At 44.6% G+C, this 260,182-nt stretch overlaps 1 protein-coding gene across 3 annotated transcripts; it reads right to left on the reverse strand.

Annotated features, from left to right (window-relative positions):
- Positions 1-2,764: 2,764 nt before the first annotated feature.
- On the reverse strand, positions 2,765-221,567 carry COL14A1 (collagen type XIV alpha 1 chain). Of its 3 annotated transcripts, none has more exons than XM_075549323.1 (48): positions 221,328-221,567; positions 205,086-205,208; positions 195,478-195,594; positions 191,096-191,239; positions 188,839-188,925; positions 171,042-171,197; positions 170,093-170,212; positions 168,742-168,906; positions 162,939-163,100; positions 160,256-160,407; positions 158,371-158,500; positions 152,209-152,354; positions 147,413-147,542; positions 145,040-145,179; positions 140,831-140,957; positions 139,123-139,262; positions 137,654-137,786; positions 135,782-135,841; positions 134,039-134,181; positions 127,416-127,545; positions 125,254-125,376; positions 122,653-122,802; positions 118,925-119,041; positions 110,634-110,780; positions 105,980-106,036; positions 101,058-101,197; positions 99,569-99,692; positions 99,198-99,341; positions 97,735-97,899; positions 97,118-97,156; positions 96,827-96,965; positions 94,020-94,162; positions 92,436-92,545; positions 88,566-88,724; positions 74,466-74,543; positions 72,906-72,992; positions 62,310-62,363; positions 59,338-59,433; positions 58,108-58,161; positions 57,450-57,503; positions 46,411-46,464; positions 45,928-45,999; positions 36,184-36,219; positions 34,677-34,743; positions 29,405-29,593; positions 10,344-10,421; positions 5,276-5,431; positions 2,765-3,594 (listed from the first exon to the last, which is right to left on the reverse strand). In XM_075549323.1, exons 2-48 carry the CDS (start codon positions 205,171-205,173, stop codon positions 3,515-3,517), a joined length of 5,382 nt encoding a protein of 1,793 aa, XP_075405438.1. In that variant the 5' UTR covers positions 205,174-205,208; positions 221,328-221,567; the 3' UTR covers positions 2,765-3,514. The 3 variants fall into 3 exon arrangements, with proteins under 3 accessions (XP_075405438.1, XP_075405437.1, XP_075405439.1); XM_075549322.1 differs by having other exon boundaries at positions 134,030-134,181; XM_075549324.1 differs by lacking the exon at positions 2,765-3,594 and adding an exon at positions 3,894-4,384 and having other exon boundaries at positions 134,030-134,181.
- Between the last annotated feature and the right edge of the window lie 38,615 nt (positions 221,568-260,182).

Here is a 260,182-nt window from a genome sequence, read left to right on the forward strand (position 1 = left end):
GATATGGGAACACGGGGGATAAAGAATCACCTGGCAAAGATGCCTAACTGGTAACCACTACACTCCCGTAGAACAGAGTTAACCTGTCCCATAAGATTTTCAGGCCACTCATCTTCCTGGACCGAGAGCTCTGGTGGTGTAGTGGTTCTGCATAGGGCTTCTAATCACAAGGTCAGTCGTTTGAAACCATCAACCACCCTGTAGGAGAAAGATGAGGCTTTCTACTACCATACAGAGTGATCGTCTCAGAAAGCTACAGGGGCAGGTCAGTCCTATAGCGTCACTAAAAGTTGGAATGGACACTCTGACCGTCCGTTTGCGTTGGATTTGGAATCTTAGTGGAAGCAGGCTGACACATCTTTCGTGTGTGGAAGAGCTGGTGGATTCGAACAGTCGACCCCTTGTTGTGGTTACAGGCAAGCAGGTAACCACTGCCTGTACCAGGGTCCAAACTAACAGAGAGTCCAAACTAACCAGGGTCCAAACTAACACCTGGCCTAGGACTGCTGCTCAGGGATGGTTTCGAAGCAGATGCCCAGGTGGCTGGCTGGAAAAAAAATTTCATTGACTACATAAAGCCTCCCTCCTGTGCTGAAAATTCCATTATCGCCTCCCACTAATGTGATAATAAAAGAAAAGTCCAAATCACCAACTCGGTGCCTGCCGCCCTGCTGACTTTGTCTCCAACCTTATCTTGGTCCCGCTCCTGCACTCCAGTCATGCTGGCTCACTCTTCATCCCCTGAACCTGACCAACTCCTCCCTGACAAAGGGGCTTTGTCCTGGACAAGCCCTGGCTTGGAATTCTCCACCCATACCTTCTCTTTAAGTCTCAGCTTAAATGCCACCCTCTGGGGCCTCCTCTGGCCACTGATTCCAAAGCACAGGCCCTGTCTGTCACACCCAATGTCGTATTATTGGATCTTGACAATTCCTTTCAGACACAGCCCCATCCGTAATGAATGTGGCTCCCTCCCTCGTCCCCAGACTGCCCCCAGCACTAGAGGGGAAACCCGGTGGGGGCAGGGCCCACTGCCCTCCTCTTGTAGACAGCTTTATCCTCAGCGCTAGCGCAGATCCTGCTACCCAGCGACCCCACCAAACTCCAAACTCCATTGAGTCCAAGGGAGGACACACCCTAAACGAATAAAATGTTCTCAGCTGACATGAATAGTGAGCGCCAGGGTTAGAGATGGGATTCTGCTGTCAACACTGCAACCTCTGTGCACTCGGTTAAAATCCATCTGGGAATGGGCTGTCCTTCTTGGGTTAATGCAGCAGGATGAGTGTATGGTGTGCATTGAGTCCATCGGTTTTGAGATGTGAAAGAGATTAAACAAGCAAGCTAGAAGGCAGAAATGGGGGAGAGAGATGTCGCTACATGAAGATTCCCCAGAATCAGAAGCTCAGAGGACAGCAGGACCTTCCTCCAACACAGAGAGCGAGTGAGCCTTCCCCTAGCGCTGCCATCCGGGGTCTGAACATCTGGTTGCACTGTGAGAAAACGCACTGCACGTTGTTACAATCCCTTACGGGTGGCGTTTCGGTTACAGCACCAGTAGATGATTGAAACACCAAGACCATCCGAGCCAAGTGCATTTGCACAGCCCAGTTACGGTGGGAAAGGATCCGAACCTCATGTGGTTCATGTTTCCTCATTCACAATGAACTTGGAGAGTTGATTCCCAGGCTGGACAGTGTTGGTTGACCTGGTGCCTGTGTGCCTCCTCATCAGACTGCACTCTCCAGATGCTTCAACACAAGAGAATGGCTGTTGGCTGTCCACTAGCTGCCCTCTTTGACCCCTTGCAAAGGACCACCAAACTATTTGGAAAGATAGCTAAAGGCACACAAGTAGACTCTTATTATCTGAATTCTTTAAGCAGAGGGTTTTAAAACCAGATGTATGTGAAAGGGAAGGTCACAGAGTCCTCTGGAGGCCAGTGGACCAGAGGACTTTATGATCAAACACCAGCTGTTTGTTGGCCTGGGAAGAGTCTAGCTTGTTTATAAATGATCTCATCTCTACGTCTTAAAACTAGCTATTACTTGGGAGATGCTGCAGAGGAAAAGAAACCAATGTGTCTGGTCCTCTTTTCTACAAGCAAATAAAAGAACCTAAAACCTTCCCAGATGACAAGAGTTCACCTGTGAGAGCCAAAGACAAATGGCTATGATGGGTTAGAGCCCTTTTATGTAGGCACAGCCTCACTTCTTCTCTGTCTTCTGGAACTGCGTGGGTTTTCTCAGTGGTCGTGATAGGGGAACTCCTTGGCCAGCAAACACTTGTTCTCAACCCCACTCATCTATCGACACTCCCTTTGCTGCCTCGTGGGTCCTAAATGGACGCTGTGGGTAGTGTACATGGAAATGTGCTTGGCTGCTAACTGAAAGGATGGAAGTTCAAGGTCAACCTGAGGCACTGCGGAAGAAAAGTCTGAAAATTCAGCCGCTGAAAACTTGATCTAGGACACAGGATACACTCTGACAAATGTGGGATTGCCAGGAGCCAGAATCAACTCAATGGCAACTGGGTTTGGGGTTAAAAAGAATACGGTTTGGGGGCCGCTTATATATAGGTCAATAGCAACCCCTATAGAGCGCTCTACTCCACTCAGAATGAATGAATACAAGAAGGACTGAATGGCTATTTGGATGTTTGCATTCATGAAGGCCAATGTTGCTTTGCATGCAGCCGCTTAGCTGAAACAAATAAAGTTTAAGGTCATATTATTTAGAAATATAGCAAAAAAGAACCAAAGCCGTTGTTTTGAATTTTTATTTGCATAAACACACAGAAGGGAACAAGGGCAGCAGTAACTTATCTGCATGTACAAAGTCACCCATGTAGATAAGAGGAGACCTGGAGCATACCACAAGATAAATTATCCATCCAGATTGTCATCTCTGCAGTATTAGCTGGCAAAAATTGCTGTCTCACGAGAGCTATTAAAACACTGCAGAAATAAACCTACTTTTTAAAAAATCACCAAATTTTGATATTTCTTCTTGGACCCTAGTGATTCATTTCAATTACCAAGCAGAGTTGAGCGGATCAATTAAGCAAGAGGTAGTTTCTCCAATACTGTCCTGTTCTGATCGGCAAGGTCATTTCCATAAGGGACAGGAGCGAATGGTCAAATCTTGAAATCCTTTTTCCCTCAGGGCCCCTTTCTCCCAACTCTCACTACCTAGCACGCAGCCACATGGGGTCTCGAGAACACTGAGTAGATAAAAGATTCCAGGATTCAAGGTTTTATTTCCAATTGCTCTTCTCTGAAAATACAGACCATCTGGTGTTTTATTAAAAACTTCAAAGGGAAGCAAATTTTGTGGTATGACAACGGGATTTTTTTTTCTCATAGTAAAAATGGTATTAACATTTTTTTAAGGAGGAGACTTGGGTTGCTGAAACGGGCCCCGAATGGTAGCATACAAACCACACAACAACATTCTTCTTGAATTCGATTCCTTCAGCTATCTTGCCGTTGATCCTCAAGTTGCTGCTGCATCCATCAGCTCTCAGGGCCCCACAGTTCCCTGGCTTCCATCTCATCTTGGACAGGAGTGAATTCTGGCTGATCAGGATGGGAAGCTGGAAGGGAAGAGTGGGGGATGGGGACTTGATAGAGCCCAGGTTGATCTTAAGTGGATATTCTCCACTTAAATGGGTCCCGACAGACAGGGATTTGGTCCCTAGACCACAGAGAGATCCTGCTTAGGTAGAGAGCCAATATCTACCGTCCCCACCACGATGCCACCTCCACCTTTCCCACGAAGGTTAGTAACAGGAAGAAGGGACTGATACATGACAGCAGTTGTTAAGAGAGTAGAATCACAGCCAACTGCTTAAATATTACAGCTTTTATTCACAAAAGCAATTTGGAGACTCGCACAATCTGGAAAGAAAAACAAGATTTGAAAACAGATCTCATGTTAGAAGTTCATTATCAGGGGAGTGTGAGGAGGGAGGGGAGAGGGAAAGAAGAGGGGGAGGGAGGGTGGTGAGGGAGCAAGGTGGCCAGTAATTCTGTGGGGGGGGTGGCAAAGATGAGAAGGTGAATTTCAGTAACTTGATTACTGGGGAGTTGGGGATCAATGGTTGATATCTAACTCAGGCTGACATGGAGCAGTGAGTTTCTCTAGAGTTGGCTTCGTTGAATTGGATGAAGACTCGATATTATCACTGCATCATGTTGGCAGCAGAAAGGACAAGAGAGGTGGAGTTGGGCAGGCAGGGAAGCAGGTGGGGCAGGGAAGAGAAGTGCCCGTTGTTAGGGGCAGGGGCTTGGTGGTGGTGGTCAACAGGACAGTTCTGCATCTATAGCCAAATCTGAGTGGAGGATTTCCACTTCAGTGCTGGTAATCATTGTAGGGGATCAGATCTTCATAAGGAACAGAGGGGATTTGAGAGAAGAGGGAGGGAAAAGATGAACAGAGAAAAACACATCAGCAAAACGTTGACTGGTCAACTGAGGCTGAATTTTTCCCGAAGCAGAGACTAAAAATTCAGACACTGATAGTCCATTGCCCCATAGCACTCTTTGTACCTCTCTGGATGCCTGCAAGCGTGGTCATGACAGGAAATGCCCCATGGCCCCGCATGCCAGCCTTGTAACAATAGGCAGAATGTAGATATTTATAGAAAGCATGCTTTTTTCAGACTCTTAGTCTACTTTTCCGACTCAGTTCAGTCATTAGTGATGAGGCAAGGGCGATACGGTCACTTCGGAGTCTTCTTAAAATTATTCCTGGTCACCCACAATGCATGGAGCAGCAGAATGTCACCGAAAGGACTCTAGGGGACCCTGCTTATTCTGAGGGAAGTTCTAGGTTTGAGTTGCCCCGGAATAACTCTGGGATTACAAGAAAACAGTCACGCCACGATCATCACAGAGAACGGGGGCCCATCAGAATGCTCATTTTTGTCCCCCAATGACCAAATACAGAATGGAGGCCTAGTCTATGTGGATCATCCTTTGGGAACATGGAAGCCATGTGGTATTATGGACAATGCCCTCTTAAGGTTACCTCTAGAGTAATTCACACCTGGTGGAAGATACTTTGGATCACGGATGACAATGAGGAACTTAAGTTCAGCTTCCCTCCCACAGCTGGCTGCCTTTCATCTCACCCTTTCCCATTAGTATATATCTCATTAGTATATATCTCATTAGTATATATCTCATTAGTATATGTCTTACCCTTTCCCATTATAGTATTCACCATGGTAAAAAAAAAATCCACTCAAAGCCCCCAAGAAGTTGGGTACTTACCCCCCACGCCATAGGCAGAACATGAAGAGGGGTCACAGTATCCAGGCTGGCCAGAAGGGCCTTGAGGTCCAGGCACCCCCAGGTGTCCTGGTGGCCCCCTTGGTCCCGGAGATCCAGGTCGTCCAGGGTTGCCAGGTCGACTCTCCCCTGAAGGTCCTAAGAAGCACCCACAAATGAAAACAGTTTGGGTTTTGTTCTGAATCACAGACGAGCTTTTAGCCTGACAAGAAATAAACTAGCTCTATAATAAAAATGAGGAAAGTTGAAGTGAACAGAGAAAGTTTAGCATATTGCCAGTGGTTTCACAAGAGTCCTCATGTATTTGTTTATCGATTAAGTCAAATAAAAATAAGACCCCCCAAAAAGTAAACTCGTTCTTACAAGAAGAGCAACCTGAGGCGCCTGACAGCGAGGATATCCCGTGTCTGCCTCCTACGGAGCTCTCTATTCCTGTTCGCATTCACGGGTTGAGAATCGTACTGTCATCTCAGCTTCTCCTCAAAGTCAACGCTCGTAATTAGCCCAGGAATGGGAAACAACACGGATTACTTTTTATTATCTCGTGGACATTGAGGGCCAAGAAACACACTAACCTGTGTGATCTAAGGTCTGGAATGAACAAACTGCAAATCTGAAGGAGGGAATGGTATCAGAGCTTAAATTGTGAACACCCCGTTTGCAGCACGCTATGGCTGATACTAGAAACTCCAAATCCATTTGTGGGGTCCCCATATGAATAAGCCTCCGGTGAAGCCCCTCTGACCACGGTCCAGGGATGTGAATAGCCTCACTATCAGACAGAGAGCATCGTGAAATCAATTATGGCAGACGTAATTAGGCTAAAAGTTATATCAGTGTTTAATATTTTCTGCTTTCTTTTTTTTAATTGAAGTTTTTCTATATTTTCTCCAGTCATTGTTGTTGGGTATTTCTCTTGACGGTTTGCTTCCCGTTTATGTTTTGCATGGACATTAACTGGATGAATAATTCCCTGGGAGAAGGGGAGGAGGGGGGCAGTGGGGAGCTAACAACCATGAGCATGAGGAGAAAATGGTCTCAAATTGATTGTGGTGATGGCTGCACAACCGTCCTTAATCTGATCCATGGATTAAATGTCGTGATATATGAAGTATGTGTCAATAAAATTATTCTAACAGTGAGTCACACGTGCACAAGCACACGCACAGGCACACAGATATGAACACACTCAAACCTCGCCCTCACAATCTAGTTCTCAACCTGTGGGTCCTGACCTCTTTGCGGGTGAGGGGGGAGTCCATCGACCCTTTCACGGGGGTCGCCTGAATCATAACAGTAGCAAAATTACAGTGATGAAGTAGCAACAAAAATAATTTAATAGTTGGGGGGACCTCCACAACATGCGGAACTGTATTCAAGGGTTATGGCATTAAGAAGGTTGAGAACCACTGGTCTAGTTAAAAGAGTCACCTGAATCAGTATTGGCTTGGGATTCCAGCTACTTAAAATAAGTTCGAATGAAACTGCAAGCAATTATGCTGGAGGAAACCAATGCACAGCCTGCATTCGAGCTCAGTAGCCCACTCTGCAGTCTCTGTAGGAGAAGCTGGTCTTCCATCAAGAGACGGGCCAATAAGATGCGAGGCTGAGCAACAACGGGAGGGCCATGGACAAGACCAGTTTGCCAGGCTGGGCATTTTGGGTTGTATGTTTGTTTGTTCTCAGGTCTGACTCCAATCATGTTTACAAGGCACACTTCAACCAGAAAAGCCTTCAACTGGAACGGGATGAAAAAATCTGAGCAAACATCCCTTATATTTAAATAGTTTCATGGCTGTCAGGTACATTCAATTCCATTCCATCCACACCCTCCAAGCACCCACTCTCTGTGAAGCATGGTGTCCCATTAGGCCCTGTGACATTCTAACACATTAGGCAAATACGACTATTTACATTCCAAATGGATCTCTTACATTAGGAATAGTTTTATAGCCAAAAAAATCCCAAAACATCCCAAATCATGATTAGGTTGTAAAGAAAAAATCTGGAAAGCATTTGATCCAGAGTGGTGCAGTCTGTGATGGTAAAGATAGAGTAGGGTCTCACATTTACCATTCTAACCACACGTTTGGCCATCTGGAGACCAGTCCATAAGCACATACCAATGTACCAACACACAAAACGCATTCAGGAAGACTCCCCGTTGTGGTTAATTGTTTCAGGTGCCACCACATCAATTCCAACTCATGGGCCTCTTGTGTGACAGAGGTGAACCGTCAGGCAGCGTTTCCTGGCCTGTGATGTTAAGGAACGTGTGGAGCTTCTAGCAAGTTGGTGGTTCAAACCTGGCTGCTTTGCAGAGACTAAAGAAGAGGAAGTGTGCTTCCATATGGGGCAGTTCTCCTCTGTGCTGTGAACAGGAATTGACTTGCTATCAAACCCTTTTGTTCGTTCTGAAGCCAACACCCACGCATTTCATCTGACATCCCATGTACCAGGGAAGCAGATCAAACCGTTTCTCCTGTGGAGCCACCAGTGGGTTGAAGGATCACCTATTTCCAATCGCAGGCAAGCGCTTAACTCCGGTGCCACCAGGGCACCACAGCAGAAAGACTAGGGGTCACCACCTAGCCACGCTTTTCTCTGGATCTCCCACCCTCCCTTGCAGTTCCAGCCCGTGCAATATACGTGAGCAGGACGTGTGTCAGTCCTGCCGAGGAAAGTAAGAGTCGGCGTGTCTCCTTCACTGATCTCTGGGAGGCTGTCTGTTCCATAAAGGAGGCCACGGGTCCCCAAATGAAGGAGAGCTGTCATACCTACATAAAATATCGCCCGACTACGAAAGAAACCTTGATTCGTAGTGGATCAACACATTACGTATTTGCAATTCATTTGCTGCTACTCGTCGCTTGTCTCTGAAACCCACAGCCGCAGTTCCACCCTGTCCTGTGGGGTCACTCTGTGGCAGAACTGACTCGATGGCAGGGACTTAGCCTCATAGCTTATAGGAGGCCTGTTGGTGCAGTGGATCAAACCTACAGCTGCTCCAGGGAAGAGAACGCAAGCTATTGGCTCCTGTACAGTCAGCCTCAGAGACTCAATAGAAGGTCATTCTGAATCCGAGCCTTGTTGACGTAGTGCGTTACTTGTTGGGCTACGAATGGCATGGTTAGTAGTTCAAAACCACCGTCCTTTCCTCAGGAGGATGAGGATGAAAGAGGAAGCTTTCTACTCCCATAAAGAGTTAAGGTTTTAGAAACCCATAGGCGCAGTCCTACCCCATCCAATAGGACAGATTGCTATGACTTGGCTTTAGCTCGATGCCAGTGAGTTCATCTGATTTGGTATGGACTGGAGTTGATTTAATGACACTCTTTTTGTTGTTGTTGTTTATAGAAGCCCTGGCAAACAATGCTTCATCTCTTGGCTCCTATTTGAAAAGTCAACAGTTCAAAACCACCAGCCCCTTGGGAGAAAGAGGTGGCATAAAGAATTCCATATACATTTAGAGCCTGGGAAACCTACAGAGCAGGTGTGCTCTCTCCAACCGGGTTGCCATGGGTAGGCACTGACTCCACTGGGCTGGGTTTGGTCTTCTTTTGGTTTGTACTCATACTCATACCTAGAACTCATACAACTCCTACCCTACCTGAACTCACACAGATCCTACCCTACCTGAACTCACACAGATCCTACCCTACCTGAACTCACACAGATCCTACCCTACCTGAACTCACACAGATCCTACCCTACCTGAACTCACACAGCTCCTACCCTACCTGAACTCATACAACTCCTACCCTACCTGAACTCACACAGCTCCTACCCTACCTGAACTCATACAACTCCTACCCTACCTGAACTCATACAACTCCTACCCTACCTGAACTCACACAGATCCTACCCTACCTGAACTCACACAGCTCCTACCCTACCTGAACTCATACAACTCCTACCCTACCTGAACTCACACAACTCCTACCCTACCTGAACTCATACAACTCCTACCCTACCTGAACTCATACAACTCCTACCCTACTTGAACTCATACAACTCCTACCCTACCTGAACTCATGCAACTCCTACCCTACCTGAACTCACACAGCTCATCCCCTACCTGAACTCATACAACTCCTACCCTACGTGAACTCACACAACTCCTACCCTACCTGAACTCATACAACTCCTACCCTACCTGAACTCATACAGCTCATCCCCTACCTGAACTCATACAACTCCTACCCTACCTGAACTCATACAACTCCTACCCTACCTGAACTCATACAGCTCATCCCCTACCTGAACTCACACAGCTCATCCCCTACCTGAACTCATACAACTCCTACCCTACCTGAACTCACACAACTCCTACCCTACCTGAACTCATACAACTCCTACCCTACCTGAACTCATACAGCTCATCCCCTATCTGAACTCACACAGCTCATCCCCTACCTGAACTCATACAACTCCTACCCTCCTGAACTCACACAGTTCATCCCCTACCTGAACTCACACAGCTCCTACCCTACCTGAACTCACACAGATCCTACCCTACCTGAACTCACACAGCTCCTACCCTACCTGAACTCATACAACTCCTACCCTACCTGAACTCATACAACTCCTACCCTACCTGAACTCATACAACTCCTACCCTACCTGAACTCATACAGCTCATCCCCTACCTGAACTCATACAACTCCTACCCTACCTGAACTCATACAACTCCTACCCTACCTGAACTCATACAGCTCATCCCCTACCTGAACTCATACAACTCCTACCCTACCTGAACTCATACAACTCCTACCCTACCTGAACTCATGCAACTCCTACCCTACCTGAACTCAGACAGCTCCTCCCCTACCTGAACTCATACAACCAATGAGATCACAGAGTATGCTTTCAAGTTTATATATTGCATTGTTAATAACCAATTAACCTCCCAGTAAAATGATAAACACAGCCATTCTGTTATATGCATCTTAATGTAATATGACCATTTTCTTCACATTGAATGCCAGTATATATTTTTTAAAATAGGACTTATATATCTAACAGCCTCGTGTGATGTAGGTTCAGTTACCTGCTGGCCCAGGGGGGCCTCTGGGACCTTGGGTTCCAATGCCTGGATTTCCTTTTTCTCCTTTGATACCAGTTAGACCTGTTTGAAAACAAAATGAAAACATTCTTCAAATTAAATATGGACAGTTCTATTTTGCTGGGCCTCACAGGGCCTCTCGTCTGAGGACGATGAAAGCTCCAGGTGATGGTTAGCCCTGAGCTTTTTCACTCGATCTGACATGAATTCTGCACAATCACATCTGGAAGGCTGACTCTGTCTGGGAGGGGAGTCTATTTGCTGCAGGTCAGAGTTGTCCTTCTCCTTCCCACTGCAGGGGGGCAGCCTGCCAGAAACCAGGCATGCACGGTGTCTTTGCATGCACCAAGCCATCCGACGTGTGCAGCCCGCAGGGCACAGCAACACAATGGAGATCACAAGTGAGCACATCTAACATTTTCCTTGTGGGTCACCCAGCAATATATCTGCAAAACGCATGAATTCCAATTAGGCAGAAAACTGGAGCGCGTGAGTTTCCATGAAAGTTTTGGAAGCTCTAGGAAAGCCTGTGTTTGATTTGGCTGATTCAGCCCCATAAAAATCAAAACCTATTTCTGTTGCTTTTCCATGGAACTGACCTCTTATTCCAAATAACTTATGGGGCTAGTAACAAACTATAGATTTTCACAGGCTGAAAAACCAAGGCGCACCTCATGGCCAAACAGGTTCACTGACAAGGTTACTTGACAGATAGGAGCATGAGACAAGTCTCCTCACACTGGAGGTGAGGTGGGGGTCGGGGTGGGGGAGGTGGGTGACTGCTGTCTGTTTTCATGTACAAGAATGCTTTGAATGTCTTAGTTTTATACAGCTACTCAGAAGTCATGTATGCATTGGCAACCCCTGGAAAGGAACATGCATCAATAAAAACAACCGATCTGATAGGAGTTCGGCTTGCAAGTAGGGGCTATGGTGGCACCAAAGGTAAGATGTTCGGATATTAACCAGAAGGTCAGTGGTTCAAAGGCACCAGCTGCTCCACAGGAGCAAGACGTATGGAGTAGTTGACTTCCAAAGATTACAGCTTTGGGAACCTTATGGGACAGTTCTACTCTGTCCCTCAAGGCCGCTGTTGTTTGGGGCACCCAAGTGATTTCATTTATTTTTAGATTCCAATTGTTTTTCTTACTATGAAAGTATTCACTTGAAGCAAATGATAAGATCCAATAAGCCAGACTGTCAACATTCTAAGCACATAGCATTGTGGTTTACCGTATAAAAAAGGAAAGAAAATTGCTGATACACATTTTGTTCAGGGAACAGTTGGTGAAGAAAGGACGGATGAGCAAGTAAGCGGGGTTTCTGGTTTTCCTACACTGCCCGTCTGACTGGCTCTGGATCGAAAGTTTCACCATCTGTTCTGCTCCTGAGGGTCACCTCTGGGCTCAGGATACACACGGCACCTCTAACAAGTTAGCGGTCCTCCAAGAGGGTCTGCTCACCACTGGGCTTCTCAAACACAGAGGCCTGTTTAATGCAGCCTTGGTGGTGTCCTTTGAGCTCAGAAAAGAGCAGGTGCGGGGTGTTAAATGTTCAGCCATCTGAAGGGTAATGACTTGTCTCCCTGCCTGGAAGAAAGAGGAGTGATGGAAATTGAGGACACATGGAAACAATGAGTACCTTGGACTAATGGGCCACACCAACATCAGTCTCCAAGGCTCGGAGACCAGAAGAACTAGATGGTGCCCAGCCACCACTCCGGATGCTCTAAAAAGGACCACATTAGAAGGTCCTGGATAGAGTGAGAGGAAAATGTGGACCAGAACTGAAAATCATCAAAGAGACCAGACTGGACTGATGTGTCAGTTAAAGAATGGTACCATCCTGGAGACGATGGCCTGTACATACTCTGCAGGTCTGGATCTGACTCCCTCCCATGGTCCACTGTTCAGAGATATAACAGACAGATCGAATTGACAGAAACGACTGGTGAGCTATGCATATAGACAAAGCAAGCCCTTCAGCTAACACACCCAAGGGCAGTGTTCAAAGGAGATTCGAAAGAGGAGGAATGGAACTAGGAAACACAGGGAGGAAGTAGGATAAGTGGGGATATTGATATTGAGGGGATTGTAATAAATGAGATGAAACAAAACGTCTAGGCACGTAAAGCTTGTGATCTGCTCTGTCCACTTCCCACCATTCACAACAAAACATTTGTGAAGGAAAAGAGAGGGTCAGGGAAAGACCAGGGGCACGAAACGCGCCCCTGCAACCACCGCTTTCCACCCTGGCTCTTCTTCGGTGCTGAGAAGGGGGAGACACTGGCTTCCTGAAGGTGAAAATAGAATCTGCTTTTCCAAGTTCCAGGAGTGCACGAATCACAACGGATGACTACACAATAGAAGTATGAAACGGGAAGCAAATGTTTCTGGACGTGTCTTCCATCTCGGTCTAGCTACTTCTGCAGGCAGTGTTTCCGGCTCTCTAACCCTTCCCTGAGAAGTTCCCCGCTCTGTGAAGTTCCACCATGTCCAAAGAGCAGTGGGCATCCTGGAGGAAAGCAAATGGTGTTTCTTGAAGAGGTTCTTTGAGTGTGGGGAATAAAATGAAGGCTGAAAGGGGCAAGGTGCGGGCTGTGAGTTGTATGGGGAAAGGTACGCCAGCAAAGCTCCTGTAGTACAGCCTGAGTGGGTACGTTGTCACGACAGAGAAACTGTCCTCCATGCCATATTCCTGGCCTGTTTCTCACCAAAGCAAGTTCCGCTTTTCTTAAAACTTCTTCATAACAAATGCCCCCCCACAGTGTGTCCCTCATAAAAATCTATCACAATTAGTATTTTGGAATTAAAAACAAACAAACAAAAAACTGTTGCCATAACCATCCGAGCTAACCTGTCTTCCATGAATTGAACTGGCCCCAGAGATCTCCTTATAAGCCCCTATTTTTATTTTTTTTAAATAATTGTATTCAGGGCTCATACAACTCTTATCACAATCCATACATACATAAATTGTGTAAAGCACATTTGTACATTCATTGCCCTCATCATTCTCAAAACATTTTCTCTCTCCAGTTAAGCCCCTGGCATCAGCTCCTCATTTTCCCCCTCTCTCCCCACTCCCTCCTCCCTCATGAACCCTTGATAATTTATAAATTATTATTTTATCATATCTTACACCTCTCTAATGAAATTAGGAGCCCTGCTAGCATGGTGAGCTGCTTACTAAAAAGTCACAAGTTCGAAACCACCAGCCACTCAATGGGAGAAAGATGAGGCTTTTTACTCCCCCAAAGAGTTATAGCCTTGGAAACCCACAGGGGCAGTTCTACCTGTCCGACTGGGCTGGAAGGACCGAGGGCGACTGCATGGCCGTGAGTTTGAGAATGAACACAGACAAGGCTATTGCGGAGGGACCTGCCTGCAGCTGTCCCGGATTGCTGACAGGCTTGCCTGTGCATGGTTTGGGAGAAACAGGGGGGTGTAAGAACTGGAACCCTAGAAGCTGGACTTTTTGACAGGCCTGAGTACTGAAAGCCAACCTGAGCAAGGCAGTGGGGTAATTAGTACTGTCGCTGCAAGTTTACTTCTCGGCTCTTCACCATTCCCTCACTTACTGACACTGGCGTCACGGGGCGCTTCGGGGAATTTATTGGGAAATGCCTCTTCTGGTAGGTCTGGAGTCACTTTCCCCACAGGGAACCACTAATTTTTAGAGCACAAAATAATATACCCATGACTAACGCCAGGCTGCTGCTGATTAACTGCGAGTCATCACGCACAGGCCCGCACCGCCCCCTCCCCCGCAATCTCAGGGTGCCAAAGGATCCCCGTGGGAAGAAGTATGGCTCCTCACTGCGTGTGGCTTTACAGTAGAGGACGTGGAACGTGGGTGCCACAGGATGCCCAGGGAAAGAGTCTCTGGGATTAGCCTCTGGTAACACATTCGTGGTTCATCTTCTGCTTATCCATAAAGGAGCAGCGTGGCAAAGATGAACGGACAGAACATCTGACCACTTGAATCCTCTAGTTATGTGGGCAAAGGAGTCCCAGGGTGTAGGGGTTAGGCGTTGGGCTGCTTAACTGCAAGATCAGCAGTTCAAAACCACCAGCCACTTCTGAGGGGCTTTCTACTCCCATGAAGAGTTACCGTCTCAGAAACTCACATGGGCAGTGACCCTGTCCAACAGGGTCAATAGAAGTCAAAGTTTGCCCAGTGGCAGTGAATCAGGTTTTTAGGAGGTTAGTAGAAGAAAATAAAAGAAAATACATTACACAACCCTGAAAATGTCTGAGGGAAAAAAAGAAAAATTATAAAGATGCAACGATATATTAATCAGAAATTGTGGATTAAATTATCTTTTAAGTTATTACATGTCCCAACTACACATAGGCTTATGTGCCAATTAATATGTGTCCACAGACTCCCTGATGGTTCTGAGACAGGAAAGGTATGTTCCTAACATCGAACTTTGCCCCTAGTCATCTCTTATTGGACTGGAAAAAAACATGGTGGAAATCTATATTTAAGTATCTCAGAAAGAGGACAGAACTTAAAGGGTGAGCTCAGAGACTTCAGATCTCAAAATAATCAACTTGAATATGGATCGGTGGTTAGATAGATAAAATAGACTGTATGTAAGTATATAATTTTTGATCAACCGTGTCAATCTTCATTAAATGGGATGAGCTTCTTCCTGGAAAAGTCAGCCCGTGGTTTTCCATGAGATGCCTGAGGGCCATGAGACATAGGTACAACGTCGTTCTTTACAGACAAAACCTACTCATCACCCACCTTAGGGGCTTTCCACAACAATCCTTTTCTCAAAGACCCGTCCTGGGGCCCATGGTGGCTAAGGTGAGGCTACCTGAGCAAAGTGTCCTGCCCTCGTCCCAAAGGCAGGGAGACTCCAGAGACTGCCTCTGAGTGCACAGGCAGAGCCAGGACGGCTGCAAGATGGCACGGACGGTCTGTCTCATTCGTGGCTCTGTCCCCTGCTGTTTCCATGGTGTCTTCCACGGAATATGCACTGAACAAATATTTGTTGAGTGAACCCAGGGCGGAAGAGTGCATGCATTCTTTGCTTCCAAAGTGTCGGGGTCTCCTTCGATAGCACTCCTCCCACTGCATGGATGGCTTTGATGTCCATCGAGCTCCAGAACCAGAAGCCTGCTGACTGCAGAGATCATCCTTTATCATTCCAGCCTCAGAGCCAACTCGAGCTGATAGTGGGGGCCCAGTAAGGGCCTGGAGACTGACCGGATTTTAGAGTGCCTAAGTCAACGGACAGCCACACGACAGAAAATGCAAACGTGAACTTTGGAGGACCAATAGACATCGTTTCTTAAGCCAGGGCTCACTTTTACTTCATCACTTCTAGTTTATGTCAACACTGCTTTCCCCCAAGTTCCTGATATAGCAACATCAACACAGAGATCGATATAATTGGTTCTAACTAATTTTAAGGTTCTATAATTTTTTATAAATCAAATATGGAAGAAGAGTTCACTAATGAAAGTGTAAATTAATTAGTTCATTTAAATGCCCTTAATTTTCTTAAGGAGCAGCCAAGAATATTTAGAGTAATTACATAGAAGCTTCTTCTATTATTTGCTTACTCACTCGTTCATTCATTTATGATACAATGGAAGCTAGATGACTTCTTGACACGGAGGTTATAAAGGGAATTCAGACCTGAGAGGTGAATTTAAAAGCCCTCTAAGCCAAGGAGTACATTTCTTAAAAGCCTCCTATGCATTTGATGGAAGGAGCCCTGGAGGTGGAGTGGTTATGTGTTAGGTCATTAATTTCAAGGTCAGCACTTCAAAACCACCAGCTGCTCCTCAGCAGAAAGAGAAGACTTTCTACTCCCATAAAGAGTTACAGTCTTAGAAACCAAGGGGGCATTTCTACTCTATCCTATAGGGTCATTGTGAGTCAGAATCAACCCGATGGCAGAGAGTGAGTGATCTGTTTGACATTGGTTCTATGCTCCATATAGATTCTGTAATGTTTTCCTCATCGTAAAGGTAGCGAGTGTTGCCCCATTTTACAAATGATCAAAGTCAATCCTCATATTCTTTTTTTTCATATTCTATAATAAGAATCAAGTCCAACCCCACGGCTCTGTTCTCCGCTCTCCATTATAACTGTTTAATCGGACGATCTGCAAGCTGCTATGCAGAGGCACGGGAGCAATGCAGAGAGGCCACAGGAGAGAGGAAAGGAAGGCTGAAAAGGAGCCCCGTGCGGGGCGGGCCCGGAATCCAGCCGTGTGCACAATCTGCATTTGCTAGCGAGCCGCCTGCCCCTCTGGGAATCCGCTCAGCATGGACACATATCTAATTAGGCGTTCTATGATGAGCAAGGAGCGAGAACCATTGTCTTAGGAATATATAGGCCCACAAAAGAAATAAGGTGGGTATACAGAGTGAGAACCACCAAATGAACCTTGCACACCCCACAAGAATAGAAGACAACTCGTATGTGCACATGCGTAGCCAGTTAACTCATGGTTTCATAACAGTCCAAGCCGTCTAACTAACTCCAGAGCTAGAACTTGTTGGTTCGTGAAAGAAGACGCTTGCCTATTTTAATTCTTCATTGTATTCCCAGTGCCAGGAAACTCTTGAGCACTAAATAAATATCCATTCAACAAGTGGGTGGGTGGATGGTTGGTTGGATGGATGAATGGATGATGGTTGGATGGACAGATGGATGACAAAAGAAATTAAATGCAGAAATGATAAAAACCCAAAACGTGACTAGGAATATACCGAGATGCCTGCAATCACCTAAGTTTTAAATGCCAGGTGCATTTAAAACACTTTATCATCATGAGAACTGAGGAGACAGACATTACTATGAACCTTAACGAAGGCTGAGATAAAGAGAGGTCAAGTAATTTGTACCACCCCACCCCCCAAAGCTATGCTGAAGTTCTCATTCCTTGTATTTGACCTGTGTGGAAAGAGAGTTTGGGGAAGATGGTGTCAGTTAGATTAACAAAGTCACATTGGAGTAGGGAAGGTCCTACTTCAGTAGGACCAGTGTCCCTAAGAAGAGACAGAGAGGCACAGGGGAAAGCCAGCCAAGTGACAACATGGGCAGGGATTAGAATGAAGCAGTGGCCAATGAGAAACACCAGAACCTGGGAGAGAGGCATGGAACAGACTCTCCCTCAGAGCCCCCAGGGGAAACATAACTTGATTTCAACTCCCGGCCTCCAGGACTGCAAAAGAATAGATCTCTGATGTCTTAAGCCACTGGCTGGCGCTGCTTTGTTATAGCAGATTGGGACACTACAGTGCCTACGCCTAAACACCTAGCCATCCGGTTCCTGGCCTCTCCATCTGAACCTGGACCTGGCTGGAGGCAGGGCTTCCTGTCTTGACTGTTCTCATTCCAGGCTTCCTGACCTACCTGCCACCGGTCAGCTGCACATCCGCCCCTCACACATAGCAGTCCGCGCTGGCTTATCACCTCACTTCCCCACCTCATTCTCTAGGACGTGCATGCTTGCTGTCGGCTCACGAGTAAGATCCGGGGCTTATTTATCCAGTTCACAGCTGACTGCCTATCCAGGCTCTGGGAACTGTCGTCTGTTTCCTATTTTCTTGATTTCCCTCTTGGACTCTTTGTGGAGATTGCTGACCCATTCCATGGCCTCCTGACCACCCTGGACAACGAGCCTCGCATGCTCCTCCACGGAGCCCAGCCTCACTCCTCCTGACCCCAGCCATTCTGAGCCACTCCCAGGACCTATGCCCAGGCACATACACAGCGCCAGGGAAATGCTTTCATTGTAATGGGACCAAGAAGTCACGGAGCCCATGAGGCAAAGCTTCAGCTATGTTGTTATATTGTCTGTTGCCTGGGAAATGTTGGCGACGAACTGGGAATATAGTCTGTTTCTTATTCAAAACATGTTTGATCGCCTGCTAGGTGCAAGGGCCTGGACAGCTTCAAGATAGTAGGTTAAGGGGCCTCGATTCGTTCGTATTTGGGGCCCTCTACCAGGGTGTCGTCTCTGCTAGTTCTATAGGCTGGGCCTGCAGGACAGTGAGACACCGGGAGGTGGCCCAGGTCACAGGTCTGTGATTCAGCTAATCCCTGAAGAGCAAGGAACAGAAATAAGGGGGCAGATGGACCCTGTGGGCAAAGGGGGACCTGGGGAGATTGCACAGGGCATGTCTGCGTTGTTGGTGGTATCAGGATCCATGTTTGCCCACGGTGCCCCCGTCCCATCTGTCAGAGGAGAAGCCTCCCATAGGGTTGGTTCTGTACTCTCCATGGAGGCAGACCACCAGGCCTTTCTCCTACAGATCTCCTGGGTGCTCACCACCCACCTTTTAGATACCAGCCAAGGGCTGAACTGTTAAGCAGCCACAACGTGTTTGGGGCATGCTGGGGGTAGGTGGGTGAGTAGGGGTTATTATAAATGGTTTTCTTTAGACAGCTGCAGTTTTGGGTGGAATGGAATAGGAGGCTAGTCTCAAGTACCCCATAACAAGCTTTGTGTACTATGGAGTTTGGGATTGGTCTGTCACTTACATGAGCTTTTATATACAGTGGTTCTCAACCTTCCTCATGCCATGACCCTTTCATACAGTTCCTCATGTTGTGGTGACCCCCCAACCATAAAATTATTTTCGTTGCTACTTCATAACTATAATTTTGCTACTGTTATGAATCGGGCGATCCCGGCGAAAGGGTCGTTCGACCCCCAAAGGGGTCATCCCACAGGTTGAGAATCGCTGCTCTATAATAAACAATTTCTTAAACCTAATCTTGGATTTGACCTCTTTTTCTTAAAGACTCACTGCCATTGAGTCCCTTCTGACTGGCAGCAACCTTGGAGAGCAGGGCAGAATTGGCCCCTGGGGGGGTTTGAGACTGTAATCGTTTGCAGGTATAGAAGACCTCCTATAGCAGTTGGTGATTTTGAACTGCTGGCTTTGAGGTTGGTCGCCTAGTATGTAACAGGACCCCATTATTTTAAGCTTCAGGCCCCACAAAACCTGTGTCGACCCCTGCTGGGTGCCAAAAAGCAATATAATTCACTGAGGAAGGCTGGCTGGAGTCCCACGATCTCCCAGCAACAGACATGGTGCTAGGAGCAAGCCAGCGGGAAATAAGCTGACTTGTTCATCCAGGTTCTCCAATGGCCAAAGGACGCCACCCTCAGATCACCAGCGAGGCAACCGGATCTTTAGAACTAGAGGTTTTGCAATCAGTGGATTACAGTCACAGCAATAGGGGCCACTGCCGTTTAAATTCAACCCCTTCCGTGGTGGCTGGGAGAGAAAGGAAGTAGAGCAGGAGGAAGGAGGAAGGAAAGAGAGAGGGAAAAGGCTGACGAGGCAGGCCATCCAACCATGCAGTGCCTGCCAGGAAACTCTGGTCCTTCACAGGTTCTGGGCTACCTGCATGCCACCGACAGGAGGGACAAGACACTCAATCTGGTACCTGGAATTCTCATCTTCGATCCACTCAGGTTGGCCATGGATGTGCGTGAGGATCTTCTGGGTAAAAAAGAATATCAGACCAAATGCCAATTGGTCGCTTTCCACTCTCAAATGATGATCGTTTCTCCTGAAATGCCACTGTGCGATTTCAGCACTATTAGGAGAAGTATAAATTATACAAACTTAGCAGAAAAGGGAGCCAACTTTCCTGGCTTCAGCGGGAATGCTTTAGGTTCATCGTTTGCTTGATTATTCAACCAGAGAGCTTGGTCTCCCTTCTTTGCAGAACGGGAAGCGATACGAGACTCCTTCCTCAGAGAACGGAGTTGTGTTAGGGCACTGGGGAAAGGCCAGGGTTACAGAGTTTTAAACAAAATAAACCAGGGGAGCCCATTATTAAGATAGATCCATCTTATACCTGAGTTCCTCGCCATGGTTTTCCAACCCGGTGAAGAAAATACAGAAAAATCTAATTACTTTATTCTATTTATTTAGTGATTCAATGCCAATGCTACATCTAGAATCAATGAAAGTGGGAAAGGTTAATGAATGTATCTTTTCTATTTATGTTCCCACTAGCTAGAAAAGGGCAGATATTTTTTAAGTGACTGCTTTGAAATCCACATTGCAAAATTAGTTGAAAGTCATTTATAATATAAACAGCTAATATAAACTGTTATTATAAACAACTTGAGTCTTATCATATGAACGAGGACATGCTCTACTCCCATTTCACATGTTTATGTTGAAAGCTCAGAAATTTAGAAAAGACCAGGGTACATTCTGATATTCAGCAGAGGAGCTTCGTGTGTGGTGTGTGTGTGCGTGCGTGTGTGTGTGTGTGTGTGTGTGTGTGTGTGTCCTCCCTCGGGATGAAGATGAGACTCTCTACTCCACAAAGAGTTACAGTCTCAGACACACACAAGAGCATTTTGACTTTGTGTTATAAGATTGCTGCGAGTCAGAATTGACTTAATGGTGGCGACTTATTGTTTTTTTCCTTTTAGGTTATATATATGCATAAACATAGTTTACATATAAAATATCTGACTAATATAAATATATACATACACATATGTAAACTCTAAATTAACCCTCACAGTCACTGAGTTGGTGTTGACTCACAGTGACTACATAGGACTGAGTAGAACTGGCCCGGTGAGTTTCTGAGACTGCAACTATTCATGGGAGTAGAAAGCTTTGCCTTTCTCTTGAACAGCAGCTGGTAGTTTCCAACTGCAAACCTTGCAGATCGCAGCCCCAGATGTAACCACGATGCCACCAGCCTCCTAAACGCTATCCAGCAAAACTAAGACTACCACTGAACAACTTCACTTTAGATTTCTGCTTAAGTTTATATGATAGTGACTTGAAAGAAAGATGCTGATACTGTTACCTTGGTGGTAACTGGGTATCAACAGGATGTCTCCGGAGTGACGCACTCTATTAACCATGTGAACTTCTTTGTTTACAGGTCTAGGGCGAGTGAGCAGTGATAGCCAAAAAGCTGGCCAAGAAGTAATTAAAACATATCATTAATGAGTCATGAAGCAACTATTGTAGTTCAGCCATGATGAGGAATAAAAAAGGAAATATGCATGACTCTGGTCTTTGGAGAGGCTGTAACCTCACTGGTAAGAGACGATGGATGGAAGCACAATCATGAAGGCTCAATTCAATACAGCATCTTCTGTGTCTTCTACCTGGTGTCTAACAGCATGTGCCAGATGCTGATGAGGTGAGGATTGGCTCACTTATCACATATTTGTGCAGTTTTGTGGGTGAAGGGGTTCACATCTCAGTTGGAAAGACCGACAAGTCCATCAGTAATTATGCTGTAACAGGGAAACACTGAGACAGGGACACGTGCTTGGGACTGAGGGAGCACACATCAGGGACAGCTGACTCAGCCTTGACTCCATTCAAGTGCCTCCTGGGAATTTTCAGGGTAGAAACTCATGCGCTGACCAAGCAGTCAACCATGATGAGGAAGGGGTGGTGTGGAGCGTGGCTTCCATGATGGGTTTGAACGTTTGAGATTGAAGGAGCCAGAAGAAGAGGAAGAGGAAGCAGGTTCCATTTGGGGAGGCAACCCTATGGGTGACAGAGCAGAGCTGTTCCACAGAGTTTTATTTAGTCGTCGTCAAAAATCTCTACAGAGAGATCCTGGTCATGCCTTAGCTCAAGCACTCGGATGTTAACCAAAAGGTGGGCGGTTGGAAACCACAGAAGGCAGATGTGGCAGTCTTCCGAAAACCTACGGGACAAGACCATCGTGGGTCCACGGACACTCTGAGTCCGAAGCAACCCAACAGCAGTGCCTTTGCTTTTTTGGAACTCTTGATGAAGACAAACCACCAGGCCTTTCCCTGGAGGCACCACTACGCAGGCTGAACTTCCAAACTGTTTTGCATCACCTAGAAACATATGGCAGGAGCTCCAGTGGTGGGTGTAGTGGTTACACTTTGGGCTTTGATCCGCCTGGTTGGCAGTTCAAAACCACCAGCAGCTCCTCGGGAGTAAGACCGGACTTTCTATTCCCGTACACAGTCACAACTCAAAAACACACAGGCGGGAGCTATGAGTCAGCATTGCCTCGATGGTAGTGAGTTAGTCACCTGTAAACACTGGACTGAAATTCAAAGCAATGGTCTGCTAACAGAAACTCTCCAACATAAGATTTTCAAACGTTCTAAGTTTCAGAAACAATGATAATAGCTTCTGTGATAAAAAAAGAACAAAATAACTCATATTCTACTCTTTCCAAAGGATGAGGGCATTGATTTGATTATAATTGTAATTTGCCAGTAATTTTTTTTCTTTTTAATAGCATGTGCTACCTTCGCCGAGAAAATGATCTTAATCCTGGCGATACTTCATTCGAGAGCAGAAACGGACAAGATGTTCGTCTTCTATAAAAACTCATTTTCAGTGGAGCCTACTCTTTTGAGATGCTTAAGACTACGAGAGTATTTCTCTCTACAAAGCTCCATCTGGCTTTGAAATGTTTTTAAAGGAGACACGCGAAGAAACACCCCCATTTAAATGGGGAAACCAGACCGAGCACACGGCGAGCCAGCCCTTCCCAAGGTCCCTCAATTTTCAGTTTCCTAGAATTCTCGCTGCTCAGAATGGTTCTTGGCGAGGCAACATCACCTGGCTGCATTCGGGAGCCAGCCGGCTGCGGTTCCGGCGGGAGGTGTGTGATGGCTTAGAAATATGCTCGCACAGTCTTTGAAACTCCTTTATCTGAAACGTAGCTGCTGATTCTTCTCTAACAGAGCGACGAGTGGACTTCGGGGCTTGATATTAACAAACAGAATATGAGGGGGCTCCACAAACGTTCAGGGGAAAACAAAATCCAAACACCACGGAGTTTTTGAACTCCAAACTTGTTGTTTATGGTGAAAGGAAAAGCTGGTGACTTATGAGACTGAGTGAGGCACTGTGGCCTCTGTTTCCTCTCTGTCTCTCTCTGTCTCTTGGGGGACTCTCTGCGGAAAATGGCTGCCACGTTGTAAGAATACTTGAGCACGTTACGGAAAGGCCGACAGGGTGAGGAGCTGACATTTCTTGCTAGGCACCAGTGAAAATCTGAACTGTTGACCAACCAGCACGTGAGTTAGCTTGGAAAGGAAATCCTCCAGCGGCCGACATACTCTCAGGGGGCAGACGCCCTGGATGCCATCTTGACCACAACCTCTTAAAAGCCAGAGACATGTGTGGCTCTTCTTGGGTGCTGTCCAGTCAGTACCAATTCATAGCAACCGCCACCAGCACCCCCGCCCCCAACAGATCAAAGCACCACGTGGCCCTGAGCCGTCCTCACAATCGGTCCTATGCTGGGGCCCATGTAGTGGACAGCGTCAAGCCATCTGTCCAGGGTTTGCCTCTTTCTCGCTGCCCTCTGACTTCTCCAAGCATGGCGTCCTTTCCAGGGCCGGGTCTCTGGAGCATATCAAGATACGTGAGCTGAACTCTTGACCTCCTCGCTGTGAAGGGGCCTTCGCATTGCGCTTCTTCCATCTTCCTTATTCGGTGTTCATTTTGATGTGTCACAGGGGGTGACTGATACTCCAATCTCCTGACCCACAGCAACTCAGATCCTACGTGCACTGGATGCATTTGAATTGTGGTGCTGGCAGTGTGTGTGTGTGTGTGTGTGTGTGTGTGTGTGTGTGTGTGTGAACATGGGCTGTCACAAGGACAAACAAACAAATCTGTCTTGAAGGATGTACAGCCAGAGGTCCCTAGAGACCAGGTTAGCAAGACTCCATCTCGCACACTTTGGGCGCATTGTCAGGAGGACATCATGCTCGGTAGAGAGGGACAGGGAGATGGAAACAGTGGGCTCAGGCACAGGAGCAATGGTGAGGGTGACGCAGGACCGGGCAGGGTTTCCTTCTGCTGTCCACAGGGTCTCCGTGGTCCGGCACCAACTCGATAATTTTTTTTTTTTTAGTTTTTTTAATTTTTATTTATTTATTTATTTTAAATCTTTTTATTGGGGCTCATTAGTTCAAAACTAATTTTACTTCCATATCTCTACACATAAGTTTTTCTTTGCAGCCATGATCAACATAACAAGTCACTCTACAGTAGGAAAAAAAAGATGATTCATAAAAGAACAAAGAAGAGGTATCCACTGCCAATGCCTTAAGGTTATGAGTGTTTGGAAAACTCTGTCCATCACATCTTTAGAAAAAGATCTTGTTCGAATGGACCCCCAGGGTAAACTGTGTCAACGATGTTTTGGAAAGGTAAAGAGGAACCATTGTTTGTCAGGAGTGAGCCATCTTTCAGGAGACCAGAGATGGGAGAGGGGGATGCAGAGAAGGAAGAAGGCACACACGTGCTTCAGCAGCGTTCCCCCAGCAGTGAACAAGGAGGCCATAGCACTCACGAAATTGAACGTCAACCCCAGTACAGAAATACATGGAAAAGATGTAGATATTTTACTGCTAGTCAGGAAATGATACCCAAAGCTCCACTGGCCCTCTAGCTACAGTCAAGTTGACTTTAAAAATTAACAAGAGGTCATTTTTACAGGAAGAAGCCAGATCACTAAGTGCACTAAAAAATTCAGGAAATGACCATTATTCTGAACGGGTTGATTCTTGGCTTTGCGTTTCTTCAGAATGTAGAACTCCAGTTTTGTGCCGAATTTATCTGCAACTCCACAGTGCTTTTCAACCCCAGAAATACTGTACGCAAGAAGATACTTCTCTCCCACAGCTTTGGGTCCCTCTGGGGCTCAGTCTTCACTCTGAGTTTCTCAGCCCTGCGAATCGACGGTCTAGCAAGTGTCCTGGGCACGTCGGATTAGCCTCAGTGTATGCCAGCATTCCCCTGACCTGGCGGCCATTTCTAAAATCTTTCATTGATTTTTTTCACAGCAGGAAGAAGCAATTGAATGTCAACTCTAGCACAAAGCATACATACATGCACATACGTAGTACAAACTATAGTAGTACAGGAGTTGTCATTGATGGCTATTAGAGATTAGAGCAAGGGCTGACTCCTTCTCTATGGAGCCCTGGTGACATAGTGGGTTAAGCGCCGGGCTGCTGACTGAGAGGCCAGTGGTTCCAGTCTACCCATCACGCTGAGGCAGAAGGTGCACCTTCCACTTCCCTAAAGCTGTGCCATCTTGGGAACCTGACACATCCATTCTGCTCTGTCCTACAGGGATCCTGTTGATCCAAAGATCCCAGCTCCCTTCTCGGCATGGCTTTGCTGGAAGAGCTCAGTCTGGCTCCATCACCCTCATCTATTCCCCCCCCTTTCTCACATTCTGAAACAAACTCCTTTCCTAAGGCAGCCCCAGAACCTGAGGGAAAGGACTCCATATATATATATATATATATATATATATATATATATATATATATATATATATATATATATATATACATATACATATATACACATATATATATATATCTCCAATGTCACTGGGTGGTATGTACAGAACCTGGCAAATTGGTATATGGCTTTGTGCATATTTTCAATAACAACATTTTTTAAAATTTAAAGGTAAAAACCCCACACTGACCAATTCAATGTTCTTCGTGTGTATTATCTAACGAGACCAGTGACAAATATCATATTGCTAAGCACTTGATTTTTAAGTCTTGTCCTTCTTTACAGTTTGTTGTTGGTAGCGGTTGTGGTGTGGGTCTCCGTTTAGGGCATCCCCATGTACCCAGGAATGTGTGCATCCCCATGATCATCCGAGGGAATGTGTGCATCCCCAGGAATGTGTGCATCCCCATGATCATCTGAGGGAATGTGTGCATCCCCAGGAATGTGTGCATCCCCATGAGCATCCGAGGGAAAGACTTCTCTGATCCATTTCCAAAAGAAGATGGCCAAGTTTTTCTTTCTTGACCATCTTAGTCTGGAAGCTCAGCTGAGATCTGCTCACTATCATAGCAACACACAAGCCTCCAATGATAGAGATGTCCTGGTCAGGATTCAAACCTGGGTCTCTGAGATGGGACAGGAAACTTCTACCACCAAACCATGAGTGCCTCATAATTTACACCTTTAAAAATGTCCACAGCCTCGAGTTGATTCTGACTAACAATGACTGCAGGCTCTCCGACGTGGTAAACCTGCACAGGGATACATGGCTTCATCCTCCTCAAGGAGGCAGGTGATGGGTTTGATCTTGTGGACAGTAGTCCAGCACTTGGACAGGGCTGCACAAATGATGACCCCCTTCCTCACCGAGGGCCGTGATGAGATCTTCCTGTCCACCACAACTGCATTGGTTTTCTCTACAAGTCCATGAGCATTCAGTAGCGGCCATCTTGTACAGTCTGTTGCTGATTGCTTCCTTATCCAAACCACATTTTCTATTGTACCTGAATGAGACAGCGTGTGGATAGCACTGCACACCATAATTGGCAGCTCTATTTGGTGCCTAATAAGTGAAAGCCATAAATAATAGTATTATCTCACATACCGCCAAGCCAAAAGTCTTACATAAACCCCGAATTCAGTAAATATTTGCTGATTTATTATACAAAATGAAACAGATATGAATCCCAGCTGTTACAGATATACAACCTACACATAAAAATTACTTGGATGGTTGCTCTGAACCAAAAATTTCTAAGGAATCTTGGGAAAGGAGCTGCCTAAAGATGAAAATCGGGTATCTCTTCTCTTCTTTGTAAGCAAACAAAAGAAACTGAATTTAGTGAACTATTGACCAGCTAACTTGAAGCTGACTGGTTTAATAGATGGCTCAAAAGACCAGTCTGATCAATGAAAATTTAACTAAACAGAACAGGGAAATAAGCAAGTCAGTCATCTGGGACTGTGACCCAGAGAGCAGAATTAGATTTGAATATGTGAGCCAGGATATATAGTGGGAAACACACAGGTCATGATTCAAGGAGGGCTAAGGTTAGAGAAGCCAGCTCGCCATGGTCACGGTTAAAGAAATAAAAGAGAAACAGTGGAGTTTCTTGGGTGCTATACAGTGAACTCTATTCTAGAAAACTCAGAAGGATCCCTGGTGGTACACTCGTCAAGTGCTCTCAGCTGCTAACTTAAAGGTTGGCAACCAACCCAAAAGTTGTAACCAACCCAGAGGCCGGACAGTAGACAGATGAGGTGGCCTGCTTCTGTAAAGATTATGGTCTAGATCACCCCCGGGAGGGATTCTTCTCTGAGCACAGGGTGGCTAGGAGTTGTAATGGCCTCCATGACACCCAGTCACAGCAATGGTAACCCCAAAGCCTCACCGCTCAAGCATGGTCCACTGGAATCACCTTTGCCCAGGCTCAGAAGGCATTTCTCACTCTGTTTTCCTCTGTCTTTGAGAAATCCAGGATTGTACTTGACTAGAATTTCCAAGGCTTGTCCTGGCTAACTTTCCTCTGGCCTAATCACTCAAGAGTCTGGCAAAATAGGATAGGCTCAAGCTGGCAAGAAAAGGATCAGGACCTCCCAAGACAACCAGGATACCTTGTGACTTGTCCACAGTGACTCAGCCGCTGGCTCTGTGCTCCCTGAGTCACAATTTATCCATTACCAACACCATTATAATAAGATGCCCTGCTGGCAGAGGGGGCTACCTCCCTGCCTGGCAGATCACTGGTGAGTTTCAAGGGAACTGCACCCTTCGGACCATCTGCTGCTTTTGCATGCTGGCCCCTTAGAAAAGAACATCAGGACTGGGTCACCATCGAAGCAGTAACTATTGAGTAAGTAATACCAGGTATAAAGCCTCATGCAACGCATTTCAGATCCAGTCCCTCCTCTAGGTAACCCAGTTGTCTCCTAACACATGGCTGGTGTCAACGGGGAGTGGATCCCATCTTCAGGGGGTGGAGGCACGTGTGCCCTGGGTGATCAAGCAGAGGCCTCATGCAGGAGACAGGAGGGAGCCCGGAAGAGGAAGGTGTATGCAAGACAGGGGACACAGAGGGCATTTACAAAGAGGGTAGAGCACTGGGCACGACAGTTCAGAGGCAACACTGGCACGTGACCTGCTGGTATGCACCACGAATGTACGCAAAATGCTACCTTTCTGATCTCTGCTTTACGTCTCCCAGCTCAAGTCTCACCAGCATGGCTCCCAGAGCCACAGGGAACATTTGGGTGGTTTGCAAATCTCCCTTGAGAACTGAGATCGTAGAAAACACTGATCTTACAGCGGTCTCTTTGTTTTGTTTTGTTTTTTTCTTGGCTAATAACGCAAGTCTCACCTTCCCACCTCTCTTTCATCTGTTTCTGGAGCAGGCAATCTGGGTAAATTATTGAAATGGAGTAGAATGTAGTCAAAGGAGGTTTTATATTTGTAGGTGCCCATGTGGAAAAGACACAATCTTGGCTTATGAAACTATTACAGAAGACGGGGCCTCATGTTAATGGAAGATGAGTCACACACCATTTTTCATTTGAAGCTAAGAGTTGGTACAGTCTCCCCAGGCATATGCGAACCATATGTCAACATGCCCCAATACTTTCCCCAGGGTTGTCTGCTGGTTGTTGCCCAGTCTGGGCACTGCACAAGAAGGGCATCAGCTCGAGGGCCTATACTCGGTATCTGCCGAGTTTCAGGAGAGATGCTGAATCTGCCCAGAAGGGGGCATAGACATCTAATTATCCCAGTAGATGGAGAACCTTTTCTTCATTCATTCATTCACCATGGAGGATGAGTATCTTTCATTCATTCAAAGACCACTGATAGGGGAGTTGGGGTAGGGGGCGTAGTCTTAACTCTCCTTGTCATACAAGCAGGTGAAGATCTTGATTAAAAATAAAATCTTTGTAAATCACTCAGTTTTGTCCATCTCTGGGTAAAACTAAATCAAGAGATTGGCTGGAATTGATTTGTGTGTGGCATCCAATCGAATCCCACTCATAAGGCCCTTATAGGGCAGAGCCATCGAATTTCTTGGCTGTCATATTTATAGGAGCAGATCACTGGGTGTTTTCTGCTGAGGAACTGCCGGATGAATTTCCACCCCTGAACTTACCTTTACCAGGGCTTAGCATTCATTTGGATGGGTTCTCATTGGAGAAATGCCATTGCTAGGCCCTGCTTCTCTGTAACTACTTCAGAGAAGTCCCAGTGAATAGAATGACTCGACTTACCTCGTTCTCCTGGGGTCCCAGGCTCGCCTGCATTCCCGGGGAAGCCTGGGGTCCCTGGGGGTCCTTGTTCACCAGGGGTCCCAGGAGTGCCTGGTCTCCCAGGGTCCCCAGGAGGCCCTTGGATGGTCCGGATCGATGAGGAATGGCTGGGGATCTGGTTCAGGATGGTGGTGAACCGAGCCATGTGACCTGAGACACAACAGCACAAAGATAGCATTCAATGCATGCTCACCCCAAGGGAGGAAAGACTGGGGGGCGGGTAGTATTTGTTATTGCTGCTAGCACTCCTGTCAGACCCCACCGAGAGGTAAAGCACCTCCATCTGAAAGGGAGGGCTGCTCAACTTGATGTGTTTTCTTTGACATTGACTTTTGGAGAATGTCTAGATGATATTCAAGTCACATCTCATGTTTGCAATTCCACAGCTCATACTAGCTACTCCGTAAACACCCCTGAACAGAAGCCATATACTTTATCTTCAACTCCACCCCAACGTTTATTGGGCCCCCAAGCCCAGGCCCAGCTGCTTTTTCCTTTAGCAATGTTGTTCCAAGTTACTTGTCTTTTTTTCCCCAACCCACAAAGCCTGCCCCACCTTCTTGGTCACAAATCCCCATTCAAGTGCTCTGTCTCAAGCTGCCTCTTAGCTGCCAAGCCTTGCTGTAATCAACTTGACTTGGACCGCAGCTGCAGAATCTCCTTGTAGCTTTATCCATCTATGTCTATATAACATACGGGACGGGGGGGGGGGGGGGGCGGTGTCAGAAGAAGCTTGTCGAAAATTTTCATTCCATTTACCTCCAAATTTTTGTAGCCCCTTTGTATATTTATCATAGGTGATAGCTACCTCTATTTCATAGAGTATATAGTTATATAGACACACACAGATGCATAAAGTCGGCACTCTCCCACTAATGCCTTACTTTAGTCAAACCTGAAACAAGGCATTGTAACAATGATAGGTACAGACGTAGAAACTTCTTGGTTCCACGCTGTCCCATTATTTTGTAGCAATTTTCTAGAGATTCTCCCTACAGAGTAAATTTTCTAGATGACTGCTATCTATCCCCTTTCCATTACCCAAACCTCAGTGGAAAGCAGTAACCATTTTCAGAGGACTTATTTTAAAACTCTACCGATGCATTCCTTCTTGAAGCAGAACACAGTGGCTGTCATGAGGAAATGCTCCCCAGGCCCCCCAAGACTCTTTATGTCCCTCTACTCTGGTTCACGCACAGTAAAGCATGTCCGCATCTGCCTCTGCGGCTTTGTCCCCAAACCAGGGCGCTGTCCGTTCTTAGCTCTCCAGCTGTCGTCACACATGGGCCTCAGGCAGCACTAGCTTGTCCTAGTCTAGTGCTTCCCATGATCTGGGGCTCACAACAGATGACTGAACTTGTTGGAAATCACACTCAAGCAAAGCAGTCACCTCCCCTCCGGCTCAGATGGATCAGAGTAGAGCACCACACCAGAGGGCTGTCTTTGTTCTGCTTTTTGTGCTCTGTTTCCGTTTGTTTATCTAGTTTGCTGTGCACAGGAGTGCACAAGTCAGTGACATAGTCATATGGCTCATGTGGTGCCATCATCCGTCCCCTCCTTGTTCCTCCCCCGTTGAAATAAAGTGACGGTCCCCTTAGCTTCGTGTCTCATGGTGCAAGTGGCTGTTGTCCGTTGGACCCCATGAAGACAGTTCTTAAAAGAACATAATGCTCAGGACAGACAGCTTCACTAGGTAAGCTAAACTACCTTTGGTTTTATGAAGACTTCAGGGAATATTTTTTGGTTCAAGGCTGAAAGACTATTTCAGGGCAATAGTCTTGAGGGTGCTCATCGGGTTTCCAATGGCTGACATTTCGGAAGTAGATAGCCAAGTTGTTCTCCCAAGGCACTTCAGGGAAGACTCGAACCTACAACCTACAACCTTTGATGAGCAGCTGAGCACAATAAGCATCTGCTGCGCTTGAGGACTGAGACATCACATTCTGAGTGGGAGCACGACAAGGGGCACAAAGGAGCAAGTCTAGGGGCACGTCAAGGTCAACTGACATCATAGAGCCCACAAAGACAATAGTCTATATTCTACTTTGCTATGTAGCAGCTTAGAGTCTTAAAAGTTTGTGAGCAGTCATCTAAGGTGCAACTCTTGGCCTCTCCCTCTCTGGAAGAAAAGAATGAAGAAAATGGAAAGACGTGTGGAAACCATCAGTCGAGTGAAAAAGGGCCATGCGGACATCAGTCTCCATGACCCTGAGACCGGGAGAACTAGATGGTGCCCAGCTACTGCTACCAGCTGCTCTGAAAAGGATCATGAGAAAGTCTTGAACAGAGTGGGAGAAAACTATGTGGAACGAAACTCAGTCATAAAGAAGGCCAGGCATACTGGTTACATTGAAACGATGCCCTTCCTTACCCTTCTGCTCTGGAAATAAGCTCACCCCCAGAACAACAGACAGATCTAGAAGAAGGGAGAGAGGGGGAAGGACACCAGAGGACCCTGACATCGTGTTTGGGAAGGTGATGGAGGTGCCAGAAAGACAGCCTGAGTAGGCTGGGAATTGGTGATGGAGTGACCTACACCAGCCCCTCGTTCTTTCTATTGGCAGACCATGGGCAGGGTTTCTCTGTGTAACATGCTGCAGTCAGCTTTCATCTGGAAGGCCTTCCTGGAACTCATTCACAAGAATTTGAAAATTGCTCCAGGGAAACACTCTCCGTTGAATCCTCAATTTTAGGCATGTTTTTAACTTTTAAAAAATCATTTATTGGGGGCTTTTTATAGCTCTTATCACAATCCATCCATCCATCCATTGGGTCAAGCACCTTTGTACATATGTAGTCATCATCATTTTCAAAACATTTTCTTTCTACTTGAGACCTTGGGATCAACTCATTTTTTCCTCTCCCCCAAGGCATGTTTTTAATAACTGTATATTTATACAAAAATTTTATTCCATCACGGAATAGGACAGCAAAAACTATGAGATCTTCCTCATAGCTGTGGTCAGTGAGTCATATGACCATTCAACCCTTACAGCCTCATCATTCTCCTGTGGAGGAGCTGAGGGAGTTCAAACTGCTGACCTTGAGGGTAGCAGCTTGCCATCAGGGGTCCTACTTAACCCTTAGGCTTACTTAAAAGAAGATAAAATCAATGCAATTTCTTTGTATATTCAAAATGGGAAATCTATCCAATAACCGAAGACACAGGGTAGGGAGCTTGGATGCATCCTGCCTCAAAAGGGTGTGTGTGCAGTTTCCCCTTTATACTTATTCTAGCATTTGGATTTGAACGGTTTATTTAACTGACGAGTTCCTTCTGATTCGCTCTCCCTCTCTCTCTCATACACGCATTCAGTTTGGGGGATATCACACAGAGTTAAGATGTAGGGACTGCGACACCCACGGAGGAGTATTTGTTTGGGGTTCCGTTTGTCCTGAGGTGTTTGTGTTCATGGAAGCCTCTTCTAATGCCTGCATGTCACCACCCCCACTCCCCAGCCCCAGCCCCTTTATGTCTCCCGCACCGTGAGATATGGGTTTGCTTCAGAATCAAAGATGGGATTAGACTCAAAAAACAGAACCTTCTTGGACATTTGCAGAGCTCCTGCTGGCTGAATTTTCGAACTGCTCTGGGTTAAAGGAGGTGAGCTGACCCAGTTATGCTACCCCAGGAGGTGGGGGCTTGACACCAGAGCTTCATCAGACTTGGGTGTGCTGGAGACCAATATTCCAGCTCTACTTGACCTCAGATCTGCTTGGCATTGCACTGGTTTCTGGCAGAGAAAGACCTACATTCGCAACACTATGGGTAGATTATGAAGATCAAGTCTATAGTGAGTGGAGCAGGAAGAACTGTACAACATGAGTGTTTCGAACAATAAACAGGTGGGGACTCAGTCTTCGAAACACTGTGCTATGGAAAAGCCTGTATTTAACTTTTTTTTTAAAGCGAGATAGGTGTCTTACCAAGTGTGTACCTGTAACATTTGGCATGAAGCCCAAGCGTCATCTCAAGCATCACATCAAGCCTCTCCCAATGTGCGCATATGTGCAATTGGCAGAAAGGCTAAAGACTAAAAAGAAAGGCCATCGGCTAACAAAGGGCTAATGCATGTCATATGGATCAGGTTAGAGTGATTCAAACTGAGAGTTCATGGAAATTGGCACCATGAATCATCTCTTTGGTGACAGCTTCTGACGGCATTGTTTGGCAGTTTGCAAAACTGAGAACTTGAGAGAGAGAGAGAGAGAGAGAGAGAGAGAGAGAGAGAGAGAGAGAGAGAGAGAGAGAGAGAGAGAGAGAGAGAAATCTAGCCAGTTGGAGAGATGAGGAAAGAATACTGAATTTGACCTGGGTAACCAAGTTTTATCTTTAAGGGCAAAAAAGACAGTTCAGGGATAAACGACATAGACGAACTTGACCTCAGTGCCACTGATGTCAGGAACCCTGGTGATGTAAGGGTGAAGTGGCCAAAAGGTGGGTGATTGGAATCTATTGAGTGGCTCTGTGGGAGAAAGGACCTGGCAATTTGCTCCCATAAAAATTAGTCCAGGAAGCCCTGTGGGGAATGTCTACTGTGTCCTACAGAGAACCCATGGGTTGCAATCAACATGATGGTCAACAGCAACCACTGGTGTTGAAGGCCAGGATCATCAGAAAGGATCTTACTGATAGATCCAGGGGCCTAACTAGAAAACTCATGGGTGTACAGCAAGACACAGCTGGTGGGGTTTCTGGATCATTGAACTAAAGCAAGGGTGATAGGGTTTTTTTTTACGCCAACATGGCCCCATAGACTCATGTGAGTGGAGTTCAGCCTGTCAATCAGGTTGCAGCTTGATTGGAGAGAGACCGAGATAAATGGCTCTCTAGAGGCCGGCCTCCCTCTCTCTGCTTTCTCCTTCTTGTTGACAAGCCACACTGACACCTTGACACATTGACAAGGCACACTGACACCTGCAAGAGCCCTGGACAGGCTCCCACCCACCACTGGATCCACATGACTCTGCACCCACTGGCCTGTGACCTCCCTGCATTTTGCATCATTGCGTGTGTTGCGTGAGTCTGAAGAGAGATTTATGGATTAGTTTCGCTCTTATGGAGTAGTATGGATTTAAGGACTTGATCTGGGATGTTTCTTGATATCGAATTACTGCTTGATCTAAAGCTCTTTCTTACACCTCTGAGTGTCTCTGGATTTATTTCTTGAGTCAGCCCTGCCTAACACAGGAAGGGAAATGGAAAACAGCATCGCGACTGTGACACACTTACTCTGGATGAGCTGTTCGCACACCTGGCGCGCCACCGCCCTCACCATGGCTTGAGACTGCAGATCTCCCTGGTGAGACAAAGGACAGTCTGGACTCAGCCACACAGCCAGAATCCCCAGGCAGTGTATCCAACGGACCCATCGTTCCTCTCAGGGCTCTTGGGCTCCTCCTAACAGCAGCACTGGCCACCATGGCGCATGCACAGAAGCAGCACTATGTTCCGAGCGCCGAAAAGCTCCGAGAAGCTTTGTTCGATTAAAGCAGCTCAAGTAAAGTGTTTCTGGTCTCAGATTGGAAACAATTTAATCGTTTTGAAAGAAACCCACGTATAGTTAATGCATCATCAATAGCTCTTTGGAGCTTATAAAATACAGCACTTTCTCAAGAAGCAGATGATTTAATCAGAGGAAAGAGGAAAGATGTGAAACCCGTTTGGCAGCTGAGCAGAGAGCAGCAACTTGTCCATGATTCCACAGAGGCGAGCTGAGAGGGGTCTTCAGATGGCAGAGCCACCGTGTTTTCTCCTATAGCTCGTTGACCAATTCCCTTTTTATGGAAGGAGAGAGGGGACCCTCTGAAACTGGACTGATTTAAGTGGTGGGACCGGTTTTTTCCTAATTTTCTGTTTTCCCATCCTGGAGGGGCATCAATATAGATCCACGAACTAAAACACAAGCCTGATTGTACACTTGACATTAGAACTCTAGTTTTGGAAGTGCTTCATACCCATTCCATAGTGCTAGTCCCCAGCTTACGAGGATCCCCTTCAAAGACTCTATCCTACATTGGGTCTGATGTAAACTGAACACCTCATTTTGAATTAACAGCCAATGTTTCTAAAGATATGAAATGCTGGCTTAAATCACACAATAGGCCTGGCCTACACACTGTCTTAACAATGAAACCTAATTAATCGTTGCTGTCAAGCATGTGTGAAGTTCAATCGTCATATGCAGTCAGAGCTGAACGTCGGCCGCATGTTTATCCATTACAACTCATAACATGGACACTACCTTCACCAGACCATAGCCTGCCATGGGTCAATGTTTTGAATAGTAAATCATAAAGCTGAACAACTGCAAGTAAGCACCTGAGAGGGATAATGTTAGCAAACTGCACGCTGCAACTTTGTATACTGTGCATATTATAATGATAAGATGTACAACAAGGACCCGTGAGTCTGTCATCACTCGAACACGTTGGGGACTCCCTGTAGTGTCATCATGTCCACTCTGGCGTTAGATAAGTTTGACTCTTGTGATTTGATTCTTGGAGAAATGGGCTCAGGGTCAACTCGCTGCATGGGGTCAGATCTGTAACTAGAAATGATCTCCTTCCTCTGGTTGAAGAGATGTCCACAGTCACATGAGCTGGGATGAGGAGCCGAGAGAAGGAAGGATGCCAGGGGAATGAATGCCCATGGGATGGCAGGACGTGGTCAACCCGTAGGAGGCTCAGACAAGGTGGAATCAGCTTGAAACCAGGAAATGGAGCTAGAGGATACTTACTCGTTCCCCTCTCTCTCCCTTTAGTCCAGGGACACCCTGTGGAAAGTGAAAAGATGGTTAAATGACTTGTTATATTGCACTGAGCTGGATGTAATGATAATCTATCCCTTTTTAAAATTTAAGCCATTTTAATTAGCCCAGGTAATCCTGTAGCAACACGGGTATACAATATCAGCAACAAAACAAGTAGCGACCCAATAAACAGAAACTCTATTACAGAAACAGCCATTTCAATGTCTTCTCCCTCCAGCCCTCTTGGTGCATGGACACAGCATGTTTGGTACAAAATTGGGATTGTAGAGCAATACTGTTTTATAAGACACATTTTTACTTATTGAGTCATTCACATTTTTCTACATAAAGGGATACATTTACTTATTGGGTTCTACTGAAGACTGACACAGTGATGCAACAACAGGCTCAAAGGTAAGAATAAGTCAGAGGAGGATGCACGACCAGGTGGTGTCGCATTATCTGGTACGTAGGGTTGTACCCTACGTTATGAGTTGAACCCTTGTACGTTATGAGTTGGAACCAACTCCATGATAGTAGCAAGGTCAGCAGTTTGAAACCATCAGCTGTTCCTTAAAGAAAGATGAGGCTTTCTGCCCCTCTAGAGCAGTGGTTCCCAACCTTCCTAATGCTGCGACCCTTTAATACAGTCCACATGCTGTGGTGACAATCTCCCCACCCCAACCATCAAATTATTTTCGTTGCTATTTCATCACTGTAATTTTGCTACTGTTACTAATCAGGTGACCCCCATGAAAGTGTCGTTCAACCCCCAAAGGGGTCGCAACCCACTGGTTGAGAATAACTACTCTAGAGATTTCCATCCCTGGAAACCCAAAGAGGCTATTGGATTCTGTCCTATAGGGTTGGACTTGAACTCAATGATAGGGAATATGTATATTTTATAATTTAACTCACAAATTTATGATGGGCACGTCGTTTCAATATATTAGGACTCCCTCAATGAAAACATCTCCTTCCCAACTTCTCAAGAATTCACAGAAAGGATGAGATTTATGAAGTCCCACAATCACACTGTTTTCCATCCAGCATGATAACACAGGACTCTCCCTGTCAATGACTTTCCTGTCAACACGAGGAGTTCATATTTACATGAATTCTCAACTGAATTATTATTTTGTTAAGTAGTTTAGCTATGCCTTGACTCACAAGGGACTCTACTTTTTGTTGTTGCTGTTAATCATTGAAAAGTTGTTTTCAGCAGTTCTGCAGTGAAGTTATGCTTTTAATGCAAAACATGTGTTTTCAGAAAGGTCTCCTATTTTTGCTTCAACTCAGAGACAATGGAATAAGTTCATTGAACAAGATTTTTACAGTCCCTACGATAAAGATTGTGGATGCCATTTACTGATGGAATTCGTCACGCTGTCAAGCTCTGCTCCTGGCTAGTCCTTCAAGCTCAACACATTCCCAAACCACCTCAGTGTCATCCCCAAACTGGGTTAGCTGTCACCAAACTCAAGGGGACAGAGATGGGTGAAAAATTCAAAGGGGTGGGGGGGATACTTCAATGAGGGTCGAACCAGCCTTGAACCAGATACGAGGTCCTCACAATGCGTGGCATCTCCTGGTATGCGACTTTCATAAGGCAGGTCTGTGTCCGGTCTGTGAGCTGACAAAAAGCCACAGCTCCAGGAACTGTGCCCCCAGGCATCAAAAGGCATCGGTGGTAAATGGACAAATGAGTGATTGAAATTCATTCCAAGCCCCCCAATAAAATGATTTTTAAAAAAGAAAAAGAAATGGAAATAAATAAATAAGAAATTCACTTCAAGTCTGGGTAATAGCACAATTTGCATTTCATTGTGACTGTCTCGATTTTTCAACAAAGAGAAAGAAGACAAATATTTGAAATCTTTTATACTTGGGCGAGGAGCCCTGGGGCACAGTGGGTCAGGCGAGGTGCCAAAAAACACAAGGTTGGTGGTTCGAATCCACCAGATGTTCAGAGGGAGAAAGACCAGACTCTGCTCTTACAAGCCCAATAAATGTGGTAGCTATGAGTCCGAATCGATTAGGTGGCAGTGAGTTTGGCTTTTATTTTTGGTTAGACATAGACCCTAAGCTTCTAGATCATTAAAACAATAGTCAATTCCATTTAGATAAATCCAATTTCCCTATACTCGAGACAGAACAGCCCCACGAGACTGCCAAGGTTATAACTCTGTATGCAGGCCGGCTGCCACATCTGTCTTCTGAGGTGTGGCTAGTGGGTTTGAACCCTCTTCCTTTTGGTTAGCAGGTGATCCCTTTAACCACTTCACCACCCAAGCAGTGTTCTCAGCATTTTCAGCCAAGTCACTTATTTCTCAATTTTATTCCTTACAGCCTTATCAGTTACCGAGTCTAACCCAACTCATGGCGGTCCCATGTGTATCGGAAAGGAACTGGGCTCCACGGGGCTTTCATTGGCTAAATTTTCAGAGTAGAGTACCAGACCTTTCTTCCGAGGCACCTCTGGGTGGGCTCAAACCAGCCAAGTGAGCTCACTGCTTGCACCACCCAGAGCCAACTGCCATTGAGTGAATTGTGACTCACAGTGACCCGAAAGAGCAGAGTGAAACTGCACCCAAGCCTCTTCTTTCTCCCATGAATTGACTGGTGATTTTGAACAGCTAAGCTTGCAGTGAACAGCCCAAGGCATCACCCACCACATCCACAGGGCTCCTTCTGCAAGGCCAAGGCCTCGAACTACAGACCTAGGAGCTAGGATGGCATGATTTCATTGTAAATAAGGAAAGAGATACAGTGAAAGGATAACTAACTTGCCCCAAATAAGGCCGCAAGTATGAGGCAAAAAGCTGGGACTCTACACGGCCCTAGGACATTCTACTGTTCCCTGACAAAGAATGCTGCTTCACAAACCTTCACAGATCAATACCTCCTTTTCCGATGGAGAAAATATATTTTCCTGATTAAAATAAGACAAAGCAAGTAAACATGCATTCCTAACTGAACTCACACTGTGCAGAATTTGGTTTCAATGTAAGTCATTTTTTCAAAATACATTTTGTCTTGCATATTCTTCTTCTGGAGCCATGCACTTTGTGATATTTGAGTAGCTGTCACTTTTTCGGTTGGCCTGATTGAAAAGGTTTGATGTGCAGAGGAAGGAAAGAGAGAAATTCTGACAGGTGCAGTAAGTGTGCAGTCCCAGCTCTTGGGGTCTGGGGGGAGATCATGAGCAGGACGGACATTCTTCCAATGCAGGCTCCGGATACTGCGTTCAGCAGCAGAAGGACCCAGGCAGCCCGTGAAAGATCTATTTAGTGAAAGAACGGCCCTGCAAGAAATTATTTTTGATGCCAGCTTCTCTGACATCATCCCTTTGATTCTTTTGCAAAGTAAAACAAAAACAAAATAAAAATTCCTGAGCAAGTCAAGGCCTATAACTCCACCAAAGGATGAAAGGCCAGAGTCCTTGGAGGTGGAGGCAGGAAAAGGTGGCACATTTTCCCTTCACTCCAGGAACACTTGAAACGTAAAGAAAAGAAAATACAGTGGCTACATTCATCGATTCACAGAGTTTTTACACTGAAAGGAAGAGGAATAAGCTCCCGTTCCAAGGCCCACAGATGAAAGATGTCCATGAAGCTAAATCAGAGCCCAACCTGGCAATGTAGACTTTCCGGGATCTGGCCTCCGATCTCGACAGAAAGCCTATCAGTACCCTGAACACCAGTCTAACTAGAAACCAACCATGCATACATTCACTCATTCTTCCGACAAATGTTTACTAAGTACCCTCTTAAAGGATCCCGGGTGGCATTATGATAAAAGCACCTAGTTTTAACCACGTAATTAAATCACTGAAAGGTCAGAGGTTCAAATCCACCAGCTGCTATGAGGGAAACAAGGTGGTAATTTGCTACTGTAAAATTTCCCAGCCATGGAAACCCTGTAAGGGAGTTCTACTTAGTCCTATAGGATCTCGATGGGTCAACACCAATCCGATGGCCATGGGTTGGGTTAGGATGGCGCCTAGGTAATATGAAAGGTTCATGGTTCTGAGTTGCCATTTGAGAGGTTGGGCATTCAAGTCCACGCTGAGGTGGCTCAGAAGAAAGGCTTTCAGAAAAATCAGCCACTAAGAACCCATGGAGCTCAGCCCTATTCTGACACACACAGGCTTTCAGGAGTTGCATGACTGGCTGGAAGCTAGGGGTCTAGAGTCTAGGAACACAAACATGGCCATAAAAACCCATCCGCTTTCAAAGGGTTCTCAATAGTGGAGATGTAGACAACGATGGCCGAATGAAGCACCTAATGCAGTTTGCAGGTCGAGTGGCTTCCCAGATGGTGCCCGGCTATCAAAAGAGATAGTGTCTGGGATCTTAAAGGCTTGAAGGTGAACAAGCGGCCATCTAGCTCAGAAGCAAAAAAGCCCACATGGAAGAAGCACACCGGCCAGTGCGATCACAAGGTGCCAAGGGACCAGGTATAAGGCATCATGCAAAAAAAAAAAAAAGATATATGTGTGTGTGTATGTATGTGTATATATATGTATGTATATATGTATATATATATATATACCATATTAAATGAAGGGGGAAGTGCAGAGTGGAGACCCAAGGCCCAAGTGTCAGCCAATGGAGATACCCTCATAGAGGCGTTTAGGAGAGGAGATGGGTTAATTAGGGTGCGAGGTAGTACCGATGAAGAACACAGCTTTCCCCCAGATCCTGGATGCTTCCTCCCCCAACTACCATGATCCGAATTTTACCTTACAGGGCTGGATAGGGCAGAGGCTGTACACTGGTACATATGAGGGCTGGAGGCACAGGGAATCCAGGGTGGATGATACCTTCAGGACCAAGGGTGTGAGGGGCAATGCTGGGAGAGTAGAGGGTGAGTGGGTTGGAAAGGGAGAACTGATTACAAGGATCCACATGTGACCTCTTCCCTGGGAGAGGGACAGCAGAGAAGGGGGGGAAGGGAGACTCTGGATAGGGCAAGATATGACAAAATAACGATGTATAAATTACCAAGGGCACATGAGGGAGGGGACAGAGGGGAGGGAGGGGAAAAAAAAGAGGACCTGATGCAAAGGGCTTAAGTGGAGAGCAAATGCTTTGAGAATGATTGGGGCAGGGAATGTATGGATGTGCTTTATACAATTGATGTATGTATATATATGAACTGTGATAAGAGTTGTATGAGCCCCTAATAAATTGTTAAAAAAAAAAAGAGTGGCTTCCCAGAGGCAGGTGCTAGCTTGGAGGGAGTATGGCTAGAAGCTCCTTGGGTGGAGGGAAATGCCAGAGGGAGCTCAGAAAGATTGAGGAGCATCCCCATAGGCAAAATCAGCGGAAACAGGCGGGCATGTCCCTCCGTAGCTTTAAATCACTGTGTGTGCTGCAACACCCTGTGAAGGGATGGTGGGAAGCAAGAGGCCATATCTTGATGGGCTAAGAAGGGTAAACATTTGGGGCCTGTGCTTAGTAAATATTTGGGGAGGAAGTGATGTGATTTAAGCTGGAAATGACACGGCAAGTTATGCTAGCAAGATCTTAAAGCAGCTGGAAAATGAACCCGGGCTAGCCCCAAAGCAGCAAGAGGGTCAGTGAGAGTTTTTGAGATAGGTGAGAACTGAGGAGAGGCTGACAAATAAGATGGGTAGTGGTGATGAAGCCAGAAAAACCATTGAAACCCATTGAGACAGTTAAAGTTTATTGCGCCAACCTAGCTGATAAACCCATGTGGGGTTAATTAAAGGGCAAAGAGATAAATGGCTCAGTGAACCTCGCCTTTCTACTTCTCAGGTCTCTTGCTTTGGGATGGTCAGACCAGGGTGCAGCTGCCTTAGCCAGTTCCCTGCTTCAGCTGGCAAGGCTCACTTCCTGCAAGACATCCCTGAGGAGAATCCGCATGGACCTACCCTGATGCAGCCCTGGGTGCTGGAGCAGCTGTGTGGAAACCCTTGCCAATGCTGAGATGCTTACACACTCACTGATTCAGCTTTCCTCCTGCAGGCGGTGTCATTGCATGTGTTTTGTGAGACGGAGGAGGACTTTGTGGATTGGTGTTGGACATATGGACTAATGTTGGACTTGTGGGCTTGGGCAGCACTGGGTTGGGATGTTTTCTTGATGTGCACTTACTCTTTATAAAACTCTCTCTTATACATATGAGTTTCATGGATTTGTTTCTCCAATGTACCCAGATTAACACACCCATTAAAATGAACCAAGGACAGGGTATGTCTGTCTGTGGCATGTTTTAATACAAAACCAAAAAAACAAACTCATAGCCATTGAGTTGATGATGATGCATAGTGACCCTTGCAGACAAGGTGGAACTGCCCCTGTGAGTTTTCAAGATTGGAACCGTTTAAGGGACCAGAGAGCCCCATCTTTCTCACTCGGAGTGGCTGGTGGTTTCTACTCTGCTAATGTTTTCAAATGAATGAATGAGGACCCCGATGTCCACAGAGGCCTGGGGAGTTGCTAAATGATGGGGCTCACACCATTCGTTAGAGGCAGATTTGCAACCCAGGTGTCCTAACCCCTGGGGCTGCACCCTTTAAATGGTCTCTCAGGGGTCTATCAGCCCTTACGGATTTCAAGCTGAACAGCGGCCTAGTGGTAAATGGCGTCATTCCTATCTGCCTCACTGCACCGTACGTATTCCAGTGCCTACACCCGAGGGAACGAGGCCAGCAGCAGCAGCAGCAGCAGCAGCAGCAGCAGCAGCAGCAGCAGCAGCAGCAGCAGCAGCGATGGCCATTCTACTCTGGGAAGCAGTCAGCTGCAAGCAGAGGGCATGGAAGCATGTGTTTCTGGCATGGACCATGGGAAATGTGTTGCTATTTCCAGTAGGACAGGCTGTCTTTCTTGGTTGCTTTCCCTCCTACCTTCCTAGACAGACCTCTATGGGAAATCAATCAAGGCCTTCATACCATGACAACGGGCCTGCTTTACAGGCCACACCAGCTGGCTGCCAGCAGGCATCCGGGCAGCTTATGGCCTAAAGCCCAGGGCTGGACAGTTCAGAGAACAACTGGCTTGAGACAGGCCTTTGGAGGCATCTGAACCTGTGTCCACGGACTATATGGTTCCTGCCTATGATCAAAGTGTCAACGACTCGGGGCCCTTCATGCCACCACCAAGGGATGGATCCCAACCAAAACCAATATTTTCGACAAGTGTTTTTGTTGTTGTTGTTTTCAGGAGGAAGATGTAGAGCCTAACCCATAGCTACAAAAGGCCAGGTGGGTAAGTAGGGCTGGGTGTAAACTTGGACAGTATAATCCAGGTCTCAATCAGCTCTTCCCCTCCCCCAGCTTCCTCTCCCAAGACCCAAGAGCCAGCTCTTCTTTCTTTCAACCTTTCCCATCCTCTTGGATCAGGACTAACCCTGGGTCTGTTCTTTCTCATCTTGGTTTAAGAGAAACCAATTCTAATAAGGGTAAAAAAATAAAATTAAACCAAAAAGATGACCTCACATACAATACATTTGTTTACTGTCTTACCCATAGTTTTACTTTGTTTTTTTTTTCAGGATACTTCAAAACCTTAAGTGTTCGTTAGCTTTAAGAAACAGGGTGGGTTTGTAGATCCTTTGTAGACCCACTGAACCCAACGGAGCACATTCTGAAACTCTTTTCCCAGAACATCTTTTAGGAAACAGCCTGAGAAGTAGCCCCAGAGTGTGTGTGTTTTCCTGGCTCTTTCCTAGTGCTCCTGGTAATGCAGCAGTTCCAAGGGGCTATTAGCAGGGGGAAACCACGAGCCACTCTGTGGGAGAAAGATGAGGCTTTTTATTCCCTTAAAGCTTTATAGTCTCAGAAACTTAAGGGACATGTCTGCCATGTCCCATAGGGACACCATGAGTCAGAAATGACTCTCCGGCAGTGAGTTGGGGTTTTCTCAGTAAAGACTAGCCTAGAATTGAATGAAGTGTTAAGTTTCCAATGAGAGGACTGTGAGAGGTAAGAGAGACCTAGAGCGAGGACAGACACACACATACCTTTCTTATGCGTGTGCTTGCACATACAGGTGTCACGGTATGTTTCTCTGTGCAGGGTCACACCTGGTTTTCAGATTTTACAACCATCAGATTCTCTTCTGTAAATCCACTACTCATCTTACGCCAAAAGAGGAGGTCTTGAACAATGACAGCACAGCCGAAACCAGGTAAGCTCTTCGTGCAGAGATCACGAAGACACCACTGACTTGGATGAGTGAGATAAGAATGTAGTCACTTAAAATCTGCACATTCTTCGACGCACATCTCTTGTGTGCACCTCTGAACCTGCTGATGTGTCACGAGAAGCACAGACGAGGAAAGGGCTCTGGGGGTGGAAAGCTGGATGGAAGCAGGTTTCCAGAAGAAAGAGTAACGAGATGATGGGGGCAAGCGAGAGGAAGAGAGGTGTCTTTCTGAAGGAAAACCAGTGCGTCTCGTTAGGTTTGCTTCACTGTGGTTGGGCAGCAGAAAAATGCCCATGGCTTACTCCCTAAAATACGAGCGTATACTAACTTCAGTAGCAAGAAAAATCTTTGGGAAAGTGAATTTTTTAGTTAAGATCTTTTGATGGGGAGAGTCTCTAAAATTATCTGGTGGCCTCAGTGGAATTGCATGAGTCCCCAAAAGCCAAGGTCCTTCTCAGCTGTGGTCAGAGGGCATTGTGACGCTTAAAGAATGGCCACAGGTCCCACATTGCTGACTTTGAAGACGGAAGTGAAGTGGACCATGAGCCAGGAAACGGGGAAGGCTCTAGAAGAAAAATACCAGGAAGTGGATTTTCATCTAAAGCCTCCAAAGAGAACTGGGTAACATGTTGATTTTAGGCCAATGAAACTCACATCAGACTTTTGACCTCCAGAAATGCAGAATTTTAAAAACGGCCCTGTTCTGAGTGATGGAGATGATGGCAATATGTTAGAGCAGCTGTCCACGGAAGTCAAATGCATTTGCCCTTCTCACCATGGCCCCTTCAAGGTTACTGCTCCAGGAATTCTTGGCATGTTTTCAGGAGGGTGAATCGTTTCACATTTAAGGTATTTTAGATGATAGATGTAGATCGAGTATATCACAGTAATATCAGAATCCCAACTCACAGTTACGTTGGCAAGCAACAACACGCAAAGACACTGGAGGTGCCAATGCTGCTTCAGAAGCCTCAAGTTTCTCCGTTTTCCCTACCCACTCCCATTAATCACATTTAAACACCAACTGAAGAGATAAGAAGCACAAAGATGATCATTCATTCCACTCATCACACCTACATGTATACCACTAGTCAGTCAGCTCAGTGTGTGTGTGTTTTATCAGGGGAATTCTGGCTTTCTTGTAAAACATAGAAAAGAAAACTCAATTCCCACTCCTGATAAAGATTGAATTCCTCAAGCCTGTGCTGTAGTCTACAGTTGGGAGCTAGACCTGATTTAGACTGATCTATTGCACCCAGTCCTGGCCAGAAAGCAGAGGGTTTACATAGCCAAATACTGAAGAACCAGTCCGAGAGATATAACTAAGCAGAAGCACAACTGATTGTTCCCTGGTGGGAGGATTTATCTCGAGCTACAATACATGCACAGTTTGGTCTTCATCTTGATCCCAGAAGCTTCTCTGGTTTCCTTTAAGGATTCCCACAGATGCTAATACTGAACGAATGATTCTGCCAGGCAGAGATGCGGGTCAATTTAAACACAGGAATATATTTGGTGAGTGGACCCTCGTCCTCCCTGGCTGCTTCTGCATACTTACAGGTGGTCCCAGGGCGCCTTGAGGTCCCACGCTTCCCGAGACTCCGGGGGCTCCAGGAGCTCCGGGAATACCCTGATGGAAAGGCAGACAAATGAACCAAAGGTGAGCATGTGCACATGCTCATCAGTGTCAGCTGTCACTCAAGCAGAAGCAACAAACACGGTGATGGCTTCCCTTTCCCAACGCCCACCTCCACCAGACATCAGGACTCTGTTCTCTGTCCCACTCCCGACTCCCCACCGAGTAGGGAAGACATTACTTTGTTCCATACTCTTGGTCAGGTGCCCAGCGGCTCAGAGACAGAATCATCGAACCACGGGATTGCACAGTATTCTTGCAGGCTGTTTTCGGGAGAGCTCTGTCCTGAGCTGTTTCGCTTAAGCGAAGATGGCAGCCCAGGTAAAGGCCTTCCAAGAAAAATCTCTCCAAAGAAATAAAACACTTCAAACCAAGTGCCTCCCAGTAGTTTCTGGTGATACTTACAATTGGCCCTGGGGGTCCTGGAGGGCCGGAGGATCCTTCCTTTCCGGGAAAGCCCTGGGGAAATAGAACACAGTGTGTCAACCACAGAGGCGTTTGACTGATATGGCTTCCCGAAGAGGTTCCCTTAATCCCTTTGCCATATTCCAGGGGAAGCCCTGCCACGTGCCCTAGACTACCAAGGAGTCACGGCTTTCCAGCCCTTCCTGGGAATTGTTCTTGGCCAGGCGCTCGCATCCCTTGGCTCCGTGACACTGTCCGCTGCACGAACTGTCATTGTGAGGAGTACCACTTACAAGCTCATATGGGAAGCTCCTTCCCATGAAGTGTGTGTATTAGATTCAGCATAACAAATGAGAAAAGGTAGCCACGGTCGGGAGTGAATGACCCGGCAGAAAGACAAATTGGTGTGTTGCATGACCTGGAAGACTCTGGGATAGGGACTCATTGTCCCAGGTGTCCATGTGACAAATTAAGAAGACCACACCATCAGAAACACTGGGATTCTCTAGAGAAGCTTGATGAAGTGGTGCAGGTGTACGGAACCTGTGTCTTCATTACCGGCCTGTGATGGGGATGCGTTTGGCTCCCATTCTGGGTTCGAAGAGTTTGGGGCAGGAAGCCAATCATGGCGTCTCCGAGCATATCTTCAGGTGTGTCTGTGATGTTGCATGTGAGTGTTCAGAACGACTGACACTTCAATGGCTCCCGTGTTTTTCATTCATGGCTGCAGGTCTTTCTAATGCGGTGAAGGACATGAGAGAGGATCTCCGTCTGGAATTTTATAAATAAGTTCACCAAATTTTTCCAAACGTCACCTCCTCTGACATCATGCCGTGAGTCGGCGATGCTTTCCACAAATCTTGCTTATGAAAATCCATCTCCTGAAGCTCCTCTTTCACCTTCTCGCTCCCTCCAGCTCCAGGTAGTACATCAAAGAGAGTAAAGAGGAGGCTGGCCAAAGGAGACGATGTATGAGTGTGAGAGAGGATGCCAGAGGTGCACACAGAGACCAGAAAGCAGAGGAAAGTTTAGGGAAAGCAGAGGGCCAGGACCCCTCACAGTGCCTGTAGGTCGTTAACCAGATGAGGCTGACGTTGCTGGAGCTCCCTGGTACTCGGTGCTTTCTGCTCCTGCCTGGACGCACGACTGTTCAACTACATTTACCAGTCTCCTCATGACTATGCTGGCCAACAGAAAGGGGCTACTTCCAGTTCTGGGTCATAACAATCTCCCATAGTGATCCTCCTCTTTCTTGAGGGACCCTCTGTGGAAGATGACAGTGGTCCAAATGGAAGAAGCCTGAGTATCGAAGTAACGTGTGAAGCAGAGACTAGCTTTCCCTCCTCTCCCACCTTCTCTTGCTGACAGCCCTGGATTGTGACGAAGCAGTAAACTCCTGTTGCACTAAACCACTGGGATTGTGGGGTTGTTCGTGTAGATACACAAATCTATATTATGCTGTTATATGCCGTCAAGTCCATTGCCATTCATAATGATCCTATGGGACGGAGTATAATTGTGCCTTAGGATTTTCAAGGTTGTAAAAGTAATTTGTGTTATTTACGGGGACGTTGGTTTGGCGGGGGGGATTTGTTAGTTTGTTTCACTCACAATCAAGTTTGATGGACGACAAAGTTACACAAATAACTGCCCCACCTTGGCCTGTGCACCTGGGCTCCCATAGCAGTCCCTGAGGGCAGACTGCAGGGAAGCCGGCTGGGGAGGATGGACTTCATCTTTATGTAGGCAAATCACTCCTGCAGAGGCATTGGTGGGCTTAAACGGCTCACAACAGCTTACCATTGTGTCACCAGGGCTTCAACATTATTGACATTATCATTGATATTGGCATCCACTATCAGTGACACAGTGACTGCCACCAGGAGCTCAAGCATAAGAACACTGTGAGCCTGGTGCAGGCCCAGGCAGTGTCCCGTGCCCTAGTACCCGGGGTTGCTATGAGTCTGAACGGGCTCCATAGCACTCAACAACCACTCATCATTCTGAACTTTCCACACTCCAAGTGTTGAGAAGGTGGGCTCTGGTAGCGTTCCCTCCTCTGGGTTTGGATTTTATTATTGGCAATCTTTAGATCAATTGGACTGGTGTGCTTCCTCTGACTCCTCATTTAGATAACTGCTTGTTTTAAGACAAGTCTTTAAGACCCCAGACCCTATTTTTTCTAATAGCCGGGTTCCATCTGATAGCTTTTCAACACTTTGCAATAGCACCGTATTGTCAATGATCTCCTCATGAGGCCACACACTGAGTAGGGCCATGTCACCATAATGAATTGTTCTTATATTAGGACTGCGGTCAAGTGGGAGCTCAAAATCTACTCACATCTCTATGGTTTAGCTATGTCCCTAGTTCACGTTAAAGATATCTTTACTATTTTATTGGAGCACATCATAAGTCATCCCCCTGGGGCATAAGGTAATTCTATTGATGGCATTATTAATTTAGTCAATGGCATAGAATTTAAAACACTGTTGGGGAAAGGGATTGAGTCTCCTATGAATCCCCATTGGCCATCGTCAAGGAATGGGACTTCACGTTAGACAAAGCATTGTAGAGCAGATGTTTGCAGCCATACTTAGTCTGGAATATTCATTTTGTCCTTAGTGCTCTCTTTTGAACCATTTTTAAGTTATTCTGGTTTTCAATTATTTTCAGCCCTGTTTTTTAATTTATTTTTTCTCAGTTTTATTTGGTCATTAATGCTGGATCTTTGGTCTTCCTGTTGTCTTTGTATGCCTTTCTGTACAAGAAAGTCACAATGGGTGAATTTATGAGGACAGTAACTGAATTGATAATTACCTGGGGGCACGGAGGGGGAGGTGGGGGGGATGGAAGTCAATATTAATGAGTACAAGAATGGAAGAAAATGTTCCAAAGTTGATTATGGTAATGAATGTACAACCCAGCAAATATGATTGAATTATTGAATTTTATAATATGCTAACTATATCTCAATAAAACGATTTTTTAAAAAGATGATTGAATTTGTCCATGAACCTTTTGAAGTCCTCTTATATAAACATACCTCACTGAGTATGTCTATATTTACATGCATGGAGGTTTATATGTATTACAGATACATATTAAATATGCACATATATGTGTGTGCATTTTTAGGAACCGGAAGTGATCAGTTAAAATAAACATTTGCTGCCATTGAGTTGATTCCAACTGAGAGCAGCCCTGTAGGACAGAGCAGAATTGCCCTGTAGGATTCCAAGACTGTAAATCTCATCCGAACTAGAAAGCCTTTATCTCTCTCCCAAAGCACTGCTGGCAGTTTAGAATTGCTGACCTTGTGATTAGCAGACCAGGGAGTAACCCAGTACATGACAATGGTTTCTCAAGTCATAACTCAGGTGAATCATAACACCCAGTATCAGCAACATGCCACCAAAGGCATTATTTTCACATACTTGTCTAATAATCCTAACACAACATTGCCAAACATGGCTAATAATCACGAAAATGACATAATGTAGTTTTTTTTAAATCTATAAATTCCTATGCCTTAGACCTTTTGTATCCAAATCTCTAAGGACGAGACCCAAAAGTCTGAATGCTGGAAAACAAAACAAAATCAAACCACCATCAGATCAGCAAACTCAGAAATTGCTGGTTTACAAATATAAGGGTGCTCAGCCTAGCTCTGAAAGACAGCATTTGAATGAGTAAGAAAAGTCGATGTTCGTGTCTGCACCATGTGTGTGCCCTAACAGAAGTATCTTTAAAGCCAGTGAGATCAAAGTGAAAGTCCTTGGAGTTATCCTCTCCTCATTCGTGCCATAATCCAAATAAAGGTATAAAGTATTCCACCGATCTTGGTCTTATGGGCAAAAGATCCATTTCCACTTCTCTAAGCCCTACCAGATTCTTACTGTCCCCACACATTTTGGGGGTGGAATCTGGTTCATCAAACATCATCTCTTGTTACTCAAACCCCACAGCGATCTTGATGGGCATCATTTTGTGGGAAGAAGCGTGCAGTTTGGGAGTGGAGAAAGATGGATTCAACTCAGTCTCCAACACTTTCTAGCTCCGTGTCACTGTTTCAGTTGCTTCCACCTGTACTTTCGGAGCCTTTGTTGTGAACCGAGGTCACTGGGCCGAGTACTTGTGATGACGCTGAGGACAGGAGGACATGGCATTGGGGAAGGACCTGCATGTATTCAAGCATCGTCTGCAGCAGTGGCTGATGTTTTTAGTGATGTAATTTGTCCAATCCTACTGGCATCCATCTCTAGCACAGTCGGTGGCCGGCTGTGAGAAAGTTATCCCGCAAAGTTGTAAACTCATCTAGACCCCCAAAGAAGAAAGCCAAATCCTTCTCACCATTAGCTGTGCGAGGGTATCTTGCATCTTCTCTTCTAGAAGAGAAAGATCCTCAAAGGGGTAATTAGCCTGAATCTTACCATTAAGCAAAATAGTCCTTAGATGACGCGCTCATCACTGCTTGACATTTATGTTAGGAATGAAATCCAGACAATTGACTCAAGTTCAATTTCCAGACTACGGCCTAAGTCCAGCTCACTCTTGATGAAATGGGATATTCACCATAAGTGGGGCCTTTGTACCCGTCCCACCCACACAATGAGGAAGCAGCCTTTAAGCGTTCTTTCGAGATGAAATCCAAGACGCTTTGAAAAGCAACCCTCTCTTTCTGTAGCCTTCATTGTGCTTTTGGAATTCTTGTAAGACATCTCAATGTGTCAAATGCAAGCATGTGTTAAATATTATACTGCCCCCAACTCAGTAGATTAAAAATCATGAATAAATGACAATACCACTTACATTATACTTTTTCATGCCCCTGCTGCTTTCCATGCATTAGTCCCCACAAATCTATGAAGCCAAATACTTTTTTTTTTAACTTGACGCACGAGGAAGATCAGGTTTGGAAATAGTAAGTCATGTGGCCAGAGTTCAAAGTCGGGCGTGGCTAACAAAGCCGTTATTGGCCCCTGAGCCACCCTGCTTCTCATAACCTCCCAGGTCAACGGAATTCAGATGCACAAGATGTTCACGGTCTGTGATGATTTATCAGTGAGGAGATAGATCCTGGGATGCAGGAGGAGCAAGCCAGCAGAGAGGAAGCAATCCAAAACCATCCTGCCTAACACCCACGGGACAACTCAGAAGGAGAGCCTTCCAAGAGTCTTTAAAATCTCTCTGCTTGCTGTCATGGTGCCTTATCTGTCTGATTCTTTATATATTTGCTGTTGATGTGTGCACCCTGGAGTTGATTTTCAACCCATAGCAATACCACTTGACAGAGTGGAACTGCCCCGAATGGTTTTCTGGGCTGCAGTCTTTCTGGAAGCAGATCACAGGTCTTATCTCCCATAGAGCAGCAGCCTGTGCTTTCAAGTTCCTAAGGATCACCTGGCAACCCCGGGGGAGAGGGTGCGAAACACTACACACCAGAGGGGCTCAAAGGCAAAGGGACAAGACCTGGGGTCATAGCAAGAAAAATGGAGAAAGGGGGCAATAAAGCCAGAGCCAGATTCACGGAGGTCAAAACGGAAGAGTCCGGACCATCCTATTTTCTGTTGGAATGGCTCTAGTTTCTAAAAACTTTAAACTTGCCGGGCTGTTTTGTCAACTGCAGCCCCGCACTGTGTGCCACTGGCTTCCAGGAACGAATGGGGACCGTGATCATTGAGGACGTGCAGTTTTGTTGGATGTGCTACGGCCATGGACCCAGAGTTGACTATGAGCCACCCCAAGAGCCAAAGATCCCCCTTGGGAGAAGCCAGAATAAGCTCGAAGTCTTAGAAAACACGAACTCTGTTTCAAAAGGAGATGTTTAATCATGTTCCTTCTTCCTCTCTCTTTCCTTCCTGGCTCACTTATGGGGGCCACTGGCACGGGCACCAGCTCCAGAGAGAGCGCTCAATCTTCCTTAGACTCAGTCAAGAAGATGGTTGGTGCTGGGCGTGGGCTGTTTGGTCTTAGCTGCCAGGACGAGACGACAAAGATTCAAAAGAGAGAACTGGGCCGCGAGGAATAGGCTGCTTGCCGAGGCCGGAGCTCAGCCATCTACTCCCTGAAACTCTGGACCTTTGGGAGACACTGATGTACATCATCACTAACATCTGTCTGTTGCAGCTCTCCCCAACTTCCTCCATCCATGCCCAGGGCTTGCTCAGGTGCAGCGGAATGAAGGCACGGCAACACTGAGGGATCGACGTGCTCAGAATACACTGAGAAACAGCAACTCTCTTTTTCCGAGTCCCTCAAAGGTCAGAGTTCACGGGGATGTTTTCCGGAAGTAGCTCTCTGCATGCAGTGTTGATGCTTTCTGTCTGTTCCATGCCACCGGCTGTCAACTGCTGTTGTATGGGTGTTCTTCTGAATGGTGAAGGCGGTGTGACGACAGAGTAGGTGCCAGGCTTATCCTTTGGACTCGTTCCCTCTCTCCTGCTGCCTCCCCACAGAGCTCGGAGTATGCGTGGCCCTGCAATATGGCATTCCTTTCGGGGTGTTCCATGTCCTCGTTTTATATCCACCACCATTCAAGGTGGCCCTTAGCCTTCTACCTACATCGTCCTGCTAACTAACTGGTTATCTGAAGATTGCTGTCCATGTACTTGACTTAGCCCCCAGCTGGATTTGACTAAACAAGATGGGGGTCACCTAAAAGGAATTCCTTTGCTGTCCTTCCTCTGCACATCCTTAACTCTGTCCTCGTCTGCTAACTCTTCTTCCTCTGCTGTTGATAAAGATGACCGTGTGTTATGCTGATCCAGGGACACAGCTGTGTTAGATTCGACTACACCCTCCCATGGCTCCTCCAAGTTCAGGTGTACACTTTGGTTCCTGTTGACTGAAAGGCCTTCTTGTCTGGAGCATGCCTCTCTGCAGACAGAAATCAACAACGCTCCCCAGGCTGAGCATAGGACATACATACGTGCTTAATTCAGATTTTGTTGGTTGAAAATGTATCACCTTCAGGCAAGGCCGTCCACAGCGCACAATTCCAGAGGGCACCATTTGCTTTTGATTCTGTGAGAGCAGTGGCCCTCAGCTTTGTACACGGGGAGGGCATTGCTCTTGAATATCTTCTAGAACAATTGTCACAGGATTCACACAATCTTCCTAACGTGTCTGCACACACATTTTATAAAGCAAGTTCAGTCCCATCCGAAAAATTTTCAAGGTAGGACTTTGGCACACCTTGTATGTTTTCCTTTCAACTGGGCTTCTTTTGAGGTAGACAGGGAAATCAAATTTAAGAACATATAACTTATCATTTTATTTTATAGCTTTAATATTCTAATCCTTTAGGAGGGGAGAAAAATATGTTTTGAGGAATAGCAAAATATTTATGAAAAGTCTGTGCTGGGATACTGATTTTAAAAGAAAGAATTCAAAAACCAAATGATCCAAACACTCATCCAACCTGTTTGATTTGCAAGCTCTTTGCCAAGACTGGACCCCATTCATACATAAATCAAATAAACTCACTAGGCCAGATCTTCAGAACGGCCATTTTCAGAGCCTTAGGAATCGCGGAGGAATCTAGGTGTGGAACCACGTAGCATCTGAGCTATAGGTCCTTGCCAAGACACATAAATATTCCTAGACACTCCTTCCATGTGCACAAGAGACCTACATAAATCTAATACTTTCATAGAATGCCCCCTTTAGATACATTCCCCTGGACATGTTTCACAGAATCGTTCCATCTGGTGAATAGAAACTAGACTGAGATTTTAAATAAATGAAAATTGGTGGTAATGGAGGGGGTGTGGGATGGTGTTAAAGGAACTTAGAGTCCACACCTATATTTGTTTAGAAAAAAAATCAGGCCTTTATTCTTGAGCTGTATAACTACCCTTTCTTGTAGCTGAAGGTAGGCCTTGTTTGAGCAGTGAGTTTTTCAGTCAGACATTTGCTAACCTAGTAGGTAAACTCTCCCCAAATGATCACGGATTGTCACATGCATAGTCCTTCAATGGACTGGGTCTGAGTAATGGCCACTCCATATCATTCAGTCTTGAGAGAAACAGTGGAGCTGCCCACCTGTCTAAATTAGGGACAGTTTTAGTTAGACCAGCCTCTATTTCCCTTATTGAAAATGTGATGGCTTCCCCATTACCTTCAAGCTAAAGTTCAGGACGCTGTCCCAGGCACCTGAATGATTCTTTGTGGTGTTTCCCTCGCGATCTCCCCACGCCAGTGCACACGCACACCACAGTGCCATCTCGAAACGTCTTGAACATACGCAATATTAGAAATGTCCGAACGCTCTTCACCTAAACTCCTTTGGTTAGGCTATTTTCTTTTCTACCAGGAATTGCTTTCCATTCCTCGTCTGCCTGGTCAACTTCTGTCTTTCCATCGAGGCTCAGTCCAGATGGTACCCCCTCTGGTAAGCCTTCCTTGAGTCTCTAGGTCTGGCTTACTACCTGTTCTTTGGGTACCATTGTTGTTGTTTTGTCAGCTACTGAGGAGTTGGCTCCCATCCCCTGACCACCTTGTGTGCAAGAGAACAGAATGCTGCCTAGCCTGTGCCCTCCCCAGGATTGGTCACCGTGGCAGTTTTATGTAATCCTTTGTCAATTTGAGGGTTAAGAGTGTAGGGGTGTAGTCTAGCCTGTCAATCAGATCATAGCCAGTGAAGCCTCTGTGTGGGCATGGCCTCCTGAGAATTCTGGGAAATCCTGTGTTTCTCCCTTGGAGGCAGGAGACACTGCCCTCTCTATTCACTCCCTGGGACATATTGAGGCTGACAAGACATATGGAACTATGCTAGTTCCTGGAGCTGGAGAAGCCACATGGACCCACCCTGATGTACCCAGCCCTCTGAAGCCAGAGAAGCCACATAGAGACCCCTGCCAGCGCTGAGATGCTTACACCACCACTGGATCCAAAGACTTTCTGCCCACTAGCTTGTGACCATCCTGCATTCAGCATCATTGCATATGTTTCATGAGTCTGCAGAGGACTTTACAGACTGATATCGGACATATGGACTAAAAATCAGATTTATGGGCTTGGACTGGACTGGGTTGGAATAGTTTCTTAATGTACAATTACCCTTTATATAAAACTCTCCCTTATACACATGTGAGTTTCTATGGATTTGTTCCTCTAGTCCACCCGGACTAACACAGTTACAAATCTGACCATTGTGATTCACAGGGTGTTCATTGACTAATTTTCAAAAGTAGATCAACTCAACTTACTGCCACCGAGTCAATTCTGACTCACAGCAACCCGACAGGATAGAAAAGAACTGATCTTTCCAATGGCATAAATCTTTACAGGAGCAGAAAGGCTCATCTTTCTCCTGCTTGCCAACTAGATAGGCCATTCCTGAGATGATCTTAGTGTACAAATGCCACTGAAACCTGCTCAGCATCAGAGCAATGCACAGCTGTCAGGGACAGAGGAGAGTGGGCTGTGCGTGAAGTGCACCAACGAGACATTGAACCCTGGTCTCATACAGGGAAGGCCAGCATTCTACCACAAAACTCATCCCATCTGGGCTCGGTAAATGGACCCACTCATTAGAGCATGTGCTATTGAGCGATAAGTTTGTCTAATCCTTCCCAATGAACTAGAAACTTCTTGAGGACCAAAACCTCCCTGCAGGACTCGACAGTAAAGGCTTGTTGACTGAACAAACAACTGGTAGGAACTCATCCCTCTCCGAATCATCACCGTGCTCTCTTTTCCTGAGCTTTACTAGTACAGGGGGACACACAGCTTCCCAAACGTATTGGGCCTACGGCCCCTTGAAAACAAAAAGAAATCACTCTCTCTCACATACACACCCTACCCCAGCCAGTGGAAAACATGTGTACAACAGTCCATCATCCAGGATAAAGTGTAGGTATCTGTTTTTGCAGCCCCTGGATCATTCCTGCACCTCCCAAGGGGCAGTATTGCCCACTTTGGAAAACACTGGTTTAAAAGAACAGACCATTGGTATATATAAATAACTGGAGAAGGCCAGGTAAGTCATAATACCAGGTAATCAAGAAGCTTAATTTTTAATATATATGGTTCCTTAAGTTTATGTCTAGAGGACCTGAAAGAGGGAGGAAAGTTACTAAACCAAGACATACAATGCAGGGAACGCTACATTCAAGAAACCAGGGGTTCAGGAAGGAGTGTGGCTAATTAGAGAAGGTTTGATAAATATTTCCAGGGCCTGGGGCTGCTCACTGCAAGGTCAGCAGTTTGAAACCAGGAGAAAGATCAGGCTTTTGGATCCCGTGAAGAAACTCGCAGGGGGCAGGTCTACTGTGCCCTCCTATGGTCGCTGTAAGTTGGGTTTGGAGCTATTTTGTAAATGTAAATGTTTGACCGTGAGCTGGGTGAAGGTTCACACAGGAGCTCATCAGTTTTACATCCTGCAACCCCTAGCATTTTGCTTCAGCTCAGTCATTGCAATTCTGTCAACATACCATCCCCTTTACTACTTTCTCTTTGTCCTCTTTCCGTTTTTTCTTCTTTCCTAATGCTTTGAGCATCATCCTGTGTGAATGCTGCCCTTTTGGTCTTAAATGGATGAGTGTTCTAACATGTGTGCACCTCATCAGTGCTCTTGTCCCCCTCATAGACGTGGCTGTTGTCTGGCAGAACACAGGGACTTGGGAGTGAGTTCAGTTTCGGACCTGAAGGATGACTAGGGACTATGGTCTTGGGGATTCCACCAGTCTATCTGACCAGCAATTCTGGTCTCTTTTATAGTTTTGAGTTTTGTTTCAAAAATTTCTCCCATTCTATGGAAGAATGATTATGTTAGAATTTTGAGAACAGTTGGTAGTGGTAGCTGGGTACCATCTAGTTCTTCCGATCTCAGTGTTGTAGAGACAGCTGTTTACATGATGAAAGGAACAGCTACAGGTGGTGGTGCAATGGCATAGCGTAAGGACGGGTACAATGTAGACACGGTGGGAACACAGGGACAAAACTGCCTTCTTTGCCTTGAAACCTGCCAGCAGCAAAGAATGCTAGATAAGAAACCGGCTTTGCTAACTACCAACGGTCGGGTAAGTTCTTACCCTCTGTCCTGGTGAGCCATCTCGTCCTGGTAAACCAATGCCTCCTGGGACACCCTAAGGAAAGCAAGGGCAAAAATGGACTTTGAGGCACAGAAATGAGTTCTCCTGTAACCCAGCTGATCTGATCCAGATCAAGGCCTCCAAACAAAGCTAATGGCATGAAGGTGAGGTCATTGTGACTTAGAATTCAGAACCCAGAAGTTATTCTTAGGAAATACGTGTCCCCTAGCAGAGCTCAGGCTAGGGAGCATCAGGAGACCCTTAGAAGGGGCTTACAGGCAATGATTACAGCTAGTCCCCAGAGTATGAAATTTGTTTTAGAGTTGAATTTGTACGTTAAGTCAGAACAGTGAGGTACGGTTACCATCTAATGTCAGGTTCAAACTTCTTTTTGTCCTGTTATATTGTACACAGTACCTGTCTGTTGTTACCATCCATTGTACATTGTAAGTGTCTGGAATCTTTTATAAAATAGGCTTTACATGAGTTAAATTTCTATTCAGGCACTGAAGGTAAGTCAGAGATTCACTTGTAACCGGGGACTGCCTGTTTAGGCAAACAGTCAAACAGCCTCTAATAAGGAAACCACTTATGGCCAAATTCATAGTCTTTCCCCTCCTTCCTGGCAAAACTCTAGACTAAAAATTAGAAATAATACCTGTGGTCCAGGCACACCAGTCTCTCCTTTTTCTCCTTTCTCTCCTGGCATTCCCTGAAAAACCCAAAGCACAAGAAAATGTTACAAGCACCTAATAAATTCTTCATCTTTGTGCACCTCCCACTCCTGACCGCGGCTTGGACATTTTAACATTAAATTGCTTCTGTGCCAACATCCAATGACAGAGCGTGTTACTCCTTACATAGGTGATGCTATTTACACACACATTCCTACGGCACTTCATTGTTGATTTACGCTACTGTCATCTCAATACACAGCCCACAGTGGAAGTGTGTGGAGGGGCTACTGAAACTTATCAGCCTGAGGTGTAGTTTAAAGTTTATATCAGTTTGTTTTGGGCTTGTTGATACAGTTTGTTTTGGGCTCACGGGATGTTAAAATGGGAAAACCAGCACAGGACCAGGCAGGTAGTAAGACCTCAACACGTTTGTTATAAGGAGTAGTAATTATACAAATTGGCACGTTCATGCTTTCTAAAATATGGACATAACTCTGTGAGGAAAACTTCTCAGCTAGAGAGATGTCATCAGATGAACAAAAGATGTCTACTGAGAGTATGGATTTGGATGCTTCATATATTTACTGTATAACTCGGTTTTAGTCATTAAATCTAGGTGCCTATCGGTAAGAAATTCAGAGAGTGGCATGCAGTTTGTTTTCAGTTGGAATTAAGGACTTTAGTGAGGAAATGCAGGCTCCTCAACTGCACCATCTGAAACCTGAATCTCTCACTCAATAGACTGCACTTCGATGCCCGTCCAGATAAAAATGTGACTAAGTGGCTTTCCGGAAGCTATTTCCACACTTACTACAAATACATACAGAAGAATTTAACATTAGTTAATATTTGTTTTGTTTGGGGTTTTATCACACCCAGGAAGGACTCGGTTCATCCAGGTTATACCCGCTAAGGCCTGTTTTTCTTCTACAGGCAAAATCCCTGTGGGTGTCCTTACTATCCATGCATGTACCTGTGTGTTATATAAAAGAGAAGCCCATCATTGAACAAAAAAATTGGCGAAAGACACAGCTAATGAATGGACCCATAGTCATTATGTATGTATTATGCAATTCATTTCTCAACTCTTTATTTTAGGGGTAAGCATGGACTAGGGCTCATTATCAAGGCACAGAAAACAAAAGATCATTCTTGGCAGCCTCACGGAGACGTAATAATAAAGCCCTTGGAAATCTTTCCACAACACTCACAGGCATTCCTTGAATGGAGAGCCCACTGGGTCCTTGGGGTCCAGGAGGACCCTGAGGTCCTAATGGGCCTGTTTCACCTCGAGGCCCCTCTGGTCCCTGAAAGGCAATGGAGAAAAATCAGGTCAGAAATTAGCTGGTCACTCTGATGCCCAAAAGATGTTTCTGTGTTCCCTTAGATAATTTCCACCTAAGACCTGAAACATTCATAGGAAAGGAAGACACCAAGCTTCATACGTTTCACCTCCCAGGCAAAATGTCATCAGCCAATCAGAAGAGTCATCAGTCAGCCAGAAGAATAAACACACTGGGATTGATTGCTGTAACTTTCTGTTTTGCTTCCTTAAAGAAGAATGCTACGCCAAATGTGTGAGTCACCAGACCACCCACACTCCACAACACATTTCAAAGGTAGAAAGGTCTCTAGACCACCCTCCTGGTCTGTGAAGCCTCCATCCCCACGCTGAACCTCATCAGCTCCATCTCCACTGCTGTCAATCACCGACCTCACGGGCACCCCTCTACATCGTGGGAGACATTCCACCTAGGCCTGGTTATCTTTCTCACCTCCATCCTGCCACCCTCCCCATGCTTCCTCAACACCTTTCCTCCAGTCCATGCTGCTTGAGTTCTTCTTCGTGATTTCTAACGCCAGCGTGTGGATTCTGCTGTGGTTGAGCTAAAAACTACATGACCTCTGCCATCTTACACCCAGACATTTGACTCGCCCACAAATGCACTTCCCACTTCTCCCATCCGGTGATTCCAGCTCATGCTATTCTCTTATCATATCCAGGCCTCCGACACATAGGCATCTTAATGGTCTGGAGGGTGATTCTAATCCTTGGGACAAAGAACAAGGGATGAAAAAGTAGAGCGGAGGAGGAGAGAGAGAGCAGTTGATGAGTAGGTTCCAACTCTTAACAACCCCATATGCGTCAGAGTAGAACTGGGGTCCGTAGTCTTTCAAGACTGAGTTTTTTGAAGTAGTTCACCAGGCCCTTTTTGCAAGGTGCCTGTGAATGGACTTAACCTTCCAACCTTTCAGTTAGCAGCTGACCACACCATCACTTGTACCACCCAGAGACGCCATCAGTGGGCTGGGACCTTCTTTCGTTTGCCTCCTCCTTCATTCCCACATTCTTTCCTAACGTGAAGGAGCCCTGGTGGGGTAGTGGGTTACACGCTGGGCTGCTAACTGCGAGGTCTGAGGTTTGAACCCATGAGGCACTGTGTAGGAGGAAGATGAGGTTTCTAACAGCCTCAGCCTCCACAGGGAGCTGTTCTACTGTTACTGAGTGTCCATGGAAATAATGGCAGCGAGTTTCTCAATGTGTTTCGCCCCCGCCCTTAAAAATTAAAAAAAAACTTGTTTGTTCTTGTTTCAGTTTTACACTATTCTTCATGCATTAACACGACTCAGTTCCGAACACCAAGTTGGTCATTAAAATCGGCATCGTGTGAGAATCAGCGCTATACCCCATCTTGGACACAAGTCGATACCCTGGTTGCTCACAGCCTCTGTCTCAGGGTGCATAGGGCAAAGGTAGACCACCCCACTTCCTCATTAACATTCCCCAGTATCACAGAGCCTGCAAAGTTAGGGGTGGTGGTCAGTGTTGCTCACCGTCTGCCACCACCTGCCCTGAGTGAGGACCTCACTTGTTCGGGGCCCACCCACCACACAGTACCTGCAGCCCTCACCTTCTCTACACCCTCCTTCCCCGTCAATTTTCCCAGCACCTTTGGGCCTCTCCAAGCCTCCCTTGCCTTCCCGAAACTTTGCGTCCTTGCACCATTGCCCAGTACCCACCGTGGCCACTCAGAGATGACACAGACGAACAGAAAAGGCATCCAGTGGCTGATCAGCCACCGTCCTTTGTGTGGCCAGTTGTCACTGCAGCCCCTGGCCTGGTTAGAGCCCTGGCCAGAGGCTTTGAAGGGGCTTCATAATCATTTTTTCAACACTGTCATAAATGCGAACTATCAAATAAGAAGATAGTTATCAAGCGTGGAAAACCCGCTCACGATGCTCAGCTCCATAGGTAAATACTACACACAGTTGGTAAGTACCCAGATTGAAGCAGTCCGTAAAGCGAGATGGACAGAGCTGAGATCACAGGGAACAACACGGTGAGAGGAGAGGCAGAGTCCTGCTACAAAGGACCTTGAAGGCCAGGCCCAGGAGTGTGAACTGTATTCTCCAAGCAATCGCATATGCCTGCGAGTGTTGAAGAGGAGGAAATAACCAGGTATCGACTTTAGGAAATGAAGACTCAATTAGAAAGTCAAACCACTGGATCTAGAAGACCAGTTGGAAGATATGTCAAAAGGCAGAGAAGAGATAGCGAGACCTGAACTCATTTAGTGGAAGGACTTCTGCCGGCCTATAGGATACCTTCAAACAAAGGAGAAAAACATGTATCTTGGCATGGCTTGGCATGGCATGGCTTGGCATGGCTCCATCTCCGTAGAGAGGCCCAAAGGTGCTTGGCATGGCTCCTGATGCCTTGACGGCTTTGGGCAATAGGAATGGAAAACAAAGCTGGGTATCTGATTTTACAGAGGAGCAAGGGAGAAGAAATCCCAAAGCTGAGAGATTCCCTGAGAGAGACCGCTGCCTGGTTGTGATGCAGTGTTTCCCCAAGGAAGCATCACGTGGTCGATAAAGGAAGCAGAAAATGGCAGAGACTGTGGTCCAAGCATAGAGAGAGACTGGCAGACAGAGACACACACAGAGAACACGACCCTCGAGACTACATCACTCAGAACATCGACACGCTTTTCTTTCTGACCCAGAAACCCCTCTTTTCATCGAGTGTTGGAATGCGCATTTGAGGGGAACGCACAGGTCTTTCAGAAACATGGAAAGTCAGTTGTAATTTCCACGAAACTCTAGGGAGCTTTCCTTTGCACAGGGTCCCTAGTGATGGACTTCAACATGATGGCAAATTGTGAGCGAGGAGGAACATTACCTTTGGACCCTGTTCGCCTTGTTGACCTTTTGGTCCTCGGAGTCCTGGGCCACCCTGGCAAACAGATGGTGAGTATTAGCACAAAGAAAATTCTCAAAGCACTCTATTCCGTCCACTTTCCTTGCAATGTGGATTATATTATTCTCATTTTGTCTAAAGGCCAACACATCGTGTAATGGTATACATTCTTCACGATTCTTTCCTGGAAATTTGCCACTTCCCCCAGCCCTCCTTGTCGACGATTTCATACTTGGAGAGCAGTTTGTTTGTTTTTCAGTATGCCAAACCACTTTAAGTCTCGAAAATGTACAGGATTCATTTTTTCAGTGCTACTAATGAGTGAAACTATTAAAATATGCTGTTGATTGAAAGTGTACTTATTTTATACCATAACTTTTAGGGGGAAAAAATTCAATAGAAATCTTTTTTAAAACCATACAAATGTAGTAATAATTTAATTTTCTTTACAAAGTTTTAAAAGAACATATGCGTGCCTGTGAAACTTCAATCATTTGCATTTCCCATCAGGACTTTTCCATATTAGCATATGTGTTTATATATTCTCTGTCTACAGATGTCTAACAGCATACATAATCTAGATATCTACACTAACTTGAGCAAATCCATTTGAAAAGAAACCAGTGTTAGCGCTGCAGTAATAGCAAATGATGACTGAAAGTAGAGGGGAGTAATAAACCTAGACTGCAATAATGTTATTACAGGGACCTAGACTTTGTTTTATTTTAGGAAGCAGCATATGAGCAAGAACCAATAGTGCTGAAGGAAGAAGTTCAAACTGTGCTGAATGCATTAGCCAAAAACAAGGCTCCAGGAATTGACGGGATACCCACTGACATGTTTTGGAAAGCTGAAGAAGCACTGGGAGCACTCGCTCGTCTCTGCAGGAAACCTGGAAGACAGCTACCTGGCCAACTGACTGGAAGAGATCCATCTTTGTGGCCACTCCAAAGAAAGGTGACCCAACAGAAGGCTTCACTCTAGAATGATATCATTGCTACTGCCCACGAGTAACACTTGGCTTAAGATTACCCGACAACAATTGCTGCAGTACGTTGTCCGGAAACTACCAGAAATGCAGGCTAGGTTCCAAAGAAGACATGGAACAAGGGATGTCGTTGCCGGCGTCAGGTGGGTCTTGGTTCAATGCAGAGAATGCCAGAAAGATGGTTACTTGTGTTTCGTTGACTATGCAAAGGCACTCGACGGCGTGAACCATAATAAACAGTACATAACCGCAAGAAGACTGGGAATTCCAGCACACTTGCTTGTGCGCATTCAGAACTTGTACGTTGATCAAGGGGTGGTTGTGCAAACAGAACAAGGAAACAGCATGATTTAAAATCAGGAAAGGTGTGCGTCAGGGTTGTGTCCTGTTGTTAGAGTTGTTCAATCTGGATGCTGAGGAAATCAGCAGAGAAGCTGGATTATATGAAGAAGAGTGTGGCAGCAGGACTGGGTAAAGCTCATTAACAACCTGTGGTGTGCAGCTGGCACACCTCGCTTGCTGAAAGTGAGGATGATTTGAAGCACTTGCTGACAAAGATCAAGGACTGCAGCCTTCAGTATGGCGTTCAACTCAATGTAAGGGAGCTCAACATCCTCACAATTTGACTAATAGGTAACACCGTGATAAATGGAAAAAAGGTTGAAATTGTCCAGGGTTTTGTCCTCCTTGGAACCATAATGAATGCTCATGGACGCACTCCAGAGATCAAAGGACATATTGCATTAGATAAATCTTCTGCACAAGACCTTTTTAGAGTATGGAAGAGTGAGGATGTCACTCGAAAGCCTAAGGTGCACCTGACCCAGGCCACGGTCTTCTCCATTGCATCATATGCATGTGACCGTTGGCCAGTGAATAAGGAAGCGTGAAGGAGAATCGATGCGTTTAAATTGTGGTGCTGCAGAAGAGTATTGGCCGTACGATGGACTGCTAAAAGGACAAACCGATCTGTATTGGAGAAGTAAGGCCATGTGCTCCTTTGAGTCAAGGATGGAAAGACTTTGTGTTACATGTTTGGACAAGTCTTCAGGAGAGACGAGTCCCTGGAGGAGGACATCATGTTTGGTAACAAGGAAGACCCTGCATGAGGCGGATTGAATGAGCAGCCACACCCATGGGCTGAGGCAAAGGCAGTACAGGGAGGCTGGCGCAGGGCAGTGCAGTTTCATTCTATTGTGCATCAGGTAGCTATGGCTCGGAGCCAACTAGGTGGCACCTAACAACAACACCGATTTTGTTCCTATTGAAGGCTCTGAGTCAAGGATTGGCTCTTTGTCAAAATGGGGGATGAGTACATTTTAGGAGGCCCACATGGGCCATGGATTGAGAATGTCTCTTTCATCTAGTCGAAAGGATTGAAAATCGAATAGCCTCCTTCCTATGAGATTCCAGTCTATTTCATGCTATGCTTACGACAACTGAAAATCATTTTGTGAACCAGCAGGACATTAGTATCACTTGGGAAAAACACCGGATCAAGTGATCTTGAAAGTTTTTTTCCAGCTTTTTTTTCTTAACCACTAAAATGGTTTAAGATATCATTATAAAATTATATTCTAGGTACGCAAATATGTGCCTATAGAAAATATCAGCTGTACGATGGTGTGGGATTATTTTGTGCGTGTAGTTTACCTATGTGACGTCTCTCCATTTGTCCTGAGTTTCCTTTGTGCTGACACGTGCTGACATGCAGATGTAACACATTCTTTGCACTGCTGCACAGTCATTCAAATCCATGATAAGTAAGCATTAGCTCTTTAAGCCATTTTCCTATCATTAGACAGTGAGTGTTGTTCTGATCCTGTGCTTTTACTATTAAGTCTGTGTTCCAAATAACTTCCTCATTCAGCCTTAAATACGAATGTTAATCATTCTCAGAGGAAGATACAAAAAATGGAAGTCTTCATAAAATGTGATAGGTGTATGCAGATATAGCTTCAAATGTCCCTCAGCTGTGCCAGCTTTTATATCTGCTAGTAGTTTGTTTACCTTTTTCCACCTTAATCGATAACCGATCTTGTTAAATCTTACACGTCTACCAAGGTGACGAATAAGAAACAGCAATTTACTCTCATTTTCATTTTCACCTCCCTGAAGGTTACCAGGTGAGATCATCTTTGCACAACGTTTATCCGTGTGCGTCTTATGCTCACTGTAACTCCCTGTTTGTATAGCTTACCCCGTTTTCTTTGGGGTTGCCTTTGTTTCTTTCAGGCACAGAAACCCTTCATGATCTTGGATACGATATTCCTTTAAGGTGCTAAAGCACGCAGTTGTCACTTTGAGGACCGAGGTGCGCCCGACCCAGGCCAGGGTGCTTTCCGTCCCCTCCTATCTTTGGGAAAGCTGGACAATGGCTCAGTGGACTGGAGAAGAACGGGTATGTTTGCATGATAGTGCTGGTGCACAGTATTCCAAGTCCTGTGGGCCGCCAGAAGAAGGAGCAAATCTTTCTTGGAAGAAGTCCAGCCAGAGCACTTAGGAGGGAAAGACTGCAGAGAGACCAGGTCCTGAAGAAGGACACCGAGCTCGGTAAATGACGGGCAGTGAAAAAGGAAGACCCTCAAAGAGACGGGTTGATGCTGTGGCTGCAACAATGGGCTGGAAAGAGACGGGTTGATGCTGTGGCTGCAACAATGGGCTGGAAAGAGACGGGTTGATGCTGTGGCTGCAACAATGGGCTGGAAAGAGACGGGTTGATGCTGTGGCTGCAACAATGGGCTGGAAAGAGACGGGTTGATGCTGTGGCTGCAACAATGGGCTGGAAAGAGACGGGTTGATGCTGTGGCTGCAACAATGGGCTGGAGCCTAGGAACCACCGTGAGGACGGCACAGGCGGGGCGTGTGTCACTGTGTTGGGCAAAGGCTCGTTCACTCTGCGTCACAGCCAAATAGATGGTACCTAGCAGTGACAAATCTGTGACGTGTTGCAAACATATTCCCCGAGGCAGGCAGGCTACGGAAGAGCCTTCCCTGGTTCCCCGCCACGTTTAGGCTGACCACTTGAAAGGCCAGTAACGATGATGATGAACACATCGTGTCTACAGAAAGGGCAGGGTCTGAGCATACACACCATTCGCTCGGCTGGAGACAACACAGCCGCAATCTGCTTCCATGGAGGTTATAGGCTAAGAATGGGGCAATTCTACCCTGTCCTATACAGTGACCAGCTGGTAGACTCAACTGGACAGGATACAACAACTATAAAGACTATTAAAGATGCTAGATAGTTGTTTTCAAAGACGGCTTTGCAACCGGACATCGGCATGGTCACCATTTGAGGTCAATGTGACCGACAGGGAACGGGCCTAAGAATGAAAATCTGAAGCACTGAGGAGCCACGTGGGCAGCTGAGACCAGCTCGGGTCCTTGCCGACGTAGCATCGTCTGCCTTCGGACGGCCTCCCTCTGAGCCATTCGCTGAACAGTGACTGTTCTCACCTCCTGACCATTACACTACTCGGGTGGCCAGGTTTTCCATATTCCTGGCAACCTAATATACACCAAAGAACATACCCAGTCTATCACAATTCTTTCTAACTCACATTTGAATCATTATTTTTTTAATTGACTATTTTGCTCTAGTGTCATGATTTGTCTCACAGGTAATCACACCATAAACATTATGAATAATAGTGAGGAATAACTTTTTATACCTGTAGCTTACTTTCTGCCTTATTCCTAACTCTCATCCGTGAGCACAAGAATCCAACAAATTTTTGTACACACACACACAAAATCCATCTTTTGAATAAGAAAGAACACACATGGGAAAACATATATATTTCTTTCACCATGCTCTCCTCTTGAGTGGCATGTAATTCTGCTTAGTGAATTCCTGAACATAACTAAGGTCTATCATTGTTCAGGCTTTCTTGTACATTGTTGGGAATACTATGTCATAAATGGGTTATTTAAATCATGGAAGATTTCAACGAGTTCCCCTTATTTTACATGCCTTCTGCCTTCAGGTAAGAACTCCAAGCTTCTCTTTCTCTCCTCCGCTGTACTTTTCTCTTTGGAAAGCTTGATGCTTACTGTCAAATATAAATATTAATGACTTGTTCCAGCAACGTTGCAGATTTGAAAGCCCTCCAGCCACAAACACTTATTAAAATAAAATAAACGTCATTGTAACTAAGAATGGGATCTTAATTAATCTTGAGATGAATGAAGAAGGAACTGGAGTCATAGACACAAGCACTAAGACTGCTTCCAGGAGGATGGAAGGAGACAAAGAGGCTCCCTGGGAAACTCGTGAAACTGGAGCAAAGAAAAAGCAAGGAAATATGAACTTGGACCTATGATCTGGGAAGGAATGGTTAAAATGTGAGCCATTCTTCAAAGTTCAGAAGCTTTGAAACATACATTCTGAAAAAGGAGGGGGGTGAGGTTGTGACAAAAATACCGGCTGGTAGGTAGGAGGGTTACCCAGTGGCACAGTCTTTAAGCGTTTGGCTGTTAGCTAAAAGGCCAGCAGTTCAAATCCACCAGCCTCGCCATGGGAAAAGATACAGCAGTCTGCTTCGGCAAATGTGCCAGCCTCGGAAGCCCCATGGGGTAGTGCCTCTGAGAGTCACAGCCCCTCAATGGCAATGGTTTGAAGAGGAGGACCCAGATGCCTCGCCTGAGCTATGACTTGAAACCAAACTGGTCCATCCCGAGGTGCAGCGGTCCAATCTTGGGCTTCTGACACTAACTCTTCACAGCACTGGGCAGCTCGGTCGTTCGCCCACAGAGTGGTTGCACGGTTTGTCCAGGCAACTTTGAGCTCTGACTGGCATGTTCACCGTTACCTTTCCATGTGGTGCATCGATTGCTGGTTTACACTTTCCTACCCACTGGCTCTGTCTTTCTTTTTTGTAATCATGTTATTGAGGGCTCGTACAATTCTTATCACCATCCATCCATCCATCCATCCATTGTGTCAAACACATTGTACATAGGTTGTCATTATCATTCTCAAAACATTTGCTTTCGACTTGAGCCCTTGATATCAGCTCCTCATTTTCTCCCTCCCTCACCATTCCCTCATGAACCCTTGATAATTTGTAAATTATTATTATTATTATGTCTTAAACTGTCCAATGTCTCCCTTCACCCACTTTTCTGTTGTCCATTCCCTGTGAGGGGTTATATGTCGATCCTTGTAATTGGTTCCCCATTTCTACCCCACCTTCCCTCCTCCCTCCCGGTATCGCCACTCTCACCACTGGTCCAGAGGGGTTCATCTGTCCTGGATTCCCTGTATTTCTAGTTCCTATATGTACCAGTGTACATCCTCTGGTCTAGCTGGATGTGTAAGGTAGACTTAGGATCATGATAGTGGAGCGGGGGCTTGGTGCAGGGAAGAAGCCTTAAAGAACTAGAGGAAAGTTGTATGTTTCATCATTGCTACACTGCACCCTGACTGGCTCATCTCCTCCCCATGACCCTTCTGTAAGGGGATGTCCAGTTCCTACTTGCTCTTTCTTCACACACAACTTTCTCTGGCATGATTTTTATTTTTCCTAAAAAATATATCTTTTTGATGCTTCTGAAAGAAGAGACTGAACTGCCATAATTCCACAAAGGATTAGAAAATATCTTCCCCTAAGGAACATTAGTTAGTAGCTGGTCCTCCTATGATCTGGGGAGCATACTCCTTCCCATTGGGACCCCGCTGGTGGAAGCTGACTGAGCACCATCCTGTCCACACTTGAGCCAGATGGAAAACATGGGGGGTGGGCATAAAGAAGGGGCATTTGATTTTTATTTAAGGACATAGAAGCAGGCATGAATTACTACTGCCCACTCGCTTGAGGACTTCTTCCTCCAAATACACCCAAGTTTCACTGTGACTATGTGTATGTATGATGCATGTGTATGAGTGACCTATAAACTTCAGGCACTTAACAGTAGACCCGGAATATGCCAAAGGAAAAGCATCACGTACGTCTCGCCCCGAAGTGTGTCTGATCACCACGGGCTCTCACGCTGACATGCTGGAGATGCTCACTCAACATAACACCAGGGGTTTGAGAGCAGCGGAACTTCAAGACACCGTGCTGGGGAACACTGCTCTGTACTCGCCTGCGGCCTGACAGGAACAGTGGCCAGTGCACTGTGGAACATACATCCTTGATTCCAATTCCCAGGTTAAACCACACACAACACCTTCCATCTGGCTAAGGTTTTACAGTGCACTAAGCACATCTTACATCTTACCTCATGTTTTCCTCATAATACCAGTAAAGTCGCCCTGCCCTCGAGTCAATGCTGACTTACAGTGACTCTACAGGACAGGGTAGAACTGCCCCTGCGGGTTTCTAAGACTGCAATTATTTACAAGAATGGAAAGCCTCCTCTTTGTCCCGTGGAGCGGCTGATGGTTTTGAACTACTGAACTTTGGGTTAGCAGTCCAATGTAGACCTGCAACGTCCCCAGGGCTCCATCCACTTAAATAGGTGGGGGCTACACCAGCCTGTGATCATGAGGTGACGACAGGATCAGGTATCAGGCATCAGGAGACCAAAACCAAACAATCATATCTATACGAATGGGGGAAGGCGGCGGTGGGGAAGGCTCAGAGTTGAGAGCCAAAACCCAGCTGTAGATAATTGGACATCCCCTCACAGAAGGGTCACAAGAAAGGGACGAGCCAGCCAGGGGTCAGTATAGTACTGATGACATACACAGCATTTCTCTAGTTCATTAATGTCCCTTCTCCCCCGCCACCCACTATCATGATCCCAGGTCTACCTTACAAATCCGGCTAGACCAGAGCATGTACACTGGTAGAGACAAGAGCCCTCAACACACGGAATCCAGGACAGGTAAACCCCTCAGGAACAATGAGAACAGCAATACCATGAGGGTAGGGGGAAGGTGGGGGAGAAGGAGGTGACAGGGGGAACTGATCACAATGATCGACTTATCACCCACCCCACAGGGGGTCAAACAATAGAAACGTGGCTGAAAGGGGACAGTGGATGGTGTAAAATATGAAAATAAAAATAAGTTTTAAATTATCAAGGGTTCATGAGGATGGGAGGGGAAGAAAATGAGGAGCCGATACCAAGGGCTCAAGTAGAGTTGTGGAAATGAATGATGTTGGCAACATATGCACAAATGTGCTTGATATAACTGTTTTATGGATTGTTATAAGAGCTGTAAGAGCCCCCAATAAAATGATCCAATGTTAAAAAGTGGGTGTTATTTATGCAGAAGTCAAAGGTTCAAGGTGATTCCGGGACCTGTCTACTTGTGTGAGCTACATTGGAGCCAGTCTTGACTTGCCCATGTATCCACTGTGGCTCTTCTTCAGCACACCTCTCTGAAGAAACGCTTATCATCCCCTTCCACCGGGTAGACATACAATAAAATGAGCCATTAAACAGATTACAAAAATTATTTTGTCATTATAATCCTCTCTCCTTCCCTCTTTCCTACAGGAATTTCAAACTCGTAGCAACGATGACGACTTGGGCTCAGGTAGAGTATTTCTTCTGGTGAACGCAAATCCCTCCCTTCACCATGGAAATGCTGCTTCAGAATGGGCAAAGGAGCGGGACGGAAATCTTCCAGGAACAAGCACAGGGCCAATGGTCAAGGCATTTAGACTGGAAATAAACAGCTGCCATTAAAGAGAAGGCTGTGACTCTATTGAGATGGGAGAGGTTGTAGTTTGGTGCCATGGAGATGGCTCTGACCCACCGCAACCCAGTGCGCACGGAATGAAGCACTGCACGGTCCTGCACCATCCTTCAAGTTCTCCTCTGCCTAAGTCCACTGCTACAGCCACTGTGATGACCCATCTAACTGAGGGGCCTCTTCTTTCACAGCCACTGTGATGACCCATCTAATTGAGGGGCCTCTTCTTTCTCACTGCCCCTCCACTTTACCAAGCACATCCTTCTCCAGGGACCAGTCTCTCCTGGCAATATATCCAAAAGAGGTCACACAAAGTCTCGCCACCCTTGCCTCTAAGGAGCACGCTGGCCATCCTTCCTCCAAGACAGATTGGTTTGTCCTTTTAGCCAACCATTCTGCTTTCGATAGTCTTCCCCAGCACCATAATTCAAATGCATCAATTCTTTTTCGGTCTTTCTTCTTCAGTGTCCAACTTTCACGTGCATATGGGGCAATGGATAATACCGTAGCTTGGGTCAGGCGTATGTTAGTTCTGAAAGTAACAGCATCCTTGCTTTTCAATACGCCTGAGAGGACTTGTGCAGCACATTTACCTAAGAAAATGCATCATTTGATCTCTTGGCTGCAGCTTCCTTGAGCGTTGATTGTGAGTCCAAGCAAGACACAATCCTTGACAATTTCAACCTTTTCTCCATTTATCATGTTACCTGTTGGTTCAGTCTGCTTTACACAGAGTCGTGATCCATCATGAAGGGTTCTGGTCTGCTTTACACGGAGTCGTGATCCGTACTGAAGGCTGCGATCCCTGATCTTCATGGACATGATCAGCAGTGTGGTATGATGGGTGAGTGTATCTCTGACCAGCAGTGTGGTATGATGGGTGAGTGTATCTCTGACCAGCAGTGTGTATTATGGGTAAGTGTATCTCTGACCAGCAGTGTGGTATGATGGGTAAGTGTATCTCTGACCAGCAGTGTGTATGATGGGTGAGTGTATCTCTGACCAGCAGTGTGTATGATGGGTAAGTGTATCTCTGACCAGCAGTGTGGTATGATGGGTAAGTGTATCTCTGACCAGCAGTGTGGTATGATGGGTAAGTGTATCTCTGACCAGCAGTGTGGTATGATGGGTAAGTGTATCTCTGACCAGCAGTGTGTATGATGGGTGAGTGTATCTCTGACCAGCAGTGTGGTATGATGGGTAAGTGTATCTCTCCTGCCCTGTCCAGGCTCTTCCTCTCCTTCACCAACCCTCTCCCTTTGTAAGTGATGGAAGCCCTGGCTGCCATCTTGACCACAAGCTCCCAAGAGACAAAAACATATTGTTGGTTTGGTTGTTGGGCCCTGTCCAGTGCGTTCTGACTCACACTGAGTGGCCTTGTGGACACCAGAATGCCGTCCTCACCACTGGTTTGTGTCTGACCCAGGCCGCAGCTACTGTGTCCATCCGTCTTGCCCTTCCCCTGCCCTGCGACTTCCCACGGCAACATGCCCTTCGCCAGGGACTAGTCTCTCCTGATAAAGTAGGTGAGAGGAAGTCTCATTACCCGCATTGCTAAAGGGCATTCTGGCTATCTTTCTTCCAAGACAGAATTGTTCATTCTTCTGGTGGTTCACGGACTTTTCAATAGTCTTTTGCCAACACCGTAATCCACACGCATCAATTCCTCTGACGTCTCCTTTGTCACTGTCCAGCTCCCACAGGCACGGGAGGGAGGCAAGCAATGGAAAATACCATGACGTGAGTGGGGCTCCCCTTGGATCTCAAACGGATATCTTTGCTTTTTATCACTTTAAAGAGCATATGTATACAACTAAGTAACCCACAGGCAAGGCCTTAAGTTCAGTGCCCAATATTAATGGATGTGTGATTATGAATGTCTGATTATTCATAGAGTATTTAAAAACCTAGGAAGCCCAAACTCGGCAAGACTTACTGGTGGGCCTGCTGGTCCCAGAGCCTTGGTGCTGCCTTCCGAGCAGGAGCAGGAATGTGGAAGTTCTGGGCAGGTCTCTTCATCTCTCTGAGGAGGGGAATGAGAACAACTGTTAATAAGGCAGTCTAGACAACTCTTATTGAAGATTAAAAAGGCAGGGCATATTTTTCCATAATAATAAATCTTTTCAGCATAGGAAAAATGGATGTTACCTAGGAGTCACAAACTACAAAACACAGCGCCATCCAGTTCTGTTTATTTGTTCTCATAGAAAGAAAAAAACACAGAAACTCACTGTCATTGAGCCATATCCAAGTAATAGTGACCCTATGGGACAGTGTAGAAGGGACCCTGTGGGTTTCTAGGGCTGTAAATCTTTATGGCAGCAGAAATCCTCGTCTTTCTTCTTCACAGTGGCTGGAGGATTCGAACTGCTGATCTTTGAGTTAGTAGCCCAATGACTAACATGTTACCCACTACACACCACTAGGGTTCCTTTCACCAGCTCCTAAGGATCTTAAAATATGAATTATTATTCCTGTATGTATGTATGTATGTGTATGTGTGTATATATTATATATATGATTCATTAATTACATGGGTATTAATAAAAAGAGGAAATGGTTTTCTAGTAGCATTGCATAGATTATATACTCTATCCTTGCAATTCAAAACCATGTGGCCAGCAAGCCTCGGGTGCTCCAGGCACGGTGGGATGTTTAAAAAGTTTAAGGGTAATGCAGCAATAATCAGCATTCATTGGACTTCACTTGAACCACAGGCTCAAGGTAACTGACAGTTCTAACAAGATTTCAACGCCGGCATTCATGGAGAAGTGGCTTGCGGCAGTTGCTGTGATAAAAAGCACGCCCATGGGAAAAGTCAGTGTGGAACAGGGAGCAGGGGCGGCGGGCTGCCCAAGCGAAGGGACTATGCAGTGCCCAAGGAGCGCTTATGCACAGGGCTGCAATCTGAAGGGTCAGTTGCCAGCTGCTCCCTGGGAGAAAGACGTCGGGGAAGGTCAGAGAGCATTTCTACCCTGTCCTATAGGGTCACTGTGAGTCTGCATTGACTCGATAGCAGTGAGCTAGGTTTTGTTTATTCTGGTCCCGTGGCCAATATGGACATACATCCTGTTAGTAGACAATTGTTGTTGTTAAGAATAAAAACAACAGATACATTTTCTTCCAGTTTGTGTATCTTACTTTTTTATACAGCCACTAAATTTGTTAACATCAACACTTCTTCAGTGTCCGGAACTAATTCAAAGATGGAAATGAAAGCTATTTCCTTTGGCCTAGATTGCACCATAAGAAAATTTCTGAGACACTATGGAATTTGTGAACCGAGCAGTGGCTCGCGGAATGGGTGGATAGCACATGAGCATATATGGTGGTCCTGGCATGCCTCTTTCTTAACCTCTTTCTAATTCTAACTCTCATCACAATAAACCATCTACGACATGAGTGTGGAGAAATGCCTTTCCATCTTCAGAGAAGATGTAATACAATTTTAAATAATTTCTAAAAAGAACAGAAAAAATCATGAAAGCATTCTTACCAGGCCTGGGAGTTCACAGCATTTGTCTTTATTGGCCCATAATGTGGAACAAACAATATCGAACATCTGTAACTGGAACTGTATTTAAAAAGAAAATCAACAGTCAATAAAAGTACATAGGTATGTTTGTGATTAACAACTTCAGATTATATGAGGGGCTTCAAGAAGTTCATGGGAAAATGCCATTATCCCTTAATTCCATTTTTTCATGAACTTTATGAAGCCCACCTATATATTATGTAAATACACTATCAATAACTTTGCAATTTTAATAAGTAAATTAAAAATAAATTCAACAATACCAAGGTAATTTTGCCCCTCAAACACACTAGAATGCAATATTTGTCTCTAATTGCTCCATCACCATCCAGAGCAGGGGGGCTCACACGTTTGCAGCCTGCAAGCTACTTATAAAATGACCAAGTAAAAAATGATCTTTACCAACTACAACAATGCAAAGCATACACCTATTTTTATTTATTAAATTTATTCATAAATGCATTGAGGATTCTTTATATGTACAATGTATGTTTAAGTACCTTGCATAACTGCATGAGTCCAACACAACACAATGAACGATGCACATTTTCTGTCATTGCCCGAGTTTACTCTGATGACTTGTCCTGAATGGAATGAGCCAGGGATGCACAGTCCTGACGGTAGCTGCTGACAGCCAACCTCAAGCACACTTCCAAATGATCATCAGGCATGGTGGAGCGGTACTTGGACTTAATGATCTTTATGTGGGGAAAGGCTGGCTCGCATAAATCAGTAGAGCCCATGCAGTCAAGGAGTTAGCACATTTTCTCATGTTTGGGTACTTTCCCTCTGCGAGTAAGTTCCAGAACTGTTCATGCCTCTGGACTTCAGCTGAATGTCGGCTTGTAGTGCCAAAATCTCCCATTCCGTATGAAAGTGATGCGTTTTGGTCTTCTTACTTGGTCCAGCCCCACCACCCCCCACTCATTTTAATATCCTTTCTTACGTTTAAGAGAAAATAACCAAGTCTAAAAATTGGCGGTAACTTAGCTCGTCAGTTTTGCTGCACTTAGAGCAGTTGTTTGCGCATGCGTTTGACACCTAAGCTTGCATCCGATTGGCTGCGCTGTATGTCAGTTAAGTAACAGGATTGATGATAGGCTTACGTCTGTTTTTTTTAATGCCATGTGATCTACCCGCACTACATTTGCGATCCACCTGCTGAGCAGCTCTGCTCGAGAGAGAGTCCTGTACTTCTCACAGCTCGCCCTCTGGCGAGTCAGCTGAGCGCCTCTGGTGAAGGAGCCCTGCACTATCTGTTATCCTAAATGCCCCCCTCATCACACGGCCCCTCCAGACAGCTCTTCTCTAGCACATCTCCCGCCATACAGTGTGATTATTTATAGCATCTCCTCCTAGCGCGTGACCTCTTCATAGGACAGGAAATCACGGATTCATCTCTGCGTCTGGGATCCTCAGGGATGGATATGAAGTACACATTGAGGCTTATTGAATTAATTCCAACATCATCCATTTATTCCTGCACTCGGCATTTTTTTTTCTTTGGTGCGCAATGCAAGACAGATCGTATGCAGATTTCCAGAACACAAGAATAAACAAAACCTGACCCCTGTCATCAAGGAACCTACCCTACTTTGGGAGACGGACCCAGGAGCTACTATTGTATATTGTATAATATACAGTAGCATTAAATGTTATGTCAGAGTCACATATGGGATTGAGAGCAGCTGTGCTAAATGATGTTTTTATTTAAGCCATCAGTCGTACTATAAATATTTAGACAATCGTGCTCCACTCATATATGTTGGCAATCACTCATTGTGCTGTTTGAAATACAGACAAACATCGTTATACAAGCATGCACCGCAGAATATCCCATTGCCAAGGTGTCCATGGCTCCAATCACAGACTCTATTATATTAATATTTTGAGTTACATACAGTGGGGCATAATAAAAATCAGGCGATCCTTTGCAAAGAGCTTCAAACCATTATTGTTGTATTATTATGCTAACGATGTTTTAGTATATCTGGCGTGGTTCCTTGATATTTTGCATTTGTAGAATGGTTAACTATCTCCTATAATTGATGTTAGATTAAAAATATATACCTAACTGGCTAGCATACATAAAAATTCAATTTAAAGACAGAATTAAAAATGGGACTCATTTGTGATCCGGAAACCAGCAGTGTACAACGCCATGTTCACACACCACCCAAATCACCTAACATCCTACTCCACAGAACATATGGACCTTATATAACTGTACCATTTATTAAGGACTAACAACGGAATCATTTTTATATTATATTTAATATTACATTTCTTATAATGTTTTATTTCTTTAAAATACATTACACTATCATATTATATTTAATAATGTTCTATTATTTTCAGATATTAAGCGTGCCACTAGTTTCAAAGCTGGGAAAATTGAGGAGGTCATATTATTTTTAAGTCTGCAACTGTTCTCCATAATGCTATTTATAGAAATGGAGTCTTTCTTTCATCTTAAGGAATAGGACCTCTCCCTTGTCAACCTAAAGGGTCCCCTGAATGGAAATGGGAATGCCTGAGTAGTGGCACTACCAAATAACTTATTAAAAATTTATACATAAAAATTAAAATGCATACAATACAGTCTGGTAAAAACCACATACTTCATACAGCCAACAAAATGAGATTCTGGAAAAGGAAAGACTTTAGAAAGAATTCAAGGGGAAGGTGGGAGGGATAAATCCATGGAACACAGGCATGGAGTAAAAGTAGTCTTCGTGGTATTGTGATGGTAGATACATGATATTATACATTTAGCTAACAAAGACAAAGATTTAACCCTAATGCAAAATGTAGAGTCTAAGTAATAATAAAGTATTAGTATTGGTCTATCAATTTGGACAAATCCACCATATATTGTAAGATAACAACAGGAGAAATTGGGTATGGTGAAGTTTACGGGAACTCTCTGTATTTAAAGAATTTCTCTGTATATCTTAAACTGCTTTAACATTTTTTTAAAAGGATCACAGTTTTATGGTCCAGTTAACTGCTCTGGTAACAGGTCCATTGCTTCTGTTCTACCTGCTAGTTCTTCACATAGTGCCTAGGCTCATAAGGTTTGCAGGTAGTGATCCAAGGCCTGACAGTGACTTTTCACTCACCAGGAAGAGCAGATGAGGAGGAGACTCGGGCAGAAATGTGTGGCTGGTTTGCTTCCATGAACAACTGCTAGCTTCACCATAAAACCTGGGCAGGATGGCACCTGCCTGCCCCTTCCAAACATTTGGATCAAAGATTCCTTAGAACAGCGGTTCTCAACCTGTGGGTCATGACCCCTCTGAGGGTCGAACAACCCTTTCACAGGGGTGGCCCGATTCATATAGTCACAACAGTAACAAAATTACAATTATGAAGTAGCAATGAAAAAATTTTTATATATATGGGAAAGATGAGATTCAATGAAAACAATCTTATAGTTGGGAGTCACCACATGAGGAACTGATTAAAGGGTCGTGGCGTTAGGAAGGTTGAGAACCACTGCCTTAGAAGAATCCTGCTCAAAAGGGGAGAGATGCAGATCAGAATTTCAAATTCTCATGGAATCCAGACTTCTGGATCCATGGAGGAGGGATCACCCCCTGGAACCATTAGCTTATGGTAATCTTTAAACTGTAAGCCAAAATGGTCCCTGCAGCCTTCTTAAAACCAAACACAGTGTAGCTTAGTTTTAAAAAAAGAAAGAAAAAGGTCTACCTTGAATAGTATGCTCTTTTAAGAACTGTCTGCACGGACTAAAACTGACAACAGTAACTGATTTGAAAGGACCCCAGGGGCTGACGGGTGTCTGTTAATGCGGGAGAACAACTCAGAAAAGGAGGTGAGACACTTGAAGAATGGAAGCCGTGTCTCTAAATTTTGCATGGAGACACTGTTAAATTGGTGTGTGTTGCTATGCATATTCTTATCAACAACAAAATAAATGAAGCTAAACAATGGAAAAGAAAGGAAAATGCCCATGCAGTGTCACCAAAGAATCTGTGCTGTCTGAAGTAAAGAGACTGAAATCAGAGTTGTAGCCTTGAAGAAGCTTGGCTTGCAGCCAATGGCAATCCCAGCCTCGTTTTGCAAGGCCAATAAACAAAAAGAGAAAGAAACCCCCGTGGCTTGTAAAAGCAGATGTGTGAGTCAAGGCGCCATGCTTCCTAGGCACATCCGTGTACCCGTTGAGGAAATACATGTGCAGCTTGCTGCCCTCCCCCCACCCCGATGGATCGGTTAAACACCTTTCAAAACATGTACAGAGCAACCATCCAACAAAATGATAACCCTTTGAAACATCTCTAAGTTAATGTTCCTGCTCATTTCATGAATGGCGGCAGCGAGACGATCTCCAGGGGCAGAGGTTGGGTCTACAAAGGGAGACTCGCTGGGTGGAAATCCAGACTCATTGACTCAGAAAGGGAAATGTTCTGAGCAGGTCCTTCACGTCTTGGAGGGTCAGCTTCCTCACCTACAAAATCCGTACAGTGGTAGTTATGGGCACTGATGAGGAGGCCTGCTGGTGTACTGGCTTACACTACAGGCTGCTCACTGTAAGATACGCAGTTCTAAACTACCAGCGGCAACCCAGGGGCGAGATTAGGACAGCCACGCTGTGAAGAGTTACCGTCTCGACAACCCACAGGGGCAGTTCTACTCGGTGCTCTGGAGCTGCTATGCGTGAGTCTCGATATGGGTACTATGAAGATAAAATAAATTTATACATAATTGTATATTATAGAATTGTGTATTAATTCCATATAATTAATATTAACATGAGGAAATATTTAAAGCACTGCCTGGGACATCCTTATCAGAAGTAATAAATATTATTTTGAAATTCTGTTTACTTTCCTGTTGTCTTTCAAGTGCCAGAATATGTAATTCACGAGTTTTTGAAAAATGGAATCAAAAGTCACGTATGGAAGGCAGGAAAATTATAATAATTTGTTTCCATAATAATCATGTTATCTTTTTTATATTTTGGCTGAGAAAAATTTGAACAAATAATCACTACAGGAGCAGGCAGCGTTGGTTGTCAACATTAACTATGTGCAAGACACGCTACGCACGGCACATATCAATTCAGCATCAGGTCACAAGGATGCAGTATGGGACTGATAATGCCAGTTTTGTTTTCGACATACAGTTGGGGATGAAAGAATTTAAGTCAGTTAGACCCATGCTGAAAGCTCAACTTCAACTGGGATCTGAATATCACGGTTCATTCTCTGGTGGTTGCTTTATTGTAAATGAATCACTGGGCTAATGTTTGAAATGCAGAGACCTCAGGCTCACCCTGTGGTGCCATTTCATCCCGAGACACTTGTTCAAAGAGGCCAATTATGACAGCAGGAGGGCGACTCAGCTAAGTATGCGAATCATTCATCCATTCAGAAATTTTCCATTTCTGAATAAAGCCTTCAATATAAAAATGTTTTGATGAGTGGCAAGATTTACTTAAAGCAAGGCCTTTCACTAGCTCTAATATGTGTTACACTTCCCTAAAATTTTCAAATAAACATTCACCATTTAATAACATACTCCAGCACAATGTCTACATACACACGTTTGGCTTGACGTGTGCCTATGAAGTTCTTGGGGTCACACGACCACATGCTATTTACTTTTGGGATTGAAGGCCTATCGTGAGCTCCAAGAAGCCAGAATTCTCCTCCAAGGAATGCTGCCTGCTCTGTCTTTTCTTTTCCAAGTCACATATAGTCAACGGTTTTTTCTTGGTGAGGACAACCCATTTATTCATAAGTGTCTAAATTTGTAACACATTAGCTTCCTCATCCTTTATTTAGGGTTTTCCCTTCTAGGATAAAGGAGTCTTAGGGGTGTAGTGGGTTATGTGGTAGGCTACTAACCCCAAGGTCAGCAGTTCAAACACATCAGTCTCTCTGAGGGAGGAAGATGAGGCTTTCTACTCCCTAAAGATTTAGTGCCTCAGAAACCAAAAGGGACCGTTCAACTCTGTGCTAGAGTCACTGTGTGTCAGAATTGAGTCCATGGTGGTGGCTTTTATTAGGTTTTCTCCCAAGGAACTGGTCTTGGGGTTGGTTTTAAAGACAAAAAGCAAACAACTCTGGTTTGTATTCTAAAACCAATGACACACATATTTGTACAAATTATATGGGGCACTGCAGATGTGTATGCCTTAAATATGTGATTCACAATACGTCATATTTCAGGTAACTAAGGCACAATGGCATGCTTATTCTACTGTTGCTTTTTCTGCATGACTAACGAAACGGTTAAAGATATCTGCGCACACAAAAAGAGAATCATAACCTCCAACTTTCATTTTTTCCCCCGAAGGACTAGCTAGCCAACTGCAAAGGTTCGTTTTTCATTGTTGGACATTTTTGTCTGGGTGTGGCCCCGAAGCAAGTCATTTGGGATCAAACGTTAGCATGAAAATAAGATTAAAATATTTCTCAGTGGTTGAGTCACTAAGATCTGTGGCTGGAAATTAAAATTTACTCTGGCTCCACTTTCCACTCAGTCCCAGATCTCAACCGGTGGTGTTTCTTATTTCTTTGCCTTTCATAGCACAACATAACTTGCCACTTGGAAGCAGCCGACTCGAACGCAGGCACGGATTTGGGGAGTTAAGTTGCAGAAACAGTGTCGGACTTAAGGGTAGCGGCCAAGAGAGGATGCTCTGCTCCTCATCAGATGCATAACTTTCATGGGCTTCTTTCCAAAAGTAAAATTTAGTGAGCATTTTCCCTCTGACGGGCACTCGGTGCAGTGTTTTCACAATTGTTCTTCAACGATTCGTTGAATTCGAGGGAACCATCAATTGCATGAAGAGGTGAAAGTGAGCAGTTGTGGTACTTTTTAGCAGTAGATTAGGCTGTTTACTTACAGACAGATTTTGAGGGAATGTAGTAGCTTCAGTCACATTTACTTTCAAAGTCTTAATTCAAATAATAATGCGTCCATCCTATGCGTGATCACAGAGGCCATGTGGTCCCTGGCTCAACCAGGCCCCCCTCTCTGTCTTAGCTTTGTAATAATCCAGTGTGACCCAGTGGAAAAAAAGCACTACACCAGAAGGCAGGCAACCTTACTTAACGCAGATACAGTCCCCTGGTTCCCTCTCCTCCGTCTTTGAAAGCAGTTTTTTCCGAAGGTCTTCAAGTCTCAATGTCCACATCTATAATGTGGACTTAATCTAAGTATCTCTTCCAAGGGTTATTTGGAGAATTAAATAAAATAACACCCCCCCCAAAGTGCATACCATGCAACCTAAAATGGGTTCTCAATAAATATTAGTTCTATTATCACTTTAAAGGAGCCCTGGTGGCATTGTTAGATAAACATTAGATTGCTCACCACAAAGTTGGCAGTTCAAATCTACCCCTCGCTTTCTGCTCCCATAAGGATTTACAACCTCAGAAACCCTACATAGAGTTTCTATGAGTTGAAATTGACTAGATGGCATGGGGTTTGATCTGTTTGGGTTTATGGTTCTTTAAGGATTGAAAGGGAGGATTCATGTGAAAACACAATCATTTCTCTTTAACTTAACATTTGTTTCTATAGGCTTATCAACCAATCTACTTTTGATTTCTACATAAAAGCTTTATCTTATTAAGTAAAATTATAAGCAACTATATTCCATAGGCTATATGAGGGTGTATAAGAAAGTATAGCTTCAAAATCATAGAAACCTTGAACAAACAAAAATATCCAAGGGTGAAGTTATTTCTCCATAAACCCTCCATCTAAGTCTATGCACTCTGAAGGCAGCATGGCCGTCTCGCTAACCCTTTCCCCCAAGAAATCTGCTCTCTGTAACACCTACCACGTCAAAACAGCAGTCTTAAAAACTTCAGATGACTCAAACCATGCTCTTTTTCAATATTCGTTGAGCTTGAGGAACAAAGATAAGCCCACAGGGAACAAGATCAGGATGGTAGGGTGAGTGGGGTAGGTTTCTCCATGAAATTCTCTTAAGATAACCCCAGCTACTCTTGAAGAATAAGCAGGTGCCTGGTGGAAAACAGTTCCTAGACGGGGCTCTCTCGACCATTCTCATCAATGCTGCTTTCAATTTCCTTACGGCTTCTTCCAAATAAGTCCTAGAACTAGCCTGCTGCTTTCAAGAAAATCTATTGAGATTACTCCTTTGGGATTAAGGTCACTATGACTTTCTAAGCAGACCTCTCTGCCTTGAATTTAGCTGGGCCAGCAGATCCCCACAGCAGCTACAGTTTTGATTGGATCTCACTCTCTGGATCATATTGGTAAATTCAAGGATCATCTCCAGTCACAATTCATTCCGTGAAAACAGCTCCATTAGCTCTAATCTTGCGTAAGAGTCCGATACAAAGATCCACTCTTTGAGGCAGTTAGTTTTCATGCACATTGGTCGCTCATTGAGCCAAGATGTTCATTTAAAACGTTAAATTCCACACCATGGGAGGTTCCAACTTCGGGAGCTATCACATCCCTGGTCATTCTCTGGTCTTCTCTCATCCGTGTGCGGACTTGGGCCTCAGTTGTTCCATTCATCGGGCCTGTCAGTCTTCGCTCTCTTGGCTCACTTTGAGGTCTTCCCCCTCTACTCCTAAAAGCTTGATCCATCTAAAATATATGTTTCTATGTCGGGCAACATTCAACATTCCCATAGACCTGCGGCAAAGCTTCAGTGGTTTTGGAAGATACGCACTTGATTTGTGTCAAAACTTTGATCGCCTTCCTGACATCAAAATCATGTTTCCCCACGCGGCACAAAAAAAGTCAGCTTTTTCTTTGTAACCCAACCCAAAGAGAATAAGACAAATGTATTACTGAGAGAGCTTGCTTACAGCCACCCCTGATGCCACAGGGACAGGCTTAAACATGTTTTATTTAGAAGAAACCAGGGCGTATATGAAATAAAAGGAGCCCTGCTGGCATACTGGTTATTCATTAGACTGTGATACACAAGGTCAGCAGTTCAAAACCACCAGGTGCTCCATGGTAGAGGGATGAGGCTTTCTACTCCCATAAAGAGTTACAATTTCAGAACACCACAGGAGCAGTTCTACCCTTTCTTACAGGGTCACTATGAGTCAGAATGGACTCAATAGCAATGAGTTTAGTTTTTTCTGTGTAAACTGGAAGCCAATTAGCAATATATATATATATATATATATATATAATATTCCCTCATATTTCCTCCTTATTTTGCATAGCAGAGGTTTAAGTAAGTATCCAATGGATATTTATATAAGAATTGAATTTTAAAGCTGGAAGGACACTAAGAAGTAAGGTCTTATAGCAGAAGCTCTCCCTCTCCATACGTACATATATGTGTGCGTGTGTGTATATATATACATATATTTCCCACCACCCCCCTTAGACTCTCTCTCTTTATATATATTTACATATATTTACATATGTATAAATATATTTTCCCCTTAGCCTCATCCCCAACTGTCAACAGTACTATCCCATTAGGTATCAGAATAAGGCAGGAGAAACTTCGATGGAGAAGAAAAATGACTGTCCTTAAGTTTCTTCCCACATGTGTTTTGACAGCTAAGCTACATTTGCTCGTTAGTTTAGTCCCACTAGGGACTGTCACTGCTTATAAAATCAAGTTATTTTTATTACAAGTGTGAGCAATTTCAAGACAGTAGCAATGGTATCTCCAAACCCATGAATCTAACTTCAACGTTGGTTTAAGAAAAAGATGTATTTTCTCTCAAGACTTATTAGTCTATCATCTGGCAATTTTAAAAGCATTCTACCTTTGCCAGGACATGCTGTCAGTGACTAACCTAATGGTACAACGATATCCCCTCCTGCACGTTACACATCCTTTTAGTGGGGTGGGAGCTTGGAGTGCAGATGCATCTAAATTGTATTAGCGATTTGTGATTTCTAAATGAAAAATGAAAGACCAGAGAATGTCATCTTACATACAAACTGTTAAGTAATAACTCAAAAAGGCATGTTTGAGGCTCCAATCACATTTTTGACAGCTAAGCTAATCCCATCCATTTCAGCACAACCAAATTCTTCAGTCAGTGGGATGACTGAAAATCTCCTTAGCAAGCCTTTGCAGGCCTCTAGATTCTAACAAAAACTACTACTCTTTTTCCTACAAACTTTACAAAGAACTCTTTAACTACCGACTTCTATAAATTCCTCTTTGTCTACTCCATGTTGGAACTTACGACAGAGGGTGCTCTGTTTAATTGCTTTCTTTCATTGCCAGAAGTAAAGATTCATTGCTGATAGGCTCAAACCCTACAGGCACTGGGGCTTTCAGAAATAAAGTCTTTGATAGTTAATGGTCAGAGAGTTGGTGTTCAGTGATTACAGATGGCATAAGTGGAAACACAATAAAAGTGTAACCGTAAAATACAAATTGAAATCAGGATCAGGTATGATCTATATGACTAATAAGTTCTCAACGCAACATATGGAATAGAACATCCAGGTATGAGTTGCTTAACACCCATTTGGACTAAGCCACACTGTACGTTTATCTGGAGTCTCATAGGTCTTTTATTTAGCTTTAAATGAAAGCAGTTCTCCTTTGGTTTATAGTTCTCCCCAATAGTTTTAAAGACCCCCAAACCCAGTCTCTTGCTGCACTGGACCACAGGTGAGCTACAGGTAGGTGCAGACCAAGACCTGATACATTCGTTTGCTCCTGATAGGCTTCCTGTCACTCAGCTCCTGCAGCTGCCGTGGCACCATGCCTGTGGCAGAGGTCATAAGGGTGACAGGAAACAGATCTTACAATGTTCCATATGGTGTTGGTGAAACGCTCAAATCGTAACATCCTATTTCACAGAACATAGCTTCAACGTTAAATAACACATATCTCTATCACATATAAAAAATTTATGAAAAGACATACAATTCAAATTGGCGAGAGTCTATCCAATAATAGCCAGTATGTTGTGGTGGCTACATAATTTCATGTCAACTTGAAGTGGAGGGGTGGAGTTGGCCGGCCAATCAGGTCACAGCCTGGCGGTGCCTCTTTGTGGGTGCGACCTCTTCATATAAAAGGTCCTGGGGACCCCCCCCCCTTTATCTGCTTCACCTTCATGCCCGCAGCCATGCTGAGACCTGCACCAGCCATGGGATGCTTCCACTGCCATTTGATCCACAAGACTTTACCTACCGACCTGTGATCTTGCATTTTGCATCATTTCCTGTGGCTCCGTGAGTCTGACTAGTATCGGACTTAAGGACTTGATCTGGACTGGGCTGGGTTGTTTTCCTGATATATAATTATGTCTTCATCTAAAACTCCCCCTTACACATATATGAGTGTCACTGCATTTGTTTCTCTAGTTGACCCAGCCTCTCAGTATGCAGACATGCTTTACATGCTGTGGTGAGGAACACAGGTGGACAGCTACCAACAAAGACGATGGCATGGCTTCTATGTAGAGCAACTTTATTTTGACTAGAGACATGAGGCACAGCGATATGAAAGGGTGAGAAGGTAATAGCGGACTACCAGAAATCACATATTAAATGCTAGAGTTTTGAAGAGGAGGAAAGAGCAAACTGGGATGGAGAAAGTCTTGCAGACTTCCTTCAATCTGAGTAGCTGCACTGAATGTGGCTGTCGCGGGGATTTTATACGCATTATTTCTCAAATAAAAAAAGAACATCCAGAACGAATAATTTGGGCCAGCATTTCCTATACCTAAAATGCTTTCTCTTTCCTACATTGAGTCCATTAATTCACCCAAGCATCTATCTAGTCATACATTGATCCATACAGATAACCTTTTGCGAATTCTTAATTCCTATAAAATTCTAAGTAGCCCTGGTGGCCTAGTGCTGTGAGCAGGGCTAGCTGCAAGGTCAGAAGTTGGAAATCACCAACCAACCTTTGGGAGAAACATACGGTTTTTTGCTCCTGTGAAAAGTTCCAGTTTCTGAAAGGTGGGGAGCAATTCCGCCCTGGCCTTCTGGGTCACTATGGGTCAGCACTGACTGGATGGCAGGGAGTTTGTTTCTGTGTATACGTTTCTAAGTGCGCTACTAGGAGGAAGATGGTGTGTTCTTAGTAGGCATGAAATACCACGTGTTAAGATGAAAGAGCTCCACAGTTGCATATTTTAAAGTCCTTTACCATCATTTAAGAGGATTCTAACCATATCTCTTCATAATCTCCCTTTCTATACATCTAATGTATAGATTGCCAAGCCAAAGTTAAAATAAAATAAATCTTAAAGATGCCTTAAAGCTATGTGTTTAAAAAAAAGCTAGCTGTTAAATGCATTAGCAGACATCTGTCCAGTCTGAAAACGTCCATGGCCCCACATAAAAGGCCTTCCCTTCTTTTTCTGATACTATTGCGAAATCACTTTACTTCTTTAGAACTATATCCTGGTATGTGAAGTTCAAAAACTAAACTCAAACTCATTGCCATCGAACTGACGCGGACTCCTAGTGACCCTGTAGACCAGGAAGGACTTGTCCCTGTGGGTTTCTGAGACAGTAACACCTTTATCCTGGAGTGGCAAGTGGTTTTGAACTGCTGAACCTTGTGGTCAGCAGTTGAAGACACTACCGGCACACCACCAGGGTCCTCCTGGGTTAGACTAGAGCAGTTGAGTTAGAATGGTGCTTCATGAAGGTCCCATAGAGGCCACAGGAAGGAAGGAGGACCTTCAACTCCACGTCTCCTCCCCATTTCATCAGCACCGGCCTGTTTTTTCATATTGATTTACTGGTTTGACAGAGCATCAAGTTCAATTTATTCAAAGCAGTTTTCAGCTTCAAAAACTTTTCAGGACCATCGGATTTTCTAAGCGTCCTGATCGCAGGCTCATTCTACACATTTGCAGATGTGGAAGACAACAGTAGCAATTCACAGTTAATAAGGTCATCCACTGCATAGAGGAGAAAGGTAGATCAGAACATTTGGAATTGCTTACAAGAATGCAACTCCTTCAGGCTAGCAGGTTCTAATTATAGAGTGACTAAAATCTGAGAACGTGGCTAATTAGCTGTGAATCATGGTGTTAAACAAGATTCTTTGTACACTACTCTCTGCTGTAGGTGGTGAGTGAGGGAAATATGATTCCCATGCCAACTGGAAGACTCCCAGACTCAAATTCCATGTCAAGTACGTGGAACATGTTCTACCTTAAAGTCACGGAGTCCATAAGGAGCTATCAATGACTACGAAAACAAAAAGCGAAACTTCACTTTAGCAACAGCAGTAGCCCATTTTATAAATGTCCACATAAGAGACTTATTCCAATTTCCTGCAAATAATATCCACATAGGTATTGTTCTTAGCCACCAAGTTTATAACTAATATTTTACTATTTTAATTTTAAAATACGTTTATAAAATATACGAGTCCAATTCTGCGATAGTTTATTGTGCCAGCCTGGCCGATAAACACAAGTAGGATTAACTGAAGGGCAGAGGGATAAATGGCTCGGTGAGCCTCTCCTTGCTTGTTCTGTGCCTCAGTTTAAAGGGGTACACTACCTGTGGGATACCTAGCCTGTGGACTGTGTCGCTGTAAGTTGAGGTCTCTTTAAGCCCACACGATTGGAACGTTCATCTCTGGAGCTGGGGACCGACAGTTGATGACAGTTGGGGACCTGCCTTGCTGTTTGCTGCCTGGATACATATAGCCCAGCTCTGTCTACAGAAGGGAACTGGCAACTGGCGTCTCTCAAGCCTTAAAGGACTGCTAGTGTCTCACTGCTTTATAATTTAACTGTTAATTTCTTATATTATCTATCTGTATATAATTTAACAGTTCATTTCTCATATTATATATCTATCTTTATAAATATATTTATATATAATTACTAGCAATCTGGTTTGTCTCTCTAGAGAACCCTGTCCAACACAAATTCCCAGAACATTTGCCTTCGCCTACAGCAGAAGCAGAGGTTGGAACCTACATGTTTCAGTTCATTTCAAGAGACTGTTATCTATCTATCCACTCATGTGCCCATCCATCTATCCAACAAATGTTCTCCTGGAAAAGAGAGAATATATTTGACAAGATTTTCTTTTCCGTAACAAGAATACAACTTCGCTTGCTTAGCCACTTACTGGAACAGAGTTTCCGTTCGGGCCACTCGATCGGACCATTCTCCCCAGAACTTCCACACCGTCCGCCGTGATATTGGCCGATGCGTTGATTGCCTTCTCGCCCACTTGCTTGCAGTCAATAACCACTTTGGCCAAAGTCTTGCTGACAACAATATGTAGCTAAGTAAAAATAAAGATGTTTTAGGAGGTAAGAAGTTGGAGAAAACACCAACAGCCTCTGTATAATTGTTAGACTTATCACAAAAAAAAACCAGAGTGAAGGAATTCTGTCACCACCGATGTTGCCAGAGAAGACAGTCACTTTTGTTTACATCACCTTGTTTCTTACAATGATTTTAAAGGATGCCCTGTGTAAAATGCAGCTGTCCGTCAAAGCTCTGATAGCGGAAATCACCAGCCTGATGTACTTTTCATCGCTGTTCTGAATGCACGTTAAAATCACCACCGAGATACCACAAGGCAAAAGCACGTTGTGATGTGCTACCCCCAAGTCCTCCAAGACATCACAGGGAGAGGCTGGCAAACGATACTTTAGTGCTAGTCTAGGGTGACGGTAGGGGACTGGAATCAGAGTGGGGAGTGGTAATGCTTTCTGGGGATCCCCAACCCGAATGAAATGAATCCTTATGTGTAATGAAACCTTATGGGATCTTTAATCTGAAGTTCCGTGGACACATTTTAAGGTGTGTGTGATCACTTCAATGAAGACCAGGGGTAAGTATATTCTGCAAAGACTGGGTCATCTCATTGTGACCGTGTGTTGCCATGGAAATTCAGTGTTCAGCTATGCATTTCGGTTCTTGGCGGGACTTATGAGTCTCAGTCATTTGCAGCAGGTTAGTGAGCGGCAAGAGGGAAAATAAAGAGGTAAGTCATGGTTTCACTTCAAGTGAAAGCCAAAAGAAATCACCAAGAGAACTGGACAGGGGGAAGGACGATGGTATGTGCAAGGGAAAAATATTGTCTAATGTGAATTATGAGGTAAAAGCTGTAACCACTATTCCCATTTGAGCGGAGATTAAATTTTTGTGAAACAGCATCATCTGTCAAATTAATATACTGCTTCTTTTCATTTTAATGGTTCTGCCCAACCTAAACTGATGTTTGTTGTACTGTTGAATAAGCGCTGAAAGCATGAGAGGCGTATGCTACATTTGATTGAAAGTTTTATTTATTTAACTTACAACTCAAGAAAAATGGTTTAACTCAGTGGGGACTTATAAGAACTCTTTTTTCTTCAAGTAAGAGTTAATAATTACCCAGGTAGAGAAAATGTTTGAGAGGAAACCTCCCACAATCCTGGTGTTTGATTAACAGGTCTATTATGATCCAGTGAGAAAGGCCTCACTCTTGTGTGCTTTTGAGACCTGGCAGACTTTTCACTGTTAAAAATTACGAGTTTTACTAGGGAAGCCTAGCACATAAGACTTTAAGAACGGTTAATTCAGGAGTGATTATATATATATATATATATATATATATATATATATATATATATATATATATATAGTGATTTATATATATCTTAAATAAACAATGCTTTCTTTTTACAAAAGAAGCCTGTGAGATGTTTTCAAAAGTATTTTGATTCTTTGGTGGCTTATGTGGTTATTTATAGGACAGTTAACTTTTGGAAAATGGCTCTAAAGCCACGCTTTATGTCGACAATACAAAATCAAATCAACTCCTGAGGCTGGGTCCCGTAGGTCCCCTTCAAGCCTGGAACTGAACTCACCGCGGGCTCAGCATGTCGCCACACCAGACAGGCCTATTCGGTGGACAGTCATACCCTGGGCTGCCCTGGTCCCCCTCCTTGGAACAGTCACCCGTAGTCCAGCAAGAGGGGCATTTGGATAACGCTCTAAAGGCAGGAAGCGGTAGGAAAGCTGGACAAACGTAACACGGGACGGGAGAGGCAAGAGCACTGTTGCATTGTGGGGATTGGAGTCATTGTCAGGGACCAAGAGGTGTTTGATTGTTGGATGGAAAAAATCGATTTGCTTGGTCAATTTCCACCCAAGTCACAAAAAAGGGTAAAAATCAAAGTCACCTGAAAAAAATCCACGTGAAATTATTTATTAAATGATAACATGTCTATTAATAAACATTATTGATCTACGAGTAGAATTTGCTTTAATATTCTTTGTCTATGAATGGATCCATTAACAGCTTACTAAGTGATAAAAGTTTTCCCTTTTGTTGTTCATTTGGCTTCACTAATTCTTCACAAAGTAGATAAAGGCTTTTCTTTTTATGATTTCCAGAAGCTTGAGGGTTTGTAAAACTGAAGCCAACTTTTAATGAGCCTGGACTCCGAGAAGGTCTTTGAGTTTTACTGGCAAGGGAGCAAAGCCTGTCATTCACCCGAGACTCACAAAGGGCTCTTCAGAATGAGAACTACAAGCTCATACCTACACCATGCGCTAGGATGGCAAGGCTTTCTGCAATACTCGTCAAATCCCAACTGCTGCTCATCTTCCCTACCATTTTTCATGAAGGGTTTTGCAACAGATTCAGACGACCCACGAGAAGAGTCATATCAAGAGAATCGATTGGAGACTGGCAAGGTGGGAAGAACAAAGGAGGAAAGAGCAAGCTATGGGCTAGGCCCTGGACAGGTGCGCACTTGGGTGACGTGGAGACTAGCAGTCCACAAGAGGGAGAAGGGAAATCCGGCAGTAGGTGAGGGGTAAACTATTGGATGTGGTGTTTGCTGAGTGGTTTAAACGGTTGATTACGAGTTGATGAAGTGTAAACTCCCACCTAATTTACAACTTTAAACAAAAAGAGTAACTTGGTGAGTAAATGACATTAAGTCTCAAGAACTGTTCAGGGGACCACTTGGAACCATGAGCTAAATCTCAAGCTGTATCTTATGTATTCTTCAGCTGCCTTATCCTTCTGGCAGTACAGGTCTACCAAACACACACACACACACACACACACACACACACAAACATTTTTGATATGCAATTTTTCTTATGTAGTTATGGTGTTGAAAACCCCAGCTAGTTGCCCAACTGGTGCAAATTAGATTGGTTTGGCCATATTCCCGGTCAGGAGGCAGAAGTCAGCGGTAGATTGATATGTCACCTTGGCTGAGCATGAAGGGCTTGCTAAGGAGGTTTTTGCAACATCATCTAGAAGACTTCACTCTCCTTGTAGTCTTGCTTCTTAACAGCCCGCGCTTAGTGGGGCATTAGCCCAGCACATCAGAAACAAGGCCTATGGAGGGAAGTATGTCCCCCAGAAAGACTACAAAAGTGACTCTGAGAGATGAAATGTCAAGGGGCATAATTCTATCACAAGCACCAAGTTATTCAAAGGAAAACCCTAAAGTTAGTTTTTAAGCCTTCTTCCTTCCCCCACCCCTAGAACGACTGCTTTATGATGTCAATGTTAAGGTACATTTATACATGCATGCAAAATATGTCAGTGCTATCGGATGTATCTATGTTTATATTTTAAGGTGACGAAGTCATTGTGTTTACACTTGCAGCTGTATCTGTGGCCAGATGGATCAGAAATCCTCGCTACATCTTAAAAGAGATAGCAAAAGATTGTGGCTGCAATTGTCCACTTCACAATTCAATACCATCTACCACTCCATCGTTTCTCAGAGTGGTAACCCAGTGGTAACCCAGCCTACCTCTCTCAAAATCAACTAGGATGCTTGCTAAAAACGAACAGTTCGGAGTCTCTTTGCAGAAAGGTCCAATCAGAGGCTCTGGGAGTTTTTATAGTCTTACAGATAGTTCTTTATCCTGCTGGAGTTGGAGGCCCATGTTCTATGAAATGTTGTTATATCCCTATGTTGCTTTCCCAACAACAAAAAGAATACAGGATACATATATGCAATGTCTTCCTGACCTTGTGAAAGCTTCCGTAGAAAATTTTTTTAATTTCTGGTCCTTCAAAAGTAACCGTTTGAAATTCTCCACTGTAGTCATAGTTGAAATATGTTAAGGTTTTCCCACCATCTGTTCAAACAAAAGAAAATTTAAAATTTTAAAAGATAACCAAAAGGGGCGATTTTTCTGAAATTGACCTCAATGCTAAAAAGGATGCATTTTTTGTTTTGAAGCTCTGTTTGGGACAAATGCACAGGAAGTAAATATGCTACAATCCTTGGGTTGCCCTCGGCGCTGATTTGGCTACTTTAGCTGGATGGAGATGAGGCAAAGGCCTTTATGTAAAGCCTTCCTCCTTGACTACACTCTGGTTTGATTATCTTCTTGTCTGGAACTAGAGGAGGCAGGCAAAGCAAGATAATGAAGCTAATCAAGTCTCAAGAAATAGAATCTATCCCAGTTCTATCAACACACCAACTAGCTTGCCTAGGATCTGAAAATTTACACCACCCAAGACATGATATTACAACGTATCCTTTATTACAAGGAAATAAATAAATAAGCAAAAATCCTTGAGTCCTCCATATTCCTAGTTGTAATTCAGTATAAAATACAAAGGAATACTTTCCTCATTCATTCATCCCTTGACTGCAATGAAATTGTCCGTTTTGCTTTTGAGATTGTGTGTTGCGCTGCTAACCATAAGGTTGGCGGTTCAAAACCACCAGCGGCTCCTTGGGGAGAAAGATGAGCTTTTCTACTCTTGCAAAGAGTTACAATCTCGGAAACCTACCCTACAAGGGCAGTTCTACCCTGACCTACAGGGTCACGTGAGTCAGCATGGACTAGAGGGAAGTGAATGTGGTTTTTCAGTTCAGTTTTGCCTTTAAGAGGGACAAACTACTTACAACCATTCCAAGATAATCCACTGTTTTCTCATCCTAAATATACAGCAATCTAATCACTTATGTTCTTCTAACATTTGCTTAGTTGTAATATGTTGCAACATGCTTTCATAATGTAGTACCCAGCTATTGATTCATTTCCATACACTTAAAAGCCTCTTCACGATGAAAAGCAGCTTAACATGGTTCTCCTCAACCACATACGTGAGATTCTGGTGTTCCTCCGGTTGACTTTTCCAACAGTCACTGCCCCCTGCACGCCACCTTGAGCTCTCCTTGGATTTTGTTAGAATGAAACAATGAATCAATATGTTAATTCGCCCTGGTCCCCCAAAAGTCATCAATGGATATTGATTGGATAAATCAACCAATCAATAAGTTAATCGGCAATTACATAATTCATTGTTTAGAATCCATACATTTATTTTCTTCAGCCAAATGCCATCTAGTCCATTTTGAGTCAGAGTCACCCTAAAAGACGGAGTAGACTGCTCTCAAGGTTTCCCAGGCTGTAAATCTTTTCGGGAAGAGATAAATATATCTTTCTCCCTTGAAGAAGCCATGGGCTTTGAACTTGTTGATTTGTACTTAGCAACCTAATGAGTAACCCAAGAAATGTGTAAGATGGCATACACAATATACTCCCCAAAGACAGTCTAGTATATCTGTGCAAATGTCATGTTAGTCAATATACGTACTGTCTAAAATCACTCCAACCAATGGGACGGAATTTTTATTTAAAATCTCCCAAAGAGCAAATGGCTCCTCCGGCGTGTCAGGAAGAATCCGGAAGAGAAAACTGATGGTGTAGTCGGAGGGTAAGCCTTCTGGGTGCAAGTACCTGGAGGAGAGAGAAACCCACGTCTTACTGGCACCTTCCTCAAAGTGACCGATCCAATTACAAACCCAAACGTGTTCATTGTGCAAGATAAGAAAGCATTGGGGGAAATATAAAAGACCACAAAATAACAGACCCCAATCAGTCTCATGCAGAGGTGAGCACAAAACAGAACTTTTCCCTCCGGTCTCTGAAGAATGTGTAACCACGGGTGCAGTTTATACAGTTTTGTCCTTTTTTCCCTTTCCTAGCAGCAGGTCATAAGCGTCCCATCTCATTCCACGTAGGCACATCTCTATTGTGCTTCCCTTCGTTCGTCGTGCTCACTTCCTGTCTCTGCGTCACATTGTAGTCCTCCGCACATTTCGATTTTTTTCACGATTCTAGTGCATACTCCCTAGACTACAGAAGAGCGTCAGTGGGGCTCCTCTAGGCACTAGGAAACCGAAACGCTGGTGTGGCTCCTTCTGCAGCGAGACACTGGTCTGGGACTGAAGCTGCAACATCTCGGAGATGAGCCTTTACTTCTGAACGGCAGGCCCTGATCCTTGGCCTCCTCATCTCACTATCCACATCCAATCCGCTCATGACCTTGGGTTTGCTAACCTGGTGGAATCACCAGGAACTCCCTGGGGGGAAAGACAGGCTTTCTACTCCCACAAAGAGTTACAGCCTCAGGCACCCACCAGGCCAGTTCTCCCTTGTCCTGCGGGGTCACTGTGAGCCCAATGGACTCAATGGCCGTCAGTTTGGAGGGGTTTGGGCCCCTCTCACATGAAAGGCAGAAGAGGTAAAGCATGGAAAAGACGTAGATGGTAATGTAGAAAGAGACGTGTGATAGTTACATAATCGGTTGTCAATCTGAGCCTGATTGGGGTTTAGGCTGTCAATCAGGTCACAGCTTGATTATCTCATTTGGAGGCGCTACGGAGGTAAATAGCTCACTGGAAGCGGGACACAGAGACAGTCCCTGAGAGACATTCCTGCGGACGAGACACCTGGAGCTACCCTAGAGCCCTGGAGCTGAAGGAGCCACGTGGAGACCCCTGCCAGTGCTGAGATGTTTACAACCCCACTAGATCCACAAGACTTCCCACCCACGGGCCTGTGATCTTCCTGCATTCAGCGTCATTGCATGTGTTTCGCGAGTCTGAAGAGGACTTTATAGATTGGTATCAAACATGTGGGCTAATAACGGACTTATGGACTTGATCTGGACTGGGCTGGGCTGAGATCTTTTCTTAATGTACAATTACTATTTATATAAAGCTCTTTTTGATACACATATGCGTGTCTCTATGAATTTGTTTCTCTAGTCTACCCAGACTAACACAATACTCACGAAAGCATTTGTCCCGGAGGTCAAGTGATATCCAAGAGGAGGAAGCGACCAGCTATGACAAATGCAGGTGACAGCGCAACTGAGATGAGGGCTTGGAATGTACAACTGGATTCAGCCAGAAGGGGGACATTGCTGTTTGATGAGCGGGTTCAACGGATTGGTGGGGGGACTTTCCCTTTGGAAGCTCTGAGTTTGGGCTAGGCTTCCAAGAATTATCCCAATACTCATTTTAATATTAATTTCATTAGACAGTGTGAAGATTTCTACCAAATAAGAATGTCCGGCTTTTAGGTTTGACCTAAAATAACATATATTCTATCAGAACTTTTATCAGAACTTTCTAGAAAAATAAAGCTATGCCTTAATAACATATATTCTAAAACCCTAGAAGATGACGACTATTTCACATATGCTGCTGCATAATAAACGCATCACCAAAGAATTTTGATGAGACTGTTATGTGCTAAAACTTCATCAATATTTTAGAAAGAGATGGAAAAAACATTTTTATAAACTGAAAATGTGTATAACACTCTCCTATGATCTCCACCAATGTTTCATGTCTGTGTGCCCAGTCCATCAAAATCCTAACAAGCTGAAAATGTTAATATCAGATTTTTAAAAATTACAAAGCTGTTCAAGGCATTCTGAGATAAAAACAAACATGGGTCTGGAATGTAAAAGGTGTGATGGCACTTTGAGAGATGGCCCCTTCAGGCAGGGAGTCCCACTGTGCACCTCCAGCACCGCCTGTGGCTGCAGAGTTAACCCCATGAGTCCTGATGTTCGACATAGACTGTCAGTCCAGGGACCCACTCATGTGATGGCTCCCTCAACCTGAGATGCTCTTCAGCTCTAGAGAGATGCTGACGTGACTGCTCAAAGGCCATCCCATCTCAATTCATGTAAATCCCAGCATTGCCATTTGACAAACTAGATCTTATCACAGTGCATCTACCTCCTTTGCACTTGAGCTTCATCGCTTGTAAAATTGAGAGGATAACTGAAATGGCTTCATATCATTATTAGGAGGCTTGAGTAAAATGAATAGACATCAAGCATACAGAAGAATGCCTGACATCGTAGTAGTATATAAGCATTATATATATTTAATTTTAATCTTTCGGGTCAATAAATACTAAATTACAAATAACCTTATGTCTAAGTCTGGTGTTCTTAAAGAAAGAAAATGAAACAATTGTTTCTCTGAACATCACAGAAAACCCTACCAAGAACTATTATAGTGTGTTTCAAATGGACAACATTGCCACCTTACAAGTTAATAAACAAATGAATGGTGTTCACGTCCTGTGATAGAAACATACTTGGTTGGCTGAGAAACTAGGGCATCTTTATGCAGCTCGTAACATGGGTACACGTTGAAGGTACCAGGCTCCATAGACACTCCTTCCACTGAAGCAAAATCCTTTTCAACTAAACCAAACATGTCCATCATCTTAAATCCTACAAAAGAAAAAGAGGAGAAGGGGAAGACAAACATACTTGCACTTTAGAATTTAAATTTCAAACTTATTCTATTAAGGATAAAAGAAAAATAAAACCAGAGGAATATATTCCACATATTTGCATTAGAAAAAAATTGTGATAACACATACCTGCATGATCAGCACCATCTTTATGCACTAGCGGGCAGGCTGGAAAATGAAACAATATAAAACCCAAGTTTAGATATAGTTCCAAATGTATTCTTTCCCTATTCTGAGAAGAGGAAGCTAACAGGATCTTTTCGGAAGTCAGTTTTTGAGGGAATCCAAACCAAGTGTAGCTGTGGCTTTGGGCAGTGTCCCCGGATTCCAAGGCCGGAACTGCCCTTATTTGAAGGCAAACATGAGTTTGCCACTTCCTCCTCCCCCCTGAACCCACAAAAGTCAAAGGTGGGCATGTAAAGAGTTGTTCTGGAGAGAAGTCTCACTTTTAAGGTGTTACCCAGGTGAGCTGTCTTAATACATTTTTGAAAGTTAGCATGGGTTAGGTAAGACTGTATTTCAAACACCAACAGCCATGTTATTACGGAAAGTCATTATCAACCTTAAATTCAGCAGAATGTGCTGGGTGTGCTGCATACATCCCATCTGCTCAAAATTAATGTCTACACAACAGGCAGTGGAGGGAGTCAGTCTTCCTGCCTTAGATCAAGACGTGACTCATAATTGTTCCAGAATAGAACATTTTAGCCTGTAAGCAATATAAGTACAAAACCCAAAAAACTAACTTGCTGATGCGGTTTCACAGACAAAAGTAATCAGTTCATCTTCAATTTTCTTGAAGGCATCAAAGTCATCCACAAAGAAGACGTGACGGGCACTGGGCTTACTGCCAATGTTAACCAGCTCTGAGTAATCTGCATCCGCCACACCAATCGCAAAGATGCTGAAGCCTGGGGCAGAAGGGGACAGATTTCTGATTACTTACATTACACCAAATACATATAATGGAATATAAGCCCCAAGTCCAACAGTTTCTAATGCAAGTGTATGTAGGGGTGAGGGAGGGAGGGAGGCTTGGTGGGAGTGGAAAATTAATTTTTTCTAGTTGATCAAAACTCTGCATGCACATATTTTATTATATGGTAATTATTCTCTATATCCCTTGAAGCTCTTTTCCATTTTAAATCAATTCAAGAAGATGAATGTTCCAGTGGGTGCTCGAGACATAGTAGTTGCCCCTTGAATAACAGTTTTAGTTTTGCATATGCTAATAGTCACTGTTTATGACTGGTAGTGACAGAGCTCAACTGAAGAAGCTGCATCTATCTCCGTATCCTCACGTCCCAGGAGTAGAAATGGAGATGGTACGAGGCTCAGCAACATGATGCGGCTCATGACGCAGCGCTTGGCAAGAGGTATTAAACTACATGTGCCACACACATGGCATGCAATTGAATCTGCACGACTCTGATGAGACTCTCCATTTGACAGATGAGGAGGTTGCAGAGTCCCCTCTCATTCAGATTCTCTCCCTGACCCTGGAGAATGAGTCTTTCTAGACCAGGGGTTCTCAGCCTTCCCAATGCCACAACCCTGAATACAGTTCCTCCTGTTGAGGGGACCCCCAACCACAAAATTATTTTCATTGCTACTTCAGAACTGTCATTTTGCTACTGTTATGAATCAGGCGACCCTCGTGAAAGGGTTGTTTTATCCCCCAAAGGGGTAGCGACCCACAGGTTGAGAACCCCTGCTATAGAGCCTACTGCACTCCTTGCTAGAGTTGCCTATTCAGAATGTTTTGTAAAACCCTATGGTTCTATTAATATTAAGAACGATGTAAACACTCATTCCTCATATAGTTTGTTTGGATTTAGGAAGTAACCCAGCTAACACATTTTTTAAAATGATTTTAAACCACATAATAACCTTTATTCTGTTTGAACAATTGTCTCTTGGTGTATGCACAGGTTCCAAAAGAGAATAATTAAGTATTCTAGAATTCCAATTTTTGTAATGATACTCAAGGTCATATTTTGGCTCTAGTGGCCCTGTTTTAAGTTTGGTTTTCAACCTGAACTTAGATATGAGCATTTGATGATCTGTTCCATACACAGCCTTTGGCTTTGTGATAGCTGATGAGATTGAACTTCTCCGTTGTCTCTTCCCACAAATACATGTAATTCTAGCGCCATTCACGCTGACATTCTTGCTGGAGCCACGGTTGCTGACTAGCTGGAATCCTTACCATCCGATTGCATCTCCCTGGAGATTTTGTTCACATCATCCTGTGACCTCCCATCAGTGATGACCACGATCACCTTCGGAATACCTCTCCTGGTGCCTGATTCGGCAGTGAATAAAGTATCGCGAACGTGCTTGATGGCTTTGCCTGGAACAGACAGGTCAACAGTGAACAGTGTGATCTCACTCAGTCTCCTTTTGCCTGTGCCGGGTGGGGGTAGGGGGTGGGGTGGCGGGAACAAGATTCTAACATTGGTGGGAAGATCGAAAAGTTTAAAATACTTTTATAAACAGCATTTCGGTGGTTACTAATAATTAATGACGTTGGGACCTATCTGGGCTTGGGTTCCTTGTTTTGTTTGCCACTGGTCTTACCTGTTCTGGTGTTCCCGCCCTTGTATGAAACATGTTTAATTGCATCAAGAAGAGATTCTTTGGTTTTATACGCGTCTAGCTTAAATTCTGTCCGGGGGTCATCAGTGAACTGAACCATTGCCACCTGCAGAAGGAGGGCGTGTTAACTTTGACATGTGTGAAATCTGTCACTGGGCCATAGAGCACAACAAGATAGCAGGGTATCACCAACACTGTCATGTCTTACTCTACCCAGGACAAAAATCATCTCGGTTTCCAATGTCACACAGGTTACATCTCAAATTTGCATACAAATTATAACTATTGTTTTTCTACATTCAGGAAAGGGTTTATTATTAAATCTCTCTGAGACTTTTGCCATCTTATTGGACAGAAGAAAAAACGTTATAAGGAGCTAGTCCTTATGACTTGACTATGTCCAGAGACTCACAATTGGACTTCACTCAAAATATTGTTAGAAAACAGATGTATTATGGAAGTAATTAGTTAGCCTGCCTATATTAAAATCGTAAACATTCATTGGTTAGGCTTTGTTTTAACAACACTAAATCATCATAGCAATGCCACAGGACTTTCCAGTGAATCATTTTCCATCAGTCATAATTGGCCATGAAAGAATCCAAAATCATTTAAAAAATATTTTCATCATCAAGAGGCCAACCGATGAAATAATAACAATAGCAGCTTCCATTAATTGGTTACCTATGATTTCTGCGTCTTTTGGGGTGATGGTGTTGTTTCTTGGTTTATTAAATGTTAGATATTGTACAAGGATATTTTAATGAATCTAATCTGTGAAGCGATCACTACTCTTTTACCCATAAAACAAACAAAATTGAGAAACCCACCCACTATCACAAGGTTAGTCACTGGCAGAGCCAAGGACATTCTGTGACATCTTCATGGCTATGTCTCCTCTGCCCAGTATGGAGTCTGGTCATAATGGATGCTGTACAAACATATGCTGAGTAAATTAGGTTCATATGCTGCTTGAGCTTTATAGGAATTTGTGACCATGACCTCGCTCCCTTTTAAGATTTTAATGTCCTTAAAGGCAAAAAAAATAGTGTATGTAGTCTTTCAAAATACACTCTTAGTGGCAATATAAAAGAGACACACCATGACATGGTCTCTAGGTTGCTGAACTTGACAGCTCTTAAGAGGTAACATCTTCTCAAGCTCTACTGAGACAAAGATAAGGCTTTCTACTCCTGTCAAGAGTTACCGTCTTAGAAACCTACATGGGCAGTTCTCCCCTGTCCTATAGGGCCACCGTGAGTTGGAATCCACTCGATGGCAGAGAGCTGTTATTGATCAAACTCTACCTCCAGGCACCCAAAATCTGCTAACAAACCCAGGCAGGTCTACCCTCATTTGGGGTTGGAGTTGTCATAATTCTTTACTTCTATCCCCAACAAGTTGTCAGAATACATGAGTACAAAATAATGGTCGCATGCACAAAATGAAGGAGTGAATCTATTCGCCTTACTTGAGTTCCATCTGCACCAATTTTGTCCAGTGCGCCAACCGTATTAGACAGAAAGTCCGTGATCTTATTAAAATTATCATCTCCGATGCTCCAAGATCCATCCACCATAAACACCAGGTCTGCCTTGGCTGCTTTACATACTGAGGGTCGAGGATCAATTAAGAATTAAAGATGGGGAGGCAGTGAGGCAGTTACTAAGTCAATAAATTATCACTGATAGTGGGTTCTCTCTGGTAAGGATAAACTTGTTGCCTAACAAAGGAGTAAATATGCTGAGGCTTGTATTCCAAGGTTTTGTTCATGATACATCCTGGTCATCATTTCTCTCCTAAACCCAAGGTGACTATTTATGACTGAGAAAGAAAGACAGAAAAGTGTGAATCTCAGTCCCAAAGAACAAAAAATGGGGGGAAAGAGAGGAGAGTATGGAGTTAATGGAATTTTGAGACAGAAGCCTCAGTAGGCCCTCTCTAGTCGAATTAGGGCACTCTCTACCGATTACAAGCTATTGCACTGTGCACCCTATCCTCTGCTTATTGAGATAGAAAATTACCATATATACTCGTGTATAAGCTGAGTTCTTCAGAACAAAAATGAGCAGAAAAAGTGGGGTTCGGCTTATACATGGGTCAGTGGTACCCCAGCAAAGTGTAACATCTTGCTGCCCTGCCCCCAGGTAACAGGAAGAGCTCCCGTTATCTCCCAGGTGATTGCCATTTCTCAGCTATTCATTCAAAGTCCTGCTGATACTGCAGGGCTTTGGATGTTTGTTTAAACGCATCTAACCAATCAGAGCCGTCCTATGACTTGGACAGCTCCAATTCGCAGAAGCACCTGTAGTGATTCACTTACGCCTGAAGCTGACCTGGTAAGGATGTGTCTGTGGCTGCGCTCCTTCTCTCCCCTCTGGTTTCTGTGTTAATTCGCATCCTGCATCCCCAGCCTGCACGGACTCCCCCCTCTCCTCTGGGCTAACACGCTGCGGGGGAGCATTACCATTAAAGTTATTTTTTCAAAGTCTTGGTTTTTTATCTTATTAGAAATGGATGCTCTTGAACCAAAACGAAAACGCCGGTCATATGAGGCTGGTTTCAAAATAAAGGGTGTGTCAAGAGTAGAAGAGAGCAATAACAGTATTGCAAGTAGGGGATTCTGTGTTGACGAAAAGCAAGTGAGGGAGTGGTGGAAAATTAAGGCTGACTTGGAACAGAATCCAAAAGCTAAAAAAGCTTGTCGTGATTTAATGTCTTTTTATGGGGCTCTAGAGAGTGAATTGCATAAATGGGTTATGGAGTGTCGTCAAAATGGTTACTGCGTAACACACATGGGAATCCACATACGTGCTCTACAAATGGCTAAGGATGACAAATATATAGCACCAGGCATTGAAAAATTTGCTGCGTCAGCAGGATGGTATACCTGTTTCATGAATAGGTTTGGCCTACTATGTTTGAGACAAACAAAGATTTCCCAGAAATTGCCACAAGATCTTAAAGAAAAAATTATGTCATTCAAGTCATTAATTATAAAACAAAAAAGGATTTATAATTATGACCTGGCAGATATTGGGAATAAGGATGAAATTGCCATGACTTTTGATCTTCCAAGCAACAGAACTGTGGCAAGCTTAGGAGAAAAAAAATTTTTCTAAAAAAACCACAGGAAATGAAAAAAAAAACACTTTACAATTGCTCTATAATGTTTGGCTAATGGAACTAAGTTGCGCTGTGTCATTATTTTTAAAAGACCTTGCCCCAAAAGATCAATTTCCCACCAAGAATTACTGTGCGTGCACATGTTAAAGGCTGGATGGATGAAGACGGAACAAAAAAAAATGACTGGAAGAAATTGGAACTGACAACCAGGAGCAGCCTTAAAGAAAAAGCCATCGTTACTTGTTTGGGATATGTTCAGAGCCCACCTATCGGATGACATAAAAAAACTGGCAAAATCTAGTTAAGTTACTTTAGCTGTTATTCCAGGTGGGCTTACATCTGTACTGCAGCCTTTGGATGTATCTTTGAATAAGCCTTTTAAAGACCGTGTGCAAAGGATGTGGCATGAATGGATGTCATCTGGCCAAGCCCGACTGTCAAAAGGAGGAAATCTCATGAAGCCTGGCATAGAGTTAATAGCAAAGTGGGTTCAAGATGCATGGGAAGACATTCCAGAAGACATGGTGTGATGTGCCTTCCAGAAATGTAGCATTAGTAATGCTACAGATGGCAGTGAAGACTGCGTTTTGTATGAAAATGACAGCAGTGATGGTGATGACGGCGATCTCAGTGAGGACTGCATCTATGATGACCTCACACCAGCTGGAGCTCTGCATTGGGATACAGATGACGATGATGAATCCAGTTTTGAAGGATTTTTAACTCTTTACATTTTAGCTTGGTTGCTGATTGAGCTCAGGGAATAGTACTCTTAAGGTATCATTGTTGATACCTGATTGTTTATGTTAAACCTATTTTCTACTTACTGTGCTGGTTTACTAATGTTAAATGACTTGTCCTTTTATTTATGTTTTTTATTTAAAATAAATATTTAAATACATTACCCCACTGATGTCTCTATTTTTATTAAGTTTATTTTCATTTGTTTGATTATTGAAACTCACCAATAGCTTCTGCACTTTCCACCCTAGGCCTATGCTCAAGTCAATCAGTTTTTTATGGTTTCCCAGGTAATAATTAGGTACATCGTCTTATACTCAGGTCGGCTTATATTTGAGTATATATGGTAAGTTAGAAGGATTCAAGTTCAGAAGACAGTCATATGACCCAAGGGAAGCGTATTAATCTACAATTTGGTATGCATTTGGTGCAAAGTCATAAGCAAATATTTAAGTCCAGCAATGCCTATTAATTCTGCCTCTGTTTTTCCATCCCCCATTGATATGTAGCCAAGGAATATACACTAATGTTCACTCAAAAAGGTTATCATAAATAGCTTTGATTGACATCAACACAAAAAGAAGCAAAAACTACACCAACCAAAAACCTACTCCACTGAAAGTTCTTTTTTAAGTCTTATTTATTTCTTGGTATCTTGTCCTGTTTCATATTATCTATTCTGCCTTGCCTCTTCATTCATGTAGCTTTTTGTGGATAACTTTATTTTACAACAAAGCAAACAATTTATTCTTCAATAATCTAAATTGTTTCATCTTTGGCCAGTTGAACAAAATATTCTGTGAGATAATGTGCCTTTCCCCCTTCTTTAAAAAAAAAAAAGGCAAAAAACCAAGTAGAGCTCAACTTGTTTTATTAAGTTCACTTTCGTTCCCTTCAAGCTATTTATAAACTAAAACAAGCCATCTCCAAGTGAGGCCATACTCTAGGGGAAAGGATCTGGTAAAGTTGTTCTCATGAGTCCCAGGTTTCATAAGATTTTATAAATTTATGGTTTAAATTTGAAGCTGAGAGCAAACACAAGATCTGCTTAAGAGTTGTACAAGCCCCCAATAAAATGATTTTTTTAAAAATCTGCTAACCCTTAGCTTCTAAATGCTAAGCTGGTCCTTTGTTTCCTGGGGAAAATGACTTCTCCATTGGGTTTCACCTTCTTTGTGAAAGCAAAATGAATTTAAAGATACACCCCAAGTTTTAAAAAATATATACTTCATAATCAAAAGGAAAGAAGAAAATACATGAAGATGCACAGAGGAATTACCTATGGGACATGACATTATGAGTTTGTTACTTTTCTCCCTTGTACTTTCCTTGACTCTATAGTGCTTATGTGAAAAGTATTCAGTATTCATTTCATCGCCATATTTAATAATATTCTATACACTCAGAATAATTAGAGCTTAAATGAGGAAGGTAGCAAAGCTTGGCAAATTGCCTGCCTAAGACCATCATGCGGCCGACCTCGAGACCCGGCTTCCACTTTGTCACGCCTTACTGCCACGGAGTCTTCCACATTTTCTAAGTCTTCTCAGAGTTTTCACGGATGATTGTTGATTGAGCTTTGCTCATTTGTCAATCAAAATATTCTGATATCAAAATGCCTGTAATCTCAACATCAGAAAACCTAATCTATAATTATATCCATTAGGAGTCTGCTTTCAGCTCTATGCACAGCAAAATTAAACCACAGATACTGAAGCTAAAGAAGACGGTATCAATACATGAAAGAAGAAAGAGTTTGGCCTTCCGGGTAGAGGAAATAGCAATAAAAAATTCAGGGCAATCTAAGACATGCCTGGGCAACTGTGAACTGTACCACTTTGCACTAAAGCAAGACAGCCTGGGAAGTGGTGCTACGAAGGCTCTGCATGCTAGGAGAGGAAGGATGCTGGAACATTGCAGAGCTGTACCCCCCTCGCACAACCTGCCAAGTGCCCGTCCTACCTTTATACCTTTGTCTCTTCCTCCCTCTAACCCACCCTTCACACTCCACCAAGACTTTCTTTCTCAAACATAGATTGCCTCATGCTCATTAATAGAATTGAAAAAAATTATCACGCCCATATTAGGAGGTTTGATAAAAGGTTACCGCAATTCCTGAGACACGTGGTGCGAGGAACACTTGGAGCAAACACAGAGACTGCACAAGGCGTTTCAGAAGCCAAGTAGGAACCCAGCACCCTTATCTACAGAACTGTGAACTGTAAATTCTTTCACAAATGAGCTTGCTATTCTTCTTTGGTGAACACTGACTTCTCAGATGTTGCCAACGAAGCCCGAATTATTCTGTTCTTCTAAAAAATATCTTTTTCATGTCCAGTCTGCTCCTAAATGACTGTTTGTAGACATCACAACAGGATCTGAGAATCGTTCCCTCCCCCGCCCCATGTTGTATTCTTTTTTTTTTTCATCTATGAATGCCTTGGGTTTTTCAATGAAAAAGACAACAGGTCAAATCAATAGGAATCCTAAATCTAAAATCACATCATTATGGCTTTATTCTTTTACCTTCTTTGGGTGGTGGAATCGTCGGAGGGAAAGTCGGTGGTTGAGTGGGAAATGATTCTATAAACAAGAAGAAAAAGAGTGTGAGTTAGCCACCTCATCAGTGGGGAATCATGGAGTATTAAGTCCGCCAGAAAGCAATGGGATGAAACTGCCCTGAGAATTGAGAGACTGCTGCAAGTCAAGCATCAACTATGAAAGCGGCTCCAATCCGAGTCAGTGCACACACAAAAAAAGAAAAGAAAGTGGCTCCATCCTTTCCTGTATCCTCAGGCTGAAGGATTTTTCCCCATAATCCAGGTTAACCAGCAGACGGCAATGAAATCAAACTGTCAGCTACAAAATAGTGTCAATGTGGATTCAAGGCAGGAGTCCTGACAGCCTATTTCAGATTTAGCCTCTGAGTCCTTTCATACATAAACTAAACTCAGTGTCCAATCTGGCTACTTATGGATTAATCATCAATCCTTGTCCAGTAGTGCTCTCCCCATTCCTGCTTTGGGTGCCCCAGGATGACAATGTAATTTAGGCCACTCTCTGTTCTGCTCAAGACTAAATCTGGAAAGTTCTTTCCAGTCTGAGGATGACGTGGAAACACAGGCAGGCCAGAGTTCATCTGAATCAGGTCAACCTGGTCGATGAGAGATGAGAAATCTTGACACTGTGCTAAGGGTTGTTTTGATGAAAAGATGCTAGGTGGGGATGCTAAGTGGATTAAAGCCTTCAGTGAATCCCCTCTGATCAATGACCAGCTTGGTGACTACCTTTGCCTTTAGACAGAGTTTACTGGATTAAAATGTAAGCCTTCATCATTTGTTTTTCTCTTTTGACCCATTTTTAATTTGTTCTAGTTTTTATTAATTTCTGCTTTCTTCTGAAGATTTTCTGTGTCTGTGTTGTTGTTGTTTATTGGTATCATTTCTTTTATATGAAATCCAGGATAGGTAAATATAGAGAGACAGTAGTTAGATTTATAGTGTCTTAGGATTATGGGAAGGGAGGTTGGAGAGAAATGATGAGCCAATAATAATAAGTACAAGAATGAAGAACATGTTCTAAAATTGGTCATGGTGATGACTGCACACCTCTTTTTCCTATATTTAAATCTTTGAATTGTATGGGATATGAAATAGATGTCATTAAAATTATTCAAATGAATCAAGAGATGGATAGATAGATAAAATAGATACATAAACTCAGACTCTGGGGATGGATAGCCCAGAGTAGTGATTCTTACACTAGCTCCCCATGAAAGAGGGCTAGAAGTTTGGCATCATTAAGTAAACATCACACAATATTATCTTATCAAATATGTATCTCTTATTCCTGACACTAAAGATGGATGAAAAATGGATGAAACATTTCTGATCTCATTTTCCCAAAGAAAGATGGGGAAAGACTTCCATTCTTTAGCTTTGTTGAACAATACATGTTTGGAGCAGAGATTGAAAAGTGCAGTACTAGCCAAAAAGATATTTAAGGGTCACCCTAGAAGACAAACTGGACCAATGCACAAAATAAAACAAGACACATTTCGTTAATTATGCAGGGAAAACTCCCACAGATCATAGGCTTTCACAGGGGGGATTTTCAGACTCAGGGGAGAGTACCCACCAAGGAGTTGGAAGGATTTTCACTCAGGTGATTGATCCCTGGTTGGGAAAGCTCTAAAAAACATTCCTTCGTTGGAACCAATGCTGGAAGAGATGAATGTGAAGATCTCTTCCAACCTTAAGATCCAATAAAAGAAATTTAATTGAATAAAATGACTCAACATAAAGATGTTAGGTAACATGACACTCGGCATCCCTGAGAGGGAAAAACTGCCCAGGAGTAAATTTTTAAGTGAAATAAAGCTACTCAAACACTATCACAGTATCATCCTGTTTGTGAAGCAGACGAGGCAGTGTCAAAAAGTTCGCACACCACTTCCATTTTCTCACAAAACTTTTGAAGCCCATCACGCCTCTCACATCGAGTTCACCACTATCCATAGGTCTGTGCATCACACACACACACACACACACACACACACACACACACACACATGCGCAGAGACAAAAGCCCCACTGGTTGCTGATGGATGGCCTTCTAAAAGTCATGCTGCATTTCAGAAAGGAAGAATGGAAGAGAGGAAAGATGACATTTCATGTATGCTCTTCTGCGGCATTCTCATGGCAACATATACATATATACATAATTAATTTCATAAGCCAATTTTTGAATCGACATCATTTCAAAAGTAGGAAAAGGTGAGAAATTTCAGTACCAAAACATATGCGGCGAGGTCTTTGACAGCACCGCACAATGCTTGGCAAGCCTGATTTATTTATTTGTAAAATCTGTGTAAGCAGTGGATTGTCTTTATTCTTGTGCATCTTTTTTTTTCAAGTAGAAAACTAAGGCATGTCCCAAGTTCAGTTCATAAATCAACAATCAAATTAATGAGGAAATATGTCGTCAGATGGATATGCTTGAAGAAAGCATCTAATCAAACAACAGCTTTCAGAAGAGGCCGGTGACACCTGCTTATGTTTACAGCTTCTATGTGGCAGACAGATGGTCCTTGTCTTCAAGTGTATGAAGGACTGTCACATGGCGCAGAGACGTCTAGATCTGCACTGCTTCAGATGGTTGGACTAGAGCCCATGGGTGGAAGCTATAAGCAGACAGATGTTTCCAACACATGGAAAACATTTACATCAAACAGAGCTGTCCACACTGGAATGAAGTGCCCTGAGTTGGTAGTTAACAAAGTAGACTTAGACATAAGAGGAAATGTAAGTAAGCCAGTAGTTCTAAGCTCACGTGATGTAGCGGTGAGGCAGAGAATAAATACAAGCCAAGACTGTGCAGCAGCGGCAGTCCCTTGAGGACACATGCATTATGAAAGAGACAACAGATTGGCACCTTGAAGGTATGTGAGTCCTGTGTTGTCAGATCTTCTAAATTTTCAAATATATACTTTAAAAAAAGGATGGCTTGGAGAAACATGTCTGCTGATGAGATAGCACCCCATAATCATCAGCAGGTGACCTCCAAGATGATAACACCAGAGGTGACCAAATGAACTTCTTCAATGAGATGCAAGTGGAATCGTTACTGTCACCACTGGAAGTAAAGGAGTAGGTATTTCAGCTTACAGATGAGCAACAAGGTGTTCACTTGCTCAAGGCCCCAATGCTACTAAGTGGCAGAACAAGTGTTCTGACCTAGCCTATTTGACTTTCAATCTTGTGTCCTGCTAGACCTGTGTTAACTTCAAAATTATATGAATAAGACGGGGACTAAGGGAGAAAAAGGGATACATTCAAAAAAAGGGGGGGTACATTCCATAACATGGGTGGACCTCCAAAAATAATGCCAAGTGAAAGGTGTCAAATGACGCCACAGATCACATATTATAAGATTCCATGGGTGTGCAGGGTCCAGAAAAGACCAAGTCTAGAGAAAGACAGAAGGTGTGGGGTGAGAGGTTGGGGCAGGGACTGAGACTGCAAACAGGTAGATAAGAGGAGGCAGGGCTCACGAAAATGCTCCCAACCAAGACTGTGGTGATGACTGCACAATGAAACTAAAACAGACATATCTGATGGTATGTGAATTATCTCTCAAAGTACATGAATAAGATGAACTACTGAGTATCTCAGGTTTAAAAAATAGTATCAATGATTCAGTTTATCTGATTTTCGGTCTGTTTTTGAGGATCACACACATTGATGATGATGTTCTGGGTTTTTCCTGCATGTGCCAGAGAGGCTGAAAGCTCTGTATGCACGGCGGCCAGATCTTACCAAAAGTCACAGACCTGAGACTGGGGCTTCCAAGGGAGTCAACTGCCAACCATCTACCCAGACGTAAATCTTTAGGGATTTCAAGTTTGAATTCAAGGTCCTGAACTGGGGCCATAAATGTACTTCTGAATTCATTAATTTAAATAGTTTGGATATTTGTGGCCTTTTGGGTCAGGAAAGCTTGATTCAAAGCCATTCCAAGAAGTTTACACCATTTGTGCTCTCCCAGCACAATGAGCTCAACACGGAGCCAAACAACTGTAAGGCGGGCACAGGACAGGTAGTATTTCCTTGTGTCGCACATGGGGATACCGTGGTTCGAAACAGACCTGGCAGTCACAGCAACGCCCTTCAGAAAACGTACAGCATCCTTGCTTTTCATGTTGTACTTTGCCTTTTCCTTTGGTGGATTAGAACTGGAAAAAGTGCTAAAGCCTCGGAAATGGGCAATAACTCGAGGGTCAGGGAAACGACACACTGGCTCCATTCCCACCCTCGTGGCCGTGGTAATGCGGCTTTGGTTTAATGTCAGAGCTCAGCCCTTCGCCTTCATTTCACGCCCCACATACCACAAAGGTTGCTTATGGATTCAGATCACAATGCGAGGCATTGTTTCGGGTACTTTGCCATCCTATGGCCTTATGATCCCCTGTGAAATCTACATGGGGAATGGAAACAACGCGTGGGGAGGACGTCAGGAGGCCACATGCAGTGAATTCTGCAGCTGGATACGAGAAGTCACACTGGTCTTGCGTAGTTCGCTGGGCTGCAGTAGCCAATCGTTTTCTATGGGAGAAGAAATTTTATACGAGAGGAGAGGTTTAAACTGCTGCTTATTCACAAAGAGTACACACTTGACTTACGTGTTTTTCCCATGATGCTCACAGCGGGCCCCTCAAGCTCCTGCAGCTTTGTATAAACGCTGATTTTATATTGTGAATCTGGCTGAAGTTGATAGAAGCAATACCTGGTTGTCCCTCCACTCACAGTGGATTCTTGCTTTTGTGAATCTGAAATAAAAAGCAAACCCGAAGGCAAACATAACACGTGTGAAATCTAACAACAGTCATCCGAAGAGTAGCTTCTAACATGCTTCCCGTGCCTCACCCAGGTCATGTACCTCCACAACAAATTATTCTTGTTCTTAAAGATGTAATACATCCAACGGTGGACGTTTCCAAAAAAATTAAAGAACACATTTTAAATATACAATAAAAAAATCTATGAAAAGACTCCAGAAATCCACCCTGTGCTGAGTGGGGAACAACTTGTGTATCTAATTACATGTTTACATCTTACGTGAACTGTGGGACAAGTGTGGGCCTCAGGATGTTACTTTTTGAAAAGAAGAACTCCCCTTTACTTAATACGAATCTCCAGAGCACAGTCAAATTGACATTAAAGGCTACGTTCATTTGGCCCTGTACAACTTTCTACTAGCCGACAAGAGGTTCAGGTAGACACCCTTCTAGGCGGTAGTCTAAAGATGTAAGTATGCAGTCATAAATTGTAGTGGTAAGGGAGGGGGAAAAAGAGGAGGTGACATCAAAGAGCTCAAGTGGAAAGACAATGTTTTGAAAATGATGGTGCCAACATATGTACAAGGCTTCCTGACATAACTGATTTATGGATTGTTAGCATATCTGTAAGAGCCCCTGATAAAATTATTTTTTCAACATTGTCGTTATGGGCATCCTCTGTGCTTTGTGAACTATGAGGTGGGTTTCGAGGGTCCCCGAAGCTTCATCTCTGGATATATAGGCTGTTTTAAAACTACGAAAAATGCAGCCTTGGGGAATCTAGAGATACCCCATCCTGCCTAATCCCTCCCTCTTCGCCTTTATTTTCCATTGACACTCAGGACAGCTTCCAAATACAAAGGCGATCCCTCAGGAGTCCCAGGGACCCACTCCCTGGACTCACGTAGGAAGGACTTCCTATAGATAAATATTAAAATGAGTATCAACATAAATAAAAACCATACTTGTTGACAAGGCTAAGAGGGGAACATCTTGCGTTCAGCAGTCATCATTTCTTTAAGGTGCATTTTGAAAAGGGAAACACAGAGAGCCCTAGATTTACACAGTAAATTCACATGTGCCTTTCATTACAAATAGAGATGTTTTAGGCGCTCTCCTAGACCCTTTGTCCTGATGAGGAAACAGGGCCTGGTGCTAAGAGACTTGGGGCTCGCCCTCTAGGCTGTAGAGCACAGTCTCCTCATTCCGAGGTTCTTTTTGTTCCCCCAAGCAGCTATGGCACAAACAGCTTATTCCAAGTCATGCCTCCTCTGTCTTTTCTCTACAACGGCTTAAGACTCAGAGCACTTTGGAGACTGGGAAACCTGCTGACTTTCTTCACTCTCACATCCACAGCCACATGGCTGTGGATTCTTTCTACTCATGATTCCCAGAAGATTTCCTACATGCCAGGATTTATGTTTGGGATGTAATGCTAAAAACAACCACTGTCAACATTAAATATGCATTTATCAATCAATCAATCAATCAATCAATCAGTCAATAAGCATTTATCCTAGCCCAAGCACTCTTCTCGGGATTGTAAATGATCACCACTACACTTACAAGTATCTTCCACCTAAATACAAAAAACTGAGAACCAGGAAAGTTAGTGATTTACTCATGCACTAAACAGTGGAATTGAGATTTAAATTGAGAACTCAGAAGATATCGCTTTACTTTCCATTAAAATATCGCAAAAGAATAAATAGAATACAGTCTTTAAATGCATAGTTATATAAAATGTTACCCCGGTTCTTAATAAAATGCATATGTTAATACGACTACATTATATTGTTGAATTTTAATATGGATATATTAATAGTCAAAATCGCTTGAGACCTATTGAAAACCAAAAAGCAAACCCACTGCCATTGAAGAGATTCCAACTTATATATGGTGTCGGAGACCCTAAGTATTCATGGTAGGAAACAGCCTCATCTTTCTCCCCTGGGGTGGCTGGTGGTTTGAACTGCTGACTTTGCAGTTAATAGCCCAGAGCTTACCTAATAGTTCCATCAGGTTCCTAGATCTGTAGTGCACCTTGTAAATCAGCAGACAAGATGACTAGTGGGGATGGGATGAGGATTCCTATCTTATCACTGCATTGGACACACCTGCCTGCTTTGTGACCAATCTCAATGGGCTTTGTTTCATGAACATTATGCTACTGTGGTTGTTAGGTGCCTAGAGTCGGTTAGTCCCGATTCATAGTAACCTGACAACAAATTGTTGCAGGGTTGTGGCCACCAACCGTGCCCGTCCATCTTGGGGAGGCTCTTGCTCTTTTGTTGCCGCGCTACTTTACAAAGCACCTGTCATTTTCCAGCTACTGGTCCCTGACCATTTGTGCTTCTGAAGAACATTCTGGTTGTACTTCCCCCTAGACCAGTGGTTCGCAACTTTCCTCATGCCGTGATCTTTTAATACAGTTCCTCATGTTGTGCTGACTCCCCAAACCATAAAATGATTTTCATTGCTATTTCATAACTGTAATTTTGCTACTGTGATGAATTCGGCAACCCTTGTAAAAGGGTTGTTTGACCCCCACAGGGGTCACGACCCACAGATTGAGAACCTAGACTGACCTGCTTGTTCTCTTGGTGGTCCAAAATATTGATACTTTCAATATTTTCATTTCGACCACTATCTCGTGAGAAATTAGCTGAAAGTTAGAATCACAGCTGCCATGGAAAGGGAAATCATGGGCATTTCCCCAAAATTGATCGATCTTCCTTTGATCAGTGAGCTCCCCGTGAGTTAGCATCTCGCTGATGACAACAATAAGTCTGGGTCGTAGGACGCTATCGCTGGAAAAGCTACCAGGGTTTGCCCAGAAATCAATGCTAGAAATGTTGTCTTTCTATCATTTCCTGTATATTTCATGGATACTCTTGAGGTAGCTTATAAAAGGATTTTACTGCTAAAACAAATCTACAAAACCATTGGAAACCTGGATCAGGCACAGTAAAATTAATGGGAAACAGTACCGGGCTTACATGAATGGGCGTGTATCCATGTTGTTTTTGGCCTGTCTCATTCAAGTCTAATGGCTTGGCCTTAAAGAAAAACATGTAAACTGATCAAATGATGACTGATTTCCTCAAACCCTCATGCCAAAAGGAGTAAGTTACCATAATATCTTACTTAGGAGTTGGGGTGAGGAGAATTCTGTGTTTGTGCATTCATTCACAGGAAGCAAGGTCACAGTTTTCTCTGGGTTGCTATGATGGTGATGATAACAACAACAACAAGTAAAAATAAACCCAAACTCATAGCTGTCAAGTCTATTTCAACTCAGAATAACCCTGGAGGGGAGCGTAGAGCTGCCCCATAGAGCTGCCCCTTAGAATTTCCAAGGCTGTACGTTTTCATGAATGGCTGCACAGTGCAGAGAGTATCATCAATGGCATTGAGTTATACATGTTGAAGTTGTTGAAGTGGAGGATATTTTGTTGTGTGTATTTTTGCCACTATCAAAAAATAATTATACGAATAACATGTTCTAAAATTGATTGTGATTATGATTGTACAACGCTTCTTGATATGATTGAACTATTGAATTGTAGGATACGTTGGTGAAGTGCCAATAAAACTGTTAATAAAAAAGGACAAATAAGCCCCTAATAAAATGTTAAAAAAAAAAAGACAAATAAGTAAACTACTGAAACATATATATCATGACTACGTAAGGTAACCGGAATTCTTAAAAAAGACAGTACATCTTAACAAAGGTAGAGACATCTTTATGGAAATATATCCTTCTCCTATGAAGCAGCTGGTGGGCTCACCCTGTTGGCTATCAGCCAAGTGCCTCAGCACAGCACAACCAAGGGTCAAAGAGAAGGACGCCACCTCTGTTCCACAAATACTGACTCAGGTCCACAAAGAATACTCAGGATCAAGGAAACTGCTCGGCTGAAGTTTTTGTTAAAAACCAAATACTTCCACTCCCCAGGTTGCTCAAATACCTTCATCCTCAGCCTTAATGCCATTGCTTCATGAAGTCATCGCCTGAGAATAAGTAGCACTTGACATGACCTTTTGCAAGATTCTCATCTCCACGAAGATAGGTTTTTTCTCCAATGCAGCAAATCTCTGCCCTACTAAGTGTATACTCTGGCAGATGGGCACATCAGCGCCCACAGGTGGAGGAAAATGTGGTGTATAGTTTGAATCTTTTTCTACGAAGTTACAAAGAAGTTCTCCAACTAAAGGAGAAGAATACAGCACTTGGGCTTATTTGGCGTGTAAGTACTTGAACTTGAGGGAAAATTCTATACCCAAGTCAGTGCCAAGTCAACTCAAAAACAGCTGGAAAGGACAGAACCTTAGAGCTTCCACAGAATGAATGGAGACTCTCATGGGGCTCTGAGTTACTCAGGGCCAATTGAAAGTCTGTCACTTTGGTTTGTCCTGGAATTAACCAGGAGCCTACCACTAATTTGGCAACTGGATGGCTGACTCCAAAGCAGGTTTTATTACAGTCTCTCCTGAAAGGACCTTGTCCTTCTGGCGATTTTCTTCTTCTTCTTTTTTATTGGCTATGAAACAGTCGTATATTTACATAGATAGAGTTTACGATCCATTCCTGCCCACTCTTGGTTTTTAGGATTCAGGGAGACACGAATAGGCCCATCAACACCAGACACAAAGGTGGGAAGAAACGAGGTCTGGAGACTCACTTTCTCTCAGGTACTTGGCCTCAGCAACAGGCCTGTGACCCAAACCAACCTGATATGACTCAGTACCTAGACTTTTACTTCAACTAATAAGAAAGAGAAGCTCTCTGGTCACTATGATCATATCATTCTGGGCCAATTTACACAGCCTGCTGAAGAATGAAGGCAGATGAAGCAGAACAGAGGGCTGGAGCAGGACCTCATCTTAGTAAAAGTGTTTGAGCAGCTAGAGCCGGAGCTTCATGAAGTCAGACACTCTCAGACTTCTCACCAGACTCGCCAATAAGGTAACCCTTTTGCTTGTCACTTTCCTCTGGGTTTGTGTCCTTTGAAAACAAGCTGGAATAATATAACCCGCTAGTTTCATAACAAAAACTTCGAAACTCTCTATGCATTTGCCACCGTGAATAGCCTCAAAAGAAGTAATTTTAGAGAAACTAACACCCACAGAAGGCTGATCAGTAGTTGTGGTGACAGCATGGATTTCATCTTAGAACACCTCTTTCACCTCAAGGTGTACCTGGCCAGACTACCACAGGGAATATATTAGAAACTTGGGGGGATTATCTAGCAAAGAGTAGGAATTTGGCACAGACACCTGTGAATGGATCATTTGGGGACATAACTTTTTTTAATTTATAAATCATTTTGTTGGGGGTTCTTACAACTCATAACAATCCATACATTAATTGTATCAAGAACATTTGTACATATGTTGTCATCATTTTCAAAAACTTTCTACTTGAGCTCTTGGTATCAGCTCCTTTTTTCCCCTCTCTCCCCACCCCTCCCACTCTTCTAGGGACATAACTTCCTTCCAACACATATAAGAATCAATTCCCATTTCTCTCTAGGGTCACCTCTGATTAGAGTGGAAAGATGGAAATGTCTGCAGAGGCAAAATGCAACTGATGGGAGATATTACAGAGAAAAAACAGCCAGGGTTCTGGGAGTCATTTGCCCATGGAAGAATTACCATCCAACCACAAATGCTTCCAAGGCCATGCATCAGGATGGTAACCACACTCCTATGTCCAGTAAAGAAACTCATCCTCACTCTTGGGCAAAGTACATGACTATTTCTTGATCCAAGCTCTACAAGTTCAAAATAAACAAAAATCTAAACAACTGTCTATTCTCCACGGGCCCTCCCACCCTTCCTCTTCCAAATCCTCTTTTTCTATGGCTGTGAGTTAGAAGTTGCTCTTGAATTTGGAGCCCTCGTGGCACTGTTGGTGAAGCAATGATCTTAAGTAAGACCATTGGATGTATGAGATGATGGTGAAATGAGCGCAAAAGCCTCTCAGTGGTGAGAAATAAATTACACAGCACCTCTGCTCACACTTATTTAAGTGACTCAGTCAGAGAGACTTCTGGTATCCTGAGCAGACAACTGAAGAGGACCAAGCTAACTTAATGTGGAGATATGAAGAAAGCGTGGAAGTTCTTTTTGGCCAGCTTTCAATATGCAGATGACATAACCTGGCTTGCTGCTAGGGAAAGGTACTTACCGTATATACCTGAGTATAAGCTTACTCAAATATCAGCTGAGGCACCTAATTTTTTACCACAAAAACTGCATAAACAATGTGCTGAAAAACTTGGCTTATACGCAAGTATATACAATGTACTAATTTTTCATTTTCTTTTTTAACAAAAGTCCCTAAATTCCAATACTTCTGTATAAAATGTGATGCAGCTAGTTGTAGAAAGAGAAATCAAATATAACAAGAATGTATAGTTGTTTCTTAAATAGTTGCCTATCTTTCAACTCCTCCTGCTTAAGTAACCCCTAAGTCATATTTACACAACCACTAAATCCATGGGACTTGGCCTGACTCTCTCTTCCGTAGGGTTTATTGTGAGTAAAGCTACTCCCAGATGTTACTCTACATCATTTTGAAGGGCTTCTTCCCTCACACGCAGGGGTTTAAGCAAATAGTGGCTTAGCATCTCTATCCACACAATGTCTTGGCTCAAGTTAGCAGGGATTTCCACTACACCTCCTCAGCTCATATTAAAAAGGGGGCACAATTGCAATTGCTTTCTCCTTTTAGGGATTGAAGCCAGAGCAGTATTTCTGGGTTTTGAATGCTGTCATAGCCGGGGATGTCGCTGCTGTTGACAGGTGCCATCGGGTCTTCTTCGACCCTCACACCCCCATGCACAGCAGAAGGAAACACTGCACGTCCTGCACCAGCCTCACAGCGGTGCCTCTGCTGAGCCCCCTGTTGCAGTCATGGTAACAATCCATCTCATCAGTGGGTCTTCCTCTCTCTCACTGCCCCTCCACTTGGCCAAGCATGTTGTCCTTCTCCAGGGACTGGTCTCTCCTGACAACATGTCCAAAGACGAAGCCTTGACATCCTTGCCTCTAAGGAGCGCTCTGGTCACACTTCTTCCAAGATAGCGTTTGTTGGCCCCTTTAGCAGTCCGTGGTCCTTTCAATGTTCTCCACCACCTCAATTCAAATGCCAGGGAGATGGGAACTAACAGTCCTATCCTGAGGACTTAGCTGTTTCGGCTCTTTTAATGGGGAAGTTGGTGGTCTTTTGAAGACAGAACTCTACCAATTTAACTACCAAGTTGGAAAGATTAAAGACAAAATTCATCTGAGATTCTCTCTTTTACCCATAGCCTGTCTCAGCCTAGAGAGCAACCACATCTTTCTTACTGTTTATAACACTCTAATTAATGCTCATTATTGATTCCCATAGCTAAGAAGATTTTATTTTCTGAATACTGTGCATGCTACTATCAGCTTGTTTTGCTCTTGTGGCCAAAAAGCTTCCATTTCTTGGATGAAGATGCTTTCCCTAGATTCTCCCAGTTCAATCCTCACAGAATCCTACAAGACCTGTGCTATTAATAGTTGGGGAAATGGCTATTTGGAGACGCTAAGTAATTTGTTTAGCCAGCCAGTCTGACACCATATTCAATATTATTAACCATCACATAACCATGCCTCCAAAATTAGAAGGTTCTAATCTAATGTGACTCACGGACTCCCTGCTGGGATGCTATAAGACCATCGAGGTACACAAGTTTGGGAGTATGGGTGACTTCAGGGTAGAAGTCTTCTCGCCTTCCACACAGGGAACTTCAGTTAGATTCCCCACCAATGCCCTTCATGTGCAGCCAGCACCTGCTCCTAGTTGAAGGCCGATGTGTTGCTGTGACCCTGAACAGATGCCCAGGAGCTTCCTGACTAAGACGAACTAGGAAGAATTGCCTGATGATCTACTGCAAATGCCCAGCTAATGGAAGCTCTGTGGATCCCAATGGTCCCATCTACCACCAAGCATTCAGATGGGACAGACTGAGCAGCATCTACTTCCATTATGCAAGGAGTCACCTCGGTGGAAGCCAACAACTGCAACAATAAAAATTACAAAGAAATGATATGTCAATTATTTGACAAAAAAACAAAAATCAGTAATGGTGCGTGCTTACCTTGAAGGGATTCTATAACTACCCTGTAGGCTGTGGCATGTCGATGCAATTGCCACTGAGCACACAAGCTGGTCATTTCAATGTGGTTGGCTTGGAGATTGGTCACATCCAGGGACACTACAATGAAACAGAAACACAACCCTTAAACACAGTATACAATGTTACAAACATCTGCAAGTATGAAATGAACTTAGCATTAAAAAAAACCAATCCTGTCAACACATCCTACTCTAAGTAGAGTCTAAAGTAGGACACCCATCAACTCCCAAGAAATTGGTGTACAAAATGATGACCAAAGAGAATAGGCTGCCAAAGTGTATGTGGAGGCTCAGCCACAACCAAATGTCCGGCGCAGTGGCTGGTGCACAGTGGGTGATTTCCATCTTCCTTCATGGCTTATTAGTGTCTTCTGAATATCCCACAATAAAGGTACAATGCTTGTACCATGAAAAATTAAATAGATTATGCAATTTCCCACCCTTGAAAAAAAGATGTAATTACATGGGTTTACGTAAGAGAACTGAATACAGCTCCAACAGAAATACAAGAGACGCTTCAAAAGACTTGATCTTTAAAGCATGACTGAATGAGAATGAACAAATAACGAAAACATCTAGAAATAACAAGGTCTATTCAGGTAATAAAATACATATATAAGGGCCTTTGCAAATGTTCTTAGTAATCTTAAGACAGTGTGACATGCAAAAAGGATAACAAAAAAGAAAATGTTTGGCAGGAGGGGGGGGGGAGGAGTTGAAAGTGTTTTCTGTCCGTGACAGTGAAGAGTTGAAGAGTTTGTCGTGTGTCTCCATGGAGAAGGTGACGGTGTCTACTTTCCCTAATGACTGATATGACTTCCGTCCATTTCATTTTTCCTTACTTCTCATTTGGTGACACCAAAAAACTGCTTAACATTAATTTTAAAGTGGTTATAATAATATAGTCAACTTCTTTGATTTAGGTTATTCATTTCTATTATTTAAAAAGGGGGAAATATTTATTTTACTAAGGCCAATCAAACAACCCCTGCTACACCCCATAAAAGGGGAAGTCAGTCATGATTCTTCTGACTACACCAAATAAAATGTGCTTTCATTTCATTTATTTGCAGTGGTGTTCACTTTTAGTTTGCTTGAAACTTAAAACACCTCTTTCAAAAACACCTCATCAAAACTTGGCTTGAAAGATAACAATATAAAACAATTCAGCGTGCTCGATCTTTTACGATATGTTTGCAAGGCTCAACATGGTTACTGAAGGAGAGAAGAGAGATAGTCGCAGAGAAAAGAGGACAGAAAGAAGAGACAACACCGAGTAGGTGAAAAGAAGCCAATAGAGAATTATGGAGAAAGAGAAGGGGGGACTCAGAAAGGGGAACCTAGATGGGAGAATAAAGATGAACTGGAGGAGGAGAGGAGGGATAGGGGGTGAAGGGGTGGGAGGAAGTACAAAGAAGGTCTTCATTGGTATTCGCCAAGGAACGATTGGCTACTTGAAGGTTACAGTCATGCCTAGAAGTCTGTAACTCCAACAGATACTGATCTGTTGAACAAGATCAAAAACCACTGACCACAAGCTTTGCATATCTGTTCAATACACACGTCAGTCTTTTAGATTAAATGCATTCAGTGTCTAGCCTACAAGGTCTCAAAGTATTCCATGAAAGAGAGATTTCAAGAAGCTTCCTGAAGGGCTGATGCTATGTGAAATCTGGGATGATGGTCAGTCTGATTTGATATAAGCTTTAGCCCTTGCCTGAAACTATTGATCATGGGAATGATCAGATGACAGAGGAGACTGAAACAGGAATTGCAGAAAAAACAATTTGCCAATAATAATATTCCTGGAGTGTTGGTTATCTGCTGGGCACTTCACAGTCATATCTCTTTAATTCTCACAAGCAGCCCATAGACTAGATATCCTTTTCTGCATTTAAGAGTTGGGTACTAAATCTCAGCTCCAACTTAAGAACAAGCAGTTCCTACTCGATGGCCGTACTTGATTCTTGCCCTCAGGAAAGGAAAACAGAAGATATGGGTGCTATAGCAAAATGTGGCAAAGAAATCAGATGATGCCCAGCTATCAGATAAAATACTTTCTCAGGTCTTACAGGCTCATCTCCTAACAAGCAGCCATCTAAGTGAAATGTCAACTAAATCCACATGGAAGAAGCACACCGTCATCATTCACTGAAGGATTATAAATCATATAATCTGAAGTCGAAGGAAGGATTATTATCAGTGCCTAAACTGTGAGAATCGGGTTTGCAGAAGGCTACAATGACCGTGGGAGCCCAAGATTCATTTGGGGGAACGACATAGGAAATACACCTCCAGTGAGCTCCCTCTGTCCACAATGGAGGGGTGGAAGGAAAGTCGTTACTAAACAGAGGCCACTGGAGAGATGAGTATAGAAGGTCAAAGGCATAAATCTGACTTGAACTGCTAAAACTTTGTCAATTAATCCCCCTTGGATGCATGCGGGACCTGGTCTGGTTTTCAATATTGTCTGTATTTGTGTTTTACTTTGTTTTTGTTTCTTCATATTAGGGTGTATCTCAGAGATAATGTGTCAGTGGAGATCACCCTCTTGAAGTTGTGTTATGTGGTTTTCTGTGTTTCGGTATATGAAACCCAGGATTGATGGACCGATAGGGACAGCAAGTAGAATAAGGATGCTTGGGTGGTGGGGCCCAGTGGTGGTGGGAGGGTAAAAGAGAGACGGTGTCAAGAAGTCCAGGAAGAAAAAGAGTGCTTGAACACGGATCACGGCAGCATGGTGCAAGTCTGCCTGACATGATGGAATTATGGAGTGATATGATATATGCGTTAGCTCCCAATTAAAAATAAAATTTTAAAAAGGAAAAAGAGTTGGAGAAACGTGGCCTCAGAGAGGTTGAGAACATTGCTCAAGGTCATGGCTGCAACAGACTCAAGGCGTGTTCTCTTCATTACACCGGGACCACTGCTCCCAAATAGCAGGACGAACTGTGTTTATGCTGGGGATTCATGGATTACCTTCACTGGGGATTCAAAATACGAAGGATGCTTGTAGTCACTACATGGATGTTTTAAGATACTTACGTGCAAAAGCAGTACATTCATTCAAAGAAATGTCTTAAACAGATGCTCTGGAGGGCTGATACACATCAGGGATGTGGAAGGTTCATGCTGAAGTTTGGAAAACATTGCCTTCTGACATGAGTGTTGGAGAGAAGTGGTGTATGCCGATGGGAAATCCCAGATGGTGGGCAGACAGCATGAAAGCCCATAAAAGAGTTGAGGACAAAGTTCATGCAGTGGTACATGTACTATTTATGGACTGTGTGTGTGTACACGCACACATGTATGTGTTCAGAAAGGGCTCTGAGAAAAGACACACTTCCCGCCCATCCATTTGCAACTAGTGTTGGCCTCCTAAGCCACAGGCTGGTTGGGAATTTTCACCTCATTTGAAAATTCCCAACAAAGACGTTCCAGAAGGAAATCCTATCTGTCAGCACCGAGTCTCTTTGAATGCCAGGTGCTGACATCTTGCCTGCCAAGCAGGAACCCTAAGTTCAGCCCCCAGCTGGGAGCACCCTTCTCTTTCCACCCAGCACCAAGCAGAAAGAGTAATGCCCAGGAGGAGAAACACCCACTGCCAGATGGAAGCAGAGGTCGAGTTACAGTAAAAACAGAGCGGCAAACCCGCACGTTGGGGCTGAGAGAACTGGAGACGGGGCTTACAGGTTTTCACCACGCCTGTCAGAGCATCACTGAAGCCCGAGGCCTGGGAGGCAAATACTTTCACGTTGTAGTCCATCCCGCTGAGGAGATTTGTGATAAGAATGGTGTTAATGTCGGCTCCCACAAACGTTTCCAGTGTTGGCCCAGGAACTAAAGGAGAGAGAGAGAGTGCATTTTAGTTACAGCAGAATATGTAAGCTTGGACGCACTCTTGACGAAGAGTAGACTTACTCAGCTGTGTTTTAGTTGCCCAGCGTTACACAGCAGGAAAACAACCGGGCTAAGTTTGAACTCTAGGTCAATAACCAACTTACCTGACTGCCGTGCTAGATGGTTTTTAAGAGACCTAGTTCTTTTCTCAAATATTTCTTTCCCGGTGCTCACTCAGACAAGTTGTCTACCTGGAAAGCCCCTATCTTGTCAAGGCTCCCCAGTAGAACCGCTAGGCTGCCGTGGGTCACTGGGGCATTTGGCAAATTGAATCCATCATTTTTCATCACCATTATTTCAGACGCCCTGCTTGTCCTCAGCAGACACACACAATGGTGGGACCAGTAGGTTTTTAATGGACAAGATCTTGCCCTGCAGGGCTGGGAGAGGGCTATGGATCTGTCACCAGGGCAGTGTCAATCATACTTTGGAAAACAAGACAAATGACACTCTTATTCCAAGACCCTTTACCAGCTGGCTTTGCCATGCCTTTCCCCTACACCTCTGTTTCAGTCCAGTTGGGTCTTGGAGGAAACACTGGAAATACTCCTTGCCAAAGAAAATCCGCCTCTTTCTTTCAGTCTTCCAACGTTTTGAGTGAGTGACAAGTTTCTAAAATACTTCTATGTTCTTGCAGAAGCCCCTTCCAATCATCGATTTTGTATATTTGTGTAATTGTGTATCCCTATGTTATCTGCACCAAGATTTTTCCCACGCCCTGAACGCTGAGAATCACTAATAGTGCAAAAGATGGCATACCGTTTTGTGACGTGGCCTGGAACAGGCTTTCGTAGCCTTGCCACCATGGACATCTGGGGCTGGGTCCTCGCTTCTGGGGAAAGCCAGGTGAACTGTGGACTGCTGGATGCTTTATGTCAAACTCTTTCCCACCCCCAAGTTATCACCATCAACAGTATCTCCAAGCATGGCCCAAGTCCACTGAGCAGCCAATCACAGATGAAGAACCACTGGCCTACGACACAGCTGTTGGCCCCTGGATGACTTGAGCCAAAGAACAAATTTAGCTGGGCCAGCTAGCAAACTCTCACAGACCTGGGGCCCCAAACAAAGAGACTAAAAATCAGCGGTGAACCCCAAGCGCTACATCTAGAGCAGGCTAATGAGTGCAAAGCTGAGGCTTGCTCTTTCTTTGGCCTGGCTATTTGGGGCACTGGTCGAACAAATTGTAGGTGGGGGTGTTTGAGTTATATCTTCATGAAGATGGAGACTTCATGGACCTTGGAGCCTAAAGGTTGGAAACTGTTCCAGGGGCAAGAGCAGATATGAAATAATAACAATGTATCATTTATCAAGGGGTCTTGAGGGTGGGAGAGGGGGAGGGAAAAAGAGCTGATACTAAGGGCTCAAATAGAAAGTAAATGTTTAGAAAATAATGATGGCAACATATATACAAATATGCTTGATACTACTGGTATATGGATTGTCATAAGAGGTGCAAGAGCCCCCAATAAAATGATCTTTATAAAACATAGAGCAGCATCTCAAACTATAAATGGAGATGAATGGAGATTTTTGTGGACAACATGTATTTTTATGTGGCCCCCAAACAACATTTTTGGGTAAATTGCGGGAAATAATTTGACAACCCCTTCCAGAAGTTGTGCTTAAGGCCCAGATCTAGAAAACTGAACAGACCTTCATGATGTCTACCTGAAATGCCAGCAGCCATATACAAAATTACACATGTTTCGGATACACTAAAATATTCAGACCTATTTAAATGTCAAAAAAAAGTGCTAAGTTTCAGGAGGTGACATCGTTACAGGACCCCCTCACCACTGGGAAATGGACCAGGGGTGCAATCCACCCCATCTTGGGCCATGTGCCTGTCATTGAGGGAAAGAGAGGAGAGAGGGCTCTCCTGGTCAAGCTGATTGAGGAGCTGGTGGGAAAAGTTTCTATTACCTCAACCCTAGAGCACTGACCAGTTTTATCTTCCTGACATAATTTCCAAAATGCTGAGACAGGGTTTAGTCAATGGAATTTTTCCAACAACCCAAGAAAAAGCAGCAGACTGAGAAATCAGAGGCTCTGGGTATTTACACATAGTGTACACATTGATCCATACAGCATCTGATTCCGATAGAACCATGAGTCCCTCAGACTGGTTCCTTATATGTGTGTGGCTGTGTTGCTGAGGTATAGACCAAGTTCATTATTTGCTTGTTCACTTGCCCCAGCACAGTGTATACATCGGGGTTGTCACTCTGACGATCTGACTAGAAATTTCCCCCGGCAAAAAAAAAGTAAGAGGCACTTCCCACCATTTTTATCAATGATAGAACCAAAAGAAATGAAAAGAAAGTTTCTTAATATGGATCTGAAAGCCCTCATCGTGGTTATAATATCTATTTAAAAATCGTTACTTACCACTAACGGGTTTGTAGACAATTCTGTAGCCTTTGACCGGGGAGGACGGTGGATCCCAGGAAATACGCAGTCGGTTGTACCACTCCTCTGAGACCTGTAAGTTCTTGGGACCAGACAGCGGTACTGAGCAGGGAGGAAAAAGAAAAAAATAGGTTCAGAATAAGTCTCCTCTCTACAACCTAGACATTTGTCAATAAAATCTGCCGTGTCCTTTCATGGTGCCATATACATGCACGACCAACCTGTATTACACGCAGAGTGGCAGGATTCTGAAACATCAGAGCTACTTTAAATAGGAAGTATAGCAAACATATGGAGTCCCAGTGGGCCAAAAATCTTGACGGCTCACCGCAAGGTGGGTGGTTTGAACCTGCCCATAGGGACCTTGGTCTGTCTAAGGATCACAGATAAGAAAACCTAGCAGGGCCATCCTATTCTGTCACATGCGGTCACCATGAGTCTAAATCGACTCCATCAAACAATAATAGGGGAAATGACTGCTCTTACAAAAAAGCAAAACAGCACAGGTTTATCTGAAGTGCAGCCATGAATTCAGCCTCACTTGGTCCTTTTCCTTAGTGAAGTTGATTAGAAGAGTGTTTCTTCAAGATGTGCTGCTGTCTCTAGACCTCTTGATTCCACCATCTAAAGCAATGCTGAAGGTGGTGTGTCACACAACGTCAGTGATGACATTTATTCTTGGAGGTTGTGATTCTTTATTATTTTTCTTTTGCCCTATTCTTCGTATTGTCTATGCTACTTGGTTTTACATGAGTATGTATCCTTTTTTTTGTTTTAGCAAAACATTGATTTATAAGGAGGGCTTTTTTTAAACTATTATGCATAATGATAGATAAGGGTAGGATTACATTCCTGATAGAGTTTCATTGTGTTCGCCTTTGATTAAAACAAATAGATCATCCACTAACACTTTAAAATAATTTTACTATATACCAAAAACCAAACTCAAGGCCACTGAGTCAGCTCCTACGTCTTGCAACCTAGCAGGACAGCCTAGAACTGCCTCTGTGGGTTTCCATGACTGAACGTCTTTACAGGAGCCCAAAGTCCCATCTCTACCCAAAGGGGCAGCTGGTGTGTCCGACCACTGACCTTGAAGTTACCAGCTCACTGCATACCCCACTACGCCAGCATGGCTCCTCATTTCCACTATTGAGAGATCATCAAGTGTAATGGATGGTTCTCTGTAATTAGGTATATCCTATTTCTATTATAATGGTCTTTATTTGTGTGAGTCTGCATGTGTGGGTCCTCTTATGGACTATGCTCACTGTTACTATAAACCCAGCTCACTGACATCAAATGGACTCGACTCACAGTGACCCCAGATAGGGTTTCAGAGCTGTAACTCATTATAGGAGTGGACAGCCTCATCTCCCTCCATTGGAGCAGCTGGTGAGTTTGAACTGCTGACCTTGTGATTAGCAGTCCAAAGCTTACCAGGCAGTGCCACTACGGAAAACAGCTAACAGTAGATCTGCTTTTCTAAAATGGGAGTGGGGAGCAGGAGTCCAGTTCTCCGGCAGTTAGATGAAGCCACTACATCTTCCCTCCTCCTCCTCCGCCTCCGTCCCCCCACCCCACCGGTGGAAGGGCCTGAAGCACTTTCATGGACCACCAAGGTGTGGTGGGCAGTGGAGCCATTCCACAGAGAGAAGTGGGAAGGCAGACAGGATGCACTTTGGAGAATCAGCAAGACTGTGAAAAACGACAGGTGACAGGAGACATGAGTCCTTTGCAATCTCAGCTTCCACACCTGAGCAAAGTGAAGCTCAGAGCAGTCAAGCAATTTCTCCAAAGCCCCACAGCTTGTAACTGCAAAAATAGGACTCAAACATGGGGTTCCTACCTCCAAATCTCATTTGCTCTTTTCACAATACTAAACTATCATATTCAGGGTGCGTAGAAGGAGGCAAACATCTCCAAGTCATTAGCCAACTAACGGGTCACTAGGTTTGTGCACCCAGTGAATGAGACCAGCTGTTAATCTGAACAGTCCACTCAGAGATGCCTTGGAAGCAAGGACTGGCAACCTGCTCAGTGACAGAATGCCCCAGAGGTCCGTGCCGCTCTGTCTGACACATGCGCGGTGGCCCCGCGTCGGAATGGCCTTGCAGGCACTGGCAGAGAGCTTCACTCACAGGTTCTCCCGGGAGCGGAGACGCTGACACCTTCACCATCCGTGTAGATGGGAGTCACGGTGACTTTGTATTCCGTATCCGAAAGCAGAGGCCTCAGAAGGAGATGATTCTGACTTCCGGGCACCATAACCTGAACCGGAAAGCAAAGGACATCGTCTCAGTATGGTTTCTGCTGCCACCGGCCCACGGAGGGAGTGGGCTGCAGACACCTTGCGATGGCAGAAGCGAGGGGAGCTGTTTGGGTTGGGATGAGAAGAGAAAGAACATCCACGCAGAAGCAAAAACAAACTCACTGGCATCCAGACAGGTCCAACTCACAGTGACCCTGCAGGACAGGGTAGAACTGCCTCTGCGGGTTTCTGAGACTGCAACTCTTTCTGGGAGTAGAAAGTCTCCTCTTTCCCTGAAAGAGTGGCTGGTGGCTTCAAATTGCCACCCAAAGCCACCTCCAGGTCCCTCTGAAACCCTCATACTAAACCTGGCTTATAATCACTAACACAGAAGGTTTACACTAAAAACCCTATACCTGGTGGGATCTTCTTCCCTTGATGTGCAAAAGTAAAATAAAATAAATGCAGGCTTAAGAGGAGACGGATGATCTGTGTGGAAAGCAGGTGCTCATGATTCGAGGTGTTCATTCTGTAGCTCGGTGACCCGGCTGCATGACACTTTTAACTTTACTGAAGGGTCCTCTAGAAAGTCCCGCCTGTGTTCTTTACCCCTCCAGGGATCCTCTGACCTCAGCATCTCCGTCTTTCCACGAGGATGGGGCTCAGCCAAGAGCTGCAAAACCACACAGTGGATCCAAGTTTCCCAACTTGGAACGTGTATACCAGCAACACAAAACCTGTTGCCGCTTTTCTTTTCCGAAAAGAGAGTGCTTCTTCGGTCTGAAGCTCACCATCACTCGGAGGGTCTCTGAAGGGGCCACCCTCCAAGTGGCATGTGGCAGTAGACTCGTCAGCGCCCAAGTGCTACTGCAGCGTGCCACGTGTGCGGCAGGGCGTATGGGCCTTCCCAAGAACGGTGGGGACCCGAGAAGCCGCATGTTCTCAGTGCTGAACCACAGGACACCCTGCCTGTGTTCCAGCTGATTGACACTCTGAGCCATTTAAGGAATTTAATCATGGCGGGGGAGGGAAAAAAAGCAAGGATGTAAGAACTGAACCAAATGAGCCTATGGGTGTCACAAGACTCGGACAGCTGGAGACACTTTTCAATTCAAGGACTGAGTTCCATGCCAGCAGGCCGAGGGCTGAGCTGTCTATTCCTGGACAGGGAAAGAAACCTATAAATCATGGAATAAGCCCCAGAGAGCCTCGAGTTGAACCCTGGGCCAGCTGTTACTAAGATGTGGTTCAGCCCTGTAAGCAACTGGCTGGTTCTTTCTTTTTTTTTTTTTTTTTTGAGGTTATTTCTTAATAAACAAAAGGAAGGCTGAAGAAGGTGACATCATGTTAGAATAATATGATCGCTGCTGCTTTGGAAAGGGGTGCTGGAGCGCATCTGGTGGTGCCGCTGTGCGGGCTCGGGGGCCGGCGGGGGAGATGTGTGAACCTTCTGCTCTTCTACCCAAGACGATGCAGTGTCCCCACTCACTCTCAGTCGACATCTCAGCTCTTCTTTTAAGGACCTGGGCAAAGTCTCCTAAGACAAGACTGACAAGCACAATGAATAAATAGACAAAATAAAAGTATTTTTTTAAAGGTTTGCTTTATCGAGACTGGCTAGACAACCCTGGCTCTAAGGGATGGAAAAGAGGACGTGTGCTTGTCCGGACTCGTCTTACCCCATTGATGTAGCTTCCTGCAGGGTGTTCCTGTCAACCCTCACTCCGTTGGCACTCGCAGCCTGGCTGCTCACTCCAGGCCGTCTGTCTAGCAAACCACCCATGCAGATGTCTCTTCAGTAAGTTCACCTCTCAGGGGGAGACCTGCCTGGGCCTGGGACCAATCAGATTTAGACTGCAGGGCACTGAGATGTAGTGTGACCATTCAGAAAGAACCATTTAGCTCTCCAGGAAGATGCTGCGCACGCAGGTTGATACGAACAGCTATCGTGTAGCTAATGTGCCAGGGGATACTCTATGTAATTGAAGGTAGCCATGCATTTCGTCTCCACCATAACTTTTTTTGACATAAGGAGTATCATTAACCACCCCCCCCCCTTTCCCAAAGAGATGTAAAGAGGCTCATTTTACAGATGGGAAAACTGAAGCCCACACAGCTTATTTCGTGGAGGAGTCAGGTGGACCCATAAGGAATCTGGCCCATGGCACACGACTCCACAGCACTACGTGGCTGAAGCACTTTCCACTCCAATCATCTTCATTCTCAAGAGTAAAATGTAAATCTCTTTGATGGGTTTGATGGGGTCTCAACATTCCTCTGGTTTGTTTTCTGCTTTTGAATCTAAAACAGATGTTGCAGAGCCCAGCAGGTGGTGGCTTTGTGTCTATAATAATAAGCAATGCTCCTAAGCAAATGAGATGCAAATCTAACCAGTGAATTTCTTGTTTTTCTTTTTCTCGCCCCCACCACCTGCCCCCGAAATGGAATTTCATCTCTGGCTTCATTATTGCCCCAATCTCTGCCAAGCAGTCTGGACCACATCCAGCAGCCGTTCCCTGCAATAAAAAGAAGACTCCGTCCTTATCATTAAAGAAATCTCATTCCACAGAAAGTTCTGCTTTCTGGGCAGGGCGTCTCCAATTCTCTGTGGTAAAGAACTAGGTGCTAACCCACCTGATGGGATGGAACAGCAGAAATGTATGTGAATGGATATATTGGAATGTGCAAGATATGTCAATTAAATATATATATATATATATATATATATATATATAAACTAGGTGCTGCTGTTGCTGCTTTACCATCCATCCACTGCAGATCAATCGTTATATAAAAATGAAAACGAATTGCTAGATAATTGTATGCTTGGATATATAGCAGCAATATGAAGTGCTGATCAATGTATCTACAATCCTAATTTCTGTACTAATCTCATAGGAACCAAGTCACTCTGCAAGTAGGTGCTTGGTGGCATTGTCGGGAACTGTGAACTGCAAACTACCACTGCATCCTGGGAGAAAACCAAAGCTCACTGCCGTCAAGCTGATTCGGGCTCACATGCACCACGGGAGAAGGTGAGGCTGCTTGCCTGCTCCTGCAAAGTCTGACAGCCTCAGGTACCCACGACAGGGCCACGATGACGCCAAATCCACTCACTGGCTGTGGGTTCTTTCTAGAAGACCTCTTGAGACTCCGGATTCAGGCCCTAGCTCTGGATTTCGACATCTAGGCTCAGGGAAACTCTGGAATCTTAACCAGCCTCTCACAAGTTAAATGAGCCTCTCTACTCTGGGAACCAAACATAGGCAATGTCACTACCACCCCTTTATATTTCAGAGCAGAACCGGAAGTCAGTGCTCAGGGAACACTTGACAGGTGGTGGTCCCTTCTAATGATCCCAAAGCTTTTCTTATTGGAAGATGCTTGCTTACTGTCATGACGCTTAAATACATTCACATGTCACTGCTCGTGGTACAATTTCATTCATCGGGTTTTACCCTGGGCATGCCGACCTTGGTTGACAAGGTTAGACAGCTAAGCGTCACTCTTCGGCAATTCCAACACACTCTGAGCCTCTCCTCATTGGAAGGAAGGATCGGCATGGTAGTAAGAGAGAGTCTTCAAACCCAGACATGTTTTCTCTTTCTCAGTTTTATAGTATGTTCTGGCCATCTGTGTGTGAAGATAGGCTTTTGATCGATGGGACTTCAGACCCTTGGACTTGGACCCAGTCTGAAAGCTCCGGGACAATATTGGTTCTAGAACTGCAATTTAGATGCTCCCTCCTTTTTGTCACCAATAGCAAATTAAACACTTCCTGAAACACTGAAGGATAAATTCTTGACTCACCCACAGATGAGTCCCTGAAAAGATACAGGCATATCAAGTGTGCCCAAGTCCTATTCCATGAAAAAGCATGAAAGGATTTGGGGGGGGGGGAGAGTATGATTTCCTTTTTATGACATCCAGAATAGGTAGATCTAGAGAGGCATGGAAGGATTTTGATATTTAAACTATTCTACAGCGCTTGCGTCTGTGCAGCACATGATAATACTGCTGCAGTGAAGCGAGGGAGAGCGGAGCTCAACAGCATTGCTTTGTTTTCCTGGGTCTCGCGGGGGTTTTATACCTTGGAGGGGCAGTGTTCCTTACTTTTCGACAGTTCTCTAGTTGAAGTTCCCTTCGTGGATGAGCTTTCCACCTTACACAGGTTCTGGCTTTCACAGGTTTCACTGTCATAACAGTACTTTGGAATGGCAAACGTTTACCAGCCAACTCATTAATCTTTCTCGTTTTAGCTGAGAGCTTGTTTAACTGGAGCACAGGTGTGGCTAAAGCTTGCGACCAGTTTTCTTTCATCCAGGTGTCCACATGCTTCCAAAGCAAGCAGTGGGAATCGAAGGAAACAAGCAAAGAGAAAATTAGCTGGAGGCAACCCCAAGTCAATATTATTGTGATTATTTTACCTTGCATAGCTTACGAGGGCACGCAGGGGATGAAACTGCTGCTCTTTCCGAATTAGCAAGAATAATTCACCAAGAAGCTTGATGTATTTCTTGGAAAGAATTGTTTAAAAAAAAGAAATCCAACTCTCACTCCAGAAATTTTTCATGCATCTCATTTTGAAGAACAAAATTATAATGCAAGGTCCATAAAACAAAAACTCCAAGTAGATCTTTCATCCCTACTCCTAAACACAATGTTCAGATCTTTGGCTTTGCCTGGCACGGATCACTTGTAATGCCCATGAACTTCCTCAAAAGCCTCCTAGGCCAAACCTGTGGGCCATGTCTGGTTATATGTTGTGGGTATCGCTGTCCCCTGGGCTATCACTCTGCTTTATAACATTCCCTCTATCTACTGGAAAGCAAGTCATTGCCGGAAAAAGGTTGAGGTCAATCAACTGTATACATGACTTAAGAAAAGTCATTCTTTCATAGGAAAGGTTTCTGAATAAGGAAAGGGGAGAAGGGAAAAAAATCTTACAGCCATAGAGCTGATGCCGACTCATAGGAAAGGGATCAAAGCATAATATGTTGCTGGGAGCCCTGGTGGGGTAGTGGTTACATCGTGGGCTGCTAACTGCAAGGTCTGTAGTTCAAAGCCACCAGCCACTCTGTGGCCGAAAGATGAAGCTTTCAGCTCCCACAGGGGCAGTTCTACTCTGTCCTATAGGGTTGCTTTGAGTTGGAATTAGCTCGATGGCAGTGAGTTTAGTTGGGTTTCATTTGAGCAAGTGTATTTTGGAGGCTTTCCCCCCTAGAATGACTCAAAAGTATACAACATAGAGTCACAACCCAAATGAATGGGGCCGAATAAACGAGTGTTCTAATGAGGGGAACTGCCGTGTACCCCATGACTCTCAGGGCCTTCAAGTCGGTTCTGACTCCAACGCCCTCCGAGGGCATGGAAGAACTGACCCTGTGAGTCTCCGAGATGGCAGCTTCTCACAGAAGTTGAAAGCGTCTTCTTTCTTCCCCATGGAGCAACTGGTGGTTTCAAACTGCGGACTTTGTGGCTATAAGCCCAATGCATAACCACCGTGCTACCAGGCAATTCTTTGGAACTCAAACTCATGTAAACTTGTCTGACTAAAAACATTTCTAGACAACCATCTGGGGGGGTGGTATTAGGGGGCTTCAAAATATTTAGGGGGAAATTTTCATGATCTTTCAACTGCGTTTTCCTATGACCTTTTGTCAGAAAGTCAGAAAACACGGGAAGGCCAGGGTTAGAAATACATTGTTTACTTGCAGAAAAAGAAGCACTGATAAACACCCCAGGATGCATAAAAATAACAAGTACCTGAGATCAGATAGCAGGGACCTTGGTGGTGCTATGGGTTAAGCATCGGGCTGCTATCCACCAGTGAAGTGGCTGAGGCTGCTCAGGCCCAGGAAGATTTGACTGTGTTGGGAACCTTGTATTGGGTCACTATGAGGTGGCGGTGACTTAATGGCAGTGGGTTTGTATTTGTTTGTGCTTCCATTTTGGAGGGAAGATATAATTAAAAATAAAGGAGAAATGGCAGTAAACACAAACCATAGGAATTTATATTGGGGGGAAATTTAGCTATTCATTATAATTATGTCGCAGCAAATAATTTGTGAACTGAAAGGTCCTGCGAAAGCAAGATCTACCACCTTCAACCATAGCCGCCGTCGCCTTGCCCAGCACAGGTCTTTGACCCTCGTGGGTTCACCATGGATTGGAGTTAGTAACATCTGGTTCACACACACATGCACGCGCACATGCACATGTGTACAATGAAAATTTTATTATCTAAATTTAGCTCTTTGACAAGAAGTCAAGGCAGCAGAAGCAAGGCGGGGACCAGGTGCCGAAGCCTTCTCCACGTGAAGCAGCAAGGTGTGGAGACAGGAACCAGGAGCGGAGTTAGGGTTAACCAGCAACAGTAGTTTCTGGAGAGAGTCGAGTGACCAAGGAGTCAGCAGAAAGACTAGCAGGAGTCCCCAAGTTAGCCTCGTTAGCTCTGTTAGTCGTGGTGCCTGGGCGTTTCTGGTCAGTCATGCTTATACAGACCGTTCCTACCACTTCTTCCGCAGGCTCCCCTTGAGCAGTCAGATAGGACACCCTGAACTGCTGCACGCTGCTGTCTGAAATGTCCCATTTTACCCGCAGGCTGGAGGTGGTTTCATCATCTACCACCAGGTTTCTGATTCCTGTCCGGAAAACTAGAATAAACACAACCAAGAATGAAAGAACTTTTAAGCCGCCCTCTCCCAAAAGGATCTGTTTGCGACACTAGCATCGTCCAGCGGCAGCAAGTATGGCACCATGGCCTCTTCTCCATCGAGCAGATTCACAGGAAGCAAGAGCACATCCACTCTGTGGTTAATGGGGAACCATGATGCCTACTGGTGGCAAAAGAAATGCGTTTAAGGCACACTTAAAATGCGTCTTACAGCCATCACCTCTGTGTAGACATTACTGAGGACTGAGGAGGACCCTGAGACCAAGGAAATGGCCCAGAGAGACCAAGGAGAAGCCAGAGCATGAGAAGTTCATCCTAACACTCTGTTGGACTGATGGTCACTGAGGACCAAATCTGGTCAGTCTCTGTGTATGAGTCAGCATCCAATACACGCTCCACCCACGAGTCCCCTCAAAACACAGACCCTTCCAGCATGGCAGACTCTACCCCTTAGCCCCGTGCATCCCTCCAAATCACCTCCCTCCCTCATGTTCTCCGACACATGCATCGTCATTCCCCAAGGTCGCTACTCTCTGCCCTGACTTCCTTACATTCTGTGCATCTCCGCTGTCCCTTGACTCTATCATTCATTCACTCACTCATTCATTCAGCAAACAGTCAATGAGTTTGTGCTGCATGTCAGGCTGAAATAGATCTTAATATTGATTCCCTTTTAACAAAAATAGCACAAGTGCTCCAAAGGTGGTAGGAACTTGACAGTGACTCAGCAAAACTGGGTGGGGGGTGGGGGGTGGGGAGTGGGGGGGTGAGACAACTTCTCACATGCAGGGCCAAGAATTATCGATGACAGGAAGAAATGGAGGAAGCCTAGGAAATACAGCAAATAAGACCAAGGACAGGACAATAATGCTACAGTTCAATTGGGAAACGTCTTGGATGTTAGGATCAAGAAATATTGAGACAAAGAGAATGGCTCAGTAAAAATTAATCAAAGAAAGGATGGCAGGGCAGCTGGGAGGATGGCTGGGTGGAGAGACACTAAAGGTCTCCAGAGGGAATATAAATGATATTGCTAGACTTGTGTTTTATCTGGTTGACTCTGACATGAGCTTGGATGTTTATTAAAGGTAAAGATAGGCTAATGGGGGGAAAAACTGATGTAGGAAGACAACACGAGGCAAGTCTTCAATACCGACTTAAACGCAAGGAAACCATGGTATAAACCGTTCTCAACTGAGAGTACAGAAGTCACCGGGGAAGACACTGCCCCTGGGGATGGGGGCGGCTGTGAGGCTAACATCTTTGGAAAGGTTCGAAGGGAATCCAAGAAAAAGAGGGACAAGCTACCCCTGAGAACTAACAGTGAGCTCAGTGGGCTAGGACACCGATGGACACATAGGACTGTAGGTCAGGCTGAGGAAGAGGAGGAAAGCTTCTGAGAGGGGGGAAATTCAAGCTGGCAGGCCAGGGAAGTAAGAGAGAAGCATCTCTTTTCCTAATCAATAATATAACATAAGTACCATAATAAAAAGCATCAATATAACATAAATAAGGAGACAACGTAAGTGTTGTTCCAAGCAAACATTTCTTAGGGGCGGCGGGTTCCTCCGTGTCCATACCTGAAGTCACAGGGGAGGTAGGTGGTAGGTCCGTGGCTGGTTCTGTCCAGACACTGTCAACTGAAACAAAGCCAAAAGAGAAAAAAAAAAGTTCACATCTTAAAATTCCAGAATGAGCATACATGAAAAGAACACCATGCATGTGTGCAGCATTTTGTAGCTTTCGAGTATTCATTCCAGCTCCAGCCTCACATGCGGTTCTCCCAGCAACCTTGCCTGGTGGAAAGATGTGGGAGTTGTCAGGAAGGCAGACGCCAGATCCATTCTCCAGAACAAGAAATGGACGCCCAAAGACATCTGCTTCATTTAAGTATTTAAATCACTCCGACCCAAACAGGAAGCCTCCTGATGACTTTGAAATGGGAGCAAAGCCACGATAATTAAAGGGACTAAGACAGTGCCATAGACCAAGCGGAGTCGCGTATGATATCCAGGACACTTGCTGCCATTGAAAGGCAGGAGAGTAGAGGCCGCCCAGAGGCACTTTGGCAGAAAGGCCTGGCGAGTACCTTCTAAACTATTAGTCCTCTAAAAACCCTAGGGAGCGGCAGTTCTGCCCTAACACAAGCGAAGCCACCACGAACCAGGGACAACTGGGCCGACCACAACTGACTTCTTTTTTGCAGGCGAAAGAGGAAGTTGTAAAACAGCTCCCCAAAAAGATAGTATCAAGGAGGACAATGAGATCAGGCTCAGTGAAATGCATCTTCTGTTCTTCAATTCCCCCTGCACATCGGGGGAGTTGTTGGCATTTAAGGATGTGGGCCTTGCAAACCACCAGCAGCTCCCGGGGAGAAAGACTAGGCTGTCTGTTCCGGCAAACCATTCTGGTGCTGGAAACCCACAGGGGGTTGCTCTGAGTCAGCATTGACTCCATGGCAGGGAATCTGGAATTTGGTCCTCCACCCAGGTCCTCTCTTCAGAGCTGAACACTGGCAGCCAATGGGTCACAGCTGCGACCCACTCTGGGACCTGCTTCACCCCAGGTCACAGCATCTATCAGGAACTGTCTACCTCCAATGAAGGGAGGCAGGGACATTGGTCCAGAGCTCCCAATCAGATTCCCTGAAGCCTCACACGCAGCCACATCATGGGTCAGCTTCCCCCTACACTCCGCCTACCACTCACTCCCTGACAGATGTGTCTCCTGAGTAGACTCTTCAACAAACCTTCTGGAGGCAATTTTCTGCTTCAGAATCTGATTCCGGGCAAGCCAATCGAACATAATTCATTATGTGCCTAATACCTCATATGAAAAAAAATGAAGAGATGAATGAATCAGTTATGTGGATTTTGTAAAAGACTCTTGGAACCTGGATCAACTTGTGAAATTCTGGACAGTTTGGGACATGTTGTAAATTATTCCACCCATCCAAGGAGCCCGGAGGCACCATCAGGTAAGCATTGGACTGCTACTCTCAAGGTTTGTGGTTCGTGACCACCAGTGGTTCCACAGGATGAAGTTGACATGGTCTGCTCCAGTAAAGGGTGACAGCCTTCTGGAGACACGACATAAGGTCACTGTGAGTCATCGTCACCTTGATTGAAGTAGGTGGAATCCATTCAGACTTTCAACAATGTTTATTATGCACTTGACCCAAGTAGGGTGCCAAGTCCTGAGATATAATGATGGTCAAGACAGGCATGTATGTTCCCTGCCTTCATGGTGATACCAGTCTAGGACATTAAGATGCTTAACGAGTCAATTTCGTTGACGATGGAGTTACATGAAGAACTCCGGGGACCAAGGAGACATCAATGCCTCTTCAGGCAGGGATGAGGCTGATGGCAAGGGGCCACGGTGGGGTCAAGAGCATGTCCGAATAGGCGGTGAGAGCTACTGTGGTCCAACTTGGTCAGACTGTGACTTACGTGTAGTGCCAACAGCAGTCACCACCTCACTCTCGCTTCCATCCTCAAGTACAGCCAAGAGAGAAACTTCATATTCCGTGCCAGGTTCCAGGCCTTCAATGACATGTGAATCTTGGTCTTCTTTCAGGAGAACCTGAAAAACAGTGGTTGCTTAATAACGGGCTTTACTTGAATAACGGGAGAAAACGAACGTTAATAAACAAGGGTGGGGGCAGTTGGGCTAGTTGTGACTGAGAAACTGCCAGCGCAGCAAACATCATTCATGTCACTGAATGGAACACATGAAAATGGTCGAAAGAGCCAGTGATTGTTCTACACGAAGGCAAGTCAAAAAGTACTGCAGTGGGATTCCCTTTATAGAAACATGGGTATGTTTGGGGCACTCCAAAGAGTTAATCATGATAGATTTCCATGGAAGACTCAGAAGTTTGTGGGAACTTACAAAGAAGAACTTTTGAGAAAAATGGGAACCTGCATTGATGAGAAAGAGGCCAAGAAAGTTGTGGCAAGGAATTTCTTCCCCCATAAAACCAAACAAAAATGGCACCAGCTCATTCTTCAAGGGTAGCAAGGGCTCTCATAAGAGAATTTCACAGGAAACCGTATCCCGTCCACCCTACAGCCCTGGATCTTGCCTCCTCAGGCTTCTGTTTGGTCCCCAAGCTCAAAGGTTTTGAGCGAGTGACAAGTTTCTGAAACACAATTTGAAGCCCTTGAGGATGCCCAGACTCCCATTTCAACAGGGGGCAAGTGGAAAAGAGCCGAGCGCTTCATGGAGGGGTGAGGGAGAGAGAACCATGGCCTTCCAAAGGGCACAGACCTCGGTGGAGGACAGGCTGACAATCGCTTCCGGATTGAGCAGTCCATTTTGTCTTAGTCTCACACATTCAACCACCCGAACAAATGTACCCAAATCAGAAACCAAAGCCATGGCCATCGACTTGATTTCAACTCTGTTGACCCTGAAGGATAGAGCAGTCCTGCTCCAGCGAGTCCCCAAGGCAGAGGAACCCATCCTCTGCCCACAGTGTGGCTGGTGGGTTCCAGGCACATGAGACCCTGTGCCACCAATCTCCTCCCAAATGCCAAAAAAAAAAAAGGAAGGGAGGGAGGGAAGAAATGACCAAGCCTAGATAACTTCAAGGCTGATGAGCTCAAGTTTAAAGTCAAACCTGAGACCTCCCAATGCCTTCGTAAAAGGAAAGACTAGTATTCGTAAAGTGGTGTCTTCAAGTTTTATTATCAGTTAAGGAAGGTAAAGACTCTAAAAACTATATTTGTATAATATCTAACTTGAGCCCTAAACCAGTGCATTTTAATTGTACCCAAAAAATGTGATCTGACCTCATGAAATCTCCACCACACAGATATAAATTAATTCCAGGATTCTCCAACTGCTTCCAAAAGGGAAGACCAACGGCAAAGCCTGAGTTCCCATTCCACTTCCTTTCAGGGGTCACACGACTCACCTCTTCGGTGTTCCCACCGTAGACGGGAATCCACATCAACTTGTGGGGCCCCTCATCAGCAGACAGGGGATGCCAGGTCACTCGGAAACTGTCTGTTGTCACCTCATCAATTTCCAAGTACTGCTGGGCTGGAACATCCTCTGTAAGTCAACCCAGAGGGCTTGGTGAGGAACCGGAGAAGGGAAGGCAGTCTGGGGGAGAGGAGACTCCGCAACCTTCAGGAAATCACATGGAGGAGGTGACAGCGATGCTGGTCCATCCTCTGCGCCTCTACTTCCAGCATTTACCGACAATCACAATTAGGAAGCCCATGGATGTCACAGATTTTGACATGGTGCCAGTCATTTCCAGACTTCCTGGAATGATCCCTTCAGCCCCATTTCCATTTCATGCTTAAATCATTTGCTCCTAAGAACCTCTAGGGAAGAACAGTTACATTTTGCACCTATGGCAGCCATCTGGAGCTAATACAATTGATCGGGTCTCCCACTAGTCTGTGGTCGTACAGTGGTTATGCACTTGACTGCGATGTACAGGTCAGAGGTTCAAACCCACTAGCACCGCTCTGTAGGAGAAGACTGTGGCAGCCGGCTTCCTTAAACACGGGCTTTGGACTGCCGATGGAATCATACTACTCTGCCCTGCAGAGTCGCTAAGAGCAATGGGTAATATTTCGGGATGCAGAAAGGAAACAACACCCATCACCCCATCAGGGATCGTCATGTCATTGATTTTCATTATCTGAATTCTATGATCAGAGTCTTTTGGCAAGACGAAGAATTCCAGCCAGAAAGTGCTGAGCTTTTTTTCTGTGGACATGATTTCTTCATCCAGCTTCTTTCTCCTCTCCCTCCAAAGGACCTTTTATCTCCTCAGTCTGGCACTGTTAGCTTCTGAGTGCAGCTCATGATACATTCAGAACATAAACAATGTAGTGGTCGCTACTAACAGGCAAACAGGATTTCATATTTATTGAACCATTCTGGGGTCTTGATGGGTCAGAACTGACTAGTTGGCAGTAAGTTAGGGTTGGTTTAGAGGGTATAGAAGGAGCCCTGCAGGCACTGTACAGTAGGTGCTAGGCAGCTAACTGCAAGGTCAGCAGTTCAAGCCCCCTAGTCACTCTGCAGAAAAGAGATCCGGCAGTGTGCTCCTGTAAATATATATGGTCTCAGAAATGCTAGGGAGCAGAGTTATTCTGGACTACATGACCTCTCTGAGCCAGAAGTGACTCAAAGACGGTGGGGGGGGGGGCGTAGCGTTCATGTAGAAGAGAAAACAGATGCACTCCGTTTATATTTAATTTATTACTTAGATTTGCGTGTATTGTGTTGATATGTAGTGCCCATTAAAATATTTTAAGTGTAAAATGACATGAAGTTGTCATTTTGCCATGCACAAGCGATTGGGTATCAGTCCTTTTGGAAGTTCACCGTCACACAAATATTCATATGAGTGAAAGCAGCAAGAGAAAAACTTACAGAGAATAAAAGGAATTAGGGACACAAGCTATATTTGCTTGAACTGAAACCTTTTAAGTTTAGATGGTCTTGTCCCTTCCCTTTCCTTAGCCAATACAACTGCTACTGGCCTCACTATGGCTCGTGGTTCATGGTAATCCCCTTTCAAAATCGCAACTAAGGAGGCCGTTCATTCTGTTTCTGTCCCGCTGCTCCTAGGAACCTCTCCAAGATGTGACAAAGCTCACCGGTGGTAAAAATGCCAGTCAGGGGCTCCGACTGTCCTTCGTCATAGATGGAGAAGATGGCAATGGTGTACTCTGTGAGGGGGGTCAAGCCCTTCAGGGGAAATGTAGTGATAGGGTCCACTTCAACCTGAAAGAGCAAGAAGACATCAAAGCTGTGCTGTGTCCTTGCCATGCAGGGGAGGCAATTTGCATCATTATCTACAGCTTGCTTATGGGACATAAAGACAATACGTTCAACTCTATAAAGAGTTACCATCTGGAAACCCACGGGGCCAGTTCGATCCTGTCCTTTAGGGTCACTGTGAATCAGAATCAACTTGATGGCAGTGAGTTGGTTCACTTGGCTGGCAGCAAAGCTATAAATACTCTTCAGTTTGAAGCCAGTCAACTTTTGCCATTGACCCATCTCTCTGCCACACTTTCACAGGCACACTAGGCTACAGCTGTCCTAGCCTTGGGTCAGGTCCACGTGGTTCCCACCTCAGGGCCTTTGAACATGCTATTCATGCTAGCTGGGACCCACTTTGCCCAGGTCTTTCGAAAATCAGTTCTTTCTCATCTGTCAGGACTATAGTAAAATTCTACTTTCTCGGGGGTGGGGGGTTGGCGGTAGTGGTGATAGTGCAGTGTAATTGCTTGGCATGGCTCTTCTAGCCATAGACTTTGTGACTCCCACCAAATGATTGGGTTGGACCCTGAAAACAGGGTTATGAAACGCTGACATGAGGATTCCTTCATTCTGTCAACCCATTGGATTTAAAAGAGAAACAAGAGCCAGTAGTAGTAGTAGTAGTAGTAGTAGTAGTAGTAGTAGTAGTAGTAGTAGTAGTAGTAGATTGTGTCCTTGGGACCCAAGATCCCTATATTTATCCTCTTAGACCCAGGAAATGGAGAGTATAACGCTGGAGAAGCAGTGGAAACAGTAGATTTGCAGCAGCAGAAATGAAAGTACCAGCAGAACCAAGAGTACAAGACAGGACCAAATGGAGGGCTTGTCAGCCCCTTGAACATGGAAGCTGAGTGCCTTTAGGCAGGAGTCTCACTGGCAAAGTGGGCAGGCTCCAGGCACTTAATTAGGAAAGCTAGGTTTGCTCACCATTGGAGCTAGAGCCACGTGCCTTCAAGCTGAGGTGTGTCTTTTCTACTTTTACTGGCAGTGCAAAGGGGTTTTGTAACACTTCCCTGAGATGGCAGAGGCCAAGGGCACACATGGCTGGGAAGTCACGGATCAGTGGGCACATTGTGCGTGTGGGCACAGCTGAGAAGAGGTGTTCCTACTGGAGAACCACTATACTGTGAGCACTGCTGATCCTGCAATGTAGCCAGTTAACTCCCCTACTAAAGCCCGTCACTTCAAGCATCGTCTGTGGGTTCTATGTGCCCATTGCAATGAAGTATCAAACCCAGGAGCAAAGTTGAGTGTTGTGAGAGGGACAGGCGGTGTCAGAATTGGTAGAGAAGGTTAGAGGTTGAAGGCAAGTTTGACCTCTGCCTCATAGGGCTCAGCCGTGGACTGATGTGGATTTTAAGACTCCTTCCCCCTGGTGAAGGAGCTTTGGAGGTGTACATATTGGGCTGCTAACTGCAAGGTCAGCAGTTCAAAACCACTAGCTGTTCCTTGGGAGAAAGATGAGATTTTCTACTCCCGTGCAGACTAACAGTCTTGGAAAAGGTGGAAAAGGTGGAAACGTGAGGCTGTGAACACACTGGGGACTTGCCTAGAAGTAAGTTAGCAAGTATCCAGGATTGACTTATAAATCTTCCAGGCTTAAGTCTCAAGCTCTGAAACGCCAATACCAGAATGGCTTCATTCTTTAACTTGTAGAAAAAACAAATCCCTATGGAAGATATGAAGTCAAGGGGAAATCCGCCAAACTGCATTTGCATATTGCTACCCATTTGGGGGAATTATAATAGCACCCAGAATGAGCCATGGATTTTTATATCCATCATCTCTTCCAGCAACCAACTACCAACTCCGTAAGGCAGGTTCTTTTTTTTATAATTCAGCAGGTGGGTTGTTACACACTCCTTAGCGGATAAGGCAGGTTCTTATCATAGCTATTTCACATATTAAGAACCAGAAGCTCAAAGACCTTCCCTCACTGGTCCCAAGTTTTTGAAATTGGGATGTAGAGTTAGACCTTATAGCATAAGGTCTTCATGCTTAGCATAAGCTTAAATTCTAAGCACTTGGATCCCAAGTTCATTTTGAATCGCGACATAAATTTGACTGCCATTGAGTCTGTTCTCACCGCCACTGAGTCTGGCTATTGAGTCTGGCCATGTTTGCCCCTCAGTCAGAGTGTCCTTGAAAGAGGATGACTGGGACTCCCCTTGCCAGCCCTTGGTCATGAGTCGAAAGCCAAGCAAGATGGAAGGAGGACCACAGAACCAATGCCTTCGCTTCTCTCAGCTGCAGTATTGTAGATAGTCCAATCACGGTCCCTTTCCTGATTCTGTAGTCCTGCCTATGTTGGTGACTGCTTGATGTGCCACCAATCGGGACCCTGTGATGAATTTTTTGGTCTATGTTCTATAATTAGCCATTTGGCCATGAATCCTTTGGACACCATTAGAGCTTCATGCTATGGTCTCTTTCATTTGTAGGACTTGTCTTTGCCTTATCTTTGTTTTGTTAAAATTCAATAAGGGGGTCTCTATAAAACATTTAAATTTGGGAATGGTCTTGACTTCATTTTTCATTTTCAAATCTGTGACAAACAGAAAAAAATTTAAATATACACAAACTCAGTAAAAAGTAAAATGTCTTAAAACCAAACCCACCTCCATTGGGTTAATGCTGCCTCGTAGCAACTATAGGGGAGGGGACAGGTTGGCCCCCCCGGAGTTTCCAGGTCTGTGGGTCTTTGTGGGAGCAGAAAGCCTCATCTTTCTTCTGCAGACCAGCTACTAGTTTCAAACTGTTGGCCTTGGAGTTAGCAGTCCAATATAAAATTCATTCCATAAAATATTTAGTTGAATTTAGTTGAAGGAAAGGCTTTACCTCTGCATGTGAAACTAATTGCTATATTTGGTCAGAAGGATGATGTAATCCAACTTGGCTATTTATCCTGTAAACCTTATCTCCAATGAAAGGAATTTCTGAAACGATTGGGCGCTGTGCAAAGTGCTTTATTGGCGTCATGAGAACTATTTTCTGGAAGTTTTTTTAATCAAAACTTGCGCTCTTCACTTTCAATTCCAGCGCATCTAACTAAAGTCCTTCGGCTATCAGTTCACCTAAATATGGAGGAATGAACCCGGAAAAGGGCACCCTTTCTATTTGATTACTTCTGCGAAGATACGTACTGTCCCCACCTCCCCTCTTCTGTGACAGATTGCATTGCCCCTAAATTGTCTCATCTACGTATATGTCCCAGCCCGCAGACGCCTTTAATAACGTGACTAGCAAGACTCCCACAAGAGACTGGATCTGGGTTCCTCCTGGAGTTGGTAGAGGTGATATCTCGTGACTTCCAGAGCTGAAACACAGAGGCCATGTAGCTTCTGCCCACTCCGCTCTCTCTACATGGACATGCCTGGGGCTTCTGAGCAACATGTGAAAGTCTAGGTCCCCGAAGCTGTCATTCTGGAGAGATCTTGCGAAGAACCTTTTGAGACGTCAGAGCATCATTTCAGTGCCCATATGCTCCAGTCTTCCCAGGGCAGGTACCAGGCATATAAGTAAAGAAACCTTTAAGAAGTTTAAAGGTTTGAAATTCTGGCCAAGCCAGAAATGAAAATGCATCCAAGCCTCTCCACAATCGCTGACCCACAGAAAGTATAAGAAATCAATGGGTTTTGTTGATTTAACCAACTAAGTCTTAGGGTAATTAAATATGCAGCAAAAGATAATTAACCAAATCTACCAAGCCAAAAGGAACACCAGTGGCATAGTTGAGCTGCTAACCACATGGTCAGAAGTTCAAACCCACAGGAGAAACTTTCAATGCTGATAAAGATTTACCGATAAACCCACAGGGGCAATCAGTCAAAATCAACTCGATGGTGATAGTGCTTGGTTTGTTTGTTAAAAATCAACACCCCCTGCCCGGCCTTTGAGTCAATTCTGACTCAGGGCAACCGTACAGCAAAGGATAGAACTGACCCATATAGTTTCCCAGAATGCATATCGTTAGAGAAACCAACTCAACACCTTTCTCTGCCAAGAAGCTCCTAAGTTTGATTGCATCAGCCACGGCTTACCTCGTTGATTTCTGTCCCATCAGCATTGTTATATACAATTCGGTAACCACTGATCTTCCTTGACGTGGGGTCCCAACTTAACCGAGCACTATTTGAGCCGACGTTGGAGATCCTCAGGTTTCTTGGTGGCGTCAAAGGCACTTAGCAGTAAAGGAAATAGAACAAATTAGAAACTGAAATAGAACACGAATGAATGACAAGAAACAACTACATTAACTTCTAAACTACTGCAACAAGGACCCAGGTAATAGTTTAAAACCCTACGATAATCAACGAATTGTCCTAAAATGGCCTAATGAATTTATGACCCTAAAATGACTGAGTATGAATGCGCTCTAGGGAACACAAAGAAGCTTTCACGCTAGCCTGTCTCAGATTCCTAACTGGCAATTCTACAGCCTTTGACAAAACTCTGAAGAGTCCCTTCTGATCAACAGATTTAAAGTTATCAAGGATCTTTGAGGGTATCATGTGTTTTTACAATCTTATAAAAACAATTGTCCTGATTTACTACGGGCTTTCTAGGAGGTGGGCGTATTTACAGCTGTTATCTCATCCATCTCTGCATGGATGACACTTCGCCGTTAGAATTACAATGACTATTATAGCTAGAAAAATTACTAGGAAATCACAGAAATCTTCACTAAGTAAAAGTATCAAAATGAGCAACACTGCTTCCTGACATCCCCTCCTCTGGGTCTGTACATTTCTCTCGCACCCTTCTCCAAAGAGTTCTACCATCTTTGATTTAGATCGCAGCAAAATGGCAGCTTGGACATCTTCACGGGGCTTGGGTGACATTACTTGTAAATATCCTTTGAGTTTGGGGACCAGAAGGAGGTCTGAAGTGCAAGGTTGGGGCTGGAGGGTGGGTGGGGTAAGGTTTCTCAATGAAATTGCTGCAGGAGGGCCCTGGCTAAAGTTGATGAATCAGCAGGTGTCCTGTCCCGAGGGAGAACAATTTCTTGGCACAACTTTCCTGGCTTTTTCCTCATCCGTGCAGTTTTCAATTCCCTTAAAAAAATTTCCTAATCAGCCCCCATCATTTCCTTGTGTTCTTCAAGGAAATTTATAATTTATATAAGACTAGGTATCCCCAGGAAAACAAAAACAAAAAAACTGTCACTGTCACTATCACTCCTGAGCCGACTTCTCTGCCTTGAATACAACTGTCCCAGCAGGTCCCCTGCAGAACCACTGTTCCAATTGGACCTTTATTTGAAGGCTCCTTATCAAGAGTAAGATAAGTGCATTCCTGAGACAACGTCTCTGGAGACATCCACTTTTTACAGAGGCATTCTTCAGCACCTTTCATTTGGAAGAAAACGCGCACGCACCCGCGCATGCACGCGTGGATGTGTGTGTGCGTGTGTGCGCGCGCGTTCTATTGGAAACCCAGTAGCAATATTGTTTGACTTCCTCTCATAGATGAGGAAATTGAAGCTTAGAGATTTGGTAGCTTGACCAGGGTCACCAAGTAAAAACAAAAGAGCAGTTAGGACGTAGCACAGGCAGCTGATTGCAGTGTCTGTGAGGTCAACTGTGTGATCATTTCTCTCTCTTAGTCTCTATTTCTCTGTCTTTCGTACACACCTTTGAACACACACACACACACACACACACAGTTCAACTTGTGTTTGTAGAGCCAGAGAACAAAACTCTTCCAGATCAAAGATGACAACCACCCGCCACAGCCAGGAGGCATGATGACCAGTTTTTTTCATGAATTCATTCCAGATGGATTCATTGACAGCAATGGGCAATAAATCATATTTTGTGGGACACAAACAGATGGATCTACATATTGCAGTGAAGTATTATTAATTCCCTACCTTTCAGCCAGACTTGCCAACCAGTATATTACTCAATTCAAAACGAATCTAATGATAACAATAACGGTGTCAGCTTCGACACATGACTATAAAACGTGGAAAATAGTGAGTCACTGGATACCAAGTGCTTTCACACAGACGACCACACTTAATGTTACATCAGCCACATGGTGTGAGGGGGCTGTCCTTCCCTTTGCAGACTCAGAAAACTTGCCTGAGTGGCCAGGGATCACCCCACTGAAATACAGCAGAGCTAAACTATGGACGCCAATCTGATAGCTCTGACACAAAGCTCGTGCTGTCCCTGTCTTCTGATTAAGCATTTCAGTTTAGACAGAGGCAGTGGTGGAATTATCTAGAGGAAGTTAAAGTTCACTTCCAGTGTTCATACATCCTTCCCCTAAATGAGATAGGCATAGGCTGAAATTATAATGAGCTTTTCAGGGGTTTCAACTGAAATGAGAACGTCCAATTAGGAATCCCAACATTTACATACATGGGTGTGATTACAGCATGCCATCTGCATGACAGGACTACTCACATGTGGTTTCTTGTCCTGTGACTGGATCACTGGCCTCCTCTCCAAACATGGCATAAACAGTGACGGTGTATTCTGTGTTGGGCAACAACCCACGCAATTCAATATCACTGTGGGTTTCTCCAATTTTCATCTGAAGAGAAATCATGATCAGATCATATGAGCACATTTACTAGTAATTGTTAGAAAGAGTGGGATTGGGTCAATGTGAAACCTCATGGAATAAGACATTGGGTCTTCAGAATCCCTTCATCAAACAAGCTTAAGTCGTATTTTTGTTAATGAGTTCATGTCATTTTATATTAGGAACAGATACCACGGAACCAGGTAAAATGGAACAAACTCTGGCGTGCTGTGTTAGGATAATGCTTTACATCTGGGCAAAGGGCAATTGTAGCCAAAATAAAGAGGTCAGTCCTTGGTCCCTGTGTGGGTGGAGCTGAATGACAGCGTGCACACTCCAGGCCAGCGTGCTGCAGGCAGGACCACGTGGCCGTCTCTCACTGCTCAGCTAAGTCTAACCAGCAGTGTCCTGGCCGGCTGCCCAGCTTTTGCTTCAAACTTGACTGTGGCTCTGCCTGCCCAGCAGACTGCAAGCCTCTTCCTCTAGTCACAGGAGAGAAGCCCACTTTGAGGTCCAATTTGGTAACTTGTTTTTTGATTCTGGGATATCTTTGCTGACTCTTGGAGCTGGTCAAACTGGCTAACTAGTCTTCTGTGTCATGTGCATTATGTACAACTGGGTTGTATTATGTTTTGGGAGAGAAGAAAAAAGAAATCTCTATAGGTAGTCACCACTCATACAACTGCCAGTGTGTTATTTTAAATTATGCTTAAATATGTCAACATCCATAAATATATGTAAGTATATCCTGATGGATCCACCACTCAGACCTAGTAAATATCAACATTTTGCCATATGGAGGTCAGATCATAGTTTGGCTCTTGTGGACTTGTTGTCTTCTTCAATCTCAACCTGAACTTAGGTATGAGGCATGGGTGATCTGTGAATGATCCTGTTTCTTCACCTTCTCACTACCACAAGGTATTACCAGACATTTTTAAGCTAATATGTGGTTGAGAACTGGTGTTTATTTCTTTTTTACTTCATGCTTTCTTGAGTCTTTTTTTTAAAGCTCACTTAATTGGGGGCTCCAACAGCTCTTATAAGAATCCATACATTAATTGGAAAGCATATTTGTACATATGTTGCCATCATCATTTTCTAAATGTTTACTTTCTATTTGGTATCAGCTCCTCTTTTAACCCTCCCTCCTCTATCCCCCTAGAATCATCTTTTAAGTCTCTTCCTGCCAAGTAATTCAGGTGAACAGTGAGTCCCTATGGCGAAGAAGTGTCTACGCCTTAGAACTAACTCATGTCTTCGATTCGCTTCCCTTCCTTCAAATGCCTGTATCTTTAACCCCGAAGAATTCTGCCATGGAGAAGCAGGTTTTCACTTCTCAGCACTAAATTCTGATTCTGTTTCACTCATCAGCTCCACCTGACTGGTCAATGCCTTTCAATGCCAGGGACACTTCCTCTTTACTTGTAGAAATTATCTGCATTTTAGCAACATCACCAAGAAATTAAAATTACAACTAAATCCTTTAATATCTTACTGGAAATAATGCAAACAAAATCAAATCAATGAGACAGATTTATCTACATATCAAATTAGAAGAATTTTTAAAAATCAAAAGGTATATGAGAAATGTCATGCATAAATGCATACAGTAATATAAATGAAAAGATTTTTCTACAGAGTCCATTGGTCTTTCTATAGAGTTTATATGTATTAATAATTCACACAATGGTTCAAAAAGGAATTCCCTTCTAGGAATTTATGTTAATAACAGATGCAGGATCAAGAGTATTCACAAAGCATCATCTATACAGTGAACTACCCAATAACAGAATTGTTAAACGTGTCATTGGAGAGGCCAACAAGAGTACTCTGCAGACATTAAGAATGATGGAATGAAACTGACTCATACACACACCCCAAAGTATGTGCTACAGAGGACAACACTAAACCTGCAGGCTGGGATGAGGGGCCAGCCTGCCATGCCCACATGGAAGCAAACCAAGAAGGAAAAAGACAGCGAGGGACTAGATCTCATGTTGGCATACCAAGTCTGGAGGACAACGTCCCTGCTCAGAGCTGCTAAGGAACAGAGAGACTCGTAGGGCTGAAAATAGCGAAAGACATGATACCCCCTCCCTGGAACATGCCGTGACAGAGGACAATATTGGGGACACATGGCAGGGAGTGAGTCTGTTCTGACCACCACCAGAGTAGGGCGAACAGAGAAGGGAACATAACAGATCAGCAATGGGAGGGAAACAAAGTCATAAACCCCGGAAGAGCCCAAATAGACTTCAGGCTGGAATGTGCAGTTCCCAGAATCCCCTAGGACCGGTGGGGAAATAGTCATAAAGGTCAGTGGACAGACCTGGAATTATGTATGCTTTTTCTTTTTTCCCTAGTTATTTCCCCTCTCTTTTTATTCAGTCTTTTGTTTTCTTTTTGCTTTATCTCTGTTACTGTTGTTTTTCCTACCTACATAAGCTAAGTGTGGGAAACAAGCCCAAGAGAAAGCACTGGGACTTATGGTTCCAGATGAACTTGGGGAAAGGAGGAGGCAGGGAAAGGGAGCAGTGAGCAGACAACACCATAGACAGGGGAACAACTAAGGAATTAAAAGCAACAACGAGGAGGACGTAGAGATCCTGGTGGTGTTGGAGCATCAGCAACCTAGCTGAGAGAGGAAAGATCTAGGAAGCAAAGCTATGGGTAGAGGAATAAACATAGGTGTGCACTTATGTGAATATATTAATTTATAAAAATAAAGATATTGACCTATGTACATATATTTATATGGCAATACATTGAGAAAGTGGACAGGCTTGGGCCTCTGCTCAGGCCTTCCGATAACACAAGGACACTTTGTTCTAACATTCTGTGAAGTTCACCCTCCTGATATGATCGCTGAAGACAAAATGCATGCATAAGCTAATGTGGTGAAGAAAACTGATGGTGCCCAGCTATCAAAAGATATAGCATTTGGGGGTCTTAAAGGTTTGAAGTTAAATAGGTGGCCATCTAGCAAAGAAGCAACAAGCCCACATGGAAGAAGCACACCAGCCTGTGCAATCACAAGGTGTCAAAGGCACTAGAAGACCCCAAACAACAACAACAAAACATATTGTTGAAAGTGAGGGGGGTGAGAACAGAGACCCCAAACCCATCTGCAGACAATGGGATGTCCCCTCACAGAAGGGTCACAAGGAAGGGATGAGTCAACCGGGGTGCAATATAGCGCCCATGAAACACACTAGATTCCTCTGGCTCATTGAGGCTTCCTCACCCCACCCCACCCCTATCATGCACACTGCCTTTCAGTTCTGGCTAGACTGGCACATGTACACTGAAATAGATAAGAGCTCACGACACATGGAATCCAGGTCAGATAAACCCCTCAGGAACAGAAATGGAGTAGCAATACCAGGAGGGTGAGGGAAAGGTGAGGGGAGGATGGGGAGGGAGGGGGAATCAATTGCAATGATCGATGCATAATGCCCACCCCCCAGGAGAAACATGGTGAAGGGAGAGAGCAGTCGGTGTAAGATATGAAAACAATAATAATTTATAACTTATCAAGGGGTTTTGGGGTGGGGGAGCTGATACCAAAAGCTAAAATAGAAATATTTAGAAAATGATGATATATGCACAAATATGCTTGATACAATGGATGCATGGAATTTTATAAGAGCTGTAATAGCCCCCCAATATAATGATAGGGGAAAAATTTAAATAATGATGGCATAACCCAAAGACAAAGTTCAGAGGCCTAAGAAGGAGGGAGGAAGGGAAACAGGAGGCACAGGAAGTTGGAGTGGCGGCGCCACATCGAGGGACTGGCAACGAATGAGCTGAAACAAAATGCATGTGAATTGTGAACAGAAAACTGATCTTCTCTGTAATCACACATTTTAGAAATTTTTTAAAAGGTAGCATAGAATGTAATTTAATGGCATGGGAAAATATTCATATCGAGCTTAATAAAAACAGCTGTTTACAAAGAGGTATGTGTAGGAATCACCCTGTTAGTTGTGTCAACAATGCACTGAAGAACTCGATGGTGCCCACCTACAAATGCTGAACATCTTGATCAAAGAGTCAGTAGAAGAATCCTCAAAAAAAGGAGGTGATGCAGAACAGAATGCAAAATTCTCATGAAATCTAAACTTTCTGGAGCCCGGGGTGGGGGGGCAGCGGTGAATGAACTATTACCCTAAGATAATCCTTAAACCTAGAAGCAAATATAAACCTTGAAGTGTTCATAAAATCAAACAATAGTTCGGTTTAACTAGTGAGAAAGCCTGTCTTGAACAGTATAATCTTAAGAACTAACATTGTGGGGTCAAATTAGCAACAGCAACTTAAAAATTAAGTAATACTTTTAGGGGTAGGAAGAACTCAGAAAGGGAGAGTGAGATTTGCAATATTGAATTGTACATGGAGAAACAGTGGAGTTGATGTGTGTTTAGTTGTATATATTTTCAACAATAATAAAATAAACAATTGTTTTAATGTATTGATGAAAGATGGGTAACTAAATTGTGACCAATGGATTTCTCTAGGTGGTGAGATTACAAGTGGTTTAGTTTAGGGTTATTTGGGGGGGGGGCAGACCAATTGCTCATCTCAATTTTCTAAATTTTATATATCAATGTGTCATAGTACAATTATTTGAAGGAAGTCAAGGATTTCACAGCAGAGAGTGAGTGGTTACCTCTTTTTCATCCCCAGCCAGACCCTCCGTGAGAGGTGCATAGAGGATAAGATAGCCCGATGCCCCAACGACTGGGTTCCACTTGACCCGGAGGCTGTTCTCGGTCACATCATACAGCTCCAGGTCGGCAGCCATGGGCAAAGCAACTGGAAAAGAGTGGGCACATATCGATAGTCACGAAGTTATAAAAGTGCTCAAGTATCCCAGGTACTTACAAAGTGAACGTAACTTCTATTTCAGATGCGCTCATCCTTAAATCTGTTCACACAAACCTGCTGGGAGGGTAAACACAATGGAGACTTTGAAGCTGAGTGACCTTTGTAGTTTTCTTAAATCCTACTCTATGGATGGGTACAATTCTCTGGGAGCCAGCCAGGAGCAGGGCCACTACCCTAACCATCATGAAGTGAAACATCTGGCATGCAGCTGTCATTAGAAGTGTCTGGGAGTGGACGGATGACCCCTGCAGGACCAGTGGTGAGAGTGGCGAAACTTGGAGGGTGGAAGGAGGGTAGGTTGGAAAGGGGGAACCGACTACAGAGATCTACATATAACCTCCTGCCTGTGGGATGGGCAGCAGGAAAGTGGGTGAAGGGAGACATCGGACAGTGTAAGATATGACAAAATAATAATTTATAAATTATCGAGGCTATATGAGGGAGAGGGGAACGGGAGCAAGGGGGGAAAATAAGGAGCTGATGCCAGGGGCTTACGTGGAGAGCAAAAGTTTTGAGAATGATGAGGGCAATGAATGTACAAGTGTGCTTTACACAATTGATGTATGTATGGATTGCGATAAGAGCTGTATGAGGCCCCAATAAAATGATTTAAAAAAAAAAGAAATGTCTTGGAGTCATTTAGGAAATGACAGACTGGGTGAGTGAATGAACAAATGCTCATTAATAAATTTACTTAATCAAAGATAGTCACGAGACATAATTCAATTAGTAGCAAAGGGGAAAAAAGAAATAATCAAGAAATAAATCGGATCAGGCTTGAGAGAAGTCCCAAAGGAATAAAGAATCAACTTGATGTTTCTAACTTTAAAAATTATCACATAAAAATTGTCACATGCACACACACCAACTTGAAACGCTGTGGTTTCCAAATATAGTTCCAAACCTTATATAATCTGGCCCTGACCTCTTTTCTAATCAGGATGTTCAGGTCTTGGCAGACACTTGCAGTCCCTTTTAGATACTTCTCCTGGAGCGTCCATAGCACATCATTGGACTAATGTGTATGCATTTTAACTGCCCCACCCAGGCTATTAGAAACGTGGTTGAAGGGACACACAAGATGGTGTAAAACATGAAAATAAAAATGATCCCTAAATTATCAAGGTTCCTGAGGGTGGAAGGAAGGGAGAGGGAGGGGGAAAGAGAGGAGCTAATACCAAGGGCTCAGGTAGAAGGAAAATGTTAATGACAACATATGTACAAATGTGCTTGATACAATTGATGTATGGATTATTATAAGAGCTGCAAGAGCCCCATAAAATTATCTTTTAATAAAAATGATTTATTCAAATAAAAAATAATCTGTCTGCATTTTATTTTAAATTCCTTTTTACTGAGACAAAAAAATCTGAAGGTAGGAATATGTCTGAGATATTTCTGAAAAGCTGAAGTTCTAACCACAGCTGCACATATTTTTGCCAAGGACAAACCCAGTTGCGGACTGAGAATGGCAACATTTTGCCTGACACTGTCCAGCACTCAATCCTGGTAGTATTGGGGGATTTGATGTTATTAAATAGTTTTTATTGCCCTACCAGGGCAGGGTTTTAGTTCGTCATTGGAGCATCGTGGCCAGCACATTCTGGGAATGTAATGTTTAAACTGACTCAATGATTAGGAGACAATGATAGTTTTAAATGATGTTCGAGGATTCTGTATATGAGCCTGTGTAGTACATGTCTTATCATGACCATGTTCAGGTACATAAGATCTCGGACTTAATTGGCCTATTAATCTCTTTCGGGAGATGGGGGGGGATTGCTCAGTGCTTCCCTCCCACCCAACCCCTGTCCCCAGCTATTGAAAACTTGTGTGTGATGCCCCCAAGCCAGGCTAACTGGAAATCTCTGCTTGTGCCAGCGCCTGGGGCTGGCATCTGCTACTTTGTGCTCCAGGGAGGGAAAAGGTTACTGGGGTTTCGAAGTTTGTTTGCAATTCAACGCCCCGAATAGTGCACCCAGATATAACCTATAATGCACTTTCCACTCATTAGGATTCTGTTGCGCAGGAAGCGACGAAAGCGTCCTGATAGGTCTACAGACGCGTTTTCAGAAATCCTTCCTTCTGTGGCGTCCTTTGTTTGCCCTCCTCCAGAAAGGTGTCTGGGCCCTTCTCGCACCACTGAAATCTCTCGGGAGCCCACTCATTCCTCTTGGCGCCCTCGCCCTCGGGTCCCCACTGTCCCCCGCGATGCTCTGCGTCGTCCGGCTGAGCTGCTGGTCTGTTTCGTTGGTGACTGGCAGCCCTTGGTCCATCCGGACTCACAGCAGCCACGTGGGACGGCCAGTGGCTTTCCAGGTGGCGTCTTTCAAGTAGCGTCTTGCCAAGTGTTCCTCCTCCCATGGCACTCGGTGGGTTCGCGCCATCGTGCTTGCACTTGCAGCAGAGCGCTGGAGCGCTGCACCACCAGGGCTTCGTAGTCTCGCTTTAACCCTGTCGGTGGTTTGCGATTCCTCTGGAAGGTAACACAATCCTCCGCCGGAGCCCACCCCACTTCCTGCTGTACCACGCTCCTCCTCGCTCCTTCTCCCGCCGCCTTCTTTCCTTCCTCGGATTGTCATACTTCTGCCGTCCAATTCTTGCTCGCCTTGGACGGCTCTTTCTGGGTCACACCAAACGCCCCCAAACGTTCCCTGCGCTATCTCGTTAAATACCAGCCGCCACTCCACCGTGATACGACAATGAAATACCAACAAGAATCACTCCCACATGCTGCATTCTTCCCAGGGGCAATGATCCCAGGTCACAGCGCCTTCCCACCTCACAGCCCCAAAGTTGCCAAAGTCAAATTTCTCGCCGCATACATCAATGGTACCAACTGTCTTTCTTTTCAGAGCACAACCACGTAAAAGGAAGGATTCGGTACCACTATGCACAAATGTCAGCTAATAGAGTGCCGGGCAGAGTGAGGATCACCTCTACTTAGGTTTGTAATATCCTTTTTGTTCAGTGGACAATGAGCTACCGTATATACTCGAATATAAGCCGACCCGAATATAAGCGGAGGTACCTAATTATTACCTGGGAAACCAGAAAAACTGATTGACTCGAGTATAAGCCTAGGGTGGAAAATGCAGAAGCTATTGGTGAGTTTCAATAACAAATGAAAATAAAATTACTAAAAATTGAGACATAAGTGGGGTGATGTATTTAAATACTTATTTTAAATAAAAAGCATAAATTAAAGGACAACAAGTCATTTAACATTAGTAAACCAGCACAGTAAGTGGAAAATAGGTTCAACAAAAACAATAAGGTATCAACAATGATACTGTAAGAGTACTATTCCCTGAGCTCAATCAGTAACCAAGCTAAAATGTAAAAAGTTAAAATCCTTCAAAACTGGATTCCTCATCATCATCCATATCCCAATGCAGAGCTTCAGCTGGTGTGAGGTAATCGTAGATGCTGTCCTCACTGAGATCGCCGTCATCACCATCACTGCTGTCATTTTCATACAAAGTGCAGTCTTCACTGCCATCCATAGCATTACTAATACTACATTTCTTTCTGGAAGGCATGTCGCACCATGTCTTCTGGAATGTCTTCCCATGCATCTCGAACCCACTTTGCTATTACCTCTATGTCAGGCTTCATGAGATTTCCTCCTTTTGTTAGTCGGGCTTGACCAGCTGACATCCATTGATGCCACATCCTTCGCACACAGTTTTAAAAGTCTTATTCAACGATACATCCAGAGGCTGCAGTACAGATGTAAGCCCACCTGGAATAATGGCTAAAGTAACTTTACCAGATTTTGCCAACTTTTTTATGTCATCCGATAGGTGGGCTCTGAATATATCCCAAACAAGTAACGATGGCTTTTTCTTTAAGGTCATCGGTTCCAAATTTCTTCCAGCCATTTTTTGGTTCCGTCTTCATCCATCTAGTCTTTAACATGTGCATGCACAGTAATTCTTGGTGGGAAATTGATCTTTTTAGGCAAGGTCTTTCTTTTAAAAATAATGACAGGACGCAGCTTAGTTCCATTAGCCAAACATTATAGAACACTGTAAAGTATTCTCTTTCATTTCCTGTGGTTTTGAGAAAAATGGTTTTTTCCCCTGAATTTGCCACAGGAAGATCAAAAGTCATGGCAGTTTCATCCATATTCCCAAAATCTGCCAGGTCATAATTATAAATCCTTCTTTGTTTTATAATAAATGACTGGAATGACATAATTTTTTCTTCAAGGTCTTGTGGCAATTTCTGGGAAATCTTTGTTCTTTGTCTCAAACATAGTAGGCCAAACCTATTCATGAAGTGGGTACACCATCCTGCTGATGCAGCAAATTTTTCAATGCCTGGTGCTTTATATTTGTCATCCTTAGTCATTTGTAGAGCACGTATGTGGATTCCCATGCATGTTTGCAGTAACCATTTTGACGACACTCCATAACCCACTTATGCAACTCACTCTCTAGAGCCCCATAAAAAGACGTTAAGCCACAATGAGCTTTTTTAGCTTTTGGAATCTGTTCCAAATCAGCCTTCATTTTCCACCATTCTCTCACTTGCTTTTCATCAACACAGAATTCCCTACTTGCAATACTGTTATTGCTCTCTTCTACTTTTGACACAACCTTCGATTTTAAAACAGCCTCATATGACCGGCGTTATTGTTTTGGTTCAAGAGTATCCATTTCTAATAGGATAAAAAAATAAGACTTTGAAAAATAACTTTCATGGTAATACCCACCCCTCACCCACCCCACGACGTATTAGCTGGGAGGAGGCGGGGGGGGGGGGAGTCTGTGCAGGCAGGGGATGCAGGATATGAATTAACACAGAGACCAGAGGGGCGAGATGGAGCGCAGCGCAGCCACAGACACATCCTTACCAGTTCAGCTGCTGGCTTAAGTGAATCACTATGGGTGCGTCTGCGAATTCGAGCTGTCCATGTCATAGGACAGCTTTGATTGGTTAGATGTGAGTAAACAAACATTCAAAGCCCTGCAGTGTCAGTGGGACTTTGAATGAACAGTGGAGAAATGGAAATCACCCGTGAGATAACAGGTGCTCGTCCTGTTACCTGGGGGTTGGGGGGGGGGTCGGCGAGATGTTATACCTCGGTGGGGTACCACTGACCCGTGTATAAGCCGAACCCCAGTTTTTCAGCACATTTTTGTGCTAAAAACTCGGCTTATATGCGAGTATATACAGTACTTGTAACTTTATGTCATTCTGTTCACTGCTGATTGTGTGTTTGGAACACTGTTTGTCTTATGATAGGCCTTCATTAGATAGTTATTCAATAAATGACTGTATATTCTATCCTTGGGCACAGAGATGACTGTAAACATACCAGAGTTTTCCAACACCCTGCCCAGTGAGTGCTGTTCTACCCGGTGTCATCAAGTCGGTTCTGGCTCATAACAACTGTGTGTACAACAGAACAGCATCCTGCCCGGTCCTGCGCCAGCCTCAGAATTGTTACGTTTGAGCCCACTGTTGCAGCCACTGTATCAGCACGTCTCATTGAGGGTCTACTTCTTTTCTGTTCCCCTTTAATCTACCAAGTATGTGTTCTTTTCAAGAGACTGGTCTCTTCAGCTAACATGACCAAAGGACAGGAGACAAAGTGTCACCAACTTCACTTCCAAGGGTCATTCTGGCTGCACTACTTCCAAGTCAGATTTGTTTATACTTTTTGGCAGACCATGGTACTTTCAGTAATCTTCACCAGCACTATACTTCACATGTATTTATTTTCTTTGGTCTTCCCTATTCAAGGTCCAACTTAATGTCCCAATAAATAAAATCTTCAAAACGAACCCACACTCTACAGAGCATGACAACTACTTACAATGACTTTGATTCAGTATGTTCATCCACGCAGATGATACCGAATGCCAACCCTAGAGAAGGCCACCCCGGTAATGCCACACACACTGGTAGAAGTGTGGAAGAAAGAAATACATACGTGTAGTTTCACTCCCACGGAGACCTTCACTAGCGGTGTGGGAATATATGGCGAAGACCGCTATCTGGTATTCGGTCAAAGACATCAGGCTCTTCAGCACTGTGGAAGATTCACGACCATCCACCACCACCTGTAAAAGGGGAGTTCAAGGGATGAGATCACGAACGCGGGACTGACATGAAGAAGCAAAAAGAACCAGATGAAGAGCCTTTCCTAAAATACTCCTCTATTTGTGCCACATCCTTTCTTCCTCCATGGTGCCATGGTGGTCACCGCTCCTTGAGTCCTGGCAGGAGAGGACGTACCTTCTATGGAGTGGGTCCCCAAGTCCCTTATTAATTCCTAGCTCATGGAAACTGTGCCGCCCTTGGCCCGATTACCATCCTTTCCACTTAATAACAACAGACGTGGGATATAATTTCTGGGGAGCTCTGGTAAACATTTTAAAGGCTAATTTGTCATTAAAAGATATGTATGGATTGTGATAAGAGTTGTATGAGCCCCAATAACATATTTATTAAATTTTTTAAAATTGGGAATAAAAAAAATTACAAAATTTCGAAATAAAATTTTCACTTCCTTTTAAAAAAAGATAGAACGGTTGGAAGCACATTGATTTTTTAAGGTGCTGATTTAAAAATCTATGATCTATTTGTCTTGACTTTACTTTTTAATAAGAATCATAAACCCTGCCATCATACAGCAAAAATTGTGAAATACCCTGAGGTTACTCCAAGATTAGAGCAACAGGAAGGGAGATGTCATCAGGGTTTAATGCAGTCCCTGTGGGTTTGGGAATCAAGGATGGGAAGCAAGAGAGAGCTGGTCATCCAGCAATAGGTGTTCCTGCCTAGATCGGCCAACTCATGAAATAAAGGCTGGCCACAGCTGCTTTAAAATGACTTCTCTATTACACTGTTCTCCCCAAATGGGCAGGAAAAACTCCAGCCCCTGGAGGCCCAGATTATATGACCACACCCTTTGGAGCACACAGACTTCATTAAGACAGAAAGCTCAAATCACTCCCAAAGAAGAGAGAATGCATGAATACCAAAAGGGGGCTCTGGCCAGATACCTACAAGAGCTTCCGATAAAATGAGTAAAAATTAACCAACCAAACCAAAAGAAATAGAATATTATCTCTTGATTCCTAGACTAAGAAGCTTTGGTAGTGCCATGTTTAAATCATCCAGATGTGAAACCAACATGTGCCAGGTAATTTTAACCCACCAGCCATGGGAGAAATATATAGAAGTATGTGTCTGTAAAGGCAGTAGTCTTGGACACCATGTGAGTCTAGTTGTACTCTGTCTGACAGGGTCACGATCATTGACTACATCTCCCCCAGGTATGTGCCACTTTGGGGACAACCTTATTCCCAATATTGTGTGCCTCTCCCTCATTTGTGATCTGCTATCATGGTTCTCTGCCTTGTAAATCCGAACCTCTAGGATGTCAATGATGCCGGATTAGAAACAGTTAGGTTCATGAGGTAGGATACAAATCATGAGGTTAACTTGTATCTTGGTTCAGTCCCTTTTGAGATAAAAAAAAAAAGACATTAAAGAAGTCAGCAGAGATAAGCGGACTTCAAGACCATCAAGAAGAGGCTGAGGGGGTTGGGGGCATCTTTTTAACTGAGAGATACCACATTGAGAACTCCCTAGACCAAGGGGAAGAGAGATGCTAGGATACATGGGGATCATATTGGGAGGGCCTTTCCCCAGAGCTCACAGAAAGAGAAAGCCTCCCTCTACATCTGGCCTTCGGAATCCCAGCTACCCTGTGAGTCAATACATGTGTATTATGAAAGCCCAACCCCTGTGGTATTGCTCTTGCATGTGCCTAAGACAGTCAGAATCTCCTTGACAACCATCGATGTTACCTCCTCTGGTTTTCCGCCCCTCGTGGGATAATACACGACTCTGTATTTCTCCACGTTTCCTGGGGCATGCGTCCAGTTAACCATAAAGCTTCTAGCAGTGACTTCAGAAATAATCAACTCCGTAGGTGGACCAGTGGTGATGAGGGCTGAGGCTGAGTTAAGAAAAAACGAACAACAAAAACATAAAATAAACCTCTTTCTCAGTTATGTCTTGAATCTTGGAAATAACATTAGTCAGAAAGGACTGTTGGGATTATGCTGCCGCTCCACTGATTATCTCTAGATAAGGTGAATCCTTAGCTGAATAACTTCTTTCTAGATAAGCTATTCGTGACTTTGTTTATGGATTCAAAAATATCAAATTGCTAAATATTTATTGCTATACCACATACTGTGAATTCACAAACTTAGATATGACAATCTCTGATCCAAGACCCTTCTTCTGATGAAGACAATGCTCTAATACAGTACAATGTAATATTAATTAACCATGTGTATACTTTTACAAGCTATTTAGGAGTATACGAATAAAATTTTCCATTATTCTCCCCATTTTGTAGGTGAAAAAAACAAGGCACGTGGGAGTTCCCTGGCAGAGCTGACACCCATCCAAGTATATCTTGAGCGCTGAGCCTGTGCTGTTGCGCATCAGAGGACGGCCTCTGAGTGAGTTTCAAGGTATCCTGTGGCCACTATGTAGCAGTGAAGAGAATAAAAACCATGAACTAATGATACATACTGAGCTATGCTGGGAAATAGACTGCATGAGCAGCTTATATGTGATACATTATAACAAAGCAAATGACTCCATAAAGATGTGAGACCAACGAATAAAATGCAAGTACGTAAATATTCCTGAAAGAGATTTGATGAAGATGCAAAGCATTTCAGTGGGGGAAAGATGGTCTTTTCAATAGATGGTGCCTAGGCTAAGTGGTCCTTCATGGACAAAATATAAAGTTTGAACTAGATTCAAAACCTCCCGTAGAAATGAACCTAAAAATGGTTCATGGGTTTACATGTGAAAAATAAAATTATAAAACATTTAGAGAGAAAATCTTCAAGACGTATGTCCAAGTAAATAATTCTTAGATGTAGCACCAAACTTTTATTAAAAACATAAACTGGACTCTATAATAATTTAATTTTTTAGCTCTGCAAAAGACCTTCTTAGTATGGCTAAAAAGTGTATATATAATAGCATAATAATAATATATAACAATAACAAAAAGCATTCCCGGGGGTGGGAGAGGAGGGAGGGGATAAAGGGGAACTGATATCAAAGAGTTCAAGAAGAAAGAAAATGTTGTGAAACTGATTGTAGTAGCAATTGCATAACTATGCTTGATCTATTTGAATTATGGTATGTTGTGACATCTGTAAGAACTCCCAATAAAATGAGGAATATTTTTAAAAAAACCTTATTGGGATGGACAGATAAACTATAAATTGGGATAAATATTTGCAAGCCACATATCCAACAGGGGATTAGTAGGTACACAAGGGATTAGACTATAAAATTTAAAACTCTCAAAACACAAAAGTTAGAGAAAAAATACCAACAACAGCAAAACAACTAGAAACAGACATTCTGTCAAAGAAGATTTACTGATTGTAAGTAAGTACATGAAAAGACATCGCAGTGTATGAACCACCAGGAAATTCAAATAAACACTACAATGTGATCGTGCAGCCCACCTGTCAAACCAGCTAAAATAAACAATCGTCTCAATAACAAATGTTGTAAGGAGGCAGAGAGACGGAATGACTCATCACTGTTGGTGAGAATACCAAACAGCACTCTCAGTTGGGATAATGGTTTGGCAGTTGCTTAACAAAATGAAATCTACAAGTATCATTTGGGCCAAGAATTCCAGATATTACAATCCCAGGGGACAAAAACTCATATCAAAACCTGACGACAAATGTTCATGGCAGCTTTCTCCCTAAGAGTCAAAAACCGGTGACAGCACCCTGTCCTTCACTAGGTGAATGGTTCAATAGACTGTGGTATCTCCGGACCCAAGAACATGACACAGCGATCATGGTCAACAAGCCATCATGGTCAACACCACAACAGACATGACCTTTCCAAGAACTTATCTTGACCTTAAAAAGTTATTCCCATAAGTTCGCACATTAATTGAACCCAGGTACATAACCTATTTGAAATGAAAAACTGACAAATGGAGAACAGATGAATGATGGAAGCATGGGGCAGGAAGAACATGGCTACAAAACGCAAAGCAGGAGACACTCCAGGGGGGCCAACATTTGCGTCTTGGGTGAGTCCATTCAGGACCTTCACTGGCTCCATTCAGTATCTTGGCTGTGACACTGAACTGGAGTTTTTTCCAGAAGCTATCATTGGGGGGATCAAGTTAGAGTATACACAGCATCTCTATACTATTTCTTGCGTGCATGTGATAATCCAAAGAGCTCAATATTAAACGTTTGATTATATTAAAAACCTACGAGGTACATGTCACAACGCAGACAGAATCGTTAGTGGATCCTTCTCATTCCCACCAAACCTTCCAATAGACCGTTTTCTACAATGTTGAACTGGGTCTTAGAGGACTATAAGACGCAGTTCAGAAAGACAACCTGAAAAACACTGAGAACTGGCATAAACCTCAGTGGGCTTTATGGAGGATCCCACCCCGTGCTCCCTTGACCTTACCTTTGATTTCCTTGGCCTGCTCTTCCACTCGGGAGCAGACCGTCCTGGTGAGACTCTCCACCACGGTGTGCATCAGGTCAAACTCGGCAACGTTGTACACGTGAGTGCTGTCGGGTTCGGAGGCGATCTCCTGCAGCTCGCTCAGGTCTGCGTTCTTCACCCCTGGCGTGGACGAGAGGAAGGGTCCCGTGTTATCCGTGCCTCCGTGAAGGAGCCCCTGCAGTGGGCCTGACCCAAGCCAGCCAGCTTCCACTGCAAGGAACACAGCTGCTCCTTTGAAGAGGCAAGTGTCATATTGGATTATATCACAAAATCCCCTCCAAAATCAGGTCAGAATGATTGGATCGTCACTTCTGGTCAGTACTTCCTGACAGGAAGGTGGCTTGATAAAACCAACTACAGAAAATGTTTTTGTTAAACTGAGATACTCCTAGTTAAAAATAAAACTGAGACACTGCTAGGAAAAAATATCACAAACACACACACAACACTCTGGTAGTACACGGGTTGTTCATTGGACTGATAACATAGTAAGGCTAGAAATTCAAACCCACGAGCTGCTCTGCGGAAGAGAAATGAGACTGTCTGCTACAGAAAGGTGTCCAGTCTGGGAAACCTTAATGAGATTGTCATGTCAAAATTAACTTGACGGCAGTGGGTTGCTTACACACACACACACACATGCAAGTATGGGTGCTTAAAAAGTTTGCAGAAAAATGAAATTAAATGTTTTGTTGCATATATTTTTGCCACAATTTAAAAAATAATAATTACATGAATAACAATGAGTCCAAGGAAGAAGGAAATGTTCTGAAACTGCTTGTGATAATGATGGTACAACTCTTCATGATATGACTGAACTATTGAATTGTATGATATGTGGATGAAGTGCCAATAAATTTGTTTTTAAAAAATGAAATTAAAAGATGAATGAAATGTTTGTTTCTACAATTATTTGAAGTTCCCCTGCACATTGATACATTTTATTTGTCCGTCTAGGTATGTGTATATAAAGAATCTACACCTCTCTAGATCTGGACCCAAGTCCTACACTGATCACCATTTCCTCACACTGCCGCTCAGATGCTGGACACTATGGGGAGTGGACGTTCACTGGGAAATGACAGTTGAAGCAGGAGACAAGGGCCTGGGCTTTACTCTCAGCAAACAAGGTGTATTTATCTGGAAATCCCTGTCATTCCAATGACATGAGCCCGCTACGAGACAGCTCAGGCCGGGAGGAGGGATGACTTGTGACAACAGAACTGGCTCATTCATCTATCGCCCAACCTTCCACGGACCAACACAGAGGTCACTGTCTGAGAGCTATTTGCTTTATGATTTAATTTGTGATTATCAAGTAACAAACACTGATCATTTCTAGACTTTAAAAAAAGCCCAAATCACAACTGCATGCATTCACTTAATTATTTTTGTTTAAAAATGAATCTAATGAAAATAATAATCTATAAGTTATCAAGGGTTCATGAGGGAGAGCGGGTGGGAGGGTTAAGAAATGGGGAGCTGATATCGGGGGCTCAAAAAGGAAGAGACTGCTTTGAAAATGATGATGGCAGCATGTGTGCAATTGTGCTTGACACATGGATGAATGTATGGATTGTGATAAGAGATGTAGGAGCCCCCAATAAAAGTATTTATAAAAAACTGAATCTATCCATTATTAACAATACCAGAAATGGATGAAGTTAACAAATGAACCCACCATCAGTGTAAGGTGTTTCCTTGGGAGGACAAAGGAAGGGAGTGGGGAGTCTGCGGTACCTCTTCCCTGCAGGGCTTCTACGATAGCGTATACGCACATCTTCACCTGTGTCCACAGTGGCAGACAGCATAACACCGAGCGCATGCTGAGACTATGAATTTAGTGCCAATAGTGTTTCCTCGGGCATCCGGTTAAAGCCACCAGGACGCAGAGACTCACAGAAGAATAGTCTTTATATGGAGACGGATCCACAAAGGCAAGAGGACAAGAAAACAAGCTCACTGCCAGGTGTAAACGCCAATGCTTCGTGGCCCCGTTGGGACCCTCCTCTGCACGACTGCTTGTGCTCAAGAGGAAGGCCTGAGTCGACCTCTCAAAAGTCAACCAGGGAAAATGCTAGGGAGCAAGTTTCAACTCTGACACACAGAAGGTTGCCAAGAACCAGAATCAATTCAATAGCAATTTGTGGCACTGGCTTTTCGTGTGTGCGCGCGCGCGTGTACGCATGACTTGAGTAAACGTCTACGGGACAACTTTGGTTTTCCTTTTCCCTTCCACCGTTCATACACATTTAGTTTCATGAGACCTTGACTGTGGTCCTCACAGTGGACATCAAACTTCCTCCCTGTGTTTCCCAGCTTCATCCGCACTTCTTGGTCCTCCATTTGCTTTCTGAACAGGGCATTGGCTGCCCTTTTGCTCTCCTGCGGTTGGCTGTTCTAAGAAGTCTGTACCTCCCTGATGTCATTCACCTTCTACCCATAAGACTATTCTAAGGTCCACTGAGCAGTTGAATTGTATATGTGAATTATACGCCAATTAAAAAAATTTTGAACAAAAGAATATTCTAAGGTAGAGAGTCCCAAATCTGCCTCTCACTGTCTTTGTCAAATAAAATCATCTGACCACAGAGATAAGCAAGGACATGGTCACCATGACTTGGGAGGAATGTGTTTTCTAAGGACTGATGCTTGCTCAGCTTTGTGCCCAAGGGCCCAGCATGGTACCTGACACAGAGAGAAGAGTAGAATGCTTCTTAAGTGAAACCTCCTATACACCACACTGATAAATGTTCCTCTCGCTCTTGCTGGTGGCTCTGAGAAGACTACTGTGACACTTGAAGGCGAGAAACCCGAAGGTCACGCTAATCTGAATCAGCTTCTCAAGCGAGCCTGACGTTTGCCTTTGGAACTGAAGTTGCCATTGGGCAAGAAGTCAGCTTATTACCCATAGAAGCTCCAGAGGCGTGGGCTAACTCATGTTTCATAATCCGCTTCCAGCCCTGGGTTATAGTACTTGCCAAGTTATATAGTGTAAATACACCGCCATGCTTGAATTCAAACCACTAACCTAAGGTCACAGATTGTGGATTTGGGAAGAGATGCATACAATCAAAACTGATTCTGGTGAACTGATAAACCACGAAGACATAACACCCACCCACATAGATACCAAATAATAAGGCTGGATGAACCGAAACCTAAACAACATTAAGTCTAAATTTCCCCCCAGTGTGTAGATGAAGTAGCTTTTACTGACAGCCTTTTACAGTGGCGTTGACTATAAGAAAAAAATGGCCTTCTTTTATTTTCATCTTACAAAGGCATTTAGATTTAAGACAAAGGGTTATACTGCTGTCTTAGAAACCCTCTAGTCACACCAAGTTCTTCAAAAACCATTGTATGGACACCCATTCCGAGTCAAGGACTAGTTAGGTGCAGGGGATAGGAAGATGAAGAAGAAATAACCTTGTGTTCCAGAAGCTTATTGTCCAGAGCTAGCACCCACTACTCATTACTGGTGTGTCTATTCTATTCCAACGCACAGTGACTCTATAGAATAGGGGTCCTCAAACTACGGCCCGTGGGCCACGTGCGGCCCGCCGAGGACATTTTTCCGGCTCGCCTGGTGTTTTTGCCCTGTTTGGTTTTTTACTTCAGAATAACATGTGTGCAGTGTGCATAGGAATTTTTTCATCGTTTTTTTTAAAAACTATAGTCCGGCCCTCCAACGGGTCTGAGGGACAGTGAACCAGCCCCTTGTTTAAACAGTTTGAGGACCCCTGCCCTAGAACATAGTAGCATTGTCCCCGTAAGGTCTCTGATGCTGCAGCCTTATGGACAGACTGTCTGACTCCTGCACAACAGCTGGCGGACGTCAGCAGCTAAGTACTTAGCCACTGCACCAGCAAGATGCCTTGCAGGGATGCTGCAGGGGCAGGGGGGAGAAGAACGTGGCTTCAATAAAAGCACACCTCGATGTGCTTCCGCAGTTGTTCTCAGACAGGGCAGGGCTGGATGCTAGTAGGAAAGTTCTGAGACGATGACTGCCTATAAACCTGCTCTGGTGAAATAAAAAAGCAGAGATCTGGAAAGCCTTTCGGCTCTTTCTCTAAAGGGGAGAGAACTGTCAACCACCAACGGCTTCACCAGTCGTTCTCAAGACTGGAACAGAGAAGTCATCTGGGTACATTTTTAAGGTATAGAGTGGCAGGCTTTTAAGGTATAGAGTGCCTGCATGTTTCCACTAACAGGGCTATTGAAATGGGATCTTGACCTCTGGATTTTCTGTAGTGACACCGGGTATGTCTCTCCTCACCGGTGTAGAAGTAGAACGTGGAAGAATAGCCCCTCCCAATAAGTTACAGAGCGTAGACTGCACCACGTTTCCGGTAAGGGACGGGAAGCTGAATGCATTTCAAAGAGACTAGAGACTGACCCAATGTATGACAGTCCAATACGCAAATCACGATGAAACAGGCCATTTATAATAGCCAATTTCCAATGTATTCAGGGCCCTGTTGAGAATTTTGCTGTGGCATGTCTATTTGCATCTGCGTGCTGCTTGGGTAGTGAATTTTTGCCCTCCATTTAGAATGTTTGTCAGACTTTAGTAAAGATGACCCTCCTGCTGTCAAAGAAAACACCAACATTCGAATCAAGTGCAAAAGCGTACCCTCTAAGTAACGGGCAGTTATTCTGAATAGAGGCGAGTTCTAGGCTTCTGAAAAGCAATGGTACTTCATAAAGGGCGAGTCCCTCGAGACCATAAAACTGCAAACAGAGACTCTGTGCTTTCAGAAAGCAGCAGCAGAGCCCCAGCTCCTGGAAACAGTGCGCGGGTTTCTCTCTATCCTGCCAGAGAACAGAGCACAAGGAGGTGATATCAATGAGATTAGGATGGCGGTGGTGATGGTGTGCTAGGTGCCCTTGAGGCTGACCCGATTCACAGTGACACTGTGTCCAACAGGCCCAAGCATGGCCCAGTCCAGCGCCACCCTCACAGTCATCGCTCTGCCGGAGCCACTGTGTCCATCGTCTCATTGAGAGTCGTCTGCCCTCATGCTGACCTTCTACTGATGATACTTCTGACTACTTAAATGCACGGAATCATAGGCCTAGACTTCATATGCATAACTTCTTAAAAAACTATTTCATTGAGGGCTCGTACAACTCGTATCACAATCCATCCATCCATCCATTGTGTCAAGCACATTTGTGCATTTGTTGCCATCATCATTCTCAAAACATTTGCTTTCTGCTTGAGCCCTTGGTATCAGCTCCTCATTTTTCCCCTCCCTCCCTCCTCACTCTCCCCTACCTCATGAGCCCTTGATAATTTATAAATTATTATTTTGTCATGTCATACACTGCCCGACGTCTCCCATCACCCACTTTTCTGTTGTCCATCCCCCAGGGAGGAGGTTATATGTAGATCCTCGTAATCGGTTCCCCCTTTCTACAACCCCCCTCACTCTCTCCACCCTCCAGGTATTGCCACTCTCACCACTGGTCCTGAAAGGATCATCCGCCCTGGATTCCCTGTGTTTCTGGTTCCTATCGTACCAGCATACGCACAACTTCTCATACAGGACGCCTCACCTACAGAGCTTCACATTGTAGAACGCAGGACATCTACCCTCGATTCCATTTCAAAGGTTAGGGAAGTGGGCTCAGATTCGAGTTCGGCTGGATGGCAGGACTATGCCTGTGCCAGGCCCAGGTCTCCCGTCTCCAGCAAAGAGCTCCCTGGCATCACATCCTCACCTCTAGTTGGGACAGAACACTAACCCGTGCATACCTATGGCGAACAGCTCTACTCCAGACTCGCGAAGGTTTCTGGATGGGGGGATAATGTCATCTTGGGATTTTCCATCAGTGATCAAAATGCCAATTTTGGAGACGCCTGTCCTTGCTCCTGCTTCTGGCTTAAAGCTGTTTTCAAAAATATAGTTCAAGGCAAGACCTGAGGGTGAAAAGGGAAAAATAAATACAAGCCAACCATCGCTATTAAAAGCCTTGCAATTTCACAAAATGCAACCACAGACGAGTAACTTATTGAGCTAAAAGATATTTTATTAGCTGTAAGTCTTCATTTTTACGAGATTTTCCTTGACAGTTCTTGTGGAAAACTAAAGGTCACCACAGCAGAAAAATAGCTAAATGAGCACAGCCTCGTTTCAGAAACGAATCTGTATTTCAAACAAACAAGCAGCAGTTCACATTCACTGTCACCAACATTAGAAAACTTGAGCTATCGAAACCTTTAGGATGAAGCTAGAATGAATACCCACACCAAAGTGACTGTCTCGAAAGACCATCACCATCTCGTCACTGTTGTTCATGATGACTCAGAGTAACAAAAATCTCTTTTAGAAGTAGCTTTTTTCATGTGACCCTCTCCCCACAGGTGAGAGGAAGAAATGGCACCGTATTGTTAAGAGAGGTTTGCTGAATTTCCTTCGACTGGATGAATAAAAATCCTGTTATGCTATGCCTTCAACGAGCAAAGCAACAGTCAGGATTTCAGAGGTGTCTTTAAAAGAGAAAGAGACAGCATCCGTATTGTTTTAAGCTCAGCAACTGAACTGCAATACCTGTGGAAGGGAGGAGCATGTACGAAGGCTCAACCTCATGAGCAGTCCCGGGGTGTGCCCTGGTACAGCACCCACTGCATGCTCTGACACCACTCGCCATCAAGAACACTGGCAAACCAAAGATCCCCAAACACTCTCCTGGTAAAGACAGGTTTGCAGATGAAGTGCCAAGAAACTCCCTTCTTTGAAAATAAAATAAAATACTGTGTTTCCATTTAAGTGCCACGGTGGCCAGAGAAGGAAAAGAGGTAAGAGGAGAAGATAAAGAACTGGAGGATGCTAGGGCCCCTTCCTTCTAGTGCAGCCAAGCTTTTCCTGCTTGTAAGGCGGGAGGAGATGTCTGGGTTGGAACTCTTTTACCGAATTTGGGGAAGGAGCCATCGTGAGTTTGCAGGGCTGGTTTGGTTGAAAAATATCAGGCTAGACCTTGCTGCAGGTAGAGAGCGGGCTGGTTTGGTTGAAAAATATCAGGCTAGACCTTGCTGCAGGTAGAGAGAACAAAGCGATTCTTTGGCAAGATAATGTTGCTAAGCACGTGGTCTGTACCCCACATACCTGTCAGAGTGTTTCCCCCCTTGTACGGTAGATTTCGGACAGCTTCGATCACCTCATCCTTGGTGCTGAAATCATTCAAGTGCCATTCAATTCTGGGATCACCGCTATACTGCGCAAGGCCTGGAAAAGAAAGATGGGGAACCCCACCCGTCATGATGGAGTGAGTGCTGGAGCGTAGACTCCTGGAAACAGCTTTTAGTTTGGCTTGGTTTTATCACTATCTGCCTACGTACTTTCTTTAAATAAAAAAATCCTGAAATTTTTTTCAGGAGGAAAAAAACACACATGAATAATGCTAGACATTCCATGTACAAATACGGTCTTTAAGAAATGATAAATACCTAACAAGTGTTCATTTCTAAATCGCTAGAGATATATACTCCATAGCTACAGATGGGTCCAGGCTAACTGCTTCAATTGATGTCAGGAATTGCCTTCACTGACTATGTAAAAGTTAAACTACAAGATTAAAATACAGACACAGCAAATTTATAGCTTAAAGATGGACAACTCCTTCTTTTGAATTTTGCATTGACGTTGGCTAGAATCAATCTGGCAATCAAGATTTTGTCCCATAAAACTATTTTGATGTTCACAGTTCAGCTATCCACTGGATTCAATTATTTATTTTCAATGAAAAGAATATTGCTACAAGCTAGGTTCTTTTAGACCAACCCGAACTTTTAAAACGTGTTATTATTATTATTATCCGGCCAGGAGATTTTTATGTTTCAGCGAATTAAAATTTACCCCGTGATGGATTGGGTGACAGAACTAGCAAAAATTACAAGTGAATATTTATTGATCCCAAGCTATCCTGTGGGGGAGCATCACCTATAGGTGATCTTGTCATGGTGAAGGTCATTTGGAACAAGTTTTGGAAAGGTCCTTAAAAGCTCCCCGGCCCTTTCACTTGACAGCTAACTGCTGCAATGAATAATAGAAGTACCGATCCGCGTCTTCTCAGCATCCACATTGAATGCTGTAACCAGGTTTTCCAGGAAAAGCCGCACCAGTCTGAAATTGAATCTTCCAATGCTCCACGAGCCATCGACCAGGATGACGATATCCGCAATGGCTGGGGTTTTGCAGACAAATTTCACTTCTGCAAGGACAGATCCAAAAGACACACAGGTCACCCTCTGCATGTTTAAAGGGCGTGAATCTATTGACACATCTTCCAGATAACTGAGTGTTAAGAAGACAATAAAGTTTTCATGAAAGCAGCCCCCCTTTTACAACCCTTTCCTTCAAGGCAGCTTGACTGGGAGAAAACTGGGGTAACTGGCTGGCAGCTGGACCAGAGTCCTGGAAATCGTTAGCAAACTGCTGGCAGGTTCGCCTCGACCTGGCAGCAGAAGCGCTCTGCCTATTTGAGAAAGCAGTGTCTGCACAAACCCCTGCAGCTTTGGGCTTCAGCCTGCAGATCTTTCCAGGAACAGTCCCAGCAGCAGCAGCTGCTGCCACGTGGGCCAGTCAAGTGCACAGGAAGATGAACGGGGAGCAAGGCAGGGGCCCTCAGACTCCGCTGTGTCTATCCAACAGGAGGTGACAGGAAAAGAGGAGCATTCAAGGGACAGTCGGCGCCATGAGGTTCACCTAAAGCTGCACAGATCTTGGCTGAAGTGGGAAGGGCCATGGAAAGAAAACAAGCAACACTGAGAAAGGACTGAAGAGTGTCTTGAAATTCATTTTCTTCTGCAGATTGTGTCTATGTGACCATAGGATTATTTTGTCTCTAAAAACTCTCTGTGGAACATTGCAGGCATGGATAAGGGTGGTGTTGGAACAACAGGAGAAATGAAATTATTGTCACTGAAATGGGACATGCGGCTGCGCCAGAAAGGTCAAATGTTTTGTGACATATATGAAAGGACTTCCAAAAACCGTGGAAACACGCCATTATCATTTCGTTCCATGTTCCCAGCTCCTGCTGAAGCCCCCTGCCATCTGTCACAATAAAACACAAATGTTTAAAAATACTGCCAATTCAAGTTGAGATGTTCACATGCCTAAACTATGCACCAGACTTGAAAGTCCTGGTAGGAAAACCCAGAAGCAAACTCACTGCCACAGTCGACGCAGACTCCGAGCAACCCTAGAGGCAAAGGGAAACAAAGTATCTCACGGACAATTCTTAGATTGGTTACACGATATTTTGTATATGTTGAGTTAAATGCGTACACTATTTTAATATATATCTTAGTCATTTGGGTAATTGGGGTTTTTTTTTTAAGGCTGCTTTAGGTCTCCGAATAAAGATCCATAAAAGCATGCCAAGTGAAGAGATGCAAAAAATAATAATACTTTGTAAATTATCAAGGGTTCTTGAGGGGGAGGGAGGGGGAAAATGAGGAACTAATACCAAGGGCTCAAGCAGAAAGAAATGCTGGAAGACAACGATGGCAACATATGTACACATGTGCTTAAGACAGTGGATGGGGGTATGGAATGCGATAAGAGTTGTACAAGCTCCCAATGAAATTATTTCTTTTTATTGCCAAGTGGTTGGAGTGCAGCTATCTGAGGAACTGCCCTCGGGAGCTTCCTCACTGTGAGCCATAGCAGAGAAGGGAAAGTGGCGCCATCTTTCGAAGGAAGGGAGGAGACCACGTGGTAGAGTGTGCTATGCGTTGAACCCGCCAGCAGCTCCTCTGGAGACAGATGCGGCTGTCTACTCCTGTGAAGACTTACAGTCTTGGAAAACCCAAACGGGCAGCGCCACTCTCTCCTATTGGATCACTATGAGTCAGAAGTGACTCGATGGTACTGAGTTTAGGGTTTCTGTCCTTAGTTTTATTTGTCTGTTCGCTTTAGTTACAACCAAAGAATAGGCTACTGGAGAGCTGGGCAGGTTTCTACTCTGCCAAGATGAGAAAACCACACTGTTCTTCACGTAAGTCAAGATCAAGGTCAAGGATTACACCCTGAAGGGTTTGAAGGTCTTTTTAAATGTCATAGAATGGTTAGCACCTCTTATAGCATTGCTTCCTACTTATTCTTATTTGTTTGTTTCTTCGAAAAGAGTTACTTAACATTGCTGCATTTTTAATATCAGAACATTAATCATGAATTGTGTGTGTGTCGGTGTGTGTCGGAGGGGGGCGGTGCACATGTGCTTGTGTATAACCAAAAACCAAACTTATCGCCACCAAGTTGAGGCCAACTCCTAATGACCCTATAGGACAAGGTAGAACTGGCCCTGTGAGTTTCCAAGACTGTAACGCTGTGCAGGAGTAGAAAGCCCTATCTTTCTCCTGAAGCACGGCTGGTGGTTTCAAACTGCTGACCCTGTGGTTAGCGGTCCATCTCCTAACCATTACACCACCAGGGTTCCTTATTTCTTTATGCCCATAGCAAGTTCTTGCCAGGATATCAAATCCTCAGTTGCATTAAACATCAAAATAACAATAAAACACACATTTTAAATATAAAAATATATTTAAAGTGTATTTTTAAATGGAAATACAGAATTGCTCATCACTCAACTGAATATATTTTGTATGGAACAAATGTAGTTGAACTACTATGGATGGGGTAGGCCATTTAATGTATGTGTCTCTCTATCTCCCAGGTCATATTTTGCTAAAAGGATCCTGATTTTGTTCCAGACACAAATATGTTCAGGATACCTAAATTCTTTTATTGGAAAATGGGCTTTCCAATGGAATATTAAGATCCACATGATGGAAGGCAAAGAGCACAACTCTATCCAAACGCTCTGTGTTACAGTTTGGGGCACCACACCCTCTTTGGTGAATAACCAAATGCAAAGCCAGCATCGACTTGGGAACCAGTCCTGCTGGACTACACTGGACAAACTTGGAAAACAGTAATGTAAGAGTCATGAGAGTGGAAATAATGTGGTGTGGGGACCTTAGCAGGGAAAACTAAGGTCTGACCAAGATTCGAGAACACGGTTTATTCTGCTTTGATGGAGAAAGCCTACCTCGAAGGTGGAGTCGTTTTCTTTCGCTTCCCAAGCTGGTAGGGATGTGGTTTCACTTTTTAATGAACTGTTGGCGCACACTACAGCCAGGGCCCTAGGAAAGGAACTATGCTCTCTGTTTCTTTGGGGGAGGGGTGTGGAAATCGGTCTTTTCTCTGCTAGCTGGCGATTTCCAACTTAAAGAAGGTTCTATTTACTTAGCTCATTCAACTGATTTTGACTTGGAGATCCAAGTCAAGCTGTTTCTATATAAGCTCTTAAGATTCACAAGCAATGAACTATACATGGAAAGATTGATCCATTGATGGCACAGACATTTTCCCAGGTGTTCAACAAGACAAGTTGGAGCTGGAAGACAATAGGTACAATACAGGAAAGTGGCAAGGATTCATGTCGACACTGCAGACTCAAACATGAATAGACACTTCAGACAATAGAAACGATAAAGAAGAACTGTGTTCGTATGAGAGAGAGCACGGGATGCTGGGAGCTGCTACTCGATTTAGAATAGTATAAAATTAACAAATCAAAATGATCCCTTTTAAATCATATTTGGTTTTGTTCTCATTGCATTCGCATGAAAAGCCTCCTGAGAGTTCCTGTCCAACTGCGTGCAGTGTTCCCTCTGAGATCCCCAGGTTCACTCGTGGGAAAGGAAGAGCTGGCAGAGCAAGTCTTTTCTTGACGGTGCAACTCCTACACACCCTTCCAGACCCAGGCCACGTTCCAGTCTATGAAGCTTTCCCTCGTCTGCAGATGGCATGGCTCATGGCCCCGCCTTTACCGCCGCTGCAATTGCACATGGTTTCTTACACTCGCCACATGGGGACAGTGTCCTTGGCTTCCATTTCCCTCTCCTGGAGGAGTGAGAATTCCCTGTCTTCTCTTGTAAGGCCCTGTGTCCAGCTCAGCTTTGGGCACACAGTCCCTCAGAGAGCAGGATCTAAAGTAGGCTGTTGTTAAAAAATAACTCCTCTCTTCAAAGAATCCGTACCTTCGTCAGGGTACAAGACAAACAGGTTGTGGTGATTTAATGAAATGTGGCCTCACCTCCTACCTAACTGCACTACCAGCCTGGGGGAGTGGGACCAGGGAGATGGTATTCGCAGGGCCTGCCTCTGAGACCTTTCCCCATGACTAGAGACCAAGCAGAATGAAAAGAGACCACCCGCAACTCCCCTCACCGGCTTCCTACACTCTGTCTTCAGACACAGACAGAAACCCCACAATGCTAGTTGCACCCCAATTTTTCTAGAGCTCACTCTGTGGCTCGCTCCACCCCATACCACTAGCAACACAGTGAGGCCAATGATGAAGCAAGACATAGAAAAGGGAAGCGTGGCCGCAGAACGATTAAATTCTCCTGCGAAGTTGAGTTCGAGTTCCAAAACAAGAGCAAAAGAAAATTCTAGAAAACTTGATGCAGCAGCACCTCAGGAGCTGAGTCCCCAGGGACCGGCTGTAGCACCATTGCTGCAAAAGGAAGGGTGCTTGTGCACAGTGGCCTCCCCCTTGAAATATCAGTGTTGCCCCTGCTGTGTAGACCAAAGCACAAGTCCGCGGCTCAGCAGTTAGCAACAGAGCCAAGACAAGACGCCAGCTCTTCTCAACGCTTGGCCTGTGCACCCAGCCCAGGGCACCATTCGATCACTGCCACAGGAAGATGTCCTCACAATATACTCCACAGAGGACCACTTACGATCCATCCTATGAGCTAATGTCCAACATTTTCCTCTGGCGCTGTGGGTGGGCCTCTCTTTGATTGTGTGTGGAGGTCACATTAGTCAGAAGATTTCGTGTGTAAAAAAACCTTAATGCTCAGTTAATTTAATCTCGTTGGGAAAGCAACCCTGACAGGTGATGCCACTTGCCACGAGCCGATTTCAACTGGTGGCCCCTCGTGCATGTCATAGTAGAACCGTAGATGCTCCAGAGGATTTAAATAGGTGGTTTTTCAGAAAGAGATTGCCAGGCCTTTCTTCCAAGTGCCCCCTAAGTGGACTCCAATTAGCACCACCACCTGAGGACTCCAACAGTTGACTCCCTTCCCACCACTTAATTTGCTTTCCCTCACGCCCCCTGCCCCTAGAACACGTCTTTCTTCTTAGCAACGTGGTATGCATTTGTTGATTCATTGGCTGTGACACACTTTCCCCCCCTTTTTCTCATACTTGTGGGGAAACAGGCTGCACTTCAAACCCAAGATCCCCTGGGAGGTAACAGGATACAGTTCATCCGCAATGACTGGTTCCAACCAGATGGCGCTTGGCGCCTTCTCAGTGCACACAGGCAGACCAGGCTTCTCCGCCCAGGTAGACTCCTCTTGACTGGGCTCTTTTGCGCAGCCAACAGGCACCCGAGGCACTTCCCTCCACCAGAGCAGCGGAAGGCTCTCAGCAAGCTCACTCTGTGGTTGACTTGTTGCCTGGCTTATTCACTGCCACAGCCTCAATCATGGGCCGGAGAGCCCACTGCGGCATTGCCTGCCAAGCTTCCGGTTTCCAAGAGTTGTCCGCAGCAAAATCAAAAACCAAACTCACTGCCAGCGAGTCCATTCTGACCTCCAGGCACCCTATAGGACAGGGTAGAACTGCCCCTGTGAGGCCCTGAGACTGTCACTCTGACAAGGAGCAGAAAACCTCCGTCTTTTTACTGCTTCTTTTATGTGCTAACTGAAGGATTTACTACTTCGTGACTACTTTGATCAGGTCATTTGAATTTATTTTTCCATTTGAGCCACATAGGATTCCCATAAGATCGAATGTGCCTTCTACTTTACCGAACAAATGCAGGGACACGCACAGAGGAGTTTAAACGACTTGTCAGACATCATCCATTGAGCAAGGGACGGAAGTGGAATTCCAACCCGGACGGCTCCCACGTCTGAACTTGCAGTTAGGGCGCTATTCAACTCCTCCCACTGAAAAGAACATGGAGGGGGAAAGGCAGATCAAGGGGGGAGGAAGGAAGAGAGCAGATTGCCAAGTCTTGCAACGAAAGATAGAATGAAATCAACATTATACTCACGCGCCCTAAATTAACCCCAAAAGAATAAAAACGTGGCGAATCTGCAGGCCTGTGTAGCCCAACACCTGCACAACTGCCAAACGACTATTTCAGTTATGTGAGGTCAAGAGCTGCACATGTCAACAGTTCTGACAACCCAGCAAACGCACGCTCATCTCCTCTCTCCTCTGCTTCTGTCTGTCAGGGACGGGGGGAAACAAGAGAGCTGTCTTCATGTATTTGAAGGGAAGAGATGGCGTGTTCTCTATGCCCAAAGGACTCGCTGGTGAGAGGGGTGCAGAGAGATTCCCACTCAATTCAAGACGGAACTTTCTCACAGCCAGGATGTCCACAGGCCACTGCCTTGGAAAGTAGTAAGATCTCTTCCGATGGGAGTAGATGCTGGAGCAATCTCCCTTCGGGGCTAACCTTGGTGTGTCCTTTTGATGGAAATCACTGTACCGGGAGTTACATCGTCATAAGTTTTCCCTGACTGCCTCGGGGAATCCCCTGGACCAATGTGGTAAGCTCCACTGTCTAACGTAACACACATGTCACAGTCATGGACCTGATTCTGCTTCAGGAATCCCAGCAGTAATGACGATGTGGAAATCTGCCGCCAGCCAAGTGTTGTGTGACAGTTTCCTTTGCCCTCCCATGGCCTTTTTAACGTTCTGCATCTCAGCCAATCCTTGGAGTCCGTTGCCGCCTGGCCTAATGGTCTCCCTCAGCCTGATGATCTGTCTCTATAGTTGGCTTGTCCTTCTCCTCTTTAAGACTTAATAAAAAGAAAAGAAAAACTGATGCTGCCCAGTCCACGATGGGATGTCTGAAGAGCCTCAATGATTGTCTAAATGGGTTGAATCCCATGGCCTTCAAAATACCTTCCAACTCTACATTTCTCCCACCCCATCCCCCACCTACCAAATAAAGTCTAAACTCGGCTGATAGCTACAAACCCCTCTCTCATTCAACCGCAATGGCCTGTCCACATTTAATCCTCATTTCTTCCCAGTACAAACCAGTACTCCGCCTCCTCCCCTCAGCAACGTTCCCATCTCTGACATTCTCATCTCCCTTTTTGCCCTCCACCCATCTTCTTCAATCTAACCTTTCCAAACTCTACCAATCATAGTTCAAGGTTCCCTGGGTGTTGCAGATGGCTAGCGTGTTTGGCGGCTCTCAGAGAGGGGGGCAGTTAGACTCCACAGAGATGGATCTTAGAAGAAAAGCCCACTGATCTCCTTCCAAAACCTCGGTCAGGGAGAATCCTCTGGGGCACCAGTCTGCCCTGGGGCACACGGAGTGGCCGCAAGTCAGAAGGAACTCACTGGTAACTAATTAAACAGGCTTCACTGCTATGGAGTCCCTTCTGACTCAGAGGACCCTACGGGGCAGGGTCGAACTGTCCCTGTGGCTTTCCACGACTGTAACTCTTTTTCTGTTTCCTTTTTTATCGTCTTATTGGGGACTTGTCCAATCACAATCCATCCTTGCATCCATCCATCCATTGTGAAGCACATTTGTACATTTGTTGCCATCATCATTCTCAAAACATTTGCTTTCTACTTGAGCCCTTGGTATCAGCTCCTCATTTTCCCCCTCCCTCCCGGGTCCCCCTCCCTCATGAACCCTGGATGAGACTGTAACTCTTGACCAGAGGATAACGTCTCCTCATAGCCATTATACTGCCAGGACTCCATTTGAAGGTATAAGTGGCTCCTTAAATATTTTTGCATACGATTTGCTTAGATATTTTATTTCTGCAGTTACCTGGCTGTTTCCTGATTTTCATAATAGTGACCACCTCTATTTAAAGGCAAATGGGCTCACCTTCAGGTTCCACACAGTCTAAGTCACCGAGTTTCTGTGCTGGACTGCGTGCACTGGCTATGTGTTTACACGGGTTATTTAAGGTCAAGGCTAGAGGTGTCAAATCTAGCCTCCCTGCCACTCCTTTGCATCAATAACAGAACCTAGTGTTTTGCAACTTGTAAAACAGAAACATCTGCTCCGTTTGACACCATCAGTCAGCCCTGGGGGCACGGAGGTGAGCAGGAACGTGGAATAATCTTAGACAAGAAGAAAGGTACGTGGAATAATCTTAGACAAGAAGGAAGGTGCCCATCAGGCAAGCCCGAGCACTCCACCAGGATGCAGACGCTGAAACACTCCACGGCAGGGATCCCCCGCATAAAGCAGCTGGCTGTTAAACAAGGATGCATGACAAGTTCTTTTAAAACAAGGGCAGATGAAACTTCACTTCCAAAAAAGTTAAGATTTCTTACCATGGCAAAACTACCAGGTGGAGGATGGCACATTTTTGCTGCAGGCCAAAGGAGAGGGTCTCAAAATCCCTTTAAAAACTACTTTATCAACTATGGCGAGAAAAGTCAGAGAGAAAAACTGAAGTCTCTTGCTGGAAAAGCTGGTGCTCTGGCCTCAGGGCCATTGTATGCACAGGTGTATTATACTTTGCAGATGTTCAGTGATTATTTTCTGAGTCACTGAATTTGTCTTTGGCTGTAACTATTTGAATTCTTGAGAACAAACATGATATTGCTTGACATCAAGCGGAAAAATAACCCGTTCCTTTCTTCTCACTATTTTATAATCAAAAGAAATATTTTCATAAAATCAGTCACTCTTTATCATCTCCAGAGGATTTTGAACCTCTCTACCAGCCTCTGAATTGCCGCGCTGGCAAATATTGAAGGTACTGCGAACTGCCCAAAAAACCCACAAAGAGATGCTCTTCGGTACCAATAATGAGAGTAATGATACCAGGAGGGGAAGGGGAAGGTGGAGGGAGAAACGGGGAACCAATCACAATGATCTATATATAGCCCCGTCCCAGAGGGATGGACAACAGAAAAGTGGGTGAAGGGAGACATTGGTCCGTGTAAGATGTGAAAAAATAATAATATTTTGTAAATTATCAAGTATTCATGAGGGAGGGAGGGTGGGAAAAGGAGGAAACAATTGAGGAGCTGATACCAAAGGCTCAAGTAGATAGAAAATGTTCTGAAAATGATGATGGCAACATATGCACAAATGTGCTTCACACAATGGATGAATGGATGGATTGTGATAAGAGCTGTAAGAGCCCCCGATACAATGATTTTTAAAAAAACCAAAACAGCAACAACAAAGAGCTCTGTGTCAGAAGAAGTGTAGCCAGAATGCTCATTAGAAGCGAAGGTGACGAGACTATGTCTCATGGACTTTGGACGTGTGGTCAGGAGAGACCAGCCCTGCAGAAGGACATCCTGCTTGGTAAAGGAGAGGGGCCGTGAAAAAGAGCAAGGCTCTTGACGAGTTGGATTGACTCAGTGGCTGCAACAATGGGCTCAAACAAAGAACAATTCTGAGGATGGCACAGAACGCAGAGATGCTTTTTCCCCTTGTGCATAGGTTCGCTATGAGGTCGGAACTGACTCCACAGCACCTACCAGCAACAAGTTTTGTTTGGGAGGAGGCCTGGTGGCAGAATGCTCACCAAAACGTTAGTGATTCGCCTCTCTCACCATTGTCTCCTAAAAGACCTGGCAGTTGGTTTCCATCAAAAGATTATATTCCAGCATTCGGAGGGGGGACAGGTATCGTATCACATCCTCTGAAAAAGAGTTATCTTCATCCAGTCCAGTGGTGCTCAACCTTCCTCATGCTGCGAGCCTAGACTACAGTTCCTCGTGTGATGGTGACTCCCCCAACCATAAAATTATTTCCGTTCCTACTTCAGCACTGTCATTTTGCTACTGGTATGAATTGGGCGACTGCTGTGAAAGAGTCATTTGACCCCCAAAGGGGTTGCGACCCACAGGTTGAGAACCGCTAATCTAGGACTTGTCACTCTGTGGACCTCCTGCTTATGCAGCTTGCCAGATCAAACCAGATTTAATCTGTTCTCCCCTCAAGTGCCATGCATTTCAAGTGAAGAGTCAGTGAGCATCAAGAAAAATACTCTTATATATTGTCATCTAGGACCTTGAATGTAAAATAATAATTTTTTTTAAAACCTGCCTTCAGTCATAACAACATGTATATTTCTCTTCTATAATTAATTTCTGTTTTATTAAACATTTTATTAGGGGGTTCTTACATATCTTATAACAATTCATCATTCAATAGTATTAAGCACACTTGTACATATGTTGCCATCAATATTTCCAAAACAATTTCTTTCTACTTGAGCCCTTGGTAACAGCTCCTCTTTTCCCCCCTCCCTCCCCGACAATATGAATATACACATATTTTTTTAAAGCCCACTTCCCCATCAGAGGCCATTTAGGTAGACATTTCTCAAACAGGATAGAAGGATTCTAACACCAGGTCAATAATAATACAAGCATGACTCTTTCCGCATGAAATAAACCTGTAAAAGGACCAACGTCCAGGAAACTATCTGGATGGTCCTAATCTGTCACCTGGAGGCGGCCATGGGTCAGTCGGCTCACCTAACAATGACACCAACAGCTAACAAAAGCAATGAGAGATTTCAATTATGAGAGTGTGGTAGGTACGTAATCTGGTGTCAATTTGGAACTTGAGAGAATTAAGGGTGAAGGAGTGGAGTCTAGTCTGTCAATTGGGTCATAGCCAACGAGGCTTCTGTGTGGGCAGGGCCCTCCCCTGAGGATTCTGGGAATTGTTATTGTCCCTCCTTGGAGGTGGGAGACATGTTCTCTCTCTGCTCACTCCCTGGAGACACTCTACTGACAGGACACATGGCCCCACGCTGTTAGGCCCTATGCCCTGGGAATTGGAGGAGCCACATGGGGACCCCTGCCAGCGCTTAGATGCTTCTACTGCCACTGGACCCCTAACACTTCCCACCCCCTGGCCTGTGATCTTCCTGCATTCAGCACCAATGCATGTACTGTGTGAGTTTGAAGAGGTCTTTCTAGATTGGTATTGGACAGATGGGCTAATATCAGATTTATGGATTTGATCTGGACTGGGCTGGAAAATTTTCTCAATATTTAATTGCTCTTGTATATAAAGCTCTTTCTTATACACATATCAGAGGCCAAGGATTTGTTTCTCTAGTCTACCCAGACTAACACAGAGGAAATAAAATCCCATGAAAATGTTACTATTTATCCCCGTAAAGGATGCATTAGAAAGTAATGCACACTATTTTCTAATTTCTAATCTTAGCAGCTCATTCAGAGTCAAGAAACTGATGTCTTGACCTGGACAAACTATCCTTGCTACTGCTCTAGGTTCTACAAAGGGAATGGGATGCCCTGAGAGCAGAAGTGGGGAGAAAGAGAGCAAGTGTTAAACCAAAGCCTTTGTACTGGGGCATCCCAGTTAATCAGCCTAATAGCTAGTTTAGTTAGTGCTTCTGCTCTATGCACTAGTGGGGTAGTGGTTACCCGTTGGGCTGCTAATGGAAAGGTCAGCAGTTTGAAACCACCAGCCTTGGGAGAACAATGAGGCTTTCTACTCCCATGAAGAGTTACAGTCTTGGAAAGTAACAGGTGCATTATACCCTCTCCTATAGGGACTCTTGGAGTTGGCATTGAGTGACGGGCAGTGAGTTAGGTTTGGGTTTTGGAGGCCTAGCGCCTAGTTTGTTGAGGAGGACCAAGAGGCTTCAAAATCATGCAAGGCACTATTGGTCTCTATTCCTCTTGAGCAACAGAGGCCGAGAGTCAGCAAGAGGAAACGTGAAAGACGTGGCAATTGCCTCCAAGAACAGCTGCCTCCCTCGCCGTGAGACAAGAAGAGGAGGATGGCGCTTGGTTACCATGACTGAACAGTTGGAGCAGATTCCACAGCAGAATCCAAACTGCAAGGGGGGGAATACAGAACCGAATGTCAAATTCTCACAGAACTCAGACTTTCTGGAACCATTGAGGCTGGATGAGCCCCTGAAGCCACTGTCCTGAAAAGATCTTTAAACCTTAATAGCAAAAAAATGTCTCCAAAGCCTTCTTAGAAGCAAGCAACAATTTAGCTCACCTAGTAAAGACTGCTTGCCTGCCTTGAACATTACGGTCTTATAAGAGCTAGAATCTCTATGGGGTCCGAGTGACAACTTTGACACTCAAATGATTAGGAAAGAACTTTAGGGGACAAACGTCTTCTGAAGAGGGTTGGATGGCAATGATTTTAGTCTTGGTAGGTCCCAGGCTTTCCCTTGCTGCAACTCGGGGTGCTGTGGGAATGCAGCCATGGATGACACTTACAGGAATGAGGGCGGCAGTGTCCCAGTCTAGTCTGGTTTTCAAGGCGTTTACAGAGCTTGCTGACCCTTGGAAAGAGGAACTTAAACTCCTCTCATGTTTTTTGCTCCAAAAAATGAGAGCATTAGGGGACCCCTCCTCTCCTTTATCTCCACATTTGGAGAGAACTGTTTTAATTCACTTTGTAAAAAATTCTAAAAAGGATCCGTGGTCTCAACTGAAAATATACATATCCTAAGAGGGGGAAGGAGGAAATCTAAAGCTACTTTTTCTTATCTGCTTGGTAATCTTTTTCATTCAGACTGCATTCTTGTGCAGAGCACTGAAACAGAACTGGAGAAAGCAATTTGGACAACACAAGAGAAGGAGCCATTGATGCAAACGTGCCCCATATTATGCTCAAAGGCAAATACCACCTTTGTTTAGCGTTTGTTTTGTATTATTGAAGAAACATGTACAGTAGATTGAAAACAAGTAACTATTTCACTGCACAGCAACTTCTGTTAAGAATCTTTGCTCTTTGCATTTCAATGGAAAGTTTTCAAATATGTGAAATATGTCTGATTATATCTGAGACATGGTCAGTGTAGCGCCTTTTACCTTCCCCCTCCTAAATTGTAAATTAGAGGGGGGAAAAAACAAAGAGCAGCATAGACCAATGTGCATTATGGGACCAAGACATCTTGGGAGAGAGATTTCCAGCAAGAAATTCCCAGCTCCAACATTAGGAGCTGACTGGGGAAGGCCCTTTTGTCTCTAGTGCAACAATGACAATCGAGTTTTTTGAGTGGGTCTCACTTCTGCCTCCACCTAATCTCCCAAGACTCCTAACTCTCCCCTCAATGGTCACCATCCTTTACAGCCTCCCCGTACTTTTCTTGGGAGCTCTTACATTTTATCACAATCTATACATCCATCCAGTGTATCAAGCACATTTACACATATGCCGCCATCATCATTTTCAAAGCATTCTCTTCCCACTTCAGCCTGATATCTGCTCTCCATTTCTGCCCCTTCCTTCCCCCACTCACCCTCCCTCACAAAGCCTTGATAAGTTATAGACTATTATTTTTATATCTTATACTGTCCTCTGTCACCCCTCACCCACTTTTCCATTATTCATCCCCTCTGGGATGAGGTTATAAATTGATCCTTGTGATTGATTCCTCCTCTTTCCCCCAATCCTCCCCTAGTCCTCCTGGTATCTCTACTCTCACTGTTGACCCTGAGGGGTTTATATATTCCTGTATATAACCTACTTCTTAAGATCATCTTTCCATTCAATCAGTGCCCTCAGAGTTAACCTTGTAAAGAAGTTACCCGCAAAGGTCTGGATGCTGCCCCTGTGGGTTTCCAACACTGTCAATCTTCACCAGAGCAGAAAGGCTCATCTTTCTCCTGTGGTGCAGCTTGGTGGGTTCAAACTGCTGACCTTGCAGACAGCAGCCCAATGCATGACCCATTATGCTACCAAGGTTCTGTCACTTCTGTGACTTTGTAAAGAAAGGTCACCTCAGACCCTCCCTGTGCTTTCCCCTTCCTTGACAGAAAACCTGTGGCAACTAACTCTATTTCATACTACACCCTGGTGGGGTGGGATGTTACGAGTTGGGTTACTAAACACGAGGCCAGAAGTTCAAACCCACCGGCTGCTACTCAGAGAAAGATGAGGCTTTCTGCTCTTGTAAAGACATACAGCCTTAAAAAGCCTGTATAGGTTACTATAGGTCTGAATTGACTCACTGCCAGTGGGCAAGTGGGAGACAGAGGTAGAATGTTGAGCAACGAAATGCATAAAGCTGGGAAATGTGGACAATGGTTATTAAAACAGTAATTATAACAAATGTAAGACCTCATGGAGGCAAAAAAGTTCAAATTAATTATTCTCCCAGAAATATATGTAATAGGAAAGCTGAATAATTAAACTAAAATGATAAAAAATATGTTTTGTTTGGAAACTGGTTAAGGTGTTGATTACTTTTAGACTTTGTTAAATATTATAGGCAGGTTAAAATTTTAACTGTAACCATATAAAAATATCAAGAGAATGACTACTCTTCAAGTCCATAAAGGATCAAAATTGACCTTAAAAAGAAGACCTTGAACAACTCTAAATATAGCATGAAGGGAACCAGGCACAGAAGAAATGTAACATAATAGCACAAAAGGAGGAGTCAAGCTAAGTCCAAACTTAGCAGCCTACCTTAGGCCACTAAGTGGAGAGGGCATCACTTAAAATATATGTAAAGATTGTCAGGCTGAAATTTCAAAATCCATCAAAACATGCTCTACAAGATTCCTCTGTGTGAGCCCAGGAACACACATAGGATCCAGCGTAGAGGACAGAGTTCGTATATGATGTGACTCTGAGCTCTGGTGGCACAGCGGTTAAGCACTCGATTGCCATCCAAAAATCAGCAGTTCCAACCCACTAGGTGCTCCACGGAAGACAGAGGTGGCAGTCTGCTTCGATAAAGATGTGCCCCCCTGGCAAGCCTACTGGATGGTTCTCCAAAGCAATGCGTTTATTTGGCTTTTGCTTTTGAAGAAAAAAAGCTAGTAGTATATCAGGTAAGTCAAAATAGTATTGCTATGTGGGCTCCCGTGCCCACATGCACGGGTTTCTTCCAAACAAGGGCATTAAAACGTGTCTCTGTGAACAGTGGTTGGCTGTCAGTGGTCCTGCGCGTAACACACTAGGCTTAGTCTTGTTAGGGTACCTTCAAATCGAAAAGGCCCAATCAAAATAGTGGCTTCTTAAGGGATCTGCTGGGCCAGTTAAACTCAAGACAGAGACTTGAACTCAAGTTATGGCGAAAGATTTTTTGGACCCCAAAAAGATATTTTCTCAAAGAATCTGGGATGATCATGAGAGCTTATTAGGAACAAGTGTTAAGGAAATTGAAAATGGCATTGGTGAGAAGTCAGAAAGGCTGGCAAAGGAATTTACCCATCACCACCATTCACCTGCTCATTCTTCAGGGGTAACAAGAGTTGGCCTACAAGAATTTCACCCCATCGTCCTGGTCTTCTCCCTTCAGCCTTCCTTTTATTCCCAAGACCCTAAGAACATTCCAATGAAACACAATTTAAGTCCCTTGGCAAGAGGCAGGCAGTCTTCAGGGAAGAGTTGGAGAGGGGGAAGGAAAGGCCATCAGTCTATCATGGATAGATCACATGGAGGAGATGTCAAGAAACAAGAGTCAGCCCATGTGACAACGTCATTCAGTAAAGGGTCTATGATGTTGTAGCAATATTTTTTGACTTACCTTTGTAATCTTGGAGGAAATTACACAATTACTCAAGATTAAAATTCATTGCAAACTAAATTTTCAAAATTACTAGAAAACTATAGCAATTACTACTTGGTGTGTACCTACTCTCAACACATTTAAAGTAAACATTACCATGGTTACAAAGAAAAATGAAAAAGTCACACATCAGAGAAATTTAAAAACACATTTTCAAGGACACACGAAATGGATTTTAAATGTTGGTCACATTTACGCAATGAAGTAAGTCACCATAGATTTCAAAGATTCTTCCAATGTACCTTGATTTTTTTTTAGATACCAACTCCAAATAACTATCTTTTTTAAAACCCCCATATGTTTACAAAATAAGCAATATATTTCTAAGTATAGCTAGTCCCCAGCTTACAATTACCCATCTTATGTACAACTCATAGTTCCAAGCCCTACACATTAAACCCATAAACTCGATTCCATTAAAAATTGAAGTTACAGACAATGGTTCATAATCACAAATGGTTGTCACTTTATCATTCCTGTCACTGTATGTTATGTTAAAGATGCTTTAGTGTTTCTGGAAGGGTTCCAAAGGTGCACTCCGCACTAGGACAAACATTTGACGAGCTGATGTTTGATATGAACTGCACCTCACTGCTTCGACCTCGGTACAAATTTGACTGAAGACAAGTTTAGAAATGGAACTCATTCGTAACGTGGAAACTGTCAGAGATTCATGGATGAGAGAGGAAATACTAATTGAAATTAAAAAATGGTTTTGGAAAAAGTTGCTTATCGATTTTGTGTGATACAGCTTGTTGCAAAAGTATAGTGATGGTAAACTCTATGTTACATTTAATGAATGAAGACATAACGAGGGAGCAGTATTTTGTTCCAAATAAAAAAGTTGTGTATATTAAATGTTCTCTAAAAGCAGGAACAAAGTATAAGGCAATAGACATAGCAACACAAAATATTTATAACAATAAAATTTTAAAGTATTTGAGGTTCAAAATAAGAAGTTATATTTCTTTTATACACACACTTAGAAAAAAGACTAGAAATACAAAATGGAAATAGACAGCAAGAGCAAACAGAAACAGACAAAAAGCCACAAAAACAATGGAAAAAATCCTCAGCTTCACTAGTAATCATCCAAATGTAAACTAATTAGAGAACTTTGAGCGCACTTTTGAACTAATGAAGATTCTAATGTTGGAAAGAATAAATGAAGATAAGCACTGTCATGTCTAGTAGTTAAAAGTATACATTATTGGAAAATGTTCAGTCTGTTAGCTGGCGCTAATAAAACTATAAATCTTGTATATATTTTAACTCTGCAACTCCATGTTTAGAAATATGTTTGTTGTAGTCAAAATTTGAAGCACCCAAATGCTCATCAATAGAGAAAGAGCTAATAAATCATGATCCCCTAAGCAGAGGTTGGCAAACTTACAAGATAGAAGGGCCAATCACATCCCTCATGATTTAAAAAATATTCACGAGCCACAAATATTCTTTTACGAACAAATGAAATCACCATCATCTGAATAATATCCTGTTAAAATTTTATAAATGAAAAAATAATCATTTTATTGTCCATTTCACTTCAGAGCCACCTGTACATCCTGAAAGAGCTGCGCATTGGCTCGCAAGCCAGTTTGTGGACCACTGGTCTGTCCTCTAGAACACCATCTGGCAGTGAAAAGGTATGAGGCAGATAAACAATACTAACTAATGCTAAGTGGTTGGCAGCATCCTAAGTATTTTACATCCATCAACGACGCATGTAACCCCACAAATGAAGTCAATCTATGAAGTCAATCCTGCTACCCACATTTTACAGATGAGATCATGGAGGTATAGAAATTGTATTATTAGCATAAGGTCACCCAGGTTTCTGAGTAACCAAACCAACAACTCACTGCCATCAAGTCAGTTTGGACACACAGCAACCCGTGGGTTCCCGAGATGAGACTGTAACTCTTTATGGAAGAAGAAACCCTCCTCTTTTTCCCGGGGAGCAGCGGGTGATTTCAAACTGCTGACTCTGCGGTCAGCAGGCCAACTAGTAGCCAGGACAGCGCCAGGGCTCTTCAAAGTGATGAAGGCATCTTTGAATTTAAGCAGGCAAATGGGGGAGCTCACACCAATTACCATGAGACTATCTCGTTTGCTACATATGGTGATAGTGGGAGATTTCCAAGTGGACTTGCTCAGTGCACAGCACAAGGAACAGAACCCACAATCTGTACGCAATGGCTGTGTGGTCATAAAACGGTGGCTGACGGTCCTCACCAAATTGCCGACAGCACAACCCCGAATAAGCTCAACAAAGCAGCATCTGACCTTCTGGAACCGATGTTCTTGTCCCATTTCCTTTGTCCACAACCTTGACTCTGGGCTTGGTATCCTTTCTTTTTTCTAGGTCTTTAACTGGAAGAAAACGAGAAACGGCATTGTGTTGCATTAACGTCTAAGAGAAAATAATCAACGAGTTTTAGCAAAACCCTTACAGTAAGTATTAAGTAGAAATTGCCTACACCACAGAACTTCATTTCCAAAGACTAGACCTGTTATTTTGTTTTTGTTGTCTTTGGCTTTTCACCTCACCTTGGGGCGGTATGGAAAGCACGTAAAGATTGTCTTTGATTGCATAGATTTAATCCTTCATGATTGCTACAAACCATGTGGTCCTCCCCACCACACACACGAGGGAACTGAGACCTTGAGGCTAAGGAACTGGCGCACTGCCCACAAAACCAGCCAGGGCTGGCACAGGATTCCAGTCACATCTTTGAATTGCACGGACCTAGCCCATAAGGTCGGTTCCTTTTGTAGAAAGAGCTTAGCTAGAATGTTCTCTTCTGAACGTATTACATCTGTGATGCAACGTGGAGAGCATCATCGAGACGCTCTCCTCACGCAAGGGACAAACTCAGAGAAGAGACCGCCATGAACAAAGCGGTATTCAAGAAGAGGTCTATGTTATATTATGTGCTGAATTCATCTGCAAAATAACACTATCTGTCATCAGCCATATTGGCAGATGAGGAGGAAATAGAGGCTGGATGTCGATGGATTGACTGGTCCAAAGACATGCTTAAGTGGCAGATCTGGAATCAAATCCCAGCAAGTCAGACATGCCTTCCTCTCTTCAAAATACACAGGTTGTTTCTCTTGCTTCCCTGTGTATCAGAAGACAGACACATGAAGAATCCATATCTGTATGCTAACGGCAAACTTCTATGCAAGAGGAATTGCCTGGACCACCACTGTCCTGGATGCAACCGCATTGTTTCCCAGGGAGAGAACAGGGTCTGGCGTTATCTCCCAGGGAGCAAATGTGTAACTAGAGAAGGAAGCCACCCAGACAGACTGATCTTTTCATAAAAACAAGCTATAGCTTAAGAAAAAATTATTAAGTAATAATTTATTGAACTAACCAGTTAGGCTGCTTCACTGTAAGTATTTCAGCAAAGTTAAACAAGCGGAAAATAACTGTGTTGTTGTTTGTTTGTTTGTTTATTAAGTGCTTTAAGTAAGTGGCCACTGGTAAGCTTTGTGCGGCTGCGTGGGTTTCCTTACGGAGCCCAGTCGGTGAACCCTTTGACAGAATCAATCAAGATACCTTCAGACTGAAGTCACGTGAGTCATGACCCCTTTTACTGCATCACACAAACTCTTTTAAAAAGTTAACTTCACTCGCTCTTGTAGGAGTGGCAGAGCCTGAAACTAAAGTGCAGGACCAATGGAATGAAGCAGAAGGCGGGTTTATACTGAGAATAGCAAACAACCCCTTCCCAGAACTTCCGGCCAGTATGAGACTGGAAAAAGAAAAAAAGAAAGCAGCAACGTTGAAAACATCTGTACATCTGCAGACAGGTGGAGCGATCCCGTGTCTTTGTCAGCAGTTTTGAGCAACGGCAAGGTCAACAAACGTTTTAAATGTGTAAAGGTCATAAAATTCATCTCATACAGCATGACTCAAGAAAGGAAGGGAAAATGGGCGAGGGTGGGGGGTGGGGGGTGGGGGTGGAGTTGAGAACGGCAAAACCCGGTGGTTTCATCTCCATGGTAGGTTTTGAAAAGCTGGTGCTTCAAATAAGCAAGAGTCTATGTGAAACGATGTCCAGAACTTTTCCCTTCAAAATTAGCTATAAGCAAGACACAGGGGTGTGCATGAGAGCAGATGGCTCATGGGTGGTGAATGGCCGATGCTGGCTGAGGGGTCCATGGGACGGGGCCCCTCCTACTGTTCATGTTTTATTCTAATTATATTGCTCATGACCACGAATGGTTTTGCTTTCCAAGGAGTCTAGCAGAACAATGAGGACCAATGGGAAGGACGGGCTGTTCCGGTTTGCATCACCATACACAAAACTCTATCCTCCATCTGGGGTCACAGAGAAAGGGCTCTGAATTCTTTGGTTCAAGGTCCTGTGCTCTGTGTCTAGACCAGGACCTGGCCTTAGATGACATGTCTCTGAAGATGTCTTCCAACCAAAAGAACCTACCATTTAGTCCCTGAAGCTACAGACCAAAGACTCAAGCTCAACACTGGGACAGGGCCCTACTGTGGCCCCTGAAGACCCGGAATACATACTTCTGAATTGGCCTTGGGCTGGCTTGCTCTCTCTGTCTTTCGTGTACACAATAAGTTGAACTGTGTAATTCTGGTCTGGCATGAGACCTTGAATAATTGCTTTAGTTGCAGTGTGCTGGAGATTCAATTGGCTGGTTTTTCCACCTATTAAAAACATAAAACAGAAAGAGAAATCATGAATTCCACGAAACTAGGTTTTTACCGTGTGTGTAGTGCAAACAATTTTGGAGCCACAATCAAGATTTTGAAAGAGGCAAACACTTAAAAAATCTTATTGATCATAACCACGTGCAGAGTACTTCCTTATAAGGTCATTTTCATCCCCCTTTTCCCTTGTACTCTTTGAGTTAGACACCTTCCATCAGCGCTTCTCAACCTGTGGGTCTAGACCCCTGTGGGGGTCGAGTGACCCTTTCCTAGGGGTCACCCAATTTATAACAGTAGCAAAATTACAGTTATGAAGTAACAACAAAAATAATTTTGTGAAAAAAATAATTTTATGGTTGGGGGGATCACCACAATGTAAAGAACTGTATTAAAGGCTCACAGAATTAGGAAGGTTGAGAACCACTGCCCTAGATGGTTGTCTCAATGAGATCAGACACATGGGTGAAGGTCATCCTAGCCCACTGCTCTGTATGGACCAGGGAGCGCTAGAGAGGAGGGGAAGACAAGAAGACAGCCAACTCCCCATATCAGAGACAAGGGAAGAATTCCCCGGGGAAGGCAAGGAGGCAGAGGGATCAAGGGCAGGTTGTCCTCAGGCTTGTCTGAAGATCCTCTGAGTATCCTTGAATTCTGGGTAACTGAAATCTTACCGCTTGGGCTCCGAAGGCCGGAAGCATCCCTTATTGCCTGGCTCCCTTATAAGTTCATGGGAAGGTTTCAACGCCAGTCTGTCTCCATCACAAGGCTTTCCTGGAGACTCTTGATTCCACACCCCACCTTATCTGCCAATTGCCAAATCTAGCTTTCATCTCTAACACCTGGCAGCCATTTCTGAGTCTGAGAAAAGGGAAATTAGTGTATGGACTTCTGCCCCTCCTGGAGGAATGGTGAAAGCGTCAGATCTTTGCTGAATTCATCAAGTGGAACACGAAGGTCACAATGCCCCTCTCTGAGTCGGAAATTTGGCCCGGCCAACATGCATGCTGCCAGCTACTACGAGGCAAAAAGCAAGCCCAAACCTCTTTCCTTAAGTGTGTTGGTGGCCAAGATATGAAATCTGGCTTCATGAACTTCTATCACTTAAAACTCACCTACTGCATAGCACATCGAATAAAACTTCCACGATCTGCCATTTCTAGAAGTGAGTTTCCATAAGGGGAAAAAAAGTTCCTTGGAAAAGTTGGACGTGAGAATGCCTCTTAGGGAAACACAGAGCTTTTTTTTTTTTTCACCGAGCATATTATCCTGGAAGCTTTGAGACGCCTGCAATAAAACAGCTCTCAACTCTCTGCAAGCCAGCATGTCTCTGATTTATCTGAACAGTAAGCCCTGTGGTTGTGTAATAGCTATAAGTGTCCTGCCGAATGTCGTGGAATAAACAGTGCTCAAGACTTAGCACTAAATTGTCCCTGAAGAATGTGTGGCTCATTAACCGTCCTATAGACAGGAATTGGTTCTGGGTGCATAGTTCTTCCTGGTTCCATGACAGAAATTTCTTCCTTGGCTTTTTGAATGGTGATGGGTTTTTTTTTCTTATTATACTTTTTTTGTATTTGTCTTTGTACTAGTATGGCTTTATCCTTACCAACCTTAGTCCAATTGTGTTTTTCCTTGTTTTCTGTTGGTGTCCCAGCTGCGAAGCACAGGAGGAGTGGATGTATAATGATAATAACTGATACAAGGGGCAACAGGGAATGTATGGGTAGGGGGTGGGTGATAGGGAGGGTAAGGGGATTTCAGGAGTAATTAATGAAGGTGGGAGGGGCGGGAATCATCAGAAGGAACTGTAATTGCATAACAAATTTTAAAGGAGATGTAACCATGGGGGAGGGATGCTCTAAAATTGATGGGGTAATGATTGTACAATTCTGCTTGATAAGACTGAATGCTTGAACTATTGAATTGTAGGATACGTAAACTACATGCCAATAAAACTGTTGGAGGGGGGAGAATGTGTACCTAGATGTATGCATCATTCTTTTTTATTTATGATCATGGATCAGCTAGAAACCCGAGGGTGACGGATGCCTGCGCTCTGCGTTAACAAACAAGAACATACAAACTAGAATTCATCTAGAAATGATCTGCTCGCTGCCCAGCTACCATCTGCTGCATAAGGAGGAGCCTGTTTCACGTGATGTTGTAAAGGGGATTCAAGGATGGGGCTGAAACTCTGTTCCGTGGCCGCTCTTGTCATTAATATTCCACAATTCCTCCGGGACCTTGATTGGAGTGTGTAAGAGTTTTGATGCTATCAGAGGTTAGAAAATATTAGACTACTGACTAGGCAGTGGGAGCATGTTATCTACAAAATCAGACCTGTGAGCTTTTCAGAGGTACCACAAATTAGTAAATTGTATTTTGACCTTCAGAGTCATGCTGCTCTCCAAGAAACTCTTAGATTAAATTGCCTGCGGTGGCTTACTTTATAAATCAAACTATCTCTTAAAAAAAGTCAAAGTTGAGCCAAGATAGATAACCCTTCAGAAAGAGTAATGGGAGCAACAATTCCCTGAGGGTAAGGGAAGGGAGCTGATAGCAATGATGATTGTATAACCGTACTTGAGGGGAACGAATAACAGAATTGTAGGTGAATGGACACTTGGATGGAGTAAGATGTGACAATAATAATAATATGATGTAATATAATAATGAGGGTTCCTAAGGGGGTAGGGTGTGGAGGGATGGGGATAAAGGAGAGCTGATACCAAAGAGTTCAAGTAGAAAAAAACATGTTTTAAAACTGATAATGGCAGCAATTGTACAATTGTGCTTGGTCTAATTGAATGATGGATTGTTATCATAGATATAAGAGCTCCCCAAAAAATGATTTTCTTACAAAAGTCAAAGTTGCTTCCCAATGGGGCCATCCTCCAAAAGGAACTGTTTGGACCAAGCTTGCATGGAAAACATTGCTTTCCACAGAGGGGTCATTTCTGTAGGGTAATGTACAGGAGAAGTCGGCACCAGGTATTATTCAAGCAGAAGGCACTTACCAGTGCCGTGGGTAATATTTGTAATAAAGAAGGTGTGTGCTCCTCTTGACTAACGGAGCAATCAGCCAGGTGTGCATTTTGTTAAAAGTTCAAAACCCACTGCTGCATACGAGAGCCACATTCAGAGACAATGGAGCAAGCATCGTCCTCATTCAGTGAGCTGGGTGGAGAAAGATCTCCAAGAGAAGAAAGTCCAACTCCATATAAAAATAATTATTCTGTATCTACAATTACATCTATACAAATCAAGGCAGTCACTGGGTTATGAACACCTGACTTACGGATAACTCTGACTCCCTCTCACTTAGAGATGGTGGAACCTTCCCTAGTCACAAGAATTTCTTCCTCACAATGAACTTCCCTTGACGCTTTTATGACATTGCAAAGGCTTCAAGCATTTTCTTACACCAAGAAATGCTAAGTAAAAACTGTGTACACTTGTTCAGACTCACACACAAGTTCCACTCAAAGGCTTAAAGGCATAGTTAGGAGAGAATCTCATTTATAACCCACGAACTGCCTCTACGCTATTACTAAATACTTATCATGCATGTGTGAATATGGATCCTTGAAGAAGGTGAACCGAGAGATGTGCTGGAGGACATCCCTGTAACAGTCACAGGTAAGGTTTCCTGAACATTCACTATGTGGGAGTCAGTGTTCTAATTTGAATTTGAAGTAATGTCCACTGATCCTCAGACCGACTGTGCATATAAACCACCTGGGAGCCTCTTAAACTTCAGCAGGTCTAGGATGGAGCCAGATGGATGCCTTCCTCTAAGATGAGCGTTTCTGGTCCACAGACCACACTTTGAGTTGCCATCCTTCCAACAACCCCACGAGGAGAACACTGCTACTCTTCCCCCACATTACAAAGGAGAAAGCTCAGGTTGCAAGAGATGAAAGAATTCAACACAAACCACACTGTTAGCAAGAGACAGACCCAATCCTTAACTCCCTCGGCCCAGTTGTTGGGCTCATCTTTGTCTCCAAGACACCAAGGTAGTGGTGGTGATGCTCTACATAATCTGTATTGTTTTCGTCAATTATGTTTGTGGACATAAATATTTTATTGAGAAAAAACTGAACCCAAGTTTAATTTTTAATGAAAAGACAATGGAATTCTTCCATTCACTGTTCAAGCCTCCTCATACAGTTGTCATGAACTCTGTGTGAAAAGTTGCCAATGTCATAGAAAATGCAGCATGTTGCTTTTACCTGAAGCTGGAGTCACAAGAAGTTTGTATCCGTTAAACTTCCCTTTGGGAGCCTTCCAGGAAATCTGTATACTGTCATGCGACAACACATTGTACCTTAATCTGGTGGGTGGAGCCACTGGAGGAAAAAAACATATTGTTAAAACATATTTTTAAAGGGTGAGAAATGATGCTTCCATTTGTCAAATTGAAAAACGCACAAGAGCTTGACCACATTCTCCCTCGAACCCAGCGGTTCCCAACCTGTGGGTCATGACTCTCTGGGGGTCAAACAACCGATTCATAACAGTAGCAAAATCACAGTGATGAAGTAGCAACGAAAATAATGTTATGGCTGGGGGGAGTCACCACTACCTGAGGAACTGTATTAATAAAGGTTGAGAACCTTCAGGAAGGTGGAGAACCACTGCAAACCCCATTTATAAATTGATGGGGCTACAAACTGACACCAACCTGAGAGTATTTGTCTGTCTTCCAAGGAACATTCACTTATTAAACACTCCTGCCCTGTGACAGGAGCTCAGATGTAATGTTAGAATTTAATATGCTAGTTGAGTTTAACAAATGGCGCCAATCTTGTAAAACCCTGCATTATGTTTCAAAGATTACCCCCTTTTTTTAAATTGGAATGTGTGAACTCTTATAATCTCCTGGGGCCTGCTTTACGCTGTTAGGGTTTTTATTCTGGCAGCCTATTATCATTTGATGATATGATATCTGAGAAGGCTCTTATAAACATGGGATCGTAATTGGATCATCATTTACAAACATTTACAACAGAGGCTGTCAAGGCCTTCAGGACCAGATAGAATATCACTGTGCTTTTAGAAACATTGTTGATCTGGTCTTCGAGTCTAGATAACTTACACCTGGAAAACACAATTATAGACAGCACACGGTCATGAATTATCTCAGAACAATCCATCTCTTCTGACAGATCACACGACGGGTCGCTCGGTATGACTGCCTGTGTACATCACTGCCCCTCCAAGCACACTTTAGCAACTCTGTGCAACTCTTCCAGATTGTCAACAGAAATACGTTTAACGGATGCTTGTCTGATCGTATCTAACTTCATTTGTCAGAATAAAGAAGCATTAACACTTATGAACAGCAAACATAGCACTTACTAACCCTTCCTGGTGCCCAGCCTTTCTTTCTGACTGTAGGAAACCATGTAAGGGGAGGACACGGCATGCCTCAAACAGACATGCTGCTTAAATGGGGCCTGGACACGAGCCTGATTCCCAGCTCTGCTACGTGTTAGCTGAATGTTCCTGAGCACCGCTTCCCCCCACTCCCTTCATTCCATATTTTCTAAGTACTTTCTGCATTGGATAGATGACAACTTGACATAGGAAAGTGGATGCAGCACAAGATAAAGGTGCCCAATGAATGCGTCCTTCCTTCAGTCAGATGTTGGTCTTGAAAGTTGACTTAATCCTCATTTAAATAATTATCCTCTTCAATTCCAATAAGGGAGCCAAGGAAAAGCTATGACCAAGGTCACATTCTGGAAAGAGACACAGGTTCAAAGCTCTCCAACCCCCTAGGAAATGCTCTGGCTCTTTATGAGGAGATCCATGTTGACCATGATGCTTTTATCCTTCCACAAACTTCCACGGATCTCCAAAACCAGGTAAGCAATTAAGCAGAGTATTATCTTTTGGTCATCCTTTCCGTCCATGCTAGCCTTGCGAAACAAAAACGCAGGCTTCCCACTCTCTGTGGGACACAAAGAAACGTGTTTGCATGGTTCTGGTTAGCGGTTAAAAGACAGAATTCTCATTAGAAGAGTTTTTTCCACAAAGCAAGGACGGTGGCTAAAGCTAACATCTGGATGAGGATGAGAACCTACAGTTAGTTACTCTCTGCTCCATCCGAAATCCAGAGAGAGCATCTATTTCTAGATAGTGCCTCATTACATAGAACAGTGAAGTACGATCATTAAAATATTTTTAAAAAACAAATCCAAGTTTCAGAGCCAAATAAGGGCATGGGTTAGTGTGCATCACTGGTCAGGCGTAGGGTGGTTTTGCATGAATGTGGTGAAAGGAAGCTGGCATGCCTGAGAACCCTAAGTGGAAATGGACAACCAGCAGGCTTCCACTGGCGCCCAGGTGTGTTGACATCTCAAAAGAGAACAAAGAGTTAAAAACATGCAGGTTCAAGTGTACTGTCCATGGGGAGTGCAAATAGTTCCTGAGTGTCGACCGTTACATTTAAGGTGGACATTTGAGTCTACCGAGAAGCAACTCAGAAGCACAAGCTGGCCATCTGCATCCACCCAGAGGTGGCGCAGTGGGTTACGCATTGGGTGCTAACCACAAGGTCAGTAGTTTAACTTCCCCAGCCATTGCCTGGGAGGAAGAGGAGGCCCTCTACTCCTGTAAGCAGTTACAGTCCTGGATGTGGACAGGGGCCGTTCGATCCTGTCCTGGAGGCTCTTCTTGAGTCGAATCCACACAATGGCGGTGAGTTCGGTTTATCTGCTTCCAAAGTATCAGCCATTAAAAACCCTGTGGAGCGCAATTCTACTCTGACATGCTGAAGTCTCCGGGAGTGAGAATCCGCTCCGGGGCACTTAAGAACCAGTAGGTTCAAGAGTTTGTTCTGGAATCAGAGTGGCGCCCGTTTTCATTCCACTGAATTTTCTCAAGGGAATAAAGTCTAAAGGACATGCAACAGCAATACCCATCAATATTCACCCCTTTTCATAATCTCCAAACGATTGTAGGACTCTCCAACCAAACCCGCTGCCATGGAGTCAGTGGTGACTCAGCAACCCCGCTGCGGGGTCCCCGGGACTGTGACTGTGTATGAGGACAGAAAGCCCAGTCTTTCTCCCAGGGAGCTGCTGGTGGTTTTAAACTGCCGACCTCTCGGATCTCAGCCCAACTGGTCACCGCTACACCATGAAGGCTCCTTCATGGGGCTCCGGCTCACTATAACCACTGGTAAAGAGCGAAGCCACCATTTCCTTGTCTCTCCACAGACCAACTCTCTTGCCTGGATAAACAGGGGACACTCATAACCATTCAAAGGAAATCTGGGTGAAGCTCCAAGTTCCCATTTGCTTTAGTTTTATGCCTGTAGTAGGAAAGAAGAAATGCTAGTGGAGAAAGGAGGAGGTAGGGGTCACAGTTGACAAACTTCAAAGTAATTCTTGTTCCTGGTGAGGAAGGCGCTGGGCCTTGAGCCAAAACAAGGGCAGCCCGGTGGGCAGGAAGCTTTTAAGTGCAGGGCAGAAGTAATTGTTCCTATCTCATGGAATAAAAATTCCCGTACATTTCATGCCAAACTCCAGATTTTTCTGTTTGCAAGGCAAAAGGGCATGCATGCTTCTGCACATGTACTTAACTCCCAGCAATAATTCCCAAGGTTTGCATGAACTTGGCACAACTTTAGTGTCTGCTCACTCCTCAATCTTTTCCAAAACACAAAAAGCAAGTGCAAAGTTTGATCCCTGCCGCACTCCAAGAACTCTTAGCAATCCAACAGACTTCTCTCCTGCATGGCGAAAGTAGTCTCCTGGTGTGCTGACCCAAGGTTAGCATCTGTGAATAGAGTCAGGTGATCTTTATCCCAAAGGAGAGAAAGGCAGGCAGGCCCGGTTCTCTCTATCTGCCAGATGAGGTTTGTTTCTGAAAGTAGAGAGGTTTTGTTGTGTATTTGTTTTATTGTGTTGTGTTTTGTCTTGTCCTGTCTTGTTGGGAGAGAGATTTTTCCTGAAATTGAAAAATGTTTACCGCAGTCATTCCCACAAACCACATAATTAGGATAAGAATTGTTATGTCAACCCGCTAATGCATCAAGTGGGAAATCCTATTTCACAATCAGGCATCTCTTTCAAGGGCTAGTATCTCTCCTTTCATGTCAGCGCAACGTGGCTCGAATCTTGCTGTTAGAACAAATGATCGCCTAGGAAAAGATGGATTTTGCTTAACTATGCTCAATTGAGGAGCCCTAGTGGTATAGTGGGTTATAAGTTGGGCTGCAGTCCTCAAGGGCAGCAGTTCGAAACCACCAGCTATTCCTCAGGAGCAAGATGAGGCAGTCTACACCTGTAATGAGTTACAGTTTCAGAAACCCACAGGAGCAGTTCTTCCCTGTCTTCCAGGGTCACTGTGAGTTAGAATGGACTCAGCGGCAGTTTGGGTGGAATTGGTTTGGCTTATGCTCAATCATCTCTGAAAATACTTCACTAGCTCGCACACAGGGACCCTGCAGGGTGCACCCCCTGTTCTCTACCACCGATAAGCACCTCCCCACTTCCTTCTGTAGCACTCCATTTTCTTCCATGGGACTACCTCGTGCCCCTGCTGCCTGGACCCATTTGAACTGCCAATCAGCCATCCTTTCCTGGCATAACACTTTAACCATGACACCCTCGGGGATCTTTCTTTTATGTTGTTGGGGTGAACCTTTGCAGAACGAACTGACTTCCTCTCTGACAAGTCGCACCATGTTTGTTTCAAGGCATCGGTTGGTTCCCGCAAGGTGGCAGCGCTCTGTGACTCCTGCCCCCACCCGCCTCCCAGTCCTGACTTCTCCGCGTTACTCCTCTCACCAGCTGCTCTTCGGATCCCGGGTTGGTCTAAGGCAGAGGTTCCCAAAGTTCATTGGCCCGCAGCTCACTTTTTGCCAAAAAAAAAAAGACTCTGCACCTCCTCCTATGCAGTTAAAAACTTTTAACCCATCATCCAGGATAAAGTGCAGCTATATGCTTTTGCAGCCCCCCCTATCATTCCAGTGCCCCCCAACAAAGTGCTGTCACTACTGGTGGGATTCGGCCAGTTTGCACCGGTTCTGTAGAACCGATACCTCCTTTATTTGTTGAGTTCAGGGAACCGCTTGTTAAAATGGCACTTGCCACTAGGGTACTCTCTAAGGTGGAGAAAAATCATAAATTTACAATCTGCATCATCTGCAGCAGCGGGTTCTACGCACCCACAGTAATTCCATCCTGTCCATAGGTGTCAAACATTAGATGGAATGATGTTTATAGTATTTATGTATTTCATAAAACTCGTTACACTTTTGATGAAATACTACACTTTCACTCCCTTGCGTGTGTTACTTCCGTGAACAGGCATGGAACGTAAAGAGGGAACGTGGCAGAGGACAGGAGAGGGGCATGCTGTCGTCTGCTTCAGCGTCGTGTTACGCCCCAAATTCCCACGGGATATTACGGGCGAATGATGCAATTCCTGAAAGTGTTCAAAGAGCTTGAAATGTTGTCAGAACAAGTGCTGTCGGTTCGGCAGAAGCAGAAAGGGGTCTTTCAAAGAGGAACATAATAGGTTCAGAGATTAGAAGTCGCCTAACTGCTTATACTCTATCACACACAATGACTCTTGCCTAATTACCCTACCAATAGGATCCTACTCCTACAGCGGAAGATGGCTAAGGATAAATCATACAGCTGATGATGTTACTGCAAGTGAGGACACCAATCTAGAAGCAATATGGAAATACTGTACCTTAAAGAACAAGTTTATTATTTTTGTCAGGTATTATTTAGTATTTTATATTAATATTTTAAAACTCATAAAATAACCTAGTTTTATGTGCCTCTTTCATTGTTCTTACCGAAGTATTGACTGCTTGAAAGAATAAGCTACCTTTCAGAATAACATTTTATTTTTATTTTAACAGATCATTTTATTGGGGTCTCTTACAGTCATTTTTTATACTTAAAAGGGCATGGGGAAAGAAACAGGATGGTACATTATTTGAATCCCACCACTGGATGCTAGCATGTTGGAAAGCACTGTTCTCAGGAGCTCCTACTCCTTGGTGTTGTTATCCACCTTGCTGGATTTTGTACTGAGAGTTGAACCATGGGGATGGATGAAAGAGTTCTTTTTATCTTGCTCAGAACCTGAAGTGTTATCATCTCATGACAAACATACTGAAAACAGCAGTAAGGAGAAATATTCTCCAACTTCCAAACATATTTGGTTCATAATAACAGCACAAAATCTGTGTCGATGTCCTAACACAGAGGTCTTTATACAGTGAAAGCAAACCCGTCGTGCCAAGAAGTCTCCAATTGTGTCTACCTAGAGGTTTTCCATGACAGTTCCTTTACCTCCAGTGGTTCCTTCTTATGGCCATCCAAAGCAAACACTGCCAGAAACAAGCACATCCTCCTGTGGAATTCTGAGAGCATGTTGGTCCCGCCAATCTGTCATGACTGAACACATATCCTCCCTACATTACTTTTTCCATGTTCCCTTTCATTTAACAACTTGTCTTAAAGAGAAGATGCTGGAACGACCTGGTCATAAACAGTTACTTTAGTTAATAAGTTGGGTTCACAGGTCCTTGGGCTCACAATATCTGAAAAAGGGAAGTTTTACACATAGAAATATAGGAAGAGACCAAGTAGTAAAATGCATTCTATTGACTAGCAATTCGGGGGGGGGGGAGGGGAGTAATTATCTGTGCGACTTCAATAATAACTATATCAGTTTCCTTGCTGTTCTAACAAAATTACAAAAACTTGGGCTGGAAATGAGTCAAATTTAAGGTCTTAGATCTCCAGAGGGCAGAAGTCTGAAAGGAGCTCACAAGTTGAAGGCTGAGCCATGTTCCTTCTGTGGCTCCCTGAAGGAGAGTCTGTTTTCTTGTCTTTTCTAGCTTCCAGAAGCCACCTTTATGCCTTGGTTCATGGTACCCTTATATCTTTTAAACCAGCAATGGACTATCAAATTTTCCTCACTCTAACATTGCTGTTTCTGCCTGCCTTGTCTATGTTAAAGACCTTTGTGATCATAATTGGGCCCACCTGGATAATCCAAGGTCACGATCATAAAGCCCAATATGAGCAACCGTCATTCTATCTGCTGCCTTATCTCTTTGCCATGGGCCCTAACATATTCATCAACGTCTATTATTCTGCATCCCACAATGACTTTCTCTATTTTGTTTTTCATATTCTTGGCATAAACAAAACATTGAAAATGCCTGTAAAGAATCAAAAGATGGAAATTAGTCCAAAGGACTATTGGATCATGTGAACATCAGTCTCCTTGACCGACAGACCAGAAGAACCAGGTGGTGCTCGGCTGTCATTGCCAACTGCTCTGAACGGGGTAGGTGACCTTGAAATCACACACACACTGATCAGGCTTACTGGTCCAATAGAGACTGGTGGAGCCCCAAGACTGTGGTCTTTAGTTACCCTTCAGGATCTAAAACTGAACTAACTCACCCCCAAGACGATTTTTATGCAAACAGTGGGCAGTTCTATGAGGAGGACTGGAAACAGGAAACACAGGGGGAAGCGCTGTTATGTGGAAAGGTGGCAATGGATACACTGAAATAAAACGTGGAAGATCTGGTCAATGTAAACTGATGATCAACTCGGTAAACTTACTCCTAGTGCACAATAAAAAGGTGTGTATGCGTGTGTGTGTGTGTGTGTGTGTGTGTGTGTGTAGTCTGCCTGGTCAGGAGTTCAAAACCACCCGTAGCTCAGCAGGAAAAAGACTGGGCTTTCTACTGTCTGTCATAAGGAGTGATGGTCTCAGAAACCAAGAGGAGGTTGCTGTGAGTCAGCACTGACTCAAAGGCAATGATACGCGCACACACACACACACACACGCGCGTGCATGCACACACATATAGTTAGTGTCAGCTAGCAAGTCAACATACCTGTTAGCAGCAAAGCATTTTCAGAAAGGCAAACATTTTCAGAGATGGATCTGCATATTGGGGTCAAAATAGGTCAACTCACTAATCATTTTGCATTAAAAAGCAGAAAACAAGTCAACTAAATCAAGATGAGATTGTATTCTTTGCTTAAAAGCAACTGTGTGAACGACAGATGATAACGAGGGTGGCTTGGAGGAAATAAGACACGGTTCCGCGAGAGTCTCATATACTTTATTCAGCACCAAAGCCCCCATCGAGCTTTCTAGCTTTGTCTTTTGCACAACCCCTGCCCCCCCCCTGCCCCAATCTAACTCATGCAGAGATGCACGTGTTTAAATTCTGTCTCCCTGGTGGATAGTAAACCGCTGGATGGTCAGTGATCCCACAAACAGCCGTTGCTGAGTTAGGTTAGACTGCGGTAGACTGGGGCGGACTTAGCAATATGCCAGCCAGTGGGTCCCAAACACCTGTATCTTAAACCCCGGAACATCCCACTACCACCAATTGGCATCGAGTCGATCCTGACCTATGATAACTTAATGTGTGCTAGAGTAAAAACCATAGGATTTTCAGTGGCTAATATTTTAGAAGTGATCACCAGGCCTTTCTTCTGAGGAGCTTCTGAGTAGACATGAACTTCTAACCTTTGAGTGAGCAGCCAAGCGTATGAACCATCTGTACCACCCAGGCATGGTCCCTGCAGGTTAGCGTATGAGCTATCTAGGAATCCCATGATCACTTCTCCAACTGCCATAGCTGAAGACTTTCTCTTATCAATATAAATTGGTTAAACAAGATTTACCTACCAAATTGATTCCATGTATTGAATGAAAATGTGGAAATATGATCATTGAACCAAAATATACACCTAGGGGAATATGCAGAGTTGAGTTTCACTCCTTGCCAAACAGGTGAGCCTCATTTGGAGGAAGTATGGTGTGATGAAATGTTCATGAGTTTGATGCTCGCATGACTCTTAATACCAGACAATAGATATCAGCCCTCTGGATTTTACCTAATTCACAATAAAATGTAAAAAATTATAAAGTGCCTTATAGAATAGCATTATGAGTCGCTGGATTAAGTTGGAGGAAAGTTGTGAAACAAAACTCAGTTCTGAAAAGGCAGGCTTATGAGAAGATAGATATAGATGATAGAGACTATATATGTACACGCACCTATATATATACAAAGTAGAGCTTCTCTTTAAGGTTTCTAAGACTACAATAATCTTTATGGGATCAAAGCGCCTCATCTCCCTCCCATGAAAGAGCTGGTGGGTTTGAATTGCTGACCTCTCAATAAACAGCCCGACTCATGACCCACTGCGCCATCAGGGGTCCTTAGGACTAGGGATGAGGTGGTACAGAGTCCTGGTGGCACTTCAGGGTTAAGCCTTTGCTTACTTGCCTAATTGAAAAGCCGGTGGTTTCACCCCCAGATGCTCCGAGGGAACAAGCAGAGCCGGTCGGCTGTGAAAACCACATAGACCAGTTCTGCTCTGTCCCTGTACGGCTACATCTCAACTTGAGGGCAATGGGGGAAGACGTGGCGGACATATTTTATACAAGCTATATTTATGAAGCAGGCATGCTTAAAATACACACAGATAGTATAGCTCTTCATTAATAGAACTAGATTTGTAATGTTCACATAGGCCTTTCCCAGATTAAACAAAACATTTCTTGGAAGCGCATCAAGAATGAGCTGCTGAAGCATTTGCACAGAATGATTGCATTTGGTCCCTGGTGAAATCGTCCCGCATCAGAGTGAGGGTAAATCTCAACCATGCAAGCCACTGGCAACTCTGAGAAAAACCCAATGTGCGACGTGACTCAAAACACAACTGACCAACAAAGCACTCGTGTGATAAGTTGTATGAAAAGTCTAATCAGAACCAACATATCAGCTAGAGTCCCAGGCTCTGATAGTCAAGTTTTCAATTACCTTGACTCTGGACCATGGTGCTGAAATAAGCAATTGCCAGGAAACTTGGAAACAGCCAGTACCACATCTTGTGCTGAACTCTCGTCATCTGTCCTGTTGTTTATATGGAGCAATAGCAGCAACCTGAAAACAAACACACAGGACATTTCCAGAAGGCTGAAAGTACAGTACAAATAGTCACCACCAACTAAAGCCAGACCCATTGACAGCCCGCCATCCCCAACTCTTAGCATCCCTGCAGGGCAGAGAAGAGCTGCCCCATACCATTCCCACGACTTTACATCTTTCCGTGGAGGATGCCTGGTGGTGCAGTGCTTACGAGTTGAGCTGCGATCCCCATGGTTGGTAGTTCAAAACTACCAGCAGTTCCTCAGGAGGAAGACTGGGCTTTCTACTCCAGTCAATAGTTATAGTTTCCAAAACCCACGGGGGGGGGGGGGTCGCTATGAGTCAGCACGGACTCGATGGCAGAGAGAGAGAGATAAATCTTTCCCCGAGCAGACTGCCTTGTTTTCCGCTAGTTAGCAGTCCAATGCTTAACCCAAGGTGCCACTAGGGCTCCTTATACATTGTCAGCCAAGAATGGAAAATAAGTCAACAAACACGAGCATCGTCAGGGGGTAATTCATTCACCCCCAAACTTTGTATATTTCACTCGAGAAGACAAGCTGATTGATGCAAGAAAGAGTTCTGAAAGGGGGCTATCAGTGGTGAGAACGATCCAGGAATGTTTGGGAGAAAGTTTCCAGTGCACTCTGAGACTCCTCTGTGTGGTGGGGGTGGCTGTCAGGGGCCTTTGAGTCAAACACTCCTCTACAAACACATAAGGTATATTCTTCTTTTCTTTAATCATTTTATTGGGGTTCTCATACAACTCTCATCACAATTCACCCATCCATCCATTGTGTCAAGCATGCTCATGAGTACATTTACTGCCTGCCATCATCATCTTCAAAACACTTTCTTTCTACTTGAGCCCTTGGTATCAGCTTCTCATTCCCCCCCTCCCTCCCACCGTCATGAACCCTTGATAATTATAATTATTATTATTAATGATTATATTCTTAAAGTGAATTTCTCAAATGAAGACATTCCAAATGTTTACTTGGAGTGATCATTATATAACTGAATGCATTTTATTGTTGGGAATTTGCCGCTGAGGTGATGAACGACACTGTTGGTTAAGAGCTAGACTACAATGCCAAAGGCTGGCAGTTTGAACCCACTCTGAAGCTCCTTGGAAGGAAAGAGGCTTGAAAACCCCAGGGGTACAGCTCCCCTCTGCACCCATGAGGTCCCTATGAGTTAGAATTGACCCAATAACTGCTTCAATGCGCTCCTCTCCTATTTGGCTCAGCGTTAACGGTTTTACTATTTCTTAATCCAAACGAAGCCAAGCCAACCCACTGCCACACAGTTGATTCCAACACATCGTGGCCCTGCAGGACCAAATGGAACTATTTCTTTGGATTTCTGCGGCTGTATTTCTTTCTAGGGCCAGAAAATCTCATGCATCTGCCACCCTCAGGGCAGCTGGTGGATTCAAACTGCCGACCTTGCAGTTAGCAGCCCAACACATAGCTCATTATGCCACCAGGGCTCCTTATTGTTTTGTATTGTCTACAAATGGCAGCTATGTGGACATTTTATTAGTGATCAAAGACAACTTGAAAAACACTTTATGCTAAAATGGAATCCCTCCCAACTCATCTTGTGTTGAATAATTCCTGATCTTTCCACCTTTTCTCATAGCTCCTCTCCCCACGGCCCCCTCAAAAACAGGACTCGAACTTTCCACAGCTTTCTTTCCCATTGATTTGGATACCAATGCAGGAAGGGCTGTAAGACTAAGTCACTTAATGAACTCTAATGAATTATCTTACTAACTTTCTTTCCCCAAGCAGTATAACCATATGTTTTGAACAGACAAGACAAGGAGAAGAAGAGACACGGAAACAGCCACATTTGTCTTCCAGCACATAATTTAAGATCAGGAGACTTTTATTGGGTATCACTTGATACTATTTTAACTGTGTGGAAAAGACCCTTGTCCAAGCCAGAACCAAACTCTGCAGCCTCGTTCTGTTCTCATCGATACACTGGCGTTCCTATGGCCAGGTATTTGGATACATTAATAATGCCCTAATTGAAAGTTAATCTGCCTCCTGATTTCAATCATTTTCTCAATCAATCACTCCATCCTCTCTGCATTCCTTTAGGTAACTCCTTCTGGAGATGGACCCGTACTTATATGGCAACTACATGTGTTGGCAGAGCCTATCTGTAAATTCTTTTTTCATGTTGTTTATTTTAAATCAGGATGAGTAATACCATTTTGGAGAAGTGGGCCTTTTCATTTTCCCAAGGTTTTCTGCCAAGTCTGCAATTTTTTGGACAGGAAAATAAAAGTCAGGAAGAAAAGAGGAGGGGCGGGGAGAACTAGCCCTACTCATGCACCATGAGATCTGCTAACATTTACCAAAATGTCAAAGCCTGATTTGAAACTTTGCCCCAAAGCCTGTATAAAACAAATATCACTGCCTTCTACTTCTTTGGTCAAACATCATAATGTCAAAAATGACCACTTTAAGTTCAGAAGATAGAACCAAATATGGAGAAAGATGATAATGTTTCAGTACAAGTTTTCTCAAAGCACTCTCCTGATTTTACAATCGGTAACTTAAAACTAGTCCCATTTGTGCCCATCCTTCTCCTAAGGTCTGTTTTATTTAATCTCATTTGTACAGCTCAGCTTAGCAAGGAGCAAAGACGCCAAGTGCAAGCACTAACTAGCTCTTACACATGTCATACGACTCCCAGGCTCATATCCTCCCAGTGTTTCCCAAAATTCTTGCATTCTAAAGTTTTCAGTGATGTGAAAGAAGATGTATTCTGACATCGGAAAGAAACCATGAGTACATGCACACCCACTGGCACCAAACTCTCATCAAACTCACTGCCAGTGAGTGGACTCCGACTCACATTGACCGGATGGGATAGCGTACAACTGGTCCTATGGGCGTCTGAGGCTGTACATCTTCACGGGAATGGAAAGCCTCCCGGCTTTCTCCCAGAGAGAGGCTAGAGAGTTGGAAATCTGCTTGCAGAGACCAGCCCAATGTGTAACCCACTGCGTCACCAGGGCACCAGGGCTCCTGAAACACACTTGTACAAACCTAAGCAAATAGATATGCCTAGAACTTGAGTAAAGCCTTAATTGGTCAGTGAAGACTTATCTCGAAGGTTTGGATAGAGGTATATGCATGCTTGTGTACACATACAAATATATTAATTCATAAGATAGAGGTATTGGCGATGTACATATATTTATATGGCAATACACTGACACAGTGGATGAACCTTGGGCCTCTGCTCATACCCTCCCTCAACACAAGAATACTTTGTCCTAACAAACTGACATTCGCCCTCCCGGCACAATCGCTAAAGACAAAATGAGTGCATAACAAGTGTGGTGAAGAAAGCAGATGGTGCCCGGCTATCAAAATATATAGCATCTGGGGTCGTAAAGGCTTGAAGGTAAACGAGCGGCCATCTAGCTCAGAAGCAACAAAGCCCACAAGGAAAGAGCACACCAGCCTGTGTGATCACGAGGTGTCAAAGGGGTGAGGTATCAAGCATCAAAGAACAAAAATCCTATCATTGTGAATGAGGATCAGTGCGAAGTGGGGACCCAAAGCCCATCTGTAGGCAACTGGACATCTCCTTAGGGAAGGGTCGCAGGAAGGAGATGAACCAGTCAGGGTGCAGTGTAGCAACGATGAAACATACAACTTTCCTCAGGTTCTTAAATGCTTCCTCCCCCCACACTCTCATGATCCTAATTCTACCTTACAAATCCATTAGAACAGAGGATGTACACTGGTACAGATGGGAACTAGAAACACAAGGAATCCAGGACAGATGATCCTTTCAGGACCAGTGCTGAGAGTGGTGATACGTGGAGGGTGGAGGGAGGGTGGGGTCTAAATGAGGAACTGATTGCAAGGATCTACATATAACCTCTTCCCTGAGGGATGGACAACAGAAAAGTGGGTGTAGGGAGATGTCGGACAGTGTAAGATATGACAAAATAATAATTTATAAATTATCAAGAGTTCATGAGGGAGGGGGAGCAGGAAGGGAGTTTGAAAAATGAGGAGCTGATGCCAAGGGCTTAACTGGAAAGCAAATGTTTTGAGAATGATGAGGGCAATTGATGTATAAATGTGCTTTACACAATTGATGAATGTATGGGTTGTGATAAGAGTTATATAAGCAAAAAAAAGAGTTATATAAGCTCCCCAGTAAAATGATTTTTTTTAAAAAAGAAAGATAGTTTCTGGGATCTTAAAGGCTTGGAATTAAACAAGCAGCCATCTAGCAGAGAAGCAACAAGCTCACCTTGAAGAAGCACATCAGCCTGTGAAATCATGAGGTATCAGAAGACCCAAAACAAACAAACAAAAGCATATTGTTGAGAACAAGGGAGGTCAGAGCATAGATCCAAAGCCCATCTGTAGACAACAGGACATCTTCCACAGAGGGGTCATCGGGAAGAGATGAGTCAATCAGGGTGTAATAAAGCACTGATGAAACACACAATATGCTTCTGGTTCCTTGAGGCTTCCTCACCCCCCACTATCATGACCCCAGTGCTGCCTCTCACTTCAGACTACACTGGAGCACGTACACAGGTACAGATAATAGATAAGAGCTCACAACACACAGAAACTAGGAACAGGAATGGGAAACGGGAAGGGAACGTGGAGAGAGGAGGGAAGGAAGGGGGAACTGATCACAATGATCAACACATAACCACACCATGCACAAATAACAGAAACTATGGAAGAAGGAGGACAGCGGTCGGTGTAAGATATGCAAATAATAATAATTTATTATTTATCAAGGGGTCACGAGGATGGGTGGGGTGGGGACAAAAGAGGAGCTGATACCAAGGGCTCAATAAAAAGTAAATGTCTAGAAAAGAATGATGGCAATGTATGTACAAATATGCTTGATAGAGTTGATGGACTGTTATAAGAGTTGTAAGAGCCCCCAATTAAATGATCTTTTAATATGAAGGGGGGAAAAAAACATAAAACAAGTTGCTGGGCTTGAAGGCTCAGTAGGATCATTTTAGGGGACACAGGTCAATTAGCATAACAAAATCCCAAAGACAGTCTTCTACATTCTACTTTGGTGAATAGTGACTAGGCTGTTACAAGCTTGTGAGTGGCCAGCTCTACAGAAGGAAGAAAACCAACAATTCATAGAAAAAACGAGTCCACTAGCCTAATACACCATGCAAATATCCGTCTCTCAGCCCAGGGAGCAGAAGTAGTAGACAGAGCCTGGCTACCACCACTAACTGATCACAAAAGAATCACATGAAAAAGTCCTGGATAGAGTGGTACAAAATTCAGAATCATGAAGGGAACAAGTGATCCAAATTGGTGGCGAGGTGGGTGTGGCAGGCCTGGTAGGGCATGATCAAGGGTAATGTAACGAAGAGGTATTGCTGAAACCCAGGTGGGGACAGAGCATAATAGTGGGACAGGAGGAAAGTCAAGGGAAATAGAGGAAAGAGCTGGGAGGCAAAGGGCATTTATAGAGGTCTAGTCAAAGACATGTACATATGCAAATATATATATGAGGTTGGGAAAATAGATCTACGTGCCTATATTTATAAGTTTAGTATTAAGGTGGTGGAAGGACATTGGACCTCCACTCAAGTACTCCCTCAATGCAAAAATATTTTCTTCTATTAAATTGGCATTCTATGATGCTCACCCTCCCGACAACCGCTGAAGACAAAGCGTGTGAATAACCAAATGTGGTGAAGAAAGCTGATGGTACCTGGCTATCAAAAGAGATAGCGTCTGGGGTCTTAAAGGCTTGAAGGTAAACAAGCAGCCATCTAACTCAGAAGCAACAAAGGCCACATGGAAGAACACACCAGCCTGTGTGATCACATGGTTCCAAAGGGATCAGTTATCAGGCATCAAAGAAAAAAAAATCATATCATTGGGTACACACCTCCATGATACGATCGCTGAGGACAAACGGGTGCATAAGCAAATGTGGCGAAGAAAGCTGATGGTGCCTGGCTATCCAAAAAGATAGTGTCTGGGGTTGTAAAGGCTTGAAGGTAAATAAGCGGCCATCTAGCTCAGCAGCAACAAAGCCCACATGGAAGAAACACACCAGCCTGTGCGATCACGAGGTGTTGAAGGGATCATTATAAGGCATCATCAAAACAAAAAAATCTTACCATAGTGAATGAAGGGGGAAGTGCAGAGTGGAGACCCAAAGCCCATTTGTCAGCCGCTGGAGATCCCCTTGCAAAGGGGTCTAGGGGAGATGAGTCAGTCAGATGTAATACTGATGTAGAACCAATAAAGAATACAGCTTTCCTTTAGTTCCTAAATGCTTCCTCTCCCCCTCCCCCCTCCACTATCATGATCTGAACTCTACCTTGCAAGTCTGGAGAGAGCAGAGGATGTACACTGGTGCATATAGGAGCTGGAGGCACAGGGAATCCAGGGCAGATGATACCTTCAGGACCAGGGGTGTGAGTGGCGATACTGGGAGGGTAGAAGGTGAGTGGGTTGGAAAGAGGGAACCAGTTACAAGGATCTATATGTGACCTCCTCCCTGGGGAACGGACAACAGAAAAGTAGGTGAAGGGAGACGTTGGACAGGGAAAGATATGACAAAATAATAATTTATAAATTATCAAGGGCTCATGAGGGAGGGGGGAGCAGGGAGGGAGAGGGGGAAAAAAGAGGACCTGATGCCAAGGGCTTAAGTAGAGAGCAAATGCTTTGAAAATGATGAGGGCAATGAATGTACAGATGCGCTTTACACAATTGATGTATGTGTGGATTGTGATAAGAGTTGTATGAGCCCCTAATAAAACGTTTAAATAAAAAAGGACCAGGCTTACTAGTTGGATAGTTTGATAGAGCAGCTTAGATTGTGGCCCCTAAATACCTCTCAGGTTTGGAAAAAAAACTCATCCCCTGGCTCCAGGTTGTGCCAATAAGCAGTCTGTAAGATGAGCCGTGACACTAGGGAGGTGCACACACGTCACAATAGCCAACCGCTTGACATGGACAAGTTAGCCTTTCCCTCCCCAAAGACCAAGATGGGAAGGAGGACTGGAAATGGGAAATCGAGGGAGGAAACGGGACGAATGACGCCAGAGTAGGGATTGCAACCGAAGACATGAAGTGAGATGTGCCTGCACGATCGACTGGAAAACGGATCTACTCGGTATGCCTGTGCTCAATTCTCAACAAGCAGTTAGGAAAAGAACAGCACATAAACCAAGAGGGAAGCTCGGCCAAGAAACGACAGCCTCACATTTTGATCCTTTTGTTTCATAAAGGCTTCTATCATTTTGTAGAAATAAAATAATCCACAAACTTGAACAGAATTGCTGTTAGGCACCAGGTAGACCATGCATCCAGCAGCTCCTGGTTTCAGAAGGATTGGAATTTTCTTCCAACAATTGCTTATTGAGAGTCCTACTCCATAACCAAAGCACTGAACTTAGTGATGGAATACACATCGTACCTTAGGATTCCTGTCTGCAGTGAGCTCACCTAACCACCCTATTGCTAAGACAAATGGAAAGCAACTATCGTGTATAGATAAATGGTGTAAATATGAAATAGAACCGTCTTGCCCTTGGTTCTACATTTTAAACGAAACTGTTCACTACAGGTTACTAAGTAACCCTGCTCTATCCTTCTCAGGGATTTTAAATAGGGAAGGAGGCTTTGATTGTGTAGGAAGGTGCTATGGGGTTGAGAGAGAGACAGGTGCCTGCCTGACCTACAAGCAGTATCTTTGACATGATGGAAAGGAAATTGTACCTTGCTCTTGGGGAATCCACCGTGAAATAGACAGATTAGACAGGAACAGTGGAAGACTGGTCATCAGGAAGATAGTTCTAGCACTGATTTGGTCTTTCACTAACTGGTTTAACGTGTGTGTGTGTGTGTGTGTGTGTGTGCGTGTGTGTGTGTGTGTGTGTGTGTGTGTGTAACCAAATACTACATATCCAACTAGTTCTCTATAAAGAAAAAAATAAAGAGTGGATAATATTCAACTTATAGGTTGATTGTCATAACCGAGATACTGAGAACACAAGTAGCTCTCGAAAGTTCTACCAGTGGCAAGAAGACAAAGAGAGGGGCACGAAAACAATCAATAGATTTGCTGCGGGGCAGATGCTAAAGGAGAAACAAGTATTTGTCTCATCATAGTTGACTGGTCTATCAATGCGTTTGGTGTTTCTATTCCACTTCCTATGGGGGAAAGATGAGGCTTTCTACTCCTATGAAGAGTTGCTACTTGGAAGTCTTGGAAGCCAATGGGAGCAGATCTACCTTGTCCTATAGGGTCACTCTGTGTCAGGTTTTGTTGGTTTGCGTTTTAATTTTTTTAGTTCCCAGTTCTTTGCATAGTGCCTAGGGTCTTAAAAAGGCTTATGAGCAGCTACCCAAGTCACAACAATTGGTCTCTACTGGCCTAGAGCAACCGAGAAAGAAAGAAGGGGAGGAGAAAAAGGACATGGCTAACCAAATGGATCGTTGGGTTAAAAGCTGTCTCCATTGCCATGAGACCAGAAGAACTTCCTAGCTGCCGATGCTGAACATTTGGACTAAGTAGCTCACAGATGAGTCCTGATCAAAAGGGAGAAAATGCTAGCCAGGATAGCCATTTCTTAGAGAATCCAGACTTTCTGGAGTCACCGAAGCTGGATAAAAGCCCTGGACCTATTGCCCTATGGTAATCTTTAAACCTTAAGCCAAAAATTTCTGCTAAAGTCTTCTAAAAACCAAGCAAACTCACGCACTCACTCACTGCCGTTGCGTCCTTTCCAACTTACAGCAACTGGATTGGGCAGGTAGAACAGTCCCTGTGGTTTTCTGAGCCTGTAACTCTTCACAGGAATAGAAAATCTTAGCTTAATTAGTAAAGCATGTCTACCATGAGAATTATGCTTTTTAGCGATCTATTTAGATGGGATCAAATTGATAACAACAGCTCCAGAGATCAGATAGGATTCTTTGGGGCCAGTGGGTTCATGTCAGTGAGCAGGAAGAACTCAGAGGGTGCAGAGGACGGCTACAAAGGTTGGAAAGCAGAATCGGTGTCGCTGCACTGTACATGCAGCAACTGGTGAATCAGTATGTTTCTCGGTGGCTAGTCTCCACAACAACATAAATTGAATAATACCATTTAGAGTCTTTACCTTTTACGCCATGTAAACGTTGTGGGACGAACCTGACAAAAAGGCTGCAGACACTAAACATCAAGATAATGACAGAGTCAACGATTATTGGCAAGGAAGAGCCACCTTGAACTTGTCAAAGGACACTTCTGCCCATTGACCATCTGCAGATGACAGCTCTGTGCCAGCTCAGAACAATCGGGAAGGCGTGGGAGACAGAAGAGCAATTCCGAGGCAAAGACTTCGCTGTTCAGCTGGACATGTTCATGGCAAAGAAGGTTTGAAAGAAAGGGGGCCGCTTCAGCTTGCTTTGAGCCTGGGCACACGAAGGAGACAGGAGCACAGAGCAGATGTCTTCAAATACTTGAAGAGCTTTCATGTGGAAGAGAAAACAGGATGATGGTGTGCAGCTTCTCAAAAGCATTTGAAAATCCTCAAGGGATGTGAACCTAGATATCAAGAAGTCTCAACACTTCGAAATGTTTCTTCTCTTTTCCTACAAGTTCCGGGGCAGCGGCTCACTCCGATGTGCCCAGAGGAGATGCCACGGAAGGAATTCCTGAGTTGGGAGCTGGGGTACTGAACTCAATGACCTCTAGGATGACTTCCACACCCAAGTTTAATACTGTACTATCTGTGACATAGAAAGACAACTGGGCAGTGGACTGAGCACTTAGCTATTCCGCTTTGTGGAGGAAAAGAGGAGACCTAAGAGCAGGCTTCGTGTGTCAGCGCAGAGTGCTGGCATGGCCTTCCATGCTTTATTTCTTCTCTTTCATGGACACGCCACCCTCCTCACATCCACAGTCATAACGAGGGCTTCCAGGATTAACGAATGAAGTCCACTTCAAAATTAGCCTTCAAGGAAATTGGTAATTATGAATTATCTTTATCTATAGACAGAGTAGGAAGAAAGACAGGGCTTTCTGTTCCTAAATTGCAGCGATTCCCAGCCTCCCTAGTGCTGTGACCCATAAATACAGTTCCTCATGTTGTGGTGACCCCCTCCCCAACCATAAATTTTCGTTGCTAATTCATCACTGTAATTTTGCTACTGTTATGAATCAGACGATCCCTGTGAAAGGGTCATTTGACCCCCCCCCCCAAAGGGGTCGTGACCCACAGGTTTCGAACCACTGCTATAAAGCAGAAACCCACGGGGGCAAGTTTACCCTGTCCTATGGGATCTCTAGGAGTCAGCATCAACTTGATGGTTTGTTTTGTTTTGTTTATTTGTTTGTTTTAGGGGGGTTGTTGTTCTTATTGGCATAGTAAGAAACAACTGTGTTTTTATAAAGAAAAAATAAGGAAAATCTAATCCAAGTTAACGGGGGAAAAATATATGGTTGGTCTGCTCCCATCAAGATCTAGAGCTTAAAAACTGACATAGGGTGACAACACGTCTGAATTAATGCCCCAGCAGTAGGTGGTCCTAAGTAAATGAGCCCTGGCGACACTATGAGATAAAGTACTAGATTGCTCAACCACCTGGTCGACAGTAAGACATTTTGTCTAATTTGGCAACCCCCAGCCTCCTTCTGGACCAATTTTCATCAACAAGCTGGTAACTTCGAGAAGAATAAAAGGCCCCCTGAAATTCACAGTTAGGGACCCTGTAAGGTAGCTCCACCAAAGGATTGTTGGCAGACAAGAGAAACAAGAGTCTTTAAAATTACGTTAAGGAAAGAGGGAGTCGAGGAGGTAAGTCTTAACTTACGCGAGACTCCACTCTAGGGACTCGGTTTTCTACTCAAAATTCCCTCCAGAAAGAGGACAAAGAAAGGAGGAGGCGAGTGGGGTGAAGAGACAAAAAGAGAGGGAGAAAGGGGAAGGGAAAAGCAGTAACACCAGACTTGACTCTCCAGACCCCAAATCACATTAGAACTGAAAGCAAGCCTGCAAGGAGGGCCCCACTATCCCACCTCTCTAGGGAGGGAAACTGAGTCTCAGAGAGGTTAAGGAACACGCAGGTGCAGGCATTAGGGAAAAGCCGTGATAACACCCACCTGTCTACCTGCTCCTCTGTTGCAGCTGCTGGATTCCGGGGCCTCAGTTTGTGGCACCTTGCTCAAGTCATGCAACTCACGCCACACCCCCCATCAAAGAAGCAGACAGTGCATGCGTCCAATGGGATGTGGGTTCCAATCTCCCTGAAAACTTTTCTTAAACCATGCCTCTGCCGTTTGCTGGTTTTGTGTCCCCGTACTTGCCCCCAGCTCAGGGTTCTCCCCTATAAGAGAGGAAGAATATTGGCATCCCCCACAGACTTGGAAGACTTCAAAGGATTTTAACAGGGAAAGTGGAGGCCCTCACTAGGTCCTCCAAAGTATGCCAGTACTCCTGCAAACACCCCCACTGCCCTCGCCCCATCCGAAAAGCACGGGGTTAGCACTCAGTCCATGGGAGTGAATAACTGGAGTCTGGCCACTTTCTAGCTGCAGCAATGAAAAGGCTTGTTCTTCTGACTACCTGGAGCAAACCGGCCAAGAAGGAAGATTTCCCTTTAAAGTTTTCCCCCTTCCCCACCGACCCAGCCCCTCCACAGCCCAGTTTCCCAAACCGCAGGTAAAGTCTCCTTTTCCGAGGACTTTGTTCACAACCAGCTCTGGGATGCTCACACAGTACCACCCCAGCCTGCAGCCTTCAGGAAGGTCCCTTGTCCTGTAAAGGGAGCTCGGGTTCCACTCGGTCAGCCAGGAAAGCAGCAGTCATTTGGCAGAGTTTAGAGAAGATGGCTGCAAACGGAGTTTCACAGTCACATACAGGCAGAGACTCCCGCTAACAGCAAGCAGATGGTTTTGCATTTTTCTAAGTGGCCAGAGGAAGTCTTTAAGACCCCAAGGAAGCACACAGGGGTGGGGGTAGGGGGTCTTTTTGTGGGGCTGAGGGCTTGCCCCAGGATCCCTAAAACCACACTAGTCTGCTCCACCTATTCTTCTGGCCAAGCTTGGCTGATTTGAAAACCATGACATGTGTGGAAGGTCTTGGGGAGCGTTCAGAAATCCTCAGCTGGACCACTGGCAGCAGGATAAGGGCCAAAGGGCTCCTCCCATTAGTCCTGAAGCCTGGGACCCAGCCAAGAGGGCTCCAGGAATTCTGATGAATTTGAGCGCATCCTGCCAGGGAATGTGAGAGGCCTTCCAGAGGCAGGCTCGTGGTCTTTCCAAGGGACCCCCGGGAGGCCAGGGCTGCAGCGGAGGTTCAGGTTTGATCCTGTTCCTGGACTGCCCAAGCAGAAAGGAGGAGGTGACCCACGGTCAGCGAGAGGGTAAATGTGGCAGCGCGTACATCCTGGAATGGATGCACCTGGAAACCAGGCTCAGTGAGGGAAGCCCATCAGAAAGGCCTGCAGACTCTGCCCAGAAAGGGAGAATCCACAGATACAAAGTCGACTGTGGCTGGAGGGGCCGGGGAGAAGGGGGACTAGGCAGGGATTGTTCATGAGTATGGTATTTTTCTGGCGGTGTTTTAATGTTTGAAAATTAAAGGAAATGTTTTAAAATTGATTTTCATGGCGGCTGCTTGATTCTCTGAAGATGTCCGAACCATGGATTGCACACTGGGCATGAGTAGGTTCTGTGGCATGGGAATTCTCTCTCAATAAAGCTATGCTCTTTATTTTTTATGCCTCGTGCAGTCCAGGTTCAGGGGAAATGCGTCAAGTCCTTCTGACAGTCAGGCGTTCATTCACCCCCGCAAGGCCTTCTGAAATGACCAGTGGGGATTGTGTCCAGAATGGAACCCCCTCACCAGGAAGAAAATAGTAGATCTTCACTGGAGGAAGCCTGGTCCCTCAAGTTCAAAAACAAACCTCATTATCACATGCTGCAACTGGGCCATGTCCACCATGTCCCTCTGGGGGGAGGAGTCCTAGGGACTTTCAAGGCATAGTTTCATGAGAGCTCGTTATTTCTGCTCCACAGAGCCCCCATGTTTCTCAAGACCTTTTCCATCCCCTTCAGCTGCTACTAGCCTCGGACCCTTTAGCCCTCTTGAGGAAGTGGGCTCTCACTAGCAGCTCCAAACACAATGTTCATGGGAACCCAGGCCCCTGTGGGTGTGGCACACATGTTCTGGGAATGGGCTTTCCTGTAGAGCAGGTCCAAATCCCAGACTGACCTAAACAGTTAGACCACAAGGCACTTCCTACTGACGGCCCAAGGCACACACCACGAGGCACTTCCCACTCACAAACCAAGACCATCACCAAGTCTGTTCAGAAACAGGTAGAGGAAATGGAAAATGATTCTGCCTAATTGCCTTTAATTGAATAGCTACCACCTTTGCCACGAGAACAACAACAAAAACAATAAAAATGGAATGGTACCTTAAATACTTTGTTCAACAATTCTATGAAAGAATTCTGATCAAAAGGGGGAGAATGTAGAACAGGATTTCAAATTCTCACAGGCTGGATGAACCCCTGACACTGTTGCCTTGAGATTATCTTTAAACGTTTAAGTGAACATATACCCTAAAGTCTTCTTAAAACCAAACAATGCTTCAGCTTAAAAACTCACCAAACACTGCCATTGACGGGAGGCTAGCTCAGTGACCTTACAAAACAGCAGAGAACTATCCCAAAGAGTTTCCAAGGCTATAACTCTGTATGGGAGTAGAAAGTCTCCCTCGTTCTCCCAAGGAGCCGCTGGTGGTTTTGAACTGCTGACCTTGCAGTTAGCAGCATTACCCACACATAACCACTATGCTACTAGGACTCTTATTTTAGCTTTTTGAGTTAAGAAAATCTGCATTGAGTTTATCTATACAGGATCAAAGTGACAACAGCAACTTGCAAGGTTAAGTGGAAAGTTTAAGCGGCGTTCCTCTCCATTGCTAAGAGGGAAGAAAATCAAAGTCTCAAGGAAATAAGTAATCTGAAACCCTAAGGGACCATGTGAACCAGAGCCTCTCTGACTCTGAGACCAGAAGAACTGGATGGTGCCCGCTACCACAACCAGCCACTCCAACTGGGATGACCGGAGGAACACAATTTAAAATCTTAAAAAGTCACGTACTGGTCGGATAGAAACTGGTAGAACCCCTGACACTAGAGCCTTTAGACACGTGGGACACTGGGACACAGTTCACACATAAAACAGAATCCACCTCTGGGATTCATCAGCCAAACACCAGAGCGACCTGTAGATTCCCGTGAGGAAGGAATGCACCCTAGGAGATCACAGAGCAGCATCACGCCCCAAAGTCAGGAAGGGCCGGAAAAACAGAAGAATGAGGGTGGACTGCAGCCCTGATGGTCTGAATTGTGAACGTTTGATCTCACTCACCACACCAAGGAAACATTTTCACGTTTGTTTGTAAAGGGTGAATGGAAGCAGAGAACCCAGAAAGAAGTGGGGGGAGTGCTATTAATTAAGGAGGCTGCAGCAAGTCAGGAAACGCTAAAAACCAAACCACCACATACATTGTTGGATAGAAAACTAATTTGCTGTGGAAACTTTCACTCAAACCACATGAAAGAAAGAAAGAAATGGGGGCGAAGAGTTTATGCTAACAGGATGGGGACAGCTCACAGGAGCAGCCTGAGGCTCAAGTAGGGGCAGGAGGTTGCACAACTCCAGGGATGTAATCCATGTCAGTGAATTCCACATGGAGATAAGGGAATGGATGTGTGCGTTTTGTTATGTATATTTTCAACAACCACAAAATAAATGTTAATGAAAGAAGAGGGGCAACTCCAAGATCTAAGTCCCTGTGATCCCACACTCCCAGTTCAAGCCCTGGGACTGCGGCCACCACGCCACCAGTTCCAAGGCTCCTCTAGGCTGGGTCTTACCCAGTCTTGTCATTACACTCTGCTCCCCCAAAGCCCAACTCCTAGAGATTGGCCCACACCCCAACCCCACCCTGTCCCCAAACCCCACCCTGTCCCTCGCCCTGCGCACTGGAAGACTTGAAGCTGGGAGGGATTCCAGGGATAAAGTGGAACAGAAAAGATGGGCAGGCAGGACCTCAGTACGGTCCTTCATCTCAAAGTGGCAACCTCCCTTTTGCGCTCTGACAGCACCAAAGTCAAACCGCGAAGCATCCGGTTTTTTGGCGAAAAATCATGGAAAAGGTTCTGTCGCCAACATCCTCCTACCGAATGCTGCCTGCTTGCACTCTGCGTACAGCCCTTGGTCCCAGCTATTAAAAAATGTGCTATGATCTCCATCATCACGGCTCTCCCAAGACCCCCCCAAAGGCAGTCGACATAAAAGCCGTGCGCTTTCTATGTCTGTTTAGACTCGTGGCGCCGTCGTGGTTACGCGATGGGCTGCTACAAGGTGTGCAGTTTGAAACCAACAACGTCTCCGCGGGAGAAAGACCAGGCTTTTTGACTGTCTTATAAAGTTACTGTCTTAGGAAACGCACAGGGGCAGTTCTACCCTGCCCCTAGCGAGTCGCTATGAGTTGGCATCGACTTGAAGGAAGGCAGTGAGTGTGGTTTGGGGGACGTTAATCCCTGGAACCCGGGCGACATAGTAACTGGAACCCGTGGGGCAGAGCTAGTCTGCCCTGTAGGTCGCTGAGAGAAGGAACTGAAATCAAGTCGATGGCAGTAAGTGAGAAGATATATCCCCAAGTCGCTCTCTCACCAGACTGCGGTCTTTACCAAGTCCCTTCTACATGGGAATGTCGACGCACCCACTGCCCAGCAGCCCAGCCTGGCTCCTTCCCGCCGCGTGCCCAAGGCGTCCAAGAAACTGGGGGAACCGGGGAAAGGCGAGGTCCCGGGCGCCCAGGAGCGCATCCCGGGCACTTCTACAATCAGCATGCTCTCCACGCTTCTTCTTCGCCCACCTCATCCCGGGACTCCGTGGAGAAGCATGCGGGCGTCCCCTCCCTCCCCACCCCACCGCAAAGGTGCCTGGCCACCGGGAGCGCGAGATCAGAGAAGAACCACCACTGAACGAGGTGACGGTGCAGGTGGCTCGCCCGCTCCCTCACTGCCCATCACGAACAGCCTGGCACCGCCGAGAACGCGTGGGACTGACCTGAGCAGGGCAAGGGTGCAGCCAGGCTGGGGACTGGGGCGCGGCGCCCGGGGACGATCCCAGCTCCGCCAGGAGTCGGTGCTCGCCTGTGACCCACTCTCTCTCGCTGTCCTTCGGGGGCCTTTCTGAATGGGAGCCCCCCCCACTCTCTCTCTTGCCAGTCCCGCCGCCCAGAGCCGCCCCGAGCGCCCGCGCTACCCTCCAGACTGCAGCCAGCGAGCTGATAAGAGGAGAGGAAAGGCAAGCCCGCGGGCGGCCAATTATAGAGCGGAAGGGGGCCGCTGGGCGGGGGTGGGGAGGCGGAGGCAGGCCTAGGAAGCGCCCCCCTCTTGCTCCCCCCACTTACTCCCGCCCCCGAGAGATTCTGGGGCGCCGGCTCCTCGCGCTCCCGCGCCCTCCCCGGCGTGGCTGCCACCCCAGGTACGCGGGGGGCCTCGGGTGGCGTGCGCTGGGGCGAGCCGCGCTCGCTGCGCTCCAGTGGGACCCAGGACCACTAAACCCGGCCCCGCGTGGGCTTGGGGAGGTCTGGAGCCCTCTGGCTCGCTGGCGTTGGGGGTCCCCGTCCCCATTTCTGAAGGTGGGGGCGTGTGAGTTCCTGGAGGGGGTAGTCCCCTGAAGGTGGGACTTCTGTCCTCCTCCGCCCCGCTGTGCTGCCTCTTCCAAACTGTCCTGTGTGCAAGAATTGGGGGGGGGGGGATGAAATTAGCTTTCTTGTATTCACAAAAGGTCAAATATTAGCGATTTCCTAGATCTTTAGGAGTCCTGGGGGAGCCCTGAGGCGTGGTGGTTGCGCGTGGGGCCTGTTAACCACAAGGTCAGCAGTTCGAAATCACCAGCGGTTCTGAGGAAAAAAGACGAGGCTCTTTACTCCACAAAGAGTTACCATCTCAGAAACCCACAGGGGCAGTTCGGAAGGGTCCTTGTGAGTCAGAGTCCGTTCGATGGCAGTGAGTTTGTGGCTTTTTGTTTGTTTTCAAGGAGTTGGACCGTTAACTCTGAAGGTGGTTCAGACACTAAACGCTGGGGTGCCCTGGTAGCCCAAAGATTAAGCATTTGGCTGCCAGCAAGGTTGTCCTTTCAGCTTACTAAGTGGCTCCCTGGGGGAGAGGCGAAAGGCCTGAACAGGAATTCCTGTAAAGATTACACCCTAGAAAAAACCCCTACGGACAGGTCTGCTCCAGTGTCAACGTCAACTCCACGGAGATGCAGACAGCAGAGCCTCCTCGCAACCCAAAGCGGGTTCTCCACCCACAGCGATTCAGGGACAGTAACTCCGGGCTGAGGCCGGGCACGTTGGGGGTTCTGATTCCTGCAGGCCCCCACTTGATCAGGAGCCCTTGCCCAGAGCTGCCACGCACCTGGAGAGCAGGGTTTTGCCTTTTCCCCTTCGGCTCTTAGAGAGGCATCCTCGTTGCCCAACCCTCAGCCAAGCGTGGGCCCTCCTTCGGTTTTAGGCTAGTTGATTTCAAATCGGCTTTCTGTGTGCTGGATAGCAGTGAGTTCCGGGGACCCGGACCCGTGTGTGGGAGTAGGGTGGCTTTCTAGGCGCTCCACCCGGTTCCTTCTCAGAAGTAGATCCCCAGCTCTGTCTTACTGCTGCCTCTGGCCGGCCTAATCCACCAACTTTGAAGGTGGGATCCTTAACCGGAGGGAAAATCGCCTTGGGGGGGGGGAAATTGTGCGATGTGGGGGTGGGAATTGACCCCAATAAAGAGGTGGTGGAGAGGAGAGAGCTCCCGGTCATTTTGGAAGGGTCCCGAACATGTCCGGCTGAGGATGCTGACAGAGTTTTGTAAAAACATTCAAGGGAGCCTTTCTGACATTCCAAACGCTCTGGACTGCTGTTGGCCACCGCCTACACGGTTACCCAAATTTGCATTGATGTCTGTGTCCCCCACGGCTCTGGCTCTGGCTCTGACCTTCCACCCCAGCTCCCGCTCTGGTCCAACCACCGCCCGGAGTCCCCTGGTCTCCATCCCAGCTGGCTCCAGTTCAGCCGCAGGGCGCGCCAAGCGAGGCGCCGTGCTGTTTCCGCGCTGCGCGGAGAGCAATTCCCTGGAGTCCGCCGGGGCCAGCGCGGCAGTCCAGGAGCCGGGCTCCCAGCCCCAAGCGCCAAATGCAGGGCTGCGAAGGGTGCGAGCGCCACCTGGCGTTTTCCAAGGGGGCTTAATTTAGACCGGAATTCCTAAGATTAGGGGGTGGGCGTGGGGAGGTGTTATTCCTGGAGACACCCCAATACCATTTTGGTTAGATTTCTTTTCCGCCGCCCCTCATGCTATCCCCCTACTCCCTTCAAACTCTGTTTCCCCTTCCACGAACGAAAGTTATGTTATGGCCTTCATGTTCACCAAGATACAAGTGACCACCTTCATCAAGAAGGTAGCTACAGATTAGCCCACATTTGAGGCAAAATAAGGGAAACCATCTCTGAGCGGGTTATGGAAAATCTGGAGCGATGACCTCCTGATTCTTTCAAAATGTGACCTGTGTGTGCAAAATCCATGTAAAGAGATTTAACATCTGCTCAATAAAAACATTGCAAACAGTAACTGTGTATTACTTGGTAATTATATAAGTGAATGCTATTTTATTACCTATCAATACATACCTCATGTCATACATACGTACACAATACATATTATATAACTATGGCTTCATCTCTTTTAATAACTGCTTGTAGTTCTCTTTAAATGCAGATAAACTACTTAAAATGGAATCAGAACAACTGGCTTCAATCTGTTTTCCCCGAGTTGCAGTTGTGTGGGAATTTCCAGCCCTTCCCGGGGGCTTTTATTCAACGTTATCTTAAAGTCCCTTTTGGAGTGTGGGCTGAGCTCTGCATTATCCAATGTCCAAGAAACAAGACCAGAAGAGCCATCGCCCTACTGACCTCCACCCTCAGTGTAAGGAAAGCTACCTCCAAGCATCAGAAAAGCAGGGACCCATTTCAGAAAAAAGGAAAAATCTAACTTCTCCCCTCAGTCCCAGGGCTCAACCTTCTCTTGTGGCCCCTCCTGAGTCGCTGACAGGATTGTCATCTAAAACATCTCTCTTCAGGATGTCTCTCTCCCTCTCCCTTCCCCTCCCCTCCTCCCCTTGTCTGTCTGTCTGTCTCTCTCTCTCTCTCTCTCTCTCACACACACACACACAAACACACACACACAAACACACACACACACATCACCTCTTGTCACTTGGAGTAGGACTTTGGAATTACACACACCTGAATTGGAAACTCTGGCTCTACTCCTGTTCAACTCACTTTAGGGATATTATTTTACATCTTTAAGTGGGTCTTCACTTGTACAAACATAGTCATTCATTATATCCAAGGGGTTGTCATGTAGTGGGTTATACATTGAACTGCTAACCACAAGGTCAGTAGTTTGTATCCAAGTTGGGGGAGGGGCGGAAGGGGGAAATGAGGAGCTGATACCAAGGGCTCAAGTAGAAATCAAATGTTTTGAGAATGATGATGGTAACAAATGTACAAATGTGCTTGACTCAATGGATGGATGGATGGATGGATGGATGGATGGATGGATGGATGGATGGATGGATAGATGGATGGATGGATGGATGGATTGTGATAAGAGTTGTATGAGCCCCCAATAAAATGATTTTTTTAAAAGAGTGGGTCCTCAAGAGAAAGATGAGGTTGTCTATTGTAAAGATTTAGTCTCATAAACTCAAAGGAGCCATTCTATGGTGTCCTATAAGGTCAAAATTGACCCAAGGGCAGTTTGGTCATGTGAACTGAATGAGAGGATGTATTGATGGTCAGTAAATAATTATTAAATGGTAGTTATTAATTACCCTCTATTCCAAGATCTAACCAAGTGATACAGTGTTGTCCACCAAGTCCATTCCAACTATAGGGCCCCTGCCTACAACAGACCAAAGCAGCGACGCGTCCTGCAGCGCCCTCACACCTGCTCTTCTGTCGGAGCCCACGGCTGCAGCCGCTGTGTCCATCCATCTTGTCAAGGGTCTCCCTCTTTTTTGGGCTGCCCTTCTACTTTACCAGCCATCGCGTTCTTCTCCAGGGACTGATCTCTTCTGATAACACGCCCAAAGGATGTGAGGTGCAGTCTTGGCATTCTCCAAGACAGACTTCCCCCGCCCCCTTTGGCAGTTAGTAATACTTTCATTTTTTTTTGCCAGCATCATAATAGAAACACATCAATTCTTCAATCTTTCTTATCCAGTGTCCAACTTCCGCATGCATATGAAGTGATTGAAAATACCATGGCTTGGGTGGGGTGCACCCTAGTCTCCACAGTAACATCCTTGCTTCTAAAGTATAGAAGTCTCTTCAACATTTAAAGAGACCCTGTGCAGCAGATTTACCCAGTGCAGTGTGTCCTTTGATATCTTGACTGCTGCTTCCATGAGCACTGATTGTGGATCCGAGAAAGTCAAAATCCTTGACAACGTTAATCTTCTCTGTTGGTCCAATGGTAAGAATTTTTGTTTACACTGAGTTGTAATCCATTTTGAAGGCTACAGTCCTTGATCTTCATCATTGCATGCTTCTAGTCTTCCTAGAAACAAGCAAGGTTGTGTCATCTGCATATAGCATGTTGTTAGTAAGCCTCTCTCCAATTCGGATGCTGCTTTCTTCTTCATAGAGGCCGCCTTCTCGTATTATTTGCTCAGCAGATTGAATAAATATGGTGAAATATAACCCTGACATACACCTTTCCCGATTTTTAAACCATGCACCCTTCCCTTGTTCTGTTCTCTCAACAGCCTGCTTCATCTACAGGTTCCATAGAAGCGAGAAGGAAGTGTTCTGGAATTCCCAAGCTTCTCAGTGCTACCAAAGTTGGTTATGATCCACACAGTCGAATGTCTTTGCATAGTCAATAAAGCACAAGTAAACATTTTTTTCTGGCATTCCCTGCTTTGAGCCAAGACAGATCTGATAACAGTGGCAGACTTGTCAGATTCTTGTGTTAACCTAACTGGTGTCACTCTTCCCTCTGCTCATTGCAGTTATACTCTCTTCAGCCACCCTTTCTAGAGACTTCTCCTTTCAATGTTTCTCAACAGAGGTGTTGTTAGCAGTTTCTCATTGGCAAACTACCCAGATATTGTAGGTATTTCTCATATTGGACCCCATTACTCAAATTCCAGGAGCACCCCACCCCTTCCTTCCTCTAGTCACTAGGAAAATAAAAATAGCAACACACATTTCCTAATGTAGATGCAGCACCTGTGTCCAGCTTAAAGAATCATTTATAATTTTCCTCCAATGCCTCCAATGCCTCAGTGGGTTTTTTGCCTCAACCCAGAATTTATTCTTGCTACTTTTAGTAACAGAGGGTCCATGCTCAGCTAATAAGCAGGCTTCAGTTGATAATAGTACTCAAATGATTCTTGATTGTCTATGATCCTGGCCCAGGGTCTGCTCCCATATAGCCTCCATGTGAAGCACTCCTGCTCTGTTCCATGGCCTCCCAGGATTTGCTATGACTGTACAACTCTGAGCAGAGAGTGACTCTCCTGCATAGCAAGGAAACTGCAAGTCTCTAAAGGAGTCCTGGTATGGCAAGGGTTACACCTTTGTACTGCATATACCAAGGTCTGTGGTTCAACCCCCCCAGCTGCTTTCTGGGAGAAAGGTGAGGTTTTCTGTTCATAGCCTCGGAAACCCACAGGGGGAGTTCTACACTGACCTGGAGGGCGGGTCTGAGTCAGAATCAACTCCCTGGTACAGAGTTGGTTTGGTTTGGGTCAGGACCCTACTCAGTGGCCAAGGACCACTGTCCCTTCCACCTGACTGATGTCTCTGCCATATCACTGGATAGAGTTGTAATGGAGCTGTCGTTCAGGGTGCCGTTCAATGATGGGCATAAGCTCAAGGCTAGGGTAGCTTTCATGCTGGGACACATGGAAGGTGTTTGCTTAATTTTCATCCCAATTTATTCCAACAATGGGGCCTGAAAGAATAATAGTTCCTTGTACCCCGTCTCATCTTTAACATCCAGCAAGACCACACGAATATAGCTGTTAGAGCCAAATCAACGCCCAATGTCTAAACTCCCAGGTCAGGGCTTTTCCTAGTGTAGTGTTTGACTCCTTCCTACCCGGCATTAGCCATAGCCTGATAGGATTTCCACTTTACCAAGTTGCACCATCCTGTTTGAATACACCTGCTCTGCAAGGCAGGGCTCATCTCAGAGGTTAAAATAACTCCGCATTCTAGCCTTTGCCGTGCAGGCATCCCCCTTCTCCTCACAATGGCCTTTCATGTACTTGAACCAGTGATTAAGACATTCCTCATCTTCTTTGGTCCACGATCCAGATCAAAGTCATGACATTCAAGGCAGCCAAGTTTTTCATGTGTGACAGCCCCCTGTCAGTGCAGGCATGTTGTACAAAAGGTTCTATTCATAGCATAAGAGGTCTGGTGTGGGTCTAAGAAATTATATAGGTGTGTGTGTGTGTGTGTGCGCGTGCATGCGCACGCGTGTCAACCCCTTGATTTACAAAGAAAGGAACTGAGGTCCACAGTGTAGCAGGACCACTAAGCAGAGAACTTCCCTAGCCTGCAGTAGCCTCGATACTGTTAAGCAATCCGTCTGAGAGAGCAGATGGTGTCTGGGTCCTTCAAGGTTGTCTTTCCCTGAAAGTGTCCACACATCATGCTCTTCTCAGGGTCGTTGACTAGTTATTTACATCACTTGTATCTTGCAGAGGGTTTGGTGTGGATTAACATCCAATGAATGGATTCATAGCCACTGGATGAAGGACCAAAGAAGAAATGAATGAGCAGACCATCATTCCAGTAAAGCACCATGATGGTGCTAGAGTTCGTGTTGATCTCTTAACGTAGCTCTGTCATCCATGCGGTGGGTGACATTGGTTAGATTGGTTAGGTTATATACCATGTCATTCAGTCAGTAATTCAAAAAAATTGAGAGTAAGTCAAAAAGTTTTGCTCCTAACCATTGAGCTCCACACTCCTGAGACCAGAAGAACTAGACGGTGTCCTGTGACCACTGCCAACTGCTTGGAAAATGATCATATTAGGTCTTGGCTGGAGTGGGGAAAATGTGGAACAAAATTCAAAGTCATAAGACAGGGAAGGTTTCCTGGCCAGATCCTATTCATTGCTCACCTGAAAATACACAAAGAACCAGCACGTTTATTTACCCATCAGGTCTGGAAGCGAACTCATACCTTCGGTAGAATAACCAACCATCGAAGATCCAAAGGGCCACCTTTATCCATGAACAGAGGGTTAGGAAAGGACGGATGGAAAGGAGACACGGGGAGAACGTGGTGTCATTATGGTAAACTGAAGAGCTGCACTGGACGAGCTGAAACAAATGTGTATGAATTATCAAATACTCTGCTCTGTCAGCCTTCCCCTACGTCGTAAGACAAAGGCTGTGTTTTTGAATAAAATTTGCTACTATGGTTCCAGTTCATACACGCAGGGGTGTATTCTAAACAAAACATGTTGTAACCTGTATCTGTGATCGGTGGGTGACTGCAGACAAGTTCTCTCAGTTAAAGAAGAAGAAAAAAGTTTTGATCCAAACAGTAGCTGTCAAGGGTATCTGTTGGGCGAGGTCTGCTCCAGGCCAAGGTCAGCTGCAGGCCGAGGTCAGCTGCAGGCCGAGGTCAGCTCGGAAGATGGTGGTTGGGGAATTCCAGAGGAGGTCACCTTGACAGAGCTTCTTGGAGGACACAGGACGGTCACAGGGGCTTCTTCTGGAGAGACTCTAGGACAAGGCCAGGAGCATTGCACCGAGGAATGTTTCCATCATGGCAATGGACTGGCTCATTCCTCCCAGACCTGTCCTAGAAGAAGTGCATTGGGAAACCTTTCCCAACCCACGCTTCAGGCCTGGTCTTTTCACTTGCGCTTTCTTTTTATTCTAAGAACACTGAAAACAAGACATTTCGCATGTCTCCCAGGTGCCCAAACTGCCCTTTTGAAGTGGTCTAAATGCAGAGAGCTGAGTTCTTCAGGGAAGGCTCGGGAGCGACGGAAACAGTGCCTTTAGAAGTGTCTAGAGCAGTGGTTCTCAACCTTCCTGATGCCACAACCCTTTAGTACAGTTCCTCATGTTGTGGTGACCACCCCACCATAAAATTAGTTTCGTTGCTACTTCATCACTGCAATATTGCTACTGTGATGAATCAGGCGACCCCTGTGAAAGGGCCATGCGACCCCCAGTTTGAGATCCTCTGGTATAGACACAGGTTATATTGAGTGACGATATGACAAACACTCACTGCTCTACAGTTCAATAAAGGGTTCTGATTTCATAGCAATACTTTAATAGATTTTTATTGTGAATTAGGTGGGGTGCTACATTTCAGATAATCAATTTTGTATTCAACAGTTTCAACCACTTATCAAACTCCCCAGTGGCGCCCCCACCCCACCCCCCCTTGATTTTGCTGCTTGTCACTGATGATCTTTCTCTTCACCTAGTTTATACCGATCAAGCCTAGCCGATTGCTTCATCTGCCCTTCCTTGCCCTCCCCCCACCGTGGCAACCTCCAAAGTCTGTCCCTTTGGTTGTAGCACTACTTTTCCACTTACCCCAAACCCTCTGTATGGCAGGAGGGCGCTGGGCTCTTGAATGTGCAGTGAGAAGGCAAACAAGTTCCTTGGCTTTGAGAGCTTTATAGTTTAGCAGCGGTGCCAACAAGCGATGACAAAGGCGCTCTACAAGTAGCAGGGGGGAGGAGGAGGGGGAAGGATGGCTGTTAAGAGAAGATGACTAACTGAGGAGAGGTATGCAGGCTGAAGAAAGGCAGTCAGCCGGAGAAGATAGGGCAGTGATTGTATGCAGGGAAGAGGAACGGGCTGTGTAAAGCCCGGGGCAGGAGCTCAAGCAGACCCAAACCATCCTGGGTCAGCGGAGTTTTGTGAGCTGACAGAAAATGCCATTGGGAGGAGTGGTGGAGTATGAGTCATCAGGGGGAGCAGGCGTCACAGTTTGGACAAGCTTGTATGCCAAGGTGTTTTGGCTTCCTTTCGGCAAAAGGAAGAAGCCCTCTGATGGGCTGTAAAGGAAAAAGCATAAGTAAGCCATCTTTATAACCAAGGTTCTCCATGTCTGGATGAACTTAACCTCTCTGTGTATGCCCACTCAACCCCTGAGACAAATGGCCTCATGTTGGTTCCATGTTCGGAAGTCCAGCCAAGCTGGAGAACTGCTTTATCCTATGAGACACTGTGGGAGGGTTCCGGTGCAGGAGGTCAGAAAGCCAGGTTTGCTCTTTGCAGGCCCGCAGAGACCGCAAGTCCTTAGCCCCCACTGTGTGCTCCAATCTCTGGGGAGCTTTTAGGAACCGCATGCATCTGCCACTGTGACTCAGTGACATCAGCATCTTTGATTCTCAGCCCACTCATTTGCTCAAAACAAAACCACCAAAAACCTGAACACTTCCCTTTAGGAACACGGAGGAGGATCCAGGAGTATAGAGGTCAGACTGATTCCAGGCCAGCTGAGAGGTCTGATCCTGCCCAGGCTCCCACCTGAAACTGTGGGAGAAGCGCTGCCACACCTTTACCTCATTCCAAGCCTCCTCCAGTGGGGTCTGTCAGCAGGTGGGATAATGCAGGCACTCGGGCCGCCTGGGCTGAAGGGCCGCTGTCCGTTGTTAACTCGACGGCAACGGGTTTGTGTTGTGCGGATGTGGGTGATGATGGCGGTCGAACTGAACACGATTCGACACTCTTTTTATGACCCAGGACAAAAACGCATTCTCGTCCCGAAGGTTTTAAATCAGTGATCACAACAATTCCATTCCACTGAACTGTGAAGGAAGTAAATGGAGCATGGACAGTTTGCTGTCTCGGTGCCCCTGGGGATGGGGGCCCTCTGGAAGCGTTAGAGGAGCGCTGAGGCACTTCGTTAGGACCCAGCCCCAGCCACAGCTGGAGGAAGCAGATAGCACTGATGCCAAGAGCTTGAACTTTGGAATAAGCTGAAGGAAGTGTCTATACCTAGCGTTTACACATGTGTGCAATTGAACGCTATAGTGTCAACGGCTGTCTGTATCATCAAGTCCACTGGCCTTGCTGGAAAAAAAGCAATCGGTGTAGATGCCCCTAGAGGATACTTCTTTCCTTCTTCATAATTGTATGAGGTACACAGGTGGAAAGGAGGCCCAGTGGCACAGCTATGAAGTTGCTCTGCCGCTAATGGAAAGGTTGGCAGTTCGAACCCTCCAGCACCCCCATGGGAGAAAAGAACAATGCACTGCTCTTGTAGGGTTACAGCCTAAGAAACCCTGTGGGCACGTCTCAGCTGTCCTGCAGGGTCGCTGTGAGTCAGAATCTGCTCCCAGGAAACAAAAACAACATGCACGTGGATTTTTTTTTTCTTGAGTCTCAAGTGTATGTTCTTGTTTCTCCATTCCCCTCCCCCTCCCCGATTATACCAAGCAGCTGCTGGCCTTGTTGGAGTGGCACTTTCTTGCATATCTTCCCAGAAAGGGGTGACTGCCCTGTCCCCAGAGCTCATGGTCCACCAGTTTCTATACTGTCTGCACGCTCCACTGGTCAATGCTAGAAAGGGTCATTACCAAAATAGATGCTGAAAGAGTTGGAAACAGTCAGACGCTTCATCTGGAGTTAGTTACGTTTCACAGAATGAAGTAATGTGGAAAAAATGATATCTCATCCCAGCCAGGGGACACTCCTACAACATAATGGAATCATCTGCTGGAAAGCATTCGGGAGATTATCTCGTCGATTTTCTGCTTCCAGGCAAGACTGCATCTGGGGCATTTCAACTCCTCGGCTTAGCCTCCGGCTTATGGGCGGCTTCATGGAGGGAGAATGACAACCCGCTTCATTAAGGAGCACTTGCTGAGGAAGATCAAGGACTGTAGCGTTCAGGATGGATTACAACTCAGTGTAAAGAAGACCCAAGTCCTCACAATGGGACCAACAGGTCACATCATGATAAATGGAGAAATTATTGAAGTTGTTAAGTATTTAGTCTTAGTTGGATCCCCAATTAATGCTCATGGAAGCAGCAGTCCAAAGATCAAACAATGCATTGCATGGGGTAAATCTGCACAAGACCGCAAGTAGGTAACTGCAAGGACTAAGGTGTGCCTGACCCAAGACATGGTATTTCCAATCACCTCATGTGCGTGTGGAAGTTGAATGCTGAATAAGGAAGACCAAAGAGGAATCGATGCATTTGAATTGCGGTGCTGGTGACAATTATTGAAAGTGCCACAGACTGCTAAAAGGACAAGCAAATCTGTCTTGGAAGAAGTACAGCCAGAATCTCCTTAGAGGCAAGGATATTGATACTTCATCTTATATACTTTGGGCATATTGTTGGGATAGATCAGTCCCTAAAGAAGGACATCATGCTGGGTAGAGGGGCAGGGTTAAAGAAGAAGACACTGGACAAGATGGACTGACCCAGTGGCTGCAACAATGGCTCAAACACAAGAACAATTTGGGGATGGTACAGGACCAGGCAGTGTTTCCCTCCGTTGTACAAGGGACACTATGAGTTGGAAGCAACTCGATGGGACTTAACTACGACAATGACACTTGGGCTTATTTTGGGACAAGCTTTTGATTCCTCGAAACCAAATAGCTGTACACAGAAGATGGAAATGCATATGCAATGTATTTTACCCCAAACCAAACCCACTCCTCTCAAGTCGATTCCAACTCATAACAACCCTATAAGAGAACCGATCCATGGAGTGTCCAAAATTATAATCCTATGGAAGCAGACTGTCATGTCTTTCTTCCATGGTTAGCAGCCAAGTGCTTTAACTGCTGCACCACCAGGACTCACTTTAATTTTCTCCACAGGCTTTAGCTATAGGTCAAAGCTGATAAATGGTGGTGGTGGGGGGAACAAAGCCCAATGGCATTGGGGGGGGGTGAAAGTGGGTGGGGTGGCCCTAATATCAGTCCTACTTACTATTGAGATGCCTCATTTTAGATTACATATCTATAATGTTTTAAACATGGTATGGTTTTTAGCCAGGGAATTAATGTTCATTATAGAAAAAAAATTATAAAACAGTAGAACCATCCATAATTCAACTTCATTAAAACAACCACTGTGGTAGTAACATCATCTGTTGTCAATCTGAGACTTAAGAGTGAAGGGGTGGAGTTTAGCCTGTCCATCAGGTCACAGCTGGACGACCTCATTTGGAGGTGCTAAAGAGATCAATAGCTCATTGGAGGTGGGACACACGCTCACACCATGCAAGACATTACTTACAAAGAGCCAGATGGAACTACATTGATGTAGCCAGAGCCTGGACTGGAGGAGCCACAGAGAAACTCCTGTCAGTGCTGAGATGCTTACAATGCCACTGGATCCACAAGACTTTCCACTCACTGGTCTGTGATCTTCCTGTATTGGGCATCATTGCATGTCTTGTGTGAGTCTAAAGAGGAATTTTAGATTGGTACTGGACATATGGGTTAATATTGGATTTATGGACTTGACCTGGACTGAGCTGGGATGTTTTCTTAATGTAAAATTGCTCTTTGATATAAAGTTCTATCTTACACATATATAATTGTCTCTAGATTGGCTTCTCTAGTCAACTCAGACTAACACAACCACTATTAGTGTGCGTGTGTGTGTGTGTGCTTGTGTGTGTGTAAGAAAGAATACTTTGAGTGACACAAAAAAAGAACCAGCAAATTTCAGAGATAAGTGGGAAACTCATGTTTTCCCATTTATCAGCAGATAGTTGAATACACCAGAAAGCTATTATAATTAAAAGAGTACAGTACTAGCTCGTTAACAGATCCCTGGAATTGACCAGAAAACATAAATGCTTATGGAAATACAGATTATGATAAAGTTGATATCTCAATTAACTATGAAAAATGTTATCATTCTTAGTAAATAGGACAGCTTGAAAGCCATTTGGAAAAAGAGTAACATTAGAGTTAAAACTATAACCCTACCTCACACTATACAAAAGGAAAAACAAAGGAACCAGAAAACTATAATAGGAACCGGAAACACAGGGACTCCAGGACAGATGATCCCTTCAGGACCAGTGGTGAGAGTGGCAATACCGGGAAAGTGGAGGGAAGGGTGGAAAGGGGGAACTGATTACAAGGATCTACATATAACCTCCTCCCTGGGGGATGGACAACAGAAAAGTGGGTGAAGGGAGACATTGGACAGTGCAAGAAATGAAAAAATAATAATTTATAAATTATCAAGTGTTCATGAGGGCGGGGGGAACAGGGAGGGAGGGGAAAAATTAGGAGCTGATGCCAGGGGCTTAAGTAGAGAGCACATGTTTTGAGAATGATGAGGGCAATGAATGTACAAATGTGCTTGACACAATGGATGGATGCATGGATTGTGATGAGTTGTACGAGCCCCCAATAAAATGATTTTAAAAAGAAAGAAAAATGAAGGTGTGCAACCACTGGGAGCTAAAACATAGTAAATTTCTTTCAAACTTGGTGAGGAAAGGTGTCTTAGGCTGTGTTCTGTAAAAATGCAAAATTAGTGAAGCTTATTTATGCATATATGCAGAAATGCTTGTATCAAGGAAATGATTCAGCCAGCTGTAGAGGTGCCCACATTCCAAGTCCATGGGTGGGATATCAGACTGGAGGCTTCTTCTTATTCATGTGGCTGCAGAGACTGATGAACCAAAGCTCAACAGATCAGGCAACAGACTTCTGGCTGCAGAGGCTAATGAATCAAAAGTCAGGAGGCAAGGTTAGTAAGCTGCTGATGACTCCCAAGATCTGTAAGTAATATAACAGGCTGCCGGCTCAAGTCCAAAGAACCAGAAGCCAGATGCAGGATCCAGATCCAGTAAAAATCCAAGAAGGTTATTCCACAGCATTCACACATAGGGAAACAGACCACATTCCCAGGAAAAAGTCTTCCCATTGATTCGCTGCTTGTAGCAGGTCTCAGTATGGGGTTGTCCTACATCTTAACTGCCAAGGCATTGAGATTCCTGGACCAACCACAAACCCAAATAACTTCCGAACAGACTTTTAACTACTTATCACTAATATAAAGGCAAAAACGAAAACTGCTTCCACCAAGTCAATTTCAACTCATGGTGACTGCCGTGTGACGGAGCAGAAATGCTCCTTAAGGTTTACTTGGCTGCTATTCTTTCTTTTTTTGAGAACATGATTTGTTGAGGAAGGCACTTGGAGTCAATGAAACACCAAGCAGTTTCTCTTTTTATATCCTACTCAGATAAGTAGCATGTAGGTTGTTTTTTTAATTGTTTTATTGGAATAGAATTCAATTATCATGCAAGTCAATAGTTCAGTCTATTGTACTATAAGTCTCTTGTACTATTGTAAGAATTGTACAATCATCACCACCATCAATTTTAGAATACTTTCTTCTTCTTTCTTGTAGTCAATATTGTCAGTTCCTCATCTCCCCCAACTTCCCCTGCCATGCCCCTAGGTAATGATCAATCCAGTTGCTGTCTCTACAGATTTACCTATCTTGGATTTCAGATACAGAAAATCATACAAAAATAAGCAAACAAACAAAAACTTCAAAAACCAATGACAAAAAGAAAAATCTCAATCTAAAAGAAAGCAGAAAATGATAAAATTTGGAACAGGTATAAAATGGATCAAACAATCAGTTATTGCATTTTAACTTAACTACACCTACCTCAATTCCCTTTGTAAGGCTCTCTGTCCCACAGCAAGACTATCCCTGGACAAGGGTCAGAGGGAATTCCTCAGGGGCTTAATCCTCATGGGGACCCTGCAAATGGACTTTGGGCATCCACTGTCATCTAGAGCCTTGTGCAAACCAGGTGGTCAGAAGTTAAGCTCTGCTACCATTCCCTCCTCCAGATTTGGATTTGATTCTCTGCGTCACACAGGCTGGTGTGTTTCTTCTGTGTGGACTTAGTTGATGCTTCATGTAGATGGCTGCTTGTTTTCAGACAAGTCTTTAAGACCCCAGCACAATGCTTTCTGACATGGAATATAATCTTGATGGAAGCAGATTATCCAGGTCTTTCTTCTGTCGTTCTGCTGAGTGGGTGAGAACCAGATACCTTTAGATTGATGGTTAGTTGTGCACAATTCATATGGGCAACCCATCAACCTTAAAGACACAGTGACTAGTGCAAGATCTTGAATTCTACTTGAATTTCAGCTTATATCTGGTAGTGGTATAGATGTGGTGATTCTAAAATTATGTTCTGTGTGGAATACAATTGGGAAAATAAAGAGACATATGGCTTGAGGGAATCACATTTCTCACTGGAGAAGACATAGGCATACACAATGGAGAAGCTATGTAAAATTGTGGAACTCAATTGAAAAGATCTGGAAACAGGCAGATTTTCCAGTGGTGTCTAGACCTTGCCCCCACCCCCACCCCTACCCCCAATCACAGTAAAAAAAACCATTCGAGAGAGATCGGTGATGGCAGGACAGGATCAAGGAGACTAGACGAGACGCCTGGGACGTGTTGTTCCAGAAAGCAGGGACTCCTCCCCAGTTGGCAAGGTCAGGCAAAGAGGACGCAGGAGGCAATTTGAAGTGATTCCCTGGGCCAAATCTGAGATACTGTGAGACTCAAATAAATGATGATAGGAAGGGATTAGAAGCCATTGACTAAAACCTAAAATAGATCCATGGGTCTTAGAATTCTGCATGAGCTTTATGGTTTGTTTTGTTTTATCCTGAGTTGGAAAGCATTTTAAAATACCCTGTGCTCCAGAAGTAGAAGAAACACCCTAGGGAAAGAGGAGGCTTGTGGCCAAGGGGAGAGTTAGGGGAATGTTTAGAAGTAGTGTCCTGCTCATGAGCACTGAGTGAGCACTCTCCTCCCCATCCTCACACTATCTCCTCTGACTTGAGCCAGGTCTTCCCCAGCCCATGCTTCTCTGGCCGGGAAATGAATTCCACACCATTACACAAACACCTGCAAGAGGCAAATTGAATACATGTTGGACAGTAAGCCCGGGGGTGCAGGGGGAAGGGGCCATCTGCCAGAAGGTAGTTCAAATTCCTTCTGAGTTTAAGCATTTTCCATTCCCCTCTGTGTAAATGGCCGCCTGTTCTTTTCTTTCTTAAGAATCTCCCCCAAAGCTTAGATGCTTAGTCAGATCCTCAGTATACACCATCTGGAAAGAACATTGCCCTACTAAAAATAGGTCAGAGTCTAATAGCGCTGGTTCCTAAACAACCTAGGATTCACTCAGGTGTGACAAGAACAAGAAGGATGCTGTGATGGATGCTATGGGAGAACCAGGAGCAAAGTCGGTGGGGTCCAGTCCATCACAAGGAAGAGAGTTTTACAGCAGAGATTCCAAGTAATGTATTCAGTGGTGCTTGATAAGGACAAAGAGACTTGGGCTTACTTAAACACAAACAACACAAACAAACATCAGAGAACCTCGAATAAAACTCTCCTAACACAGAGGAATGGAGACTTGGGCTTCCTACTGCTGTAACGAGTTACACACCGTCGCCCAAACCCACAGAGGCAGTTTGACCCTGTCTGAGATTGTCGCTATGAGTCAGCTTTGACTCAATGGCAGTAAGTTTGAATTTTTTTAATAGATAGGAACAAGGAGAAAGTGGACTTGATGAATTTTCTAATATTTCTCTCTGCTTTGTAGTGAAAATTCAGATGCAACCGTGAGTGGAGAGGAGCTACTAGACCTGACACTGCTGTACTTTTCACATAAATGATTTCATTAGATTATTGTTAACAAATATCGTGATTGGGCAACAAAAGAAGCCAGCTACAATCAACTTAAAAACACGTTTGCATTTAAAACATGCAGTACAATCACCAAATATACCACTGTTTTAAAACCATTTCTTAGTAAAATAAGAAAATCTACTTCATGATCTCTACGAGGGTCCTTCCAAAAGCTCATTAAAAATGGATTTAAATGTTCCCAGAGGAATGTAACACAGAGGACAGCACTGAAGACAGAGCCTGGGGAGAGTGGTGGGTCTGTCCAGACCACATGGGTGTGAACTAAGAGGGAAAGAGAGAGAGTTGACCTCATCTTGGCCCACCAAGCACTGGGGACAACATCCCTGCTTGGAGCAGCCAATGCACAGAGAGGACCATAGAAGTGGCCCCACCATGAGACATTCCCTCACTGACCCATAGTGCTCCCAGGGACAGCACTGGAGACACTTTGGAATTGTGCCAGATTTGCCCCATGCAGAGTGGGGTGAAACGCGAAGGGAGTGCAACTGGGAGGCAAGGGGAGCAAAGCAACGAAGTCCCCAAGGAATCCTGAAAAGAGACTTCTGACTCGGAGGACAGGGCTTCGCACCTCATCAGACATGATTGGAAAACACTTGTAAGGGTCAGCAGACCGACCTGGAACTACCTATCATTTTTAAATTGTCTTTCGTCCTATGTCTATCTACATAATATAGGCAGGACAAGTAATCCTGAGGAGAAAACAACAGGGGTCAAGGAGGGGGAGCAGGGTGCCAACAAACTCAGGGATAAGAGAACAAGAAAATGTTTTAAATTGTTGGTGAGGAGGGCATGTAATGAATGCCTGGTGGGGTTTGATCAAGTTCAATGTATCCAAGAGGAATTACTGAGAGCTGAATGGAAGCTGAGAGCATGATAGTGGGATAAGAGGAAGATGAAATGAAATAGAGGAAAGAAGTAGGAGGCAGAAGCTATTTATAGAGGTATAGCTATAGACATGTATATATGTAAATATATTAATTTACAATAAAAGGGATAGAGGCCAACGTACATATGTGTACATGTTAAGTATTAAGAGAGACAGACTTTGGACCTCTACTCAAGGCCTCTCTAAACACAAGAACACTTTGTTCTAATAACCTGGCACTCTGTGATACTCACCTTCCCGACACAATCGCTAAAGACAAAGCAGGTGCATAAGCAAATGTGGTAAAGAAAGTGGATGGTGCCTGGCTATCAAAAGATACAGCGCCTGGGGTTTTAAGGGCTTGAAGTTAAACAAGCAGCCATGTAACAGGGAAGCAAATAAGCCCACATGGAAGAAGAAACACACCAGCCTGTGTGATCATGAGGTGTGGAAAGGATCAGGTATCAAAAGATCCAAAACAAACAATTATAGTGATGTGAAAGAGGGGGATGGAGTAGAGACCCAAAGCCCATCTGTAGACAATTGGACACCCCCCACAGAAGGGTTACAAAGAAGGGTGCAGTGTAGCACCAATGAAACACACATCATTCCTCTAGTTCCTGAATGCTTCCTTTCCAACCCCCCCCCCCACTACCATGACCCAGTTCTACCTTAGAAATCCAGCTAGACCGGAATATACACATTGGTACAGATAAGAGCTCACATGGAATTCAGGGGAGATAAAACCCTTAGGAACAGTAGTGGGAGTGATATCATGTGGGTAGGGGGAAGGTGGGGGCAGGGGAGAAAGGGGGAACCCATCATTTGGTTGAATACATAGCCCACTCCCCAGGGGGACACATAACTGAGATACAGGTGAAGGGAGACAATGGACAGTGTAAGATATTAAATAACAACAATAATATCTCATTGTTCAAGGATTCACAAGGGTGGGAGGGTGGGGCTGGAAGGGGAAAAAAGAGGAGCTGATACCAAGGGCTCAAGTAGAAAGAAAATATTTTGGAAATGTTGATGGCAATATATGTACAAGGGTGCTTCATACAATTGAATGATGTGTTGTTATAAGATTTCTAAGAGCCCCCCAGTACAATGGTTAATAAAAAGTAAAGAAAAAAACATTAATGCCAGTATTAAGAACAGAATTTTATTAAATAAAAATGGATTTAAATGATAAAAATAAAACATATGAATTTTATTTTTTGACTAATCTCTACCAAGTTACAGACACATTCATAAGCAACAAGAGGAGTCACTGAATCAGGCCGTCTCTAAGGAACTAGGGTCCTGGGAATGGAGCCAGGTCAGTGCAGTCTTTTTTTATTATTAACTGAAAAAAATATGTCGATTGTGGTAGCAATTGTACAGTTCTGCTTGCTGTGATTGAACTATGGAATGATACATGGATTAGCTCCCAATCAATAATAATTTTTTTAAAAAGCAAACAAATAAAGAAAAATAGGTGCCCTGAAAGATGGCTTTTTAGAACACACACACACACACACACTCAGGAGAGATCTTCAAACAAAACCCCATCAAACAATGCATACTTCACTGAGAGGAAATGGCTGTTTTCATTATCCCATTTCTTACTTTTTGATAACAGTTTCAATTCACTCAGAATAGCTCACACCCCAATAAGAGATCCTAACTTATGTATCATTTACATAAGCGATTTCAGGGAGTTTTAAAATAAACAGTCAGATTTTCATGGGTTTATGTTTGACCCAATATCATCTTTTGTCTAGTAGCAGCCAAATCCTGCCTCTATCGCTCCCCAAAGGCAAGGACTCGTGTGCCTCTGTGTTTGCTCACATTTTGCACATCCTACCTCATTCAGATTCCAAAAGGACATATGTTTCCAATGAGCAAAGTTAGAGCGTCCTCATCCCAGGAACTTTGGGTTCCTGATCTGGAAAGGCCAGTCCCTGGAGAAGGACTTCCCGCTTTGTCAAGTAGAGAAGGTCAGTGGGGGGGAAAGGAGGAAGGCCCGCACTGAGAAAGGATTAGCCCAGGGGTTAAAACAATGAGCGCAAACATAGCCAGGTTTCGAAGGAGGGACCAGAGCTGGCAGCGTTTCACTCTGCTGTGCATCAAGTTGGAACCGTTTTGACAATCATTCAGCAAAGAAAGTCCTCTCTGCCTTTGGTGATTAAGTAGTCCGCCGTTAACAAGGTGTGTAGAATTCGTGTTTCATGGCTGCTGCAAGCATCCTGGAGCCAGATCTTTAATGTTTGTGGAACCCCAGAGGAGCAAGCTGTCTAAGAATGTCCTCCTAACATCATCATCATCATCATCATCATCATCATCATCAAATGTTACTCAAATCAGGCCTTCGGCTTACTGTGTAATCTTAAGGATGTCACCTAATCTCTCCAAAAGTGACATTTTCCTCATTGCAAAATATCACCCATCCAAGGAGAGTGGTATAACATCACCCTGATAAAGGGCTGGCACAACATACTGTAAGTCTGTTTTGAGATAAGTGTTATTGGTACGATTATTTTAAATGGCTGTTGAGTGTGAACAGAGTCTCTTGAGTGTGAACACAGTCTCGCTCTGCCTTTCTTTGGAGAAGTGAAAGGCCCCAGCAGGAAGGGTGGAGGAGCCAAGGACATGAAGCCAGGAGGAAGGACGCCAAGCGACCCAGCATGCAATGGGCGGGCTCTGGTGCCGGCCACCACTACTTTCACTGCACATCACACTGAGACAGAACATGTGTGCTCTGCGGGCAGGGCTTCTTCCGAACGGGTTGCAAGGGGGAGCCATGTCTTGAAGCAGACCGTGGAAGAGAGAACACTGTGGGGATGTATTCCCCTTGCTCGCCCTGCTCCCCTTGTTCCATTAGTCATGCACTACCCTGTAAGAGACAAACCTTTGCCTTCTTGAGAGCAACGACCTACTCCTTGACAACTGCACAGAGAGCCTGATTCCATGCCCTGCTGTGCAGTGTCCCCTCCCAGCCTCATCCTCTACTTGACCAAGCACACTGCGTGGTTGCTATTGGGTGCTGTGAAGGCCGTGCCAGCTCTTAGGGTCCCTGTGCCCAACAGAATGAAACGCTGCTGAGACCTGGGGTTTCCTCATGGCAGTTATATTTGAGCCCCTTGTAGTCACTTTGTCAATCCAACCTGTGGATGGCCTTCCTCCATTCCGATGCCCCTCCACTTTACAAACATGGTGTCCTCTCCGGATCACATGTCCAAAGTAGGTGAGGCGACGTCTCACCAGCCTTGCTTCTCAGGACCATTCTGACTGGACTTCTTCCAAGACAGATGTGTTTGTTCTGAAGGCGGTTTGTGGTACTTCCAATCATCTTTGCAGAGCCAGACGCCAACTGCATCATTCTTCTTCCGTCTTCCTTATTCAGTATCCAACCTTCACGTGCACGTGAGGCGATTAAAAACACCCTGGTGTGGGTCAGGAGCACCTTAATCCTTAAAGTGACTGACTGGCTTTTCAACCCATTCATGAGGTCGTGTGCATCCCAAAACCATGATTAGTGGCAGGCCAATTCATCCACTGTCAACGGTGGGACTTGGAAACTGAGGGAAGGATGATAATTGGGATGAATTCACCACTGCACATTAGAAACCTTTGCAGGATTGGTCCTGGAGCCATCAGACCACCTGGGTATTTGCTGATTTGGGGGTGATCCTTGGTCCTATGGCCCTATGGTTCTCCAATGGTAAATCATGAAGAGCACAGACAAGTACCCCAAGGAAAGACTGCCCCTCCCTGGGCTGGCCTGCGGAGTTGGGGTTTCCTTTCAAACATGCTCTACCTGAGGGCGAAGCTGTCTTGTTGCTTGGAAATGCTCAGAAAGAATGCTCATTGGGGCTGAAATTATGTCAAGTCTTGAAATGCTGTTCAGACGTTCACTGTGAACCACAGATTTCTGCACACCAAGACCTTTTAATACAGTGTTTGGGACAAGCTCTCCATGGTTCTCCAAAGGACACGATCATTAACAGACACAGCCTTTATGAAGGATAGATCATCTGAATGGGTTGAGCAGTCCAAATGGACACACACACACACACACACACACACACACACACACACCATCACTGTAGTAAAATAAGATTCGCATTTAAAACTCTCCAAAACACACTCACTGCTATTAAGTTGATTCAGACCCGTAGCAACAAAATAGCCATTGTAGGGGAGTAAAACAAAACAAAACCCACTAAGAATCAGAAGTTTACTCGTCCAGTGGCAAACGGTCCGGGTTGCAGGACTGACTCTCTTAGGAATAAAGACAGTCATTTTCCCGAAGCTGCCTGTTCCTGTAAAGACGCACGGTCTCAGAAACCCGGGGTGGGGTCGCCGTGAGATGGAATTCACGCAATGGCAATGTCTGGTGCCCACTCTCCGCCCGTGTGTAGATTCTGACTCGTAGGAGTAGCATGGGACAAAGCAGAACTGCTCCACACAGTTTCTGAGTCTGTAATCATTTAGGGAATTTCATCTTTCTCCTGTTGAGCAACTGATGGGTTCAAACGCCTAACCTTTTGATCAGCCACCCAATACCCAATCTCTCTGAAAGAGCTCTCCCAGGGATATTTATAAAACAGCTTTCAACCGATCAGGCCCAGTAGGAGCTGCGATTTTGTAAGTCTACTTGATGTTCGCCGTTGAAAAACTGAAGAAAATAACAACAACAATTTTAACAGCTCAGTAGGTGCTCAATTAAGAATTTATTTAAATTGAGAACAAAATTAAGTTCCTTCTCTGCCATTGTGGGGTGTGTGGCTGACTTCCAGGACTTCTCACAAGACTTTCAGGATCAAGCGATGTCTAGCCAAGAAACAAAAGCAGACGTGCCCTACTCCCCAAGGGATCCAAAGGAAGCCCGGCCATGCAGTCAGATCTCATCCCTGTATTAGGGAACAATGGAGAGGAACCACGCTGGCTCCGTGTGGGGCCCAAACATGATGGCAGCGTGATCAGGCTCCACCAAGTGCAGACATCTCACCAACTGAAGTTAAAAATGCCACCGTCATGTGAACAACTGGAAACACTGCAGTGAGAAGACCCCGGCTCCTTCCTCTGTTGTTATGCCCTCATCTGGCATTAAAGGGCTGGTTTGACAATAAGTGCGGTGAGACCTTTTGTTTGCAAAATAATAGTAAAAACCAACCACATAAAGAAACCCTAAGAAAACACCAGGGGGCGGTATTTCATAAGCGTATACAGGAGGCATGCCCTCAATGGGCATTTGCAGACAGAAACCTTATTGGATGGTGTAAGATACAGCTAAATAAATATATGTAATATCATAATAAGGGTTCCTGGAGGCACAGTGGAGGGAAGGGCCTAAAGGGGAGATGATATCAAAGAGTTCAACAAGAAAGAAAATATTTTGAAACATTGTGGTAGCAATTGTACGATACTGCTTGATGTGCTTGAACTATGAAATGTTATGATATCTATAAGAGCTCCCAATAAAATGACTCCATAAATAAATAAGAGTACATCAGGCTACCATGCCAACAGAGCCCACCTGGATCTAGCAAGACCATTCCCGGGCATGTCCCAACTGGCCATAAACGATGTGGAAGCTTCCATCTCCCTCAATTCCCTACCCCGGAAACTCAGGCCTGTTCTTAGTGACCTTGGCTGGGATAATGGTGCTCCCCTCAGACCGGCTCTGTAATTACACTCTAAAGTTCAGGAACTCCTCCACAGGCCTGGGTCGGAGTGGCTCAGAGAGTACTACAGCGGATCGAGAGAGCTGATGCTTGTAAGTTAATTGTGTAGATAGTAACTTGACAACATCCACATGAACCAGATTTCATCGTGAATCCAATACCGTGGACTGTTTGACTTGGGACAAGCTACGGAACCTCTCAGTGCCTCCACAGCCTCATCCGTACAATGAGGATGAGAATACTAATAATTTCCTTAGAGGGCTGTTGCAAGGAAGAGATGAGATAGGAAGAGATCGTCTGCATAAAGCACACAGGGCTTGGCACATGGGAGGGATAAAGAATGCTACATTTTTAATATCACTATTATTGGCAGAAAAGCTTGAGCTTACTTAAAAATACAAAGTTTACATAACTCTAGAAATCGGCATCTTTTTATACCCAGATGGTTCTGATGACTACAAAATCGTCTTTAATTTATACTTACTGTTACCTGGTTGTTGTTGTTTTTATAATCATTTTATTGGGGGCTCTTACCATTCTTGTTACACTCCATACATCAATTATACCTGACATATACGTATATAGATTCCGTCGTTCTTTTCTAGACATGTACTTTCCATTGAGCCCTTGAGGTCAACTCGTCTTTTTTTCCCTCCTCCCCAGCCTTACTGTTGCATGTTTAGGAGCCCTGGTGACTAACCAAGGAGCTCCCAGGCATAGTAGGTTATTTGTTGGGGAACTAACCATAAAGTCAGCAGTTTGAAACCACCAGCCCCTCTAAGGGAGAAAGATGAGGCATCCTACTCCCATAAAGAGTTTCCATCTCAGAACCTCACAGGGCATTCTACCCTGTGTTATAAGGCTACTATGAGTTGGAATCTACTTGACAGCAGTGAGTTGGTTCAAACAAACCATAAGATTGTTGGTTCAATGATAGTGGGACAAGAGGACAGTAAAAGGAAATAGAGGAAAAACCAGGAGGCAAAGGACATTTATAGAGGTCTGAATACAGGCATGTACATATATAATATACATTTATATATAATAATAGGGAAATAGATATATGTACATATATTTATTTGTTAAGTATTAAGGCAGCAGATGGACATTGGGCCTCCACTCAAGTACTCCCTCAATGCAAGAACAGTTTGTTCTAACAACTCGTCATTCTGTGATGCTCAGCTTCCCTGACATGATCATTGAAGAGTAAATGGGTGCATAGCAAATGTGGTGAAGAGAGTGGATGGTGCTCAGCTGTCAAAACACATAGCGTCTGGGGTCTTACAGACTTGAAGATAAACAACAGCTATCTATCTGAGAAGCAACAAAGTCCACATGGAAGAAGTACACTAGCCTGTGTGATCATGAGGTGTCGATGGGATCAGGTATCAGGCATCAAAGACCCAAAACAAAAAATCAGGGGGAGGGGGAAGACGGATTGGAGACCCCAAAGCCCATCTGTAGACAATTGGACATGCCTTTACAGAAAGGTCACGAGGAAGAGACAAGCCAGTCACAGTGCAGTATAGCACCAGTGAAAAACACAACTTTCCTCTAGCTCTTTAATGCTTCCTGTCCCCCACCCCCACCCCACTATCATGACCTCAATTCTACCTTACAAATCTGGCTATACTAGAGCATGTACATGGGTACAGATAAGTGCTTGCAAAACATGGAATTCAGGACAGTTAAACCCCTGAGGACCAAAAATTGAGAATAGCCATACCAGGAGGGGAAGTGGAAGGTGGGGAGAAAGGGGGAACTGATCATAATGATCGATCTATAACCCCCTCCTAGGGGAACGGCCAACAGAAAAGTAGGTGAAGGGAGAGAGCAGTCAGTGTAAGACTTGAAAAATATTTTAAAGAAATTATCATGGGATCATGAGGGAGGGAGGGAGGGTTGGAATGAGCTGATACCAAGGGCTCAAGTAGAAAGAAAATGTTTTGAAAATGATGATGGCAACCTATGTACAAATGTGCTTGACACAATGGATGGATTGTGATAAGAACTGTAAGAGCCCCCAATAAAGTGATTTCTAAAAAGAAAGAAAGAAAAAGATTGTTGGTTAAATGTGAGGTGAGCCAGCCCCTAACAAATAATCACGGGTCCGGTAAGCGCAAATGTACGGCTGTAATATATAAAGATTATAGTAAAGTCACAGAGAATAAGAGAGACAGGAGAGAGAGTAAAAAGAGGAGTCAGACACATTTCATAGTAGCATGCTCACCTCAGCCTCTCTTGATGGTCCACGTGGAGGTGTGGAAGGAGAAGAGGGGAGGAGAGGGAGCTAAGGGGGCACAGGGAAGGAGAGGGGCCCAAGCGTCTTTATTGTTTGGGGACTTTTATAGGTAGCCGTTAGTCGTGCATTTTCAGGAGTTACATATGTCACCAGGTGGGTGGTCATCACAGTAAAGTCCCTGCGCTCACAGGTGAGGAAACCCAGTCCCTGCATTGGGGGAAGGGTGCGTCGGTGGGAGGAGACATACAAGGAAACAGCATCAGCCATGTGCTCACTTGCAGGCAGCACAGATGTTGGGGAGAATCCATGGGAGGGACATTGGTTAGTTTCCCACAGTTCAAAGCTCCCAGCCACTCCGTGGGAGAAAGTTGAGGCTCTCTATTCCTACCAAGATTTACAGCCTGGAAAGGCCTGCATAGGATGGCTATGATTGGAGTTGATCGTGGATATGTTCAGTGCTTCTATGTTTAAAGGCGCCCGGACGGTGTTGTGGGGTTAGGTGTTGAGCTACTAACCACAAGGTCGGTGGTTCCAATCACCCATTGATCCTCTGGAAAAGGATGAGGCTGCCTGCTCCAGGGACGATTGACAGCCTCAGAAATGCTATGGAAGGCTGCTACTCGTTGGAACTGGCTGGATGGCAGTGGGGTTGGTGCTACCTCTAAATCCTTCTCGCCTCACCAGCCCTGTCTGAATCTAAGTAATAGAACCTGCTCTGCCCCAGACGCGAGGGAGGAAGGACTCTCACCATGTAAGCGCAAGGCTGCACTCACCAGTGAAAGGAGCCCAGGGTGGCAGGACAGGACCTTTGGAAGATGGAAGGAACCGCTTTCCCCAACAGGTGGCTGCTGACAGCCGGGATGCAAACTTAACAGGTTGAGGGGAGAAGCAGCGGACCTGCAGATGAGCGTTGTCTCATTCGTGCGGTGTTTCGGTTTGGATGTGAATTTGGATGCTTTGGGAGGAACATGCATTCCACTGCTAACCACAAGCTCCACCTTGCATTGTTGCCTCTTGGCACATTCCATGATGAACCTCTGCGGTTGGCCTACCTTTCTAAAAACAACAACAACAACAACAAAAAACGGAATGTTTCTGTGGACGAGGATCTTCCTGCACCTCTGTAACAGGTTTTACCACTGCTAAAAGGTCTGGAGTTAGACCGTGCTCCTGCACCAAGAAGCAATTGAGACCTTTAAGCTCCCAGGCTTGCTCTTCTTTCTCCTTTCTTCCAGGTAATGTTCACCCTCTGTTAGGGTGACCAGGAGACTCTAACTGGCAAATACCATTTGAAGCAAACATCCGGTGAGTCCTAAACAGGACAAAGACAAAGAGAGCGATGTGATGACTGGGAGCAAGAGTCATAATGGTGTCCGAGGGTTTACAGAGAATCAGAGGCTTAAATAGGACACGGGAGGACAAAGGCAACTGTCACAGAAGCATGATGGGGGCAGATCAGGACATCGCAGCTGCAGGAGGGACCATGGAAATGGGAAGGGGACCATGACTGGGAGGCAGCAGGCCGCTGACAAAATTGGTCCGGGGATTTCCAGCGAGGGCACACAGGGCCCAGCTTATGACAGCGGGACCCCACTATGAGAGTCTCCACCAAGGACACATGTAGACAGCCCCCAATTGAGAAGGCCCTGCCCCTGGGCTGGTGAGGGCAGTGGTGTCAACACACTTTCTAATGCTCTCAAGCTCAGGAGCTGTTTACATCCCCGGTCACTGCTCAGAAGGGATTCCATAGAGCCTCAATCCACGCAGGGACTGTGCAGATAGAGACCAGCCTTTCACTGCGTCCCGCAGACCTGTAAACCTGTGTTCAGCAGCAAGCTCTAAAATAGCTCCTCCCATTTTCAGGTTCGATTCCGCATTAAGGAGGGGGGGTCTCCATTTATCTTTTCAATGTTTCCTTTTTCATAGACAAGACAAATGACTTGCCTCCTTTCATTATTCTTAAACCATGGGAATCCTACATGGCAACAGACACAACCTCCAGGTCTTTTTATGATGTCCTGGAGAGGAGGCCTGGTGGCATCATGGTTAAATGTTAGGCTGATAAGTGCAAGGTCAGCAGTTCAAAACCATCAGCCACTCCATGGGAAGAAGGCGAGGCTTTCTATTCCTGTAAAGAGTGACAGCCTTGGAAACATACAGAGGGTGCTCTACCCTGTCCTATGGGATCACTGTGAGTTGGAAGGAACTCAAGGGCGGTGAGTTTGGTAGGTATATTTTAGGCTAGGCCTACTCTCTCAAGCCTGAACTATTACATCCCCCGAGCAAGGAGACATATGTTTTCTGTGTAAACCTAGTCTAGGTGGCACAAGTGTTTGTGGTCAGCTGCTTACCTCAGCATTTTGGTTGGAGCCACTCACCCGCTCCATGGAAGAACAGCGTGGCAGCCTGGTTTCATAACTGCAGCCAAGAAAGTCCTAAAGAATCATCCCATTCTGTAGCACATGAGGTTTACGGGAGGCGAAACCAATTTGATGGCAAGGAGTGTGCCTTCCCGCCCTCTGCCATTGCAGTTAGCAACATTCCAGATGGCGGTGCTTCCTTCCAACAATTGTTAGAGATTGTATTGTGTCCCCTTAAAATATGTACTGAAATCCTGACCCCCTTTACCTAAAACATTGCTCCTGTTTGGATTTAGGGTTTTCTTTGTTACATGAACTAGGGCTTATCCTAGTAGAAAACCAAAAAGCCAAACTCATTGCCATCGGGTCGATTCTAACTCATGGCAACCTGAAAGGACAGGGTCAGCCTATCCCTGTGAGTTACCCAGAGTCTCACCTTTTAGGGCTCTTTAGGGGAGTGGAATGTTTCATCTTTCTCCCACAAAAAGGCTGATGGCTTAAGACTGCTGATCTTTGGGATTGAAGCCCAGTGCTTAACCTCTACTGTACTAGGGCCCACTATCATCAAATAGAGGGGGTTCTAAATCTAATCACTTCTGAGTTACAAGAAGAATAAAATGAACACAGAGACACATGTGAGCAGAGATAGGCACACACAAGAGTCTAAGGGGTGCTCGTAGTTACTCATAGTCTAAGGGGTACTCAGAGCACACACAAGAGTCTAAGGGGCACACAGACAAATAAACACATCTTGCTAGAACCAGCCTTCAATTCCAACTTTGGACCTTCTGAAACGTGTGCGCCTAAATCTCTGCTCCTCAGTGCTGCCCACCTGCGGCATTTGTGGCAGACCCGATGACTAAGACACTAACTCTTCTAAGATGCACAGGGCGTGAGCAAGGCCAAAGTCTCGATTCTTTTAAGTCCCTGCAATTTTGAAGTTGTTTATTTCTGCGGCACAGCCTACTGCAATTTCAGTTTGTTTTCTTCTAACAGCAAAACTGTGACTCAGGAATGACCAGGCGGCACTCTTGGGGAACTTGGGAGAGGAAATATGTATTAGCTGGTGACCCAGAGGAACCAGCGTGCTGGAAGATCTGGGTCTTGAGTGTCGGGTGGGGTAGCTTCTACACTTTATCTGCAGGAGCAAGGTCACAGAAGCAGAATTGCCAGGGATTTCTAGTGCAGACTGGGAGCAGGGGATGGGTGCATTCAAGGAATGAGGAAGTATGTGGGGTGTTGGCAGTGCCTTAGGTTTCTTTTCCAAAGGTTAAAATTCCCTATTAAGATTTTTCTTACGTTATGAAACATACTTAACTATATGTGTGTGCATACTGCATCATGATGAAAAATAAATCTCTTAGTCTATGTAATGGTCAAATAATTTAGAGCAATGGATGTAGGCTCCAGTTCTACCATTTATCATTTATAATCTATGTGGAGACTGTGCACAAAGACTGCGGGCTTGGTTTCAGTCATGGTGTCAAGGAAGACTAAGACTCAGACCCTCATTGGACCCTTAAGCCCATGCTTTTCCATGGCCATGTTGTTGGAGAATCATAAGAATATGTTCTGAAAACTGCAAAAGCTCATGAAAATGCAAGATTATAATATAGTGGAATAAAGTGATTAAGGGTCTGGGCTTTGTCCAATCCAGATTCACATCCTAACTCTGACATGCGTATGACCTATGTGATTGGGGATACATTAGTTAATCTCTCTGAATCTTGGTTTACTCATTAGAAAAGGACAAATCATACATCTCTGATGCTTAAATATGATAATAAGGTGAATGTCTTAACACAGTGCCTGGCTCATAATAAGGGCTAGGACATTTCTAGATGTCAATATAGTATCAAAGAATTTAGTTTTAGCTTTTGGGTTTTGTTTTGTTTTTTTCCAAGCTAGCTTTGGAACGGGAAGTTAGCACAGAATAGGGTTTCTTTAAAATAGCACTGTTTGGGACATCCCCTCACTGAAGAGTCACAAGGAAGGAATGAGTCCACCAGGGTCAAGTACAGCACCAATGAAACACACAATATTCCTCTGGTTCCTTGAGGCGTCCTCACCCTCCACTATCATGACTCCAGTCCTGCTTTTTCACTGCAGGCTAGGCCGGAGCATGTGCACAGGTACAGATAAGAACTCAGGGAACAAGTAATCTAGGTGAGATAAACATCTCAGGAACAGAAATAGGAGTAAGGATACCCGGAGGGTAGAGGGAAAGTGGGGGAGAGGTGGGAGGAAGAAACCATGGGGGGAGGGAGATAGCAGTCAATGTAAGGTAAGAAAATAATAATAATTTATAATTTATCAAGGGGCTACAAGGGTGGGAGGCGGGAGGGAGCGTTAACAGAGGAGCCGATACCAAGGGCTCAAATAAAAAGTAAATGTTTAGCAAGTGATGATGGTAACATATGTACAAATATGCCTGATACAATTGATGTCTGGATTGTTATAAGAGCTGAACACCACCCAATAAAATGATCTTTAAAAAACAGACAAAATTTTTAATTAAAAAAATTAAAATAATAACAGCAGTGTTGACATTGGGGGTTGGATAATTCTTTGGTGTGGGAGTTGTTCCTAAACATTGTGGGGTGTTTTGGAAATACATTAAACGCTTTCTTTCCTTGAAACAACCTCGGTATTACTGTGGGTTGTTCTTTATTGTGGACGTGTCCACTGGACCATGGGTTTCTTCTGAGCAGTGATTCTGTTCACATTAGGGAGACCATTTTGATTCTAGAAAAAGCAAATGGCTGAAGAAGCGAGATCCTGTGAGCCTTATCAAGACCAGAGGAGGGAGAACTCTAGAAGATAGGCCGCTATGGATGAGCTCTGCGTGTCTTTAACAGAGACTAACTGATCATTCCAGGAGTGTTCCTGGCCTACCACTCAGTCTTCGCTTTGGAATTCTAACGTGGCAAATCTGGAGGGAAAGAAACAAGAGCAATTTTGGGTGAAAGAAAAGCCACTGACTTACTTTGGTTAGAGATTTAGAGGAGAAGAAAATCAAATGAAGGTGTTGGGTGTTAATTTTTCTTCTCTGTGTGGGTGACTGCATGACAACTGAGAGCCCAGAATCCCGGGTATAGAAGCTTTGTTTCAGTGATTTCCTGTCTCCGGGTACCAAGGAGACCCCAAATCTCTAGTCCAATTTAAGGAGAGCATTTATTAGTTTAAACACGATGAGGATAAGACAGAGACAGACGCCTCATCTAGATGAAAGAGACCATTAGCAGGCGGTCATAATGATGTCCGGGGGGTTGCTGAGATTTGGAGATTTAGACAGGGCATGGGAGGGGACAGGAAGCTGTCACAAATGCATGATGAGCAGCTGACCCACACTTCACCATTACAGGTGGGAACACAGAAGTCGGAACGGGGCCTTGACTGGGTTACTCCATTGTGTTAAGAGCCAGGGCCTTCTGACCACAGCCATCGGGGCATGACTGGTGAGGATGGGACCCCAGGATGACTGTTTCTAGCAAGGACACATCCAGGCAAGGCCCTAGGGGAGACTGTCCCTCCCTCGCCTGGTCAGAGGAGAAATTTGGGGCCTTCTACTCTTAAAAAGAGATGCCGTCTCAAAAACCCATGGGGGGCAGCTCTACCTTGGCCTACAGGGTCCTATGAGTTGGAGTCACTTGGCGGCGGCAGTGAGTGGGGTTTCTTTGTGATCAAATGGAGCCCCGGGGGGGTACTGTTTCCACTGTGTCTACTGGTGCACGCTTACCAAGCACTTAGCAGATAACCAACAAGAGCCAATCACTAAGGGATCACTGCACTAAATGTTTGTGCCACAGAACCAGTAGGTTGAATTAGGTCCTGAGACATAACTCCCTTCTCCACTTTCCCCGAATTCCTAAACAAGCAAAACAAATTCCTTAAGATAGCCTATTGTGACACAACAGTAGGATCTGTAGAACGCACGACCTCAGAGGGGACCTGGAAAGTACAAAACAAGATACCAGGTTCAGGTTCACCCATGGGACCCACAAGTCAGCGTGAAGAACCTCTTCCAGGCCAAACGACAGCAAAGCCTAATACAGGATCGCTACTGCCAAGTACCCCGTGGCAGGCCAGGTCCAGCACGGCACCCAAGCTGGGACCGAGGCAGGGTGGGTGCCAAAGAAAGAGATGGCAAAGTCCCGGAAATGTTGCTCCTGCAGCTGCCCAGAGGCGAAACCACCTGGGGAAGATGTGCTTGTTTCCCAGGTCACTCTGCCCCCGTTATCCCTCACCTGCCGTGGTTCAGTGCGCTGGGGGGGAAATGAAAAATTGGGCACTGTCTCCTCTACTTAGAAACCATGCTATCCCTTTAAGGTTCTCTTGCCTGGATACGCAGGACTAAAAATAAGCATTCTGTTTCCTCTCTAGTCTCCCGTGATGTATGGAATTACAACAAACAAACAAACCAAACTCCCTGCCACCGAGTTGATTTCAACTCCCTGAGCCCCTCCAGGACGGGTAAAACTGCCTCCGTGGGTTCCCGAGCCGGTAATCATTTATAGGAGCAGAAAGCCTCCTCTGTCTCCTGTGGGGCGGCTGGTGGTTTTGAACTGCTTCCTTTGTGGTTAGCAGCCCAACTGTAACCACTGCGCCACCGGGGATCCTGTTACAGCCCTGTCTCAAAAAATATGTGCTCTAAAGTGTGTGCTGGAAAAATTCCTAACCTTATGCCTGTGGTGGAACCCTGGGGCATAGTGCTTATGTGTTGGCCTGAGATCCGCGAGGTCCGCAGTTCTAAACCGCCAGCAGCTCTTCGGGAGGGCAGCCTGGTCGTTCTACTCCGGGAAACAGGGGGTCACTGTGAGTCGGCATTGACTTGGTGGCAGCGAGAGAGCTCGCTGTGGTTATGATTCCGTCAGGGAACGGGCTGTAGAGCAGAAGGTCTGGGGGCTGTGGTAAGATAGATGCCCAGAGACCAAGAGTTCTCTAGGGAACTAGCAAGCAAAGGCAGAAGGGAAAAACACCTGCTTCCACAGATGAGGACAGAGAGGAAGCCTTCCCCCAGAGCCACCACCCCAAACTCTGACCTCCGCCTCCGGCGTGGCTTCTGTTCTAGGAGAATTACACAATGAAGACACCTCTTTTTGGAGTCTACCCAGGACACACGGCCCTTTGTAAGTGTTTTGATAATCATGAGGAATACTGCTTACCTTTGACAATTGTCATCTGTTGAGAGACCTATTGACTTTCCTGTAGCCTACAGCTGGGACACACACACACACACACACACCTCACTGACACGAAGCCGTTACTCCCCCAACCCTCTCACTACCACCACACCGATTCCTACACAAACACCTCTCTCACTAACACCAACCCCCCCTCCACACACACACCCCCTTCTCACTGCCATCAAGTCGATTCTGACTCACAGCAACACTACAGGGCAGGGTAGAACTTCTCCAGTTGTGAGATTATAAAGAGACTTCTCCCCAGCTTTTTCTCCCCAAAGTCATGCCAAACATTAGAGGCTATTTGCCAGCATATGGTGGGTGGTCACATGCTTAGAAAGACAACTGTCTGGGCCCACCACAAGAGGGGTCTGCTCCCTGCTGTTAAGGACAATGGGCTTGCGGTCATCGGTTTGGTTCCTGTAGTTGGGGTGTACACCCTACTGATAATGTTTTTTAGTGGGCTAGAAAACAGGTCAAACTGGCTCAGTGATATCCACAATTAAGTTGCCTCCCTGAATCTAGGATCCGCTCCTTTTGTCACACGTGTGCCCCAATACCTCCCCTTCCTATTGCATGGATACCCCTAGATCACTCCCTCCCATTGCTGTATTACCTATAGCACAACCCTTTCCTGTGACATATGTCTTCACCTGTAATTAGGGGCCTTGCACGTCCCCAGAGAATATAGAAGCCTTGGTTAGCAATAAATCTCTCTGTTTCCCCACCAAGAGAGGCTCAAGTGAGCATGCTACCATGAAATGAGTCTGCCTCCATTATTTCAATATCTCTTCTATCTCTCATGCTCTCTAGGAGTTTACTATAATCTTTACTTATTCTTGCTGTACAATTGTGCCTACAGGACCTGTGATGATGTGTTAGGGGCTGGTTTCCCTCACACCCAGTGTGTTTCTGAGGCTGTGGTTCTTTATAAGAAAAAGCAAGTCTTATCTTTCGCCCATGGAATGGCTTGTGGTTTTGAACTGCCGACCTTATGATTATCAGTCTAATGCATAACCCACTGTGCCAGCAGGGCTCCACCTCACTCTACTTTTCCCCACAAGTCCATGGTGTTGCTGTTGTGGATGAATGTCACCCCTTGGTCCTCTCCCCAGCAAGGCGAACCCCTGCGTATCATCTCCTCACCTCTCCCCTGCACGCTTTCTTCATCTGTCCACACTTTTATCTTTGGATAAAATACCACTCCTTTTATCTCCACCTAAGGAAGTCTCTGTGGAATCCCCCAAAGGTTGTTGGTAAAGAAATGACCATCTTGGAAATCCAACAGGCAATGGGGAAAGCCTTGAGCAGACATTCTCAAAGGAGATTATCTGAATGGCCAATAGCTCCGTGAACATGTGCTCTGCTTCACTGGCCACCAGAGAAATGTGAATTAAATCATGTTACCACCATGCACTCACCTCAGTGGCTGAGATTAAGATGATGTCAAGGACCAACTGTTGTTCTTAATGCTCCTGTACTACAGGTAGGAGATGAATCGGTACAATCAGTTTGGAAAGCTGGCAGAACATACTCAAACTGAAGCTATGTAATTTCCCAAAGCAGTGAAGGTTTTGTACCCATCCCCAAAATGTATTCTAGAATGTTCATTGCCAGGTACAATTGCCTCTAATTGGAGCTACCCAAGGCTCAATAACGGTAGTATCTGCTTAGAAGGAAATTGGATGTAGCAATGTGAATGAGCTGCGTATCACTTTATGCCACCTGAATGAATCTCACAAACAAATGCTGAGCAATCGAAGTCAGATACAAAGACTATGGACGCTATGATATCATTTATATCGAGTAGGGCGGCAGACAGGGAGCTCTGGTGGTGGAGTGGATATGAGCTGGTGTACTAACTGCAAGGTCGGCATTTAGAAACCGCCAGCAGCTCCTCCTCGGGAGAGAGAAGAGACATTCTGTTCCTGTGAAGAGTTACAGTCTCAGAAACTCAGAAGGGCAGTTCTTCCCTGCCCCACAGGGTCGCTATGAGTCGGAATAGACTCTATGCCCATGAGAAGATTCTATGCTCTTAGAGGTGAAAATCATGGTTGGCCTCACTGAAGGGAAGGAAACACGTGGGCTGTTTCTTGATGTGGGTGCTGGATGCATGGGTGTGCTTGTTTTGTAAAAGTTCATCCATAAGAAAAAGAAATCAATAAAAGTTCATCCATTAGGAGCCATACACTCATCTGAGTTTACCTTAGCAGGTCAGGTTACCTTACAGCAGGTCCTGAGATTTGTCTAGAAGACATTTGTTTACAGAAGGGGCTGCTCTCAGCAAGGGGACCTGGAAGAAGGGGAAGGCATGAGTGAACAGGGATAAACGGGGGATGGTTTAGCAAGGGCCTCAGCTCACCCCATCTGAACGTCTGGAGCCACACTGAAGCTGGAGAGCCATCCCACACTGGAGTGAGGGGCAGGCCGTGGTACCCCTCAACCGACCACTGTTGAGGAAAAGGTACTGAAAGCAATATGTAGTCCTCATGCCTCTCCACAAAAATCTAAGAGAAAGAGAAGTTTGCTGCTAAGGAAGCATCAAGCCAGAAAGCAGTGCCTCACAGATGAACCCCTAAACCACAGCAAAGACAGGAGGGGGCTGTTCCGGAATGCAGCTCCGTGGGTGATCAGCATGCCAACACCCCAGTACCTTTAGGGCAGGACCTCATGGAGTTATGCTAATCTTCTTCCAGGAAACTGTCAGGTGGGGATGTGACCTTCCCTGATGATTCCATTTCAAAGGAGAAGGCTCCTGGGTTTCACCATGTTTTCAAAGAGACAGAGAAAGAATTTACAATGATATGTTGTCTAAAGTGAATTCTGAGAGAACAAGGAAGGGGAGAAAACCAATCTCTTATTTGTAGCCAGAGAAAGAAAACCTATTATTTGCAATGTGTATCTATCTGCTCGTATGCCACAAGCTCTATTTTAAGAGGCGTATCTTCACACACTTTCTATCCAGTAAATCAGTCCTTTAAAAAATGTGGGTCATCCTCAGAAGGGGCCTGGGCTTCCACTAGGTGGCACTTCTGAGCTGAAGACATGGTTGGAGAGACCTACTGAACAGCTAGCTGCTCTTCTCGTAGCTGGATGAATCCAGTCTGGAAGTGGGTCCCCAAAAATGAAGGCTGGTATCTTGGTGATAGAGTGAGTTACGAGTTGTGCAGCTAACCGTAAGTGAACAGTTCGAAACCACCAGTAGAGTTCCATGGGAGAAAGATGAGGCTTTCTACTCCCCTAAAGGTTTAGTCTCAAACCCACCAGGGCAGTTCTACGCTGTCCTAGATGGGCACGATGAGTGGGAATTAACTCAAGGGCAGCGAAACCATTTTGGTTTTTTGTTTTTTTTCTCTTTATTTTTCCCCCAATAGTTTTATCGGCATATAATCACATATCCCACAATTCAATAGTTCAATCACACAAGAAGAGTTAGTTGTACCATCACCACCACAATCAGTTTCAGAACGTTTTCTTCATTCTTGGACTCACTGTTATTAGCTCCCCATTTCCCCCAACCTCCTCTCCCATGACTCCCAGGAACCATGAATCCCCTTAATGCTTCCATAGATTTACCTATCCTGGATCTCACACACAGAAAAATATCAAAAACAAAAAAGCTCTAACAAGAATAACAAAGTAAAACAGGAAAAAAAAACCTCAATCAAAAAGAAGGAAGCAGATAATATTAACAATTAGAACCAGTAGAAATGGATCAAATGATAAGGTGCTGAATTTACTCTAAGTGTGTCGGCCACAATGTATTCTGTATGTTGGCAAGGTTATGCACACCCCTGCTCTGTCCCAGGGTCAGAGGGGATTCACCAGGAGCTTGATCCATGTGTACTGCCTTTAGAAAAAATCATTTTATTCAGAGCTGTTACAGCTATCATGACATTGCACAGTTCAATCACATCAAGCAGTATTGTACAATTACTACCACAATCAGTTTCAAGACATTTTCTTTCTTCTTGAACTCCTTGGTATCAGCTCCCCTTTATCCCCCCGCCCCGCTCCCCCCCAGGGAGTGTATCTTACACCATTCAATAGATCCATTCACATACAATCCTGTTGTTCACTCCCCTCCAGTGGGGTTATACACAGTCATCAATGCTATCAGCTCCCCTTTGCCCCATGTCTTCCCCCCTCTCTTCCCTTAACCTCAGGGCTGTAGTTCTGATGTTTGGGGCTGGGAGGGGCTGGGAGGGGCTGGGAGGGGGTGGGAGGGGGGTGGGAGGGGGTGGGAGGGGGGGCGGTTGACCACCTTGCTGCCATAAGCGGAGGATGCCCTCGGAAATGGACTCCGCTCATTATCCACAGCCAGGAGAAGACAAGAGCTCTGTCCCCGGTCTCTGAGCTACCCCAGAGCTTGGCCTGCGCTGGCTCTCCAGCAGCAGCTGGAGTTCTCTCCTCTTCACTTTTTTTTTTTTTTGTAAACCCAATCAGTTTTACAATGGGTCAAAAGGGAGATCAAATGATAAGATAGTACCTTTGGCCTAACTACTTCTGCCATCATCAACTTTACAATGCTCTCTGATAACAACCATTTACATACCTCAACTCTCATCCAGGGGCAGTGAGATCTTGGAGGAAGAGAGGGGAAAAATTAGATCCCAGAGAACATGTGAGAAAAATAGGACAGGTAAGACAAAGAAGCTGCAGACGGTTCGTGGAAATGTTCTATTTTTAAAATTCTATTTTTTCCTAGGAATTTTTGAAGCTCCTTGTAGATACACAGGCCCTGTATACCAACCAGCACTGTCGTGATTATGTCCACTCTTAATAACTCGTGTCTTGATCAGGAACTCTGGGCTAAGGTAAAGCAGGTGTCACTGAGTTGATTCCAATTGACGGGGACCCCAGGGTTGTCAGAGTAGCACTGCCTTCCATCATGTTTTCTATGGCTGGTTTCTCAGGAGTGGGTTGCCAGATCTTTCTTCTGAGGCACTTCTGTGGAGTGTGACCTTCAGCCTTTTGGTTTATAGCTGAGCATGTGACTCCAGGCTAAGCTAGGCGGTGGTATATTTTAGTAGCTACTACTCACAAATGGTACTGTAAATACTATTTCAAGTCCCATGGACTGCCAAAAGAACAAACAAATCTGTCTTGGAAGATGTACAGCCAGAATGCTCCTTAGAAACAAGGGGGGTGAGGTCCGTCCCATGTACTTTGGCCATGTCCTCAGGGGAGACCAACCTGTCTCTGGAAAAGGACGTCAAGCTTGGAAAAGTAGAAGGGCATCGGAAAAGAGGAAGACCCCCGAACAAAACGGATTGGCACGGTGGTTAGAACCATAGGCTCAAATGTAAGAACAACGTGAGCAAGATGCAGGGAGGGGCTGTGCTTTGTTCTGTGGCATGGTGTCACTCTGAGCTGGAAGCAATTCCAACAGCCCCTAACAAGGAATAGCAACCCCCAAACCGGATGTTAGTGCGTGTTTGTTTAGTCATCAACTGCCTGGATCCTTCCACCCAGCAGGACAGACTCGACCTGTGAAGAGTCAGTCTCTTGGAGAAGCACCAGTTTCTAAAGTGGGACTCGCTAGACTGGCTAGCCCATACAGCCTGCTGGCTGCCCTTGCTCTTGCTGGGGCTTGCAGGCAGCCTGTCTGCTGTTGAGTACCAGGTCCAGGAAAGTCCTGTCTGCCCCGGGAGGCCTGCGCTGAGCAGCTGGTTAGAGAGGGGAGGGAAATCTGTAGCTCTCTGGAAGGCTCGACTGGCATTGAGTTTTGAGGTGTTGGCTCAGTGGGGAGGGGCTCCCTGTGCAAGGGCATTCCCCTGGGCATTCTTCAGGAGGAAGCCC

This window comes from Tenrec ecaudatus, chromosome 5 (genome assembly GCF_050624435.1).
Source record: "Tenrec ecaudatus isolate mTenEca1 chromosome 5, mTenEca1.hap1, whole genome shotgun sequence".
Lineage (NCBI taxonomy): Eukaryota > Metazoa > Chordata > Mammalia > Afrosoricida > Tenrecidae > Tenrec > Tenrec ecaudatus.

Bases quoted from the DNA above. Each gene is read 5' to 3' on its own strand.
- COL14A1 (XM_075549322.1), bottom strand. From the start codon at position 205,173: ATGACGAGAGTTCAGCACAAGATGTGGTACTGGCTGTTTCCAAGTTTC. The intron at 188,926-191,095 runs GTATGTATTCCG...GTTTTCTTCCAG, and splicing joins AGCCCAAGGCCAATTCAGAA to TTAAAGACCTAGAAAAAAGA. The intron at 134,182-135,781 runs GTATGGACACGG...TGTTTATTCTAG, and splicing joins TACCTCCCCTGTGACTTCAG to TTTTCCGGACAGGAATCAGA.